We start from the raw sequence: 212,906 nt of genomic DNA, 5'->3' as shown, positions 1-212,906 counted from the left end.
ACATACAGCTGTTGAGCCCTTGAAATATGATTAGTCAAAAATGAGGAACCAAATTCATTTCATTTAATGCTAATCAATTGAAGTCTTGATTTTAAAAAACAATATGTATATATAACTTAGTTATTAGAAAATTTTAAGTATGTTCAGATTAACTGGGCTCTTTTAATCTACTTTTAAAATTATGAAATCTAAATATAGTCGATATTTTTTTGAAAATTGAGTTCCCAAATTGAGAAAAATCATCACTACAGAAAATGTGCTAGATTTGATATGAATTACATTTTTGAATTTTTCTACACTAGACACACATTATTTTTATAAAGGAAAATATTATTTCAAAAAAAAATATAAGTTTATCTTTAGCTGCAAAAAAAGAATGAAAATGTTTGTGTGTCTTTCTCAAATATTCGACTTTTCAGGAATAATTCTCTAGACCATGGAGGAAATAGCAATTTATCATCAGTAACCTAATCTAAGAAGAAAGCAGTCTATCTGGATCTACATGTGGAAGTTTGAGAGCATTTGTTAGTATTTCAAATACAATTATTCAACACATTTTGTGAGAACACATTTTCTTGAGCCATGAATAATTTGTTACTATCTTTCTAAGTTCTGGCTCTGAGTTAATGTTTTCTTATTCCTGAGGGATTTTCTAGTTAGATTTTGAAAAGATAAACTGTCTTTGGAAACTATGTATAAGCCTCATTTCCAGTCAGTTCCATTCTTGTGGAGAAGTCACTTTGCCTGAAGGAAGAGAGAGATTCTAATTTCCACTGACATTTTTTTTCTTTCCTTAGCGATGTAACAGTTTGTGAATTATCTTTGAGGGCTATTCTCCATCAGAAAAATTCTGAAACTAAATGAGTCTGCTAAGTTAATCAAATAATCATCTCTATCATCATCCATTTTATATTCTATACCATGGGGCAAAACCCTGAAGCTCTTCAGGGATTAGACCTAAGATATTTGTGGTTTTCTTCCTACCTATGATCCAGCTAACTCCTAAGTAATCCTCAGGGTGAAAAACATGAGTCACTATGCACTAGCAATGACTACTCATAGGTGGGTATTTTTATGTCTATTTTAAGACAATGGTATAGCCATTATGGAGAGCAGTATGGAGATTCCTCAAATTACTAGAAATAGAAATACTATATGATCCAGAAATTCCACTTCTGGGCATATAGCAAAAGGGTAGGAAATCAGTGTGTTAAAAAGATATCTATATTCCCATGTTCATTGTATCACCATTTACAGCAGCCAAGATATGGAGTCAATCTTAGTGTCCATCAACAGAGGAATCAACTGAGGAAACATAGTAGACATACAAGATGGAATGCTAGTCAGTTCTGAAAAATAAGGAAATCCTATTGTTTACAACAACATGGATGAACCTGGATTATACTATATGAAGTGAAATAAGCCAGAAACAGAAAGACAAATACCCACTCATATCTGTGGAATTTGAAAACATAAAACTCATCAAAACAGGAACAAAGAGTAATTAGTGGAGGGTGAGGAAATAGAAGGGATTTGGGAGATGTTGGTCAAAGTATGCAAAATTTCAGCCAAACAGGAAGAATTAGTTCAGGAGACCTATTGTACAACATGATGATTATAGTTAATAACAATATATTAAATCATTGAAAATTGCCGGCAACAGGGTGTTAAGTGTTCTCGCTACAAAAATGATTGAATATGAGGTAATGCATATGTTACTGAGCTTTATTTAAACATTTTACAAGGTACACACATATAAAAATGTTGTACATCAAAAAATATACACAATTTTTACTTAGAAAATAAAAATAAATAATAAAGATGCAAAGAAGCTGAGTTTCATTAAGTATTAATGGCTAGTAGATGGCAGAACTAGAGTCTAACCACATATTCCAAATCCCCAAATCCTGTTAACAGTGCTTGTTTTGAACTGCAGGGGTCCTTCCTAAATAAAATCTCATAATATTTATTGCATGTTATTCATTAGAAAATGAAGGAAACATCTGTTTCGACGTGGTAGAGGATCACATACAGCCATCTCTTCTTCTGGAAAATCTTTTAGATGAAAAAAATTACAGACACAAGTGAGAATTAACACAAATTTTTCAGAGAGAGAGAGAATCTCTCCAAGAGAGTAGTACATTTCTTAGTATAATGGAGACAGCTACAAACAGGGTCAGAAAGAAACACAGTACTTAAAAGAAACAAGGTTCTTTCTTTAGAACTTTGGAAAATCTCAGAACTTCAGGCATAAAAAATGAGGGTGAGATGTGAAACCAAGTACAGGTGGATTGATGGAAGTCTTGGATACAAAGTCGTGAGGGTCCTTAGGTTTCTTTCTCTTGTTTAGAACTGGTTGGCAAGCTGATCCTTCACACAGTTTCCAGTCAGCTGTTGGCTTTCACGTTCTTAAATACAAACAGATAGTCATGGATCCTGAATGTTCAAACAAAAATTTCATTATGAGAAAGACACAAGCCAACACAATAAGCAACACGGAGAAGACTGGGGCTATAAATAGAGCCAAGGAGATCTCTAAGAAAGTATCATAGAAAGAGCAGTTGAGCCCTGCTCCCTGACGGCCTGATCTGAGCAGCTTTCCTCCATCATGCCCTTCTGCTGTGGTGTTCTGATGGGTGTGGTGGCAAACACCAATCAAATCACAGCAACGCAGGAGGCTGAGGCAGGAGGATTGCAAGTTCAAGGCCAGCCTCTATGACTTAGTGAGACCCTATATCAAAATAAAAAGGGCTGGGGGTGCAGCTCAGTGGTAGAATGTCCTGGGTTCAATCTCCAGTATAAAAAAATGAAATCAAAACTGGGTGCAGTGGTGCACACCTGTAATCCAACAGCTTGGGAGGCTGAGGATTGCAAGTTCAAAGCCTGCCTCAGCAAAAGTGAGGTGCTAAGCAACTCTGTGAGACCCTGTCTCTAAATAAAACACAAAATAGGGCTGAGGATGTGGCTCAGTGGTAAAGTTCAATCCTCAGTGAGCCCCCCAAAAAATGAAATAAAAAATAAAAGGGGACAGGTTATATAGCTCAGTGGTAGAGGGCTTGCCTAGTATGTGCAAGACCTGAATTTATTTTCTAGCGTGATCAGAAGGAAAGAAAGAAGAGACTTGAGAGAGTGATTTTAGTGAGTTCAACCTTTCCTTCCACCGTCGGAGGACATGACAACAAGGTACCAGCCTTCTCCACACTTTGAATCTCCCAGCACCTCTGGAGACTTGTCAGCCTCCAGAACTGCAAGAAGTCAATTTCTGTGGTTAATAAATGACTCAGTCTAACATATTTTGTTACAGCAGCAAGAAGGGACTGAGACATCTTGGAACATTCCATTTCTCTGTCTTGTGGGCGGGACACATTTTCTGGCCCTACAATTCTTGGCTGACAGGTTTCGTCCTTCCTCACTTGGAACATATCAACCCTCTGCCTTCTGGGTTCCAGGGTATCTGGTGAGAAATCTGATGAGTACCTTATGAGTACCTTATGGATGAAAGTTTCCTTCCTCTCAGGCACATGGGTGTTAATAATTGCCCTGTGGTTGTTGAGAGCCACAGCCAAAGGGGCCCCAGCAAACTTCCAGCTGCCAGCAAACTTCCAGCTGCCGGCTGATGATTGGCTCACAGCGGCCTCAGCAACATCTAGCTGATTGGCTCCTCTGCGGTGATGCTCATTGGGCTGTTTCCCTGCCCTTTCAGACCAAGGAGCTGCTCATTGGGGGACTTCTTTGGCTCCGCCCACGCGACCCAGCCAATCTGCCTCAAAAGCAGGAGGATTGTGGGAGGTGGTGAGGTGTGTATGGGTGAGAGGCTTGTGGGAAGCTGGTGGTGGCAGTTGGGCTCTGAGGGTTTTTCCTGAGGAGCTGTTTTGTTTGGCCTGTGTGGTTCTAAAAATAAAGTTCATTTCTTTTGACAAGTGGCTTCTGAATTGGGCCCAGCCGCATGGTATCTTAGGGAATAGACCACTGTGCTATAGTATCCGGACGTGAGTGAGGTGCTACCATCCTTTTGACACCAATCATTCCAAGCTTAAGGAAAAGGAACTGAAGACCTTGAGTGTAGACATGATGAGGACTTTAAAAGTCAAAAGTTAATTGCAGAGTTTTAGACTGGAAAAGCCACTGAAGCAACCTATAGGTTTTAATTTCTTAAAAAAGTAAATAACCCACTGAAGCAAAAATCTGGAATCCTTTCTTCTTATTAAAGTAGAAAATGTCCTAGAGGCCAAAAGGTGAGACCACCACTGTGGGTTATACCCAGCCGTGGCCTCACGAGAGCCTTGGTGAGCTAATTCCAAACACCACCTATAGAAGGCCCCGGATGTGGCCTGGTCTTTTTGCCCATAAGCATAAGGAATTCTTGGTTGGTGACCTGTCAGACTCACAGGTAGTTAGCTCATTTGGTGTTTTGGTTTTTTGACTTGTGTTTTGGGGATTCTTGGTAGTGGGGTGGTGGATTGTTTGGGGGGTTTTTCTTTGTCTTTATTTCTTTCTCTCTTTTCTTTTTAGCTAGTTTCATTAGTTGGTGTCGCTACTCACAGCGTGTACAGGGTGTAGTGAGGGTCTGAGAGAGTGAGGGTATCTCAGCCAGCTCCTCTATGAAGAGACCCTCAATAACCACTGCAAGAGTTCTGAGGCAGGTCAGAGAGGGCAGCCTGGCCCAAGTGAAGCTGCCCCTCATTGCTTTACCAGGACAGAGGTAGAGCACAAGTTCCCTGTTATCATATCTGACCTGGATACAGTAGACTATAGAACACCCAAATTTGATGGAGTTATTGAAACCATGGAAAACATCTCCCTTGTGATGGAGCATGCAAGTGAGGGACAGCTACTGTACCACATCCTGGAGGCCCGGAGAGAGTCCAGGCAGATCATGTGCTATTGCCCTGAGAAGATCTGATAGAAGATCTATCTGCACGGAGATCTGAAGCCAGAGAACATTCTGGTGGATTCCAGAGGAAACATGAAATTCTGCAGCTCAGGCCCCAGTGGCAGGTTCATGGCTGAGCAGAAGCTAGACAGGATCTGCAGTGCTCTCCAGTTCTGTGCCCCAGAACTTTACTGGCAGGAAGAATATAATCATCCCGAGGTTAAAGTCTAGAGCCTGGGTGTTGTTGATCACCACCTTTTTGCAGTTGAAGGTGTAGAACCGGCATGAAAGTTGTAACCTTCAGTCTCATGTGTGGGTTGAAATGCAAAGCATCATCAGTTGATCACTGACCATGCACCCTAGGCAGAGGCCAACAGTAGACCAAATCACGGAGCAGAGCCAGAGTGAGGAATATATACCAACTTATTCTAGCAAGCCACTCCCCAACCCCCTGGATCCCATTATAATGACGATCGTGTTTGACATGGATTACAACTCATACCTTATCTGAGAATCTTTGGTAAACAGAAAATTCATTGCAACAGTGGCTATGTATATCAGATGCTCGAGCACCAGACAATCCATGGGGCAGGCCCACTCCCTGAAGATCCTTCTACCTTCCCTCTCTCTCCAAAGAGTGCTAGCTGCCCCTCATACCTTCGCCTTATTGCTCTTATTGCTCTACAGTCAGGACAAAAAGGTGGCAGAAGAGCCCACCTGCCTATCATTCCCCTCTGCAACCTGCATGCAAGGACCCCTACATCCTGAATAGCCCCCCAGCATGTCCCTGCGCCACTCCCAGGTCCTGGATAAGCAACAGTCAGTGGGAGGCAGAGAGTAGCAAGTCCTCCCAGGCACATCATGAGAAAAAAACTCCCTCTTCATCAGCCAGCCCCCTGTGGGACCACAGTCTGTTCCCATGGCAACCACGAGGGCTAGAAGGGGGTGTCCAGGTCCTGGTTTTTAGAATATGTTGCTGCATAACATGTTGCTGGACATTGGCCTAAAAGACAGACCATGAATTCAGAAACAAAGTGGCTCCGATGAAAGTGGTCAGATGAAACACAGACAAAACCAACGAATAGCCAGAGGACCCTGAGCTTCGTGGGTCCCGACATCATGGCGCAAGGATAGTCCAGGGGTGGACTCCAACAGTTGCAGTCGCGAAGTGTACAAACTGCTATCGGCTTCTCCTTATAGATTCTCATCACTACCGTGCCTGGAGCGTCACAGAGACCAGTGGACCCCTCCACCTTCACCTGGGAGAGACATCAGAGAGCATCTTTTCCTGGGATGCTTCCCTCTACCCTGTTTTACCCTGTCCTTCCCCCCTGCCCCATGTTTCTGAGATAGCATAGATGATTCTTAACAAATTTCTGTTTCTCACCAAAAAAAGACTGGGGGGCAGTCAAAAATAAAAAATAAAAAGATAAGAAATTTGGGGAGGTCAATTTGAGAGATTCAACTTTCAACAGCAGAGGAAAAGAAATGGTCAAAGAAATAACAAAAGAATATTTCCCATTTCCCAAAACTGAAGTACTTACCTTACCAGACAGAAAAGGCTCTCCTTGTGTCCATCTCAATTAATGAAAAAAGAAAACACACCAAGAGACATATTAGTGAATTTTAGTTCACAAAATGAACTCAATTTAGTGAACGACTTTGGGGATACCATAGATGATGAAATGATAATAAATGGTTGTGGTAGGAGGTACTTCACATGCAAAGAAATGGGAATAAAAGTGGTGCTAGATTTCTCAAACCCACATTGGATGCTATAATGCTATAAGAGGTACTGTCATAATTTTGGAGGCGGCTGATCCCCAACATGGAATTTCATACCCATAGAAACTATGAATTAGTTTCCTAGGGCTGCCATAGCATATCACCACAAATTGGGTAGTTTAAAACAACAGAAATGTATTCCATCACAGTTACGGAGCCAGAAATGAAAATCAAGGTATCAGCAGGGTTGATTTCCTTTCAGAGACTGTGAGGAGAACCTGTTATGTGTTTCTCTCCTGATTTCTGGTGGTTGTCAGCAGAGCTGGGTGTGCCTGGCTTATAGATTGACCAATCAATCCCTGCTTCTGTCTCCATGTGGCCTGCCTGCCTTTGTGTTTCTGGGTCTCCACGTGGCCTTCTTCTAAGAACACCAGTCATGGGATATAAGACCCACCCTAATTCAGTACAGCCTTATATTAACTTCATCTGGGAAGCATTACATGTCAAAATGAAACTTAATAAAAAATTATTTTTAACTCCAAGGGTGAGTGATGAAACAAGAGACTTACGTGGCAACATTGGAAAATATCTTCAGGTGCTTGGGAAGAGTCTTTTACCTTGGCAAGTTGTCTCCACGGGCAAAAACCACCGAGACAGTTACAGTCCTCCTGGGTTTGGGAGAGGCTGAATCCGCCTGCTGGTTGCTAGAAAGAACATGCACAAGAAATGCCGTGGATCCTGACCCACCTTGAAGTCAACCAGGTGACGTGCAATAAGTGTGAACCTGAAGGTTTCTGAGATCACATCCCATAGGAGAACCCGAGAACTCTTTCTGATGGATGTGTTTAAGTGAAAGCTGTCACTGAAATCTGCTACTTAAACAATGTCAGAAATGTCACAGGGACAGCAAGTCTACTATACCAGGTTTTAAAAAGTCACAATCTGCTCTCTCCAAAGTTCTGTACAACTCTGGTCCTTGGCCCACCATGAAGGTTATCAATCACCAGTTTCCTAAACAGAGCCATTAGGGATGGTTCCCAGCTTCTGTTGAGGAGCTGCCGTGAGCCAATGCTGTATAAAGCACTTCCCGTGTGCCAAATCTCACAAAACCATTTGCACAGATGAGACAAACAAAGGCTCCAATAAGTTAGGCCACAAGTTCAGCATCAGATGGCCAGCAAATCTTACTCATTCCATGATTCCAAAGAGCACCTTGTATACATTTTTTTAAGTCTACAGGCAGGGCATCAGATTACAGGAAAAGGCCATTAGCATAGAAGCTGCAAAGTGCATTCCATTTATCACCCCAAATGTGTTCACTGGACAGAAATCCTGCTGATCTGGCAGAAGGACTCTCATGCAGGCACGGCAGGCATGAGAAAACAGCAACACCACCCGAGAGGTGTGATGGAATGCCTGCAATATTACCATGTCGCAGTCATGGAGGACCAGGGAACAAACACCCTGCAGGTGGGTGGGTGGGTAGTTACAGGAAAAGAATGGCTAATTTTATGTAAAGACCAATTCTTAAGACAAAGTCAATGATTGAAGAGTTTCCGAAAGTAGTTGCAAACACCAAAGTAGCAAATTCTTAATCACAGTGTTAATAAACTGAAGGAATTTTTTTTAAAGGATGATTATCTTGGTAACCTCACTTAACCGATAATAATGATGAAGAAGTAGATCATAAGAGCGAGCGTTATTTGAGATTCTCCCACGTTAGACATTATCTCACTTAGTGCAATGAACTATGTCACATTATTATCCCTAGGAGTAAAATCAGGCCCAGGGAAATGGTAATTCCCTCAAGGTGGCACAACTAATTAGGGGTCGAGCTAAGACAAGGATGTCAGTCCCTGATGCCTAACCCTGGCATTTTTCTATATACCATATGGATAATTTCTCTTTCTATGATAGTACACATAGAGCAAAGAGTCTTTAGAAGAACCAGGCAAACCAAGATCTCAATCCCCCTCACATTGGATTGTGTGACCTCCCCTTTTTGAGTCCAGGATCCATTATTTATGAACTAGAGATGATGACATCTTACTTTAGCTTTGCTGTCAATTTTCCATGAAATAATGTATACAGAGTATTTATTGCAGCATTTGATACATAGAAAGAACTAAGACAATGTGGGTTCTGTTTGTTTATTTTTATTCTTCCTCTTGCCTGAGTTATGAAAGTGGTGTCTAGTTCATCTCTGTAGAATCTGTCCTTTTGTATTGATCTTGCAGATGCATTAACTATATATTTGCATGAGATGAAGTATTTGCAAAGAAGAATACAAAGAAATAATTTTAATGAACTTAAGAAATAATAACATGCCTCCTTTACCTATATTTCTAATATAGTTAAAATGTATCCAGCTGGTATTTAGCTGAACTTTAGAATCATGTGGAACATTGAGAAATGCCCATTGTCCAGTCTGCACCTTTACAAATTTGATCAGGATCCTTGGAAGTGAGGTTCAGGCAGCAGTAGTTTGTGATTTCAGTGAGCATTCAAATGAGACAGCCATTGAATGATATGAGAAAAGTGGTTCTCAGTGTGTGGGCCAGGGACCAGCAGCACTGACATCCCCTGTGAATTTGTTAGAAATGCAGATTCTCAGGCCTCACCAAGCTTTACTGAATCTGATTCTCTGTGCTTTAATAAGCCTTCTAGGGGATTCTGATGGAAACTTGAGTTTGAGGATCACAGGTCAATAATCCCTATCTCTTCTTCTCCCTTATATTTTATTCAAACCTATAGAAGATCACATCCTACTAATTTTAACTTTTAAATATTTCCCTTAAGTTTCCAATCATCTCCATCCCAGGCACCATTATGTATTCTTACCTGGATAACTGATTGCCCTGTGACTAATTCTTAGCCCCTACAATTCTCTCTTCCTCTATCAGCCACTGCAAACCAAAAAAAGTCTGTATCCCTTTTCTGTCCTCAGGGTACCCCAGTGCCTCCGGAGTAAAATCTAAATTCTCAGCACTGTGCACAAGGCCCTCTCTGACTGAATTGTGCTTACCCCTCTATCCTCTTTTCCATCCCTCCTTGATGCAGAGTTAGCATACAGAATGCACACAGTCACCTCCTCCTTATGAAAACAATGGGATTTGTGGTTTAAACAAAACCTGCTTTAAGGACCAGCAGCCAAGCCAGCAGCCTGCCTAGGTACCACCTGGCTGGATTGGGTTACTTGCCCACATATGAAATAAAACAAATGATCTAAAAAGGAAAACTGAATTGAATGCACTTTGGCCAAAACTGGGGAGAAGCAGCTAATCTGTCTCTTCTGGTCGTATAGAAGCTGTTGCACTGTCTTTATAAACAAAAGTGAGAAGATACACACATGTAGATTTAACTAGGTTGTGCTAGCCAGAGAACATGTCACAACTCCTCTTTCCTTGGTGGCCCCCTGGGACAGGTGGTACCTTCTCAGTTTCCATTCTTAGCATAAATAAGTTCAGAGAGAGAGAGAGAGAGAGAGAGAGAGAGAGAGAGAGAGAGAGAGAGAGATTTTCACCATCAAGTTAGGGGGAAAACAACTTGGGGGTTTTCTTTCTTTCTTTTTTAGTTCCTATCTTGCAAAGTTGTATCTAATCATTTTCATTTAGATCTTTAGATCAAAGGACTTCTCCTTGATCTAAAAACCTTCTCCATATTCTGTCTGAACTAAAGAGTCCTTCTCTGTACTCCCATATGCAAGCTGCTATCTTTGCCTCAGTACCACTACATTAAATTGATCTCTTCTTGGGTCTGTCTTTCCATTAAACCATCAGCTTAAAGGCATGTGCCATTTTTAATGATCTTTAAATTCCCTGCCTCTGGCACAATGAATGTTACATGGCAGATGTAGATGCTCAATATACCATGCTGCACTGAACTGAAAACTACTAAATGCATCTATTCATTCACAGAGAGCTTCAAGCAAACGAATTCTAGATCAGCACTTCTCAAACTTAGATGTACACATGAATTACTTTGAGATCTTGTTAAAATGCAGTGTCTGATCAAGGAGATTTGGAGTCCAAATATTTTGCATTTCTAACAAGCTCCCAGGTGATGCTATACTGCTGGTTCACTTAGTTACACTTTGGGCAGCCAGTATTGTGACCATCCAAAGCCATGAAAACACAGGGTACTTTATATCATGCAAGAAAAGCCCCCCTTTTTTAATTTGCAGAAGTATTTGTGACTGGGAGGAAAAAGATGATTTATGCTGTTTACTAATATATCCATCATCTTTGAGTCTTACCCACAAATAGTCCATTTGTGAGCCCATTCTGCAGAGCAGTTATCCCAATTTGTGTTAGTCAGCTTTCAACTGATGTTAAAAATACCTGAGATAAATCAACTTAAAAACAGGAAAGGTTTATTTTCACTCACGGTTTTGGGGGTGTCAGTCCTTTATTGGTTAGCTCCATTTCTTTTGGGCCTGTGGTGGGGCAATGGATCATGGTAGGAATACATGGAACTTCTCAGAGGGTACTGTTCACCTCATGGCAGTTGGGAGTCAAGGAGAGAAAGTCCACCATCCCAACATTCCCTTTAAGGGTGTACTCCCAATGACCTAACTTCCTTCCACTATGTCCCACCTCCTAAAGCTTCCTCCATCTTCTGTAGTGCCATGAACTGAGAACCAAGCCTTTAATACATGGGTCTCAGATTCATGGTGATATATTCTTACATGCACAAAGCAAAATTTGTTCAGTTTCACAAAAATTTTACTTTTTATGGGTAAGTATAATCCACCAACTAACAACAACAACAAAAAAACTAATAGAAAGAAGACCAGCAGAATAAAGGAAGGGGACCAAAGGGAGGGAGGAGAAGAGGGAAATGAACTGGAGCAAACTAAGTTAGGTGCATGTATGAACATGTCACAGTGAACCCCACAATTATTTATAATTATAATGTCCTGATTTTAAAAAAAAATACATGAGCCTTGGGAAACATTTAAGATCCAAACAATAGCACCATGATAGGAGATGAGAATTTTCTCATTGGCAGCCTTTCTGTGAAGGACAACTGCTAGTCCTGCCAAAGGACTTTATTTCAACATAGAATCCAAATTCCTTTTGGGAAGCAGAAGCCAGGGAGAAGAAAAGAAGAAGGCCAACAGGACATTATCCAGTCTCAGCAAGACGGGGCTGATTCATTCATCCCTTCTGGCATGAAGAAAAATAGCTATTAAGCCTCTATTAAGTTCCTAGTGTTCTACAAGGTGGTAGGACTATCAAAGTGGACCGTTGAGAAAAGAAATTTCGACAAAAGAAAATGTCAGACTCCCTCCAGGGCAAGGAGATCTCGGATACTCTCAGAGTAGGAGAGATGTTCTAAAAGTGGAGACAGATCACTCTGGAGAGATGGAAAGAGGTTTCGATTTAGGGAGAGCAGTAGGGGCTGCCCAAACTTCTAAAAATGACTATTCAACTTTTCACCCCCACCGTCTGCACTTAGATAAAAGATTTATGAATCATATTTAAAATGTCAGATGAAGTTTTCCAGAGATATCACAGGATTCTTAGTCATCTGTAATTCTGACCAGCTGTTCTAGCCCATTGTCTCATGTCACATAAGGTTGCAGTGGCTCAACTATGGGTCATGGGTCATTTCTGCATAAAATCTCTGGGAACGCAGGTGCTCAATGCATGCACCATTGGTCCTTTTTAAGGGCTGCAACTGTGCTCATGGATCACCCCATATTCAAATAGGTTGGATGTTGTAAAATGGCTCAAGTTTTTTTTTTAGTCTATTCTTTTTAAAACTTGTTTTACTTGCTATGGCCTCAGATTCCTAATGTGGTCACACTGGCCACCATACAAACCCTGCTCACACTCTGCCCATTTCCCCACTCACCAGAGCACAGACTCATGCCAGTTCCTTTCCTCACCACCCAATCAAACTATATTTATCCTTCCTGACCAAATGTTCTTTCATTCATCAATTATTTACTGGATTCCTTATAAATGCCAGGCACTGTCCTGGGTTTTAGGGGTACAGTGTTGAGCAAGGCAGAGAAGCTCACTTCAGTGCCTCTTAGGGACATTGACAAGTGAATGGGCCATTATAACCTGCTCTGGTGAGGGGTCCGAAGGGGAGACCCAGGTACTAAGAGAATAGACAGCAGTGTGGACTTATTTGCCCAGATTTACTTATGGAAGACGTTCTAGGTTGTTGAGAGCCACAGCCAAAGGGGCCCCAGCAAACTTCCACCTGATTGGCTCACAGAGGCCCCAGCAAACTTCCAGCTGCCAGCTGATTGGCTTCTCTGCGGTGATGCTCATTGGGCTGTTTCCCTGCCCTTTCAGACCACGGAGTTGCTCATTGGGGGACTCTTTTGGCTCCGCCCATGCGACCCAGCCAATCGGCCTCAAGAGCGGGAGGAGTGGGGGGTTGAGAGGCTCGCTGGAAGCCAGTGGTGGCAGTTGGGCTCTGAGGGAATTCCCTTAGAGCTCTTGTGGAGCATGTGTTCTAAAAATAAAGTTGGTTTCTGCTTGACAAGTGGCTAGTGAATTGTGCCCAGCCAGACTGCGGCACCAGGTGAAAGCCAGCCCAGCAGAAAGAATAGGAGAACAGGAAGAAGTTCCTTGCAGTGGGAAGAGTTGAGGCTGGAAAGGTTGAGAAACGTTAGATTGGAAATGGCCCTTTAGAAACTCCTTCTACACTGTTATCATAAAGGAGCCCAAAGGAAAGCATAATTATTATTATCTTTCAGCAGGAAACTGGCATGATCCCATTTATTCCTTGAAGTCTCCAATTATTTAAATCTTTTTTTTTTAAAGAGAGAGTGAGAGAGGAGAGAGAGAGAGAGAATTTTTAACATTTATTTTTTAGTTCTCGGTGGACACAACATCTTTGTTGGTATGTGGTGCTGAGGATTGAACCGGGCTGCACGCATGCCAGGCGAGCGCGCTACTGCTTGAGCCACATCCCCAGCCCCTCCAATTATTTAAATCTTAAGTGATTTTTCCTTTTCTGAATTCCAGAGCAATTACTGGCTCTCTTAGCAGCCTTACTCAGAATTTGTGCACTGCAATATTTTATCATCCTATGATCATCCTCTGCTCAACGTTCTTGATTTTTTTTTCAGGGCCCACAGAACACATGAAGGTATTATATTTCTGGCTTGAATGGCCAAAGTACATAATACACTTATTTAAAATTTCCTTATAGTTACAACATAATTGCTCCTCCAGTAAAACAATATCACTTAATATCATCGATGTTACTTCCTATATGCATCAAATTTTGCTGTGCCCTACATATCTTCAAACAACTTAGACATAAAATTTATATCAAAAGTGAATGCATTCTAAGAGTGACAAACTAATTTTATACACCGATCAAGATTTGGTGGCCTGTCAGTGAAGAGGACAAGTTTTCACCATTATTTTGGAATGGCACTAACTCTAGTGACCTTGACTTACAGCATACTCCTCCATGGCAAGGAGATTTATCTATTTTTAAAAGTCCCTCCCAATTCCCTAACATGATCTTAGATATAGCATGAGGATTTACTTGAATTTTGGATGTATTTTTTTTCATGACTAATTTTTCTTTCAAATGATGAAATACCAGGCATTCAAAAATGTTCAAAGAATAATATAAGAAATGTACATTTTTCCATTGCCCAGTTTAAGAAATAAGGCAATTACAATGACAGCTGGACTCCCATTTTACCTCTCCCTGCTGAAAGATAACCACTCTCTGGAGATTGATGTCTGTCATCTCCATATGTGTCTCTTTGCTTTTCCTGGATTTGTCAGTAGGCATAAACAATAAGTGGTATTTTTTTTCACCAGGTTTAAAAATGCCACTCTTCCTGGTTCAACATCATCTTTGAGATCTGTCCATGTTTACAGCTGCTGTTCCAGATGCAGCTCAGTTTAACCTCTGTAACATATTCCCTTATATGAAAATGCTATGTTAGGATATTTAGGTTGGTTTCAACTCGTCCCTAAAACCTGCAATGCTGCAATAAACATGATTGTATTTGTTTCCGAGTGTCCATGAGTGAGGAGCTTCTCACACAGCTACATAGATCTAGAAGCAAGAGACTGCTAGGTCATAGGATATCTAACTAGGTATTGTTAAAATGCTGTCAAAAATTGCAACAGTAATTCTCCCCTCAGCAGTGGGATGTCCTGTAGTTTTCTATTATTGATAGCCCATATTATTTTCTGATTTAGGGATCTGAGGTATTCATCATGCATACATTGATACCTATTTACACATACATACACACATATCAGGATGCTTGGGAGAAAATAAAACTATTAAATGAGTAGAACTTTCCATACAGCAATAAATGATACTTTTAAAAATCTGACAATCTAGAATTAATTGATTGGGTTATTTTTAAATTATGTAAACAAATTAAGAAAAATTATGTGGAAAACACAGTGATCTTATTTTTTTATATAATATATGCTCACTGGCTTGGTTATTACTTGTTGCCTTGGCCAAATGGAATGATTTTTAAGACTAATTCACTATGGGTTTATTTTATATTGTATGTGTATTTCCAAATATATTTCTGTGTTTGCACTCTGATGGGTCTGATTTAATACTAATGGGTCCATAGTTAAATAAAACAAAATGAACAAAACAAGTTTGTGAGTCAGACTTGGTTTTATTTGAAAAATTGTCTCCTTCTACATTGTAATTTTTAAGACCAGCTCTGGTCATATTTAGTATTCATGCATTTCCAAGTTTTTATTTTTTTCATCAAAAAACCATTACACACCAAACAAAACCTGCTAAAACAAACAAAAAAAACTGATCACAACACAAAATAGCAATTCATGGGATTATCCTCTTCTCAATTTTTATTTCTCATGAATTCCATTCCTTTTAAAAATGTCCTAGTAAAAGAGAAACCATCGTCCACGTTGGTAGCAGCGTGAAGATGGATTTTATAGGCAACCAGTGCTAGAAGCAATTTGGGGCCATATGGGAACATGAGACAGGGGCATGGGATTCCATTTCTTAGATGGGTGAAAGATGTTCCTAGGACATTCTAAATTCTTTTTACTTCAGAATTCAATTTGAGATTTAGATATGATAAAAAAGCATTGCGAAAATCTTCTTTAGACAACTACATCACCAAAATGGATCAAACCTAATGAAAAGAGCAGAGCTGTCAAAGAAAAGATTCAGTTAACTCAGTTTTCCCAATTCTCAGGAGAAATGACATCAATCCTAGTTTCTCAGGTCTGGTCACTGATGTCTTTATTCAGAAAAGTCTTAAAACAAGAACAAAATTTAGCACAGTCATTTTTATACAGTCATTTTCAGGAAACTTCCTGACACCACTTCTAATGGATTATTCATATTCTCTGGTTAGAACCACAGGGGATTACACACACCCAAAGGGCTGTCTTCTTGTCTGCTATAATCATTTTGTGTCCTCACCATCTGAAAAAACAGAAAAATATACACTGCTCTTAATGTTACTGTATTTATTTAAAATGTTCCCTGTAGAGCCCACTCCTCCTATATAAGCCATATATGAAACAAACACAAGTAGTTTTGCCATTTTCAATAGTTAAAAGTCTGATGTGATAATAGACATAAACGAACAATATATAAAAACAGAACTGGAGGTACACTCCATGGGGAGACCATGGTACATTCATGATTGGAAATGTCCTACCCAGCAAATCTAGCATCTGGCATCATCAGAGAGGCTTTTGAAGGAATGTGAGATGTAGACAACGTCAGGGTTCAGCTCGGAATCCCTTCGACCTTTTCATAGCATTCGCTATGGGACAGCATCTCTTCCCCATCAACTTTCGCCCCTCTCTTCCCTCCTCTCCCAGCCACTACCACTTCCAGCATCAGCACCAGCTACTCTTCAGAGGACTGCTGTTGAGCTCCCAGAGCTGATCCAACTACACATGCCTTGAGTGCCTGGGGTTTACAACCCTCCTGGAATTTGTGTCCCTCTCTATGGCAGCTTTTCACCAATTAGTCATCTGGGAGGGAGTAAGAAAACCCAATTTCCTTGCCTCATCAGGACATCACTGCAGCCTACCGCAGACACCTGAGTTCCCTCGAAAGACCAGGCTTTAGCTGCCCTCTATGGGACTTTGCTGAGATGACACCCTTGTTGGGCTTCTGCTCCTGCCCTTCTTGCTTCTTGCAATGCCCTCACTGGCTCTTCTGCCATCTCCTCAACAGATCACATGCACACAGAGTCTCAGCTCAGGGTGGGCTTCAGGGGAAGCCGGCCTAAGAATCTTAGAGAGGTTCCAGCCATTTTTACTTATGTACCCACCACAAAGGGGGAAAAAATGTACTTCTTGGCCTTGCACATTTTAAAGTTAACATCTGATTATTTTTCATAACAAGTTTAAGCAGCTGAAAATGTGTAACTTTGTGATGTATTTATAAAAACTGACATAAAATAAAACTTCCACATTTCTCTTTTAACTGATTCAATGAAATCTAAATTCACAGTGATTTGATATCACCATTATCCATTAAAATATATGCAAACATGCCAAGTTTAAAAGGCAGATATATTATAGTGCTCATTTCTCTCCTTAAACTTATATTTCCATTTAACTTCCTCCATCGAATTTCATTCTAACTGTAAAGTATGCATATGCTTTAAAATCTTACTGTTTACATGATCATAATTCTCTGCGAGGAAAAATATATACATATACATGTAAATATTTGTGTATTTCAAAATCTTTCCTATGACTATAAGCTTCTATGTGTTAAAGATTTAATCTAGCTGGATTTATGATTATGATTTATTACAATAGCACAAATATTAAAATTTTGGTAATTTGATCAAGGCAGAAAGTAAGCATTTTTATTGGACATGTTTTATGAATTAGATGGATAGGTTCTCACTATTATTTTTACTCTTGATGTGACAACTCCCACCCCATCTCCAATGTTTCCCTGGATGGAGGAGGGTGGTTATATCTAAGCCAAAGCACCACAATCAGAACCAGGAGAGGTACCATGGTTTGTGTGTGGAGTTGGGAGCATCTATAAAAGGACATAAGGTCCTCCATTATTCCTCAGACACAAATGTGAGACACAAATGTTTACTCTCAGGTAGAGCACCCTTTAAGTCTTGCTTTTATAATCTCTGTATATTCCCCAGTGGGTGCTGGTATAGATACTCTGGTATGAAAAGCACTACCCTCACCCATACTCCTCACTATGGAGTAGGAAGTTGAGGACTAGAGCAATCAGGTGACTTTTAGAGACCACAAAGCTAGTAAGTGACAGACCAAAACGAGCACCTGGTTCTCCCCATTCCAAGTCTGTTTTCTTCACCATGGCCATCAGCTCTAATGTCATTTACCATCATCACTATTATCACTGTCATCATCATGTGAAATAATAACTAACGTTTATGAAGCTTTTACTCTAGGCCGAGTGCTGTTTGAAACACTTTATATCCATTTACTGCTTTCATTAGCCTATGGCATAAGGTCTATTATTATCCCCGTGAGGGATGAGAAAACAAAGGCTCAGAGAGTCAAAGTGATATACCCAAGATCCCATAATCAGTAATTGTGGAAAAAGGATTCAAATCTATGTCTGGCCCCAGGATTCATTCTATCAATTGTTTCCCAAAGTGGTTGCTGCAAACACTAGGCCCATGTGATACTCCCTAACAAAGATCCTGAAGTTAAATTGGTTTAACTATAGCTACTCTCTCAGAATCACCATAACTATCTACCCATTAAAAGCAATGAAAAGTCCTGCAAAAAGGACACATACTTATCAGTGATGTCAGAAACATGATTCCCACCCCAATACCTATTAATATCCAGTGAAAGGACTCCAATTTAAAAAGGCTGATTTGGGATCAATATCTATAACACAAGGTCAGTGGTTCTCAAACTCTAATCAGCACCAGAGTCACCTGGAGGGTCCCATCTCCAGAGTTTCTGATTCAGTAGGTCTGGAATAGGAATCCAGAATCTGCATTTCTAATAAGCTCCAAGATGATACTGATGTTGCTAGTCTAATGATCACACTGGAGAAACACTGCACTTGATGATTGGAAAATAAAGACTAAGAAACAAGCCCTGGATTGGCAGAAGGAAAAGAGACATAGTTATGCTTTAACAATATACAATAAAGTCTTGCAAATGCACGCAGAAAATCTGTCCATTATACAAATATATAAAATTAAAACATCAGCAACAAGGGTAGGTAAAAAGAAAAGACCACTCTTCTTTGGGAAAACAAAATATGAGCAAAGTCATATGAAACCTGATAATTTTGCACAATGAATTTTTATCTTTGGTTGTCAATATATTATCAGACTTTGATAACTCATACAGGGATAGTACTAGATTATTATCTATAGTAGGCACCATGTGTATTTTGAGCTTTCTATGTATCATCTCCAACTTTCTGTAACTGAGAGATACATTTTCCTTGCCATGGGCTGACTTGATGAAATTACATTGTATAAGCATAACTATAGAGTATGAATCATTATGACAAACAGCATTGATTAGGCACTATGGACATCCTTAAGTAAGACACTTTAGATATCCGTGGCTTTTCCATTTCCTTATCTGTAAGAAGTCAGTGATTTCCAAAGTCACTCCAATTTTCAAATTCTAAGCCTCAATGAGTCCAAGAAAAATTTTAAAAACTACAATTGATATTTTTCAAAGAGCCATTGGCTTCACATAGCTGGCCTAGCCAAATGTCACCAAACCAAGCTATTAGCCACATAGCTCTGAGGAAAAGGATTGAAGACACCATCTATTTATAGATGTATGTACGTAATTACAATAGAAAAATATAAAAAACTTTTGGAGGAAAGAAATTATTTACAATGATAGTAAGAATGCTTGCTTAATGATAATCTTTTTGATTTTACCAACCTTATCATTTTCAGCAACAACTCCTTGAGATATCCAATTGGACCAATTCAACCAGAATTTATAGCAGTTTTGTACCAAACTTGATTGTACATTGAAATCACCTGGAATGCTTCTAATGATTCCTAATGCCTATGTCTCTCCCCCCCCCCCCCAGAAAATGTAATTTAATTGATGTGGGGCATGGGCTGGACTTTAAACTTTTCAAAAAATAACCAGGTAGCCAGGCATAGTGGTGCACACCTGTAATCCCAGTTGTTGGGAGGCTGAGACAGGACGATCATGAGTTCAAAGTCAGCTTCAGCAAAAGTGAGATGCTAAGCAACTCAGTGAGACCCAGTCTCTAAATAAAATACAAAATAAGGCTAGGGATGTAGCTCAATGGTCAAGTGCCCCTGAGTTCAAACCTTAGTACTCCCACCCCCCAAAAAATAACCAACTGATGCTAAAAGTAACAAATCTGGGAACCACTGGATTTATAGAACTCTTTTCTGTGATTACATTGTTAATTATATCTCTGCTGTGGACTGAATCATGCCCTGCCTCATTCATATTTTGAAGCCCTAACAGGCCATTCGGCAATATTGAAGACGGAGCCTTTAAGGAGGTAATTAAGGTTAAATCCAGAAGAGTGGAGCCCAGATCTTATAGAACTGGTGACCTTATTAGAAGAGGAATGGACACCTGGGTTCTCCTCTGCTACGTGAGGACAGTAAGGAGGTGGCTGTCTGTAAGCCAGAAAGAGAGCCCTCATCAAGAGCCATATAGGCAGCTGAGAAGCAAGAGTGCATGCCTGTAATCCCAGGGACTTGGGAGGCTGAGGCAGGAGGATTGCAAGTTCAAAGCCAGCCTTAGCAATTTAGCAGGGCCCTGTCTCAAAATAAAAGATAAAAAGGATTAGAGATGTGGCTCAGTGATCAAGTTCCCCTGGATTCAATCTGTAGTACAGATAACAAAAAGCCATATAGGCTAGCACATTAATTTTGGAATTCCAGTCCCCCAAATCAGGAGAAAATAGATTAGTCTTGTTTAAGCCACATAGGTTATGGCATGTGTTATGGCAGCCTTAGAAGAATAAGACATCCCCTCTTCTGCCCACCCCTTCTGTCTCTGATCTACCCACGATGCCTTCCTCCAGACACTGGGAAAGCATACTGCATCAGAAGTGATGGAACTGGTGTCATGCCCCAGCAAGGCACTAAGCCTCTTTGAGCCTCCGTTTCTCCACCTGCATAATAGGAATAATAACTCCTGTCTCCCATACAGGGTTTTGGAGAGAATTCAGTGAGATCATATGTACAAAATTATCTTATGAATAGTATTGTCCTTTACATGGGCAAGCTGTGCCTGGAACTAATTTCTTGTACTCAGTCAGCCTCCCTTCCCATCAGTTACTGTTATGGTTTAGATATGTGGTGTCCCCAGATGCTCCTGTGTGAGACAATGCAGGACTGTTCAGAGGTGAAATGATTTGATTATGGGAAGTATACCCTCATCAGGGTGTTATCCACTCATATGGATTAACTGGGTGGTAACTATAAGCAGGTAGGGTGTGGCTAGAGGAGGTAGGTCACTGGAGGTATAGCTTTGGTGTTTATATTTTGTCCCTGGTGGTGGAGCATGTGTGCAAACACGCACCTGCGCAGGCTCTCTCTCTCTCTCTCTCTCTCTCTCTCTCTCTCTCTCTCTCTCTCTCTCTCTCTGCCTGGTGTCACACTCTTCCACCATGATGTTTTGCTTCACCTCAGGCCCACAGCTATGAAGTCAGCTGTCTATGGATGGAGACTCTGAAACTACGTGCCAAATAAACTCCTCTAATTGCTCTTGTCAGGCCTTTTGGTCACAGCGACACAAAGCTGACTAATACATTCTCTTAATTTCTCCTTTGTGCCTCTTTTTGTGCTTTGCCTGCCCAGCACATCTCCACCCGCCCACTCAGCAGTTGTTTGACCTCATTCCAAATTCCCAGATTGTCACACCCTATTTCTCCCTTGGAACAGGTCTATGGGCAACAAATTCTGTGCATTTTCCTTCATCTGAGAATGTCTTTAATTTCAGAATGTGAAAACTGTCTCACTCTCATTCCAGAGGGATATTTTCACTGGATACAGAATTCTGTGTTGATAGTTCTTCGCCTTCAGCACTTCAAAGAAAACAAAAGTTGTTCCAGAGCCTGTGAGGTTTCTGATGAGAAATCTATGGTTATTTGAACAGTTGTTTCCTCATATTACAATTATGAACATATAGTTTTTCTCCAGCTGCTTCAAGATTTTTCTTTATAATTTGTCTCAGATTCTGATGCGCCTGAGTCAGATTCTCATTGAGCTTTTAAAACATGTAAATTTATATCTGTTACCAATTTGAAATATTTTGGGTCATTATGTCTTCAAATTTTTTTTCTCTGCATGAATCTCTTTCTACTATCTTCCAGGAATTGCAGTGATATTTTGATAATTGCAATTGATATTTTGATACTGTTCTTCAAGTCTCCAAGGCTCTTTTCATTTTTCTCCATCTCTTTCCTCTCTTCAGTTTGTATAGTTAACCTCTCTTCAAGTTCACTGACTCTTTTCTCTGTCATCTTCGCTCTGCTATTGAGCCCACCCAAAGAATTTTTAAAATTTCAGCTGTTACGTTTTATAGTACTACAGTCTCCTTTTGGTTGTTTGGGGCAGTCTCGATTTCTCTGCTGAAATATCTCTTGTTTCTGTTCACTTCCAGGTGTTTTTCTTTACCTCATGGAGCATAGTTATAACAGCTCTTTTAATGTCTGTAATTGCAACACCCGAGTCAACTTGAGGTTGGCATTTTGTTGATTATCTTTTCCTTCAGGAATTATTCACACTCCTGGTTCTTTGTAAATTGCATAATTTTGGATTGCATCTTGACCATTTTGAACATTATGTTGTATAATTTCCAAGCCCTATTACGGTCTCTGTGGGAATTTAATACTATTTGCTGGGTTTAGCAGGAAATCAACCCCAATAGGGATTCAGAATGTCAGTACTGGGCACTACCTTCTGTGGGTAATGGTTCCAATCTCAATTTTCACTTCAAAGCTCTCCCGTCCACACGCTTGCGGAAGAACCTGGGACCCACACAGGATAGGACACAGTTATAAAGTGAGGACCCCCACTCCCACTCTCTCCTCTGTCAGGTTACTCACACATGTTGGCCACAAGGTCCCTCTTCCCAGTTTCTCTGGCCAGGAAGACAGAATTCCTCTTTAACTTAGTCAGCTAGCTTTCCAATTAGCTCCCACCTGCCTGCCTTCTGAGCAAATGAGAGAAAAAGGGAGGAAATGAGGTTTCTTCTACTATCTTTAACACATAGGGGCTCCTCTCCTAGTTTCTCTTGGCACAAAGCTGGGTAACTATTCGTTTTAGCCACCTGCCCCACTGTTGCCACACAGTCCCGGTACTTGGGGCTGCCCTCCGCATACAGTCACAAAAGAACAGAGAAAATGGTAAAACCATGCCTCTTCATAGTACCCCTCCTTTTACTCTTTTGTTCAGAGTCCTCAGGTCGTTGCCTTTTGTATTTCATCAAAATTTTTTAGTTATCATCAGTAGGAAAGAGAGAGACTATGTACTCACTCCATGTTTGGGCTAAAAAGGACTCATTCCACCCAGAACCAGATATTTCATTGTATATATATTTGTTATGGTTTAGGGTTTGGCAGTTCCCCCCAAAAGCCATGTGTTTGGTAATGCAGCAATGTTCAGAGGTAAAACATTGGATGGTGAGGGTTCTAACCTCATCAGTGGATTAATCCATTTGGTGAATTAATAATTTGAGTGAGCAACCGGGTGTAACTATAGGCATGGCTGGAGGAAGTAGGTCACTAGGGGGTGGCCTTTAGGACTCTATCTGTCCCTTGTCCCTTCCTGCTCTCTTTCTCTCGGCTGCCATGAGCTGAGCACCTTTCCTCAGCCACATGCTCCTCTCCTTCTCACTTCAGACCCAAAGCAGCAGACTTGACTGACCAGAGGCTGAGACCTCTGAAACCAGAAGCCAAAATGAATCTTTCCTCCTTTAAGTTATTCTCAGATATTTCAGCCACAAGTGACAAAAAGCTGACAAACACCACATTTAATTTTCATTTTATTACATCTTTCTCCTTTTTTATCTATATTTTTCATACTTTCCTGTCTGTTTCCTTTGCTTTTCATCATTTTGTTATATATCTTGCTATATATCCGTAATTATGCCCATATCTCAAACTATGTATACATAATCTTTAAATCTTTACAAAAAAATACTTTATCTAAACTTTATCTAAACTTTTTTGAACTATACATACATACTATATAGTATTTTATTGTATAAATATACCAACATTTATTTCTCAAGTATGCTGTTGGATAATTTTGTTCCCACTTAAGAGCCACTACAAATAGTGCTTCTGTATACATTCTAGTGTGTGACTTTTGGTGAATACATACACACACACACACATTTTTGTTGTTGTTGCTGGGTTTACACAATGAAGAAAGATTGCTGGGTCATTGGATATGCATATATTTCATATATCACCTGCAGCCCTAGGTGATAAGTCCCTCTTTTATTCTGTCATCTCCACCTTCTTGAATACAGTCTCACCGTTCATCTTCCACCAGGAGAAAATCCAAATAACTAAAGTACTGCAGGGTCTTCAACAATTGTACCCAATATTATTAATGCAGACCCAGGAATGTTTATTTTAAAATAATTTCCCACATGATTCTGGTACTCAGCAAGGACAGTGGATGACTTCTTTAGAGCCCATTGTAGCTTCCCATTTTCCATCCCCTGTTTTCCCTTAAGCTTCAGGGACATGACTCTTTCCCCGACCCAGCCCAAGAAGCTATTCTTGGCTTCTGCATGGATCTCAGAACCATAGAAGCCTTTTCTTCTCAAAGCCCCATCAGAACTAGGGCTCAGCAAGGAACCAACATCTCAAACCAAGAAATCCCTAGCTGAACTGGAAAGAGGAAGACCTCAAGTGTTGGCTCCTCAGCCCCATTCTGCCCCAGGGCACAGGGCTCCTCCTGCTTATTCAAGACCTGTTGTCCTTTTTTGTTTTGCCTCTCATTTCTGAGTTCCCTAACTCTGCATCAAGCCTTTCTACTCTTGCAGTTCTGTTTGCTTTGAACACAACTAACTCCCTTTTTGATTTTCTGGAGTTTTATTGCTTCCTTATTTTGGGGACCCCCCACACACACACACACCCTTGTAGCCCTAGGTGAGAAGCCTCTCTTTTATTCTGTCATCTCCACCTGCTTGAATACAGTCTCACCGCTCATCTTCCACCAGGGGGAAAAATCCAAATAACTAAAGTACGGCAGGGTCTTCAACAATTGTACCCAAGATTACCTTTTTCTCCTTGTTGTTTGTCATTTACTGAAGCTGTAATTTCTTCTGAATGTGCCTCTTCTTTGTCATTCACCATCAATTCCCCAGGTGAAAAGAGCATGTACAACTTCTGGATCACATCACTCATGGTCCCAGAATCATTGCTATGATTGTTCCCTAACACTAAGAAATGCTGCTCCTGGGAACCAAATTCACCAAACAGCTCACTGTTTTTTGTCTCTATTTCATAGACCTCGGAAATGAGTCTGAAGTGATAGAGAAAAAGAGATGAAAAATTGGTTAGTCAAGTCCCTTGCAAGATTAAATGTAAACACATCCAGATAATATACGAGGAATCCATTTTATGTATGTGACTGGAATAGTTCAAATGTAATTTGTGGAAGGAATTGGATTCAGGGGCAATTTTCTAATATTCTGAAGGGAAATTAGACATCTATTTGTCTCACCATCTCAGAACTTCAAGCCAAAAACTGGGTTCATCACTGAATTTTTATTGAGTAATTAGGGTTAGACTTTGCAAAGTAAAATTTGAAAGAATCCTTCCTGCCTGTCTTCATGTGCATTTTCTTTTCTAAATGGCAAATGTTTTGTTTTATTTTATTTTTCATGTTTTTTTTTCCTGCTCCAACTTCTGATATCATAAGTTTTCTGCTTTGGCACTACCCAACATTAAAGTTTTTTTTATTTAATTGTTAATAAGGTCCAAAGAAGAGGTTTGTTTGTTTTTTGGCAAAAGGAATAGAAATGCAAACACAGTTCTTTCTAATATAGGTCATTTCTACCTGCTACTAACTGCAGACCCGTGTTGTTATCACAAACCATAGCATTTAAAACACATTCACACGCCCCAAAACTTGTTTCTTGAAAACTAAAAATGCATTTGCTTCCCAATATTTTCTTAAGGACTGTTTCCAGTTACAGTATCCCCCAAACTTGGGATTTCTTAACTCACAATACAGTGTCTTCCATGCCAGTGTCCCTTGGACTGGGATAGGTGATGTTGACACACTTAGCTCTCAGATCTTTGGTGGGATATTTGTTGATAGCACCTGGATAGAGACAGTGAGCTAGTTAAACTTTCCCCTTCCACATTATGACTTTCACCCAAGGTCAGTTCATCTTTCCTTGTGACTGGCAGTGTTTTCAAAAACAAAGTTAACTTTATAAGGGACTAAGCAAACTAGGCACACTCTGACATTAAAATACTTTGTTCTTGGCCAAGTCAACAAGATACAGAAGTAAATGGATTTAAAAAAATCCTATGTTCCATATGTCACAGGCTAGTGCTATAATTCAAGAGCATCTCTTGATTCCTCCTACCATTTTTTTTTCTTCCTGGAAATAGAGGATCTTTCTAGAAGACTGATTTGCTATTGAAATTGTCTACCTTTTAAATTTTTTTTATATTGGGGTTGGGGGGAAAACACCATTTTTTTTTTGCCTGCTACTAAATGGAACTCCTAAATCCCAGGATTCCTGAGGACTCTGTGTGTCCTGGAATTCTGTGAGTACCCGAAAGCTTGCATTCTTACAAAACCCTAGCAAACTTCCAGAAGCTAGAGACAATCTTTCACTGTGGTCTCTACCCCATTCCTGATTCCCAGCACTTATTTGATACATTAAGATACTAAGTGTGTTACTAGAAAATTAAAACAAAGACAGAAGCAGAGCAGACTCTCAGAGCCCCAAGGTTTAAAGACACCAGGAAAAATCCTTGTGTGGCTGTGCCTGAGCTAGCTTTCTGGGACAAGATTCTAGAGACATTTGTGCCTATGGCTCATAAGAATTCAAGTCAGAGCTAAAGATCACTTATAGTGACAGAATAAAAAACAAGCCCTTCAATCAGGTGGAGGGTGGTGGCAGTTGGATATTATTTATTATAGCAGTAAACCTTGTTAAGGATTTAGTAATTGAAGTATAGTTTGATGGACAAAGCATAGATCTGGGGTCAGGAATGCGTGGGGGCACATCTAGAATTTACACAATTATTAATTCTAAACTTTTAAGCTATGCAGTTAATGTCTCTGAACCTCAACATTTTTTCCTTATCAAAAGGGATTATGAATATTTCCCTTTGAGGGCCACCCTGAAGATTAAATGACCTAATCTGTTCAAAGAGCCTGGCACATAGTAAACACTCACAGATTAAGGTTAAAGGAAAGTTTTCCCCCTTTTGAGGATTTCCTGGCTAAAACTTTGAAAGTGCAACAACATGTTCAAGGTCAATAAGACCTAGGATTTTTCTCTGAGATTTTTCACTGCTCCTATTCACTTACATCCCTCAAACTTAAATAAGGACTATTTATCTAAGTCTACTGATGGATGGTACACAGAGACATTAAATCGAAAAAGGAATAGAAGAAAATGAATATGTAACCACAAATCCCACCATTATATAACACTATAATGCACCCATAAAAAAAATGAGGGAGGGGAAAGCAATAGAAGAGAAAAAACTTGAGTGACTTACGTCTGATTAAGTGGACAAATGGCTTTATGAACTTGATGATATAGTCCAAATCTGGCTCATGGATCCGGCCAAGCTGGACTAGGTGATGATCCAGGGGGTGGCTGGCTAATTCTTCTAATTCCTTGTCATTGTGCACAGGACCAAAGGAAAATACAAATATAGAGTAGCCTTGACACTTGGCTCTCAGAGATACACTCCTTAAGACTTCCTTGTCTAAAGGGTTGGTTTCCCCAGCAGATATTACAAAGATAACTTTGTTTTTCCTCAGGTTGGGGGTTCCTACAAAGACATTGTCAATCGTCCACTGCAGGGCATGGCCGATAAAAACGTCTCCATTGAGCTGTTGGAAAGAGTCTTGGAGATGGTGTTTCATTTGGTCTCTACTGTTGTAAGTCAGCAGATCGAATTCCAGGTAGACAGGGCATTCTTCAGTGTTGGGCAGATAGCCAGGGGGAGAGTAGCTCAGGACAGCCACTCTGTCTCCTAAAGTGGAGGTCAGTGGATCTGGGGCGATATGAAAGTAATCAAGCACTGAGGCTATAAAAGCTTTCAGTTCCTTAAACTCGTTATTTCCTACTCTTTGGGAAGTATCTATGAGGAAAGCCACATCCATGTAATATTCTTGAAGAGAGGCATCTCCAGGTGCAGAGGTAAGACCTGGTTCTTTTCTGCCATGGTTTTCGAGTCCTGCAACACAATTAACTCAATTTACACTTCTTAGTAGAAGGATAAGCTTGAAATTCCTAGCCATGGATGGCAAATATATGACCTGGAGAATCACCATGCTTCATTTCCACACCCATGACAGACATCACTAATTGATCACAGTACTTGTTCCCACACAAATTCTCCAAATCCATCTTCACAAAGTACAAACAGAGCTATTACTATTTAACACATGTTGAATGGTAATATGTTTATGCTATTTAGATTATTTCTTCTCGAGTGAGCTTTGGTAATTTTTGCATCAAAGAAAGGCATTTCACATAAGCTGTTTAGTTTATATGCAAAGATTATTCATAGTATTCCCTTAATATCTTTTTAATATCTGACTATACTTCTTCTCTTATTTCTGATATTTGTTGTTTATGTCTTTCCCCCCCACCTGGTGAATTTGATTACAAGTTTATCAATTTTATTGATCTCAAAGAAATTACTTTTGGGTTTATTGATTTTTTTTCTTTGTTGGATTTATTCTGTTTCATTAAGTTCTACTTAAATTTTATTGTTTTCTTCTGCTTACCTTGGGCTTATCTTCTTTTTCCTTTTCTGGGTTTTTAAAATAGAAATTGAGGTCATTGATTTGAAACCATTTTTCTTTATCAGTACAGGTCTAAATGTTTTAAACTTCCTTATAAATCCTGCTTTAGTGGAATCTCACAAATTCTGTATATTAATTTGATTTTCATTCACTTAAAATTCTAATTCCCTTTTGATTTTTTCTTTGACCATGGATTGTTTAAAAGTACTTTATTTAGTTTCCAAATACTTGGAGGATCTTTTTCAAAGATCCTTCTGTTGTTGATTTTTAATTTAGTCTTATTTTGATCAGAGGATATACATAGAATGACTTGAATCTTTTAAAATCTTGAGCTTTATTTTATGGCCCACAACATGGTATGTTTTGACAAATGTGTGATGTGCACTTGAAAAAAAAATGTGTATTCTGCTGTTGGACAGAGTGTTCTATAATGTTAAATAGGTCACATTAGCTGACGGTGTTGTTCAAATCTACTATATTCTGCTGATTTTTTTCTCTGCCTTTTCTATCAATTATTGGAAAGAATATTGAAACTCACAGATATTCACTGTATTTTTCAATCTTTTTTCCCCTGTGTTTCATTTTGGATCATTTCTATTGCTACGTTTTTGAATTCACTCTTTTTCTTTTGCCAAATCTAACCTGTCATTTATCTCCCACTCCGGGTACTGTTCATCCTAGACTTCACAGTTTTCATCTTTACAAATTCTATATAGTTCTTTTTTTGTATCTTCCATGTTTATACTTGACTTTGTAACATGGAATATGCATAATAACTGTCTTAATATTATTTTCCTGCTAATGTTAACATTTATGTCAGTTCTTATTTGGCTTGGGGGATTACATTGTGCTTTACGGGCCATGTCTGTACACCTTTCTGTGCCAGATGTTGCAATGTTCCTTAGGTGTGGGACACATTTGGATTCTCATAAGCATTCATCTGCCTTTTTCAGGGAAAGTTAAGCTGCATAGAGACAGTGTGATCCTTTTGGGTCTTGCTGTTGTGATTTGTTAAGCAAGTTTGGAGCAGTGTTTAATTTAGGGCAAGACATAAATAAATCTTGAGGCAAAGACTTTCTGAGGTTTTCTTTCAATACTCTATGGATTATGGGCTTTTCCAGGCTTGCAGATGGGGAAGGCACTGTTGCTGGCCCTGTGTGAGTGATTGGCACTATATGCCTTGCAAATGGGTCTTTCCCCAGGCTCAAGTGATTTCCTCACGTGCTCATGCTATCAGAGTTCAGCTGAACAATCCAGGGAGACCACCTGCAGATCTCCAGAGACTCTGTGTGCAATTTAGCCCCTTAATCTCACTGGACTCCCAGCTATGCCTCCTTAGCTCTGGTAATGCAGTGGGCTCCACCTACACTCCCCATTTCTGCACCATGACCTGGAAACTCTCTCAAGGCAGTAAATTGGAGCAGTGGTAGCATTCGCCTCATTTGTTTCCCATCTCTCAGAACCACTGGTTTTCATTTCTCTATTGCCAGTGTCTTAGAAACTGTTGTTTTCTTTTTTCCCAGTTGGTTATTTCAATTGAGAGGCAAGTCTAGTTTTTGTTTGTTTGTTTGTTTTGTTTTGTTTTGTTTTGTTTTAATTTCATCTTGGGCAGTTCTACTAAGTGAAAATTAACCATCTTGTTGAGATGCTCCATGTTCTCCTCCTTCTCCCAAAGGACTAAGAACTGGTCTTCATGCACCAGATTCTTCCTTCATTAATGCATTTATAGAATTGAACAGGATTTTGCATTTAACAAGCATGTTTTGAAATTTATGGGCCTCCCCGTCCTCTCCAGAAAACCCAATTTTAAACTCTTCCTAGAATTTCTGATGCAGATGTAGGTCACTGATTAAACTACTAAATACAAAACAAAAAGTAAAGGTAACAGTACATGGCTTGTGTTCTTCTTTGCTGTGTACACAATATAATGTGCATCACCACCAAAAACATCTCTAGAATTCTCAGTCATAGTGTGTTAGGAATCACGAAGGTCAATTAAATGAACATTTCTGCCTTTTTGGACTTGACTAATCATCACCTCCTCTGCCACCAAGATGTCTGTTTTCTCTCTGTGGTATTTCAGTTTCTTTAAGAAGGTCAACCAAGATGCTTTGTAAAAGCATAGGGGGAAGAATTTCACATAAGTTTTGTGCATGTGAGTGGGGATGGTGGTGCTGGGGATTGAACCCAGGGCCTTGTGCATGCAAGGCAAGCACTCTACCAACTGAGCTATATCCCCTGCCCCTTCATATATGTTCTGATATAAGAAGAAGGATTGACTTACTATGGCTGTGAAATATTTTTTTCATACATGCCCACATCAGAAAAATGACTACTTTTTTCAGGTTTCTTTTTATAAATGAGCAAAATTTCAATCCTTTCTTAAAGTACCCAACAAAACAATTTTCAAGAGGTATAGTTCATCTACAAAGATCTCTAAAAATAGGTTTCCTCCTTACATTATAGAACCAGCATGAGAATCAGTGAAGCTAAATGTAGATGATTGTGCCCTGAAAACTCAGAAATTTTGTAAGGTGTGATTATTCTATTTTGAATCTAAATTCATTTTACTTAAAAAGATGGGAACTTCAGAAATGTTTTCCTTCAAGAAAACCTGGCAGAAGCGTGAATATAATACACTCAGACCTCACAGCAGTGCTGTGTATTCTCTAGAAATGTCAACTGAGCCAAATTTCCGCCTTCAGTTCTGTGGAAGAATTTCCTTGGAATGGCAGAGGAGGAAGAGCTGGCTCTGTGTATTATGGACAAGACTTGGACGGAATGAAGGATCTGGCTGGATTTCCAGGGAAGCACCCCTCAGAGATCAGCCTAACATTGGCCAAGGATTTAAGCCACAATGCCAAGTACACTCCTTTTAACTTTATGGAGAACTGGGCATGGAAAGGGAATTTAGATAGTGAGGGAAAATTTAAAGGACCTGAGTCATTTGGATTGGGGTTGAGTGTGCTGTGAGGCAGCGATGCTCCCTTTACGGACTTTGTGGGAAATCTGAACCCATGTGTGAGTTATCCATGGGTCTGTCTTGCAATTTGTCCGGGAGCCAAAATTAGCCACATTTTCTCCTGAGGCAAACCACATGTGCAATGTATAAGGTTCCGTCCACATAAACTACAGCTGATATTTTTCAAGTTAACATTTTACATGATGACTTCTCATGTGGTTTTCAAGGCTTTTTCTCTCTGCATTTCTGCTTTCTGAGTACTTAATTCGGGTTTTTTTCAGGTCTTGTGCTCAATTCCATACACATATTCTTCTGTTGAATCTTCCTTATGGAACTGGAAGGGTAAAATAACCATCATTCTCATTTTACTAATGAGAAAGCTGAGGTTTGGAGAGTGTAAATGAGTTGACCAAGAAATGGTAAGGTTTGAACCCAGCTCTGTCTTTCAGAAGAATGAGCCATTGGGTATGAGGATAGAGCAGAAACATCAGAGCACATGTTAAACAGCTCACTAAGGACCCACAGGCCTGATTTAAAGTATGCGATTTTCAGTCAATTGATATTCTTCTGACTGAAGCCACTAGAGACCGTTTTCTTCTAAAAGTAAGCAATTATTTAAATTAAATAAAATTTGATTCCTCTTCTTCTCTAAGCATTGTAGAGCAAGAGTTGTGAACAAAACCTTTGGAGCCTGTGTCCTATCTCTGCTCAGTATCAACTCTGTGAGCCTAAGTCTTCCTCATGCATCAGTTTTACTATCTAAAACACCTTAATAATAAACTACAACCTTACAAGGGTTTTGAGAAAATCAGTTTTCATGATGCCTAACCTACCCTACATATACCACAAATTTAATTAAGAGAAAACAAATAGAAAAAAAAATCTTAGACATCTAAAAAATACTTCCCAAGATAATAGATTCTGCGGTTTCCATGAGGGAAGAAAAAAAGCAAAGTCAATGGTATAACTTACACACACACACACACACACACACACACACACAAACATACACACATGCACACATGTTCTCAGAAATGAGAAAGATAATTCTGTTGTGTTTATGCATGCTTATCTTCATAGGAATTGGCAGTACTTTCCATACCACTTCATTTAACACTTCCAACAAAGGTTCCCTCCCTTCTGTCTGATGAGGTCACTGGTCAAGCTCTCAGGCTGGGACAAGTGTGTGTATCTGACAGTATATCATTGATTTTATGCCAAAGAGAAATACAAACATTAAAAATCTTCCTATTTTGCTGTATGAGATCCTCTTCCCCTTTTCTTCTGAATGCACATTGTTTAAAATAGATTTTATCCTTTTCCCCAAAGACAGAATAAATGTCTTTTGGGGGCTTGAACTTTTGCGGGTGGTTCTTAGATGACAAGAACAAGTCTTGTGGACCATTCCATGCTCTGAAGCAACAGAAAAATCTTAGACATCTAAGTATGCTGCCAAAAGATACCAGCACACTGAGAAAAAGGGCTGCATGTCTGCAGAGCCATTACACCCCAGCCACCTGCATCTGGCACTTTGATTTTAATGGAGCTGTTCTGTGTTCCATCGCCTCTGCAGGAGTTTATAAACAGGTTATTTTAAAATTTTAGATACTAAAATTATGCCATCAAAATTATTTTAAAATAACTCTTCCCAGTATAGATATAATTTAACAGATTTCCAAAGTTGGCAATTGGGTACATTTCCTCATCTGTAAATGCAGAAGGTGCCATCACCAAGCAACAGGCAAACATAGTTAAGTCAGTTTTTGTGTGTGTGCAGATGGCCATTGGTTTGAATCCTGTCCTCAGTAAAATTGAATAATAATAATAGATTTTTGTAAAGATTAAATAAAGATATATGTGTGTGTATAGTGATATATATGTGTGTGTAAAGCGTGCGCATACACACACACACACACACATATATATATATATATATATATATATATATATATATCTCACATGAGTGTCCTTATCTGTACAATGGAATAGTAAATAATATAACAATAATATGTTAATGAGGAAATGGAATCATGTACATAAAATGTTTACATGGTGTCTGGTCCATGACTGAACTCAATAAGCAGCCGTTTCTGTGGTTACTGTTATTTCTCATGCATGGTTCAGTGGTCAAGTCGCACAGTGTATGCAATGTTTTCAGAGTTTTTCTTTTTTGTAAATATATTTTTAGTTGTAGATGGACACAATACTTTTTAAAAATTTTATTTACTTATTTTTAAGCGGTGCTGAAAATCAAACCCAGTGCCTCACACATGCTAGGCAAGCACACTACCACTGAGCTACAACCCGAGCCCTGAGACTTATTCTTTTTTAAAAAAACTTTTAAAGTTTTTAGTTGTAGATGGACACAATACCTTTATTTTACCTATTTATGTGGTGCTGAAGAACAAACCCAGTGCCCCGTGCATGTCAGGCAGGTACTCTACCTCTGAGCCACAACCCCAGCTCCCCGGAGAGTTAATGGTAGAAATATTGGCCTCCTAATCATTCCATTTGAATTTTTTGTTGAACTGAATACTTTCTGACTCCTATTAGGCACTTTTCCTGCACAACTGTCAGATTGTGAGCTTCTTTAAAACAGGATCTATGTCTCCATTGTTTGGTTTTAATCTTAACTCTTCGAAAGAGTCCAGCTCAGGCTTTAGCTCAGAATGAGAGTTAAATACACATTTGTCACATGAAAGAATGTCTGGCTAATCATGGGAAAATTCATATAAATGCTTAACAGAGTCCTTTCTTATAGTAAGACTTTGTTGAGGGCTACCACGTCCATCACAACTAACCACCACCACCACTACCACCATCATTATCACCCTCCTTCATACCTGTACCCTCTTCACCATAACCACCTGCACACCACTGCCATCACTATCACCCTCTCACTACCAACATCACCACCACACAACTCTCACCCTTCTATCTCCATCACTGACATCTCCACCAACAGTACTATCACCACCACCCACCATTAACAGCAAACATCTTTATCACCAGTGACTTCACTACTACCGTGATCTGCACTGGTATTTTTATTACCACCAGCACCATGGCCACCTAATTACTATTTCAGATTTCCAACTCTTATTCCATTAAAAAGGAAACTACATTAAAAAAATGTCACCAATTCTATAAAACATTGTTTTATTAGTTGCAACAAATGGTTGCACAAGTTATAGAGAAGCAAAATTCAAAAGCACACATTTGAATTCCGATAGTACACATACTCTGAACTCTCTGTTTACAATAGTCTTGTCCACATGTGAAACTTTCTAAAGACAACTAAAATGATAATAATGATAACGATGACATTTACATTAAATTCCCAACCAGAAGTAAACGCAACAACTTTGATGTACGATTGAAAATGAAGAGGAGACTCAATTTATTTACCAAAGAGCACCAAGATGGTTGAAATTTCTTAAAGACTTTATGAAACATGTCATTAAAATTCAAATATGACCACAAATCTTCTAATGATTTCTTCTTTAGAAAGTGGACTGATATGGGGGCTGAGGTTGTGGCTCAGTGGTAGATCGCTTGCCTAGCTTGTGTGAGGCCCTGGGTTCGATTCTCAGCACCACATATAAACAAAAAATAAAGGTCTGTTGACAACTAAGAAAAATAGGTAAAAACAAACAAACAAAAAAGAAATTGGACTGATATGAAAGTAGAGCATCAGTTAATATTTCATGGATGACTCAGAAGGAAATTCTGCAGTGCTTAATTCCAATTCAGATTTAAATTTAGCTGGAGTAAAGATATATATTCAAGTTTAATATATGACAGCAAAAATTGGAACCAAACTATGTGTTCAAAAAGAGTAAATGGGGGCTGGGGATGTGGCTCAAGCGGTAGCGCGCTCGCCTGGCATGCGTGCGGCCCGGGTTCGATCCTCAGCACCACATACCAACAAAGATGTTGTGTCCGCCGAAAACTAAAATAAATAAATAAATAAATTCTCTCTCTCTCTCTCTCTCTCTCTCTCTCTCTCTCTCTCTCTCCCCCTTTCCTCTCTCTTTAAAAAAAAAAGAGTAAATTGTTAAGTATATTCATTCATTGAAAGGAACATCATGAGGACATTTAGAAAAGTCAGTATGAGGTTTACAGCAATATGGAAAATGTTATGACATATTATGTGAAAAGCAAGATATGCAATTGAATCAAACTATGAAAAACAATATGCCTGTGGAAAACCAAAGAACATATTCCACACTATAAACAGCTCAATAGGCTAAATCATTTGAGACTTTGAATTCAGATTTTGTATGGCTTGATGTTACTTTTATAATTTTTTAAAAGCACTGGCAAGGTCCTGGTGGTATCATTGGGGAACAGTGGACAGAGAGGTGCTGTGCCTGTATGGTGCAATCTGTCCCTTGACCTTGCAGGCCTGAGCTTTCTCGTAAACCAGGATTCTTCCACTATTGATAGTTTGGCCTGGTAATTGTTTGTTGTGGGGACTGTCCTTGGAATGATGGGATGTTAAGCAGCATCCAAGGCTTCCACCTACTAGATGCAAGTTGCACCTTCCAATTATGACAATTATAAAAATGTTTCCAGACATTACAATATGCCTCTTGGGGTGAGAGAGTGTAGAATTGTTCCCAGATGAGTTTGTACCAGCAGATTACTAAATACCCTTCCAGATCTATTATCTAAATTGATTGATTCAAAATCAGAAAAAGTATTGATTTTTTAAAAAAAGTTTACCTATAGTTCAGAATAAGCTTAAAGTAGGAAAAGAAAGAAAGAAAGCAAAACCCATGCAAATCCCCTCAAGGTTTGTTTGGGGTTTGGTTTTAGTTTGTGGTACTGGGTATCAATTCCGGGGCCATGAGCACACTAGGCAAGTGCTGTATCACTAAGCCCCATCCACAGTCCCCTTACAAATTCTTGAGTGCAACTCCAGCCTAGTCTGAAGGGGGACATGTTGCTTTTCGTTTCTTAATGAATTTATAGAAAAGAACATCAGTTGAAGATATCCTAAGGTCTGGACTGCTAAAAGCTAGGAACAAAATTTAGGCTGGGTTTGGGTTGGTATTTAACATTTATTAAACATTATCCAGCCCTTTAATCTTACAAATAGACTCACAGTATCTTAAACATTGGTTAATGTAGTATCTTTGATGAAAGTGCCAGCCTCATCACTGGGTCAAGAGTTGCAATTTATTTAGAATTAAACTATCCATGATTCTGCAACCTGTACACTCAGAAAAAATGAGAAATTATACCCCATCTGATTCAAATGTATGATATGTCAAGATCATTGTACTGTCATGTATAACTAATTAAAACAAATAAAAAATTTTTTAAAAATAATTAAACTATCCATTCTTTTTACATATTTCCAAAGAACAAAGTCCATTCCATTGGTTAAGTAATTGGATGGAGCTGTATTTTGCAAGGTATTTTTATATTACAGATATCATGGTCAAAATGCCTGCTAGAATCTCTAAGATAATCTCTATAGTGGATTTTAAAAGTTTTTGATATATAGATATTGCATAGATGTTCTTGGATGAGTAAAATAAAATTGTAACCTTGTTTAACAGGAATCCTTTGGAAATATGAATTCTCACTTCTTTCCTGTGATACTAGATACCCAGTTGCTTTCAGTTTCATTGAAAACACAAACCAAATTTGGCACATCAAAGTGATAGGACATGCAGTGGTTCTTTAGCTTACATGAGAATCACTTGCAATACTGGTAAAACATTGCGGAGCCCCATGCACAGAATTTCTGATGCAGTAGGTCTGAGATGAGTGCTAAGATGGTGCCTTTCTAGTGGGTTCCCAGGTGATACCACAACTGCCAGGATAGGGACCACACTTTGAGAACCACAGGGAGAGCTGAGGACAAAGCTGAGGGTATACGAAAATCACCTATGGTGGCTATAGAAGTTGTAGCTTTCTCCTTCCTATTCACACTCCTAAGTAAGGAGCAGTCATTCTGAGGTGGGATTAGAAATCTGTTTATGGTGAACTTCTAGATTATTCTATTCAGGTTGCCCTTGGGATTCTCCAAGGAATGAAGAGGGCCTGATAAGGTGATGGAATTGAAGATGAACTCAAAGCAAATCAGAGCAGGTGGGAGGAAGCAGGAAAAGCAGAGGTAGGGAGAGAGTCAGTGACTGAATTTCTGGTGAAAGGGGGTCTACACAACTAGCCACCAGCCCACAGGATGCTGGGAACTCTAAATTTCTTCAATGGTTAGGATTGCTGACTCTCCCCAAGACTCTCTCCATTCAAAAGCAAAAAGATCAACCATCACCTTGTAAGAATTATATTATAAATGAGTAATAAAGAGAGCATATGGAAGTGCTTATGAAGGTTATCAATCTTTTATTTGTGCAATACATCTGGAACTTATCAAAGCTCATCTCTCATTAACTAAAAAGAGTATCTGAACAACAGTTTACTCTCCAAAAGGATTAACACACTATGCAGAAAATTCTCAACAGTTTTTGATAACTGGCCAAACATAATTTTAAAAGAAAGAAAAAGAAAGCACAAAATCCCTAGAAAACACGATTTAAGATTCAGATTTATTTTGAAGGATAAAAATAAACACATTATCCTTAGGTCTGAGACATTCTGTTTCCAGGCCATCCCAACCTGACATAATCTTCCAGGGAACTCCCAGCATACTTCAAAACCCACTGCAGGAGAAGCTGGGTAGGGTGGATTTACACTTTTTCCCCTTGTCAGAGCCATGGACAATTATTTCTTCACCAAAATTGGACCTTACACTGGCTACAAATGTTTTGATTCTCAGACATCTGGAAAACTGATTGAAAAGCTTTTCATTTACTACTGAACAATGATACATAATGACGGCTTCAAAGAGGAGTTATCAGCCTCCACCAGTCATATGTGTCTTTCCTGAAACAATTCATATGCTTGAATGCTTGCCTCTAACGAAGCTATCACAAATAACAATTTGCTATCCTAACACTGTCAGAATGCCTTTCATTCTTCTTTATAGACCAAACCATCATAAATACCTGTGCCTGGAAGGGTATTATAATTTCCTTATCATTAAAATAAACAGCCAAAATTAACAACATTCATGACAAAGAACAAACATTGAATTCTTTTGTTTACGCTATATCTCCATATGAGAATTAAAAAATCACTGAGAGATTCCAGATGCATAGGTTGAGTGGCTGAATAATCTGTTTGGAATTTTACACTTTTAACAACAATAGAGACATAATCTTATATATCAGATTTATTTGAAACTATTAAATTCTGACAATAGTCACTGCTTTCCCAACAAAATGTAGAGAGTAAGGAGTGGTAGAGTTTTTTCTTCATCATTTTGGGTATATCAAAAATTAAACTTGTACCTTCTCATGTTAATCACAAATTCTGAGAGACTAGTCAGGTTAACTTTAAAAAAGTCATTTTAACCCTTCCTTTGTTCTGATATTCTCTACATTGCCTCCTTCTATATTGTAGCAACCTTCTAAATCATAGCTTCTAGAGAAATCTTAAGTTGCTGAAAAAACCAAGGACATTACTGAGTACTTTTATCAACAATCTTCCTAGTGGTGCCTGTCATCATTTACTTCAATTTTAATGAACGCAGAAGTTGTAGTCACCATCTTGAATTTGAAAAAAATAGTTGCTTTAGATACCAGCCTTAATTGATTTGATTCTCTACTAGTATTAAAATATGAGGATTCAGGGCATTTAAAATTTCCCAACTTTTAAAATTTCCTTACCAGAAGTAAAACTTGTAGGTTCTGCAGATACCTGATCTTTTTCATAGTTAACTACTAATTTTTGTGGCTCTAATATTTTACTTGGAATGTAAACCAAATGGTCACCTCCACCGTCCTCCAACACAAAAGATGAGTCTCTCCCAGCACTTAATTCCTGGCCCATGAGGCTGTTCTTGTCTGAAGAGACCTTATGTAGCTCAGCAGTAAATCTAGATAGAAAAAAAAAAAAAAGAAGAAGAACCAAGTTTTAGGTGAGTCTGGATAACTTTAGAGAATGCAAATGAGACATCCCAACAATGTAATATAGTTCTTTAATTACTTTAATTATTTCTGAAATGAAAAGCAATTGTGTAGTAAAAATCTAAGCTCATCGTAAAGGAAAGGGAATCTGGGGAGGGGAGAAGGGAGAGAAAGGAGAAGCACCAGGGAAAGAAAATTGAGCAGATTATGTTGTGTGTATGTAAAAATATGTCACAAAGAGTCCCAGTCTTGATGTATAATTATAATGCACCAGTAAAAGCATTTTTAAAAGTCTAAGTTCAGCCAGATCTGCCTCGCTGACCTGTGCGGGAGCTTGGGGCCCAAGATAGGTGCGAGTCCATCCCATCACTGGCAGACACCCACTGGATTTCAGGCTGGGTCTAGGATGGCCTCCGCCCACTGGCAGACACCTGCTGGAGTCAGGCTCTGCCCAGACCCGCCTCACTGACCTATGAGGAGCCAGCACCCAGGGTAGGCCTGGGTCCATCCAGCCACGGACAGACACCCACTGGAATTCAGGCCTAGCCCAGTCCCACCTGGCTGACCTGCACAGGAACCAGGTCCAGGATAAGCTTGTGTCTGCCCCCCTTCCCCATCACCTGGGAGCCCAGGTCTAACCCACTTCCATCTTGAGACACTGCAGCCATCCCCATAGTCTCCCCCATGCAGTAGCCTCTACCTTCAGACAACAGACAGGGCCTAGAAGCAGCTGCATCTTGGAGGAGGCATCCCAAAGACAGTGTAAGGCCCACCCTTTCAGTCCCATCTCCTAAAGATGTTGCATCCATCTTGGGGCACCTCCACTGCTAACTTGACTTATCTCCTGCTATTGCTGCCACCTCCTATAGTTGCAGTAGCATCCATCCTGGACACCAGCAGGGTCTGGAAGCCCAACACCAAGGTGAGGTACAGATAACCTGCACAGATACTACAACATTATAGGGTAGAAACTGTAATACCTCAGATCCACACTGCAAGAAAGGAAATCACATAGACAAAATGAAAAAAACAAGGGATGAAAGTGCCCCAAACAAACCAGGATACTACAACAACAGAACCCATGGACAGCGCAATTGATGAAGTGTCAGAGATGGAGTTCAGAATGTTCATAATTAAAATAATTTGTGAATTAAACAATGACCTAAATGAGCAAATACAGGCAAAAATTGATCACTTCAACAAAGAGATAAAAGAGCAAATATAGGCAATCATTGATGACACTAATAAACAGATAAGGGAGCGAATATAGGCATCTATTGATCACACCAACAAAGAGATAAGGGAACAAATACAGGTAGCAAAAGATTACATCAAGAAAGAGATAGGGGTATAACTCACTTGGTAGAATGCTTGCCTCGAATGTACAAGGCCCTGATGTGATGAACATTATTATCCAAAGTACATGTATAAAGACATGAATTGAATATACTTTGTATACAATCAGAGTTATGAAAAATCATGCTCTGTATGTGGAATAAGAATTGTAATGCATTCCACTGTCATATATAAATAAAAAAATAAAAAAGAAAATTAAAGAAAGAAAGAGATATATTCTGAAAAAATCAGAAATCCTTGAAATGAAGGAAATAATAAACCAAATTTAAAAAACTCAATAGAAAGCATCACCAACAGACAATCTGCAAAATAAAGTTGACCACACAGTGAAGATGGTAAGGAACCATGAGCAGAGCATCCAAGAATTATGGGATAGCATCAAAAGACCAAATCTAAGAGTTATTGGGATAGAAGAAGCCACAGAGTTACAAACCAAAGGAATAGACAATCTCTTCAATGAGACAATATCCGAATATTTCCCAAACATGAAGAATGAATTTGAAAATCAAATATAAAAGGCTTACAGGACACCAAATGTATATAAGTACAACAGATCTACACCAAGGCACATTATAATGAAAATGCCTAGCATACAGAATAAGGATAGGATCATAAAGGCCACGAGAGAGGAATCAGATTACATATGGGGGAGATCAATTTGTATTTCAGCAGATTTTTCAACCCAGAACCTCAAAGCCAAGAGATCATGAAACAACATATACCAAGCTCTGAAAGAAAATGAATGCCAACCAAGAATCTTATATTCATCAAAATTAAGCTTTAGATTTCATGATGAAATAAAAACCTTCCAGATAAACAAAATTTAAAAAGAATTACAACTAGAAAGCCTGCGCTACAGAACATCCTCAGCAAATTATTCCATGAAGAGGAATTGAAAAACAACAATGAAAATCAGCAAAGGAAGGTATTACACTAAAGGAAAATCTAATCAAAGGAGAAACCAAATCAAGTTAATATAAAAAATAAACAAAAATGACTGGGAATACAAATCATGTCTCAATAATAACCCTGAATGTTAATGGTTTAAACTCACCAATCAAAAGACATAGATTAGCAGATTGAATTAAAAAAAAAAGACCCAACAATATGCTGCCTTGAAGAGACTCATCTCTTAGGAAAAAACATCCACAGACTGTAGTGAAAGTGGTATGAAAAATCATACCACTCCCATGGACTGCGGAAGCAAGCAAGGGTTTTCATCCTCATATCAAATAAAGTAGACTTCAAGCTAAAGTTAATCAAAAGGGATAAAGAATGATATTTTATACTGCTTAAGGGAACCATACACCAACAAGACATAACAATAATGAATATATATGGCCCAAACAATGGAGCTTCTACATTCATCAAACAATCTCTTCTCAAATTCAAGAGTCAAATAGACCACAACACAATAATTCTGAGTGACTTTAACACACCTTTTTCACCACTGGATAGATCGCCCAAACAAAAGCTGAACAAAGAAACTAAGACTCAATAATACAATCAATAACTTAGACTTAACTAACATATATAGAATATTTCATCTTTCAATAAGCAAATTCACTTTCTTCTCAGAAGCACATGGATCCTTCTCTAAAACAGTCCATAATATTATGCCATAAAGCAACTCTTAGCCAATATAAAAAAGTAGAGATACTACCCTGTATTATATCAGATCATAATGGAATGAAATTAGAAATCAATGATAAAATAGAAAATAAAAGCTACTCCAATACCTGGAGACTAAATAATATGCTACTGAATGAATGATGGATTGCAAAAGACATCAAGGAGGAGATTAAAAAATTCTTAGAGGTAAATGACAACACTGATACAACATATCAAAATCTCTGGGACACTATGAAGTTAGTACTAAGAGGAAAGTTCATTGTATGGAGTTCATTCCTTAAAAGAAGAAAAAGTCAACAAATAAATGACCTAACATTACATCTCAAAGCCCTAGAAAAAGAAGAACAAATCAACACCAAAAGCAGTAGAAGACAGGATAATTAAAATCAGAGTTGAAATCAATGAAATTGAAACAAAAGAAACAATTTTTTAAAATTGACAAAACAAAAAGTTGATTATTTGATAAAATAAATAAAATTGACGAACGTTTAGCCATGCTAACAAAGAGAAGGAGAGAGAAAACTCAAATTACTTACATAGGTGATGGGAAAAAATATCAAAATAGACACTACAGATATACAGAAGGTAATTAGAAATTATTTTGAAAACTTATACTCCAATAAAATAGAAACCAATGAAGGCATCAACAAATTTCTAGAGTCATGATTTGCCCAAATTGAATCAGGATGATAGACACAATTTAAACAGATCAATTTCCAGCGATGAAATAGGAGATGCCATCAGAAGCCTATCAACCAAGAAAAGCACAGGACCACATGGATACACAGCTGAATTCTAGAAGACCTTTAAAGAAGAACTAACACCACTACTCTTCAATTTACTTCAGGAAATAGAAAAAGAGGGAGCACTTTCAAACTCATTCTATGAGACCAATATCACCATGATTCCAAAACCAGGCAAAGACACATCAAAGAAAGAAAACTTCAGATCAATATCTCTAATGAACACAGATGCAAAAATTTGCAATAAAATTCTGGCAAACTGCATACAAAACATATTATAAAGATAGTGCACCACATTCAAATGGGTTTCATCCCAGGGATGCAAGGCTAATTCAACATATGGAAATTAATACACACAATTTATCACATTAATAGACAAAGATAAGAATCATATGATCATCTCAATAGATGCAGAAAAAGCATTCAACAAAAGCACCCTTCATGTTCAAAACACTAGAAAAACTAGGGAAAATAGGAACATATCTCAACATTGTAAAAGCTACCTATGCTAAGCCCAAGCCAACATTCTTAATGGAGAAAAATTGAAAGCATTCCCTCTAAAAACTGGAAAAAGACAGAGATGCCCTCTTTTACCACTTGTAATTAACATCATTCTTGAAACACTGGCCAGAGCAATTAGACTAATGAAAGAAATTAAATGTATACAAGATAGGTAAAGAAGAACTCAAATTAGCATTATTTGCCAATGCTATGATTCTATATCTAGAAGTCTCAAAAAATTCTACCAGAAGACTTCTGGAACTAGTAAGTGAATTGAGCAAAGTAGCAGGATACAAAATCAACACCCATAAATCAAAGGCATTTCTGTATATCAGTGACAAATCCTCTGAAAGGGAAACAAGGAAAACTACCCCATTTATAATAGCCTCAAAAAATACTTGGGAATCAACCTAACAAAAGAGGTAAAAGACCTCTACAACAAAAACTACAAGAATGATAAAGAAAGAAATTAAAGAAGACCTTAGAAGATGGGAAGATTTACCTTGTTCTAGATAGGCAGAATTAATAGTGTCAAAATGACCATACTACCAAAGCACTATGCAGATTTAATGCAATTTCAATCAAAATCCCAATGGCATTCTTCATAGAAATAGAAAAAGCAGCCATGAAATTCACCTGTAAAAATAAGAGACCCAGAATAGCTAAAGCAATCCTTATCAAGAAGAGTGAAGCAGGTAGCATCACTATACCAGACCTGAAACCATACTAGAGCAATAGTAACAAAAACAGCATTGTATTGGCACCAAAATAGACTCATAGACCAATGGAACAGAAGAGAGGACACACAGACAAATCCACCTAACTACAGTTATCTTATTATTAGACAAAGGCGCCAAAAACGTACATTAGAGAAAAGATAGCCTCTTCAACAAATGGTGCTGGGAAAACTGGAAATCCATATGCAACAAAATGAAATTAAACCCCTATCTCTCACTATGCACAAAACTCAACTCAAAGTGGATAAAGAACCTAGGAATTAAACTAGAGACACTGCATCTATTAGAAGATAAAATAGGCCCAAATCTCCATCATTTTGGATTAGGCCCCAACTTCCATAATAAGACTCCTATAGTGCAAGAATTAATATTAGGAATCAATAAATGGGATGGATTCAAACTAAAAAGCTTCTTCTCCCCAAAAGACATAATCAGTGAGATGAAGAAAGAGCCTACATTTTGGTAGCAAAAAACAAATGCGGAATGTTTTCTCTGATTTAAGGCTGCTGATTCATAATGTTGGGGGGAGGATGGGAGGATTAGATGAACTCTAGATGGGGAAAAAGGGAGGGAGGTAAAGGGAGGGGGCATGGGGGTTGGAAAGACAGTGGAATGAGAAGGACATCATTACCCTAAGTACATGTATGAAGACACGAATGGTGTGACTCTACTTTGTGTACAAACAGATATATGAAAAATTGTGCTCTATATGTGTAATATGAATTATAATGCATTCTGCTGTCATATATAACAAAATTGAAAAATGAAAAAATAGAAAATTAATACAATGACAAATCAAAAATAAATGTTTAAGTTAATTTCAAATAATAGATTTGCTATACACTTTACTTTTTAAAAAATGACAAAAATTTTCTCTTTATCTTTCTTTTTCCCATATCTGCTTATAACCTATGAACTATTTCTTGGGATAAGCCTAGTCTGATTTGCACAGAATTACAGATAGATGATGAGAAATTCAACCATATATCTGGAACAACCTTCTTACGTCTCAATTGATACCAATCACCATAGAAAATAGTTATTTAATTTACCAAGCACTTCTTTGAGAGGAGTGAGAGTATTTAAAGATATTCTCTTAAAATGGTGAAGACATTTATATTCTTGGTGGTTTAAGAGCTCTCCATTATAATTTGAGAATGTTTCTGTTTAGATGATAAAACAAAATTTTTTATATAATAAAACATTTTGTTCTTGATCATGTAATTTTATGTTGCATTTATATTTGCATTTATATTTGATACTCATTTATATTTGATACTCACATTTGGGACCCAGAAGTAGTTGCATTTATATTTGATACTCGCATTTGGGACCCAGAAGTAGTACTTTAACCATGGGGGATTAATGAGGAAAGAAAAAAAAGGAGTCAGACATATATGAATGATACATTTACACCAAGCAAAAATCAAATGACATCCCAACACACCGTGTGGGTAATTTTGCAGTCAATGCAGGTGAGCATAAGTGATAAGAAAAGGATTCATTGTGTAAGGATAGCCAGCATATGTCTACCACAGCAGCATGTACCTTATTTTACATATTTATAAAAAATATACTGTATTTTTTATTTCTGTTAGTTTTAGCAAAGAAGATTCACCTATGACATAAAAATTAGGGTTGAAAATTTTTGTCTTACTGATTTTGGATTTGATGTGTACACTTGTTTGGGCTTAATAGCTACGTAAGAACTAAGCATATAGTATTTACTGCAAGATTTATGTTTGCACATGTTTAAACAACATAATATTTTTGTCTGCAGTCCTGTGAGGATTGGTTTCTTTTCAATGAATGTATGATTTACCCAGGTTTGGAAAACCCTGCTTTTACATGACATTAGGGTAATACTGTTCTTCAGAGAGTGCTGGCTGCCGGATGCTTTCCTGTTCAACTACCAAGTACATGAAGTTGGCTGTTAGAGGAATGTGAGCTTGCACAGATGGTGGGGGATCCTTGCCATTTTGCTTCTAGAGGTATCTAAGAGGACTTCTGAGAAGCTTGTTTGCTTAATTGTAATCTAAGAGGAGATGGTAATTATGGGCCTAGACCTGGATTTCCACAAGGTTTCTCACAGGGATTCAAACTTAGAGAAGTACCTAACAAGCAAAGAGCAACCAAGATTGGTCACTCTCACCCAATTTGAGAGTCAAGATTCACACAGATTGCCAGATGCAGGGGTGCAGGCCTACTTAGGAGGCTGAGACAGGAGAATCCTGAGTTCAAAGCCAGCCTCAGCAACTTATCAAGGCCCTAAGCAACTCGGTGAGACTATATCTCTAAATAAAATATAAAAAAAGATTGGGGATGTGGCTCAGTGGTTAAGCATTCCTGGGTTCAATTTCTGGTACTAAAAAAAAAATCACACAGAGTAATTATTTATTTTTCATTTAGGACCTAATGTTAAGTAAAATTATCTACACATGCAATTATGTTGTGAAGTTTTTAATGCAATATTTTGGGGATGGAACAAAACATCATATGCAGCCCCAGGCTTTAACAAGGTTAGATATTGGGGAAAACATCATAAGTACCTTGGAAGAAGTATAAAAAGGTATAAAAGAGGCCTGTGGATTTTGATTGGGAGTAAAGATCAGTTCAAAGAGGAGACAGCTTCAATCGGAGCCATAAAATATAGGTAGGGTTTCATGGGAAGGAATGGAGTCCCCAGCAGCTGAACAGAGACCAGTGAGGTGAAAGCGCTTAGTTCATACCACGTAGACAAGCAGTGCAATACAGCCAGAACCCAGAGCCTCAGGATGGGGAGAACTGGGAAGTGAGGTTGGGATGAGTTCACAATGAATTATGGGTTCTATTCTGGGGTAAATTTCAGGACAGGAATTCCCGAGGAAACCATGAATGTGTCAAAGGTAAGATTGTAATAAAGATCATAAAAACATCAAACCAGAAAGCATGCTCCATATGTAACTTCTGCTATCAACAAGGGAATATATGAAGAACCTTTACTTCAGAGATCTTGCTGGTTTCCTCAGTCTAATAACCTGCCAGCAGCCAGAAATTCACCCATCAGTCAATTAACAGCCACTTGTAACTATAACAGCTTTCCAACTCACTGGAAACCGCTGTTCTGACCATCCCCCTCCAATCTGATGAGCCTGCAGGCATCCTCCAGCATGGGTGGTGGGTACTGATTGAATCCTCCTGGTGAGAGAACAAAGTTATAGTTAGATTTTTAAACTAGTAATTGGGTTTGCTAGGTAAAGAGGACCCCAACAGGCATCCTCTTGGAGCAATAAATGTTAACATGTCACAACAGAATTTGGCTAGCAGTGAAAACGGAAAATAGGAACAATAAGAAATAGCACTCAAAATGTGATTTCAGAATGTTTTAGCAGCTAAAGAATTACTAAGATCACGGAGAAACATCTCCAGTTGTTCATTTGAGGGTTAATCATCATGCAAGGACCCATGCTTTCCACAAGCCCAGGTGAACAAAATCTAAGGGACATTCTATTCTGATTGTGCAAAGCTTTTCCTCTCAGACTTAGGCTACTGGATCAAATCTAGGAAAGATCACATTTTATTACATGATGCTATTTCTGTGCCTCTGCACCAGTGAACACTGATTTCCTATGAGGAAATCTTTTCTGTTTTAGGGAAACTAAAATACACCTATTAGTCAATTAACAGCCACTTGTACATATAACAGGCCAGTAAGCTAAATATAAATTAATATATAATTAATTTAAATACAAGTTTAATAATATAAATATAATTAGGCCAGTAAGCTAAAATCTTTCCTGTTATATAAAAGCTTATTGGCCTAATTAATATGTTCCATTATATTTGTCCTGAAGTTGATCTGCAGGATGTAGAATATTGAGAAGTTTATGATATTTTCTCCTTATCCAGGAAAATAGTAAATTAAAGGAAGCTTTTGATCATTGGCTGATCCATGACTCCATGAAAATATCCCAGAGAATATCATATTTCTCTGATTCTAAGTGAACTTTTTTTTTCTTTTTTCTATTTGTCTAAAATGAGAATGTGTCTTCTGGTCAATGGCATCTGATGTTTGTTGCTGGTAAGGCAGGAATGTGATGGAGCTGTCCTATCAATGACGGTGCATCAATAAAAAAATCTGAATTTTGAATTTTTTACTTTTAATAGAGGCAAATTCTGAATGAAAAGAAGTTTTAGGAATGACATAACCAGTCTATTTTACACATATTTCCTTTTCATGCATGTGTAGGAATGACAGATGGTAATATATATCTAAAAGAAATTTCAATTACTATAAAATTTAAAAATGCTTTTAAAAGGAGAGTTGGTATCAAAATTTAATGGGGGGCTGGGGATGTGGCTCAAGCGGTAGGGCGCTCGCCTGGCATGCGTGCGGCCCGGGTTCGATCCTCAGCACCACATACAAAGATGTTGTGTCCGCCGAGAACTAAAAAAATAAATAAATAAATATTAAAAATTCTCTCTCTCTCTCTCTCTCTCTCTCTCTCTCTCTCTCTCTCTCTCTCCCCTCTCTCACTCTCTCTTAAAAAAATTTAATGGAAGCATGTTTTTTTCTTCCTCTTTATATCATACAACTGAGGACCATCTCAGTTTCAAGGAAATCATGTAGCATTCCCAAGAGGACAATACTGGATTCTCCAATTGAGTATGAGTCACAGGAGAAAGGGGGAGCTTTCTCTGTCATCAAGAGGGGACTTTCAAGATATTATCACTAAAGTGGTGCTGGGATATTCCTTGAATACAAGAGACATTTTAAATTGTGGAGTGGTTGGGATTGGTAAGTGATTGGGATTCTGTCAGCTTCCTAGAAAGAACAGGCTCAGCTCCCATTCTGTGGAATCTTCTAGAGGGTGGTGTTATGGTTTAGATGAATGTCCCCCAAAGGTTCCTGAGATAGAGGCTTGCTCCCCAGGGTGGGGATATTGGAGCTGCAATGTATCTTTAGAAGGTAGGGACTAGTGAGAGGTCCTTGGGTCACTGAGGGTGTGCCTTCAAAGGAGATTGTGGCACTTGGTCCTTTCTTGGCTCTCTTGCTTCCTGTCTTATGATGTAAGCGTGTTTGCTCCACCATATACTTCCCATGATGTGCTATCCTTGCTAGAGTCCCAAAACAATGGAGCCACTTGACGTTGGATTGGAAACTTCAGAATCATAATTCTTTGCTCTTTATAAGTTAATTACCTCCGATATTTCATTACAGTAATGGAAAGCAGACAATGAGAAAGGGTTCTCACATATAATGCCACTAACATTTGGGGCTGAGTTACTTCTTATTGGTGTGTGGGAGGGGGGTCTGTCCTGTGAACTGCAGGATGTTTAGCATCGTCCTTAACCTCTGTCTATTTGATGGTAATAGCACTCCTAAGTTGTGATAATTTAAAAATGTTTCCAGACATTTCCAGATGTCTCCTGGGGAAAAAAATAACCAACTCACATTTTGAGAACTATATCTCTAAGAGAAGGCTTTCTCAAATCATTTGTGATAGAGGACAGGTATTTATTTCTAATTCTTGGAAGACTGATATTTTTGCTCTAATTCCTTTTCAATGAGACCAGTCCATTGATCAATGCACTTGTAGGCTACAGCAATCCATGTCAAATTGTTTTAAAAGTTTCTAGATGCTTATCCTGAATTTCTGTATTTATTTCTTCACAGATCAATTTGTGGGCTGGTACCCATTCAATGGGCAACACTATAGAAAACTGACTTAAAGTCATGCTACTCAAAGTGTGGTCCTTGAACCAGCAGCATTGACATCACTCAGGCATCTGCCGGTGATGCAGAATCTCAAGCTCCATCTTAGACATACTGAATCAGAACTTGCATTTTTAACAGAATTTCTATGTGATTTGTATGTTTAGACTTTGAGAGGAGCACTTGACTGTGCCATCTTTACTTCCCCTCACAGGACTCCAGGGTATGCCAAAGTTGTAAATAAAACAGGTATAGCAAGTGGAACTTTTATTTAAGTACCTACACTAGAGACTATCTAAGAACTGCTGGAACTTCTTGAAGTTGAACAAGTATGACTCAGGAAACCTCTCCTGAAGTTGATCTGCAGGATGTAGAATATTGAGAAGTTTATAATATTTTCTCCTTATCCAGGAAAATAGTAAATTAAAGGAGGCTTTTGATGATTGGCTGATCCATGACTCCATGAAAATATCCAAGAGAGTGTCACATTTCTCTGATTTTAAGTAAACATTTTTTTTTCTTTTTTCTATGTGTCTAAAATGAGAACGTACTTTCTACTGGTCTGATTTTAGCTAAGAGACACTCTATTATGGAAAAGTTCTCACCATTGTATTACCAGAGTCATCAACAGAATATAAGCAGAATATGACCCACTCCTGCCCCCATCTCATCATCGAATTCATATATATGGATTAGCTGTAGACAGAAGGATACCATTAAGTCATCAATACTAGGAACAAATACTAGCTTATTAAAACAAAGGAAAACAACCAAACCATGACTTACGTCTGACCGAGTACACAAATGGCTTTAAGAACTTCACCACATAATTCAGATCTGGTTTATGCATTCTCCCAAGCTGTATCAGATGGTGATCCAGTGGGTAGCTGGCTAATTCTTCTATGTTGTCCTTATGCGCAGGGCCCAGAGAAATCACAAATATGACATAGCCTTGACACTTGGCTCTCAAAGCCATCTTCTTCATATACTCCTTTCTCTCATGATTTTCACCAGCTGAGATCACAAAGATGACCTTGTGTTTGCGTGAGTTGGGTGTTCCTGGGAAGAGATTTTCCGTGGCCCATTGTAGGGCATGACCAAGGGTGGCTTCCCCATTTAGCTGTTGGAGGGAAGTCTGGATGTGGCTCTTTATTAGGACTTGGCTGTCATAAGTTGTAAACTCAAACTCTACTTTTATTGTCCCCATTTTTCTTCTGGAACCATCCCAAGGAGAATAGCTCAACAAGGCAATCCTGTCCCCAGAGTCTGAGACTGAAGGGTTGGAAGCAATGTCAAAGTTGTCGATGGCTGAGCTCAACAAGGTTTTCACAGCCTTAAAATCATCATTTGCTATATGTTGAGAATTGTCTAAGAGGAAGGCTACATCCATGTAGGAATTTCCAGGTAAGAAAATCTCTTCGGCACAAGTATTTGGAAAGCATTTATCTGAAAACACACAGAGAGATGCACCATTGATGGGATGTTGGTACAAGATACTTGTTTGAGATCTTTGTCAAGGGATTCAGTGACTAATTACCAAGAGTTAATCATCTGATCCATACATCTTCAATTTCACATCATTTAAACTAATGAAGAGTTGTCAACATCCAATGTTTTTGTGGCCACTAGCAGGCAACTTGGGGTCTGTGTTGGAAGCAGATTTAGGTAGCAACTTGAAGTTCACAATCCTGTCTAAACCTATTTAGGAAATATTTTAATCATTTAGAGGCTTTGGATTAATAACTACCAAATTGTCTCCCAGAAGGGCTACATCAATTGGGATAATTTTCTAAACCAATTTTCACATTCTCTGGAAACTCCAAACACTACAGGGATTGAAATCCTGACATATGGTGTTTTCTAAAACTGCAAAAATTGAAAATAGACCCTATAATCGAAAAATAGAAATCTGACATAACCATATTCAGTAATCCACCCACAAGTCATTTAAGCTTTCAACACAGTAGATTCTTTTCATTGGTCTTACCATAGCAAAGTGTGCAGAGACGCAGCCTTTCCAATGGTTCATAGTCTCCATCGGGAGGAACTGGAATCACCTGAAATGTCCCTGTGTTGTCGAACTGCATAGAAAAAGAAATAAATGCTTATTTACCCTTTTTTTAATCATTACAAGGAACCATTATGTACTCACTTTGAAAAACACCCAATTAATCACTATCACCTTGCATTATAATCCTTTGCTTTATTCAGTCAGTACATCTTCACATGCCCGAACATGCATGCACATCTCCCTTTTATCCTAAACATAACCCCTCAAAAGCATGCACAGAACAGGTATCAACATCCTTATTTTATGATAAAGAAAAGCCGCCACAAGATAACCTGACCAGATTTAGGTTCATCAGGGCAGGGGGAAATCTAAATCTCTTACTCCTGTACTTTCAATTCTGGACTGAATTTTTGCATTCTTCTGATTACACACTAGCTTCTGAAATTGGGCTTTCCAGAAATCTTACATTCACAAGTTTTCTTTGGCTTCTCTAAGTAGTGATGCCAACTATTCCTACTTCACTCTATCTAGAAGATGTCAAGTGGAACTTTTCAATCACAGATTCCAATTAAAAGTCTATTTCAAGGCAATAAACAGAGACACTGTTTTCTTAATATTCTAGGTCATACACTGATTTCATCTGTTTCTTGATTAATGTTTTTTGTCTTTATGCTCACTGAAATGGGCAATATAGAGCATTAATTCAATCATTCAGTGAGTCAATATGTGTTTGGGGGGCATTTACTTTGTGTGAGGCCCCAGGAAAGAAAAATACTTTTATCACAATGGAAGTAATCCATCACTCCCAGGTGGTAATGAGGGTAGCTCTCAATCCACACAGACAAATGTTCTTGTTTTCTTTGTCCCTCAGAAAATTAAAGGGTCAGAAAGCCATACCTTTTCTTTACATAAAATTCTGAGCATTACAACATTTTTATAAGTTTCTGGCCTTACAGTTAGAAAGTATTTACTACCTTCCTACTCTCTACTTTTATGAAATTGGATCTTGGGGGCGTTATTTTGTATTTGGCCCCATTGGTCCCACATGCAAAGACTAAATGCCAACTTTGTAAACCAAGGAAATTTATGCACAGGGGTGAGCCAAATGCTTATTGAAAGCCTACAATGTTATAGGTACATTGGCTGGGGATATAGAAATTCCAGATGAAACCTCCACTCTGCAATCTACCAGGGGGAGTAACATTACCTCATATGCTGGGAGGTAATAATACTTATAGAAAAAAAGCAGAGTAATAGGAATGAGAGATGTTGAAGTGACATTTAAATAGAATTCACTGGGAAAGGGACATTTTGGTAAATTTCAAAGGCGGTGAAGCGGTCATATCCAGGAGAAGAGAATTTGGGACACAGAAAACAGTCCTAGGAAGGCTCCTGGGAAGCAGGGAGTGTGCCTGGCTCCCTGGAAGTCAGTGCCAAGGACTATGTCAGGGATGGAGAAAGTGAGAGCAAGAAAAGGAGAAAGTGAAGTCAGAGGGATTAGAAGAGGGCCCGGGGGGCAGACCACTTAGAGTTCAAAATGCTGGTCCTTGTAGAGGTCTTAGCTTTAACTCAGAAATGAGGAGAGACTGGGATATTTTGAGCAAAGGAACCATCTAGTGTCTTGGGTTTAGCAGGATTGTTCTGGCTGCTGTATTGAGACAGATTGTGGCAGAGCAAAACTAGGTGGGAAGACACTAATGAAAAAGTGATTGCAAAGTCCAGGCAAGAGATGATGGGTGTTTGCATCAAGGTATTGAAAGTGTAGGTGCTAGGAAGTGGCCAGAATCTCGATATATAACTTCATTAATAATATTAATTAATAATTAATTATGTAATACTATTAATATTATTATTAATAGTACTACATCATTACTTAATACTGGTATTTATATGAGTACTAAATACTAGGTATTTACTAATGAATACCAATATACTCAAGTGTATGTGCATATATACACTTTAATATAGACACACACCATGTATATGTACACATATATACACATTTACATATACTAAAGTTAAGGATTTGAATATATACAAATATATAAAATTAAGGATGTTGGATAAGGATGTAAGAAAAGATTGTTTGAGATATTTGTCTCAAATAATCTTTTATAGATAGCTGAAAGTGGAAGAATGCAATTTTTTTTAAATTGAGATGCTGAATACGGAGCAAGTATTGAGGGCAAATCCAGTTTCATGTTGGACTTGGTAAGTTTAAAATATCCACTAGGCATGCAAGTGCTAAGAATGCTGCTGTTTATGTCAATCTAGAGTTCAGGATCATGGTGTGGATGGGAAATATGAATTTCTACTATTGAGGGTATTTAAAGCCATGAGTGTGGGTGACTTCAAGAGACCAAGAGCAGATAGGGAAGAGGGCTGAGGAATCAACTTTGGGAACTCCAACATTTCAAAGTCAGGAAAATGAAAAGGTGTCAGAAAACTAGACCAAGAAGGGGAAACTAATGAGGTATGAGAAAAACCAGGAAAATGAATGGGAGAAAAATGTTCCCAAGAAGAGAAGGGTGGGATGAACAATGATGTCATGTACTGCTAATAAGTCAATGAGCTGCAGACTTGGAACCAGCCTCTGGGTGCAGGAACAGAGAGATCACAGTTGGCTTTGACAAGAGCAGTTTTGGGAGAGTAGTAGGGATGAAAACACTACTAAGCTTGAGTTCAAGAGAGAATGCAAGGAGAAGCACTGGAGACAGCAAATGTAGACACTGTTTTCTTTCCTAAAAAAGTTGCTACATGGGGAGCCAGGAAAGATTTATAAAGATTTAATCTACTAAAACTTTAAGCATTTTTTTTTAGAATTTTCTAGAACATCAGTGGGACATTGCAAGTCTAAATTCCGTTTAGAGTATGGGGACTTAAAAAAAAAGCAAGGCAAAGTATTTTAGAATTGTCAAAGAAATAACAAAACACAAGCGATACAAGAAATGTGAGGTGGTAGTTCTGCAGGACAATCAAAATAGCCAATAAGCTTATGAAAAAACGTTTAATGTGGGCTGGGGTTGTGGTTCAGCGGTAGAGCGCCTGCCTAACACCGGCGAGGACCTGGGTTCGACCCTCAGCACCACATATAAATAAATAAATAAAATAAAGGTATGGTGTCCAACTACAACTAAAAAATAAATATTAAAAAAAATGTTTAATATCACACACAAAAATCTCCATCAAAGCAACAACAATGAGGTACTCGTTGTAACCTATTATATTGCCAACAATTTTTTTAAAGCCTGATAGATAAAATCCAATGTTGCTAAGTATATGGGAAAACAGACACCTTTAGACAGAAGGGTAACAGTTCAACACCTTCAGAATGGAGTTAGAGAGGAACTGATGAAGAGGGTGGAGAGGAGGGGTGAGGGCAGGGGCTAAGGGGGTATCCTGAATGGAGAAGAGTGGAGAGGCAGGGATGTTCATGCCATCACTGAAGGGAGCATGACACATAGACAGAATTCACATGTGAAGTTATTATCTGGTAAGAACAGAGTGATAAGAAAGAGCTTCCTGGGTCAGTTATTGTAGATACTGTGAATTACAAGTGACTGCTAACAAGAACGGTAGAGCCTCTTTTCTGCTAGGGATTCCATAGGGTTTGGGCTTGGTCCTATCAGAGAAGATTGATTTTGAGGTTTATCTTCAGATTTCTCTTTTTCTAGAATGTGATGCAGCTCTAAAAGCAGAACTGTCACTTGTTTCCCTCTGGGAGAAAAAATGAGGGCAGCAGGAAAACTGAAAAACCTAGGACCTCAAGTTCCAATAATCCGTTTTGTCAGAATCTGTTATGACTCTTTCTGTGGCTCTGATTTTCAGAAAATTCCTAGGTGTGTTAGATTGATTCTCTCCCTGTCACAGAGAACTGCCTGTCATTTCACAGTACAAGTGTGTATGCGTGTGTATATAAACAACATAATGGTTTCATCAACTCCAGAAGCAGGGACTCCATGGATAATCTGAATACATTTAAATGTCACTGGTCCTTAGATGGAGTTGTCACTGGACCTTAGTTTTTAGGGGGAAGTAGAAGGAAGCATCAATCCCTCCAAAGTCTATTGATCCAAAAGTGACAGAAACTCTTTGGGGGGAAAAAATGGTTCACATATATCAAATGTTTTGAACCATTTTAGGGGATCAAAGATGATCCCCTGAAATTTATCACAGGTTAAGACCAACTGTTTAATAAGATACTGTGAGCAGATGATAAATCAGAGAAACAGAAACACCAGGCCTGCAGATGGCTATAGAGCGACATGTTCATGGCCCTTTATTTCAGACAGAGCTCAATTTGATTCTTGATTTAGCGCCTCAGCAGCTGGACAGAAGTAGATAAGTTGCCAACACTCTGGGCCTGCACTTTCTTATTTTTAACATGGAACGAACAACTGCATTCACTTCTGAGCATCGTGATAATACATGAATATGTCTGTGAAGTTCTGGGGCCAGTACCTGGCATGCAGCAGTTGCTGAGCCAAGGTGGCTGCACTGTTCTTGACTATTGTGATTATCACGTCTTGGATCTCATGGACACTGTCGACAAAACAGCTTCAAAAGGTACAAAGGGGATCAGGAGGCCAGACATCTCCCCTGACCTCCACCACTTCCATCCTGCTGTTCCATACCCCTACCTTAAAAATAAAGATGTCACCAAGGGAATTTCTTACCCCAAAAGCTTCATCCAGGAAAACTCTTTCATTGAAAGCAAAGACTGCCGGACTGATATCCAGGGCACTGAACTCCATGGTCGCTGTGAGGATGGACGACCTGCTGACCGCTTGACCATTGCTAAAAAACACAGCAACTCTCCTCACGTTGGCTCCTGGGTGCGTACGCTTGAAAACATGGCGGGCCACAAACCTCATGGCATTACCAATGTCCCGAGCCTCTGTAGGGACTTGGTATTGTATTTGGGATAGAAGCCGGAGGAGCTGCTTCTTGGTGCGGTAGTCAGACGAACGGATGAGATAGTCGGTGCCTGAGTCGTAGGAAACCACAACAACCCTTGCTCCCACAGGACAATTATTTTCCCTGATATGAAGATCATTGACCATGGAAGTGATGATGCCTTTTATTTCATTAAACCTTTGTTCAGTGACACCAGAGGATTGGTCCAGGGCCAACACCAGCTCTGTGGGGTATGCTGGACACTTCTCTACAAAAAATGAGAAGCACAGGTATTTTGTTATTTCACTGGATTACAGTCTTTCCCATGCCCTTTACCCCAGGGAAGCTGGTACACACAGGTGAAGCAAGAACTTCAACCAGCTCTAGATGTGGGGGTGTCCACATGAAAAATAAGGAACATGCTTTGTCAACTTGAAGGTGTTATACAAGCAATATTTGGCTATGTATTGCTCAGACTTCACAGCCTACTATCAGTGTGCACTTTAAGAGGAAATGGGGGGAGTCTGTTCTGTGTCCTGGTTGGAGTCGTGGTTATATAAATCTATGCAGGTGTTAAAACTGCACACACACCAAAAAGTGAATTTTACTGTACACATATATGAAAAATGTATAAGAGGAAATTATAGTTTGTTGGGGATTTTGCAGATGTCCTTTCCTTTAAAAAAAATCTTCAAAATTATTTAAAAATGAAGTCACTTGGCAGATTTTTATCCACTTAAGCAACAAATGTTTATTAAGTGCCTACCACTCAAAATGCAGTGTGAGACATCTACTCTGCAACACGTGCACACAGGAGCCAAACACAGCTGTGCCCTCAAGGACTGTGGACTGAAAAGGATCCTCATACAGTAAGGCACAGAGTGATGGCTTAATGGGAGTTCAGAGGACAGAGGCTGTTCCTCAAGAAGGGTTATATCAGGGGCTTTGTGGAAGATGGTTTTTGAATGAAGGCCTGAGTGACAGTACAAAGGAACAGCTTAGGCCAACACAGGTTGGCTATGAGCTATTACAAAACTGGAACTGTGTGCAATTCCCAACTCAGTACTGAGACTGAACTTTAGGAATTTCCTAGAGAATCTTCCATATGCATCAAACCTAATTTTTAGATGTTCTTGTTACAGTCTGAACATAAGAAGAGAAAAAAAGATTACACACACACACACACACACAAATCAACTTTATCTACTTAGGCTTTTTTCCCAATCTGGTTAATCCCCAAAGCACATTTAACTCAAAGTATTCTGCATCTCAACCACTGTTCTCTTTTTGCTTTCTTTCTTTGGGATGTTGGGGATTGAACCCAAGGTGTTTGCATGTGAGGCAATCACTCTACCAACTGAGCTATAACCCCAGCCCTCAACCACTATTCTTGATGACATAATAGAAAAGTATTAATTTAGAGATGTGTTTTGAATCAAGGAATTTTACTGTAGAGAATTTTTAAAATATGAAAACTGATGTTGAACAACAGAATAAGAAATGGAAGTATTCCTTATTTCTTAACTCTATGCTAAAAATGATTGGCCAAGTGGTTGAAAAGCATTTCTAAAACTGACATATTTGCAGGATCTCCTAGAAGGTGGAATTGATTTCTATTTGTATTCTCCCCCTCCTCCCAGTACCCAGTACAGTACCTGACTCAAGGGACAATCGGGTCACACATAACATTGACACATTTAATCGTAATCCATGAATTTTGATTGAGCATTTATCACGTGCAAGGAAATTTTTTGCACAATTGAAGTGAAAGGTTCCAGACTGTGGGATGATCTAAGATCCTGAGGGTCTACTTTAGCAGGCCTCCAGGAGACCAGGAGGTCTTAAAGTTGAGATAGCTGGCTTCAATGACCATGTCATCCAAGGGGTCTAAGGAGTCAACACCAACTGCACTCTAGGCCTTAGACACACCATCCACAGGCACAGCAAGGTTTACAAGTGGCGGACACTTGCTGAGATCACAGGCGCTAATGTGGGTCATGAGAGGAAAGGTCACATTGCAGTTCTAAGATGGTGACAATATCAACAGGAACAGTAGCAGACAGAGCAGTGGAGGGTGCATCAGTCAGAACCCTGTTCCCTGGATCTGCCAGCAACACAGGATCTACCCCGAGAAGAGGCTGAGTTGAAAACTGGCAGGATCTAGAATAGACAATACTATGGAGGAGTTGGATTAGGGCACCTCAAGGTACTATTGGGTCACACATGACAACGACAGTTACAGACTTAAGAAAACAAGAAAAGCATCTGCATTAGAAGGAAGAAGTCCATTTTCCAATGGAGGTAAGGGTTTCTTTCAAATTGGTCTCATCCAGACACAATAATTATTTCATCAAGAAATAGTATGGTAAGAACACTTACCTTTCCAACAAGCTGTGTATATATATTTAAAAGAGAGAGAGAGAGAGAGAGAGAGAGAGAGAGAGAGAGAAATAGTCTGTTACATTTTTGGAACACAGACCAAAAATAATCCAAAACAATATTCAACAATGTTTTAAGATTTTCTTTGACTCTAATTGGAAATGAGGCTAATTTCTGCACTACAGGAAGCCAAGTTTAAAGGATTGAGAAAGATACCCATAGAATTTTGTTAATTTGTGAACCTTCCTGACATTTTCCCCCTATGAGCTATGGACAGATGACCTGAGCAGAATTTGGGGTGAAATGGAAACACTGATCACTTGTCTTAGAATAGATGAGGCTCTGATTAAATGACAAGATAGCTGAAATTCAATTTGTTTTGTCTCTCTTCTTAGAGCCTTTAGAGAGTCATTCAGCAACATAAGACTGAAATATGGGGTCTTTGTTTTCTTCCCTGATGAACTCTTTGGGAACCTCTATTTTCTTGTAGGACGATGAGGGGATTTTCAAATGAACTTTGTCTCAGATTAAAAATATAGCTCCTCTGTTCGAGTGATCTCCACATACAGAGAGAAGAAAGGGGGGCGGGTGGGAAACCCAAGGGTTTCTTTCAGTAAAACAGCATCTGGTGTCTCCAATTGATTTACTCTGTAAACTGGAGCCACATGAGGGCAATATGGGTAAATCTTTAAGAAACCACAGTCCTGAAAATTTCCATGTTCAGTTTATTCAATTCTTAGGAAGCAATGAGTCCCACTAATCTAATAAAAGAGTTGATATATTAATAAAATATATATAAAAGTGACAGACTGGTGTTTTCTGCCCAGGTATCCCAGCACCAGATCAGCTCTCACCAACACTATTGTGTTTGTCTTAGTCCTATGGCCATTGAGATGCTGATGGTCATCACCAGTACCCATAACCCACATCTCCTCTGCATCACAAAGTCTAAATCAGATCCTTTTGTCTGACAGAGAACTTTCATGTGCTAACTTCAAACCCAGCTGCAAGGCTACAGGCAAATAAATGGATCTAGACTCACCTAATGGGACTGAATCTATCAAACCTGGTTGACTCTGGGAGAAATTACTTTTCCTCTATCTGTCTAAGTATTTATTTATTTAAATTTCCTAAACACCTTCTACTTCTATGTCTCCCTTCAAAGCACGGACCATTTGGGCAGTGCTGTTTTATTGTTGGCTGACCTCTTTCTCTCCCATTGCCCCCAGACTTCTGGATCTATTTTATATCTCAGGGGAGGGTCCCAGCCATCAGATCAGCATCTGGCCCTTATCCCAGGTGGCAGAGAGCTTCGACAAGACTGGAGAGCAAAGGATATTAGACCACACATCGAACCTGTCATGGTGATGTCATCTACAAAGCCCTAAAGGCCTGTCCCTCAAAGTCTTGTTCCCATTCTGGAGTCTCAGCCTAATCCAATCAGGACCCAGTGTGGTTAAAGAACCTACCTGCTTTTCCTCAACCCTCTAATTACTGACTCCTTTCATCTAGTGTTGGAAAACTTCTCCCTTCAAAGTCCAAACCCTCCAACAACTAGTCTTCACCTCCCTGACACTTTCCACCTATCCTGGGTCTTCCTTGGGAAGATATTTTATTTCACTGAGAAGACTGGAAAGGCCTGGAGGGAGCTTGATCATCACACTTCTTCCCCCTGCAATGGCTCTTTCCTTCCCTCCCTGTAGTCCCAGGCTGTAGTTCTCACCTCCCTCCACCAGAATTCGAGTGATGTCAATGTCTAAATAACTAAGTAATTAACCCTAAACTGCTACGCTCATTCCCTTAATACAGTGCCCTCTCAATCTTTTTGCACATAATTGTTATATTACTAATGTGAGCAAATACATACACCTTTTGAGTTGGTCTCTAATTGTTTCCCATATGCATATCTTCTCTTCTTGTATGTATCTCCCCTCAGGAGCTCACACATTTTTACTTATACCCTTTTTTTCCTCCCACCTTTGATGTGAGATGTCCCCACAGAAGGCACTTGAGGAAATCCTGCTACAGAGGCTTCTCCATCAGTGAATTCAGCCTTCTGATTCCACAGACCTGTGCTAAGTGGGGTTTAATCCCAAGCGCTCAGAACCACTGACACACTTCTTCATGACACATAAATACTCACGACTGTGATCCCGCAAGAACTTGATCAGATCACATTGCTGTAATTTTTTACAGAGAGAGAGAGAGAGAGAAAATAAACATAAATACAGTTGATTGCCTTGTGATTGTATTTATTTCCTGGTAAACTGATTAGAATTTTCTTTCTTTCTTTTCTTTTTTTTTTTTTTCCCCATGATTTAGGAGATACGTACAGAATGTACAGGCTGTCCTGCCACACCTTTAGGACCCTAGGAAAACAAAAACAGAGCAAGTTATTGGCTTGTGAACTACAGTCTTTAGTAATAAAATAAGAAAACAAAACCTTTCTTAAACAGCACAGCAGACAGAAAGCAGTTAAAGTTCTCCCTTTGGTGGGCTCATTACAAGACATTTTCCCCACTCACATCAAGGCTGCAAACTTTTTTAATTTCAATGTAGATTAGGTAATCTAATGTCTACCCAAAATGAACTGAATTATTTCTAGGGTGGTAAGAAGAAGCAAAAGCATTTCCTAAAGATATTTGTCTGAAAGATGCAACACTTAAGGCATTTCTCATAAGAATGCATAAAACAGTAAAGAGCAGACTTCACAAAGGGTGGTGCTAAGAAGGGATATGGTGGGCTGGGGATGTGGCTCAAGCGGTAGCGCGCTCGCCTGGCATGCGTGCGGCCCGGGTTCGATCCTCAGCACCACATACCAACAGAGATGTTGTGTCCGCCGAGAACTAAAAAATAAATGTTAAGAATTCTCTCTCTCTCTCTCTCTCTCTCTCTCTCTCTCTCTCTCTCTCTCTCTCTCTCTCCTCTCTCACTCTCTCTTTAAAAAAAAAAAAAAAAAAAAAAGAAGGGATATGGTTATGTTACAAATTAGGGGTTTTAAAAATGCAACCCCAACATATGTGAAAGAACCAAAACAACTGCATAGCAAAGTGAAAATAAGAGCTCAAGTGAGAGCTTACACACTAAGCTCTAAATGCCAAGAGGTCATGGAGCAAAGCAATAAACCAATTGGGTGAGATAAATCAAGGAAGGTTTCTAGAAAGAAGTTAATCCTACTTCTCAGCATCTTGAGCTTTTCTTTTTTCCCTCTTCTTATTTCCTTCTATTGGGATTAGGTTTCTTATGAGTAGTGGTTCATAATATATTTTCATGTATAGATCCCTTTAAGCAACTAATGAATGCTAGTATGCTCATTTCAGAAAAATGCTATTATGTGCTCACACTTGTACAATTTTATGGACTCCTGCCTCCCAGAAGCCTATTCATGGATGTCAGTGCAAGAATCTCTGTCCTCAATGACAATTGGTTCTCTACATCCATCCATCCATCCATGCATGTGTATATTTAACCAGGTAAATGTTTGCCAAAAGCTGAGGTGACCTGTGGTGTGCTTCTGGTGTTGATCAGAATCTTGTGGTATCCAGGATTCTATTCATAGGAGCATGTTATCTTTCTGATGCAAATCACTAAAAGGTACAGTCTCAACCATCCTTTTTCAAGTTATGGCAGAAAACAGAAAAGAATACATGACACCTTAAGCAGACAGAATCACAGTTTCTGGCTAATAAATGGAGGAGGAGGCCCACATTTTACAGAGAATCATACCTATGAAGAGTGTGTTCTGAAAGAGTAAGCTTAATAATAACTTTGAGAAAGTTCTTAAGCAAATCTGAGGATCAAAGGCCTGAGATCAAGAAGCCACATTATAGTCCAGATCAGTCAGGCCAAGTGCAAGACCAGGAAGATGGGGGTGGGAGGCCCAAATGACAGTCCCAGAATCTGGAAAGATCAATCCAGAGCAGACAAGACTGGCACAGAGACTTGATGATCACCCACATGACTAAGAATATTCACCCATTCCTTGATGCAAAAGAAAGAAAAAATTATATTATCAGTTTATCACAAGACCAATCCTGTTTTTTTTTTCCATTATACAATCCAAAGTTCAAGAACCCCTTGATGCATAAAGCAAGAGAAGCAATTTATCCATTTCTTACACAATGCTGCCTGGGGTTCCTCCACAAACCACAGGTGCTGGCAATATTTAGTTCTTATCTGACTATGCCTGTGATGGGAGAGAGCTATAACCACCTCAGAGGAACTAAAGTCGAGATTATGGATATTTGGTCAGTGGGAGATGTACCTGATTTCCTGGGAATGCTTCCAGAGGTGACATTTCTCTTGTAATAGAATCAGAGTGAGAAGCTGCAGTTCTATTTCCAGCTTTCTCTAAAGTCTTAATTTTGAGAATAGGGATGCAAAAATCATGGTTTTGGCAAACTTTATCAACTGTCTCACGTGATGGACATTTTGCTAGGATACCTTTGCAAAGTTCATGCAATCCCGTTTCTTTTTTTAAAGCCTTCAGTAATAAATCACAATAGCACCTAATACTTGCACTTTAAAGGTTGCAGAGTGTTTGCATTTGATTATCTGATCCTCATAGCTACTTTCTGAGGTGGTCAGGAGAGGATATGTCATCCCCATTTTAGAAATAAACTGGGAGACCCAGTGACTATCTCAAGGGCATACTACCTAGGAAGAAGCAGAATCTGGATTCAAATCTAATGCTTCTGACTATAAGTTCTGTGCCCTTTCTATGGAATCTACCAGAAACCAGCACATACTACTTAGTTCTCATGCAAATACTCACTCTCCGTCCTGGCAGGCCGCGGGATCCTGGAAGTCCACTTTCCCCTTTCTGGCCTACGGTGAACTGCAGACAGGAACATACAGTAGAGTCAACATTTTTCTATTCATGGGGGGGCTACCTCAGTTTTAATCAAAGTTTATAATTTTTTAAAGATTGTTTTTAAAAGCGAGCAGCTGCTAATATAAGACAGATCAATTGTTCACTTGTAATATAAGCTCTGCATTCTTAATCATTGGTAAGCATCCATTTACCTCTTAGCCCTTCATTCAGTGATATACTGTGCTCTGGCACCAGCTGTGCATTGAAATCTAAATTAGCCATAAACTGGAATTGGAACTAATAGAAAAAGCAAATATACTGGTGTGCACAGAGATCTAGTTTTTAAAAAAGCTTCTCATCTGTAAAAGATAAATAAGAAGCAGGACATGAGTGCCCACTGAAATGTATCCAGCCAGATGGAAAGTTTATGTTGAATTATATCTCTTTCACACTGAGGGGGACCACTGATAGCTGCATTCAAACTTTAAATGAAAAGGATGCTTGTCTCAGCATGTTGGAGTTAAATGAGCATAAAAAATCTAGTCCATATTTTGCTAATTAGAAGATCTTAGTATTCTTATTAAACAAATACCCCATATGACCTTCTTATGGGTAGAAGAATCATCAGAAAACCCTCAGGGACCCTGAGGGAAGATGACGGTTTCATTTCCATTCACAGTGTTAATATTCTGGGATTACATGTGCCTTAGAAAAGACTGAAAGGCACTGATATTTCTGCAACAGCCAGTCATCAATTTGTAAATCTCTACGGTAGTTCAGATTCATGGAACTGTAGACATTTAGAACTGAAAGTGACCTTGGATGTCACTAAGTTTAGTTCTTAGGTTGTAGAAATAGAGGCCCTGAAAAGGTGTACTGAAGGTCACATAGCTAGCTAGTGGCATTTTAGATGCCCCTGGGATGGAGCTACAATCCACATTTAATATTACAACATGAAAGCAGAGTCTGCCAAAGAAACATTTACTATTTCTGAAATACCAGGTCACTTACTGATAGTCCCCTAAACCCTTTGGGTCCAGGGTCCCCAGGAATTCCAGGATCACCAACAATACCCTGAAGATTCAGAGAAAAAAATAAAGATGTTAACATATGTGCTATAAGAGAATAAAAAAAATTGTCTTCAAACCAAAACTGAATTGCTCTTTTAAGAATTATACTATAGCTCAGTTGGTAGAGCGCTTGCTTCCAATGCACAAGGCCCTGGGTTCAATCCCCAGTATCAAAAAAAAAAAAAGACTTATACTGTATATATTAACGAAGGCCAATAAAACATTAAATGTCATCTTTTCCTGCCATTTGGAACTGTCATTATGTCCATTTAGATATTCCCTAAATTATTAAGTTGAAGATTAAAAAATTTTTCTGACTTTGGTGAGAAACTAATTTTAATAGTTATTTATCAATATGCTTATTTCACTTGTCAGTAAATTTATATATGCAAATTTTCCTCCCTTTATCAGTAAATTAGAAAACAGATCCTTTAGAAGGAGAACTCTTGTCCTAATAGCTATTCATATAGTCTCTTCTTGTGTCCTTTTTTTCTTTTTAATTTGGAATTGTCTTTTTTTATTCACTAGTACATTTTAATTATACAGATAATGAGTTTCATTGTGGCTTATCCATACATGCACATAACATACTTTGAACATCTCCACCCCCTCTCCTCCAATTCCTTTTATCTCCCTTGTATCCTTTTCTGCCTAAAGAAAGAATATTTTGGTAAATCATCAGTTAAAAATACTTTTTAAGAGAATCCAAAAACTGGCTGCTTTCCTCTAGGGGATTTGATTAGACATCATTCTATTTTTTAACCTATATTTTGCACTTTGATCTGAGCACCAACTATGTGGAAAACACTATTCTGAACACTTTTTTGAAACAGAAAATCTTAATACAGAATCATTGTGCATACACATATAATGTGAGTTACTTTGGTTGAAATAGAAGACCCATCTTCAATCTAATAGTCCAGGAGGAATTCTAGAAGAGGTCTGATCAAGAAAGTAACATAACAAGCCAGGCACATGCCTGTAAACCCAGCACTAAGAGAATCACAAGTTCAAAGTCAGCTTCAGCAACTTAGTGAAATCCTGTCTCAAAATAAAAAATAATAAAGGCTGAGGATGTGGCTCAGTAGTGGCATGCCCCTGAGTTCAACCCCCTGGTACAAAAAAAAAAAAAAAAGAAAGAAAGAAAAACAAAAAGAAAAAAAGCAGCATAGTGAGGCTATGCTTTGGGGAAAATCCAGTGACTGTAGTATTTGGGACCAATAGAAGCAAGGAAAAGATCAAAATAGAAGATCAAAGATCAATGAGATGGTATCTCAGAGTAGTTTAATTTGCATTTCTCTGATTGCTGGAGATGATGAGCATTTTTTCCTTATATTTGTTGATTGATTGTATATCCTCTTCTGATAAGTGTCTGTTTAGGTCCTTGGCCTATTTATTGATTGGATTTTTTTTTTTTTTTTGGTGCTTATCTTGTTGAGTTCTTTATATACCCTAGAGATTAGAGCTCTATCTGATGTGTGAGGGGTAAAAATTTGTTCCCAGGATATAGGCTCCCTATTCACCTCACATATTATTTCTTTTGCTAAGAAAAAACATTTTAGTTTGAATCCATCCCATGTGTTGATTCTTGGTTTTAATTCTTGTGCTATAGGCGTCTCATCAAGGAAGTTGGGGCCTAACCCCTAGTGATGGAGATTAGGGCCTACTTTTTCTTTTATTAGACGCAGAGTCTCTGGTTTGATTCCTAGCTCCTTGATCCATTTTGAGTTAACTTTTGTGCATGGTGAGAGATAAGGATTCAGATTCATTTTGTTGCATATGGATTTCCAGTTTTCCCAGCATCATTTGTTGAAGATGCTATCCTTTCTCCAGTGCATGCTTTTGGCACCTTTTTGTCTAATATAAGGTAGTTGTAATTTTGTGGGTTAGATCTCTGTGTCCTCTATTCTAATCGCAATGCAAAAATAAATAAATAAATTTAAAAAAAGATCGATGAGAAAACTATTCTCATCTTTCAGCCAAGAGGAAACAAAGGATGCAATAATGAAGGGCAAGTAGTAATAGCCAAGGTAGTGAATGAGATAACAAAGGCAGAGAAATCATGAAAAGAAAGAAGAACTAAAGTACAAAGGGTACCTTAGGTGGGGTTTCAAGGTGTGGGACCTCAGGCAATGAAGGACAGGACTATCTTTTCCAATACAAAGATTCATAGGAGTCATAAAGCTCTGGGAGAAACAACTACACTGCTCCCACCCAGCCCCCACCTTCCCATTACATTCAGACCTACAACCTTAACTCTCAAGAAGGTGAAGATCACGATAATTACAAAAGAAGTTCATGTGCACAGTACCTTCTGCCCTATATCTCCAGGGAATCCTCTTGGACCCTGTAATTTTTCAGCAGAAAACAAATAAATCAGCATACCACTTCCTCTGTAGGGTTTTTTCTTCTGTTATTATTTAGGCTTGATTTATCCAATTTTTAAAAAGAACTATGTTTCATACTTACCTTTACTCCTTTTTGTCCCTTATTACCATAACCTGGGATGCCATAATCTCCCTGTAAACACACCAGATCATTTCAGTCTCAGAGTTGAAAAAAAACTAATTGTACCCAATACCAATAGAGAAGCACTGTGGACCTCCAGGTGGAGGGTGCCTGCTTGGTGAACCTGGGAACATGTGTGTTGCTAGGTTTCCCTCAGTTCCTGAGGTATGCCCTGGTACTTCTTCGGCCATCTCCACTCTAACCAGTGCAGGAAATAGAAGGATGGTTGTTCAGGACTCAGACCCAGTGGCCATTTCTTGATTGGAAACTTGGGAGTTGGTCCAATGAATATGGGTGAGGAATTACCCAAAGAATGATGCTAAATGGCAAATAGATATACAGGGAAAAGATGTTTATCCCCACTAGGAACCAAATAAATGCAATTGAACAGATAACATTTGTGTCAATGTTAAAGATGGGAAAACAAAGTTAAATATCCATGTTGGTGTGGGGGCCCTAAACCAAACATTCTCCTGCTCGTGGACCTATATATTGTTTGAATTTTCCTAATGGCATAGACAAGTAGAATTCAAAGCCTAATTAAACATGTACATACTCTTTGACCCAACTATACAAATTCTAGAAACTTCTATGTAGAAGATGGAGCAGGGATACAGCTCAGTGGTAGAACACTTGCCTAGCAAGCACTAGACCCTGGGTTCGATCCCCAGCATGGCACAAAAATAATAACACATACCCACATTGCATTTGTCCAAAATTTTAGTTAAGTATAATAATATTCATTGGTGTGTCATTTAGGATAGTGAAAAACTGAAATAAAACTAAATCTCTAATAATAAGAGATTGGGCAAATAAATTAAGGTAGAATATTTGAAAACTATTAAGTGTCATTGAGAGAAAAATGTAGCGATTTGTCAAGACTAGGAAGAAATGCTCATGATACATTATTAAGAAGGGAAAATAAAGTGATTCTTCCTTCTTTTTTATTTTTATTTTTTGCTATCTCCAGGATATGAATAAAAAAATCTCAAAATGGTGAGATGGTAGATAATTTTTCTTTTCATATCCCTTGCCCATTTTTAAGCTTGGTAAATTTCCTTTCTTTTTTTTCTTTTTTTCCTTTTTGAATATTCATGTTTTCAAATTAGATCATGAAAAGGCACTTTGAAGACTGAAGAAGCCGGACCATTTCTACAAGCATTCTGATTTACTTTTATGGATAAAAACTTCCATGAAGGAAGACCAGAAGCCTTTGTAGAGACAGTGGACTGTGGGACATGGCAACAGATCAGGAACTTGCTGTGTCCTTATATTCATTTCTCTGTGAGCTCCTGGCTCTGTGGTTACTTGTTAATTCCTTCCCCTCCCTCCCTCCCTCATACTCTTCTTCCTTTCCTTCCTTCCTATTTTCAAAAACACAATATATTATGATTTACTATAATCATCATGATGTACAACACATCTCTTGAACTTATTCCTCCTGTCTGAAATGTGGTCTCCTTTGACCAACATCACCCCAGTACCCGACCCCCTCAGCCTCTGAGAACCATCAATTTACTCTGTCTCTGAGTTTGCCTTTTTTACATTTCACGTGTAAGTGAGATTATGTGGTACAGTATTTACCTTTCTATGCCTGGCTTATTTCATCGCTCATAATGTCATCCAAGTTCATCCACGTTTTCATACACAAATGACAGGATTTCCTTCTTTTATTTAAAGTGGAATTGTGTGTGTGTGTGTGTGTGTGTGTGTGTGTGTGTGATGTTTCTTTATGCATTCACTTGGACATTTAGGTTGATTCTGCATCTAAGCTATGGTCAATTATACACTTGGCAAATCTTCTATAATATGTACACATAATGTTTTTAATAAAAATGTTCTTTTTAAAAAGGAGTGAAATAATTGTCCTAATATTTGGTGTTCCAAGAGCTGAGATTTGGGTACAACCAGAGCCACTTAGGAGAGAGTGTAAACCTGAAAGGGTGATGCTCTCTTTCTTGGCCCTACTCCCCTATCTTCTGTTGTTGCCCTAGAGTTTTACAAGGAGAGAAAGGGGAAGTTTCGGTGTTCAGCAATATGTATCTACATGGCCATACTGACTGCTAAAATACTGCAATGCCCTATTCTAACTCTTTCATTATCCTCTCTGCCTCCCCCTTATTATTCTCCCTCACTTTAACAGATAGAGCAGACTCACAGAAAGAGAGAGAGAGAGAGAGAGAGAGAGAGAGAGAGAGAGAGATGTAGAATATTGGAGAAATGCTCCCACATCTTCCCAGATGCCTAAGTACCTTCCATACCACAGATGCTTGTGCCAATAGTGACATCTCCCTTCTCCTTACCTCAGAACTTAGCACTTGAAGTTGGGAGGGGAAGGGTTTCAAATTTCATACCTGTTTTCCCCGCTGTCCAGCTGGCCCCCCTGGCCCTGGAACTCCAAGTTCTCCAGGTTCTCCCTAGTCAATGAGACAAGAAGAGCTTCAGATTAGTACAATCAAACCTAGCTCCCACCAAAGGATGTGGGGACTCAAGGTTCCCAAGGGTGGGGGGCGGTCAGTGCTCAGCAGGGGGACAGGTACAAGTAATGATCTTCCCAAAGGAAAGCAAAAAATATCAAGCACAGACCAGAGCTCAACTCAAGTTACTGCTTTCCCAGTGTTCATGAAAGAATTGAAGGAGAAGCAAAGAGTAGAAAAATGAACCCAGGGAAAGTTGATTTGTTTGCTGAGGCATTTGCTCATCCAACAATTGCTTAATGTCCTGGAAAATAAACCACTGAACATGATAAATATGGTCCTGCCCTCACCAAGGGCAGGTTGTCTGGTTGAAAAGAGAATTAGGCTCTCAGTGGTTAAGCACCCCTGGGTTCAATACCTAGTACCAAAAAAAAAAAAAAAAATAGAATACAAATCACAAGTTCTGGCATGTAGGTGGACTATCAGGAAGAGGAACTCTTATATGCTGTTGGTAGAAATGTAATTTAGCACAACCACTATGAAAATCAAAAGACTGGGAATGAAACGAGCATATGACCCCTTGGTATTTATCCAAAAAAATTAAAATGAGCATACTCTAGTGATACATGCATACCCAATGTTTATAGCAGGACAACTCACAATAGCCAAGTTATGGAACCAGTCTAGGTGTCTGTCCACAGATGGATGGATAAAGAAAATGTGGTATATATACACACAATGGAGTTTCATTCTGTCATAAAGAATGAAATTCTGTCATTTTCAGAAAAATGGATGGAATTGGAGAGCAGCATGTTGAACTAAAATAAGCCAGACTCAGATAGTAAAGGGTCAGAAGCTAGATAGGAAAAAAAAAAAAAAGAAAAAAAAGAAAGGGACCTCATAAAAATAGAAGGGAGACCAATAGGGTAGAGAAAGGGGATTGGGAGAGGGAGGAAAGAAAAAGGCAAGAGGACATACTGGGGAATGAAATTAATCAAATTATATTATGTGAAAGCATGAATATGTCACAATGAGTCCCATTTTTATGTAGAATTATGATGCACTAATAAAATTTCTTAAGAGCTTGAGGTGCTACGGAAGCAGAGAGAGGGGGAGTCCACGCCTGATTTGTGAGCCTGGGGAGGCTACCTAAGGGAAAGAAACAGGGAAGTTAAGCCCTAAGAATGTTGTGTGAGCTGGAGGAAGGTAAAAAGAAGGCGGAGACAAGCCAACACAGACTCACCAGAGGAAGATGAGCAACAGCTTTCAACTAAACAGGGTAAACAGCAAGGGGTCTCGTAAGCTGCTCCCTCACCCCCTGCAGCTTTATTGAGGTATAATTGACAAAACTGTGTAGGTTTAAGGTGTATAATATGATGCTATGATACATACACATATTATGAAATTATTACCCACATCACATTAGTTAGCACATCTACTGCCTCAATTTATTACTGAGGTAGGATAGAGGAGATCAGGAAATTAGGTAGAAAGGAGACATAAAGAAAGAGCAAGGAAATACAATTTTAATTTAAAGTACCTCAAGCTATTCCAGGCTTTTTAGATATTCCCAAATATCTGGGAAATCTTAAAGGTTCTAAGTTCACTCACCTGTGATAATTACTTTTCATGCTGTTAATTTGTCCACCAATAAATAGAGTAAGTTGATAGAGGATATTTTAAGAAACCAATAACATTGGGGGCCTGACAGCATTATCTACCCATCAGATAACAGAGACCACACCGACCTAAGGATCCTGAAAACGTCATCCTCACATACCTTCCCACACCCACACCTCACCAAGTTTCCTTTAAAAGAAGCACCAGAAAACCCCAAAAGCATCATCTCTTGCTCTCAAGATGGTCTGCATTCTCCTTTGAGTGTCTACTATTGCTTTCCTAAATAAATCTCTGCACCTCTGCCCACAGATGCTGAAATTCTTTTCCTTCACAGTCAAGCATCCCTCTAGTCCTGAGTTGAGTTCCCCTCTTCCAGTGACGTTACCACTCTTTCTTTTTTAGCACTCTTTCTTAAATGTGAGAACATTGAAGATCTACTCTCTTAGCAAAATTTCAGTTATACAATACAGTACCATGAACTATAGCCAAAATGCTTATATCAGCTCCCCAGGACTTATTTATCTTATTACTACCTTAAGCTTTGAAGATTTTCCCAAGGGTCATGGGGAGGAGACCTCTGACTACATAGTTTGCTGGGCTCAGTGTAAAAGGAAAACAGGCCCTATGCTCAGAAATTAAGCATTTCCAGGATTGAGCACAGCCTTAAATCAAGCAGGAGCCCATCTCAGGCCCTGTATAACTACACAGACCCAGGCCCCTGAAGGTAACCCAGTGAGGGACCTGATGGATGGTTTTAAGCAGGGGAGTGAGATTCTGATGAGGCAAATAACTTTCTTTGACTATCTCCAACAGAGCCACCTGGCATGGTAGATTGAGTTTAGAGGACAACCTACAGGAACAGACTTGAGTTCTGATGTCCCCCACCCCACCTGACTCAGCCACCAAGCACGTTCTGCTTTCAGGAAATCATGGAGTTGAGAAGAGTTCTCAGCTTTGTTTCAAGATGGGCAAGATCAATGTCTCTCCTAGTAAAGGGAGAGATGAGCAGTTGTAAAGAAAGGAACAGGTTAGCAGATGCTGGTGGTGCTTGGATTCATCACATGGGAAATGAACATCAAATCAGAGAAAGGAGGCATGTACTTTTGCTCTTAGCACTTGAAATCCATAAGAAACAACATTTACCTTTCTCCCCATAAGTCCAGGTCTTCCAATGCTCCCTTTAGGTCCCACTAGCCCAGAAGAACCCTAAAAAGAAAAGGGAGAGATGCAAAAGTTAAGACCACAGCCATTCTTAGAAAACCCATTAGAAGTGTTTCACTTTTCTTCATATCATTCCCAGCAGCCCCTTGACGCCTCCTTAACAAGGGGTTCAGCCACCCAGGAGAGGAAGGCATCGGGGCTGAACAGATGACTCAAGGCCCAATCCTACTTAGAGGACCACAGGTCTGCATCTGCTGGGTCATCACTAGTCCATATGAGGTCTTAGAGAGAAAGAGAAAGTCACTACTGACTCAACAAACATTATTTCCAAACGTGGGAGACGCTGCAATGCACTGATTTTGACAGAACGGGCCACTTTGCTGCTGCCTGTATGCATGACCCTGTGTGCACACCCACAATGGCATGCAGGATATATTGCAGTTTTCCAATCTAAAAATGGGCAAAAGGGTCTTTCACACACCCTCTAGGAAGATGATTGAGCAAATACAGGCATCCCTCGCCCTCTGAACTCTTGCTGTCTGAGCTTAAGAACTGGACAAATTCAGAAAATGTCTCACACACACTCTTCACTATCTAAGCTCTTGTTACTCAGGAAACAAGCAGATTCAGTGGATAACTTTAAGAGCTGGATTTAGGAATCAGAGAGATTGGAGCAGCAGGGAATCACTGGCATTCAAGTTTAAATATCTAAGCTCAAAGGAGACATGTGCATGGCACAGATGATTTTTAGAAGTTAGAGAAAGTAGAAAAATGTAGTACAATAATGTATCAGGTTTGGGAGGAAATGTTCGTGGTTCAGCATATTTATATTCTGCCAATGCTTTCTTTGGGTGGCAGGGTGTTACCAGGAATTGAACTCAGGAGCACTTGACCACTGAGCCTCATCCCTTGCCCTATTTTGTATTTTATTTAGAGACAGGGTCTCACTGAGTTGCTTAGTGCCTCACTTTTGTTGAGGCTGGCTTTGAACTCACGATCCTCCTGCCTCAGTCTCCCAAGCTGCTGGGATTACAGGCATGGTTACCACACCTGGCCTGTAAGATGCTTTCTTTAGGCTGATGAAGTGGGTCTGTACTGAGTTAAACCCCATGAAGGAAAAAGAGGCGTGACTTAGGCATGTAATCTGAACTGCGCTAAAAATATAACCCACAGTAATGCAAAAGTGAAATAATCCGTATGTAGATAATTTAAAAATAAACAATATATGAAGATGTTTTGCAGTAAGAGGAAAAGGTTGGAGCCATTGACCACATGCCTCGTTCACTCACCTGAGGTCCTTTGTGCCCCTGGCTTCCTTTTTCTCCTTTCCTGCCAGGATTTCCACTTGACCCCTTTTGTGGTAACAAAAGAAATACAAGGCAATGATGTCAATAAAACTCTCTTTTAAAAAAAATATTATTTTTAGTTGTAGATGGGCACAATACCTTTATTTTATTTATTTATTTTTATGTGGTGCTGAGGATCAAACCCAGAGCCTCACATGTGTTAGGAAAGTACTTTACCACTGAGCTACAACCCCAGCCCCAAAGCTCACTTTCTTGGTGAGTGCTTTTGAAGCACCCCCCACAGAGGAAAAGCAATGTCCAACCCTTCAAGAAGGCTTCTAACTGTGAAATTAAGCCTGTGTTAGGAGAGTCACCGAGGACAGGCCCAGACTCAGTGATACAGATCTTATTATAGAATTCCTTCCCTGAGCATAAGACCCTCATCCTTCTCCTGCAGGGAGAAATAAAAATAAACCAAAGAGGAGAAAGAAAACCCATATAAAAAGGAAGATACAAACAACAAATAGGTTCTTCTGATGGTTCCCTGGGCCTACCTGCTTAACAATGTGTTAAATAGAGAGCAAAGTTGTTTGAAGTTAGCACTAAGAAACATTTTAGCAGAAAACTCCTGTCTGAGGAATCAAAGTATATTTTTCTGACCTATTTGCCTTCAGATGCATGGTTCTCATATAGTTCTCTTGCATAGAAAAAGAAGCCCAAAATAATGTTCCTCATTATCAAAATACCAGCTGGAAGCAGTCCCTGGCTGCCTGGGAGCCACTGGGTGGAGTGTCGAGTTGCAGGTAATTGTCACACAACTCCTGCACTCTAAAGTCTGTGAATGGGTCTAGACTGATTCTATGATCACTCAATCCAGAACCTGCTGGGCTCTTGGCTTGTTTCAGGGACTCCAGAACCACTCAAGAGAATACCAAATTCCAGTTTGGTACTAACAATCTGGAATTTCCTAGAAGAAAAATGAGACCTTAGAATAGGAACATCCACCCAGATCTGTCCAAGCTTAAAATGGGCCCCATACAAGGTGGACTCCATAAGGTGACTAAGTACCCATGTGTTACACAGCCATACTCTAGGGATGACCATGGTTTCTTTCTGGCATGGAAGAGAGCAAAAAAGTTGGTCTAATTTCTGATGCCCTTATTACTAATGATAAGACCATGAAGAAATGTAAATGGCTCCCATAAAGCTCAGCCATAATCTAGAAGTGATGTTCCCTGTGTATTTAGCTTCAGGTACTCTGAATAACAGTTTCAGACTTCTAAATAACTTTCCTTTATTGGAGTCTCTATGCAGGATTTCACTTATAGAAAACCAATTGATTGATGTCAATATTAATTACCAATATAATATTAAGGTCTCCAGCATTCATTATTACAAACACCCCGACACAATACTAGGTGAACACATCTTTCTTCTTATAAAAAGCTTATTTGAGAACTGTAAATGTTGGAGTAGGTTTGGTGGTCCCAAATCCCAAAATCACCCCCCACGATGAGAATTGATAAACGTGGTGAGGGTATAGAGTAAACATTTCTCAATTACTTATTTTCACAGAGCTATCCAGTTCTTCCCATCAGAATAACCACATTAATGGAATATTCCAACATACCTGTGAACCTTGTAATCCATCAGCTCCCTGAATACCTTGAGGTCCAGGATTTCCTGGTTCTCCCTATTGGACAAGAGTTTCCAGCATCAAGATTTTCTCCACATAGTTTCCATATAGATTTTCTCTTTATGGTATGTAGGACATAGGTAGGACATAGGTACTATATTATTTGACTTGTGGCGTACCCCCTACTTTGCCTAGGATTTTTTTCTTCCAGATTGCCCAAGGAATGAACATAAACTTCTTTCTTATTTTTACAAAGAATTTCACTCTCATGTACATTAATTCCCAATGCACATGCAAATCAGTCAAATTCACAGCACTTGGAATTGTGCGAGAATTCTTATCTGCAAGGCATCTTTGAAGGTTTTGCCCTTGATCAGGCCTATCCTGTTTTTTGGAGGTTGAATTATTGGTTGTGTTTCCTACTTGTTGGTGGGGATCACATCCAGTGCAGGGCACTTCCCACGGCACCCTCGTCAAATATTCATTTATCCCAGCACCATCTGCATAGGAGAAATGTTCTTGGTCCCCTCCACCGTAGAAGACAGGAAATAAAGGGTACTTACGGGAGCACCTGGGGACCCCCTTCGGCCTTCCAGTCCCTGGAACAGAACAGACAAAATTGTCAGTGTGTCTGGATGGAGGGGCTCTCTCACTCCTTGATTGACATAAGTAGTAAGCAGCTCACAAAAAGTGAGGCACTTTCCACACACAAGATTTCACACTGGGTGCTTCATGGCAGATCAACATTTGGGGGATTGATTGCAAACTAATCTAAATGTCATCACAGATCAGCCGCCAGTCTGACGACCTCTGACCTTAATATTAGGTTGGTAATTAATACTCAGGAGGCTGTTTGAAGAATCAAATCGCCCCCAAAGAATTGTCTTCTAATATTGCCTCTCAGCAAACCCACAAAGCACTCTATATGAATTCCCCACAGAGAATAAGAATGTCATATCTGTCTCTCTGCCTTGGGCTTCTGAGTATACCTTAGCAAAGAGTGAAGCTGCTGGACATAGGGATTTCCTAATGGCACCTAAAGTTTGCCTCTATGGGATTCTACAGGAAGAAAGTGGCTGACAGCATCCCCTGCACTCTGTGATGGTCCAGATGTTACCACTAGGTTCACCAGAGAATAGCCGGGCTGATCCCTCAAGCCCCACCTGTCTGCTCCTTACCAGAGTAGCCACCTAGGGGCATCATCTCCCCTTCCCAGAGGTGACCAAGCCAGATGATTTAGGTCCCAGACCCCTATTTCTTTTCCCTTAAAATACAATAAAAATCTGCCCACTCACACCACCACAATCCCCACACCTTTAAGAGAACTGTGGAACCTTCTGGACCTCCCATTCACTTTGTGCTAAGATAAACAAACTTATGATTCCTTTAGGTACAAAACAAATACTTAAAACAACTCTATTAATTCATTTGCTGCATGGAAATTATTTCAATAATGCCATTTCCTTTTTTTTAAGAGAGAGAGAGAGAGAGAGAGAGAGAGAGAGAGAGAGAGAATTTTTTTAATATATATTTTTTAGTTTTCAGCGGACACAACATCTTTGTTGGTATGTGGTGCTGAGGATCGAACCTGGGCCGAACGCATGCCAGGCGAGCATGCTACTGCTTGAGCCACATCCCCAGCCCCTGCCATTTCCTTTTGACTGTCCACTACCTGAAGTTTCTTAGAATAAACACCCTGCCCAAATACCATCTCCACCAGTCTGACAGATGGCTAGAATTTTTCCACTAAAGTTCTTCCCTTTGACTCAAAGTACTCTCCTTTTAAAATGCAAATGCACTTTAGGAGAAGTTGCCCAAGGTAACTTATCAGCTGATTGTAGCCGGATGTGACTAGAGATGGAGGCTACTCTTTCTATGATCTCTCAATTCTGTCTCCATTAAAAACCCAGGATAAAATAATGTTTGTTGCATGTAACAGTGAGTACTTCCCACTGCTATCCTGAGTCAGAGACACAGCCATAGAAGTCAGGTAGTCTTGAACTCAGCTCTACTCTTTAAGCCTGTGAGACACAAGACACCTACACAATGAATCTCAACCGGGGTGGCCGGGTGCCCAGTCTCTGAAGTAAGACATCTAAGTGCAAATTCCAGCTCTGCCACTTATTAGCTGTTGTAACTTTGGGCAAATTGCCTAAAGCTCCTTGATGTTCTCATCTGTAATATGGATATAACAATAGTTATCTGCCTCATGGACATAGTATCAGGCTTAAGCAAATTAATATTTGAAATAGATAGACCTGGTACAAAACACAGTATAAATATAAATATTTGTAAGGATTCCTCCTGTGTGGCAGGCAAAAGGTAACAGGACTAGAATACACATTCAAGTGTATTTTTTTTCTTTTTTTTTTAAGTGTATGTTCCAGTGAGCTGATCCATAGTTGTAGTGACAGCTGATGCTACATTTAATTTATACCTTTATACAAGTTGAAATTCTGTCATGCAGGAGGCAACGTCTGGAGTCTAGTTGTGTAGTTCAGAATCTGACATCGTTTAAGGGGCTCTGACCCTCGTGCAGAATTCTGTCCTTCGTTGGAAGGGTGGTGGAGAGGGTCAAAAAGCGTCATGTGTTCCTAAGTCAACACTGCATTATTTAATTCCAAAGAAAAGAAGTCATAAGGGAGCCAATCAACAGGAAAGTTGGGTAAAAGAGGAGGAGGGGACTGAGAACCTCCAGTCCTTAGAGTGACTTGAAAGTCATTGACTAGCCTATCCAAGGATGACCCCTACCCTACCCCAGCACCTCTTTTTTGAAAGTGCCTGATTAATGTATCAGTTGTAAAGCTCCATCATATTGAAAGTATTTTCTCTTAAGCCAATAACACATATGTATCTTTAAAATCTTAATCTAAAAAATAATAATAATCTAAACAATAAATGGTTTAAGGAAATGGGCAGACACTTCAGAGAAGAAGATATACAAGTGATCAACAAATTTATGAAAAATGTTCAACATCACTAGCAATTAGAGAAATGCAAATCAACTACTCTAAGATTTCCTCTTACTCCAGTCAGAATGGCAATTATCAAAAAAATCAAGCACCAATAAGTGCTGGCAAGGATGTGGGGGAAAAGGTGCACTGATTCATTGCTGGTGGGATTGCAAAATGGTACAACCATTTTGGAAAGCAGTATAGAGACACCTTAAAAAACTTGGAATGGAACCACCATTTGACCCAGCTATCCCACTTCCAGGGTTATACCCAAAGGACTTAAAAGCAGCATGCTACAGCGATGCAGCCACCTCAATGTTTATAGCAGCTTAATTCACAATAGATAAACTGTGGAATCAGCCTAGATGCCCCTCAGTAGATGAATGGAAAAAGAAACTGTGGTATATATACACAATAGAATATTATTCAGCCTTAAAGAAGAAAGAAATCATGGCATTTACAGGTAAATGGACGGAGTTGGAGAATATCATGCTAAGTGGAAGTAAGCCAATCCCAAAAACCAAAGGCCGAATGGTTTCTCTGATAAGTGGATGTTGACCAAAGAGGGGCAGAACAGAGGAACTTTAGATTGAGGAGAGGGGAGAGAGGGCAAGGGAGGGAGTGTGTAGTGGGGAGATGGTGGAATGAGATGGACATTATTACCCCTATGCATAGGTATGATTGCACAAATGCTGTGACCCTACATCATGTACAACCATAAAAATGAAAAGTTGTGCTCTATTTGTGTAAAATTTTTTTTAAAAAAAATCAATTTATTACATTTAGCTGATCTTGCTGCTTTACTGTTTCCTCTTATTAGATTTGAATTCTCTTATATGGAGAAAAGGGCAAAGTTCCAAAGAATGTCCCCAGAAGCACTGGGAAGCCTCAGTCATTGGATTTCACATCCTTTCCCTTCCTCAACATGATTCAAGGTCAACAAAAGAAGGCCTGGGGCTGTAGCTCAGTGGTAGAGCACTTGCCTAGCACGTGTGAGGCACTGCGTTCGATCCTCAGCACCAAAGAGAAATAAAAAATTAAACATTTTTAAAAAAATGATCAACAAAGGCAAGAGGCGGCAGAAAACTATCTCCACTATGTATCCTAGAAAGAAGGGCGAGCAAGCAGCAGCCCACAGGAAAGATGAAAAGATTCCAAATTTATAATAGAAAAGAAAGCCAAATATGTTCAGTTCCCTCTTGCACAAGACTCTGCCAAAACCAAGAACTTTGCCCATTATTCTCTTTTCATGATGTCCACACTGAGCACGAGACAGAGGAGTTTCTGACATTACAAATATCGTCCCTAACTTTAGTAGTTCATAGCGGGAAAGGTGATTTCTTGGTTGTTCTTTCCAAATATCAGGAAATCTAATGCCCCTCTTTTTGCTGTGATCGGCTTGATATCGTATGGATGCTATCAAGTTACCCTAGGACATTGAAGTGGCCCCTGAGTTGACCCTAATCACCAGTGTTTTGGTCCATTCAAGAAGAATTTATTTGTGATTCCTCTTTTCCATTGGCAACATGTAAAGAGAAAGTATGTAATCTCCCAACTTCACACTATTCTGACATAGCTCACAGATGCTCAGATACTAGGGGAGGGCATTTATGCTCAAGTGACCAACTCTCTCCAAAGATATTCAAAAGCATCTGGAAGGTGGAAAGGGAAAGGTGGACTGTATCACAGTGTTTCTCACCTGGGGAGATTTTTTGACTCCCATTCCCACCCCCCCCCACACACACACAATATCTCCATAGACATATGACAATATCTGAAGTCATTTCTGGATGTCACAAATAGAGAGGGGTTTGGGGTGGTGCTACTGACATGCAGTGGGTAGAGATCAGGAATATTGCAAAACACTCCCAATGTCTAGGGCCCCCACAAAGCATCGTCTGGCTCCAAATGTCAACAGTGCCAAGAGTTAGAACCCCTGCAAATGCGTGGTCCCAGGAATCAGATGACTCTGTAGCAACAAATAACTTGAACGCCTCTATGGAACTTCCAAAGGATAGGAGGGAAAATAAGTATCTGCAGAAACACTTACCCGGCTTCCTCTGGAACTAGGATTCCCTTGTGCACCCTTCTGCCCAGTTGAACCCTAAAAACACAATCATTCCCCCAAGATCAGAAGGCAAAAGATTCTGAGTTATTTAGAGGTATCAGCAATAATCATCAAATATTATTAAAACAGTAAAATGAAAGTGTCATGCTAGAATCATTCTGTATATTAATGCTGCTGGTTAGATAGTCATTAAGGAAGAAAAAGGTACAGGAACATACCCTGCCACTCCAGGTTTTCCCAAATGACATCACTTGCCAGAAACTTAATATATTTTCCAGTAAAAATGTAACCTGCCATGAACATGACTTATTTTAACAAAATAAGGCCCCTTTAAACATAGATATGTGTGTTCAATTGCAGAAGGGTCATGCATTTTACTAATTTCGCTTAGCTCAATAATGGAATCAATCAGCTCATATATGTAAAATAGATCCAATTACTTGTCTTCCTTGTTCTCCTTTGGAGCCTTTTCTTCCTTTGATATTACTGTTTCGGCCTGGATTACCCTAGAAGAAGATTTTAAAAGTAATTTAGAATCCAAAAATATCAGCTTCCTCACCCCATATGGTATGCTGTTAAACTACTAAGGTTAAGGGACGAAAAGTGTCAGAAAATTCTCCAATTTGAAACTTAGGATTTTTTTAAAGTATGCAAACAACATTTCCGCAGTTTGAAGGAAACGTGGTGATAAATGAAGAATCATAAGAGTCCTTACTGTGTAGTGATTTCCCCTGTAATGGCAGTCTCTCTGATACCCTAGTCCAAACATTCTTAGACCATTCCCTCAAAAGCATAATAAGATTCTCCTATAACAGAACCTACAAATAGGGAGACTACAGGTCAGCAAAATTTAGTAGTCCAACACACAACACTATGGAAACGTCTCTCCAAAGGAAACTGAAAGTCTTAACATATCAAAAGGATTCCTAAGATAGAAATTTAGTTTCTAGTTCTGAATTTTTCAAATAATCAGACCAGATCAGTCAAGGACGAATTTTTCCCAAAGAAGCCTCAGTCAACACCTACCACCCCACTCCTAAGACAAGCATTTGCCTATAGGTTAGCAGGAGGCACAAAGGGAAAAGAGATGGAACTAGGGAGGAAGTGAACAATTCAGAAGCCACTGGACTTTAGGAGCTTACAGGATCCCCTGGGAAGCCCTTCTCTCCATCTCCCCCAGGCGGACCTCTGGAACCTGGGCTGCCCTGAAAAATAAAATAAAATAAAATAAAACCAGCTTCTGTGTTAGCTTGCAGGAGACATTTATAATGATGTTAAATGTCAAGCAGTGTGTGGTGTGGTGGGGAGGGTGATCTGCCACATACAATGCTCCATGTTCTTCTGTCTCAGCCAGGTTCCTGTAGGTTTCTCAAGTTCATTTTTAAGCTTATGGTCAGGATATTAGTTGTGAAAAGCATCTAGAGGACTAGCATTGGACTAAAGACTCTCTGCAGTGCAGGAAATGTTCTGTATCTGCACTGTTCATTATGGTAGTCACTACTGAACACCTGAAAAGTGGTAAGTGGAATTTTTAATTTTAATTAATTTAAATTTAATCCCATATGGCTGGTGGCTACTGTACTGGGCATCTAGTCCATCTAGCAACTTCTGACATCTATATTCAAATTTCCCACTGAAAACTTCCATAGGGATTTTCCGTTTTTCACCTGAAACCACCTGTTCCCAACTAAACTTGCCCAAGCCAGAATCCTTGCAGGCATTTAAACCAACTCCCCATTTCCTGCTCCTCTGGTCACCTTGACCTGGATATCTTATGTCCCAGAGCCAGAACTAGGGTAAGCCAAGAGAGGTTCCTAGGGTGTAAAATTTAGGGGGTAACTCCCTCTGCCTAACCCTGACAGTGAGTGCCTCCTTTCCCCTCCAGGGTGCCCTGCTTGCTGCACCCCAGCCTGCACCCTGCTATGTTCTTACTGTCCTCTAGACAGACATTCTTATGCCATTGCTTCACTTGAAGGCTTTGTCCCTCCTCATCTCCATTACTACAGATCCACCTCTCATCCCTCCTTGCATCCAAGTCATCTCCAACACATCTTCTACACTACTGTCAAGTAATATTTCTAAAATGCAAATTTAATTATGATACTTCTGCTCAAAAATCTTTCAATGGCTCATCATTGCCTAATGGATAAAAGCCAAACTCCTCCACGTAGTTCAGCGGTGCCATCCTGATCTCTTCCTGCCACCTCCTGAACCTGGTTTCCTGCCTATTCTCTAATGCTCCCTCCCCAAGAAAAGACAACATGCAGCGCCCCCAAGCCACTTGTCTTTGCCCGTGCTGTTCCTTCTCCTGGAGAGCTTTTCCTCCACATCTTGGCCTTGCTAATTGCTGTTCATATTCAACTCCGGGAACCTTTCCTCTAAAAAGACTCCTGGATACCCCCCACCCTGAGGCAGAGTTAGGTGCTCTTCTCTGGACTCTTACCCAGCTGCCTACAATGTGACCCCAGTCACATCCTAATGATATATCTGTCTCCCCGCTACATTGTGGGATCCTTGAGGACAAGGACTGTGTGGTTCACCTCTGATTTTTTAGCACATAACTCAGTGTCTGGCATATGACATGTGCTCAAAACTATTTGATAAATAAATGGATAAGAACATAAAAAATAGAGTTGCCTAGAATCAAGTAGGCATACATTAATGGATGTTGAAATGAATTTAAAATTTAAAAAAAAAAATGTTCCACTGTGATTTGCTCTACCAAGGCCAGCAAAATAACTTTCTCTTGCTTTTTTTTTTCCTCTCTGAGGCCATAAAGAGAACACAGATGCTATCAATGGACAAAAGCATTCATCTTCAGACTTCTGAAAAACATGCCCATAGAAGGACCTAACATGCTTTGAATTCTTCTAGCTGAAATCTTTTTAATATCACATAGTTAACACACTTACCCCAAACAAAAATACAGCATCTATTCCTAGGTAATAGGCTTTCATTCTGCTGTTGAGTCAGCTGTTAATATTATCCCAACAGTGAGTGACACACCACAATTAGGACTATCTCTGTCACCAAATGCTCCTTCTTTGATGTACACAAAAGTGTTACCTGAGATCCTGGATCACCCTTTTCTCCTTTTCCTCCAGGAAGACCATGAAAGCCCTAAAAGAAGAAAAAAAAATTCCTGTTTTTAAAAAAGTATCAACCTCATGATGGTGCTACGATAATGTGAAGAAAAATGGCTTACCTCTTCCCCATCAAGCCCATCAATCCCATCTTCTCCATGTTCTCCCTGAGAGACAAGGACGAACAGCAGTCAGGTAAAGGGTGGGTCTCTGCCATGCACTTATTGGGAAACTCATCCCTTTAGGAAATCAAACATGACTAAGAAGAAATTATGATACCTTATATCCAGAAAATCCTTTGGCTCCCTGCAAAAGATTAAATATCTGTCACTAATGTATCTAGGACAAAGTGCGGATTTATAGACTGTAGCAGGAAGGAGCTGCCTTGCTAAGGAGAAGGACTATGTAGCTCTTTAGTCACTCTGGCTATATATCTGCAAAGGGGTTATAGATAGAATTTAACTAATGCTCAAGACTCCTTGAGATTATTAAGTATAGAATTATAATCTGCTAACAAGGAAACCAATAGGTGTAACTGGAGAAAGGGAAAAGGGAGGGAAGATAGAAAATGAGGGAGTGTAGGAATGCAGGAGAGAGGAAGAGGGTGTTACAGGGAATGAAAACAGCATTTCCAGCAGAACTTTACCTTTTGACCCCGTATCCCCGGACATCCTGCAATTCCTCTGTCTCCTCGGGGTCCAGTGTCTCCTCGTCTTCCCTAAGAAAAGGAATCCGAACAGATATTCAAAGTGACACTTTTAATAGAAGCTGCTAGCAATTTGCTTTCAGAGTGTCGAGCCAGAGTCCACGAGCATGCCAAGTTTTAGGCAAAGCAATTCCTCCTGCAACTTGTTCATTTAAATCTACCCTTTTCCCCCTCGATTCACTTATTTTCCCTGTCAGTCTTCAGAGCTTCCTAACAGATTCAAGGTCACAAATAGGTGCAGAATGAGCTCAGCTACTTCACTCCCTCATCAAACAGTGCAGCCAAAGGTTTGGAAGTAACTTCACTTTCTAGCCACATTCCTAGGACTCCAGTAAGATGCTGGCCCTGACCTCTTGCCTAGTTCCCCAATGCTGTACTGGGAAAGTCAACACGGATGACACAGAGAAGCAAGTCCAGGAGACCAGAGCTGAGCGGAAACTGTGCACAGAAAGTGACACTATGGCAAGGATGAGAGCACAGAGGCAGAAGAGCCAGTCCTGGTGGGCAGAGTCACCAGGTTAAAGATGCCCAAAGTCAGACCTGTCAAAAGGGAAAGAGCTCTCTAGGTCAAAGATGTGCATGTCCACCACTAACCCTGCTTCTCCCAAGAAATATTAAAATATGATAAATGCCAGAGTAAAATAAATTTCAAGAGAAGGACAACTGCATGCTCCTTGAGGGCAAGCCCCCTGCTCCCAGCCCTTTCACTTTGTGTCTCTTATGGCTGGCTCGGGTCTGGGTACATAACAGGTACTCTTAGTTTGCAACAGAAGAATAATTGTTTAGCAATGAACTAATTCTTCCCTTCCCGATAAGAGAGGTGACAAGTGATTTTCCTTTTCCCTGCTTTGCTTTCTTTATTCTGAGGATTATTCCCTGTAAAAGCCCCCAAGTCTTGCTCACGGCCACAGGTTGCTGAGAGCTCCCTAAGTCTTATAACTTCCCATTGCCTGGGCTTTAAGCCAGCTTTGGGCTCTCAGCCAGGCAAATGGGTCACACTATTTCCCATACTCAAAGTGCCCCCGAGTGGCTTGGTGGTCTCTAAGAGCCCTTTGGGTATAAGGTGAGAGACGAGAGTACTCCCCTTGATGGTTATTTTGTAAGGTATGGGTCAGCATTAGAGTCCTAGAGGAATTCATACATGTTTAAAATGAGAACAAGGCTCAAGAAGTTAAGTATCTTGTTCAAGGTTTCACAGCTAGGTCTCATTCCAGAGTCTGACCTTTTAAACATTATAAACTTGCTGCCCAGACGAGGAGCTGGCCTTGATTCTAAAGGGATGGAGATCTAATCACAATGCTTTCGGAACTTTCCCTATCCCAAATGGAGCCATCCAAGGGCTCTTGGTTCCTCCAAATTCCACTCATAATTTGGTTTAGGAACAAAGTGAGAGTTCTGGTTGTACTGTCCAATACCGAAGTTTACAGACCTGTATAGCATTTAATCATGAAGCCACACCTGGCCTGGCCCACTTCCTTTTCTTGGAGGGACATATGCTCCAGCTCTGGCTGAAGGCCACATACTAATAAGCTCTAGATTTCAGGTCTAAAGAGAACTCTGCAGCAGATAACCTGCTGCATCCTGCTTAGGGTAGAGAGGAAGAAGCCCAGCTTCCGACCATTGATTGAAAAACATGCCAATCTACATGTCTGTGAACCCATTCCCTCTCTGTCCCCAATCTTAGATTTAGGAAAACAAGCCTTTCCCTAAAAATGCAATTAAAAAGTTAAATAAAACCCCAATCTACCCTTCTGTATGAACATAAAGCTTTTCATGGAAAAGAGGATATGTGCAGGTGGCAGGAGGAGAAGTCTCCAAAACTTACAGGGTCTCCATCTTCTCCCCTGTGTCCTCTGCTGCCTTTCAGACCTGAAAACCCCTGGGAGGGAAGAGAAAAGTACAATGTAGACATTCCCCATGAATTCAAACTTGTGAAGTTCTTGGGCATTCTAAGCAAGATCCTCCCTTCCACATGATTTGAGTTTGCAGATGTGGCTGCCAGGGTCTGGAGCTGGTTTCTGTCTTGCACTCATCTCTGAAGCCCCTTTGCAGACGGTGGACCCTCCTATTGCCAGCAGGAGGGTGACCCTTGGAAACCTCCTTGCCTTGGCGATAGGGGTCACAGGGCCATTCCATGTCTGAGGGATTTGCAGGGAGTACATCTGTGAATGCCAGAATTTTTTAGCAGGCAAATCAGTAGCATGTCCAAAGGGATCATCTTATTTTCCCCTGCTTTTTTGAGAGCTCAGATTAGAACAAGCACTTCCAACACTGCGGTTGTACATATTCACATTGCCGTGATCCTTCCCTCAGCCTCATAGGTTATTTGTGGCAAAGATTCATTTGAGGTTTGGCTTCCCCGCCTGTAACACAGATCCCCACCTTTTGCTCAGTCTACTCGGGAGGCTGTACTCCTAGAATATAAATCTTCTATTGACCCGAGAGAGGAGACCTTGCTAAACAAAACATCACAATAGAGTAGAAAGATTCCATATAAAGGATCTTCCCACAAGGATGGATAATGCAGAAATCATGAGCAAATATTATCATTAATCTCTTTTTTTTAAAGTCCTTTTTATTGTGATGTCGAAAATACATTTGAAAATGCACATAAAATGAATGAAATATAAAAAATCAACTTAATTATTATAAGATGAACTTTATACAATAATTTTACAATTATCCTATGTAAAGAGTGTGCAGTTCATCACCAAGGTTGAGGATTAGAACATTACCAGTCCCCGGCCTAGTGCCCTCTCCTATCACAATCTACTAGATTCTGCCACTCTCCCCTCACTCCGCCCCAGGGGTACACTCCTGGTGTGTTGGATATTTCCTTGCCTTTTTCAAATATTTCACCACTTAAATATTCATCCCTAGATACTATATTTAGTTTCTTCTGTTTTCAAACTTTTATAAATGATATCATACCATATTTAATACAGACCATATGTATTCTTCTATGTTTTGCTTCTTTCGGTCATTACCAAGTTGGTAAAATTTATTCATGTTCTTGTGTGTAGCTGTAGTTCATTCATTTGCATTGGGTATTATAGAGTATTTCATTGAAAATGCCATGATATATTTATATTCTGTTGTTGTGTAATTGATCTTTCATAATTTGTTGTTTTAAAGGCCTATTAATCTACAATGCTCTGATTTTTTTTGCAGTTCAATTTTGTTCCGTTGCTGATAAAGCACAACTCTCTCCACTATTTTTAATACCTTTCAGGCTGTCAATAGCAAATACAAAAGTGTAAATCGCAGAACCAACAAGCAACATCACTAAGAATGTCTGAGAGAAGGGGGAATCATTCTTAGCAGCATTATCAAAAATGAGTCCTTGAACTGGCTCCTACAAAAAAAAAAGTCACATGAAATGCCCAAAGCAATTACATTAGTATGAAGGGGAGGTCACAAATTCAACCACTCAGTCTCAGTCTCACCCACACCAAAGCAAGGGACACTGGAAATAAGAGTATCCCAACTGAATAGTACCTTAAAGCCTTGTAGTCCTCTGCTCCCATGAGGTCCCGGAACCCCTGGACATTTGCAAAATTCACAGCAGCAAGCCCTCTCTGCAATGTTTCCCTGGAAAGGAACAAATAAGCAGGTGCGCAACAATCATCAGGAATTTTGTTACCTAAGAATCATATTCACCCAAATCAATCCACCACCTACAAGCCTACCTCCTGCCTTTAAATAAGGGGTTTCAGAGAATAAGAGCTGCTTTTGAACTTATACTGCAGAGAGGGCACCAGGCTAACAACTTCACTGGCAACATCCCCTCTCCAAAGGAAATGATCTTTATTATTGAACGGGCACAGAGTACACAGATGACCACAGGCCAAGTTTGCCCAAGACTTTTGGCTCTTAGTTAACAATATCCTCAAACAGGAATTTCTACAGCATGAACGGTTGGGAGCTTTTTAATTTGATTAGGGGTTGGTTGGTCCTCAGTTCCCTAGACATTCATTTAGTGAAATAACAAAGAATGAAATGATATGCAAACTATAAAACATGATGTTCTGGTCTTTCACACGTTTTTATTGACCATGTGATTCATTTATTGGGCCAAGCAAAAGTAGTCTTTTCGGAAATAGCAAATTCCAATTTAGTTCTCATGGCATTTAGAATAACTGGATTTTTCGACAACTCACCAGGTACTGTGAGAGCATGCTGCCCAGTTCCATCATTCCAATGGTCAAGTGAGTCCTATAATCAAATCCTTTTCCAAATTCAAAGCTGGAAAACTCATCATGAGCAGTTGCGTTAAGGGACACCACCAGCAGACCATCAAGTCCTATTTGGTAAAAACAGCAGATATAAAATCAAAGAGTTGTACATGAAAACAGAATTTCCACTCAGTGAACATTATCCAAAGGGGTGGTGGGGATCATAAGAGGAAGCCGGACTTCCAACATATGAAGAAGCCAACAGCAGATTTGCCTGCATTTCTGAATATACATCAGACTGTGGTCTCTGACTTTAGCAAGAAATGTCCCTGAGAAAAAGAATTCAAAAGAAACTATTTACAAATCTATTGACAAACACTAATGGAAAAAAAAAAAAAAAACACTGTGATCGACATCTCACCACCAATTTAGATGCAACTCTTGGGCATTCAAAGGTGATTTTTTTTTAAAGGGGTATTGTTCATCTTCAGAGAGTTTTTCTGAAATTTCCTGTATGTAAGTTAATGACAGTTCTCAAGTTATCTCCACTTCCAAACACTCCTGAGAGCGTAAGGAAGCCCAGGGTGATTCCAGTCTCAGCTGAACTTCTGATCATGTACAGTTCATGCACTCATTCACTCACTTATTAAGGCATCCAATAGTTCATTTACTCTAACTGTTCTTAAGCAAATATTTATTTCTTAGGAGCCTGTTATGTACTAGTCATTGAATCAAGGATGCAAGATGAGTAGGTCAGGAATACCCCTTCCCATTGGAGTTCATGAACAGGAGATGGACAAGAATCAGAGAGCCTCTCCAGAGATAAGTGCTCTGAGAAGGAGTGGCTGGGTGCTCTGAAAGCCTTGAGGGGAAGCTCTTTAGTCTTGGAGGGTCATGGAAGGTTCTTGGAGAAACAGATGCTTAGGCTAATTCTAAAGGATGAATGGAAATTGGTCAAGAGAAAAGAACCAAAGATGGAAGACGGAAAGAACTGGAGAGGAGGGGAGTTGGGCAGAGCTCTACATAAGACAGGGAGGAACGAAGCTGTGAAGTACCTTGGAGGAGGGGGAGGAACCCTGGGTGTGAGGAAAGAATTAAGATTGGGTGGGGGAAGAGGCTGGCATCTGCAGAGTCTCAGGGCCATATTAAGGAAGTGTATACATGTTCCAAGAACAGTGAGAAGGTGTTGAAGGAGTCAGAACAGAGAAGGTAACACACCCCAGAAATAAAGTCCCAAAATTCTGTGGCCTCTAGGGAGGTTGTCTGTGTCAGCTGAGTCCCAGAAGACGGTTTGGGGCTCTACCAAGAAGTCTCAAATGATGCTTCACATTTGATAATGAGTGGCATCTCCACTTCACTGCATAGTCCTCTCAACTTCTGCACCTAGATTCCAGTTCCATCCAGAACCATGACATGGACACAATGTGTAGAGTAAGAAGTCTGAGCTGCTATCTTCCAGAAAGACAATCAGAAACAATAGGAGGTGTCTCAAGGTCAGGCTTTCTAGAAGCAGAATCTGAGAGGGGTTAATATGAGAGGCAAGCATGGTTAATAAGAGAGAAAAGAAGAAGGGGAAGGTGTAAGCAGGGATACATCTCAGCAAAGTCTTGCTGTTGGCCTGATTCATGAGGAATTCCAGAATATGAATTGTACCGAAGTTGATTCATTTGAGGTTAGGGTGCTGGTCTTTTGTACCCCTATATCATTGATGGCCCCACTTACCAAGATGGGGCATGGTATAATCCCTCCCTCACTCCCAATATGTCCATACACAATTCAGGTCGGTCAAGGACATGCTCCGGTAGGTCACAGATGTAAGCACTTGGCCATAGCATTGTGCAGCATTTGGGGGAGGAGTGCAGGGTTGATCAAGAACCTTTGGACAAGGACCCAACAGAATCTGCTGCAAATGGCCAGACATATCCCAAAATCTAGAGCACCCTAGTGAGGACAGAGACTTGCTCCGCATATTCATTGTTTAAATTTTCAACTCGATACCTGCTTCTCTGAGCCTGTCCGATTCGTTTTCAAGCATCATTGTGCTCTCTCCCTGGAGACCATCCGAAAAGATGAGCAAAACCTAGAGAAAGAGGAAAGCAAAGAATGGGATGATGTGAAAGCTAGAGATATAACTGGAGAAGGAATGGGAGATAGAATGAAACACACATACCTGGCCCCGGGATGCAGATGTATCCCGAAACGTATCCCACAGCGACTGTAAGAACTGTGCATTCAGATGAGTTGGCCCCCTGACGGTGACTTGGCGTAAGCTGTCAAATATTGCTTTCTGGTAGATTTGGAATTCAGCAGGGGATTCTTGGTCACTGTTCACCTTAAAAGCCAGGCTCACCTGCGCCTCTGCACCTGCCCCACAGCTCACCCCCCTGATGGAGGTGATGTCCTCTAAGATGTTTGGGAGGTATGATTCCAACCGGGGGTGGCTCTGGAACAAAGTCTGCCCCTGCAGGTGAGTGGAAATGTCGAATCCGACCACTATGTCCACAAAGCAATCTGGAGATGAAAGGAAACAAGACTAGATTAATGAGTGGATAGAGATAACGAAGGGTAGGGAAAAGGAAATGTTGTCATGCTTCAGAGTTGCAGTCTACAGGGTCTCTATTACCCAAAAAGTGTTCAAGAAGAAAGACATTCGTTGCTCTACTAACACATAACACAAGTGTTCCTCTCCTCTGTCCCCTTTCAAATATCACGCATTCCTATAGCTGCTAGAAGTTCAAACCATAGTGTAGTCTCATTCACAGTGGTTTTGGGAGTGTGTGTGCATTTTAATTCTTTATTGATAATATATTCTCATTCATGCAATCATAACATAATAAATATTTGAACTCTTCTAGAGATCTTAGTTTCCAGAGGTCACAAATGCAAATGGTTGCAAAGGCTAGGTGGATAATACAGATGAGTCCAGTGAGCAGAACATGAGGACAATGATCTGGAGAGCAAGAACCCACCCCTGCATCTGCTCACTGTTCAGCTCCAGCTGAGAGCAGTCACGTGGGAAATGAGGTCTATTCTTGTTTAATCTTCTGATTTTTCAAAGAGGAATCTGAAATCCACATTTTTTTAAATATAAAATTTCCACTTTGTTAATGCTGTAGATTAATTTAACAAGTTGTCACGTCTGGACAGAAGAAGCAAACTGCATGTACAAGTGGCCATCTGGTCACCTCTGATCCTGTCTAGTTGCTCATTTTCCAGATGAGGGGACAGCAATTTATGGAGGTTATTATTCCTGCCCTAAATTAGAATTCTGGCTTTCTGGCTCCAGGTCCAGGGCTCTTTCTACCTCTCTCATTTGTCTCCACTTGAGCACTTGAATGGGATGTAAAAGATCTGAGGCACTAGAAAAAAAAATGACACATTTTTTGAAGGATGCTTCAATCACAACAAGCCTAGAAACAAATACTCCGAGGAATTCCTGCAAGTTGTGCAGATTTCACAAGATGTGGAATGTTTCCTGACATGCTGTCCTCCCAATCTCCAAATTGACAGAACCTGAGTCCCCCAAGGCTTCTGTCAGCTGCAACTGAAGAGTGACAACCCCATTAGAACCTTGCTCTCCATTTCATTGTCCTCACACTCTGCCCCTTTGACTCACATACATTACCCACCTGGCCTTTGCAGCATTTATATTTGTGACCTCTAGATTAAACAACTTCTAAGGACAATTTAAATCTTTACTATGTTATGATGATATAGACATCATCATTAAAAGAATACACTGTATGCATGTGCATAGATGTATACACACGTGCACAGGTGTGCACACACACACACAGTCCCTCACAAGATAGTTTGACAAAGTTAAAATAGGGAGATGGAAATGGAGAAAGTAGAAATAAGAGATTGAGAGCCAGGTGTTGAGAAAGAAAAGCATAAACAGCAGGTTACATTGAGAGGACAGGGCTGACCAGAGGACACAGACCGGGTCCCTTCAGCCTCTGCAGCCTCTCCTTGTCTCTGAGGGAGGCCGACTGATCCCACACTTCTGGAAGCAGAGAAGAGCTCTCTTCTCACTGCACATTGTTCCAAATATATGTTCTACTAGAGCGGGCCTTTGCCAATCCCTTGGGAAGTGAAGAAATGGGAAACTACAATTGAATAAAACTGGACAAAGAACACTTACTGGTTTTCCCGCAGCTCTGGCAGATTTCACGGACCATTCTTTTTTTCACATCCACATTCTTTAATCTATCGAAGTCTCGAAACGTGATTATCTTTTCAGAATTGCCCGTTATTGGCAGAAGCTGTTCCTTGCGAACATCTCCTATGCCCAAAACCAGGATGCAGATTCCAAGGTCTTTCAGGGTTTTTACTGCATCTACCACATTGTAGCGGGGAGACCCAGATGTGATAACAACTAAAGTTTGAGGGACACCAGCATTTCTTCTCCCACCAAAAGATGGATGAAACATTGAGCTCACGTGTTGAAGGGCAAAGTCAATTCGAGACTGCCCGTTGCTCTTGGAGACAGCCTGAATTCGCGATTTCCACTGGGCTTTGGTCAGAGTGTTTCCCAACTCAATTATTTCCTGATAGCGGCTCCCATATTGAGCCATCCCAACTTTCATTCTTTGAGACTGAGTATCAAAATTGTCAATTAAGTCTGACAAGAAAGTTGTCATGGTAACAAACTCCGCATCAGACACCATGTTAGAGCCATCACAGAGGAAGATCACATCAGCTTCCTGAAGTTTACAGACTGCAATAAGGAAAAGAATAAATCATTTCCCACATGAATCATTCTAATTTTTTTTCTTTATTCTAGTATTTCAATTGCTTTACCAACCACTTACATTGCTTCACAATGAGATAAATAAATTGAGATAAGTTAGCAGCAGAAACACTGACTGGCCTTCATAGAGAAGGACAAGTAGCAGAAAGGGTAATAATAGCAGCAGTTTCACGAGTTGTAATTATTTGCATGATTCATTGGAAAAGACTGCAGGCGACTCAGAAAGAAAGTAGGAAGCTGGCATAGATTGAATACATTCATTAAGGGATGATGACAAGGGGCTGGAGTTGTGGCTCCGTGGTAGAGCGCTTGCCTGGCATGTGTGAGGCACTGGGTTCAATCCTCAGCACCACATGAAATTAATTAATTAATTAATTAATTAATTAAAGGTAGTGTGTCCATCCACAACTAAAAAAAAAAAGAGAGATGATTACAAAGGCTAGAAGTCTCTTCAACATACTCTGATTGGAACATTCACCCAGGTTAAGGTAACAGTACAGTTCTGCTGTGATTAGTACTCCTACTCCTCTCAATGCTACCACTGTGCATGTGTATTGAGGAGTATCATTTCTAAAACATTTTTGGCATATCATAACATAGGTCATTTTCACAACCACCTTATACAGAATTATTCTAATTTTACAGATGTAGAAATGGAATTCAGAGGTTAGGTGACCTGCCTAAGAACATATAATTACTATGGATCTAGACCCTCTAGATCTTTTTACCCATAATTTTTTTTAACCACACATTTTTTACTGCAATATATTTTTGACATCATAACCCAAATATTTAAAATGTCATGAGATGAGGGCTAATGGGTAATGAACTGGGCATGGGGTCATCTCCCTGAAGTTCAATATGTAATGTCCCCAAACCAAAGAATGACTTTCTACACTTGATTCTAAACAAACTCAGTGGCTAGGGTAGGTGCAGCTTTGCAATCATCACTAATGGCAACTGAGACTGTGGGTTGCCCGCTGTCATAAAACTCCTTGTGATGGCAGTGTAGTAGGCGCAGATGGGCTTCCCAGAGAGACCTTCAAGGAAGATAGATCTTCCTGTGGCAGAAAAAGCCTCTAGCTCTCCGCTCCTTCAGAAAGATACTATGCCAAAGGTCATGCGCTTCCCAGGCAGCCCACATCTGGGGACTAAGGGCAAAGGGGGTTCCCAGATGTTTTGGTCTGATGCTGGACAACTCTCATGAGCAATACTCGCTTCAGAGCCGTCTGCTAAGTTTAAAGCTTTGTTGAGTGTGTGTCTCTGTTTCATTTCTTCTGTCCATCTTGCTTTCCCCCTGTATTTCACAGATCTGTATCCCTAAGAAACATCTTGGATCCCAAATTCCATCTCACCATCTGCCTCCAAAATGTAAGCATGCGAGATGAGAATGAAGCAGCTCCCACAAGACCACAGTTTTAGAGATGTACCAGGTTTGGCGAGACCTGACCATAAACAAGAAACCAAGCCTGCCCAGGGAACTCCTAGTCTTATGACAGATATAGATAATCAAATAGCAAAAGTATGTATTAAGTGCAAACACGAAGAAGTTGCCAGGGTTAGAAGGTACAGTGAGAACAAGGGGTCAGACATTCAGCCAGGAAATTAGCAAACAAAGGCTAAAACTTGATAAAATAGACATAGAAAATGAAGTGATGTGCCTGGTGCTCGTGGTGGATCAAATAATGTGTGCAAAGATGAAATTTCAGAACAACAAGGTAGGCTGTGAAGAAGGGAGTGGTCATCAATGAGGTTGAAGAGGTGGTAGGGATTAGATGAAGCCTAGGAGTTTGGAAATTACCCCAATGGCAGAGAGAAGCTTCCAAAAAAAAAAAAAAAAAAAGCTGTAGGCAAAGGATTGACGCAGTCCAGTGTGTATAATAAAAAAAGATCTTCAGTGTTGAGATTGGACTGCACAGTGGCAGGAGAAATGGAGAGGAGACCAGGTTTCAGGGTGGGAGTCTACAGACCAGAAAAAAAGAGGAAGAACTGAGACAGTCCTTCTGCTTTGTGGGGTGGGGAGATCATACCTCTCTTAGATAAAGATGATACCTTCACTTAATATCTGAAACCAACAAGATGAATTTATTTCTTAATTAAATAAGGTGACACCGTGATGATGACACAGCTTCACTCAGCAAAGAAAACAGGGATCCGAAGCAAGATTTAGGGGAAGTTTGTCTGGGGTGAGACTGATTACAGAGATGGGAGTAGGTTAATATCAGTCTTAGGAGCCTGACTTGTGTTGGTAGAAAGGGAAAGGAGATGGAGAGGGGAAGGAGGAAGGGAGGAGGAAAAAAGAAAATTAGGTTGGTTGACTCTTTAGTCTCATTTTGGGGTATGGGCCAACATACACAGGTGCATTCAGAGGCATAGCAGCCCTCCCTATGGACTTGTCAATTTCTATTGCTTTTGAGACCAGGTGGCAAGTCTCACCTTTCCCTCACTGGAATGTGACAGGCGCAGTCCACCCAGTCCAGTAGCAGCTCATGTGATCAGCTTAGTCCCCTTCCCCCCTGCTCCTAGCAACAGTCTCCACTACCCCACATTCAACTCCCCCATCCCTCCCTCTGCATTAGTGATCCTTATCCAGAAAAGAACACCAGACCATGAAAACCTCTTACGGCCCGCAGAATGCTTATGATACCATTCAGAAGGCCTTGGCTCTTTGAAGACAAAAGTCTGTCTGTTTAAATCATGAAACGCTCTACTTGAATCTGGCCTAAAACTGACCACCAATGGTTGCATCGAGACTGGTAAGCAATAGGGCTGCACCAAATAGTCATTAAATGGGGTAAGGCGACCATGACCCTAAGAGGTGGTCACCTTTCTGGCTAAGAAAAGCAACAGGGTGCAAAGAGAGCAAGGAATGTCTCTGAAACTTTCTTGTATCATCCCTTCGACGCATGCTGGGGTGGGAGGGAAACTCTGGGATCTTGCTCAAACAACTCATTTCTTTTAGAGACGAGAAAACTTGTAGCCCAAGTAGAGAAATGGTCAGCCCATGATACCCAGGTACCAGCAAGGCAAGAATTATAAAAGTATATGATTTGTGTTTTCGTTTGAACTTTTGTTGCAACCTCCTGAGAAGCTTTAATAATAACAACTTACCCTCTCCTGCTTCACCACACACATTTTCTTGTACAGGCAGATAAATATCTTTCAGTTTGTCGAAATTATCTACATGGATGGTATTATTTTTATTCCCTGCCATAGTCTCAAGTTCATCTTGGTTGGCCTGTCCCACACCCACCGCAAAGATGGTGACGCCTTTGTTTCTTAATTTCAGCGCGGCCTCACTGAGCTTATCCCGATCGTGGGACACCCCATCAGTGATGATAATCAGCATCTGTCTCACGTTTTGCTTGATGCGGCTGCCGTGTTCTTCCTTAAAGAGGATGTTGGAGTGCTCCAGAGCCTTGGCCGTGTAGGTACTCCCGAAAGTGTCCCGGCGCCTCCTCAGGTTCTCGATGATTGCTGAACTGCTTGAGTAGGTGTTAAGGAAGAAAAGAATCTCAGGACTGTCAGAGTATCTGAGGGCTCCAAATTGAACTCTGTCCCTGCCAACATCTGCTTTCTTCACCAAATGGACGGTGAGGTTAATCATGCTTTCCTGCTGCTCAGGACTGATGCTACCTGAATGATCCAGCACAAACACAACATCTAACAGTTCAATCCTTTTACAATCTGAAAAAAAAAGAAGACGAAGAAGAGGGGATTAAGACTGCACAGATCACCGAGAAGGAAGCAATCTAACCTTTGCCATGAGCCTACTATGCACCAAATACTCCATCTCACTTCGTCCTTAGGGGTGGTTGTTGCCATTTTACAAAAAAAAAAAAAAAAAAAAAACCAAGGGTCAGAGAAGGGCCACTTGCCCAGATCATGATTCCAAGGACATTTGAGCCCTTACCTATGTGACTCCACGGTTGGCAATTCTTAGGCCACACCACTCTGTTCTGCCATCAGGAGATGTCAGGCTTGCAACTGAAAGTCACAGCCAGAAACTAGCTGAGTGCCAACGTCATGGTGAGATATACTGAGGATTGCCAAACTGGCCTGCTACTTTCAAGAGTCCGGGAGCTCCTCGTATAAGATGGGGTTTTCATCCTACTCTCTCAGCTCGAGATGTCTTCGGAGCTTCCAAGGGACAAGACTTCCCATGTACCTCATGCTTCTCCCTGGTTATTTGGCTCCTTCGACTGACCTCCTAAATTAGAACTCAGGAAGTGGCCCTAAGTAAAGGAAGAGCTAAGGCTCCCATGTCCTCCTCCCTACTCCCCAACTCTCCTCCACATGACAAGCCAAGCAACCACTCCCATCAAGTATTCAATATACAGACTCTCACCCTCTCAGTTCCTTCCCTTAATAACATAAGCACATGCTTCCAAAGGTGGTTTTTCTACTCTCCACCTGCCTGTCTTACCTCCAATCCCTATTGCCGGCAATAAAGTCTCACACAATGTGAATGCGCTCAGGTGATAACGGTAAAAACCTGAGGCAGTGGTCACTGAGATCTGGTGACTAGCCATGACTTAATAAATATTTACAAGTCCATCTTATAGATGATGAATAGGCAGAAACTTTGCCTTATGCTATAGACAGGGTCTCCACAATCATTATATTTGTCAAAACGAAGAAATGCCAGCAAGAACCCTGAAGGTTTCAAAGTCAAGGCCATGGCCTTTGGATACAGCTGTCTACATTACCAAGAGTTTGGGAATTGCTGCCACACTTAGGAGAAGAAAAAAAAAAACAACAACAATTAAGCTGTTACCAAAGAAGCCTTAGAGCTATCACTTTAAACCCAGAGTTTATAATGAGATTTTATTTGTTAACTTTCTGGGGAAAAAAAAAACCACACACATAATTTTGAAGAATGAAGTCCAACAGATGTCTTTATGTTGCCAGGGGAACAACACAACAAGCTTCCTAACACTTTGCTTTATCCTCTTTAGTTGTATCCAAAACAGATAATAGGTGGTTGATAGATTTAAGAGCAAAGGTGTTTTCAGTCTCTGTGTGAATTCACAGCAAGTTCTCATTCAAGAGGCATTAAAATTGATAGTTTCAAACTAATGATGACTCAATACAATTTGAAAAGCATCCCGATTTGTGAGTTAAAAACAATGGCTCCAAACAATCGGGGGGGGGGGGGGATCACAATTAAATTTTTCCAAAGGAGTAGCATGTGAACAAGCAAATACAAAATACTCAATTTATAGAAGTTTAGAGTAATGTGAAGTAATGAAATGTATACTGCATCTTTAAAATATAAAAGTCTTGTGTGTGTGTGTGTGTGTGTGTGTGTGTGTGTGTGTGTAGCAACACTGCTTAAGATACTGGGTTTAATATAACTAAAAGAAAGACAGATTTGTGTTTCTAATTATTTTCTGCTTAACAGTGATTATAGACAGCCAAGGAACAATTCTAAGAAATCATTTGGAAACAGAATTTGGCTCTGGAAAAATCCAGGTATGTAGATATTAAAGAGTTGCAATTTTAGTGTAAAATTCTTGGAAGAAGAATTCTTGTAACTTCTTGTAATATATTTGAAGTCACCAAAAGCAAGACTCTTGGAGCCAAACTAGTTGCTAAGTTGTTAAACTGGAATATCCACGGAGGTGATTTTTTTTTTAAGTTATAAAGAAAAGAGGTTTTATTTTGGCTGCAACCACTATGGAAAGCAGTGTGGAGATACCTCAGAAAACTTGGAATGGAATCATCTGACCCAGCTATTCCACTCCTCGGTTTATACCCAAAGGGCTTAAAATCAGCATACTATAGTGATGCAGCCACATCAGTGTTTATAGCAGCTCAACTCACAACAGCTAAACTATGGAACCCACCTAGGTGCCCTTCAACAGATGAATGGATAAAGAAACTGTGGTGTATATACACAATGGAATATTATCCAGCCTTAAAGAAGAATGAAATTATGACATTTGCTGGTAAATGGTTGGAGCTGGAGAATATCATGCTAAGGGAAGGTGATGGGTATTTTAATATCATTTCGATAAAACCAAAACTTAGCCCCAGTCAAGGTAGGGGTCAAGTCCAGAATATAACACTGTATCCACTATATAGTCAACTGCTCACATCCTTGAGTCACGAGGGATAACAGGGTCACTTACCATGCAGAGCGCACACACGGAAGATGAGTTTACTTTCTATTGCCTTTAGATGATCGAAGTTCTCCACGTGGAAAACGAGGCTGCCGTCCCCACTGATCTCTTCCAGTTGAGTCCTGTTGGCACCGAATACCCCCACAGAGAAAATGATCACCCCTGTGTCCCGGAGAGCAATCGCAGGACCTCTCACATCATCCTGTGCTTCTCCATCTGTGATGAGGATGAGAAACTTCCTGACGTGAGGACGGGCCCCCTTGGGGAGGGTGAAGTATTGATCTACAAAGGTTAGTGCATTTCCAGTCAGAGTGTTTTCACCGATGAGAGACATTCTGTCTATAGCGGCAGAGATTTCTTTTTGTGTAAAGTACTTATTCAGTGGGAACTCTTCCTGATTATCACCACTGAACTGAACGACACCAATTTGGGTTTTGTCTGCACCAATTTGAATCTTAGCCAACAGGTTTTTCATAAAGTTTTTCATTGTATCAAAATTTGTAGTTCCTATACTTCCAGAACTATCCACCAGAAACATGACATCAGCCTTCATGTCTTCACATCCTGCATAGGAAAGACCAGAAATTGGCATGGTTCTCAGCATATGTAAAAACAGTACCACAGTAATAATGCACTAATGGAAAACAGTGAAATTTAACTTAAGCAATTGCTGTTGTGTTTTGAGACTCTTATTTGCATCTTTAGTAGAAGACTGCAGACTAGAACCCGGAATCAGAAATTCATGGGAGAACATCCAAGGAGTTTTAAAAAAGAAATGCAACTTCCAAAGTACATGTTCATTCATTCACACATACATCACTCCTTTATTCATAATCCATTTATTCATAACTCATTCATTCAAAATTCTTAGGGAGTATAAAATACCAAACCTCAGATCCTGTATTAAGGGATCCAATGGTGATCAATAATAAAGAATCAGAGCCAAAGTAATCAAGTCCCAGCAATCACAGGACTAACTACTCCAGGGTTTTATGTAATTTTTTGGAAAACACAACAACAAGTAATATATAATAACATCATTTTCTGGGATAATTTTAAGCAATTTGATAAATACTGCAGACTAGAACCCTGAATCAGAAATTCAATGCAAGTCAACATTAAAAATTGGAGTGAAAAGTTTTTAGTAGGGATAATAAGTGCTAAGGTAAGCACACACCTGTTCACCATAGACTGTTCCTTTATGCATGAAATTTGTTGATAACTTATTGATTGAAAATCTGTATATGTGCATATACATGCATATATAAAAATATGTATATGTACATATACACACATCCAATTCCTATAAAGTATTGAGAAAAGATTATTAATCTATATGTTACTGGCCAAGCTATATAGGCAATGACCAAACAGATTCCATTTTACCCTGAGACTCCATGTCATGTAAGAAACGCTTCTCTCATGGGAACAACCTGCCTCTGTACCCACCAACAGTTGCTTAGCACACAAAATGGCAATTCTTATACAATGTACTTGTGCAATGTTCCCTAATCACATAGAATGTTAAGGTTTGTCTAGATGTAAGTAACCATTCTTTAACTCATACTCAACAAGGGTCATTTTGACCCACTTCCCCTTCTGCTTATGATTTTATATCTCATGATTTTTGTTTGTGGTTTTGAATCATAGCAACAGCCATTAATGATTAATGTACCAACATACTTTAAAAGATTTGCTCTAATCACTGGGAGGGGTCGAGAAGTGCAGACTTGCAGCCTGCCCCCTCCCACCAGCTGGTGAATAAAGTTTCCATTTCCTGCTCCAAGACTGACTTGGTGATTTATTGCAATTTCGCCATAACACATGCTACACATATTTTACATTGTTGTTAGCATGGATCTCCATGGTCTTATCCCTTTTGCCTGTGCACCTGTCCATTTGTAATCTCTGCCATCCTCTTACCAGACTTTCTCTCAACATTCATGGAATGTTGAAAATAAACACTTAGCATCAACCATATATGAGAAAATGAAAAGATAATTATTTTCAATGAACGATATAAAGCCAACACTTAGATCCACCAGGAAGATTGACACTCAAGACCCAAGCTGCCCTCTAGCCATCTTGAAAACACTCAGTGGGAAGGTCTCTGAGATGTCTGTGACCTTGGCAAAGGTCCACTGTGGTGAGGTGCAGATGATACTCTTCCATGTGACATGGGCAAAGGGAAAGCCTTCAACATGAGATTTGGTATTCACAGGATCTACCTCCTTATTTCTCAATTTTGGGACAATTTTGTTCCCTATTATTTTCCCTTTCTTCTGTGTTAGTCAAATCTCAGCCAGGCAGATGGCTGCCCAGCTAAAGACTATCTTTCCCAGCCTTCCTTGAAACTAGACATGGCCCTGTGACTAAGTTTGGGACAATAGATAAGAGCAACATTGAGCTGGCTACTTCTGGGTCTTGCCACTAAAACGATTGAGCATCGTGGGCTCCAGAACTGGAATTTCAGTTTTGCTAAAGATGGGAGCTACATTTGGGGTATAGTAGCCTGTCTGACTTTGCAGTCCAAACTTTAGTTTGAAGTCTTTTTGTTAGAGCAGCTTAATCTGCCCCTGCTGATACCTGTGCCTCTCTCCATCTGCGCCTGCTCTAAGACTTGCTAGCATTTTGTAGCCCCTTGTGTTTAGGTTCCTTGGTGTTCCTACTCTCCACTCACCACACCAAGACATGTTTCTATCATAAACAAAAATGAACAGCATTTGCATATGTACTAGATGTGTACCCATAATATGAAAATAATGATTGGCATGTATGATGCTTGACCCATATGATTCTCTGAATGTAGATATTATCTATATTTTATAGATAAGGATGCTTCAGAACAGAGTTGAACCCTAATCTACAAAGCCTAATCTCTTTCCATTGTATTGGTATGCGGGCATCCGTGCATCCATGCATGCTCATGCGCACACACAGGCACACGCAATTCACACGTACAATAGAGTTCTCTTTCAAGCCTACTGCCTGCAAGATAGCTTCAGAGCAGCTCTCTCTAGAGGGATTCTCCATGTCTTGGCAATTGGTTTAAAATGAGGAACTGAATCCCTCCATGGTGATAAAGGAAGTTAGCAAACTGTGAGCCAGACAACTGATCACGTGGCACCTCCACTCAGCCTGGCCATTCACCTACTTGAAGCAACTGATGATATGTGGAAAATGGAGCCTTTTATCTTTGTTTTGCTTACCCTTTTCAGTGCAGATGCGGCGAACAACTTGATTTTTTATGCTTTTTAAGGCATCAAAGTTCTGTCCAAAGTTGACCCTTTCTTTTACCCCAGCAATTTGCTGCAGCTGTGTTTTATTAGCCTCTCCAATGCCAATTGCGTGAATGATGACCTGTTCAGCCCTTAGTCTCTCAGCAGGTTGCACAACACTGTCCTCGGATTTCCCATCAGTCAGCACGATAAGGAAACAGGGCACTTCACTTGTCCTGTCCTTCTTTCCCTCCTTTATTATTGGCCGTATGAAATCCAGAGCTTTTCCAGTCCGAGTGCCACCTCTGAGCTGATAGATGTTAAAAACAGCCTTTTTTAAGTCAATGTTGTTCTGATAGCGAGAGATGGGAAATTCCTCCCTGTTCTCCCCTGCATATTGCACGACTCCAACTCTGACTTTGTTTGGGCCAATGCTAAACATGTCTATCACTGACGACATGAATGTCTTGATTTGCTCAAACTGATTCACCTGGATGCTGCCGGAGCCATCAATGAGGAAATAGATATCAGCCTCCTTTGTATCCACACAGCCTGAAGGAAAAAAAAATGAAAAGTGAACAGAGCATTTTCTGCTGATGATAGAGAACCTGGAAGGAACTTGCAAGAGAACCTTACGATTTTGGAGAAACATGAGGCTATTCCCGTTAGAACAAGGCTTCTTTGCCTTAGCCAAGAGCCTGTACCTTTCATCGGACTCTTCATGTCCATTTTTTTTTTCATTGAAATTTACAACCATCTTGGGAGAAAATTGAAACAAAGCAAGGTATGGTTGTTTACCTCAGGTCACACAGCCAGTAAATTAAAGAGTAAGGACCAGGTTCCCAAACCTCTGGGCTCTAAGTTAAATAGTTTTTCTCATATTGACACCTGCCCCATTAGATACTTTTGCTGTACCAGTTTTTGAGAAATGCCATGGGATTGATGAGCTTGTATTCTTACTTCCCCAATAATCTCCTCTTCTCAGAGCTACCATAACAATATGTTTAAAGCTAAATAAGATCATATTATTTTTCTACTTAAATGATTTATCAGTGTATTTAGAATTCAGAATTTTAAAATTGGCTTTATTTTGATTGTTACCTTTCTCTCTGACCCTATTCCCAGCAATTCTTCATCTGTTTTAACCATATTAAACTTTTCATGCTGCTCTTAAAATTTTGTAAATTTAAACTAATTAAAATTAAATAAAATTCAAAGTCAGCTCCTTGTTACACGTGCAAATTCTTAACAGCTCCATGCAAGCTAGTGGCTACCATATCGAATGGCAGATATGGAACATTTCCGTCATTACACATTTTGATTGGACTAAAGAAGAATGAGTCCTTTGGTTCAAGGCCTCACCTGTACAATCACATATACAGATAGGGCTCTAGATACATAAAGCTATCAATGTATATATTTGATTTTGAAATCAAGATAGCTGTCCATGTAGATTCCATTAAACATTTCAATCAGAAAACTCTCTTATTCAGATTACACAACCCCCAACAGTTTTTTGTTTTATTACAATTTATCTTCAAACTTTGCATGTCTATAGGAAGAGTATGTTCCATTTCTAGGACATGAATGTCTAGTTTCCTCGGCACTGCTCATTCTTGATATTATAAAGAAAATAGCCATTCTTTTCTTAATACGTCAGAATCCTGAGTTTGGTTAATGTGAGTGTCCCTTTGGTTTAATAAATTCTATTTAACAAGTTGAATATCCTCAATGTGCCAAATGTAGTGGATAAAGCAGTGAGTAAGTCAGATAAGGTTGTTTTTCTGCAATTTGATCACTCTAAAACTGGAAAACTGACCATCACTTTCCGGACCTTAGCAAATTTCTGGACCTGGTAGGGAGGTTTTTGTTTTGTTTTGTTTTTAACTCCCTAGCATGAGTTTGTTAGGGAGCTTACAAAAATACAGCTGCCCAACTGACTGCAGTATCACACTCCTGTAATTCCAGCAACTCCAGAGTCTAAGGCCATAAGATAGCAAGATCACAGCCAGCCTGAGCAATTTAGAGACCTTTTTTTCAAAATTTTTAAAGAATAAAGGAGAAGGTCTGGGGATGTGGCTCAGTGATAAAGTGTACCTGGGTTCAACCCAAGTGAGACACACACACACACACACACACACACACACACACACACACACATGCTCAAACTCCACCCTCAGAGATGGATTCATTAGGTTTAGCATGAGGCTTGGACCACTAAATTATCAACAAGCTCCTTAGCAGGCTGATAAGTTTATAGCAGATATTGTTGGTGCTTTGCCTATATCCCCTGAAATCTCTTGTCACTTTTATGCACGCTGGCACCTACTGTTTTGACTCTCATTAGCAAACACTGTGTCTGTGGAAGGGCTGTTCCTGAGTTGCTAGAATCTTCTTTGCTTGCCACTTGAGCCAGAAGTGTCTGGAAATTCACACTCCCCTGTGCCTTTGAAGATGGCAATTCCTTTCCATGCGAGTGCTGCCAAATACTACTTTTAATTATTTAAAAACAGTTTATCAGTAGAGAAAATGCGTGAAGGCAGGAGATATCTCAGAATTAGATATGCTCAGTCTTATCAAGTCTCTCTTGGCATACACCTTTGGAAAGAGCTCAGTAAACTACAGCAGATTCACAAAGCATCTTAACTAGGATGTCCTTGGCTAGAATGATGAAAGAAAAACAAATTTTAAAAAGATCAAAATGTGGAGAAGTAATCGTGGTTGTGCATAAAAATATAGGTACAAGAATTTTTACAAGAGCAAAACATTATACCCCACAATTTCAGATATGCTGCACAAATTATGGAAAATCCATACAACAGAATATTGTACATTGCAAAAAAAAAGAAAAAGTATATTGCAAAATAATATTTAAGGAAATAGACAAAAGTTTGTGGTGTCAATTTGATTTAAAAAATGGGGCCAGGCATGCCTATAATCCTAGCCGCTCAAGAGGCTGAGGCAGGAGGATCAAAAGTACAAAACCAGCCTTCGCAACTTAGCAAGGCCCTAAGCAATTTAGCGAGACCCTGTCACGAAATAAAATATAAAACAGGCTGGGGATGTGGCTCAGTGAAAGTCCCCCTGGGTTCAATCCCTGAAACCAAAAAACAGCAGGTAAGGCAGAAAATACTGGTTACCACCAATAGCCATTCTCTCTATGCTAACTGAATCTCCATATTTTTACTTAGATACTCAACTACTCCAAATAAAGACTATATTGCCCAGGTCCCATTTTTACAACTAAGTGTAGCATATAATCAACTTCTGGCGCAGGGGACAGAAGCAGAAATGTATGTGTAATTCTGGAAATATCCTTGAAGAATGGCGGGGAGGAGGGCATCTCACTTTTCCTCCTCTTTTCTGTTCTTGTCCGCTGAACATGATGCCTAAAGCTGTTGTCTTGGACTACAATCCTTGGAATAAAGGTCACACACAAGAAAAAAAAAATCACAGGAAGAGAAAGGGTCCCTAACACTGACGTGTACCATGGCCACTCATCTGTCAATTTCTGGACTTATTTGTAAAGCAGTGAAAGTAATTTTATCCTATTTCAATTACTTTTACTCTGATTTATTTCTTAGTCAGACCCAAAAGTGATTGTAACTGATACAAGTCACCACACTGTGTGTGTTTGCACTGTCCAGTATAACAGACCCTGAACATGGCTAATAAATCAAAATCAAATTACATTTACAAAATTCAGTTCCTCCATCATGTTTCAAGTGCTCCGAAACCACAGGTGGCTGGCAGCTGCCTTATTGGACAGTGCACCTAGAGAACATTTGCATCATCCCAGAATGTTCTGTTGGAGCACGGATATATAATTTTTACAACTGTGTTTATATGGGTCTGTGCATGCATGAGCAGAGTGAGTGGGGAGAGAGAGAAGAGACTAAACACATGCCTGTAATCCCAGTGGCTCAGGAGGCTAAGACAGGAGGATCACTCGTTCAAAGCCAGTTTCTGCAAAATCGAGGCACTAAGCAACTCAGTGAGACCCTGTCTCTAAATAAAATAAAAACTAGGGCTGGGGATATGGCTGAGTGATTAAGTGCCCCTGAGTTCAATCTCCAGTACCTCCCCCTTATATCTTCTTATAAAAGAGAAATAATTGTTAATAGTTTTATCTGAAGATAGGATATTACAGGTGATTTTACTTTTCTCTTTATATCCATTCACACAATTAAAATATTTTACAGTTAACACGTGCAACTGTTTTTTTTCACATGTTTTTTTGAGGCATGGCTTACTTACCTGCTATGAAGTTGATCCGTTGTGAGTATATCATTCAATGATTTTTTTTTTGGTAAATTTACAAAGTTGTGCAACCGTATGTTCCATCCTTACCCCTGCCCCAACACTAGGCAACCTTTCAGTTTACTATAGAATAAGAAATACATATTTTTTAAAACATACCAGTTTTGTCAAGGTTAATTTGTTCAGCATGAGTAGAAATTTGGGTCCATATTTCATTGTGGAGCTTTTTCAGGAAGTTATTACTGTAAGATTCCAACGCTGCATAGGAGTTCAAGGTGGAGACTGTCTCTTCTGTAGGGTAAGATGCTATTGCTTCTAACTGAGTACTGTTCGCCCCTTTGATGTTCATAGCAAACACAGTTACGCCTTCCAGCCGAAGGTTCAATGCAGCCTCATGCACCTCGTCATCTGATGATCTGTGGGTGACCAGGACTGCAATCTGAGGGACCCCCTGTGCCCTTCTGCTGCCACTGGACTGTGAGAAACCTTCCTTCCTCAACTGATCGATGGCAGCCCCAGCATTGGATTTCCCATCCCGAAGGGAAAGCCTCCTGATTTGCTGCTGAAATTCAAATTGGGTCGTGCTGGATTTCAGAAAAGAAATCGTCTCAGCCCTCGTGCTGTAGCTCATCAGCCCAAGCCGCATGCAATCAGAATTCACATCTAAGGAGCTGGTTATGTTCTCCAGGAACTTCTGCAGGTCTCTTAAATTTTGTTGGGTCCCAAGTGACCCATCCACCAGGAACACAAGGTCAGCAAGTGAATCTTTCTGACAGGATGTAAGGAAGGGAACTGTGGAGAGAAAAATATATATATATAATGATAAGGATAAAGCACTAGCCCAGAGTAAGACAGGTACTTTACTGATTTCCAAAAGGCATGAGTGAAAATAGAGGGAGTCATGACAGATGCAGAGCAATATTTTATCTTAGCAAACAAAAGCTCAAAATTCTGAACAAGACTTTCAAGGTCATTGACTTCAGAGGCTTTGCATATGCTCTTCCCTCTATCTGAAGAATGCTACTTACCAATTTTGCTACCACACCCGACATTCACCATCATCTCCACGGAAGCCACCACATAACCACCTCCATTACCAGTATAATTGCCACCAGAAGCATGATCACCATCCCCACCGGCACCTCCACCCCCATCAGGGTGACCATCATCACTACCAGCCTTGCCATACTCAACTGCATTTAGACCACCACCTTCATTACCAATACAACCACCACCAACAATAGGACTACCACTGTCTTTACCACTACCATTCCCAAGCGCTGGGATGCAGGCAAGAGTTATCAGTGACATCTCTGACTTCAGAGAGCTCACATTTGAAGGGGAGGGCAGATACATTATTTCAGACAGTAATAAGTGCTAGAAAGGAAATAAAACAGGTGACCTTATTGAGTAACTATGCTGGGGAAATGGAATGGTAGGGGACTCTAACTTAATTCACACATGAAGAAGTCAAAAAAGTCCTCTCTGAGAGGATCTCATTTGGGTTGAAGATTCAATCATGCGGAAATCTGAAGAAAGAGGTATTCTGGTAGAAAGAAAACCAAATGGTTGGAACCAGCAAGAAGCCCAGAGTGGCTGAAAGCCGTGGAAACATTGGTGGACGAGGTCAGAGGGAGACGAGCCCAGATCACCTGGGAGTCACCTGATTCAGTTCAAATCTTTTAAGTGTTGTTCTGATTTACTGAAGGGAAATAATGAATTCAGGAATAACAATTTTAAAAAAACAATGGCTCTAGAAAGAGATCGTGGTTTTAGAAAGGATAAAGCAGCTAAGATGCACAACTAGGGTCATTTTGGCACATGATTGAGAAGGTGAACAGAACACTGAACAAATTGGTTGCAAGTGTTGACAGCATATGCAGAAACAGAAATTTCCTGGGCTTCTGACCTGAACAACTGAGTGGATGGTGGGGGTGTCTTTTTGTAAGTTAGGGAAGAGGGCGGGAAGAACATGTTATAGAGAGGACTCAAGAGTTCTGTTTCAGACCTACTCAGCTTCAGATGCCACTGAGCATCCCAGAGGAAATGCCACATGAGCAGTGGGTTCTATGAATCTGGGTTCTAAAGAAGAGTAGGCCATATTCACATAAAACAGCCACTCCAAGCACAGAGAGACCTCAACTGTGGAAAGTGTAGCCAAGAGATAAGCTTCATCTTACTAACAAACTACCCCTTAGCTTCTCTGATCTTAGCAGTCGGAGGCATGTTTTACTATCTCTATCCCTTCAATGCCTGGCACCTGGTGAGAGGTCAACAATCTTGGTGGAATTAAAAAATAATCTTATAAGTCTTCCAATCTACTCTGAATCCCACATGGTTGAGTAAAATAAACTCCCAGTATGACCTCCCCAGGTTATTATTTATTTGCAAACAGTTGTTACTACGGATACTAGTAAACCACATGCCAAATGCCAGACAAGTCACCTCATTCGTGTTACAAGGTAGACACTGAAGCGCAGGGGTTAAGTAAGCTTATTCAAGGTCTGAGGCAGACAAGCCAGGGTCTGAACCCAGACCTTCCTGACTATAAATCTCTTAATCTCTTAATCTCCAAAAGGCAAAGACAGGACCTGGTCAAGCAATATCTTGTCGTACGACCCTGCTGTGAGGTGAGTTAGAAGTAGTGATAGAAACATAATCTGCACAGAGCCCTCTAAGTAGTTGGTAAAGCCCCATTGCCCTAGAGAGCTCAGAGAGGATCTCCTTTGTCCCCAGGGTGGAAGGCCACGGGATATCTCTCCCATATGCCCTAAGGACTTGCTATAGCTTCTACATTTTTTTTCCCCAAAGCAGTGGAAAGTGAAGGAAAATGTACTCCCCAATACCTCAAGGGCAACACTGTGAAGAGAGTCTTCTAGATTCTTTCCAAATCCCATTTAAGCTTTCTTTTTTTTTGCGGGGGGGGGGGGGGGGGGTGTGAGGGTGGGGTGGGTGGGGGGGTGGAAGGGGGGGGGAATTAAACTCAGGGGCACTTAGCCACTGAGCCACACGCCCAGCCCTATTTTGTATTTTATTTAGAGACAGGGTCTCACTGATCTGCTTAGCCCCTCCCCGTTGCTGAGGCTGGCTTTGAACTTGCAATTCTCCTGTCTCACCTTCCAGAGTCGCTAGGGTTACAGGCCTAAGGCCACCACACCAGGCCCATTTCTGCTTCTTGAGCAGAGAGCTATACCTGATTTTCAAGCCTCTCTTGCAGTTAGATGTGGCCATGCAACTAAGATCTGACCAGTGAACTACCACTACCACTCCCAAGAGCTGGGAATGGGCAACTAGGCATGGGCAACAGCTTACGAGCAGAAGTAGTATTATCCTCCACCAGGCTCAGCCCCTAAAACTCTCCCCGGAGTGATCTTTCTCCATCTTTTTCCCCTTCCTCCAACTGGATGTCAATTCCCAGGGCACGTTGGAAGTCATATTTGAAAGTGCAAAAGCCAACACCAACTTAGATAATCCAAACAATGTGAAGACAACTGGTGTCCTGAGCATTGATCACATAATAATACAAGGGAAATAATTTCATGAAGGCTACTTGTTATTAAATTTTTTGTGGTCTGACTGGGGTAGGGGGACAATCAGCCCACAGCTGTGGCTATGAGACTGGACAAGGAGTGGTAGACCAGGAAGGAAGTTCCAAGCCTACCGCCTCGTACATCTTACAAATGAGGGTGCTGGTGAAAGGCCTAGATAGATGGCATCTAGATCACAGAGCCAGCTAATGGCATTGTCCTGATCTTTTAACTTTGAGTTCAGGCTACCTTGTTGCTGGGTTTCTGTTCTCGCAACTAAAAGGCTCAGGGGTCACTCTAGTTAAACTGGGCTAACTGGGCTGCGCAAAATAACCACACAAGAGACACAAATACCTTTTCCTTTGGGGTTGCTGTGACGGCTCCTCTGACCTTAAGGGTCCGCAGAAAGAGAGAGAGCGAGAGCACGCGCTGACCCCTTTTATTGAGGAGAAGCTATTCAAATGAGGCAAGGGGTCAGGTTTCAGGGGGCTGAGTCTATCTTCATGATGTCCACTGTCAGCAGGTTGACTGACACCTGGGTAGGCCACACCCAAGGGCACAGTAAGAGGAGGGGACACACACAAGGCACTTCCATGGAAGATTCTATCCTAAACAGGGCAAGGGGTTATATTACAAAGGAACAGGTGAGAGCAGCTTCACCCATGGGGCTGTAGCAAGACACACCCATTTCTGTGACTGAGTGCCTCAGCACCCAGCTGGGGAGTGTAATTCAGTCACCCGTAAGGTTGGCCTCCCACACCTTGTACTATACCAGTTGGTATAGTAAAAATGTGGAAAAAATATATCTTAAACATGAAGATATCAGCATAAGATGATTATATGACTAGAGAGCTCATAAGTCAAACTTCTGGCCTTATCAGACATTGATACTTACTAGAGAAATTTAACATCTAAGGGGAAAATGGCTCAGAGAGGGATGAGCCACACAGCTCAAGACTGAGGTCACACTGCTGCACAACTTGTATCCCTCTTCTGCTTGGATGAATGCAAAACAGGAGCATGGGCTAACAAGTCTCATTCTAAGGTTACCATTCCCACCGGGTGCTGCTAGACATGAGTTGATGGGTATTTACTGAGTGCTTCAAATGAACCAGGACCACAAAGGAAAGAAAACAGACAAGGATCTTATTTCTGTAACTGTAAGATTCTCATGTATTCATTCACTAAGGAATAGAACACCAGCTCATTTTCCAAGCCCAAAGAATACAGAGATGAGAACAAGTTGCCAGTTTTGCCCTTGTGGCACTACCAGTCCGTTGCTGGGGAAGAGGGCAAACAGAAATGGATAATTGTGGGAATTACAGCGGTCACAGGTGTTCACAAGGAAGGAACTGTCAGACCCTAAAAGACATAAGAGGATAAGAGTATAGGGTTGAGATTTTAATGTCAAAGGAGTTATTGGGCTGTAAGAAGGTTGTCAGAGAAAACAATATGAGCAAAGGCAGAATAAGAGGATGTTGTGCTGAAACTTCCAGTACTTCAATGTGGCTTCCTTACCTTGTACATCAACATCGACTGCTCCTTCTCTGTACTTGGTTGCATCCTTGATGATCTGCGTCATGTTTGGGGAGAACATGCTGAGGTCTCTGACCGTCCGAAGTTTGAAGTGAAACTGAGATGTGGCCATGGCCCTCAGGTTTTCTTCGGAAGCCTTCTGCATCCCCACGGAGATGATTTTCACCCCATCTTTCCGCAGGGCCTTCGAAGCCTCTTCCACCTCATCCTCGGATTCGGCTGAAGCCAGGACCACCAAAATAGGAGGAAACAGTTTCCTGTCTCTTCCATCAGTAGGTGCAGAGAAGTAGACCCTGTGAGCCTCCCGAAGAGCGTTTCCTATCCTCAGGGATCCGCCAAGGAACCCGAAGTTCTTCTTGAGATGGTTCAGCATGGGGTTCCTGCTCCTGAAGGTACTCAGGTTGAATTCCTTGTGGAGTATGTCACTGTACTGGGCCAGGGCCACGCGGTACTTGTTGGCCTCGATGGGGAGACTGTTGATCATTTTATTGATGAAAAATTTCACAAATGGGAAGGCCTTAACTCCCAGGTGATCAGAGCTGTCCACCAGAAACACCACATCTGCATAGTCAGGGCCTGGCCCTATCAAAATCCAAAGACAACAAAAATAAGGTTATTGTTCAGCCTTTACATTTTAGACCACCATTTATAGGTCTAGCAAAATACCAAGGAAAATGTCTTCCAGAAGTCAAACAGAAGAAAGTGTGCTTGTTTTTTGCTAAAATGTCATATAAGAGGACTTTTCGTAAAGTTAGCCAACAGATTTTTCTTGCTCCAGTTTATGGCAGAGAAAACTGACTTTTTCTTTTTTTCCCCTTTTTCTTTTTTAAAGAGAGAGAGAGAATTTTTTAATATTTATTTTTCAGTTTTCAGTGGACACAACATCTTTTTTTTTATTTTTATGTGGTGCTGAAGATCAAACCCAGCGCCCCACGCATGCCAGGTGAGTGCATTACCACTTGAAGCACATCCCCAGCCCTGACTTTTTCTTTTTCAGTGCTAAATCACAAAATTCTAACACTGTACTAATGGATAAACAATAATGATACCAGCCCCAGAAAGTTCCAAAGTGGTCTAAGAACTAACAGCAGTTTTTGGAAAGAGCATAGAGTAAGAAGCTGTCTTGGGTTGGACAGCCTGGTAGCAGAGTCTGAGACAGGGACTTTAGATAGATGGGTTCCACAGAGGCAAATAGTATAAAAACAGGATCAGACAGGAATGGAGCAAAGGGATATATCTGGTCTGGTCAGGTCTGGTCTGCAAATGACTCAGAAGCATACATTACTGCAGAGTTTTCCCTCTTTGAGGAAAGAGGACCAGTTCTTATGTACTCCTCTGTCAGTCATCAGCTGCAGGCCATCCCCAGAAATCAGTAGGAGGAAGCAGAGGGTATGGGCATAATTCCTTAGGTAAGGAGGCTCTGGGAAAACCAGAAAGTGAGTGGCAGCTACAGCTGTTGCATGTAATATTGACAGCAGCTGGGTAAGGGTTAGAATCTGGGCCTGGGGAGGCACTAATAGTGTCCGTGTCAGCAGCCTCTGTCAATTACCTCAGCTCCTAAAACTAATGATATGATGGGAAAGGTCCAACAATTTCAAAGTAACTCAGAAATTCATCATGAAATCTTATGGTGGCACAGTGCAGGGTTGGAAATACTTCTTTAAACTGTTTAAAGGAGAGAAGAAAAACGTACCTTTCATACTCCATATACATACACTTTGAGTATCTCTTAGTGGAAATGCTGGGGACCAGAAGTGTTTTAGATTCTAAAAGTTGTTTTTTTTTTAATTTTTGAATATTTGCAAGTATATAATGATATTTTAGGGGGAATGAATGCGATTCAAGTCTAAACCCAAAATTTGTTTATGTTTCATATAAACCTTTTACACACAGTCTGGAGGAGTTTTTACATAATATTTTTAGTGGGCCTACCTTTTGGCTGCAACCTGTCATTTAAAGTCAGGTATGGAATTTTCCACTTAGGTGTCATGTCAGAGCTCAAAACATTTTGGATTTTGGATCATTTCAGATTAAGAACTTCTAGATTAGGAATGCCCAATCTGTACATTTCACGTTTGGGGTTGGGGGGAAAAGCAGACAATGGTTTGGCCCCAAAAATACTTAGAATGTTTTCTGTGTGGGGTTCCTTTTCTTCCATTTTCATCCATAATTCAAACTGACCTATAAACATTTTGGATTGACTGTGTTCATAAAGATATGGAACACTGAGACTTAAGCAAGTCAATGAATAATCAAAGTTTTTCAAGCCACATGTACCATGATTTATGATCCCCCTGCCCCGGCTTTGTACCATCTTTCGAAAATTAAGTTTGTTATTGCATACTACAACTACTAACAAATGCCATGTACTTTGATTTTCAGCAAATAAATTATTTACTTCTCTGTTTATTAAAATTAGGTTTAGTGAGAAATAAAAATATTTATTTTCCCAAATAACAATCAACATAAAATATATTAGTACCTGGGCTCTGATCTGCCAATATTTCAGTCCAAAGGATTATTAGGGCAACTATGATTAGCTGAATCTTCATTTTGTTAATGGAGTTTTCTTGCTTTTATTCTGAAAAAAAAAATTATATAGGTAAAAATTACAAATGTATATATTTGCAATATGAAAAATCTGAATGAACACGAGGAAATAACTATTGGAATAATTGGAGTGAATGGATACACTGTCAACAAGTATTTGGCAAGAAGTCCCAAGGTCTTTTATCAAGCACTCGGGGTGTTTGTTGAAAATAGATAATGCTGAAGCTTGTTGAGCCCTTAACATGACTCAAGTACCTTTCTCGGTGCTTTACAAGTATCATCTAAATTAATCCTCACAACAATCTTATAAAGAGGCACAATTATTAGAGCACACGATAGGGAAACTGAGGCACCAGGTGACTTGATAATTGGCAGATCTAGGACACTTCCTTCACCAGACAAAGATATTGCCATGCCCCCAATCTTAACCACTATACCACAATCCTTATATTAAATCCACATCTTTGCACAATGTATGCAGTCATGTTTTTATTCCCCCTATCGTGATGCTCATCAGGACTAATTGCGTATGTTCATAACAGCTCAAAAGAGCCAGCAGCTACCCCTGTTTTCTTCATTAAATTCTTGTGAGAACTGTTCTCTCACAGTTATAACCAATCTTACAAATTCAGTTCATCATCTTTCTCCACATAGTTCACAATCAATCAGATATCTTCATGAAAAAATTAAATGCCATAGAAATCCCACCGAATCAGAGTTGTTGTTCATTTAAAAAGAAAAAGAAAAAGGCCAAAATGACCAATACTCAAAAATAGATCTGCCTTAAATGAGATACCAAAGGTATAAGGGCTGGTTTTTATTCTAGAGTTGATTTTTCTAGCAGTTCTTTTGAAACTTCTGACCATAGAGGTCCCAAGACTTCAGAGTGGCAGTTCTAGTATTTAGAAATGGGTTGAATAGCATCTCTAAGGCTCCTCCTGACTAAAATTCTCTGATTCTTTGATGCCATGATGGGTGTTAAGCTGGAGGCAGAGAGTGGCTTCAACAGGTAATACTTTATAGGAATTAAATTTGTCATTTTCAGGTAGATAAACCCCTAAAACAGACTTTGAGCTTCTAGAAGCTCCAAGCTTAAACAGCTAACAAGTGAACCAACTCACTCATTCTCACAATTTCCAGGGCTCAAACCCTCAGAGTCGGAATGGGAATTCAAAACTAGCATCAGACCAGGCATGGTGGCACACACCTATCATCCCAGCAACTCAGGAGGCTGAGGCAGGAGGCTCGTAAGTTCAAAGCCCACCTCAGCAACTTAGCAAAGCCCTTAAGCAACTCAGTGAGACTCTGTCTCTAAATAAAATATAAAAAGGGCTGGGAATGTGGCTCAGTGGTTAAGCAAGCACCCCTGAGTTCAATCCCTAATATCAAAAAATAAAAAAATAAATAAAACCTAGCATCAACTTTGAGCCCACTGTCAGTGGGCTCTGGAACCCGAAGTCTCCACACTCTGAATGCTAGGCAGCAACCAGCTGGTCGTGCTGTTTCCTGTGGGGATATTCATCACATGCAAATCAGTCACAAGCATTGGGGAACAAAACTTTCCAGGAGGAACAAAAAATAGGAGGGTCTTGATGGAATAATGAATAATCATCTCCCTTCTTTCGATTACATTTCTTTGGTCATAAATGTCTGTAAAGACAAATAACACACACTCCAAATGGCAAACCCCACACTTTCTATGGGGCAGTCTGTTTTGTAACATATGGTATGGAGTCTTAAAGTGACTTGGTAAAGCAAGAGGAAAAAAAAAAAAGCTTAGTTTAGCAAATTAAAAAAAAAGACACATGATAAAGCTTGCAACCTTCTGGCAGGTTCCGACACTGAAGGAAAATGGAAATTACTTAGTGAGTTATAATAATACAGCAAGGCGTTAGTGTAAGTCTTGAGCCCACTGGACTGGAAAAAAATGTATGTAAACAGTTTATTGGAGGTTTACATTGCTAAATCCCTACTCAAAAACAACATAAATAACATTCTGAAACCACCAAACTTAGTTTCTTTTTTCTCTCTCTCTCTCTTTTTGCAGCTATGCAGCTAAAGGAGCAATAAATCCTTAAATATGGTTAAAAACTAAAGGTTAGATCATCTCTTCTGTCCTCCACCATGTTGCCCTTCTCCCCTGCACTCACCCTGCACTTTCCCTGGTTAATCCATCCTTCACTAGGTATAAAAGTACCACAGACAGGCCAAGACCCGGCTCTGGCCAGAATATGGACTTCCCACAGAGAGAGGATACAACTTTAGAAAATGTAACCTCCAGGTGGTGAGGGCCTTAGACCACACATACGCAGCCTACTGGTTTCCAGCTAAGAAGCTGAGATCTGTAGAGGTACATCCAAGGTCACAGAGTGGGCCCAGGAGGCAGAGTTCAAGATTAAAGCCTAGGCCTTAGTCTCTGGTGCTCGGGCCCATGTCTAAGAGTATCTGGAAGGCACATTGATTGAGTTTTCCCATCAACAGGACCAACGAGGCCCAGTCTTATTTTCCTAGGCTGTCTATCCATGCTGTGAGTGCCACGTAGCTCTGCTTCCTTTGATTTTCATGATTCTCTTGTTTCTTTCATGGCAAAACACCTCAGAGAGGCTATGCAATCCTCCACACCCCTAAATCCATCAACATGTCCAGACTCCCCTTCCAGCTTCATGGTCTGGGAAGTCTGTCCTCTTAGGATTCTTGACATTTAACCTCATTTTGCCTTGTTCTATGGTTACTGAAATATCTCCCTTAACTCCTTTCTTTTCCTCCCCACTCAGTCACACACACACACACACACACACACACACACACACGCAATCTCAAAACTCTATCAGCTTGTCGAAGGCAAGACTGAATACCTCATCTCTCAGTGTTGAGTGTCCCACCTTCCTAGCTCAGGGCATGCTCTATAGTGGGTTTTCAAGAAACATTTGTTGAATCAAGTTAATTACTTAGGAGGTAATAAGAAGCTCCATCAATCCAGCCACTGCTAATCAACTGCCTATCAAACCTCACACAGTAACAACTCCAGGCATTTCTAGAACGAAAGGCCATGTCTAGAGTGAACTGAGATTGAAAAAGCAACGGCCTATAAATGGGAAGCAAACTCCACCAGTTTTAACAATTATGTAACAAAGTCATAACACGTCTAAACAAGTCCTGGTGGAGGTGGTGAGAGGTGGGGGGGGAACCTACTCTAGCAGGGAAGGCTGGGTGGACAGTCCTTGTTCCACTTTTGCAAAAAGCAAAGGAGAGATGCAAATGATGCTTTTTTTTTTTACTTCGCTAAGAAAGGAGAGATGCCATCCATTTGCCTGCAAATGCCATGATCTTATTATTTTTTAGTGCTGAGTAATATTCCCTTGTGTATATATGCCACATTTCTTTTATCCATTCATCCATCGAAGGGCATCTAGGTTGGCCCACAGTCTAGCTATTGTGAATTGTGCTGCTATAAACATTGATGTGGCTATGTCCCTGTAGTGTGCTGTTTTTAGGTCTTTGGGGTATAGTCCAAGAAGAGGAATAGCTGGGTCAAATGGTGGTTCCACTCCCAGCTTTCCAAGGAATCTCCATACTGCTTTCCAAATTGCTAAGTGAAGTTAGCCAATCCCCCAAAAAACAAATGCCGCATGTCTCCTCTGATATAAGGGGGGTGACTCAAAAAGGGGAAGAGAAGAAGAGCATGGAAAGAAGATTACCTCTACATTGAGAAGAGGGGTGGGAGGGAAAGGGAGGAAGAAAGGGAATTGCATGGATGGTGGAAGGAGACCCTCATTATTATACAAAATACATGTATGAAGATGTGAGAAAAAAAAAAGAATAGCACTACCTTAGATTAGGTAGAGAGAAGTGATGGGAGGGGAGGAGTTGTTGGAGATAAGAAGGATAGTAAAATGAAACAGACATTATTATTACTGTGTGTGTATATATGTGACTGCATGACCAATGTGATTCTGCAACCTGTATACTCAGAAAAATGAGATATTGTATCCCATGTGATTCAAATGTATGATATGTCAAGGTCATTGTACTGTCATATGTAACTAATTAAAACAAATAAATAAAAAAAAGAAAGGAGAGATGCAAATGAGGGACTTTCCATATCCCCCAGGGTCAACCCAGAGAGGAAGCAGATGAGGGAAAGAGGTTTGGCAGCAGTACTAAGACCAGTTTGTCCTATAATGCAGGGTAAAGTGTATGAAAAGTGAACATGCTGAGTTCTGGTTTGGTTGGAGAAAGCTTCAGTCCAATGCCATGTGTATTTACTAAGCACCCACAATTCATGAAGCTCAGTACAGCAACGTGGGGAAATGAGGACGGAGACCTAGTCCTTGCCTAAAACAATAGTAGAATCTTTGCCAAGCCCGACTCAGAAGTGTTTCCTCCTTGGTGGTCCTTACTGGACTTTACATAGTTTCTATATATTTATGTACACGAGACACTTTTGATAGATCACCATTTAACAAAATGTTTTTTGAGTGCCAACTATGTTCTCAGAACTGTTGTAGGCAGTTTAGATTGAGTAGCGGACCAAACAAAAAATCTCGCATGAAGCTTTCATCCTTCCTGTTTATTTCTGCCTCCCCATCTGACTGGCAAACTTCTTTGAAGCAGAGACCATGTGTTTTTTGATACATCTGTGTATCTCCAGGCTTGGCGCAGAGTGAATACTTGGTAAGAAAGGAGAGATGCAAATGAGGAAAAGGGAGAAGCAAATACTTTTGCAAATGCTCACAAAAACGAGGCAGAAGGAGGCCTCATCTCAAATGAGAGGATGTAATACCGCAGAAACAGAGTCCGTGTGGGAAAGGCTTCCGGGAGGAAGTGGCATTTGTTTTAGACTTGCAGGACACCATAAGTGTGAACAGCAGAAGTGATGGGGAAGAAGCAGATCTGGTGGCCATTGGAAGGGAGACCAGCAAGTGCTCGGGAGGGGAGCGAACGATAGGTGTGTCCTGGAGCTGGAGGCTTCTGCTTTGATTGTAGTCCAGGATGTGGAATAGGGAGGGATGGAAGTCTATGTAAGAAGGACAGAGTTGAGATGAAAAGGTGGCGGAGGGCTTTAGATGGTCTAGGGGGAGTTTAAGGAACTGAATTTTATTCTCTTGGCAACTTTGAGCCAATGATGTTTCTTGACTGAAGGAAGAGGGTGGATGGCAAGGTCTTGGGGGTGCGGTGAAAGAGCTGATCCTTTGCATCAGGTGGACCTTGACCAGGAAGCCTCTGACTGCACTTCCCCCAAACTGAAGTTGTCTTAGGTATTAAGGGGAAGAGGAGATATCAAGGATCCAAAGTAGAGAGGTGCCTACAATTAAGAGTACACAGCACATCAGTAGAATCACATAGTCCCTCACTATCTTCTAAAATTAAGACAGATAAGGCCCATGAGAAACATAGTCTGCAGCTTAATTAACAAATCCACCAACTGTTACATCCAACCCTGCCATTTATAGATAATTCATGGAACTACTATAGGCTCTTGGACACAAAGAGTAAAATACATAAAATATATACTGTATGCTCCAAGAGCATACTGTCAGTCTACCTGGGGGATCAAGACAATTTTGCAGAAAGATAAAATACAGACTGTACCAAATGCTAAGTCCCAAAGTAAGGGATTTACCTTTGTAAAGTCAGGAAATGTCAGAAGCCTGTTAAGTTTTTACTAAAATGTCACTGCAAACCCCATCATACAATATGTATGGCACCTACTTTGGTGCCAGGCACACAGTAGATGTATAGTGAGTTTGTTGAAAGAACAGATGAACTTGGCGTTTCAGAATATATTGAAAAGAACGGAATCACAATGCAGTTTAAAAATAGAACATAACATTTCAGAGTCTCTCCTATGAAAATGTATCAAAAGCAACCAACAAAAGCACTTGATATACTCTTAAGGCTTTCAAAGACTGTGATCAAGGGTAGCAGAAAATATCAAAGAATCAGAGCTCATAATTAAAATGATAAGCTCCTTTCTGAGACTTGGTTCTCCAATCTACAAAGCAAGAGGGTCAGCCAGCAGCTCTAAAATGCTCACTTTGTGAATTAGGGCCCAGATCTTCTAAGGACATGGGCTCTGCCAAAGGCATAAAATGAGAATTCCATCCCTTGAAGTTCTGGGCCTCTCAGACTGAAGACCCCTCAGAAGGGCATGATGTCATCCTTCTTGCTGGAACATCGGCAGAAACTATAGTAATGCATCTGGAAGTTTCCTTTGTCAGAGGGCACAACCATCAGGGTGATTCCCCCCACCCCACCACCTTCAAGTCTTATTAATTACCTAAGCTCAGTACAGCAATCCATATTCTTCTTATGGGATCACCAGATTTTTTAAAACAAAGATTTCCAGAGTAAAGACTATCTTGCTTATATTTTTAATACTTCCATTTGACAAAACTTCACAAGACCTGTTATAGCACATGGAAATAAATGACATTGGACCACAGCTACTTTCCAAATCAGAAAGACTCCAAATCAACATCATTACCATCCACACCCTCAATGCCTGACTTCCACTGAGGGTGCAGCCTACCTCCCTGTGGCTCTTAGATCTCCCCAGGAGTGTGTACCTCATTCTTGGAGCTGCTGCTGAAAAAACAGAACAGGGCTCTATGTTTTCATTACAACTTTCTTAAAGAGGAAAAAGTTGTGGGTTTGCGATTCTCAATCTTGGATGCACACTGGAGAAATATTAGAAACTACTAATAGCTATTCCCACTCCAAGAATCTCTGACTCAACTGGTCAGGACTATAGTCTGAAAATGGGGATTGTTTTGTTGGTGCAATATAATTATACATAATAGTGGAATGCTATATTTACATATGCACATAACATAATTTGATTAATTTCATTACCCAATATCTTCTCTTTCGCATCCCTCCTGCCTCCCACTGATCTGCTTGCTTTTCTCTATTGATCTACCTTATATTGCAGTTATTATTATTTTAATTGGTGCATTATAGCTACATATATATATACACACACATATATAATTGTGTATATGATCCATTCTGGTATATTCATATTTAGACCTAGCCTAATTTGGTATATTTCATTCCCCAATACTTCTCCATGACTCCCTCAATTCATATTTCCCTCCCACACTTCCCTCAGCTCCTGCATACAAAAGAAAACATGACCTTTCATTTTCTGAATCTGGTTTATTTCACTTAGCTTAAATATTCCTCAATTCCATACATTTACCTATGAATGATATAATTTCACTCTTCTTTATGTCTGAGTAAAACTCCATTCTGTATATATACCACCTTTTCTTTCTTTTAAAAAAAAATTTATAGTAGCTTTATTTATAATTGTCCCAAACTGGAGGCAACCAAGATATCCCTCAACAGATGAGTGAATAAACAAATTATGGTTACATTCATACAAAAGCATTGTATTCACTGATTATAAGAAATGAACTATTATACCACATCTTCTTTATCCATTCATCTGTTGATGGGCACCTAGACTAGTTCCGTAGCTTGGCTATTGTAAATTGTGCTGCTATGAACATAGATACCCATGTTATCACTGTAGTATGCTGATTTTAGATCTTTTGGATAAATACCAAGGAGTAGTATAGCTGGGTTATATGGTGGTTGCTTTTCTAGTCTTTTGAGAAATCTCCATACTGCCTTCCAAAGTGTAACCTGCAATCCCACCAACAATGCATAAATGTACCTTTTCCCCAATATCCTCACCAGCAATTTTTGTTCTTTGTATTCTTGATGACTGCCATTCTAACTGGAATGAGGTGAAATCTGTGTACTTTGGATTTGCATTTCCCTGATTGCTAAGGATGTTGAACAATTTATCAAACATCTGTTAGCCATTTGTATTTCTTCGTTAGAGAAATGTCCATTTAGATTTTTTTGCCCATTCTGGAATGGGTTGTTGTGGGAGGGGAATGTTAATTTTTTTAGGTCTTTATATATTCTGAGAATTAACCCCCTCTCAGAAAAATAGCTGGCAAAAATTTTCTCTCATCCTATAGACTCTCTTTCTTTGTGCTCTTGTTTCCTTTGCTCTTCAGAAGCCTTTTAATTTGATGCTATCCCATTTATTGAATCTTGATTTTATTTGTTGAGCTTTAGGAGTTTTTTTTTTTTTTGAGGGAATCAGTGCCTGCACCTATATGTTAAAGTGTTAGCCTTATGTTTTCTTCTAACAGTTTCAGTGTTTCTGATATAATTTCTAGGTCTTTGATCCACTTTGAGTTGATTTTTGTGCAGGCGGGGAAGATAGGGGTGGGTGTATATTCATTCTTCTACAGATGAATATACAGTTTTCCTAGCACCATTTGTTTAAAAGGCTGTCTTTTCTTCCAATGTATGTTTTTGGCCCTTTGGTCAAGGATCAAATGACTATATGTGGATTTGTCTTTGTGTCTTCTATTCTATTCCATTGGTTTTTATGCCAATATCATGCTGTTTTGTTCCTATAGCTCTGAGCATAACTTCAGATCAGGTATTGTGAAGCCTCCAGCATTGCTTTTTTGGCTTTGAATTTGCTTTGGCTATTCTGGGTCTTTTATTCTTCTTGCAAATGAATATTAGGATTGTTTTTTTTTTCTAGTTCTGTGAAGAATGTCACTGGTATTTTGATGGGGATCACATTGAATCTGTAGTTCACTTTTATATATATGGCCATTTTGAAAATATTAATTCTGCCTATTCAAGAACATAAAAGGTCTTTCTACCTTCTAAGACTTCAACACTGGGGTTTTTTAAAGCAAAATAGGTAATTCTGATATACAGACAAGATTGAGAGCTGTTGGATTAGGTCATCCTGAATGGTCTCTAGAAAGAGTGCGGCAGTACAGTCCTCAGTGAATTGAAAGGAATTCACAGTCCAGTCCTCTGAGAATTGTGGTCAGGAATGACTTCATCAATGTGTTGTTGAGAAATTTACATGAGATCACATATGTAAAGTTTCTTTTTTTATCATGTGATGTTTTTATATAGGTATACATCAAATTAAACATTTACTTATTTATTATGTATTTTTTAAAGGAGAGAGAGAGAGTCTTTTTTTGTAGATGGACACAACACAATGCCTTTATTATTTTTTTAATGTGGTGCTGACCATCAAACGCGGGTCCCACCCGTGCTAGACAAGCGCTCTACCACTGAGCCACAATCCCAGTCCAATAATTTTTTTATTAATATATGACAGCAGAATGCATTACAATTCTTATTACATATATAGAACACATTTTTTTCATAACTCTGGTTGTATACATAGTATACTCACACCAATCTGTGTCTTCATACATGTACTTTGGATAGTAATGATCATCACATTCCATCATCATTAATTACCCCATACCCTTTCCCTTCCCCTCCAACCCCTCTGCCCTATCTAGAGTTCCTCTATTCCCCCCATGCTCCCACTCACTATCCCACTATAAATAAGTCTCCTTATATCAAAGAAAACATTCAGTATTTGATTTGGGGGGATTGGCTAACTTCACTTAGCATTATCCTCTCTAACTCCATCCATTTACCTGCAAATGCCATGATTTTATTCTCTTTATTGCTGAGTAATATTCCATTGTGTATATATACCACACTTTCTTTATCCATTCATCTGTGGAAGGGCACTTATGTTGGTTCCATAGCTTAGTTATTGTGATTTGAGCTGATATAAATGTTGATGTGGCTGCATTACTGTAATATACTGATTTTAAGTCCTTTGGGTATAAACTGAGGAGTGGGATTACTGTGTCAAATGATGGTTCCATTCCAAGTTTTCTGAGGAATCTCCATACTGCTTTTCAGAGTAGTTGCACCAATTTTCAGTTCCCACTAGCAATGTATGAGTGTACCTTTCCTCCCACATTCTCACCAACGATAATTACTTCTTTATATATATATCAGGGATTGAACTCCAGGGTGCTTAACCTTTGACTCTGAGCCACATCCCCATCTCTTTTGTATTTTATTTAGAGACAGGGTCTCACTGAGTTGCTTAGGGCCTCACTAAGTTGCTGAGGCTGGCTTTGGACTTTCAATCCTTTTGCCTCAGCCTCATGAATCACTGGAATTGCAGGCATACACCACTCCACTCAGCTTGTTATTTGTATTCTTGATAATTGCCTTTAGTACTGTAGTGAGATGAAATCTCAGTGTAGTTTTAATTTGCATTTCTTTAATTGCTAGAGATGTTGAACATTTTTTTCATATATTTGTTGACTGATCATATTTCAATTGAAGGTATTTTTAATTCATTCCTTGAAAAATTATTTTGAGTAAAGCAAACATGCAACATTGTGGGGGAAAGTCACAAATATAAGATGTAGTTTCTTAGAACAATACCAATCTAATGACCGTGATCCAAGTTCAATGGTTAACAGCACCTTGAATCTCTCTTAAAAGTATCCTAACTTCTTGATTTCGTGAGGTGGCTTGAAAATCGTTACTCTGCCCTAAAAATATGTTTAAAAACCAAGCAGACTAATCATAGGCAATCTGCTAACCCCAAAATTTGAGAGTTCAGCAGGTGGCTACAGAGAATGGCAAATGAACAGAGCAGAAACTTGAGAGCTGAAACTTGGGTGGGAATCAGTACTAAGGTTGAAAAATCTAAATTGTATTTGACAAATTGCTAGAGGCAATTTATGTACAAGTTTGAGATTTAAAAACTCCAAGGGGACCCAGACATAGGCAGACACCACACTAAGAAGTTCTCACAGTGAAAATCAAAGAAAAATTCCCCCCATGCATCAGCAGGGTGAAGAGGAAAAGAATCATTTTTGAAATACGCTATAGCACACACTGTTCTTCTTAACAAAGTCTGACCACAAAAGAAACTAATAACAGAGTCAAAGCTACTTGGATTTATCAGAGCCAAACTGACCTGAGGGTTGGGGGAGGAAAATACCCAACTCCAACCCCTTCTAGCCATCCTGTCCTAATAATAACAAGACCCAACCATGTTCTTCTCTATAAGAAACCCACTTGAACCATAAAGACATATAGGCTAAAATAAATGAACAAAGAAAGACACACCATACTAATCAAAAGAAAGTGGGAGTACCAACTTTAATCTCAGACTAAGTACACGTCAAACCAAGGAGAGTTATCAGAGATAAAGAAGGGTACTACATGATGATAAAATGTCAAGTATAACAATCCTTACAAAATAAATGCCTAACAAAAGTACCACCTGTATAAGAAAAACACTGATAAAACTATAAGAAAAAATAGATGCATTCGTTATCATAGCTGGAATTTTAACACCCCTTTATCAGAAATGTACAAATTCAGCAGACAGAAATCAATAAGGACCTATCTGAACAAGAATACCATCAATCACTGGACAAAATGAACTTCTATAGACTATTCCATCCAGGAATAGGTGGATACACTTCTTCTCAAGATCACATGGGACATTCGCAAAGATGGGCCACATTCTGGGGCATAAAACACAACTTAACAAATACAAAAGAATAGAAAACATATGGTGTCTGCTCTTAGACCACAATGAAATAAAACTGGAAATCAATCACAGAGAATTGGAAAATCCCCAAATATGTGGAGATTAAACAATGTACCTTTTTTTATTAGAGCATTGTAGTTAGACCTAGTAGTTAGGTTTATTTTGACAACATCGTACATGCATGGAATTTGATTTATTTTCTTTCAGTCCCTGTTCCCCACCCTCCCTCCCACTATTCACCTTGCTCTACTAATATCCCTTTTGCTTATCTATTCATTTTTGATTGGTGCTTTCTGCATACACATAAAGGTAAAATTCCCTGTGGAATTTCTTCCCCTTTCTTGTCTCTCTTCCCTTCCTCTCAATCTCCTTCTTCTACTCCACTGATCCTCCCTATATCTTTATGAGAGCAAATCCTCCCCTTTTTTTCCCTACTTTTCTATAGCTTCTGCATAAAAGAGAAAACATTCAACCCTTGATTTTCTGAGTTTCACTTATTTCACTTAGCATGATGTTCTCCACTTCAAACACCATAATTTTATTCTTCTTTATGGCTGAGTAAAACTCCATTGTGTATACATACCATATTTTCTTAAACCATTCATCTACTGACAAGTATCTGGGATAGTTCCATAATTTGGCTATTGTGAACTTTGCTACTAGGATCATTGAGGTGGTCGGTCATTACAGTACACTGATTTTAGTTTCTTTTGGATAAGTCCCAAAGAGTGGGATAGCTGAGTCATAGGGTGGTTCCAGTCTTAATTTTTTGAGGAATCTCTGTACTTCCTTCAGAGTGGTTATACTAATTTACAGTCCTACCAACAAATGTACTTTTTAAACCATATCCTAGCCAGCATTCATTATTATTAAAATAATATTCTTCCAGAGGAAACAATCAATAACATGAAGAGAGAGTCTACAGAATGGGAGAAAATCATTACCACATGAACCTCAGATAGAACATTAATCTCCTGCATATATAAAGAACCCAAAAAACTTAACACTGAAACACCAAATAATTCCAACCAGTATATGGGCTAATGAACTGAACAGACACTTCACAGAAAAAGAAATATAATCAATCAACAAATATATTTTTAAAATGTTCAACATCTCTAACAATTAGAAATACGCAAGTCAAAACTACTTTAAGATTTCATCTCACTCCAGTAAGAATGGCATATCAAGAATACAAGCAACAATAAGTATTGGTTAGGATGTGGGGGGAAAGGTACATGCATACTCTGCTGGTGGATCTGCAAATTGGTGCAACCATTATAGGAAGCAGGATGAAGATTCCTCAGAAAACGTGGAATGGAATTACCATTTGACCCAGCTATCCCACTCCTTAGTTTATACCCAAAAGACTTAAAATCAGCACACTATAGTGACACCGCCACATCAATGTTTATAGCAGCTCAACTCACAATAGCTAAACTGTGGAACCAACCAGCCCTTCCACAGATGAACAGATAAAGAAAATGTGAGATACACACACACACACACACACACACACACACACACACACACTGAAATTATGGTATTTTCCAGTAAATGGATTGTCCCAGAGAATATCATGTTAAACAAAATAAACCAATACCAAAGAACCAAAGGCCAAATGTTTTTTCTGATATGCAGAAGCTAATTCACAACAAAGGGAGTGGGGCTAGGGAAGAATAGACAGAGGGGAGTGAAGGGCATGAGGATAGGAAGGATAATAAAATGAATCAGACATTATAAGCCTGTGTGCACATATGATTACATGACCAGTGTAATCCTACATCATGTACAACTGGAAAGATAACAAGTTATACTTCATTATGTATGATGTGTCAAAATGCATTCTACTGTCATGTACAACTAACCAGAACAATTTTCTTTAATTAAATAAAAATTTTTAAAATACAATAATAACGCCTGCTTCCCGCAGACAAACAGCTGTGACTCAGCACTAATCCATCCGGCTGAAACAACTGGTCAGCCCTTCTCATCCTACGGAGGTAAATGCCTACCGAGCCTTCATACGTAGTGGCCACAGGTTTGAAACGGGGCTTGGGAGAGACAGTAAGGACCCACCCGTTGCATTGGTCGCCCGGCAAAGGAAACGAACTGTCGCCATTTGCAAGAGACACCACTATGGCAGAGAACTGACGTCATCAGACTGCGGCAGAGGAGATAACTTCATTGAAACCTGTGCTACAGGTGTGTGATCCCCTAGTCTTCCCTCTCCACACATCGGGGAAACCTTAAGGGCCCCTCCCAGCTCTCCCATGAGTGTGACAGCCAGCCTGAGGGAATCAGAGGTGGCGCGGGACCCGCGGCACGGAACTACCGCTCCCACCAGGGCTGACTGCTGAGGTCTCTTGCACCAGCTACCGGGGGAGTGGCTACTGGAGGGCAAGTAAAATTCGCTGAGGATTCTCAGCCCCAAGCTCTACAAACTTAGGGTCTGAGGGAATGACAAACTGGAAGAGTGTGCCCAGTCGTTCATGAAAACAGGGCTCCCGGGAGCAGCAGACCTGGCGTGTAGCCAGTATCGTGGTGAGCGGCACCCGTGAGAGGGGCCTGGATAGAGGAAAAGTGGGAAGTGACTAGACACAAGAGGAGGCCCTAGACACTCAGGATTGGAGAATCGCCCAGTCTGGGAGGAGCTGCTGCACAGTGATTGGTTCCCGCGTATTGACAGGAGAAACTTGACCTGGTGGGCACAGCGCCACCTACTGGAAGAGAAGTTAATCAAACTCTAAGACTGCATTTATTAGTTTTTTTTTCTTTCCCCTTTTTTTTTTGATTTGGGTTTTACTTTCATTTTCATTTTTCTTTCTTGTTGTTTTTCTAATTTTTTTACACTTTTTTTAAATTTTTTTCTTCTAATTTTAATTTTAATTTTTTTTATTATTATTATTTTTTTAATTTTTTTCTTTTTTTATTTCCTATTTTTTCTTCTTTTGTCTTTTCATTTTTCTTATCCCCCCTTCCTTGAATTCTACCTGCTTACTCTCATTCTCTTTAGTGACTTCTTCCCTTCCCTTCTAATACCTTTCCTCCTAAGCATCTAATAAATTCATAGGAGTAAACAGTAACTCAGCACTCAAACAGAACAAGAAGTAACATGAGCAGCTTCAAAAAACAAGGAAGGAAAGGAGTACAAACAATGCAGGACAGCCTAAATATTCAGGAGGACCTAGAGTCATCAGAAAAATGGTCATATAAAGAACTCAAGGAACACCTTAGACAGATGGAATGGAACCTTAAAGAGGATACAAGACAGCAAATTCAAGCAGTGAAAGAACACATTGAGAATGAATTTCATAAACAGATAAAAGAAGAAGTTAAGCATCTTTATCAGGAGATAGAGATTATAAAAAATAATCAAACAATAATTCTAGAAATGAAGGAAACGATAAACCAAATTAAAAACTCAATTGAGAGTATCACTAACAGAGTGGAGCAAGTAGAAGCCAGAACGTCAGATAATGAAGACAAAATATATCATCTTGAAAAGAGTCTAGCCAACTCAGAAAGGCTGGTAAAAAATCACGAGAAAAACATCCAAGAGTTATGGGATAACATAAAAAAACCAAACTTATGAGTCATCGGGACAGAAGAAGGTACAGAGATTCAAACCAAGGGAATGAGTAACCTGCTGAATGAAATAATTACAGAAAACTTTCCAGAAATAAAAAAGGAAACAGATATACAAATTGTAGATGCATACAGGACACCGAGCACACAAAATCACAGTAGACCAATGCCAAGACACATTGTTATGAAGATATCCAATATACAGAACAAAGAGAAAATATTAAAAGCTACAAGAGAAAGGAGACAGATTACATTCAGGGGTAAACCAATAAGGTTACCACGGATTTTTCATCACAGACACTGAAAGCAAGAAGGTCATGGAACAATGTATTTCAAACACTGAAAGACAATGGATGCCAACCAAGAATTCTGTATCCAGCAAAATTAAGCTTCAGGTATGACAACTAAATAAAAATCTTTCATGATAAACAAAAGTTAAAAGAATTTGCAGCCAGAAAACCAGCATTGCAAAGCATTTTGAGCAAAACACTACACAAGGAAGAAATAAAAAACAATAACCAAAACCATCAGTGGGAAGTGCCTCAGTAAAGACAGAGGGTGAGGGGAAAGATAATCATGGAGAAACAAACTAAATTTTTTTAAAAAAGGATAAACAATCAAACATGGATGGAAGTACAAACCATATATCAATAGTAACTCTGAATGTTAATGGCTTAAACTCTCCAATAAAGCGACATAGGCTGGTATCATGGATTAAAAAAACAAATCCAACAATATGCTGCCTCCAGGAGACACATCTGATTGGAAAAGACATACACAGGCTGAAGGTGAAAGGATGGGAAAAAATATACCACGCACACGGTCCTCGTAAGCAAGCAGGGGTGGCCATCCTCATATCAAATAAAATTGACTTCAAGACTAAGTTAATCAAAAGGGATAAAGAAGGACATTATATACTGTTAAAAGGAACCATTCACCAACAAGACATAACAATTATCAATATTTATGCACCAAACAATGGTGCTGCGACATTCATAAAACAAATTCTCCTCAAGTTCAAGAATCAAATAGACCACAACACAATAATTATGGGTGACTTCAACACACCTCTCTCACCATTGGACAGATCCTCTAAACAAAAGTTGAATAAAGAAACTATAGAACTCAATATCACAATCAATAACCTAGACTTAACTGACATATATAGAATATATCAACCATCATCAAATGGATATACTTTTTTCTCAGCAGCACATGGATCCTTCTCAAAAATAGACCATATATTATGCCATAGGGCAACCCTCAGTAAATATAAAGGGGTGGAGATAATACCATGCATTTTATCTGATCATAATGGAATGAAACTGGAAATCAATGATAAAAGAAGGAAGGAAAAATCCTACATCACATGGAAAATGAACAATATGTTACTGAATGATCAATGGGTTACAGAAGACATAAAGGAGGAAATCAAAAATTCTTAGAGATAAATGAAAATAGAGACACAACATATCAGAATCTATGAGACACAATGAAAGCAGTTTTAAGAGGGAAATTCATCGCCTGGTGGTCATTCCTCAAAAAAAGAAAAAACCAACAAATAAATGAGCTCACACTTCATCTCAAAGCCCAAGAAAAGAAAGAGCAAAACAACAGCAAATGTAGCAGAAGGCAAGAAATAATTAAAATCAGAGCGGAAATCAATGAAATTGAAACAAAAGAAACTATTGAAAAAATTAACAAAACTAAAAGTTGGTTCTTTGAAAAAATAGATAAGATCGACAGACCTTTAGCCATGCTAACGAAGAGAAGAAGAAAGAGAACTCAAATTACTAACATACGGATGAAAAAGGCAATATCAAAACAGATGCTACAGAAATACAGAAGACAATTAGAAATTATTTTAAAAACCTATATTCCAATAAAATAGAAGATAGTGAAGACATCGATAAATTTTTTAAGTCATATGATTTGCCCAGACTGAGTCAGGAGGATACACACAATTTGAACAGACAAATATCAATGGATGAAATTGAAGAAGCCATCAAAAGACTACCAACCAAGAAAAGCCCAGGACCGGATGGGTATACAGCGGAGTTTTACAAAACCTTTAAAGAAGAATTAATACCAATACTTTTCAAGTTATTTCAGGAAATAGAAAAAGAGGGAGCTCTTCCAAATTCATTCTATGAGGCCAACATCACCCTGATTCTGAAACCAGACAAAGACACCTCAAAGAAAGAAAACTACAGACCAATATCTCTAATGAACCTAGATGCAAAAATCCTCAATAAAATTCTGGCGAATCGAATACAAAAACACATCAAAAAAATTGTGCACCATGATCAAGTAGGATTCATCCCTGGGATGCAAGGATGGTTCAACATACAGAAATCAATAAATGTTATTCACCACATCAATAGACTCAAAGATAAGAACCATATGATCATCTTGATAGATGCAGAGAAAGCATTCGACAAAGTACAGCATGCCTTTATGTTCAAAACATTAGAAAAACTAGGGATAAAAGGAACTTACCTTGACATTGTAAAAGCTATCTATGCTAAGCCCCAGGCTAGCATCATTGTGAATGGACAAAAGTTGAAGGCATTCCCTCTAAAATCCGGAACAAGACAGGGATGCCCTCTATCTCCACTTCTATTCAATATAGTTCTCGAAACACTGGCCAGAGCAATTAGACAGAGGAAAGAAATTAAAGGCATAAAAATTGGAAAAGAAGAACTTAAATTATCACTATTTGCAGATGACATGATTCTATACCTAGAAGACCCAAAAGGGTCTACAAAGAAACTACTAGAACTAATAAATGAATTCAGCAAAGTGGCAGGATATAAAATCAACACGCATAAATCAAAGGCATTTCTGTATATCAGCGACAAAACTTCTGAAATGGAAATGAGGAAAAACACTCCATTCACAATATCCTCAAAAAAAATAAAATACTTGGGAATTAACCTAACAAAAGAGGTAAAATTTTATACAATGAAAACTACAGAACCCTAAAGAGAGAAGTAGAAGAAAATCTTAGAAGATGGAAAAATATACCCTGTTCATGGATAGGCAGAACTAACATCATCAAAATGGCGTTATTACCAAAAGTTCTCTATAGGTTTAATGCAATGCCAATCAAAATCCCAACGGCATTTCTTGTAGAAATAGATAAAGCAATCATGAAATTCATATGGAAAAATAAAAGACCCAGAATAGCAAAAGCAATTCTAAGCAGGAAGTGTGAATCAGGTGGTATAGCGATACCAGATTTCAAACTATATTACAGAGCAATAGTGACAAAAACAGCATGGTACTGGTACCAAAACAGGCAGGTGGACCAATGGTATAGAATAGAGGACACAGAGACTAATCCACAAAGTTACAACTATCTTATATTTGATAAAGGGGCTAAAAGCATGCAATGGAGGAAGGATAGCATCTTCAACAAATGGTGTTGGGAAAACTGGAAATCCATATGCAACAAAATGAAACTGAATCCCTTTCTCTCGCCATGCACAAAAGTTAACTCAAAATGGATCAAGGAGCTTCATATCAAATCAGAGACTCTGCATCTGATAGAAGAAAAAGTTGGCTCCGATCTACAGATTGTGGGGTCGGGCTCCAAATTCCTTAATAGGACACCCATAGCACAAGAGTTAATAACAAGAATCAACAAATGGGACTTAATTAAACTTAAAAGTTTTTTCTCAGCAAGAGAAACAATAAGAGAGGTAAATAGGGAGCCTACATCCTGGGAACAAATTTTTACTCCTCACACTTCAGATAGAGCCCTAATATCCAGAGTATACAAAGAACTCAAAAAATTAGACAATAAGATAACAAATAACCCAATCAACAAATGGGCCAAGGACTTGAACAGACACTTCTCAGAGGAGGACATACAATCAATCAACAAGTACATGAAAAAATGCTCTCCATCTCTAGCAGTCAGAGAAATGTAAATCAAAACCACCCTAAGATACCATCTCACTCCAGTAAGATTGGCAGCCACTATGAAGTCAAACAACAACAAGTGCTGGCGAGGATGTGGAGAAAAGGGTACACTTGTACATTGCTGGTGGGACTGCAAATTGGTGCGGCCAATTTGGAAAGCAGTTTGGAGATTCCTGGGAAAGCTGGGAATGGAGCCACCATTTGACCCTGCTATTGCCCTTCTCGGACTATTCCCTGAAGACCTTAAAAGAGCATGCTACAGGGATACTGCCACATCGATGTTCATAGCAGCACAATTCACAATAGCTAGACTGTGGAACCAACCCAGATGCCCTTCAATAGATGAATGGATAAAAAAAAATGTGGCATCTATACACAATGGAGTACTATGCAGCAATAAAAAATGACAAAATCATAGAATTTGCAGGGAAATGGATGGCACTAGAGCAGATTATGCTTAGTGAAGCTAGCCAATCCCTAAAAAACAAATACCAAATGTCTTCTTTGATATAATGAGAGCAACTATGAACAGAGCAGGGAGGAAGAGTAGGAAGGAAAGATTAACTTTAAACAGAGACATGAGATGGGAGGGAAAGGGAGAGAAAAGGGAAATTGCATGGAAATGAAGGGAGACCCTCATTGCTATACAAAATTACATATAAGAGGTTGTGAGGGGAATGGGAAAATAAACAAGGAGAGAAATGAATTACAGTAGATGGGGTAGAGAGAGAAGATGGGAGGGGAGGGGAGGGGGGATAGTAGGGGATAGGAAAGGTAGCAGAATACAACAATTACTAATAGGGCATTATGTAAAATTGTGGATGTGTAACGGACGTGATTCTGCAATCTGCATTTGGGGTAAAATTGGGGGTTCATAACCCACTTCAATCTAATGTATGAAATATGATATGTCAAGAGCTTTGTAATGTTGTGAACAACCAATAAAAAAAAAGAAAAAAAATACAATAATAATATGCTTCCAAATTCTTCATAGATCAAGGAAGAAATCTAAAGAGAATCTTTAAAATATATCCCACTACCTGAAAATGTAAACACAACTTACTGCAATTTGTGAGATTCAGCAAAAGCAGTACTTTGGGGGAAATTTATAGCATTAAATATCTATATTGTTCTTAAAAGAAACAAAATCAATCATCTATACTGCCACTTTAGAAAAAAAAGGAGAGAAAATTAAATCCAAAATAAGCAGAAGAAAAGAATAGTAAAAGTGAGAACAAAAATCAATGAAACCGAAAACAAAACAAAAAAAAAATCAATACTTAAAATCAATGAACCCAAAGCTAGTCTTTTGAAAAGATCAACAACATTGATTAGCTTGTAGCCAGACTAAGAAAAAAGAGAGGGCAAGAGCATAAATTACTAATGTAAGAAATGAAAGAGAGGACATTATTACAGATCCAGTGAAAAATAATAATAATAACAATAAAGGAATACAATGAAAAATTCTGTGCCCACAAATTTGGAAAACTAGAGAAAATAGAACAATTCCTTGAAATACAGTCTGCAAAAACTCAAAAAAAAAAAAAAAGAAGAAGAAATTGAGACAGTTTATAACTTGCAAAACAGAAAACACCATGCTCACATAGGTTCACTGGGGGAGGGGGTTTCTACCAAACACAAATGGAGGAAGTTATATGAATTCCCTCTTCTCTCCTTCAGAAGATAGCCTCAGAGAGATTACTTCCTAACTCATTTTATGAGGCTGTCATTACCCGACTGCCAAAAACATACAAAAACGTTACAAGAAAAGAAAATTAAAGGCTCATATATTTCATGCACATGGATACAAAAATCTTCAAAATAAATTAGCAGGATGTTAGGGGAGGCTATAGGAACCATAATCTAAATGAATTAAATGCCAACTGTCTGGATCTTAAGATAAATATATGGTCAAAATGAAGGTCTAAGCTAAATATTCCCATCCCGCTATAGTATGAATTTAAGAGCTTCAAGAGTAAATCAGAAATTTTATCCAAACTTGTCAACTATTATCATCTCATAAAACTTCAGTAAGGAAATTATTCAAAATTGGCATTAGAGAAGAGGAACCATATTCTCATCATTGTCACCTGCCACATTCTTCCTAAGGTCACTGTCTGACATTCATGCCACCCCAGGCAGACACTCATTTGAAGCTGGTATCAAAGAAAGGCAAGTATGTTATTTGGAGATAGATTTTTTTAAAAAAAAAACTTCATCTTTTCTTTCTTAATTCTCTTTATATTCTTTGTGATGTCCAATACGAAGATAATCTAACATAAACATTGGTTATTAAGTGATTCTCCTTCTCTTAAAATTGTGAATTGATACATTTGACATACCCCATTTTATGGATGGTCATGAAATATGAAGAATTCAAAATTAGGCTCTTTCTTTAATTTCTATGGTCTAAGTGGAAGTAAGTAACTGAAAATAAAATCCAACGGATACAGAAAATTTTGTTTAATGTCATAAGTGCTAAAACACTAAGTCAGAGCTGGCAAGATTTTCCACAGAGAGCCAGCTAGGATTTTAGGTTTTGTGAGCCACATGATCTCCAGTATAAATATACTCAGTTCTGCCCTTTTAAAAACAGCCAAAGACAAATAGCATGTAAGCAAATAAGCTTGGCCCCAGAACCACACTGTGACTTCTGTGGTCTTATGAGATCTGACCTTATAGGATCCTCTCACCATAATAAAATTAAAAATTATTTTCATATGAGTTTAGATACTTCAAAATTTTACTTTTTTTCTGCATGGGAAAAAAATTTAATAAACTTTGATAGGTCCTAAATTTTTTTTTTCTGGTATGAGAAAAATTAAACATTTTTGACCCTAAAAGTTCTTCTTTTTTTTTCTGGTTTTCAAAAAAAAATATTAAAACATTCCATGGGCTCCTAAAATGCTATGGGGCCCTATACTATGCTTAAGGAGTCACTGTAGAGAGACTAGCTTCAGGCTCCTATGAGACATCTGTGACCACCAATAACCACCAGGCTGTGCCATAGCCCACCAAGGCCAACACAATGCTGGGATAGGATCAAGCTGTTAAGGGATGCCTACTGCTGATGTAGATGCATGGATGGGGGCCACTGCAACCAACCACAGGGAATTCTGGCTGTAATAGACGTTCAGTGGACCGGTATCCACTGGTCACATTGTCTTCCCTGGGTGCTAGAGCTATGTCCACACAGGCAGGAATGGATGGGGACTGTGGGGATCTTCCCAGCATTATACTTCACCAAATCAATGCTAAGTTCCAGGGAGAATTATTGTGCTTATCACCCTGTCCTACCCCAGTGAATGGGAAATTGCACCACACTATGCTGCCCAAGTTGAGGTATATTGGTGAAGTCAGTCCCTTGACCACCTAGGCTGACACTAAGCTGGGCCACACCTGAATCTCACAGCCACAGGACCTGCACAGTCTTGGGGTGCACTGAGGCCCAGGCCACATCTGGCAGTGATACAAGCTGAAACACAGGTCCCTCCCACCGCAGCTCAGGTCTCTGAGGCCTGATACCAAGGCAGACCTAGAGCCCCCTCTCTGAGCACTGGCCTATTGATAGATATGCAGCCTATGGTTGAAGAATGATGATAGAGATAGTCTCTTGGCTGCCAAGGCTGATACTAATCTGGGCTGCACCTGTGTCTCACAGATGCACAGACCTACACATTCTCAGGACAGCAAGTGTACTCCAGGACCACCTCAAGACTGGAAATGATGCAGGCTGAAACTTGAGTCTGTTCTGTTACACACAGGCCTCTTACCCTAATGATGAAGGCTCCATTTGTGAGTTCTGACCTGCTAATGGGACTTTCAGTTTCCCTTGAGTGCTGAGTCTCACCATGGCAGACCTCACACTGAGCTCCATGACAAAGCCCTGTGTTCGCTCTTGTGCCCTGATGTCCATCAGATGAAATCTTGTTCCCCACTCTGTCACCTGAGGCTGGAGGAGGAGTGGTAAAGGAGTCAGCACCTGGCCTATTGCAGTCCCAACAGCTCTTCCCATGGGTACTGGCCCAGTGGTGGGTGTTCTGGGGCTTTGCCCATTACTAGGTTTCATCATGGGAACTCTAGACAGGCCTAGAACTGGGCTTCAAGAATAAGGCCAGTATTGCTCTGTAATATAGTTTGAAGTCTGGTATCACTATACCACCTGATTCACACTTCCTGTTTAGAATTGCTTTTGCTATTCTGGTTCTTTTATTTTTCCATATGAATTTCATGATTGCTTTATCTATTTCTACAAGAAATGCCGTTGGGATTTTGATTGGCATTGCATTAAACCTATAGAGAACTTTTGGTAATATCGCCATTTTGATGATGTTAGTTCTGCCTATCCATGAACAGGGTATATTTTTCCATCTACTGGTACCAAAACAGGCGGGTGGACCAATGGTATAGAATAGAGGACACAGAGACTAATCCACAAAGTTACAACTATCTTATATTTGATAAAGGGGCTAAAAGCATGCAATGGAGGAAGGATAGCATCTTCAACAAATGGTGTTGGGAAAACTGGAAATCCATATGCAACAAAATGAAACTGAATCCCTTTCTCTCGCCATGCACAAAAGTTAACTCAAAATGGATCAAGGAGCTTCATATCAAATCAGAGACTCTGCATCTGATAGAAGAAAAAGTTGGCTCCGATCTACAGATTGTGGGGTCGGGCTCCAAATTCCTTAATAGGACACCCATAGCACAAGAGTTAATAACAAGAATCAACAAATGGGACTTACTTAAACTAAAAAGTTTTTTCTCAGCAAGAGAAACAATAAGAGAGGTAAATAGGGAGCCTACATCCTGGGAACAAATTTTTACTCCTCACACTTCAGATAGAGCCCTAATATCCAGAGTATACAAAGAACTCAAAAAATTAGACAATAAGATAACAAATAACCCAATCAACAAATGGGCCAAGGACCTGAACAGACACTTCTCAGAGAAGGACATACAATCAATCAACAAGTACATGAAAAAATGCTCACCATCTCTAGCAGTCAGAGAAATGCAAATCAAAACCACACTAAGATACCATCTCACTCCAGTAAGATTGGCAGCCACTATGAAGTCAAACAACAAGTGCTGGCGAGGATGTGGAGAAAAGGGTACACTTGTACATTGCTGGTGGGACTGCAAATTGGTGCGGCCAATTTGGAAAGCAGTTTGGAGATTCCTGGGAAAGCTGGGAATGGAACCACCATTTGACCCAGCTATTGCCCTTCTCGGACTATTCCCTGAAGACCTTAAAAGAGCATGCTACAGGGATACTGCCACATCGATGTTCATAGCAGCACAATTCACAATAGCTAGACTGTGGAACCAACCCAGATGCCCTTCAATAGATGAATGGATAAAAAAAATGTGGCATCTATACACAATGGAGTACTATGTAGCAATAAAAAATGACAAAATCATAGAATTTGCAGGGAAATGGATGGCACTAGAGCAGATTATGCTTAGTGAAGCTAGCCAATCCCTAAAAAACAAATACCAAATGTCTTCTTTGATATAATGAGAGCAACTATGAACAGAGCAGGGAGGAAGAGTAGGAAGGAAAGATTAACTTTAAACAGAGACATGAGATGGGAGGGAAAGGGAGAGAAAAGGGAAATTGCATGTAAATGAAGGGAGACCCTCATTGCTATACAAAATTACATATAAGAGGTTGTGAGGGGAATGGGAAAATAAACAAGGAGAGAAATGAATTACAGTAGATGGGGTAGAGAGAGAAGATGGGAGGGGAGGGGAGGGGGGATAGTAGGGGATAGGAAAGGTAGCAGAATACAACAATTACTAATAGGGCATTATGTAAAATTGTGGATGTGTAACCGACGTGATTCTGCAATCTGCATTTGGGGTAAAATTGGGGGTTCATAACCCACTTCAATCTAATGTATGAAATATGATATGTCAAGAGCTTTGTAATGTTGTGAACAACCAATAAAAAAAATGAAAAAAAAAGAATTATCATTCAATCTTTTTACCATTTACATTTCATTCTGGGTATCAAATTGTTTTTGATAAAGACAGATAATTTTTTTCATTTTTCTCTACTCTGTAGGGTGATCTCTAATTTCTGATGCCTAATAATATGCATTTTTTCTCCTTTCCCAGATTACATGAGACTATTCTCTTCACTGTGGGTTTTCTCTAAAGATGTTTTCATTTATTAATCAATTTCATTGTTTCTGGGTCTCTTAATTCTCAATTTTGTGCTTACTTCATTCTATTTTAGGTTTATTTTGTGTTTTTTCCCCTAACTCCTTTTTTTTTAATTGGTGAATTATAATTCTACATAATAGTAGGATTCATTATGCCATATTTATACATGCACATCATTTGAACAATCTCATTACCTAGAACCTTTGGTTTCCCTCCCCTCTTCCCTCTGCCCTAGCTCCACTCTATCTTCCTTTCATTATTATAATTGTTATTTTAATTAGTAAATTATAATTATACACACGTATGTGGTAAATCATACATAGACATAGCATAATTTGATAGATTTTTATTTACAGTACTTCCCCATACTCTTTCCCCTGACTTCTTGAATTGAATGACTGATTGAGCCACTCATGTCTACATTTTATTATTTAGTAATGAAGGCTTTTTGAGGCAATGCTTTTTCTGAGTACAGCATTGGCTTAAATACACTAGCATTTTCATAATTACTATAGGTCAGATATTCTTCAGTTATGGCTTTAAATTTTTCAAGTGGCTAGAGATTTTCAGTTTGGGTTTGCTTGTTTTATTGAGATTGTTTTATTTTTCCATGAGTATAGCTCTAGTTTTTAATTATTATCATAATAAAATTTTGATTTTAATGCATTGTGGTCAGAGAAAATGGTCTGTAATATTTCTCTCTATTGGAATATATTGAGGTTTCCCTTGTGACATAGCATGCTTAGTTTGGGAAAAGTTTAGTGGATGCTTGAAAAGAAAATAAATTTTCTTCTGATGACATAGAGTTCACTATTAACCTATTTATTTTTGCTGTTTCTTGAGGACTAATGTGAGTGGATCAATATTTTCTCTACTACTATATTTTCATCAATCCCCCTTTATTTCCTGTAGTTTTTCTTTATTTCTACACCACACTAATCACTTCATAAGGTTTATGACAGTTATATCTTCGTTGTGGAACATGTTCATCCATTGTTCACTATTATTATGTGACCTTTGATTATAGTTTGCTCAGCCATTAGATTGAAATTTCCTCAGAGAAGGACATCTGTTTTTGGCTCATTGTCGTATCCTCAGTCTCTACTGGTACCTGGTCAATAGTTAGCACTCACTGGGCATGGTGGCACATACCTGAACCCCAGTAGCTTGAGAGATTGAGGCAGGAGGATCACAAGTTCAAGGTCAATCTCAGCAATTTAGTGAGAGCCTAAGCAATATAGACTGTTTCAAAATAAAAATATTAAAAGGGCTATAGATGTAACTCAGTGGTAAAGTGCTCCTGGGTTCAATCCCTAGTAGCAAAAAAAAAAAAACACCCATTTAATATTGGTTGAAAATAAAAAAGATGCAAAAAAAGGGAGGGTTTTTTAAAAAAGCATGCACTATGCCTCATTTAACATATTTCTTTATTGACCTTAACAGTATCTGACAAAACTTCATAATCCCTCCTTTCTCTTAGATGGAGTATCACTGACAAATATTTTAATTTCAGTTATCAAATCTCTTGTTTTAGATGTATGTCTTATAGACACCATGCAGCTGAATTCATCTTCTTTTATTCAATCTGTTATTTGTTTTTCTTTTAAGAGAGGAATTTAAATTTTTTGATTTTATGCTATAAAATATATGTTTGGGTTTACTTCTGTCATTTCTATTTTATGTATTACGCTTTAATTTTCCTTACTATTGGTCATAATATTTTCACCTCATCATTTGTTTCTTCTTTTTTATTTTTTCTGATTAGTGATTTAGAAGATTATACACACACAAACATGAGTGCATCTCAAATTTTTTATTGGTGCAAACTAAGTAAAATTATTTATAAGTAAAATGTATTAACTTATATTTCCAAATGTATCAATTTTCAAAATGAAATAACATTTATAACTCCCACCTATGAAAGAGGAGAAAATTAGTCTAGGAGAGAAGATGGCGGATTAGAGGAAGGGTGTACTTACCCCCAGTTTCTTAGCTCCAGACTTAAAAATTGGGAAGACAGCTCTCCAACAAGGTGGGTAACTAAGGGAACTCACTGAAATTCAATACTGGACAGTAGAAGAAACTATAGAGACACACAAAGTCTTTAAACTTTTTGGTTTTCTTTTTAATACTTCAAACATAATATAAGAAATAATACATTAGTGATGTGACAGCTTGGCTGATTTCGGTGGCATCTGGGGCTGCTGAGGGCAGAGGGGACACAGGCAGGAGAGAAAAATGTGGTAAGAACCTGTGGAATAAACACAGAAGCTGATCTCAATGGACCCAGAGTCAAGTGGGTGATATGGTTGAGTGAAAACCATTCAAAATCACTCTGTCCATTGGCGGATAGTTTGGCAGGAACTAGGGTCACCGGCATAGGAACCATTTATAGGTGCTGCATGGTAGTGAGAAGACAGGTCAGGAATGCATAAAGGACTTCTGGTGAACTCAGCAGTCACCTATTATGCTCTCCAGAGTACCTGAACCAGAGTGAATAAACTAGACACACACACACACACACACACACACACACACACACACACAAATGTGCCTAGGGCACTGTGGAACCAACCTAGATGCCCTTCAATAGATGAATGGATTTAAAAAATGTGGCATCTATACACAATGGAGTATTACTCAGCAATAAAAGAGAATAAAATCATGGCATTTGCAGGTAAATGGATGGAGTTAGAGAAGATAATGTTAAGTGAAGTTAACCAATCCCCAAAAACCAAATGCCGAATGTTTTCTTGGATATAAGGAGGCTGATTCATAGTGGGATAGGGAGTGGGAGCATGGGAGGAATAGACGAACTCTAGACAGGGCAGAGGGGTGGGAGGGAAAGGGAGAGGGTATGGGGTTATTAACGATGGTGGAATGTGATGATCATTATTATCCAAAATACATGTATGAAGACACGAATTGGTGTATATATACTATGTATACAACCAGAGATATGAAAAATTGTGCTCTATATATGTAATAAGAATTGTAATGCATTCTGCTGTCATATATAAATTTAAAATTTTTACAAAAAAAAATGTGCCTAGGGCATCCAAGCTCCAAATACTAGGGAGAGCGGGTTCCCTTTGTTGCTGGAACCACATAAGAGCTGTTGGGAAGACACCAAAAAGCCATGCAGGGGTGTCCACACTCCAGGGCTGGTAATAGGTAACTCATACCCATAGTGGTGAGTGTGAAGCCCGTGGAAGTTCAGTCCCTACACCTTAAATGTGGATTTTATGGGAAGCCACTGAGATCCAAACATCCAGCAGGGAGGAGATCTCTCCAGCAACAGGGGACAAGGGTCAAAACTCAAATATCCACTGGCAGAGTTCCAAAGGTCAGCCAAGACTATACCCCAACTACTAGAACTTCCAGGAACTCTGCGCCACCCCCACTACAGAGCACACAATTCGTCAGCACTCCCCCGCCCCCAGCCCTAACTATCCTACCCTGTACTGCTCAGAGTTACTACTATAACCAGCTTTGACTCCTAGCCACAAGGCCTGGCAGCTAAGTGAGAAACACAAAGACACAGGATTTAACAACCCCCAGTCCTTGACCCAAGGGTTACAGAGCCAAAAATAAATACAAAGAATGAAAATTAATCCCTTCCAACAGTTTTGATGACTTCAATGGGAACAAGCCCTTTATTTCTCATTAAGAATTTTTTCTTTTTTTCTCTCTCTTTTCTCTTTTTTCTCCATGTCCTCCCAATTTTTGCTCTTTTTAAACATTTTTCAAAATTCTTTTTTTTACTTTTTCCATTCTGAAAGATTGTGTATGTGGATGTGTGTTCCTACTATTTAATTTTTATTTTAATTCTTTCTTCTATACCTATGTATTATTTATCCTTGGTTTGACATAGGTGGAGTATAATTACACATGGGTTTAAGCTGTTTCGACCTTACAATTGTTTGTTGGTATCTTGGTTTTGTCTTTCTTATCTCCCCATCTTTACTCTCTTTCCCTACTAATAGCCAAATTGTCCTGTTCCTTCTGCTTCTCTTTTGTTTATTATTTTTAGTGAATTTTTATTCCTCCTTCTTTACAGCCAGCATCTGCTACCTATCTCCTACCTCTTCTCTGATGACTTTTTACATTATTTCAAACATTCTCTGGCCTTCCTACCCTATTTTCTCTGCACTTAAGAAACTGCAATCCCACTGATAGAATTATATAGTTTATGTAATTCCTACCCCATTCATGTTGTGGTTATTAATACAGTGGATGAAGCAGCAGGTATCTGCTATTTAATGCCTGATCTAGTTCATTTTTATTGTTGCTGCTGATATTAAATGCTGACCCCACTATTCCTATATAGGTGACAATTAGTATTATAAATGTCAAAATAGACACTGGACATTTATCTTGAGGCTATACATCTGTTGCTAACATTAGTGTTATTCCTGGCTCCCCATTTCTTCTATGAGGTGTTGGGACACTTCAAATTCACAGTGTAGAGATCCTCCTGCCAAAGAATATTTACAACTCAGCCAAGTAAGAGTGAATTTCACCCCACACCTGATCTAGACACAACTGAGCCTCAATAATACTTCAAAACAGAACTGGGGAGGGAAAACTCCCAAACCAACAACCAGCCCCCAAGGAGAAAAAATCAGAGGGAGACCTTATGTCCCACTCCTGGACATCTACTCATATCAAAAAACAGAAAGATGTCCTAAAACAAATAAAAAAATATAACCACTGCAAAAGGATACATATAAGAGGAAAGAGAATCCATCCCAATTGATGCATAAGTCCAAGACCTCTGAAAACATGAGAAAACAAATCTCCCTCCAAAATCCAAAATCCTCCAACAAAGGATCCTACAGATATGGAGGTGGATGAAATTCCAGAGAAAGATTTAGTTCAATGAATTAAAAGAAGATCTAAAGAATAAATTTAAAAGATAAATATAAGCTATGAAGACCATTTTAATAAAGAAATAAAGGTAATGAAAAAAACCAATCAGAATTCCTGGAAATAAATAACAATGAATCAAATTAAAAATTCACTTGAAAACATCACCACCAGATTATATTGCATAGGAAATGGAACTTCATCCTTGAAGACAGGGTATATGAACTTGAATAATCAGTATGCAATAAAGAAAAATTAAAAGATCATGATCAAGAACTCTAAGACAGCAACAAGAAAACAAACCTGGAATAAAATAGAACATGGAAATACAGACAAAAGACATTAAGACACCTCCAATGAGATCGTAACAGAAGTTTTTCCCCATATTAGATAGAAGGCATATAGACTTCCAAACAGACATGATCAGAACAGAACTTCTCCAAGACACATAATAATCAAAATGTCTAACAGAAAATAAGGAAAGAATTCCTAGTTCAGTGGCACACAAGTGTAATCCCAGAGGCTTGAGAAGCTGAGGCAAGAGGATCACAAGTTCAAAGCCAGCCTCAGGAATGGCAAGGTGCTAAGCAAATCAGTGAGACCTTATCTCTAAATAAAGTACAAAATAGGGCTGGAGATGTGGCTCAGTGGTTGAGTGCCCCTGAGTTCAATCCCTGCTACACACCCACCCCCCAAAAAAGGAAATAATATTAAAAGCTACAAAAGAAAAGTGTCAGATCACATTTAGAAGCAAACCAATATTATTCACGTCTGACTTCTCAACCAAGACCCTAAAATAAAGGAGGACCTGAAATGAAATATTCCAAGCTCTCTTTTGAAATCAGAGTGGAAAAAAAATTTTCCATGAAAATGAAAAAAGAAGAATTCATGACCATCAAGCCAGCACTACAAATTCTCAAAGATATACTGCACACAGAGTAACCCAAAAACAAGCCTAAAGCTCTTAAAAAAGATGAAGATCACTAGAAGAGCAAACAAATAAATGAAAATCAGGGCAGAATTAAATATAGCAAATTTAAATGGCAGGAAACTATAAACACATATCCATAATAAAACCAAATATAAATGGTCTCAACTCCCCAGCTTAAAAATACAGGTTATCAGAATGGATCAAAAACAAGATCCAAGGGCTAGGGATATAGCTCAGTTGGTAGAGGGCTTGCCTTGCATGCATAAGGCCCTGGGTTCAATCCCCAGCACCACCAAAAAAAAAAAAAGAAAAACAATAAAAAAAATCCAAGAAAACTCTATTTGCAAGAGACTCGTCTTTTATACAAGATACACATATTGAAAGTAAAAGGATGGGAAAAAAAATATTCCCATGTAAATGGAATCCAAAAACAAGCAGGAGTAGCTTTTATCATATCTGACAAAGCAGACTTCAAGCAAAAACTAATCAGAAGAATCCCTATAGTATGCTCTTTTAAGGTCCTCAGGGAATAGACCGAGAAGGGCGATAGCTGGGTCAAATGGTGGTTCCATTCCCAGCTTTCCTAGGAATCTCCATACTGCTTTCCATATTGGCCGCACCAATTTGCAGTCCCACCAGCAATGTACAAGTGTACCTTTTTCCCCACATCCTCACCAGCACTTATTGTTACTTGACTTCATAATGGCTGCCAATCTTACTGGAGTGAGATGGTATCTTAGGGTGGTTTTGATTTGCATTTCTCTGACTGCTAGAGATGGTGAGCATTTTTTCATGTACTTATTGATTGATTGTATGTCCTCCTCTGAGAAGTGTCTGTTCAGGTCCTTGGCCCATTTGTTGATAGGGTTGTTTGTTATCTTATTGTTTAATTTTTTGAGTTCTTTGTATATTCTGGATATTAGGCCATATCAATGATCATAGCAGCACAATTCACTATAGCTAGACTTTGGAATCAACCTAGATGCCTTTCAATAGATGAATGGATTAAAAAACTGTGGCATTTATACACAATGGAGTATTACGCAGCACTAAAAAATGACAAAATCATGGATTTTGCAGGGAAATGGATGGCATTAGAGCAGATAATGCTAAGTGAAGCTAGCCAATCCTTAAAAAACAAATGCCAAATGTCTTCTTTGATATAAAGAGAGCAACTAAGATCAGAACACGGAAGAAGAGCATGAGGAAAAGACTAACATTAAACAGAGACGAGTGGGGTGGGAGAAAGGGAGAGAGAAGGGAAACTGTATGGAAATGGAAGGAGGCCCTCATTGTTACACAAAATTACATATAAGAGTTTGTGAGGGGAAAGGGGAAAAAAACAAGGGAGAGAATTAAACAACAGCAGATGGGGTAGAGAGAGAAGATGAGAGGGAAGGGGAGGGGGGATAGTAGGGGATAGGAAAGGTAGCAGAATACAACAGTCATAAATATGGTATTATGTAAAAATGTGGATGTGTAACCGATGTGATTCTGCAACTTGTATTTGGGGTAAAAAATGGGAGTTCATAACCCACTTGAATCAAATGTATGGAAGATGATATGTCATGAGCTTTGGAATGTTTTGAACAACCAATAAAAAAAACTAATCAGAAGAGACAAAGAAAACTACTACATCCTGTAAATGGGGCAATCCAACAATAAAATGTAAAAATAGTAAATATATATGCCCCAAATGTCGGCACAGCAATTACATTTTTTAAAAAATCTCTTGACTTTAAATAACCAGTAGACCCCAAACCAATAATACTAGATGATTTCAACATACACTTATCACCAATAGGTCATCCAAACATAAAATCAATAAAAATATTTCTGAGCTAAATGAAATGGGCCTAATAGACATCTACAGAATATTTTACCCCAAAACAGTTGAATATACTTTCTTCTCAGACGTTCATAAAACCATTTTCAAAATAGACCATATTCTAGATCACAACATAAGCTTTAGTAAATACAAAAAAAGTTATAACCCTATGCATTCTATCAGATCATAATCAATGAAACTAGAAATCAACAGCAAGAAAAATAATAGAAACTACCACATGAACACATGAATACTGAACAATTGTCTTCTCATTGAAGAAATGAGAGAATAGATCAAGAAATTCTTAGAAACAAATAAGAACAGAGATACAACATATCAAAATTTATGGACACTAGGAAAGAAGTTTTAAGAGGAAAATTAACAGAACTGAGTGCTTACATTAAAAAAATAGATCCTAAATAAATAAGCTTATGCTCTATCTTAAGGTTTTAGAAAAGCAAGAAGAAACTAATTCCAAAATCAGTAGAAGACAGTAAATAATTAAGATTAGCGACTAAATTAATGAAACTGACAAGAAAAACACAATATACAGGATCAATGCAATAAAAGTCTTTATGATATAATAAACTGTAAAATCTAGAATACATTGACAAATTTCTAGACACATATGATCTACCCAAATTTAACCAGGAAGACACAGAAACAGACCAGTACCAAGTAATGAAATTGAAACAGGAGTTAAAAGGCTTTAAATTTGACAAACCCCAGAAGCAAATGGATTCTCGGTTGAGTTCTACCAAACATTTAAAGATGAACTAACACTAGACTGTCTCAAATTATTTCATGAAATTGAAAGGGAGGGAACACTCCCAAATACATTCTATGAAGCAATAATAACCCTGATATCAAAACCAGACAAAGACACATCAAGAAAAGAAAAACTGTAGACCAATATTTCTGATGAACATAGATGCAAAAATCCTTAATAAAATATTAGCAAACTACATTCAAAAACATATCAAGAAGATAATATACCAAGATCAAGTGTATTTAATCCCGGGGTGCAAGGTTGATTCAATATACACAAATCAATAAATGTAATTTCCCACCTAAATAGAATTAAGGACAAGAATCATATGATCATCTCAGTAAATGCATAAAAGGCCTTTGATAAAATCCAACACCATTCATGTTAAAAATGCTGGAGAAACCATGGATAAAAGATATTTACCTCAATATTATTAATGTTATAAATGACAAACCCAAAGCCAACATCATATTGAACAGAGAAAAACTGAAAGCATTTCCTCTAAAATCAAGAATAAACCAAGAATGACTACTCTCACCATTTCTATTTAATATAGGTCTTGAAACACTAGCCAGAGCAATCAGGCAAGAGAAGGAAATTAAAGGGATACAAATAGGAAAAGAAGAAGTCAAACTATCTCTGTTTGCTATAGCATGATCCTATATCTAGAGATACAAAAACTCTATCAACAGACTTCTAGAACTGATAAATAAATTCAGCAAAGTAACAAGATCAACACTCATAAATCAATAGCTTTCCTCTACTCCCAACAGTGATTCTACTAAGAGAATAATCAGGAAAACTATTCCATTCACAATGACCTCAAAAAACAAAATACTTGAGAATTAATCTAACCAAGGAAATAAAAGATGTCTATAAATAAAATTGCAGAACACTGAAGGAAGAAACTGAAAACCCAATAAGATGGAAAGGCCTCCCATGTTCTTGGATAGGTGGGATTGATATTTCCAAAATAGCCATACTATCAAAAGCAACCTACAGATTCAACACAATCCCCATCAAAACACCAATGGCATTCTTCACTGAACTAGAGAAAACAGTTCTAAAATTCATTTGGAAGAATAAAATACCCAGAACAGACAAAGAAATTCTGAGCAAGAAGAGAGATGCAAGAGTTATCTCAACAACTGATCTCAAATTATACTACAGAGCTGTACTGACAAAAGTAGCATGGCGGCTGGGGTTATGGCTCAGTGGTAGAGCTCCTGCCTCACAAGTGCGAGGCCCTGGGTTCAATCTTCAGCACCACATAAAAATAAATAAATAAAGTAAAGGTATTGTGTCTGATTACAACTACAAAAACAAAAGTAGCATGGTATTGGTATCAAAACAGACCCGAATACCAATGGAATAGAATAGAAGACACAAAGACAAAGCCACGTACTTCCAACCGATACTTGACAAAGGTGCAAAAAACATGTGTTGTAGAAAAGACAGCCTTTTTAGCAAATGGTACTAAGAAAACTAGATATACGTATGTAGAAGACACTAGATCCCTATCTCTCTCCCTGCACAAAAGTCACATCAAAGACTTAAGAATTATACCAGAAACTTTGCAATGGCTAGAAGAAAACATAAGATCAACACTCCAACGTATTAGTGTAGGCAACAGCTTCTTTAACAAGACCCCTAAAGCTCAAGAAACAAAACCACGAATCAATAGTGGGATGGCATAAAATTAAAAAGATTATGCACAGCAAAAGAAATGATTAAGAGAATGAGGAGGGAGCCTACTGAATGCAAAAAAATCTTTGCCAGCTTCTCCTCTGACAGGGGATTAATTTCCAGAATATTAATAACTCAAAAAGCTTAACACCAGAAATAAATAAATAAACCAATTAATGAATGGGCAAGAGAACTTAACAGACATCTCACATTTCTCAAAAGAAGAAACACAAATGGTCAACACATATATAACCAAAATGTTCAGCATCTCGAGCAATCAGGGAAATGTAAATCAAAACCACACTAAGATTTCATCTAATTCCAATTATAATGACGATCATCAAGAATACAAATAATAGTAAATGTTGATGAGGATGTCGGGGGGGGAAGATAGACTCACACATTGTTGGTTGGACTGTAAACTAGTACAATCACTGGAAAGAATTTTGTCTATTGCTCTAAAAATTAAGAATGAAATCACAATATGACCTAGCTCTCCCACTCATTGATAATTAAACAAAAGGAATAAAATCAGCATACTATAGTGATATAGCCACATCAGTATTCATAATAGCCAAATAGCTTTCCAGATATAATTCACAATAGCCAAAATATGGAACCAGCCCAGATGCCCATCAGTGGATGAATAGATTAAGAAAACACATACACACACACACACACACATACACACACACACACACACACACACATACACAATGGAGTATTAGTCATAAAGTAGAATGAAATTATGGCATTTTCCAGTAAATTGATGGAAATGGAGAACATCATGCCAAGTGAAATCAGTCAGGCTCAGAAAATGATTTCTCTCATATGCAAAAGCCAGAGCAAAATAAGGGGGACAATGAGAGCAGGATCTAATGTCAGAAAGATATAGGGAAGATCAATGGAGTAGAAGAAGGAGAATGAGCAGTAGGAAGGAGGGACAGGAAAGGGGAAGAAATACAGAGTAAATTTAACAAAATCATGTTATGTGCATATATGAATATTCCACAGGGAATTCCATATTTATGTATATGTAGGAAGCACCAATCAAAAATAAATGAGTGATTCCAGATGTGGGTGCACATGCCTGTAATCCCAGTGGTTTTGGAGGCTGAGGCAGGAGGATCATGAGTTCAAAGCCAATCTCAGTAAAAGCAAGATGCTAAGCAACTCAGTGAGACCCCCATATCTAAATAAAACACAAAATAGGGCTGGGTATGTGGCTCAGTGGTCAAGTGCCTCTGAGTACAATCCCTGGTACAAAATAAATAAATAAATAAATAAATAAATAAATAACTGTGTGAAAGGAAGATGAATAGAGAAAGGAGAATAGGGGGAGAGATAAGTGAGGAAAATGGGGGAGGGGAAAACAGGGACCAAAATGGAGTAAATAAAATTCCTTGCATATATAATTTTGTCAAATGAACCCAACTACTTCGTGTAACCATAATGCTCTATTGATTTTTTTTTAATTAGTGTGCTTTTACTTCCTTCCTCTTCTTTAATCTTTTGTTTCCATTTTATGGGAGTAGAATGAGTTTTCCCATCTACTATCATGAAATTATCTTTTGAAGTTTAGGGGTTTTTAAAATTTTTTAAATTTTATTTATTCTAATTACTTATATATAACAGCAGAATGCCTTTCAATTCATAGTACACAAATACAGCATAATTTTTCATGTCTCTGGTTGAACACAAAGTAGAGTCACATCACTCGTGTTTTCATACATATACTTGGGGTGATGATGTCCATCTCATTCCACCATCCTTCCTACCCCCATACCCACCCCCAACTTTAGGGGGGTTTATTCTATAACGTTTTTTTCAAGAAGTATAATTAATGCCTAATGATCACAATATCACAGTTATTTCCATTTTTAGGTTTAAATATATTTAATGTGCATTACACTCTGTATTAATTCTATGTTTTTTTTGATTCCTATTTTCCATATAAAGCAATGAAGAATGGCAATGCCAAGTAAAAATATAATGCACACCACATATGTAATTTTTTAAAAAAATTTTTTAGTTGTCAATGAACCTTTATTTTATTTTTATTTATTTTCAAGTGGTACTGAGAATTGAACCCAGTGCCTCACACATGCTAGGCAAGTCTCTGCCACTGAGCCACAATCCCAGCCCTGTAAATTAACTATTATTGGTTATATTAATGAAAGTAAAAAGAAACAAATACTATCAATTTAACAATAAATTTTACTTAACTCAAAATACATTCAAAACATAATTTCATAATTTCTTTTTGTAGTACTGGGGATTGAACCTAGGTGCACTTTACCACTGAGCTACATCCACAGCTTTTTTTCTTCTTTTTATTTGTTTTTGTTTGTTTTGTTTGTTTTGTTTGACAGTAGAGTCAATTTTGACATATACAAACATGGAGTATATCTAAGTCTAATTAGGATTCCAGTCTTGTCAGTATACATGATGTTGAGATTCACTGTAGTGTATTCATTTACATGCACAGGAAAGTTATTTCAGATTCATTCCACTGTCTGTCTTTTCCTATCCACCTTTCTTCATTCCCATTTGTCCTCTCTACTGAATATCTATCCTTCCCCTTCTCCACTCCCTTGTTGTATGTTAGCATCCACATATCAAAGAGAACATTTGACCTTTGGTTTTTGGATTGGCTTATTTTACTTAGCATAATAGTGTCCAAATCCATCCATTTACTGGCAAATGTCATAAAGTCATTCTTCTTTATGACTAATATTCCATTGTGTATGTATACCACAATTTCTTTACCCTTTCATCTGTTTAAGGGCACCTAGGTTGGTAATATAGTTTAGCTATTGTGAATTGAGCTGCTATAAACATTGATGTGGCTACATCATTGTAGTTTACTGATTTTAAGCCCTTTGGGTATAGACAGGAGTAGGATAACTGGGTCAAATGGTGGTTCCATTCCTAGTTTCTTGAGGAATCTCCATACTGCTTTCCAGAGTGGTTGCACCAATTTGAGTCCCACCAGCAATGTATGAATGTGCCCTTCCTCACCAACATTTATTGTTACTTGTATTCTTAATAGTTGCCGTTCTGACTGGAGTGAGGTGAAATCTCATCATAGTTTTAATTTGCATTTCTCTAATTGCTAGAGATGTTGAACATTTTTCATATATTTGTTGACTGTATTTCTTCTTTTGAGAAGAGTCTGTTCAGTTTCTTTGCCCAGTTATTGATCGGGAAATTTGTTTTTGGTTTTGGGGTGTGTGTGTGTGTGTGTGTGTGTGTGTGTGTTAAGCTTTTTGAGTTCATTGTATATTCTGGAAATTAACACCTTATGTGAGGTGCACACAACGAAGATTTTCTCCCATTGTGTATCCTCTCTCTTCATGTTCTTGATTGTTTCCTTTTTTATCTTACTTCTTGTGCTTTATGAGCCTTCTTGAGAAAGTCAGTTCCTATGCCAACATGTTGAAGTGATGAGTCTACATTTTCTTCTAGTAGGTATAAGATTTCTGGTCTAATTTCTAGGTCTTTGATCTGCTTTGAGTTGAGTTTTCTGCAGGTTGAGAGATATGGGTTAAATTTCCTTCTGCTACATATGGATTTCCAGTTTTCCCAGAATCATTTTTTGAAGAGGCTATCTTTTCTCCAATGTATGTTTATGTCATCTTTGTCTAGTATGAGGTAACTGTATTTATGTGGGTTTGTCTCTGTGTCTTCTATTCTGTTCCATTGGTCTTCATGTCTGTTTTGGTGTCAATACCATGCTGTTTTTGTTACTATAGCTCTGTACTATAATTTAAGGTCTACCCCTATCTCTCACCATGCACAAAACTGAACTCAAAATGGATCAAGGACTTAGGAACTAACCAGAGACTCTGCATCTAATAGAAGAAAAAGTAGTTCCTAATCTTCATCATGTGGGATTAGGCCCCAACTTCCTTAATAAGACTCCTATAGTGCAAGAATTAAAACCAAGAATCAATAAATGGGATGGACTCAAATTAAAAAGTGTCTTCTCAGCAAAAGAAACAATCTGAGGGGTGAACAGAGAGCCTACATTCTGGGAGCAAATTTTTACCACTCACACATCAGATAGAGCACTAATCTCTAGGGTATATAAAGAACTCAAAAAGCTAAGCACCAAAAAACAAATAACCCAATCAACAAATCAGCTAAGGACCTGAACGGACATTTCTTAGAAGAGGATATATAATCAATCAACAAATATATGAAAAACGCTCATCATCTCTATCAATCAGAGAAATGCAAATCAAAACTACTCTAAGATATCATCTCACTCCAGTCAGAATGGCAGCCATTATGAAGACAAACAACAATGAGTGTTAGAGAAGATGTGGGGAAAAAGGTACACTCATATATTACTAATGGGACTGAAAATTGGTGCAGTCAATTTGGAAAGCAGTGTGGAGTTTCCTTGGAAAACTGGGAATGGAGCCACCATTTGACCCAGCTATTCCTCTCCTTGGTCTATACCCAAAGGACTTAAAAACAGCATACTACAGGGACACAGCCACATCAATGTTTATAGCAGCACAATTCACAATAGCTAAACTGTGGAGCCAACCTAGATGCCCTTCAGTGGATGAATGGATTAAAAATTTGACATATATACACAATGGAATTTTACTCAGCAGTAAAAAAGAACAAAATCATGGCATTTTCAGGTAAATGGATGGCGTTGGAGAAGATAATGCTAAGTGAAGTCCGCCAATACCAAAAATCAAATGCCGAATGTTTTCTCTGATATAAGAAGGTTGACTATAGTCGGGTAGGGAGGGAGAGCATGGGAGGAATAGATGAATTCTAGATAGGGAAGAGGGGTGGGAGGGAAAAGGAGGGAGTAGGGTAATAGCAAGGATGGTGGATTGTGATGGACATCATTATTCAAAGTATATGTATAAAGACTTGAATTTGGTGTCAACATACTTTATATACATTTTGTAGGCTTCTGTCCTGGATCCTGAGCCCTGGTGTCTGTGCTATGCAGAATCTGAAAACAAACCACAGGGAGAACGCTGAGAACCCTGAGAGTCAGGAAATGATGAAGCTGGACACAACACCTTTATTTCACTTATTTATTTTTATGTGGTACTGAGGATTGATACCAGGATCTTGCACATGGGAGGAACTGAGGATCCCAAGTAGCCCTACTCCTGAGAACCAGGAAATGGAAATGTTGACATTTATGGATATAGCCATTGAATTACTGAAGAGGAGTGGGAGTGCCTTCAGCCTGCTCAGAAAAATTTATATAGAGATGTGATGCTAGAGAACTATAGAAACTTTGCCTTCCTGGTCATGACTCCTAATCATACCTAAGAATATTCACCAGAAAAGGGCCTAAAAAATAGATTTCATGAAGTGATAATTGCAAAATATAAAAGTTGTGGTCTTAACTATTTACCACAAAAGAAAACATGGAAAACTACAAGTGAGAGTGAACACCAGAAATCATATAAAAAATCAGGCCTTGTTCACCACCAGAGAAATTATACTGGAGAGAAGCCCTACAAATGTACAGAATGTGGCAAAGCTTTTGGTCAAAAAGCACATCTTATTTGCCACGGAGGAACTCACACTGGAGAGAAGCCTTACACATGTACAGAATGTGGCAAAGCTTTTGGTGACAAATCAAGCCTTATTCTCGACAGCAGAACTCACACTGGAGAGAAGCCCTACAAATGTAAAGATTGTGGCAAAGCTTTTGGTCAAAAATCAGACCTTATTTACCACAGGAGAACTCACACTGGAGAGAAGCCCTACACATGTAAAGATTGTGGCAAAGCTTTTGGTCAAAAATCAGACCTTATTTACCACAGGAGAACTCACACTGGAGAGAAGCCCTACACATGTAAAGATTGTGGCAAAGCTTTTGGTCGAAAAATGCAATGCCAATCAAAATCCCAACGGCATTTCTTGTAGAAATAGATAAAGCAATCATGAAATTCATATGGAAAAATAAAAGACCCAGAATAGCAAAAGCAATTCTAAACAGGAAGTGTGAATCAGGTGGTATAGCGATACCAGATTTCAAACTATATTACAGAGCAATAGTGACAAAAAAGCATGGTACTGGTACCAAAACAGGCGGGTGGACCAATGGTATAGAATAGAGGACACAGAGACTAATCCACAAAGTTACAACTATCTTATATTTGATAAAGGGGCTAAAAGCATGCAATGGAGGAAGGATAGCATCTTCAACAAATGGTGTTGGGAAAACTGGAAATCCATATGCAACAAAATGAAACTGAATCCCTTTCTCTCACCATGCACAAAAGTTAACTCAAAATGGATCAAGGAGCTTGATATCAAATCAGAGACTCTGCATCTGATAGAAGAAAAAGTTGGCTCCGATCTACAGATTGTGGGGTCGGGCTCCAAATTCCTTAATAGGACACCCATAGCACAAGAGTTAATAACAAGAATCAACAAATGGGACTTAATTAAACTAAAAAGTTTTTTCTCAGCAAAAGAAACAATAAGAGAGGTAAATAGGGAGCCTACATCCTGGGAACAAATTTTTACTCCTCACACTTCAGATAGAGCCCTAATATCCAGAGTATACAAAGAACTCAAAAAATTAGACAATAAGATAACAAATAACCCAATCAACAAATGGGCCAAGGACCTGAACAGACACTTCTCAGAGGAGGACATACAATCAATCAACAAGTACATGAAAAAATGCTCACCATCTCTAGCAGTCAGAGAAATGCAAATCAAAACCACCCTAAGATACCATCTCACTCCACTAAGATTGGCAGCCATTATGAAGTCAAACAACAACAAGTGTTGGCGAGGATGTGGAGAAAAGGGTACACTTGTACATTGCTGGTGGGACTGCAAATTGGTGCGGCCAATTTGGAAAGCAGTTTGGAGATTCCTGGGAAAGCTGGGAATGGAGCCACCATTTGACCCTGCTATTGCCCTTCTCGGACTATTCCCTGAAGACCTTAAAAGAGCATGCTACAGGGATACTGCCACATCGATGTTCATAGCAGCACAATTCACAATAGCTAGACTGTGGAACCAACCCAGATGCCCTTCAATAGATGAATGGATAAAAAAAATGTGGCATCTATACACAATAGAGTACTATGCAGCAATAAAAAATGACAAAATCATAGAATTTGCAGGGAAATGGATGGCACTAGAGCAGATTATGCTTAGTGAAGCTAGCCAATCCCTAAAAAACAAATACCAAATGTCTTCTTTGATATAATGAGAGCAACTATGAACAGAGCAGGGAGGAAGAGCAGGAAGAAAAGATTAACATTAAACAGAGACATGAGATGGGAGGGAAAGGGAGAGATAAGGGAAATTGCATGGAAATGAAGGGAGACCCTCATTGCTATACAAAATTACATATAAGAGGTTGTGAGGGGAATGGGAAAATAAACAAGGAGAGAAATGAATTACAGTAGATGGGGTAGAGAGAGAAGATGGGAGGGGAGGGGAGGGGGGATAGTAGGGGATAGGAAATGTAGCAGAATACAACAATTACTAATAGGGCATTATGTAAAATTGTGGATATGTAACCGACATGATTCTGCAATCTGCATTTGGGGTAAAATTGGGGGTTCATAACCCACTTCAATCTAATGTATGAAATATGATATGTCAAGAGCTTTGTAATGTTGTGAACAACCAATAAAAAAAAATTAATTAATTAAAAAAATATATATATATAAAAAGTGATGGTCAGGAAAAAAAACATACTTTATATACAAACAGAGATATGAAAAATTGTGGTATATATGAGTATTAAGAATTGTAATGCAAAAAATACCAACAAAGTACATGTATAAAGGCATAAATTGGCATCAACATACTTTATCTGCAGATATATGAAAAATTGTACCTTATATGTGTAATGAGAATTGTAATGCCTTCCACTGCTGTTGTGTATTTTTAAAAAAATTAAGTTCTGATATTGGGAGGTTTCCTGCTTCATATTTCTCACTAAAGATTGCTTTAGCTATTCTGGGCCTCTAATTTTTCCAAATGAATTTCATGATAGCTTTTTCTATTTTTATGAAGAACATCATTGGAACTTTGATAGGAATTGCATTGAATCTGTATGGAACTTTTGATAGTATGGTCATTTGACAATATTAATTCTGCCTATCCCAAGAACATGGGAGCTCTTTCCATCTTCTAAGATTGACTTCAATTTCCTTGTTTGTTCTGTAGTTTTCACTGTAGAGAACTTTAACCTCTTTTGTTAGATTGATTCCCAAGTAGTTTATTATTTTTAAGGCTATTGTGAATGGGATAGTTTTCTTACTTCTTTTTCAGTTGATTCATCACTGGCATAGAGGAACACAATTGATTTATGGGTGTTAATTTTATATTCTGCTACTTTGTTGAATTAGTTTATGAGTTCTGGAAGTTTTCTGGGACTTCTAAATATAGGATCATGTCATTGGCAAACAAGGATAGTTTGAGCTCTTCTTTTGTCTAATTGCTCTGGCTAAAGTTTCAAGGACTATGTTGAATAGAAGTGATGAAAGAGGGAATTTCTGTCTTGAATAGAAGTGATGAAAGAGGGAATTTCTGTCTTGAATAGAAGTGATGAAAGAGGGAATTTCTGTCTTGTTTCAGTTTTTAGTTGTTTTTCATTTTGTTTTCTTTGCTTTTTTGAGACTGTGTCTCACTAGGTTGCCCCAGCTGGCCTCCAACTTGTGATATTCCTGCCCCAGCCTACTGAGTATGTTGTAGTAATTCACATGCAGATCAGCACGGGAAAAGAAAGAAAAAGAAGAAGCAGAGCAAGTGAAGCAGCAGCAGAAAAAAAAGTCCTTTATTGTGTACAAGCAATCTTTTTATAGTATTGTGAACAAAGAAGGCAACCTTCCAACATCAATAAATCAGGTCTTTCAGCTAATTAAACATAGCACACAGAAGTTTTACTTTCTAATCAGAAGTGACCTGCTTCTCATGGCTAATCTACTCTCGGCCTGGAGTATGCTGAGCTCTGCTCTTTGTTTAGAACAGATAAAAAATTTTTCTCAGCGCCCTCCAAGCCCACTTGGCAGAACATCCCGTTTGCAGGCAAGTTCTCCCAAGGTCAGCAGACACCTCGTTCTCAAGCATGTCTGTTGTTACCTATCTAAACCTTGAAGGAGCCTCTCGTTTGCGAACAGACTCTCCCAGGGACAGCAAACATCTCGTTTTCAAGCATGTCCGCTGTTACTTTATCTAAACCTTGAAGGAGCCCCTCGTTTGCAAGCAAGCCCTCCCAAGGACAGCAGACACCTCGTTTTCAAGCATGTCCGCTGTTGCCTTTCTATATCTCGACAGAATATGCTGTTTGCAGGCAAACTCCATCAAGGACAGTAATAGTAACGCAGTCACATCTGATTCTCTACAGAGTAGCTGAGATTACAGGTGTGTGCCACCACACGCAGCAATACAAAAAAAATTTTAATGAGAAACTTGACATTCATTTTTCATACTAAGTCTTCAAAATCTGGTGAATATTTTATTTCTATAGCACATCTCACCTCAGACTGGCCACATTTCAAATACCCAGTAACCACATAAGGCAAATGGCTCTTGGGCAGCATAACTATAGATCTGTGGTGCACACAGAAGATGAAAATGTTCTTTAGGATCTCAACTCAAGGCTTTCCATTCCACAGCCCCAGGCTCAGAAGATCAAAGTCTCTGCCCATGCACCCATAGCCCTTTCAATGCAGGTCGGTTGAGAGTGTTTCTCAAGTTTTAATGAATTTCCTGGGCATGTAAAATTGCATACTGATTCAGTTGCTCTGGAGTAGGCGTTGAGAGTCTGTATTGTATAAACTCTGATTCTCAGTCACCACTTTGAGTAACAAGGGACTGTGTTATACATACTGGGGGTATGCATGACTTATAATGTGTTTCTGATATCTTTTCAACTTGCCATCCAGAGCCATCTAAATTAGGGCTATCCAATAGAAATATAACAAAAGCCACATACAGCATGTGGCTATAAAATTCTTTTTAACAGGGATTGAATTCAGGGGCACTTGACCATTGAGCCACATCCTCAGCCTTATTTTATATTTTTAACTTAGAGACAGGGTCTCACTGAGTTGCTTAGCACCTCACTTTTGCTGAGGCTGGCTTTGGAATCACGATCCTCCTGCCTCAGCCTCCCAAGCCGCTGGGATCACAGGCTTGAATTCTTAATTGTCATGTCTTTCTTTTCCTAAATATTCTCTCTCTCTCTCTCTCTCTCTCTCTCTCTCTCTCTCTCTCTCTCTCTAGCAGTGACAATACTCTTTATTTGTGATGGTTAAAGGTCGCGGGGAGGTGCCCTTGCAGGCACTAGGCACACATTCTGGGCAAAGCATCTTCCCAGGGATTCCCTGGCCACTCAGCCCCTATGGAGTCACAGCTGCCTCCTGGGTGAGCAGCCGGCAGGACTGGTGGGGTGCAAGGAGGCCCACGGCAAAGGAGACAGCGAAGTCAACCCCCAAGGCTGGCATCAGGAGGGTTGAGCTGGCCAAAAAGAGATCGATACAACTCTGTCCTGGCATCCTCATTCATTGTAGTATGGTCAATAGGTGCCATGAAGCTCAGGAGCTTGCTAAGGACATGAAACCAAAGTTTCCTTCCTTTGCTGGCTTTCCTGAATACTTTCTTGTGGATTTTGCTTCGTAGCTGCTGGATTGCAAGCCACTGCCTTCCCATGGCTACCTGATCATTGGGATCCAAGGAGCTGGTCTTTCGCTCTATGAGTTCTTGAAGGAGCTGGTGGTAAAAGTCATCATCATCAAAGATTTCTTCATCCATGTCCTTCAGGGAGCATTGGCAGGACTTGAGAAAGGATCTCCGGTTCTGCTGGCGAACTCTCTGGGACAGGTTGAGCTACTGGTTCAGGTTTGCCAAGAACTCAGTGGACAGACCGCTTGGTCTGTGTTCTTGGAAGTAATCTTTCTTTGTCCATCAGAATATGATCAATCTGAGTCAAGATGGAGCATTCAAAGGCACCAAAACCCTTCCCCAATTTTCCCAAAGCCAGCTTTATTTTATCGTGCCACTTCTGCAGTGTCCGGTTTCTGTAGACTGTGAAGTCAGCAGAACACTTTGTCATGAAGTTGGGATAGTCATCCGTCTCTGCTTCTTCTCTTCCACTAGTTAATCATCTTCACTAGAAATCTCACTTTCCTCTTTGGGTTGCATCCCATCTATTCAATGTCTACTGTCTGGATACTGGAAAAGTAACTCTTCCTGGAGATCTACTGATGACCTCAACAATGCTTTCAGGGATTTGTGACTATTTTTTTTTTTAAGGCGCTGGCAAATTCTGGGTCACCTTTGTCCTTGAAAACAGGAAAAACATCCGGTTGAGGCAGCCGATTGATTGTCATCAGAGCTTTTTGTAGTTTGATCCTTCCTTCCAAGAGCTGGTCCCACAGTGCTGTCTGATTTTTCACTGCTCTTCCTTTCTCCACTTCCTCAGAAAACTTGACGCTGGAGAAGGTCATCACCACATCATCATCTCCACTGCTCTGGTCTCCAGCCCTGTCTTCCTCACTCTCACCCTCCCCCATCTTCCTCACCATAGCCTTCTTCCATACCACTCTCTTCCTCTTCCTCTTCCTTCTCCTCACCGCTCCCAAGGTCATCCATTCCCTTGGCAAATTTCTCAAAGTCACTAATGCTCTGGAAACTGAAACCTGGTGTTTCTGCAGAGAGGCTTCTACTCTTCTTCCTCCCTGCCAGGCTGCTCTCCCCATCCTCCTCAGCATCCTGTTCCTCAGCAGCAATCGCATCATCCTCATCAGATTCCCCAAGACCCAGTCCCTCTGAATCTCCATCTCCAGACCCTTCCCCGGGTATCCAATAGGGAGGTTGATGCCAGTTTTCTAATGCTACCCACCGCCAGGAAATCACCGTCTCCATCTTCCCCTTCATCAAACCTGTCAATCACTCTGGCAGCCATGGCCTCCTCCTCTGGGTTGGCCTCAGGATCCGCCTCTCACAGTTGCAGATTCAACAATTGTTCCAGCTGCAGGGCCAGGGGCTGCGTTCCTGCCATATTCACCAGGTCTGTGTTCCCGCTGTGCAAGTGATGCAGGTGAATGTACGTGGCCAAGCCCCTGCTCCACTCGGTGAGAATTTTTTTTAATATATTTATTTTTTAGTTGTAGTTGGACACAATACTTTTATTTGTTTTTATGTGGTGCTGAGGATCGAACCCAGGGCCTCACGCTTGCTAGGTGAGCACGCTACCACTGAGCTACAAAGCCAGCCCCTCGGTGAGAATTTTCATCTGCCAATTCAGATGTTTGTTTGCTTTGGGCAAGTTTTCATCTAATTCCACATTTCCTTAATTAAAAGATGCATCTTTTTCACATTTGACTCTTTCTTTTTTTTTTATTGTTGGTCGTTCAAAACATTACATAGTTCTTAATATATCATATTTCACAGTTTGATTCAAGTGGGTTATGAACTCCCATTTTTACCCCGTATACAGATTGCTGTATCACATCAGTTACACTTCCATTGATTTACATATTGCCATTCTAGTGTCTGATGTATTCTGCTGTCTATCCTATTCTCTACTATCCCCCCCCACCCCTCTCCTCCCCTCCCCATTTCTCTCTCTACCCCCTCTACTGTAAATCATTTCTTCCACTTGTATTATTCTTCTCTTACCCCTCATTTCCTCTTATATGTAATTTTGTAAAACCCTGAGGATCACCTTCCATTTCCATGCGATTTCCCCAAATTGAAAAATTATGACACATTCATTTAATACATTCTGGTTTCCTTCAACTTCCCCAAAAGCTATTTTAAATCCATAACACATCTTGAAATGACAGTTTGAAATTTTAAAATGCAATTTTTCATACTTATGTTTGGTTCCCTTTGTCTCCCCCCCCCCCAGAATGTCTATTTAGTCCTATGCTGTTTTTTGATCTGTTTTCCATTATTATTACTCTCTTTAACTTTATCTGTCTTTGTATTCCGTAACCAAGGTGATTTTTTCCAAAGCCTCTAAATCAAAACTCCGTTTTCCAAAAGGCTGAATTACATAGTACTGCTTCTAACTTGGGTGTTGGTTTTTAAATAGTTTTATTTTCTTTCTGAAGTCTCTGGATTTGCCTCCCATTATCTCTTGCTTTTCTTGGGGCCCTTGATTAATACTGCCTGAGTTCTCTGATGTTGAGTTTAGAGTAATTCTCTTCTGTTGACTAGAACAATGCTTCATCTTTGTTTTAAGTGTAACAAATGTTTCCTTTTTATTGGGAATATTTTTGGATAAGGTTCATTCCCGTGTATTAGGTTTTCTGTGAAGCCTTTGGATGTGTGTTTGCAGGGGGAGTAAGCTGAGGAATGCAGGGTCCAACAGGAGTTGGTCCTACACATTTCACAATCACAGTTCTCAGCTATGTTCTAGTTTATTACTATTGAGAATAGAAATTTGCCTCTCTTTCTACTTTAATTGCTTGTTGCCATTTTATTAAATGGTTACCATGTTTTTAAAAAATTATTTTGCTGTCAGCTCTCTTAACTAATATAGTCCTTAGGTTTAATATTTTTTAATCAATTCTCTTAATTATGATCAATGTAGAACATTAAGCACATACATGATTCTTATTACGAACCAGTCACTCCTCTTTGCTCTTTAACTTTACAACTTCCCTATGAGGCAAGAACTACGATATTTCCACATGACAAAAAAAAAAATGATGTTTAAGTATTTTGTTCAAGTGTCTCTCCGCTAATTAAGTGTGCAATGCTGATTTGAGCCCCAATAGATGGGCTCTTAACTTGTTATACTACTGTAAAATAGTAAAATTTTTTGTAAAATCTGATTATGTCTCCCTCTTTCCAAATATTTTTTTCTTATCACATGGTTAAAAGGAAATTTGTAAATTTCATTCTCTCATTTCTTCTATCTCCTTCCTCCGCTCTATTAAGGATAAGGACTGAAGCATCAGAAGAGCTAAGGCCTAGAACAGCTCTGAACCAAGTGGGCCCATGGTCCTCAGCAAGGGTTTATCAATCTGATCCTCAACTTTCTCCTCAATGAAATGATAATTTTAAAAAATATGTTCTTTTTACCTCTCAAGATTACAATGGAATTTAAATACAGCCACTTACATAAACTGCTTCAAGAACTAGATTAATTCATTGCTATTCCTGTAATTTCCCACCTGCAGTATTTCTATTTGGGGGAAACTCTTTTTTTCCTAATACTTCAAGCCATCCAGTTTCCCTGCAGCTTTAGCACACTCTTGCTTATCATTCCCTCTTCTCCAACACACATACATGCATGCACATTCATACACACACATACACACACTACCCACTACAACCAACACCATTTGCCATTCTCTAAAGAACTATTCTTTCCTTGTTCCAATATTGCAAATGTCTGGTTGCCTACCCAATATTCCAATATTCCCTATTCCTTCCTTTTTTATTCAGAGAATGGTGGATAGGGCAATGTGCTCAGCTATAAAAACCCATTTCTGAATTTACTTCATAGGTAAGGTTAGCCAAAGAAACATATACAGAAGGTGGATGACTCAGCAAGAAAATAGATCTATCTGCAGCATCTTCCTTCTTGCTGCATGGAATGCAGACAAAATATCTGGAGCTCCAACAGCCAGCTTGTGAACACAGAGCTCCATGCCGAAAAAGGTAGAAACAAAGCCAAAAAGAATCCTGGCCACTGATAATCACGGTTCCCCTTTATTAATCTACACTGCCTATTTGTGGACTTATTTTACACAATGAAAATATATGACTTGTCTAAACTGCTATTTTGATTTGTCACTTTTGTAGCTCAACCTATTCATAGTTTATGTAATCTAAGTCCAGACAATGGTATTTAGTATGCATAAGAATACATAAATAAACTTTTATTTAATTATTTTTAGTCGTAGTTGGACACAATACCTTTATTTATTTATTTATTTATTTATTTTTTTATGCGGTGCTGAGGATGGAACCCAGGGCCTCACACGTGCTAGGCAAGCACTTTACCGCTGAGCCACAACCCCAGCCCCATAAGTAAACTCTTTAACAATCATCCTATATCAATAATTAGTGAATAAAATATGAGAAAATTATAATTTATATTTACCTATTAAATGTAAAAGATCTGGCAATACCCTTCTTTGGCAATGTTTTTGTATTGTTAGATTATTACACTACGATTTTCTTATTTTTCTGTTTTGGTTTCCCTATTGTTAAACAAAAGATTAGCCTAGGTAATTAGCTGTAAAGTTTCAATATTAACAGCTGCTGGTATGTATTCAATATATAATCAATGTTTCACTCAATTGTTAGGTAGAAGTTCAGGGACACCAAGATGGTGGAGGCAGGGTATGAGAAACATGCCAACAGGAGTACAAGATAGGAGATGAGTCATCAAGTCCCTGTTTACAATAAGTTATTACCATGATGACTTCCACCACAGGGTCAGTATTCTAAAGCAACCAATGGAGGTAAAATAGACAGTTTTCCAATTAAATCATAACATAATCAATGGGGGTAATGTGGTAGTATTTTAATGAGGTATCCTAAGGTAATCAATGGGAGCAAATGGGGTATGTCCCTCAGTCAGCCCATGCAGGGAGATGAACAGCTCACAGCTTAGTACCTATGACAAGAATTTCCAAACATTTGGGCTCGAGCCTCTATCTCCTACTTGGCCCACTCTGCTCTATCTTACGGAGTGTTGCTTTCACCTTCATCTTCAATAAATCTGTGCTTAGCCTGTTATTTCTGCATGTCTTCCTCCATTCTTTGTTGCTGATGCAAGAACCTGGACCCCAACACCAGTAACCCAATAGTCTCAATGCTTACTTCAACTCTATAAGGTACATACAATTATGTCCACCCTACAAATGAAGGAACCAAGGCTCAAAGAGGTAGCATAGCTTGCCCAAAAGCTTGCAGGCCCTGATTACATAGATGATGCTTTTTCACTGCACTACACTGTCTTTCTCTAATTCCATTATTCTGGTCCTTTAATGTTCCTGTTATCTTCCAAGATAACAACTAGCTAACTAAGTAAATTATTCCTTTCTAAGGGAGAAGAATTGGACTATCACTTGGGACCATCAAATAATGTAGAACTGCATAGTGACATTTCAGAGATCTAAATCCGAAATGGCAGAATGCCCACCACCACCCCCCACACCCCCATGGTGGCTTGAAGAATGAGAATTCAAACAAGTCAGAGGAATCTAGGTCAGTATCATACAGTACCAGGGATGGGAGTGACAAAACAGCCACACACACCACCAGCCAGAACTTCCTCAAAGGACACACGTATATTTCATTCATATCTCAGGTTCCCACTTTGCCTGGTGCCATTTCCATTCCTTTTGCACCTGCCCAGGATAGACTTAAATCTGAGATCCTATAAGATCGACAGGGACATCTTCAAAGCAAACTGCAATACCAAGAAAAGTACACATCCTAAATTAGTACATGTCCTCCACTCTCAGAAATAGAGGGTTTAGGCAAATGTTTCAGGGTCGAAAATTCTTCCCTTTTGGAAGGTGATTTGAACTTGGAGGAAAAATCACAGCATGAGATACCATGAAAACAAGACATATTTTGTAAACCTTGCACTTCATCATAGAATGATGCTGAGCATATGCTCATTGACTACTTTGAACCAGCTCTATGTGCAGCTCTGATTCCGAATATTTATAGTGGCAAACTATTTTTGCAGTCTTATAACATTCTAAGCGACAGCTCCCAATTTTACTGACATTACCAACTATGTTTTCAAACAAAGCAGTGATTAGCTTTTGAAATCTATGAACAAGACTTTTAGACGTTTTAATGTAAAACACATACATAATTAACCATATGATCATCATCTTAAATATTTTCTCAGCTTTAGTATATTGATAATGATTCAGTGTCATAACCATGTGACAGATAGGAAATTCTGGGGAAATAATTTGGAATGATAATGGCCAGTCCCATATCAAAACTCTACATTCTTCATCCACCCACTGAAGAGAGAGGAAAACCAAAAATCATCTGCAAAGAAATTTGAACCAGAGTTTCAGCATAAGTCATTAATGAATTTAGACTTAATGTTTAAGTTAAGTTACCAAAGAAGAAAAAGAAACAAAGCCCACAACAAACTGTAATTGTGCCTTCATCATCAAATATCCAATGTGTCAGCTCCTCAGCAATGATGAATGATTCAGAACCACAGGGAATTGCCTTTTTTACTCCAATTCATAAGAAATCTCAGGATCCCTATTGATTCTACTTAGAGGTTGTAACACCATAAACTTAGATATTGAAAATATGTCTTTCTGGAGCAAATTCTTCCAAAGGATTTTTGTTCAGAATTCATGAAGTAAATATACCTCTTTCAAAATATCTACCCTGGCACTCTGAGATAACCAAAAAAAAAAAAAAAAAAAAAAAAAAAAAAAAAAAAAAACACCATTTTTTTTTCTTTTTCAGAAGGAGCAGCTGAATAAAAACCTATGTGAAGGATAGAATACTGCATCAAATTACAAGGTTCCTGGTTAAAGCAATAGCAAGCCTTAGGTTTGGAGATCCTGAGAGTAAGTAACTCCCTCAGCCTTTGGAAGAACCTTATTTGGTGTCTTGAAACAGAGTAGAAAGTCCAAAACGTTCATTGTAGCCATGACTGCTGTTTTGAGCAAATCTCATGAACAGTTTACAGTTTGAGACAGAATAACAACAAACCATGAATGTTTCCAAGTGTTTTGTTATATTGGAATACACTAATGCTTACGGCTCACAGCTTAGTCACCCATTGCTATTTATTTGGGGGTTCCTGTGTTGGGGTTAGGGGCCCAAGTATTAGACTAGATGACATCTAGGGCAAGGTTTCTCAAACTTCAGCTGCAATGAGGACCCCTTGGAGGGTTTGTTAATCTCACATTCCTAATTCCCATAACCAGAGATTCTGGTTCCGCGCAGGGCCCATGAATTTGCATTTCTAACATGATTGCAGAGAATGAAGATGCTGGTGGTCTGAACCACAGCACCGCTAAAAGTCTAGCCTTTCAGAACTGGAGTCTCAAACATTTGCAAACTTCCTTAGAACCTGGATTTTAGGGCACCAAACCGGGGCAAAATCACCGGAGCAGCTCACACCCACAAATCTGTGCTGGGCTCCCTCGCCCACCCATCTTAGGTCCCCTGCCTTACACCCAACACTCACCGAGATTTCCCTGGGGTCTGGGGACACTTAGGACCCTGAAGTCGGCCCCAGCTCTCCAGAGGGGCTGCCCCGAGCGGCTGGGCGCTGCTACTGCACAGTGCGTGCGTCTGGGATCCAGCTGCAGGAAGCCCCAGGCGCAGCGGGCTGCGGGGCAGGTGGGTACCCCCAGCAAGTGAGCATCCAGCGGCGTGCGCTGAACGGCCCTTTTAAGCCCTCTCTGGCTTGTGCCTTTGGCCTAATTCTCCCCTGGGACTTTTAACTCTTTGCAGATTTTAAATGAAGATGTCCAGAGACTTCCAGCTGTTTGTTGGCTGGGTCTACACTGTGTAAGCAAACGGTTTCAGGGAAGCCACTAGCTGCCAAAATGAACTTGAGAAGGCAGAGCTTCTCAGAAACAGAGGGCACAACTTTATCTCTGCGGAGCTGAGGTCACGACTGCTATTTGGGCTGAGGACTCGCCATTTGGCTGCAAGATTTACAATTCCTCAGAGCCAGCCTGCAGGGAACCAGAGAAAATCCTCAGAGAGAGGCAGTGTCCTAAGGGAAACAGGAACCAGAGAGAAAGTAACAGGCACTCCCGGGCACAAGGCAGCAGATAAACATCTGGTGACTTCTGGAAGGACCGCGGGAAAATGGAGGGGACAGCAGAAATACAGATGTGATTTTAGCACACAGAGCATAGCAAAGAACTGTCAAAGCACTGGCTAGCCTTACATGAATCACTTACTTTTTTATATTTGTTTTCTTGTTGTTGTTGGTGGTGGGGGGGTGGTGATTTTCTGGGACATGGACTCAGGTTGAGATTTTATGGTACATGAATAGATACCAACTGCATATGAAGAGACATGTTGAAATTACTCAGATGAACGTTTATCAAATGACCAAGACAAAACATGAGAGATGGAGGATGACCCTAGCTCAGCAGACCTCCAGAACACCAGGTCTCAGGTGTTCTGGGATTGCTTTAGACTGTAAATTAGAAAGTTTCCAGGTATGTCTCAGAAAGAATGGGGTCAGACGGATGAGGAAGGAAAGATAAGTGAGGACTGTCCAATTTTTTTTTTTTTTGGTGCATTACAAGTAGACATAATAGTGGAATTCATTACATCATACTTATACATGCACATAATTTTTTAGTGTATTATCATTATACATAAGAATGGGGTTCATTTTGAAATAATCATATGTGTGTGGAATATAATTTGCTCCATTTCAATCCCCAGTGCTTCCTCTTTCCCTGCTTAGGCCCCCTGATCCTTTCCTCTTTTCTACTGGTCTTCCTTTTATTTATTTATTTATTTTAAATGGTGCTTTATAGATATTCATAAAGGTGGAATTCACTGTAGTATGTACATGGCATGATTTGGTCAATTTCATTCTACAGTTCTTCCCTTTTTCCATCCCTCCTCCTCTCCCCTCAATTCTCTTCCTCTATTCCATTGATCTCCCTTTTATTTTTCATGGAATTTCCCCCTTTTCCTCTTATTTTGCTCTAGCTTCCACATAGGAGAGAAAACATTTCACCCTTGACTTTCGGAGTCTCTTATTTCACTGAGGCTGATGCACAAAATCAAATCAGTCTCATTCCCCAGTGCCTTCCCTTTCCCTCCTCTCCTCTCTCCCCCAATGCACTTGCTGTCTACCTTACTGGTCTCCCATTTAGTAGTAGTAGTAGTGTTATTTATACACACACACACACACACACACACACACACACACATACAGATTCATTGTGGTGTATTCATACTTCAGTAGATTTCATTCCTGAATACTTCCCCAAGGCCTCCTTCCTCTTATCCCTTCGTCTATGTTATTATATTCTCTTCTATTTTCATTAGATTCCACATGCCTCTTTTTAATTTTTATCCCGTTCTATCTAGAGTCTTGGGGACAAAATAGACTTCTGCTTCGCAGTCATGCCTGGCCCAGGTGGAGGCTTGACTCCCACTCCGTCCCCACACTATCAGAGTGCAGAGATTTATTAATTGAGACGTTCTTCCCCATCAACAGTAATGTCTTCAGGGAGAAAAGAGGCCTCTTACTTCAGGAGAAGGGTGGGGTGTTTTCTTTACAATTACTGTGATATTAAAATAGCACTGGAGTCCAAAAGGAACTGGCTTTTTTCAGGAGTGTCTCTGGCAATTTTGATTTTCAATATGTTTGTGATTTTAAATTTCATAATCGCAATGCAAAATAAAGTAGCTGTGGAAATCTACAGCCTTTTCTGCAGAATTCCACATTTCTTTTTCCTTTCTTCTGCTTATAAAATTGAAACAAATTTTTCCCTAAAGAAATCATAGTGCGAGGGAGAAGGGGAGTTGCACAGAAGATGGGAGGAGAACCTCATTGTTATACAGAATACATACATGATGTTGTAATGAGAAAAAGAAAAAAAATGTGTGTCACATTAGATTGGATAGAGAGAAAGGATGGGAGAGAGGGGAGGATTAGGGAGGATAGGAAGGGCAGCAGAATAGAATAGACAATATGATTGATGTATGTACATTCCATGTTTGTATTATATATCAAAATGCATTCTACTGTCATGTATGACTAAAAATAAATAAATAAAAATTTAAAAAATCAACCCCCCTCAAAAAAAAGAAATCATAATGCAAAATCTAACCTCTGTTGAGAATTGTATTTATTCTAGTAAGGACGTATTAGCTTAAGGCAGTTAAGAAAGTAGGAATTCAGATCTGAACACCTAAAACAATTTAGGTACTAAAACACCAGGATTTCAATTTCCTAACACAGAAAAGAATCCAAATGGATTCTAATATTACTTTATCTGACTTGAGTTTTGTTTGGCATTTTCTCTAGAAAAGGAAAAAGCATTGAATAAAGATTTAAAAATTTTTCAAAAGAAAAAAAGAGGATATTGAGTTTTTTCCCAGAATTTATCATTACTTATATTTATTTGCTTCTCATTAACCCAACTTTCACAATCTATATCTTCTGCAATTGCTTTAAATAAGAAGCCAACATCAGAATGAGAAACATCAACCTCTGCTCGCATTCATTAGGAAATACTGATACTTCTGAACATTTAAAAACCATACTATCAGAAATATGCAAGATGAATCAGCATCCTTATATCAGAGTAAACATTTAGCATTTTGGGGGGGGAGGATTGGCTAACTTCACTTAGCATTATATTCTCCAATTCCATCCATTTACCTGCAAATGCCATGATTTTATTCTCTTTCATTGCTGAATAATATTCCATTCTGTATATATGCCACATTTTTTTATCCATTCATCTACTCAAGGACATCTAGGTTGGTTCCACAGTTTAGCTATTGTGAATTGTGCTGCTATAAACATTGATGTGGCTGTGTCCCTGTAATATGCTGTTTTTAAGTCCTTTGAGTATAGACCAAGGAGAAGTATAGTTGGGTCAAATGGTGGTTCCATTCCCAGATTTCCAAGAAATCTCCATACTGCTTTCCATATTGGCTGCACCAATTTGCAGTCCCACCAGCAACGTATGAGTGTGCTTTTTCCCCACATCCTCACCAACACTTATTATTGTTTGTATGCATAATAGCTGCCATTCTGACTGGAGTGAGATGATATCTTAGAGTAGTTTTGATTTGCATTTCTCTGATTGCTAGAAATGATGAACATTTTTTCATATATTTGTTGATTGTTTGTATAATCTCTTCTGAGAAGTGTCTGTTCAGGTCCTTGGTCCATTTATTGACTGGGTTATTTGTTTTTTTGGTGCTTGGCTTTTTGAGTTCTTTGTATACCCTAGAGATTAGTGCTCTATCTGATGTGTGAGGGGTAAATATTTGCTCCCAGGATGTAGGTTCTCTGTTCAGCTCACAGATTGTTTCTTTTGTTGAGAAGAAACTTTTTAGTTTGAATCCATCCCATTTATTGATTCTTAGTTTTAATTCTTGCACTATAGGAGTCTTATTAAGGAAGTTGGGGCCTAATCCCACATGATGAAGATTAGGGCCTAGATAGGGTAGAGGGGTGGAGGGGAGGGGAGGGGGGAGGGGGTTAGCAATGATGGTGGAATGTGATGGACATCATTATCCAAAGTACATGTATGAAGACACGAATTGGTGTCAACATACTTTATATATAACCAGAGATATGAAAAATTGTGCTGTATATGTGTAATAAGAATTGTAATGCACTCCACTGTAATGAATTGGACTGCATTCTTTAAAAAAAAGATAAAAGAAAAAAGAAATATGCAAGATGATTTGGGGGCAGGAGATTATTTAAATGGAATATGACTGAATTTCTCCTAATGCAATAGAATTGTTTTTTAAAAAGAACAAGAAACATTTTTCTCAATGTCACTTGATAATGCCTGAATATAAGTAGGTAAAAAATTAATAGTTAAAATGTGTTGCTGATAACTAAAACCAACATGCTTTCCTCTCTCTGTGTTAAGCAATATTGGAATCTAGTATACTTTTTTTGTTGATGTTTGAGCTACACTGAGAACAAGCAAAAGTGACTTAGCTACCTATGGTAGCAAATAATTGCTCCTAAAAGATAAGACTGTGACTAACAAAAATAGTTTACTTATCAATATTAATCAACGGTTTAAGAAGATTGCCTCAATTCCTTCAGCTTCCTATGTACATCAATCAAAAGATATTATGTCATGAACTGTTGTTAACTTTTCATTGCTGTGACCAAAATACCTGACAATAACAACTTAGAGGAAGAACAGTGTATTTTGGCTCATAGTTTCAGAGGTTCAGTCCACAGTCAGCCAATTCCATGGCTGTGGGCTTAAGGTGAGTCAGAACATCATGGCAAAATGGTATGATGGAGGAGCACTGAAACCTTTCGTGGTGGCCAGAAAGTAGAGAGAGAGAAAGGAAAGGGCTGCAGAGATCGTCTTCCCCTTTCAGGACACACCCTCAGTGACCCACCTCCTCCAGTTATGCCCACCTGCCTACAATGACCACCCAGTTAGTTCCTTCAAACTAGGATGGATTGATTAGGTGCAGCTTTAATTATCTAATCATTTATATTCCTGCATTTACACAGGGCTTTTGGGAGATATCTCATCTACAAACCATAACATAAACTCTGCTCAAACCCAGCTACTTCTCTGGCTTGTTAACCCCGTCTAGAATTCATCTGGCTCAGAACCTAGACCCTCCAGGTATCCTTCCCCACTCTCTTGTTATGTTACTAAGACTCTGCTGTGTGGTATTCACCTTTATTGCAGGAAGTCTGATCAACAGGTTGTACTGGTGCTTTTCTGGGGAATTTGTACACGGTATCAAGTCTCATCATTTCATGCTATGTCATCACAGAGGAAAGTGAGGCCAGCAGTATGTGGGTGGTCAGGGGCAACAGAACCAATAAAGACTCAATGAGAGTGTGACATGAGAGTTCCCCCAACTCTTTGCAAGACAGGGAAATCATATCTCACTAGGAGAAACCCTCCATCTCCAATAACAATTAGAAACAGAAAGCCCAAGAGTTCCTGGTAAAAGGAACTCCATAAGTGCTCAAGAAAATCTCAGATAGGAGGAAAAATGAAGAGAAACTTTAGATCTGGAGAAGAATAAATATAAAGATAATAAAAGAAATATTCCTAGGGTAGGCGGGAGCTAAAAACCTCAAGACACCACCCCTATGACACATCCAGAAAGGGTAATGTCATGTCTTTCTAAATAATCCAAAGCCAGTTTCAGCTTTATTTCTCCACTTTGATTTTAAAGCTAATAAAAACATGAAAAATACCTTTTATAAACTCTTGTTAAATAATGATAATAATTCCACCATATATTTCCAAGCTACTTTAAGAAATATAGTACACTTATTAATACAACTTCATTTGAACTATAATATAAATTTTGATAGTGAAATGACTTAAAATGATTTTCAGTTTACAAACAGCAAGATGATGATCTTGGAAAAGTCCATCTTTTTTGCTTGCAGTATCTTCAAAATGGAAATGATTATGTTTGCACACAAAATATAATTGTGATTCACTATAGTTGTAAAATGTGTCTCTTACTGTATAAAATGTATCTTGGGGGTTGTTTTATTGTTTGTTTTGTTTTGGGTTGTTTTTTTTTTTTTTTTTTTTGGTTTTTGGGTTTTGGCTGTGTGATTTGGGAAAGTTACTTAATATTTCTGTAAGTCTCAGGTTCCCTATATACTAATCATGGGTAATATCTATATGGCAGATTGTAGTGAATAATAAATATGACACCTCTGTGTAATAGCACAATGGCAGCAGGTAGTAGATGCTCAATAAATATTACTTTCTTTTGCTCACCTAATATCTTGTCCTAGAAGTCATTTAGTACAGTATATTTTCCTACTTGGTAGAATGGCACATTTCACAAGAGACCTCGAATACAATAATTATTTTCCAAACAGCAGATGAAGTTGTTGTTTTTTAAAAAAAAATAAGCAAAGCATTCTTTGTGTGGAAGAACACATGAATATTTTAGACAAAGCAAAATTGTGCTTGCCTTCGCCAAGAGCATGCAGAAGAAGATTCCTAAACCAGACAAAGACACTTCAAAGAAAGAAAACTACAGACCAATATCTCTAATGAACCTAGATGCAAAAATCCTCAATAAAATTCTGGCGAATCGGATTCAAAAACATATCAAAAAAATTGTGCATCATGATCAAGTAGGATTCATCCCTGGGATGCAAGGCTGGTTCAATATACGGAAATCAATAAATGCTATTCACCACATCAATAGACTTAAAATTAAGAACCATATGATCATCTCGATAGATGCAGAAAAAGCATTCGACAAAGTACAGCATCCCTTTATGTTCAAAACTCTAGAAAAACTAGGGATAACAGGAACATACCTCAACATTGTAAAAGAAATCTATGCTAAGCCTCAGGCTAGCATCATTCTGAACGGAGAAAAATTGAAGGCATTCCCTCTAAAATCTGGAACAAGACAGGGATGCACTCTCTCACCACTTCTGTTCAACATGGTTCTCAAAACACTGGCCAGAGCAATTAGACAGACGAAAGAAATTAAAGGCATAAAAATAGGAAAAGAAGAACTTAAATTATCACTATTTGCAGATGACATAATTCTATACCTAGCAGACCCAAAAGGGTCTACAAAGTGCCGCAGTCTTGGCTGGGCACAGAATCACGAGCCACTCAAGCAGGAACAAAACTTTATTTTTGAAAAAGCCGCCAATACTCCGTAGGCGCCAGCAAGCCAAACCCGGTCCTCCCACGCGGGCGTCTACCGGAACCGCGCGTCTGCCGGAAGGGGGGGGCGGACCTCCCCCGGAATTTCCTCCTACTATCCTTCCCCAACCAATGGGAACTCTCCAGGAGTCCCGTAACATGAGTTACGGGACTTAGCAGGCCAAGGTGAACAGCAGGAGTCCAATTTCCATATGAATGTAAATCTTAACATAATCATATCATCTCAGTGGCTAGCTGGCGTCACTTTACAACCAAAGGTGCCATGCATCATATTATTTGCTTGTGGCTCCTAGCAACAAAGAAACTATTAGAGCTAATAAATGAATTTAGCAAAGTGGCAGGATATAAAATCAACACGCATAAATCAAAGGCATTCCTGTATATCAGCGACAAATCCTCTGAAATGGAAATGAGGAAAAACACTCCATTCACAATATCCTCAAAAAAAAATAAAATACTTGGGAATCAACCTAACAAAAGAGGTGAAAGACTTATACAATGAAAACTACAGAACCCTAAAGAGAGAAATAGAAGAAGATCTTAGAAGATGGAAAAATATACCCTGTTCATGGATAGGCAGAACTAACATCATCAAAATGGCGATATTACCAAAAGTTCTCTATAGGTTTAATGCAATGCCAATCAAAATCCCAACGGCATTTCTTGTAGAAATAGTTACAGCAATCATGAAATTCATATGGAAAAACAAAAGACCCAGAATAGCAAAAACAATGCTAAGCAGGAAGTGTGAATCAGGTGGTATAGCGATACCAGACTTCAAACTATACTACAGAGCAATAGTAACAAAAACAGCATGGTACTGGTACCAAAACAGGCAGGTGGACCAATGGTACAGAATAGAGGACACAGAAACCAACCCACAAAATTACAACTATCTTATATTTGATAAAGGGGCTAAAAGCATGCAATGGAGGAAGGATAGCATCTTCAACAAATGGTGCTGGGAAAACTGGAAATCCATATGCATCAAAATGAAACTGAATCCCTTTCTCTCGCCATGCACAAAAGTTAACTCAAAATGGATCAAGGAGTTTGATATCAAATCAGAGACTCTGCGTCTGATAGAAGAAAAAGTTGGCTCCGATCTACATACTGTGGGGTCGGGCCCCAAATTCCTCAATAGGACACCCATAGCACAAGAGTTAATTACTAGAATCAACAAATGGGACTTACTCAAACTAAAAAGTTTTTTCTCAGCAAGAGAAACAATAAGAGAGGTAAATAGGGAGCCTACGTCCTGGGAACAAATCTTACTCCTCACACTTCAGATAGAGCCCTAATATTCAGAGTATACAAAGAACTCAAAAAATTAGATAATAAGATAACAAATAACCCAATCAACAAATGGGCCAAGGACCTGAACAGACACTTCTCAGAGGAGGACATACAATCAATCAACAAGTACATGAAAAAATACTCACCATCTCTAGCAGTCAGAGAAATGCAAATCAAAACCACCCTAAGATACCACCTCACCCCAGTAAGATTGGCAGCCATTAGGAAGTCAAACAACAACAAGTGCTGGAGAGGATGCGGGGAAAAGGGTACACTTGCTCATTGTTGGTGGGACTGCAAATTGGTGCAGCCAATTTGGAAATCAGTATGAAGATTTCTTGGAAAGCTGGGAATGGAACCACCATTTGACCCAGCTATTCCCCTTCTGGGTCTATTCCCTAAAGACCTAAAAAGAGCATGCTACAGGGACACTGCTACATCGATGTTCATAGCAGCACAATTCACAATAGCAAGACTGTGGAACCAACCTAGATGCCCTTCAATAGATGAATGGATAAAAAAATGTGGCATCTATACACAATGGAGTATTACTCTGCATTAAAAAATGATAAAATCATAGAATTTGGAGGGAAATGGATGGCATTAGAGCAGATTATGCTAAGTGAAGCCAGCCAATCCCTAAAAAACAAATGCCAAATGTCTTCTTTGATTTAAGGAGAGTAACTAAGAACAGAGTAAGGACGAAGAGCATGAGAAGAAGATTAACATTAAACAGGGATGAGAGGTGGGAGGGAAAGCGAGAGGGAAGGGAAATTGCATGGAAATGGAAGGAGACCCTCATGGTTATACAAAATTACATACAAGAGGAAGTGAGGGGAAAAGGAAAAATAATACAAGGGGGAGAAATGAATTACAGTAGAGGGGGTAGAGAGAGAAGAGGGGAGGGGAGGGGAGGGGAGAGGGGATAGTAGAGGATAGGAAAGGCAGCAAAATACAACAGACACTAGTATGGCAATATGTAAATCAATGGAAGTGTAACTGATGTGATTCTGCAATCTGTATACGGGGTAAAAACGGGAGTTCATAACCCACTTGAATCAAAGTGTGAAATATGATATGTCAAGAACTATGTAATGTTTTGAACAACGAACAATAAAAAAAAAGAAACCATAATAAAGATAAAGGGAAGATCAGTAATGTAGAAGAAGGAGATCAAGAAGCAGAGTGGAGGTCAGAGGAGGCAATGCAGAATGGATTCTTAATAAATCATATTACATGCATGTATAAAAGTACCACAGGGAATTTCACCTTTATGCATAAGTCAAAAGAACTAAATAAATAGATGATCGAAAGGAAGTCTTAGTAGAGGAAAGAGAATGGGAAGGGGAGAGGAAGGATGGGAGAATCTGACTTTAAACTCACCGAGTTAAAAAAAAAAAAAAAAACAAGGAAGATCAAGGCAGACCCCATACAATATATTTATGTAGCCACAATTTGTCTTTGATGTTTCATAATCAGTGCATTAAATTCTTTAAGTTGTTTTCTCTTGCTTGATACCATACTCCCATTACATATCTAGTGCTGTAGAGGGTCACAGATGTTGTTTTTCAGGAAAGGGTCAAACAGAGGCATCTTCAGAACGATAAAGGGTGCCTCTTCCATGGTACATAGCATCCTCCTTTAAGATGTCCCCGGAATTAGAGGTAAAGTGTAGATACAGGAGAACAAAGAGAGTGGGAGGTTGTTGAACTGCAGGTAAGCAAAGAGCAGAAAGCCAACTTCCGGTTTCCAGATTGAAATATGAACTTCAAGGCTGCTTGACAATCTTCCTGTATCAGAAATCTGACTTTAAACTCACCTGGTAAAAAACAAACAAACAAACAAACCTCAATGGTTCCCCAACAACCACAAAATGAAGTTAAACTTAGATTCAGTTATGAAAATTCTATAGTCACCTAGATGCAACTCTAGGTTGCTTACACCACAAGCAAAGAGGGATGTCCATTTTACAGGGTCCCACATCCCTAGAATAGATCTGAGGATGTCCCTTGACCAAGTGTTGGTTTGTCCATCTCAGGATCCTGGGTTCAGTGAGGCCAAGTTTTCATTTTTCAACACGTGAGTCTGAACTCTAATGGAGGCCACATTTCAGTCGTTATGCAAGAATCTGCCTAAAGATTAGAGTTGACATGCAAAGAAGAGAGGGGGAAGTTTGGGTGGCATGAGAGTCCCAAGTTCCAGTCATCTTTTACAACCTTGTCCTTCCCACAAAAGATACACATTGGCCAAAAAATAGCCTTTCTTGACCTAGTTGTGTCACTCTTGAAACAAGAAGCCCGGCTAATATAATGATGATTTCACTCACTTAATCTTGGTCATGTTTGACAACTTGAAACCAAGTCTTACTGGTTTTGGTGTCTCAAAACTGTAACATAAAATTTAAAAGAGGGCAGCTGTCCTGCTCTTGAGGCTGATTAGCTGGGTCGTGTAGGCGGAGCCAAAAAAAGTCCCCCAATGAGCAGCTCCGTGGTCTGAAAGGGCGGGAGAAACAACCCAATGAGCATCACCGCAGAGGAGCCAATCAGTTGGCAGCTAGAAGTTTGCTGGGGCCGCTGTGAGCCAATCATCAGCTGAAAGCTGGAAGTTTGCTGGCAGCTGGAAGTTTGCTGGGGCCCCTTGGCTGTGGTTCTCAACAGAGGACCACAGTAGGAAAAAATAAACAGTGAAGTTCTCTGTCTGCTTTTGAAATAAAGAGCCAAACACAGGAAATTTCATATTATCTTACATTCCACTCAACGAATGGAGCCACATACTCAGGTACACACCACATCAAGGTTCACTGTCCATAGCTAAGCAGGTGGGCAAGTTCCAGAAGGTCAAGTCACCAAGGAGTGCTATTAAAGACAGTTCAAATTTCAAAAATCATGTGTCCCCAACACCAAGCTGTTGGGGTATTAAAAACTTATATAACAACAATTACTAATAGGGCATTATGTAAAATTGTAGATGTGTAACTGACATGATTCTGCAATCTGCATTTGGGGTAAAATTGGGGGTTCATAACCCACTTCAATTTAATGTATGAAATATGATATGTCAAGAGCTTTGTAATGTTGTGAACAACCAATAAAAAAAAGAAAAAAAAACTTATATAAGAAATGGTTGCGATCAGTTCAGTACAAGTCTAATCTTTGAGGAGCTGCTAGAGTCTGGTGGGTTCTCAACCTGAGTTTTCCTACTTTTGTTTTATTATGTTATTAGGGGATCAGGCTGAAGATCATATTTTTCCAAGTTGATTGTATATCAAAGTCAATTAAGGGATTTAAATATATATAAATGTAAACTTCATCAGAAACATATTAAGAATTCCTAGGAAATCGTGCCAGGAAGTTGGATACCCTAAGACCTCAGGGTTGATTCTTTTGATCATAGTCTTGCTGGTGAAGTTGAACGCCAGTAGCCTAAAGAATTGATTCATACACACCCAAAGAGACAAAACCCTGACTGACAGATCGAGATGCCCATTTATTTTGCCCTTGTAATGAGTATGCCTTTCCATTGGCCTAAATTCAAAGGACCTTCAGAATCTACCCTTCCTGACTACCAGGTTTAAGAAGCCAAATTATCAAATACAGTGGTTGCAGGAATAAAGCAAGAGCAAATAAAGCTGTTCTGCAGTCTCTGCAGTAACAACAGAGCCTCATGCAACTCCCGCCGGAAGGAGGTCATGATTTAATGAGGTGAGGAACTGGGGGAGTAAGTTATCTAAACAAACAGTCATAATACATTGAGATGCAGACTGATAAAGTAAATACCAAAATTCTACAAGATTACAGGGAAAGGAGCAGTTCATACCATTTCGGGGGCTGGGGCAAGAAAAGCAAAGTGGGGGGAGATAATGCAAAAAATTAGGGCTTTGAAGAATGAGTAAGAATTCTTCAGGGAGAGGAAGACACAGGTCTTTTTGAAACAAATAAAGCATCCTGTTTTCAGTATAGTAAATTTGAATGAGCAAATTATTTTGCTTTTCTGAATCTCAGCATCTTCATCTAAAGGGTTAGGTAATTCCAATGATAGGATTCATTTCTCTGGACTTATGAATATTCAATGTAGCATCTCTTTCTGATAAATGAAGATGGATATAAAAATGACAAAAGCCTTACAGCCTAGATCTCTTTGCTGTACACTCATCAATAATCATCTCCCTCCTGTTTTCTGTTTTCCCCTATTACTAGGCTTCATTCCAGCATATGTTCAAAATAAACCAATTGTCAACAATGAAATTTGAGGTCAACTAGCTCCATTGGGAAAAGTGGCTTATCCTCATTAGCGGTGGATGCCCACACTATGGTGGAAGGGATTACATCTGGAGGGCTGCCAACAACATTATTTCTGACCATTCTGTAAGGTTGAATAGAAGTGTCCTTCATTTTTAAGTGAATCATTACATACCCAGTATTTTGATAGAGTGGAGAAATATCTCCCCCAGATTCTAGTGAAAGGACTCAGCAAAGTTATCTGGCAAAAGATACAGATGCAGAGAGAATAAAGAAATGAGAACAATAGTCCAAAGCTTCTATAACCCATATGGAAGACTAAATTAAAGGTTACCTTTTAGGTACAAGCAAGGCCTATGTCCTGTACTGCTGGCTTCATGATTTCTCTGACCCTTCAATAAGTAGGAAACCTGTTTTTTGTACCCTTGAGTTTGATCGATACAATAAAAAGTTTTATTTGTCAGGGTTCTCCAGAGAAACAGAAGCAATAGTGTGTGTATACGTGTATGTGCGTGTGTGTGTGTGTGTGTGTGTGTGTAGTGATTTTTTTTAAAATAAGGAATTGGTTGGTATAATTATTTAGGCTGACAAACCCCAAGATCTGCAAGGTGAGTTGGGGACCCAAGAGGTTCTGTGATGTAGCTCTAGACCAAGTCTAAAAGCCTGAGAACTTGAAGAGTTGATGTTTCTGTTCTAACCCAAAGTCCAGAAAGTTTGAGATCTAGGAAGAGTTTAACTTTCAGTTGGTATCTAAAAGCAAGAAAAATTTCTATTTCTAGGAACAGACCTTGATTGACCTAAGAAATCAGGGTAATCTCTTCCTTTTTGCTACCATCATTACTTCCAGTTATCCAAGGTTAATTCAGTCAGTCTCTTTTCTTCCTCTATACTCATGAATTGGTGCAAGAGTGCTCATGGAAGTTTGCTTCTCTGGATATTTTCTGGACATTCTTGGATAGGTATTCTCTTTTTTCTTTTATTTATTTATTTTATTTATATATGACAGCAGAATGCATGTAGAGCACGATTTTTCATATCTCTGGTTGTATACACAGTATATTCACACCAATTTGTGTCTTCATACCTGTACTTTGGATAATAATGATCATCACATTCCACCATCATTAATAACCCCATGCCCCCTCCCTGCCCCTCCAACCCCTCTGCCCTATCTAGAGTTTGTCTATTCCTCCCATGCACCCTCTCCCTATCCCATTATGAATCAACCTCCTTATATCAAAGAAAACATTAGGCATTGGAGGATTGGCTAACTTCACTTAACATTATCTTCTCTAACTCCATTCATTTACCTGCAAATGCCAAGATTTTATTCTCTTTTATTGCTGAGGATTATTCCATTGTGTATATATGCCTCATTTTTTTATCCATTCATCTATTGAAGGGTAGGCCTGAAATTCCTGGGGCCATTTTGCTTCCATGTGGGAAATCAGTATGAGAAAGAAAAACAGAGCCAAGAGAATTACACAGAATCAAGAGTCCGGTCAAATCCAAGAGGAGTCTTTATTTATGTTTTCTTAGGTGCAAATTATTTTTTTTTTTACACATGATTTCTCCTTGCATGATGTTGGGTGTATCTGAACACTTAGTGTGGTCATTTTTGTACTTGAGATACCCTGTTGTACAGTCCACTTTGAGGGCTTAGCCCACCATTCTGCTCTCAGTAAGAGTTGGTAAGGAATGGGATTTGCCCATGTGCCAGGCTTCTAGGTGTTCTCCCAGAGTGTCACCCAGCATCCAAACCCTGTCACTGAGACAGAACTTTTACCTCAAGCAGTGGGATTCCCCCCGTGTTGCCACCAGGCCCAAGATGAGGAAGAATCACAGGCATCTTTCTCCCCAGATTCCCAATAACACCTCCCAAATAACCACCCTGTCATTTTTTCCTTGAGCCTCTCACTGTTCATAACTTCTGCACTTAATCTCCTTCAGCATGGATCCTTCTCAGTCCTTCTTCCATTTTTCAGTATAAGATTTTCTACAAATGGACTGGGCTCTGGTCTTCATCTTTAGGAAAATTTTTATAGTCTCTGGTCCTTTGTTCCCATTTATATTTGCAAGTGGTATATCGGTTTATTTATTTAGTTCTCTGTCATTTCTCGGACTTTTGCGCTGCAGTATGAGCTCATTCTACTGTCTTGAAATGGCTTTTATTATATGAATTCTGTAACTGCATTTTCTGCCTTTGAAAGTATCCTGGGCTAGGGATGCAGCTCAGTGGTTAGAGTACTTATCTAGCATGTGTGAGACCCTGGATTCAATTCTCAGTACCACAAAAAGAGGGGGGGGGGGAGAGAGAGAGAGAGAGAGAGAGAGAGAGAGAGAGAGAGAATTTTATTATTATGGATGTTTCACAAATAAATACTAATCTGAACGTCAAGAATCTAAAGAAACCAATACAGACCCAAGGGTCTATATGTAAGCAAGCAAAAAAACTTCAAAGAAATGCCAAATGCTTTGGGTCCTTTTCTGCTTATTTTACTTGGGAAACTTATTCCCCATCTGATTTATTGAGTAACTCAGATCTGTTTACATATCTGAATTCTCCATGATTAATTCCTGAATCACCAAACATCTGTCAAGCATAAGTATGATAATTGTGTAAAGATGTCCCTAAAGGATATTAAAAATAAGAAATTTTAAATTCTCAATGTTAATTCCACTGCATATATCCAATAACCAACTCATATATTGGCGGGATGGTCCTAACTGATGCTCAACGTAATTTTTCCAGCTGTATACAACTGAAATTTCTATGCCGTGCTTCATTAGTTCCCTAAGAAAGAAATACTTCAACCAAATGAGGCAGAAACAATTAGAAGAAATGTGTATAAGCTGATGAATCTTCATGTTTTGACCATCCTGTAAGTCTACAAGATTTCTTCAGTGGATAGGAATTTTTTATCATTGTTGTTCTTCTTAGAAAGCATCTTATAGAAAGATTCTAAATGCTTCCCAAGTCTTAGTGTTTAAAAGATGTAACACAAGTGAAATTTATGCTTATGTCATCTGAGGTTCCTGACTATAACTCATTTACTCACCTAAAAAGAAAAAAAAATTGGAAGAGAACTTTACAAAAAGAAGGACATTTTAGAAATCATGGTCAAGCTTCAGATTTCATGCCTCCAAGTCAGTGAAATCCTTTTAATTTGTTTTGATTTTCAACACTCTAAGGAGATAATTCTAAAGTGCTCTTTCACGGTGATTGAAAAACAATTCTCGGTTCATTGGTACATCTGGACCATTACCCTCTTATCACCAAACCAAGAAGATTTATATGAAGAAAGTGATACCCCATTATGCTTATACAGTAACCACATAGTGAAAAAACCCAAGGTTGTGCTCATAATGTCTATTCTGAGGAAAACCGAGTATTAGGAATTACTCCTTCATTATTGTTCGTGTAAGATTCAATGATAAGGTAATTTTTGCATTCTTGCCATATTGTACTTGGGATTCTCAGGAATCATCTTGGTTCTAATCCATAAGATAATAGAATCACTTCCTCAATCAAAGCAAATGAGTGTTTCATCTAAGCCCTCTTCTATGAAAAAAGTGATGTAATGGAAAAGAGCCATTATTCCTGGATTTCTCCCCTATCAGAAACTTCATCAAATATGAACACCTATAAATGAGTGTCTTCAATATTATTCAATATCTCAAGACCTTGCTGATCAGGTTCTCTGAGCAATGCTGTCTAACTTCAACAGAACTTTACTGCTATTTAACAAATATTGTATTTATTCTATTTTTACTGCGTTGAATTTACCACTTCTATTTCAAACTTTTCTACATCAATCAAACTTCACATGCTCTTCACCTGTGAATTTCCTAGTACACAGTGAACACAGATAATATTGGTTTCCTGCTCAAAATCCAATTTGCCATTCTTTATTAGCAGTGTTTCAGTTCTGCCCAGGTGTTCACTTTCTCTGTGGTATTGTACTTAGAGAATTGACCCTATTTTCAGACCAGTTTTAAAACAGTCATGATAATTCTATTATTTGGGTTTTTTTAATTTTTATTAACATAACTTAATTGTCCATATCAATGAGGTTCAATGTGATATTTCAATGCATGCATAAAGTATGCACTGATCAAATCTAACCTTCCTTAATCTCCCCTCTACCCCTTACAGTGATAATCATTCTACATTCTGGTCAATTTTTCTTTTAACTTCCACATATGAGAGAACTTGTGATACTTAACTTTCTGTGCCTGGCTTGTTTCATTTTCAATATAATGTCTTCCAATTCCATCCATCTTGCTGCAAATGATAGAATTTCATTCTTCTTTAAGTACTAAATAACATTCCATTGTATAAACATACCACATTTTCTTTATTTACCCCTGAACAAGAGCTAATCTGATTCCATATTTTGGTGGCTATTATCAATAGTGCTAAGATAAACATGGAGGTACAGGTATCACTTTAGTATGCGAATTTCATTTCCTTTAGATATTTACCCAGAAGTGAGTTAACTAGATCACATAGTACATCAATGTTCGGGTTTTTTGTTTGTTGGTTGGTTGGTTTTAAGAACCTCTATAAGCCACACGGGTTGTATTAATTAACATTCCTAAAAACATGTATGAGAGTTTCCTTTTTCTCCACACTCTTGCCAGCATTTATAATTCTTTTTGTTTGTTTTGGTTTTTGATAATAGCCATTCTAACAGGGGAGAGGTAGTATTTCATTATAGTTTTGACTAAGCTGTTTCCATATTTTGACTACTGTAAATAATATTGCAGTGAACATGGGAGTGTGTCAGATTGATAGATAGATAGATAGATAGATAGGTATCTTGGGGATACTGATATCAATTCTTTGGATTTATAGACTCAGAGATGGATTCTAAATCAGATGGTATTTCTATTTTTAATTTTTTGAGGAAATGGCATACTGTTTTCCACCGTAGATGCAGTCATCTTACATTCCCACCCAGAGTATACAAGTCTTCCAGTTTTTCCACATCCTCACCAACATAATTAATCTCTTTTGTGTCCCATAAACCTACCTATAGCTGGTGGATTCTAAAACTGAAGCCCTGGAGGAAAGAAGTGTCTTTATTCTAATTATATCATCAAGCAAATCTTAGCTTTGTTGTTTATTTGCGGGAGGAGGCGGGTAAGTTGTTTTAGTCTCTTTTCCATAATTTTTTTTATATTTCTATCTAGTTTTATGTTTTTATTTTTTCAATTAATTGGATTTTTCTCCACAATTCTTTTCTTCTTTCTTATTTATATTCCTTTCTATCCTCTTTTTTCATTCTTTCTCTCCTAATTTCTTCTTCTGTATTTTTCCCTCCCTACCCTTTTTTCTTGATATCTATATATTTCAGTATTTAATATACTCCCATTAAATCCTAACTTTTCATCCTATTCTATATTATTACTCACCCTTTCTTCTCTTTGGTTAGTGGAGTTTCAGAGATCATACTTAATAAGTTTTTACTATATGCTAATGTATGGTTTATTTTTAAATTACTACTGTAACTGTTCTCTCCTCTCGTGGTGGTGCTGTTAGCTGAACCAAGCACTTAGATCACTCTAAGTGGGTGCTTTGGTACTGACTTAAAATGACTCTCAATTAATAATGGAAGAAAAATTCGTCCCAACACATGTGAAAACTTCAACAGAGAATCGCAGAAAACAAGCTAACAAAGCACCTCCATAGGTTCACAATTCCCCCAGTAACTGAATCCATAAATATTGAAATAGCTGAAATGCCAAAGAATTTTTTAAATTGATCGTGAAAATTATTAACAAATTCAAAGAAGATACAAAATAACTTAATGTATTAATGAAGACAGTACAGGATATGAGTACAAATTTAATAAAATAAAATTCTGAAAAAGTCCCAAACACAACCCTTGAAAATGAAAAGCTCAATAAGTCAAATTAAAAACTCAATGAAAAATTTTATCAGGAAACTAAGTCAAGCAGAAGACAAATATTCAAGACTTAAAGACAAGTTGGATGAACTAGGACAGTAATAAGGAAAAAATAAGAAATTACAAAAAGAATATACAAGAACTCTGAAACAACATTAAGAGGCCTAATTCAAGATTCACATGTCTTGAGGAAGGAGTAGAGACACAGGTCAATGGCATAGATAACCTAGTCAGTGAAATAACAGCAGAAAATTTCTAAAACACTGGAAATCAGATGAACATTCAGATATTATAGACATTTAGAACCTCAAATAGACAAGATCAGAGAAGAAACTCCTTATAACATATTATAGTTAAAATGCCAAAAAGAACAAAGAAAGAATTTTAAAAGTTGCAATAGAGAAATTCCAAGTCACTTATATAGGTAAACTCATCAGAATAGTAGCACATTTCTCAGTGAAAACCCTAAAGGACAAAGGCATGGAACAATGTATTCCAAGCCCTGAAAGAAAGTAACTGCCAGCCTAGATAACTATATCTAGCAAAGCTATCCTTAGGAATCAACAAGGAAATAAAAATCATTCAAGATAAACATAAACAAAAGTAATTTATGACTACTAAGCCATCATCACAGATGATATTTAAAGAAATCCTACATATAGAAAAAGATGAAAACAAATAAGAGAATTCAGTGGATAATAACTATTACTAGGAGAATAGATAATCAAATAAAAATGGGAATGAGTCAAACTTAGAAATAAAATAAAATTATAAGAAATAATGTATTCCGGCTGGGGATGTGGCTCAAGCAGTAGCGCGCTAGCCTGGCATGCGTGCGGCCCGGATTCGATCCTCAACACCACATACAAACAAAGATGTTGTGTCCACCAAAAAACTAAAAAATAAATATTAAAAAATTCTCTCTCTCTCTCTCTCTCTCTCTCTCTCTCTCTAAAAAAAAAAAAAGAAAAGGAAAAAAAAGAAATAATGTATTCCTGTCTACAATAACATTGAATGTAGATGGTCTTAAATTCTACAAGTAAAATACATGAACTAGCAGACTGCATTAAAAAGAAGACCCTACTGTATGTTGTCATCAAGAAACACACCTTGCAATCAAAGATATTCACAAACTGAAGGTAAAATGATGGAAAATGATATTCCATGCAAATGGAATCCAAAAGAAAGCAAGAATAGCTATTCTCATATCTGACAAGGCAGACATTAAGCCAAAATTAATCAGAAGAGACAAAGAAGGTGATTACATATTGATAAAAGAAACAATCCAAGAAGATACTATAACAATGGTATATTTTTATGCCCCAAACACCAGTGCACCAATTTCATAAAACAAACACTAGTTAGTATGAAGGGACAGATTGGCCCCTAACACAACATCCCACTCTCACTAACAGCTAGTCAAAAAAAAATCAACAAAGATACTCTAAAGTTAAGCTATACTTTAGATCAAATAGACATAGTAAATGTCTACAGGATATTTCATATCATGTTGGAATTAGATTAGAAATGGACAAGAAAAACTATAGAAACTGCACAAACACATGGAAATTTAAAAAATATACTTTTTTGATACTGGGGATTGAACCCAGGGGTGTTCAACCACTGAGCCACATCCCCAGCCTTTTTTATATTTTATTTAGAGACAAGGTCTCACTGAGTTGTTTAGGATCTAAGTTGCTGAGGCTGGTTTTGAATTTGTAGTCCTCCTACCTCAACCTCCCAAGCCAATGGGATTACAGGTATGCATCACCATGCCCAGCCTGAACAATACACTTTTGAATGATGAATGGGATATCAAAGAAATCAAGGAGAATTTTTTAAATTTTTTAAAAATTCTTAGACTCAAATGAGAATAGAAACACAACATAGCAGAATCTGTGGGATATAACAAAGGCAGTTCTAAGAGAGGATTTTATAGCTATGAGTACCTAGATTTTAAAAAAAATCAAAAAGATCTCAAATAAATAACCTAATGAAGCATCACAAGGTCTTCAAAAAACAAGAACTGAGCCCAAAACCAGTAGATAAAAATAGAAGTAGAGAATAAAATGATAATACAAAGGGTCAATTAAATGAAGCATTGATTCTTTGAAAAGATAAGCAAGATTGACAAACCCTTAATCATACTCACCAAAATAGAAAGACCCAAATTAGAGACAAAAAGGGGGGGGGATATGAGCAACAGGCACTGAGATCCATAGGATCATTAGGAACTATTTTGAAGACTTATATTCCAATAAACTGGAAAACTGAGATGAAGTGAATAAATTTCTAGATACATATGACCTACCAAAATTGAACAAAGAAAGTATAGAAATCCTAAACAGACCAATATTAAGCAATGAGATTAAATAAATACTAAAAAGTCTCCCAGTAAGGAAAAGCCCAAGCCCAGACAGATCCACAGCTGAATTAGACAAATCTTTAAAGAAGAGCTCCTCAAATTATACAATGAAATGGAAATTAAATATTTCCAAATTCATGCTGTGAAGCCAGTATTACCCTGACACCTAAAGCATATAAGGACACATCAGGAAATAAAAACTATAGACCAATATCCTTAATGAACCTAGATGCAAAAATCCTTAATAAAGTATTAGCCATCCTCATTCAAAAACACATTAAGAATATTGTATATCATATCTAGTTGGTTTCATTCTAGGGATGCATGGCTTATTTAATATACGTAAATCAATAATCATAATTCATCACATAAATAAAATTAAAGACAAACTCACATGATTATCTCAATAGATACAGAAAAAAAACCTTCAGCAAAATTCATCATCCATTAATGTTAAAAACACTGAAGATCCAATCAGGGTGGTACACACCTGTAATCCTAGAGGCTCATGAGGCTGAGGCAGGAGGATCCTGAGCTCAAAGCCAGCCTCAGCAACTTAGCAAGGCCCTAAGCAACTTAGCAAAACCTTGTCTCAAAATAAAATGTAAAAAGGGGCTGGGGATATGGCTCAGTGCATAAAACCTCCTGGGTTCAATTCTCACTACCAAAAAGAAAAAAAACACTGAAGAAACAAGAGATAGAAGGAAACTACCTCAAAATCATAAAGGCTATCTATGGCAAACCCAAAGCCAATATCATACTAAATGGGGAGAAAAATTAGAGAATTTCCTAAAAAATTGGAACAAGACAAATATGTCCACTCTCACCACTCCTACTCAATATAGTACTTAAAATTTTAGCCAGAACAATTAGGCAAGAGAAGGAAATAGAAGTAATAAAAACAGGAAAAGAAGACATCAAATTATCTATTTGCAGGTGATCTGATCCTATATATACATAAAAGACTCAAAAAAAAAAAAAACCTCCTCCAGAGAGGGAAGTGGAAGGCCAGTGAGGCCGGGCTGACCTAGAGAGGTGCGTTTTGGGGACTGAAACTAGGTGCGTCTGGCTTTGGATTGTGGTAGGAGAGAGAGCGTCCGACCCATTTGAGACAATGTCTTGCTAAATTCTTGAGGCTGGACTCCAACTTGCAGCCCTCCTGCCTTGGCCTCTGGAGTCATTGGGATTGCAGAAAGATGGATACCACAAGGCTGAATTTGCGGAATCTGTTTGAGCAGCTTGTGCGCCGGGTGGAGATTCTCCGTGAAGGAAATGAACTTCAATTCATCCAGTTGGCAAAAGGACTTTGAGGATTTCCGGAAGAAATGGCAGAGAACAGACCTTGAGCTGGGGAAATACAAGGATCTTTTGATGAGAGCAGAGACGGAGCGTAGTGCTCTGGATGTTAAGCTAAAGCATGCACAAAATCAAGTGGATGTAGAGATTAAACAGAGACAGCGAGCTGAGGCTGACTGTGAAAAACTGGAAAGACAGATTCAGCTGATTCGAGAGATGCTCATGTGTGACCCATCTGACAGCATTCAACTAAGCGAGGAGCAAAAATCAGCTTTGGCTTTTCTCAACAGAGGCCAACCATCCAGTGGCAATGCTGGGAACAAAAGGCTGTCAACCATTGATGAATCTGGTTCCATTTTATCAGATATCAGCTTTGATAAGACTGATGAATCACTGGATTGGGATTTCTTCTTTGGTGAAGAATTTCAAATTGAAGAAGAGAGAAAAGAGGCGCTCCAATAGCCGACAGTTTGTTGATGGACCCCCCTGGTCCTATAAAGAAAACTCGTTCCATTGGCTCCACAGTAGACCAGGGAAATGAATCCATAGTTGCAAAGACCACAGTAACTGCTCCCAATGATGGTGGGCCCATTGAAGCTGTGTCCACTATTGAAACTGTGCCACATTTGACAAGGAGCCAAAGGAAAACAGGGACTTCACAACCTTGGAACAGTGACTCCACCCTGAGCAGTAGACCTCTGGAGCCAAGAACCGAGAATGAGAGTTCAGGCACACCACAGAGTAACGGAGGGATGCGCCTGCGTGACTTTGTCTCTCAGACGGTTATTAAACCTGAATCCTGTGTTCCATGTGGGAAACGGATAAAATGTGGCAAGCTGTCTCCGAAGTGTCGAGATTGTCGTGTGGTTTCTCATCCAGAATGTCGGGACCGCTGTCCCCTTCCCTGCGTTCCTACTCTGACAGGAACACCTGTCAAGGTTGGAGAGCGAATGCTGGCTGATTTGGTGTCCCAAACTTCTCGAATGATTCCCTCTATTGTTGTCCACTGTGTAAATGAAATGGAGCAGAGAGGGCTAACTGAGACCGGCTTGTATAGGATCTCAGGCTGTGATCGGACAGTAAAAGAGCTGAAAGAGAAATTCCCCAGAGTGAAAACCGTACCTCTTCTCAGCAAAGTGGATGATATCCATGCCGTCTGTAGCCTTCTAAAAGACTCCCTTCGAAACCTCAAAGAACCCCTTCTAACCTTTAAGCTAAACAAAGCCTTTATGGAAGTAGCGGAAATCACAGATGAAGATAATGACATAGCTGCCATGTACCAGGCTGTTGGTGAACTACCCCAGGCCAACAGGGACACATTAGCCTTCCTCATGATTCACTTGCAGAGAGTGGCTCAGAGTCCAAACACTAAAATGGATGTTGCCAATCTGGCTAAAGTCCTTGGTCCTACAATTGTTGCCCATGCTGTACCCAATCCAGACCCAGTGACCCATGTTACAGGACATCAAGCGTCAACCCAAGGTGGTAGAACGGCTGCTTTCACTGCCCCTGGAATAGTGGAGTCAGTTCGTGATGGCGGAGCAAGAGAACATTGATCCCCTGCATGTTATTGAAAACTCAAATGCCTTTTCAACACCACAGACACCAGATATTAAAGTGAGCTTACTGGGGCCCGTGACTACTCCTGAGCACCAGGTTCTCAAGACTCCTCCATCTAGCTCCCTATCCTAAAGAGTCTGCTCTACCCTCACCAAGAACAGATTTGGGAGCAAAAGCAAGTCTGCCACCAACCTAGGACGACAAGGCAACTTTTTTGCTTCTCCAATGCTCAGGTGAAGTCACATCTGCCTGTTACTTCCCAGCATTTACCAACTGCAGGAAAGGGCACACCTGTACTCTCTGCTCTGCAGCCTCCTGTACTACTTTTAGCATTCTCCAGGCTTTTAATCAAGTTTAATTGTGCATGAGGGTTTTATTAAATATATATATATATATATATATATATATATATATATATATATATATATATATCCTCCAGAAGACTTCTAGAGCTGATAAACAAATTCAGCAAAGTAGCAGGATACAAAATCAACATACAAAAATCAATAGCTTTTCCATACACCAATAATGAACCTAATGTAAAAGAAATCAGGAAAACAATTCTATTCACAATAGCCTCAAAAAAAAAAAAAACCACCTGGGAACAGTATACTACAGTAATACAACCACTTCAATGTTCATAGCAGCTCAATTTACAATAGCTAAACTGCGGAACCAACCTAGATGTCCTTCAATAGATAAATGGATAAAGAAACTATGGTACATATACACAGTTGAATATTGATCAGCATTGGGAAAAAAATTATGGCATTTGCAGGTAAATGGATGGAGTTGGAGAATATCATGCTAAGCGAAGTAGGCCAATCCCAAAAAACCAAAGGCCAGATGTTCTCTCTGATAAGTGGATGCTGATCCATAATGGAGGAGGCATGGAAAAAAAAATGAAGGAACTTTGATTGGTTTAAGGAGAGGGAGAGGAAGGGAGGGAACATGGGGGCAGGAAAGATGATGGAATGGGATGGACATCATTACCCTAGGTACATGTATGACCGCACATATGGGGCAACTCTACATCATGTACAACCAGAGAAATGAAAAGTTGTGCTCCATTTGTGTACAAGGAATCAAAATGCATTCTGCTATCATGTATAACTAATGAGAACAAATAAAAAATTAAATAAAAAATAATATTTGGGGATAAATTTAACCAAGAAAATTAAAGACCTCTGCAATAAAAATCATGGAGCACTAAAGAAAGAATTTAAAGAAGACACTAGAAGATGGAAGGACAGCTCATATTCTTAGATCAGTAGAATTTATAGTGTTAAAATGGCTATATTTCCAAAAGTGATCTGCAGTTGCAATGCAGTCACCATAAAAATACCAATGACATTCTTCACAGAACAAGAAAAAACAGCCCTAAAATTCATATGGAAGAGCTCAGTGCTTGAGCACTTGCCTCGAATGCATGAGGCACTGGGTTTGATCCTCAGCACCACATAAACAAATAAATAAATTAGCATATTGTGTCCATCTACAACTGAAAAAAAAAATATTTTTAAAAAATTTATATGGAAGAATAAAAGACCCAAAATAGCCAAAGCAATTCTGATCAATAATAATAAGCTTAGAGGCATCACAATACCTAATCTCAAACCATACTACAAAGCAATAGTAAAAAAAAAAAAACAGCATGATATTGGCATAAAAACAGACATGAAGAATAGACCACGTAGTCTTCTGATTCTTGACAAAGGTGCCAAATACACACACTGGAGAAAAGACAGTCTTTTTAACAATTGGTGCTAAGAGATAGGGATCCATACGTAAAGGAATGAAACTAGATCCCTATCTTCACCCTAAACAAAAATCAAATCTAAATGGACCAAAGACCTAGATATAACACCAGAAACTTAGAAAAAAACAAAGGGGAAACACTTCAACATATAGGCACAGAGAATGACTTTCTGAATAGGACTCCTACAGCTCAGGAAATAATAGCAGAAATCAATAATGGGATGGCGTCAAATTACAAATCTTCCACATAGAAAAGGAAACAATTAACAGGGTGAAGAAAGCCTATGACATGGGAGAAAAATCTTTGCAGCTACTCTTCCAACAGATGATTGATATCCAGACTATAAAAAGATCTCCAAAAACTCAATCCCAAACAATAACTCATTCAATAAATAGGCAAATGAACTGAACAGATGTTTCTCAAAAGAAATACAAATGACTGACAAGTATAAATGAAAAACTGCTCAACATCTTTAGCCATGAAAATACAAATCAAAACTACATTGAAATTCCATCACCTATCAGAATGGCAATCATCAGAAATAAAAATAATAAATGCTTGGCAAGGATTTCGGGAAAAAGAAACTCTTATACACTGTTGGTGGAAATGTGAATTGCTATTAGCCCCTGTGAAAATTAGTAAGGAGTTTCCTCAAACTAAAATAATAATAATAATAACAATAATACCATGTGATTCAGTTATACCACTCCTAGGCATTTATCCAAAGAATTAAAGTCAGCATACTTTAGAGATATATGAATAACCATGTTTATCATAGCACAATCAACAATCATAGCCAACTTATGGAACCAGCTTATGTGTCCAACAACAGAAGAATGGATAAAGAAAATGTGGTATATATATATATATACAAAATGGAGTTTTATTTCATTCATAAAGAAGAACAAAACTGTATCATTTGAAGAAATATTGATGGAACTAGAGAGCATGGTAAGCAAAATAAGTCAGATGTGTTTACACAAGTATTGTATGTTTTCTCTCATATGTGGAAGTTATGGGGTGGTGGGGGGGGGGTGGGGGAGGCATCTTGAAAGTAGAAGGAGACCATTAGGGTAGAGGAAGATGATTAGAAAAGGGGGAAGGGGAGGGGGGAAGATGGTGGCGAAGGGAGTGCATCACTCCCATGTACCGCGTCACTGTTCGGAAGAATGATGAGTTAGAACAGCTAAAAACTATCTTGTTAGGAAGTTCTAGCAAAACTGGGGTGCTCCAAAACCTAGTGGAAGGATTTTCATCGCACAAGGATCAGCTACAGGGGCTCAAACGCGAGCGATTTGTCCGCACGGAGGGTCACGCCGCTTATTCAGCAAATCACCCCGTGGCTAGAATCTGCGGCACGCGCTGGGAAGCAAGAGATAGCAACGCAAAGAAACAGCGCTGCGGATTCTGTGGGCTCCTGCCAGCTGTGCAATCACGGTACACAGTGCTGAATTCTGGGTTTGAGACGGGGAAGGAAGCGGCCCAGTTCGGTTCTCCACTGGTCAGACCACAGAGGAAGCCAGCGGCTACCATCTTGGAGAGTTGATGTCATCATCCCTGTTTTTGACTGATCGCAGCTCATTCAACCATAGAACAGGTAATTTCAGGCTGCCATTCGCCTGCGTCTCGCAGACAAATTACTCAGGCTCAGTGCTAAAGAACCCGCGGAAACTGCTTCTTGGGGCCTGCTCCTATCAGAACATACACAGAGCCCGGGGCGGCCGAATTCTGGCTCCCGGAACTGCTCTGGCCCAGGGCTAAGGAGCCCGCGGAGGCTGCTTCTTGGAGCCTGCTCCTATCAGAGCATGCACGGAGCCCAGAGCAGCTGAGTTCTGGCTCCCGGAGCTGCTCTGACCCAGGGCTGAGGAACCCGCGGAGACTGCTTCTCGGTCCGGATCCTGCTGAGTGCTGTGGGGGCCAGAGGGGCAGAGCAGAGCTGCAGCCCGTGTCCAAAACAGCCCCAGCGACCCGCCGGCATGGTACCACTTCACCCTAACTGCGGTGGGGGCTGACCAGAGCTGCCGCCCGAGCCCGCAAGGTAGGCAGACCACCGGCTGATCAGTGGAACGGGCCCAGCGGCCTGCCAGCGTGGTAGACACGTCACACCAATGGGAGTAGGGGCGGTGCACACCAATGGGAGTAGGGGCAGAGCAGGGCCACCGCCCGCACCTGGAGTGGGCCTAGTGACCCGCCGGCGTGGTAGCACTTCACCCCAACTGCAGTAGGGGCCGAGCAGAGCCGCCGCCTGAGCCCGCAAGGTAGGCAGACCTGCGACCGACCGGCACAACAGGCCCAGAGGCCCGCCGGCGTGGTAGTCACGTCACCCCAATTGGAGTAGGGGCAGAGCAGAGCTGTTGCCCGCACCCTGAACAGGCCCAGTGGCCCGCCGGAGTGGTAGACACGTCACCCCAATTGGTGTAAGGGCAGAGCAGAGCCGCCCGCCGCCCGTGCCTGCAAGGTAGGCAGACCTGTGACCGACTGGCAGAACAGCCCCAGGGCTCCGCGGGCGTGGCAGACACGTCACACCAACTGGAGGAGGAGCACAGCAGCTGCCCGCCCTGCAAGGGAGACTTTTCAACTATACAAGAGTAATATAAATATATAGGGGGAAAATTTCAAAAACACAACAGTTTCACCAAGCAGAAAGAAACACGAGCAGAAAAGGGGGAAGGGGATAATGAGGGGAGGTCTGGGGAGTGAATTTGATCAAGTTATGTAATAGGCATGTACAAATATGCCACAATGAAACCCACTAATCTGTATCATTAATATCCACCAATAAAAAGTCTCAGCTATTTATTGTCTATAAAAAAAACACTTTCCATCCACACAGATTAAAAGTAATCTGGTGACCAATTGTGCTCCTTGATATGTACCCAAATAAGTTTAAAACTTATGTCCACATAAAAATCTGTGAATAGATTTTTTTTTTTTGGTCCTGTGGATCGAACCCAGGGATGCTTTACCACTGAGCCACATCCCCAGCATTTTTACTTTTTGAGACAGGGTTTCGCTGAGTTCCTTAGTGCCTCTCTAAGTTGCTGAGGCTGGCTTTGAATTCGTGATCCTCCTGCCTCAGCCTCCAAAACTGCTGTTATTATAGGCATGCATCACCACACCCGTTGTATATAGGTATTTTATGCAGCTTTATTCATAATTGAAAAGTTAGAAATAACCAAGATATTCATCAGTAGGTGAATAAATAAACGGTGGTACAAACAGACAATGGAATATTAAGTGCTCAAAAGAAATGAACTATCGAGTTATGACAAGACATGAAGGATTGTGAAATGCATATTACACAGCGAAAGAAGCCAATCTAAAGGGCTTAGTCCACTTTCTGCTGCTATTAAAAAAAAATCCTGAGGTTTATTTATGTCACAGCTGTGAAGGTTGAAATTCTGAGATTGGGAGGCCCCATCTATTCAGTCTCTGGTGAAGGCCTCGTAGCGATGACATCACAATGGCAGGCACATGTGTAGAACAGATGACGTGGGGAAGCACAACCTCAGTGGGACTCAGAAGCTAGGCTTGCTCTTTTTTTTTAACAACGTTCTCCAGTGGAGAGGGATCCTGAGAGATTTCAGTAAACCCTTTGAGGGTGGCATTTCTTAAACTAGGTTCCACCCCTTAATGGGCCTATCACCCCCCAACACCATCACTCTGAGAAGCCAAGCTTCCAGCACATGGATTTTGGGGGAACACACTCAAACTATATCCAAATAATAACAGCTAAATATCATGATTCCAACTATATGACATTCCATAAAAGGCGAAACTGTGGTTGTTAGGAGAAGGGTGAGTAGGCAAAGAAGAGATGATGTTAGGGAAGGAATAATAATACTTCTTATGATAATAAGATGATAGATGCGTATTATAAAAACACATAGGAAGTACAACACCAAGAATGAACCTAATGTAAAGTATGCATTTGGAGGGATTATTGTGCACTATTTTAGCTTCATCAGTTGTAACAAATGCATCACTTGATAGGAGATATTAATAATGATGGAGGCTATATATGTATGGGATATAATGTGAGAAATCTCCATATTTCCCCCTCAACTTTACTGTCATTCTAAAATTACTTTAAAAAAGAAATGATAATATGAAAACAAAATTCAGTAAATGGGTTTAAAAAAAAATCTTGAACTCCAATCATTCTTTCCCTATCCTGAATCCAACGTGAGATCTATTGAAAAAGAAGATGGCGGCGGGAAGTGAGTAAGCCGCTCCGTGCTCCACGCCGCCGCATCTGAAAAGATGAGGTAAAGATCATTAAAGGAGATCTGTCGACAAAAACCCAGCACCGTGTCAAGAAAGGGGCCTAGGTGGAGTGAATCCGCCACGAATCCAGCCAAGGTGGAGGGAGTCCATCACGACTTCAGCGTGAGCAGTAAGGCTGCAGCCCCAGCTGCACGGCTCTATCGGCCCCATCTACTTCTCCTCTCCGCCTCTCCGCTTTGCTTCTCCCCAGCTGTCTCTCCTCCCAAGCTCAGTCTCTAAATCTAGATCTCAATTTCCTTCCCCCACCCCGCCCGCTCTCCCGCGTGTCCGGTACCTGGCCCGAGTGGCCCCGAGGCGCTGCCTCCCCTCCCCCAACCCGCACCCCCTCCCCGGGGTCCCGAAGGCCGCCGCCGCCGCCTCCCGCGGAGCACCATAGAGCAGACTCTTCACCGCGCGAGTGACCTGCCGAGTTAAATGAAACAGCTGATAAGATGAGTGACAATTTAAAATCCAAGTGATCCAAGAACACGCACTGAGCCCTGATCGGCTGAATTCAAACTCCCAGTCACCTGCTTCCCGCAGACAAACAGCTATGACTCAGCATTAATCCATCCGGCTGAAACAACTGGTCAGCCCCTCTCATCCTACGAAGGTAAATGCCTACCGAGCCTTCATAAGTAGTGGCCACAGGTTTGAAATGGGGCTTGGGAGAGACAGTAAGGACCCACCCGTTGCATTGGTCGCCCGGCAAAGGGAAACGAACTATCGCCATTTGCAAGAGACACCACTATGGCAGAGAACTGACGTCATCAGACTGCTGCGGAGGAGATAACTTCATTGAAACCTGCAGCTACAGGTGTGTAATTCCCTAGCCTTCCCTCTCCACACATCGGGGAAACCTTAAGGGCCCCTCCCAGCTCTCCCGTAAGGGCCCTTTCCAGCTCTCCCGTAAGTGCGACAGCCACCCCGAGGGAATCAGAGGTGGTGCGGGAACCGCGGCGCGGAACTACCGCTCCCACCAGGGCTGACTGCTGAGGTCTCTTGCACCAGCTACGGGGAAGTGGATACCGGGGGGCAAGTAAAATCTGCTGAGGATTCTCAGCCCCAAGCTCTACAAAATTAGGGTTTGAGGGAATGGCAAACTGGAAGAGTGTGCCCAGTCGTTCATGAAAACAGGGCTCCTGGGAGCAGCAGATCTGGCATGTAGCCAGTATTGTGGTGAGAGGGGCCTGGCTAGAGAAAAAGTGGGAAGTGACTAGACACAAGAGGAGGCCCTAGACAATCAGGATTGGAGACTCGCCCAGTCTGGGAGGAGCTGCTGCACAGTGATTGGTTCCCGCGTATTGACAGGAGAAACTTGACCTGGTGGGCACAGCGCCACCTACTGGAAGAGAAGCTAATCAAACTCTAAGACGGCATTTATTAGGTTTTTTTTTGTTTTGTTTTCTCTTTTTTTTTTGATTTGGGTTTTTCTTTCATTTTCATTTTTCTTTCTTGTTGTTTTATTAATTTTTTTTTCTTTTCTCTTTTTTTGATTTGGGTTTTTCTTTCATTTTCATTTTTCTTTCTTGTTGTTTTATTAATTTTTTTTACAAAATATTTTTTTTAATTTTTTTTCTACTAATTTTAATTTTAATTTTTTTAAAATTATTATTATTTTTTTTAATTTTTTTCTTGTTTTAGTTCCTATTTTTTTCTTCTTTAGTCTTTTCATTTTTCTTATCCCCCTTTCCTTGAATTCTACCTGCCTACTCTCATTCTCTTTAGTGACTTCTTCCCTTCCCTTCAAATACCTTTCCTCCCAAGCATCAAATTAATTTATAGGAGTAAACAGTAACTCAGCAGTCAAACAGAACAAGAAGTAACATGAGCAGCTTCAAAAAACAAGGAAGAAAAGGAGTACAAACAATGCAGGACAGCCTAAATATTCAGGAGGACCTAGAGTCATCAGAAAAATGGTCATATAAAGAACTCAAGGAACACCTTAGACAGATGGAATGGAACCTTAAAGAGGATACAAGACAGCAAATTCAAGCAGCGAAAGAACACATTGAGAATGAATTTCATAAACAGATAAAAGAAGAAGTTAAGCATCTTTATCAGGAGATAGAGATTATAAAAAATAATCAAACAATAATTCTAGAAATGAAGGAAACGATAAACCAAATTAAAAACTCAATTGAGAGTATCACTAACAAAGTGGAGCAAGTAGAAGCCAGAACGTCAGATAATGAAGACAAAATATATCATCTTGAAAAGAGTCTAGCCAACTCAGAAAGGCTGGTAAAAAATCATGAGAAAAACATCCAAGAGTTATGGGATAACATAAAAAAACCAAACTTACGAGTCATCGGGATAGAAGAAGGTACAGAGATTCAAACCAAGGGAATGAGTAACCTGCTGAATGAAATAATTACAGAAAACTTTCCAGAAATAAAAAAGGAAACAGATATGCAAATTGAAGATGCATACAGGACACCGAGCACACAAAATCACAGTAGACCAACGCCAAGACACATTGTTATGAAGATATCCAATATACAGAACAAAGAGAAAATATTAAAAGCTACAAGAGAAAGGAGACAGATTACATTCAGGGGTAAACCAATAAGGTTAACAACGGATTTTTCATCACAGACACTGAAAGCAAGAAGGTCATGGAACAATGTATTTCAAACACTGAAAGACAATGGATGCCAACCAAGAATTCTGTATCCAGCAAAATTAAGCTTCAGGTATGACAACGAAATAAAAATCTTTCATGATAAACAAAAGTTAAAAGAATTTGCAGCCAGAAAACCAGCATTGCAAAGCATTTTGAGCAAAACACTACACGAGGAAGAAATGAAAAACAATAACCAAAACTATCAGTGGGAAGTGCCTCAGTAAAGACAGAGGGCGAGGGGAAAGACAATCATGGAGAAACAAACTAAAATTTTTTAAAAAAAGGATAAACAATCAAACATGGATGGAAGTTCAAACCATATATCAATAGTAACTCTGAATGTTAATGGCTTAAACTCTCCAATAAAGCGACATAGGCTGGTATCATGGATTAATAAAACAAATCCAACAATATGCTGCCTCCAGGAGACACATCTGATTGGAAAAGACATACACAGGCTGAAGGTGAAAGGATGGGAAAAAATATACCACGCACATGGTCCTCGTAAGCAAGCAGGGGTGGCCATCCTCATATCAAATAAAATCGACTTCAAGACTAAGTTAATCAAAAGGGATAAAGAAGGTCATTATATACTGTTAAAAGGAACCATTCACCAACAAGACATAACAATTATCAATATTTACGCACCAAATAATGGTGCTGCGACATTCATAAAACAAATTCTCCTCAAGTTCAAGAATCAAATAGACCACAACACAATAATTATGGGTGACTTCAACACACCTCTCTCACCATTGGACAGATCCTCTAAACAAAAGTTGAATAAAGAAACTATAGAACTCAATATCACAATCAATAACCTAGACTTAACTGACATATATAGAATATATCAACCATCATCAAATGGATATACTTTTTTCTCAGCAGCACATGGATCCTTCTCAAAAATAGACCATATATTATGCCATAGGGCAACCCTCAGTAAATATAAAGGGGTGGAGATAATACCATGTATTTTATCTGATCATAATGGAATGAAACTGGAAATCAAGGATAAAAGAAGGAAGGAAAAATCCTACATCACATGGAAAATGAACAATATGTTACTGAATGATCAATGGGTTACAGAAGACAAAAAGGAGGAAATCAAAAAGTTCTTAGAGATAAACGAAAATACAGACACAACATATCGGAATCTATGGGACACAATGAAAGCAGTTTTAAGAGGAAAGTTCATCGCCTGGTGGTCATTCCTCAAAAAAAGAAAAAACCAACAAATAAATGAGCTCACACTTCATCTCAAAGCCCAAGAAAAGAAAGAGCAAAACAACAGAAATGTAGCAGAAGGCAAGAAATAATTAAAATCTGAGCGGAAATCAATGAAATTGAAACAAAAGAAACTGAATCCAACGTGAATCTAAAACCACATGATGACTCATGTAACTCTAGCCAGTTCCCTTGGGTACTGGTTAATTTACGTCAAGTGATTTTTATTTCATGATTTTCCTTAGAAAAGTACATTCTTACATAACTTGGAGCAGGGATGGCGGGGTCAGCGTTCATGAAAAAATGACATCCTATGCCTCTAGCTAGAAATGTCCTTATGGGTATAGGACATGCTTGTATTTCATCAAGACGTGCTCCTAACGTTGCAAGATAAAAACTGCCATCTTACTTATGTCCACCAGAGTAGACGTCTGAGTCAGACAGGAAACCAACACTGAGTAGAGACTCCCAAGGTGGCTTGCAGGGGAGACTTGAATTTTGACAATGCAGAGTCAGTGTCAAAGAAGAGGTTTCTTAGTGGTAGATTTTGGATAACACCTACCAGATGAAGGGGACTTGAGAGTCGGTTTCCATGTTTCTGACCTCCATTTCTGGTGGTTTAGTCGGAAAGATGAGACCAAGGAACTGTCGGGAAGGTTGCTCATGATTCTTAGAGAGAAATTTTGTCCAAAAAAAATTGAAACTGACCCACCAAGATGAACTGAATTGAAGATAGAAATATGGGACTTAGTCAGTACTTGCACCTCTGGGTCTAGAAGCCCACTGTACCCATTTCTTAAAAGGGACGGTTGAACCAATGGTTTCTTATTGCCTTAACTATTTTGAGCTTCACTTATGTCACTTACATCCAAAAGAATCTTGACTAGCAAATGGCATAGAAGATTTTTCTACACTTGAAGTAGATATGTAAAGAAGGGATTTTGAACCCCAAGAGTCCAATAGGGTCCTGTTTGGTTTCAGGTTCCAGAAAACTTGATAAATAATGGATCAGTCTAACAAGGAATGTGTCTTAGAAGACACACTGTCTATGCCAGGCAGTCCAGGGTAGTAGGTTTAAGGCCTACACCATCAAGAATCTAGCGTCTTTCCATGTTTCTGCCATTCTTGGTAAGGCTTCTACATCTCCAGCCTCATGTACACATTCTAGGAGAAGAGAAGGAGGAAGCCAAAATACAACACCCACAGGTTCCCACTTACTTTCCATTTGCCGTAAACTCAATCACCGAGCCTCCCTAGCAAGAGTGGAGTCTGAAAAAAAATGAGCTTTCAGATCTCCAGACTTCATAATGGGGAGTGAGTGTTGGAATGGTTGAAATCCAAACAAAAAAATATGGTGGTGGCAATGAGTACATGAGGCAGCCAGAAAGGAAGGAAAAACCCAAAGGATAGAAACTGTCCGCCAGCTCTCCTCTTCGCTGGAAGATGCTCCTTCCCCAGCCAACTGTGAATTCCTGGAAGAGGGTGTGAATTAAAGGCAGCTCTTGTGGTTAAAGAAAGGGATGGTTGCAATATTATTTGTGTGACTTTCACTTTTTTAAGACAGGGGAAAAGACAAAACTCAGAAGCCACAAGTGATCGATATAGAGATTTGATAAATTTAAAATATGTACATATATATACATACACACATATTAAAGTAATAGTAGTATATATATTCTATATATCATGAATTATAACACATACATGTTAAGCTAGTCTAAAGACTAGTGATAAATTGTGAAAAAATATGCTACACATGACAAATAGTTATCTTTATTTGCAAAGAGATCCCAAAATCAGTAAGAAAGATATCAATTCAGAAAAAAATTGATGTAAAGGATATAAATGGGCAGTTTACAGAAAAAGAAATCAAAATATTCCCCCCTCCAAAAAAAATATAATTAGACAAATCATCTTACTCATATTCAAAGAACAATAATTTCCTCTTTTCTCTTTACACTCAATTATTTGGGAATCTTATCCAACCTCACAGCTTTAAACTGTATTTGTATCATTTTTTAAAATTTATATATGACAGCAGAATGCATTGTAATTCTTATTATACACATAGAGCACAATTTTTCATATCTCTGGCTGTATACACAGTCTATTCACACCAATTCGTGTCTTCATACAGGTACTTTGGATAATAATGATCATCACATTCCACCATCATTAACAACCCCATGCCTCCCCTCCCTTCCTCTCCAACCCCTCTGTGCTATCTAGAGTTCGTCTATTCCTCCCATGCTTCCGCTCCCTATTCCACTATGAATCAACCTCCTTATCAGCATTTGGTTTTTTGGGATTGGCTAACTTCTCTTAGCATTATTTTCTCTAACTCCACCCATTTACCGGCAAATGCCATGTGAGTCTGGAATTTAGTGGAAAACCACATATTTTAAGTCATTAAAATAATACAAATACACCTTTTTAGATGTATTTGTTTTTTTGTATTTGTATTATTTTAATGACTTAAAATATGTACTCTTCCACTAAATTCCAGACCTATATATCCAACGGCTTACCTGACATCTCCAGTTGCATGTCCCATAGATGCCTCAAACTCAATGTTTCTTCAACAAACCCCTAGACCTGCTTCACTCACAGCTGATTATATGAAAATGCTTGGAGCCGCCCTTGACTTCTTTCTGTTTAACCCCCATATCCAATCTCTCAGTAAATCGATACCTTTAAAATCTGATCCCTCTCACCCTCCGCCTGACCACCACAGCTACCACCTTACCTTTTAATTCATCTCCATACTCCAACCCTTGCAAACCTACACTCTATTCACAACACAGAAGCAGAGTAATATTTTTAAAACATAGATCAAATCATTTCACGCCACCATAAAAATCCTGCAAGAGGTCACTAATTCCTTCAGAGTAAAAACAAAATTACTTTATAAATGATGGCGGTTTAAAAAAAGATATCTGCAAATTTCTAGACTCTCCTCCCACAACAAGATGAGGTCTAACCTCCGTCAGCTTGCTCGAGGAAGCCCAGACTGCAGGCAAAGTGCACAGGAAGATGATCTGGCCCTGGTTAAGGTTTCAGCCAACATCAACCTCCAGCACATGAGGGAGTCATAGAGACCACACTGGCCCTGGCCTTCACACCACACCAGCCATGCTGAGTGCAGAGTCTTCACCTAGCCCTGCCCAAATTGCAGATCAGTGAACAAAATAAATGATTTCACTGACTTAGGATGTTAGATGTGGAATAATTTATTACATGGCAATAAACAAAAGTTCCTTAAGAAACCATACACAGTGGGAACCCACCCTCTCTCTCTGACCTCATTTCTCCTACCCATCTCCTGTTCACACCACTTCTTACATATTGGCAGCAGGTATGTTTCCACCTTAAGGCCTTCGTGCCAGCTGTCACCTCTATCTGGAACGACTTTGTCCTACATATCTGCAGAGCCATCTCCCTTACCTCCTTCAAAATTTTTTTCAAAAAATTCCCCCAGCATTGGCATGCCCTGGCCACCTTTTCAATCCTGCAGCACTTCCCCTTCCCCTAGTTACTCTTACCTGGCTGCACTTTCCTTTTATTCTGTAGCTAATTTACTAGATAATTTACTATGTCCCATTTCTGGGATCCCCCTCCCTGGTGTTCCTATGTATATTCCACAGCACAAGGAAATTTTTTTTCTTTATTCTTCACTGATAGATTCATCCCAAGCCACTGGGAGATATATATATATATATATATATATATATATATATATATAGAGAGAGAGAGAGAGAGAGAGAGAGAGAACATGTTTATCTAAAGAATAAATACATATTACTTCTGCTAGCTACCCTTATAAGTTTGTCTCTAAGCCTCTTTCCAAGAGCTATTCTCCAAGCTATTTCCACAGGATCCTGAGATTAAAATGTGACCAAATATTCTGACATCACTCTTTAGTTTTCCCAGAGGAAACTGATTAAGAAGTGAAGACTTGGAACCAATCTGGGATGTTCTTTTCCTAAGAGAAGCAATTGTGATACAAATACTATGTTGTCATGAATGAAAATAGTATGCTTTTAGAGTGTGTCCACTCGGATGCGTAATGAAGAGTCAGCCCCCTGACACTTCCAAAGAAGGAGATTCACTTAGCCAACAAAGAATATGTTTCGTTTTCCTAAATCAAGCATCAGATGAAGATGATATCAGCTCGTTTGTCCTGGATTTGTGTTTCTGAGGAATTTCTGGATTACCATGATGCATAAAACATAAATACATAGTTTAATGTATACGTACAAAATGAGTACCTATGAATATACTACTCTGGTAGAAGAATAAAGCAATATCAACATCCATATTCCCCTTTCTGGTTCTAGAAATTTCCTTCTACAAAAGGATTACAGACAGGAGTCCCCAGGAAGCAATCCCTGATACAGAAGTTAATATGTATTTATAAAATATTGCCTGAAGGTCAATATTTGTGGACTAGGAGGAAAGAAAGGAGAATTAGGCAGAGAAAATTGAATTGTGCTGCCAGTGAAGGTCTCCGCCAACCCCAGAGGCAGCTCTGGAACTAGACGCCCTGCAGAGTTACCCCAAGTTGTGGGGTTGAGCATATTTAACTCAGTATTGATCAGCAACTGGGTGCATCTGCCCCTGGAAGGATGTGAATTTCTCGTCAGCTGAGGCAATCCCCACTGAGGGCTAATCTCTGAAGGTCACCTTCCAACAGCATTCACAACACCCGAAGGAACAACTTCTTCTTTCCAGAAGGAACATCACAGCCTCCACCACATGGCCATCCTGACTTCCATGTTAATCACATCTTTGGGGTTATTTTGTCTAGTTTTATCTCACATAATGGATAACAATATAATTTAATTTTGCCTGATTTTGAAGCTTAGATAACCATTTAGAAGCAGAAGAATTGAAAAGGAAGAAGTAATATAATCTGTATTTGTAGATGATATGAATATATACCTAGAGAAGTAAAAACAAAATAGGAAAACATCAATATTACATATAGAGCCTGCTCCATCAGCCCTGAGCTGATGAGAATGGGCTAAGAAAACTTTGTTGCTGGGAGACACTCAATAAATACGGTATATATCCTTCGGTGCCTTTCTCTTTCTCTCAAAACTATATCTTTTAAGATTCAGTCATGTAACAAGGAATAGTGGTGCATACCTATCATCCCAGCTACTCAGGAGGCTGAGGCAAGAGGTTCACAAATTCAAGGCCAGCCTCTGCAACTTAGTGAGACTGTCTCAAAATAAAAAATAGAAAGGGCTGCAAATGTTGCTTAGTGGTAAAATACCCCTGAGATTAATTCCTAGTACCACTAAAAAAAAAAAAAAAAAAAAAGCTTCAGCTGTGCAGCTGATTCTTAATTCAGTTTCATTCATTCATGCTTGTTATTGTACACCTTGTTTTAATACACACAGTGTATTTGCTCATTTCATTCTTAATGGACATATATCTTGTTGACAACCTAAGAATTTTTTTAAATTGCCACTGTGAACACTGCACGGGAATGTATGTGTGCCTTCGTGATCAATCAAGTTTATTTAGGGTATGTGCTTGGGAGTGGAATTGCTGGTTCAGGATATTTAAATTTTCAATTTTACTAGGAAAACACCAAAATGTTTTCTAATTTTCACAGCCATATTTGGGATTCCTATTGCCCTCTATTTGCATCACTGGGGACGGGATTGGTAATGCTGAGTGACAGCCCCCTAATTTGCTGTCCAATACAGCCAGCTGTTGCATGATCACTGCAGGCTCAGGGCTGATGGAACATGTTCTACCTGTCACATTGCTGTTCTCCTAGGGTTTTTTACTTCTCCAGATAGACACTCATATAATCTACAAATACAAACTGTATGACTTCTTTCTTTCCAAGGTACAGATAAATATATACTTTTTATTTATTTATCACTGGGAAGTGACCCTGGGCTGGCCAAGTGGCCAACAGACTGATAGCTGACTGTGGCCACATGAGTTGTATTAGCCAAAATTCATGCCAAATAATAATCAGCCCCAAACTTAGTGTTTTAAATAGCCATTTATTTACCACATTGTTCTGTGGGTTTATAATTTGGGATTGAGTTCAGCTGGATGGTTCTTTTGTCCTCAGCTGAACTTGCTACTTTTATCTTCCTGAAAGATGGGCTACAGAAAAAAAACTATTTTATTTGCGTGCAGAACTTAGAATATAAATGGGCAAGAAAGATTTCTCTCATCTCCAGGCACCTACACCAGAAAAAAAACAAAAGCCAGAAAAAATGGAGTATCTTATGTGAAGTCCCAGGGAGGGAACTAATGCTGAAGGAGGTGCCCCAGTCTTAGAATGTACCATAATATCATAACCCAAATAGCGGATCCACAGCAGGATTAAAAGTATACCTTTGTAGCTGAGCACGGTGGCGCATGCCTGTAATCCCAGAAGCTCTGGAGGCTGAGGCAGGAGGATCATGAGTTCAAAGCCAGCCTCAGAAAGAGTGGCACTAACAGCTCAGTGAGACCCTGTCTCTAAATCAAATCCAAAATAGGGCTGGGGATGTGGCTCAGTGGTTGCATGCTCCTGAGTTTAAAAAAAAAAAAAAGTATACCTTTGAGGTCATTAAAAAACGAAAAGGAATGATCTACCACAAGAGATCCCAAAATGGCAAAAAATTAAGCAAATAAGAAAAAAAATCCTGAATAGTACCTAGTCAGCAAGACCTCCACTCAAGGGAGTGCAAGGAAAATCCTCAGATTTATTTCTACACTTTGATACATAGCTAGGAACCAAGTTCTGAGCCTAGCAGCCCTAAGGCCTCCAATTTCCTAGGACCAATGAAATCTACTACATGTTCAAAAGTGCAAAGTGGTCAGTTCACATAATGAATAAAACCCTTAAACTTTGCAGAGTAAACCAAACAAGCAATTAGAATTGGCCTGCATTGCAATTCAGGCCAATTTGGCGCAAACAGATGCCAAATCCGCTCAAAACACATTTTACTTCAAATTTTAGACTACCGACCGATTCACTGCATGAGACTCAATGTCACTTGACCTTTCTGGGTCTTAGTACCTTCATCAGAAAAAAAATTAATATCCCCAAAGCAATACAAGGTGGTAACGAGGTAATAGATCTGAAGGAGACTTTTCAAACACATGAAACTCTTTCCACTTGGCTGATGGGAAATAGATGCCTTGAAGTGACCCTGGGATGGCTGATCTATTTCCCTGATGGGAAATAGATGCCTTGATGTCTGAAATAAATGCAGAATAAAAACAAATCCATAATCTATAAAACAAAGAGTTTGGATAGAGCAAGAGATGGGGAAGGAAAGCAAATATCAAAGATAGTTGAGGACATGTCTAACAGTCTTTGAACACTGGCAAAATACCTGAGATAAATCCATTTATAAGGAGGAAAGTTTTATTTTGGTTCTTGGTTTTTGACGTTTCCATCCATGGTCAGTTGGCTGTTGCTTTGGGAGCTCATGCTCAGGAAGCTGCTCACCTCTCAGTAGCTGGGAGGCAGTATTCCCTCCAAGGACACACCCCCAGGGACCAACTGCCTTCCAGTGGACCCCCCCCCCCACCTCCTAAATGTTCAGCCACCTCCAGTGCCACAGGTTAGTGACCAAGCCTTTAACACACGGGCCTTTGGGGGCATTCGAAACCCAAACTATAGGATTGGAAGAGAAGTAAATCAGAACTAAAAGGACAGGTACTGGGCAGGGGGATTCTCAGGTGAAAAGACTCACAGTCTAATGTTGAGACTAATGGGGACATGGTGTGAATGGTAGGGAAAGAGCAAAAGAGAGGCGTGTACAAAGCAGTCGGTAGGAGGCTTGGGGTCACTTTCACAGAGACAATGAGACAATGAGAACAGAGCTGGGTTTTGACACAGATTGTGGACCAATATAGCAGGTACCTATTAAGTATATTTAAATAAATGAAATAAAGATATTTCCCACAGGTGTGTCAACAGCACAGATGGATGGAATATGGCATTTCCAGAAAACTATGAATGATTTATTTGGTACTGCTCAGTTAGAGGGACAGAGCAATTGTCACCATTGGTAAGGCTAGAGATGAATACAAAGACCAGATTGGGTTTTTTGTTTGTTTGTTTGTGGTATCCAGGAGTGCTTTACCACTGAGCCACATCCCCAGCCCTTTTTTATATTTTATTTAGAGAAAGGGTCTCACTAAATTGGTGAAGCTGGCTTTGAACTCACAATCCTCCTGCCTCAGCCTCTTGAGCTGCTGGGACAAAAACAGATTTCTGAGACCTTGAATGCCACACAAACTTTTTGAGTATGTCCTGTTGGGTTTTGGAAGTTGAGGAGACTTGAAAACAGCATGCAAAAGGACATGGATGGACTGTCATGGACGCAGTGTGTGCCACCCAGACCCACCTTCAAGCAGGACCCGTTTGTTGCCCCAGCTGCTAGGAGAGCTCTTGACAGAGACCCTGCATTCGGGCCCCATTCAAGTCTTCTACAGCTGCAGAGCTGCCTCGTCCACCAGTATACCCTGCCCTGGGTTCCCACATCCAGCAGCTAATGGAGGCAGGGGATACTGGCCCAGCCATTTCGGCCCACCCTGGAGCAACTCAAAAATGCCCTTTTGGTTCCAGAGCTCCCTGTGGGGTCAGTTCAGGCAGTTAGGATTGGCCTGCATTGCAATTCAACTTCTCTTCAATCCATTCCTGCTTCTTTCCAGTGAAGAGAGCGAGGCTACCTGCAAGGTCAAAAGGTCAAGCCTTTTTCCCTTCCCATTCTCCAACATCTTGGGCATCTACAGTTCTAGCCTTCAAAATTCTCAGGTGGTGGCTCCATGGTTCCCTTTGTGGAGTACCACGAAGGGAGTTTGGTCTCAGGATCCAAAGGATTTCAAAACCAATTTCTGTTATATGTCAGGGGAAGGTCACATCTCTGAGATAGTTTCCTCATTCCAGAAATAAGAACAAGGCAGACATCTGGGAGTTAGTGGTGGGAGTGGGCAAATATATAAGATAACGTGGGAAAGTGCTTCATAAATTGTGTTTGCGAGTGGGGATGAAGAGCGTCTAAAACAATAGATAATTGATTCTGCCCCTTGGTTCCAGTATCTGGGTACCTCGGGATTTATGGAGTAGTTTTTGCTGGGAGTCACATGAGCTGCATGGAAGGGTTATACCACCACCTAGGAAATGCAGGGAGAACTGCAGTGGGACCTCACAAATGTTCCAATGATGGAATAACCAACACACTTGAATACCTCCTCCCGATGGTCCTCTAGTTATGGAAACTCTGCCTTGGCGTTCTGAACTCCTGGGCAAGGAAAGGGCAGATAAGAGTCAGAAGTGGAAAATAATCACAACTTGAATCAAATCCATCCTCTGGATAACCAGTGTGGCCCCCTTATGCCCAGGTAGTTGGAATTCTGCCTTAAATAATGGTTACACACACTCACACCATGAGCAGCTCTGTCAAGCAAGATGGAAGAGTTGCCATTTCAATCCCAAAATGCTGTCTCCAAAATCAGGGCTTTATGGAAGAAAAAAAAATAGTATATCCAGGCGTTTAAAAAAAATGGTTACCTTCAGATGAAGATTATAGGTGATCTTTATTTATGATTTTTAAAATATTTTTAGTCATAGATGAATACAATACTTTTATTTTATTTCTATGTGGTGCTGAGGATTGAACCCAATGCCTTCCACATGTGAGGCGAGCACTCTACCACTGAGCTGCAACAGCCCTGATCTTTATTTCTTTCATGTGTGTTTCTGTGTTGTACAGACTGGCTACAATGAACACATAGTCATTCTTTTGTGATCAGATGAAAATAATTGTCACAAAAATAGAATAAATATTTTAACATTTCTTTGAACATTCAGTATAAAACTGGTTCCCATCTCCTCTGCACTGTCATCTGTGTGAAGGAACAAAGAGTATTCTAGAAATCAGTCACCAAACTTGCCAGAGAGCAACTCCACTCTGCATCCCTAGAGACAGCCACCAGCTGCTTGGGATCTTTTATGAATGTGACTATATTTGAATATAGGGCCTTTAGATTAGATAAGGGTGGGGCTCTAATACAATGGGATTGGTATGCTTCCAAGAAGAGATACCAGTTTGTTCTCTCTCTCTCTCCCTCTTCTTCCATCTCCCTGGCTTCCTCCCACCATGAGCATGTACCAAGGAAAGGCCATTCGTGACACAGCAAGAAGGTGACCACCAGCAAGCCAGGAAGGAACTACCTCAGCAGGAACAAAACAGGCTAACACGCTGATCTTAAACTTCTAGCTTCCAAGACTGTGGGAAATAAATGCCTGTTGTTTAAGGCACCCAGGCTATGATAATTTGTTAAGGAAGCCCAAGCTGATTAATTCATCTTACAGCAATGAATTAATTACCAATACCCAGCAGCCCTCTTCCACCTCATCCCCAAATCTGAAACCGAGTAAAAATTTAGAGGCCAGGAGAATCGAGTTGCCAAGCAAAAGAAGATCTTGCAAAACAGACACACACATACACACACACACACACACACACACACATATACACACACTCTTATCATCACTTTTTACATTGCAAAATGTTTTGTCCATGATGAATCAAAACCTTTCATTTCATCTTTGCATGGACAATGTCAGTTGTAATTGTTGAGTCACTATGTTTCCAAGGACAGAGGTCACCATATTTTAGGCCAATTGATGCCAAAGGACTGGTCCCATGGAAAAGTCATTGCTGTCTCCACTCTATCAACTGCTATGTATATCACAGGTTGCAGTCAACAGGAATCACATGCAGTCTCACCCCCAAAGATTTCATAAAGAATGCCTTTATTTATTTATATTAGGTAGTGATGATGAACTTCACATTAGACATCCCCCTCTTTGACTTCTCTATTCTCTGGTAG

At 39.3% G+C, this 212,906-nt stretch overlaps 1 protein-coding gene and 2 pseudogenes across 3 annotated transcripts; 1 reads left to right on the top strand and 2 right to left on the bottom strand.

Moving 5' to 3' along the window:
* Nucleotides 1-15,583: 15,583 nt before the first annotated feature.
* COL6A5 (collagen type VI alpha 5 chain) lies at nucleotides 15,584-168,401 on the bottom strand. Its single transcript, XM_081302236.1, has 41 exons — nucleotides 168,313-168,401; nucleotides 114,855-114,953; nucleotides 112,355-112,954; nucleotides 107,469-108,101; nucleotides 103,041-103,601; nucleotides 99,841-100,395; nucleotides 96,818-97,393; nucleotides 93,098-93,673; nucleotides 91,124-91,464; nucleotides 90,952-91,033; nucleotides 88,939-89,081; nucleotides 88,277-88,369; nucleotides 86,604-86,657; nucleotides 84,719-84,790; nucleotides 84,352-84,378; nucleotides 84,195-84,239; nucleotides 84,056-84,109; nucleotides 82,132-82,194; nucleotides 81,430-81,495; nucleotides 80,972-81,025; nucleotides 76,531-76,566; nucleotides 75,962-76,024; nucleotides 74,335-74,397; nucleotides 73,028-73,090; nucleotides 70,202-70,264; nucleotides 67,809-67,859; nucleotides 67,651-67,686; nucleotides 65,281-65,343; nucleotides 64,231-64,293; nucleotides 61,790-61,825; nucleotides 61,600-61,636; nucleotides 59,457-59,468; nucleotides 56,858-57,345; nucleotides 52,158-52,251; nucleotides 50,957-51,616; nucleotides 47,565-47,652; nucleotides 39,267-39,475; nucleotides 27,299-27,985; nucleotides 25,781-25,877; nucleotides 24,829-25,073; nucleotides 15,584-16,018 (listed from the first exon to the last, which is right to left on the bottom strand). The coding sequence occupies exons 2-41, from the start codon at nucleotides 114,922-114,924 to the stop codon at nucleotides 15,999-16,001; spliced, it is 7,839 nt and encodes a 2,612-aa protein (XP_081158362.1). The 5' UTR covers nucleotides 114,925-114,953; nucleotides 168,313-168,401; the 3' UTR covers nucleotides 15,584-15,998.
* LOC308652763 (protein AATF-like) lies at nucleotides 160,590-162,165 on the bottom strand (annotated as a pseudogene). The gene has a single exon. The product of its transcript is annotated as a protein AATF-like (transcript).
* A 22,101-nt stretch (nucleotides 168,402-190,502) lies between the features above and the next one.
* LOC308652762 (rac GTPase-activating protein 1-like) lies at nucleotides 190,503-192,399 on the top strand (annotated as a pseudogene). The gene has a single exon. The product of its transcript is annotated as a rac GTPase-activating protein 1-like (transcript).
* The last annotated feature ends 20,507 nt before the right edge of the window (nucleotides 192,400-212,906 follow it).

The sequence above is a fragment of the Spermophilus citellus genome (assembly GCF_964194105.1).
Source record: "Spermophilus citellus genome assembly, chromosome: 7".
Taxonomy (NCBI): Eukaryota; Metazoa; Chordata; class Mammalia; order Rodentia; family Sciuridae; genus Spermophilus; species Spermophilus citellus.
The sequence above is the reverse complement of the archived record's forward strand: the minus strand, read 5'-3'. Positions and strand labels throughout refer to the sequence as shown.

Bases quoted from the DNA above. Each gene is read 5' to 3' on its own strand.
- COL6A5 (XM_081302236.1), bottom strand. From the start codon at position 114,924: ATGAAGATTCAGCTAATCATAGTTGCCCTAATAATCCTTTGGACTGAA. The intron at 103,602-107,468 runs GTATGTTTTAAA...TTTTTCCTTCAG, and splicing joins AATTAACCTTGACAAAACTG to GCTGTGTGGATACAAAGGAG. The intron at 27,986-39,266 runs GTAAGGAAATTT...ATTGTGTTGCAG, and splicing joins ACCTACAAGTTTTACTTCTG to GACTCGAAAACCATGGCAGA.